The sequence below is a fragment of the Clarias gariepinus genome, chromosome 26 (genome assembly GCF_024256425.1).
Source record: "Clarias gariepinus isolate MV-2021 ecotype Netherlands chromosome 26, CGAR_prim_01v2, whole genome shotgun sequence".
NCBI lineage: Eukaryota > Metazoa > Chordata > Actinopteri > Siluriformes > Clariidae > Clarias > Clarias gariepinus.
In genome coordinates, this window is record NC_071125.1 from 9,087,691 (window position 1) to 9,362,049 (window position 274,359).

A 274,359-nucleotide genomic window follows, 5' to 3' on the forward strand; every position below is an offset into this window, starting at 1 on the left:
CTGGAGGAATATATATATAAAAGGCTGCCCTAAAAAACACCAACTTTTTTAAAAACTTTTTATTGAAATCAGTGTACAAAATAGTACAAGAACTCTAGATGTGCCAACAATCATTAGGATTTACAAATGACAAAAGTCAATAATCCTGATGTAGTTTAAACATGCCATACAAAGAACATGTTATTTAATCTACAACTTAAAAGATAAATCATACTGAGAAGTACGTTAAAACAGTTGTCGAATAATCATGAACAGTATGATGTTACAGGCGGCTCAGTTATAGAATCTCGAAGGACCTGCAAGACAGAAAAGAAAGTTCATTGCACTTTTGTTGGACTAAATTCTTGTGTGATTCCCAAATGATCACAACTATGTCAAGTGTATGATAAGGCTGGGGTGTTCACATTGAAGGAGTACCTGACATACTGCCGGTGAATCTGTCAGAGTTGAGTGGCAAGCGGGAAGAACTCATACTAGGTCCCTATAAGACATTTGACACATTAACACAGAATATTTAAGCAAAAATATTAGATTATATATCATATAATAGATAATATCAAATGTAATTTTTAACCCTACTATGTCACAGAACTGATTTTCTAAGGTTGTTTAAATACACAAATTTTATGTATTTTAGATTGGATCCGAATCATTTTTGTATGTGGCCCAAGACTGCATATACAGGTAGTCCCCGACTTGCGCATGAGTGCCGTTTCAGGAGCACGCCTGTAAGTCTGATTTGTTCTTAAGTCTAACAAAATAAGTCTTGTGTGCTTTTGACACATATACACAATTGTAAAGCATACAAATCCACTTGACTAAATTTGTCCCCTATTTCCACACTGCCATCATGTGGCCTAATACCATAATCACATCTAAGGAGTACTTATTCTCATGTGTTAAATGTAAGAGTGTCGTCTCTGCGCTTTTAAATCACAAGGGGAATCCCAGATGTCGTTTTGTCTCAGAGCGAGGGGCAAAAACCTATCAATGTCGTTTCAAAGGACAGACATGTCCACATTAGAGTCAGATAAGTCATTTGTGATTATGCACTTAAACCGTAACGTCAGGGAAATCTGATGTGGATTGTAATCCCGCAGGCTAGCGATCATGGAGTTAGGTGTTCAATTTGTTTAATGTCATATTTGAGACCAAGTACTGTACTTATGGCAGAAGCAGTTATCTATACATAAATTTATAATAAAACTGTAAAGTTGGCTTGTCTGTACTTTGAAGATATTTGCAGAAACATAATTTGGGTGTACGTAAGATAAGTAACAGAATTGAAATCTACTTAATAAACGCAATCTTACACCTTCATTCCGCACACTTCACCGTCACATAATTTTAGTTAATTCCAAAATTTAACAGATAGTGTAAGAGGAGATTAAGAGGAGAAGACTCCCTTTAATTTCTCTATAGAATCGATTCCCTGCTACAATAATGCACTTATCCCAACCCATCACTAGTGAGGTTACAGTACAGGTTCAACACATGAACACCTTCTATGACAAAAAATCGCCACCTCACTGTCACCACCCCTAGGTAACTATGAGGTACTTCATGAGGAAACAGTGTAATTTCAGTGTATAAATACTGCGTGTAGAAGCGTCAGGAAACAGCAGTGAGTAACGCGAGATGCGGAAGCGCATCATTTTTACACTGATGGTATGATAATACCATTAATTTATACAAAGGACTGATTATCACTTGGATCCATGTTATTTAATGACTATAATGCACAATACAAAAAAGAGACAGTACACATTTGTTTACTTTCCAACAGAAGTAGTGATGTATCCCTTTCTTTGTTTTTTTTTTATTTAACGTCATTAACCACTAGTTGAATCCACTTTCAACCGAATGACCTTGTAAATTAATCTACCATCTACAATTTTCAGGAGAAATGGTCCGACATCTAATCCTTATTTGATTGTCCCCAAGTATCCCAGTTAAGTTTGTTACCGAGGAGATAGTCCTAAGGCGGTATTCCATCAAGACGTCCGTGAGCTTCTGCGTGATCTTCAGCACAATCTGAGCATCGTCTTCACACTCAATGCGGAATGTGTCCTAAAATAAACAAGACTTAGACATTTAACTTGGTATCATATGTGAGTGGAATAACACCCAAAAAGTTCTTATATTTATTTTATTAAAGTAGCAGTGCCAGAGACCAGAATCTTTAACTGCAACTTGCAATATAAATAGGTTTTTCAATTTTGACCAAATATATATATATATATATATATATATATATATATATATTATATATCTAGAGCTATACCAGGCATCTGAGAAGTGTTGAGAGGGTGCTGTTGGAGTCTGGGCCTTGAGAACTTCTCATTCGGTTTGTGTTCACTGGCAGATCATCAGAGTAAGGTCCGTCTATGTCCTCGTTTTGTAGACCCACTCCAAAACCGTCTGAGCCCATGTGCATGGACCTATTGTTGGATAAAAGCTGCATGCTCTCTGGATTTCCCATCATTCTGTCTGGTCCTGGATCGGAAATAACATATTGCTGTCAGATGGCAAAACTATAAGATCTGCACCATTACCCATAATTGTTCCAAAGCACTAAAGATCTGGAGAGACTTAAAACAACTTGAGTTGACTTACAGTCCATATTTACTATATATAAATAACCAAGTAAAGAGAAAAACAGGCAAGGTTTTGGACCACTGAAAAAAGCTAAAATAATTTCAATGCGTCTTGGCATAGACGCTACAAGTTTTTGGAATGAAACTATATGCACAGATCACCATTCTTTTATAAATATGCCTTAATTTTTTGTTTTGATGGTGGTACTAAAGAGTGCTGTCTAATACCTTATCTCCTTCTAGGTGTTTAACCCCGGCTGAAAGCTGGTGATGGCAATTGCTCAGAAAGTCTGGGCCCTGGCTGACAAACTTATGGACATTCATGGACTTCTACCAACTCTACTTCAGCATCGTCTCTGCTGTGTCTTTTGAGTTACTGTCATTAACTTTGGTCCTGAGTGCTCTTTATCAGGATCCAGCAGTCACACGAATTCCAATAAGAAATTGCTTTTTGGCCTATCCTTGTTTTTTACGTCCCTGACAAAGGTAATTAATTTAACTATTACCGTAGCGGTCAGGGCTCCTTATATTTGCATCACCTAGGCCACCATGAAAATCAGACATCATGCCACCCCGTGGTGGGAACTCCTCCTCAAATGGTTGGTCCAAAAACCCACCACTCAAAGGTCTACCTGCAGAAACACAAAATGCAAAATTGTTTTTTAATCTACTCAAAAAGGGCAACGAAATCTAACAGCGCTTTTTCTAACGCTATTTTTACACTAAGCACAATTAATTTGCACTGTGCCCAGGAATGTGTTTGCTTGTTTGCTCCGCCCTCCCCACTAGCCAGCATTCACATTAAATGATCTCTGGTCTCAGGTACACTTGATCATTTACACACTCCAATACAGCAGGTGGCAGTATGCAACAACTTGGATTGTGAGCTACCATTAAAACACACAGAGAATAAGAGAATGAGTACGTTAACATCTCAGCATCTAAACACAGATCTACTTCTGTTCTCAGACGTGATCGGCTCCCACAACTGATCCGTGTCCAAATATGCTGTATCGTTCTCAAGACCACTTTTTCCAGCAAACTTAGGCATGGTTCCTAAACGAGGAACAATTTTGTTCTCATTGATCTAAATGAACCAGACTTTGGGGTCAAGTGTTCTCAGAAACTATCCCCAGGCCTTGTTGTGTACAACACCCAAGTAATACTTAATACATTTAAAGACAAACATACCTGGGTGAAATCCTCCAGGAATTGGTCCAAGCAGACTTGTAGGACCCGGTCCAGTGGGAAACGCAGACTCTGATGCACACACAAAGGGCAGAGAGTAAATACACAGTGAATACATAATTAGTTTTGCATTGTCCTACCCACATAAACCACTGTACATGTTGCAGTATGTAGGTCACTGTACGCCCATGGTTAAACAAAACAAATATACAGCAATCAAGAACATGGAATGTACTCTCCATATGAAAATTTTAAATTATTAGATGAATGTAACAATAATGATTTTTAAGAGTCATGTAATAATTCCAAGATAGCATTTTCTGATAGTGTACAAAAAATATAAGCAATTGAATTGAGGCAGGACTTACTCATGTTCTGAAAGACTGGCATATCAGCAGGTTCCCTATTGACGACCTAAAAAAGAAAAGAGAACTATGCATCACTGGCGATCTGAAATTTGTATGATATTGAAAAATGTATTATACACAATGACCAATGATACACAATTATATCCAATGAAAAGGATACAAAAGGATCTCTCAACACTTGAAAATGCCAGTCAGTACTGTCAAACTCTAATAAAGAGGTGGAAAGGAAGAGGTTCTCTTGATACCAAGGCACAGTCAGGTACTGTAAGAAAAGAAAACTTTCACCCACTACTAGCAGAACAACTGTTGTGGATGAAAAGAAAAACCCACAAACAACTTTCAGAGTAATACAAGCAGTTGTTTCAAGAAGCACATGTTCCAGAGTAAAATCAAATTTTACTTATAAATCAAATCTAATTTAAAATGAGTTGACAGCTATGAAGCTGGGAGTTGTTATCGGGTGGGAGGAAAGATCTATTCATATACCTTCCATCACTGGCTGATTGATGGCTGCACATTTTTAATTCCTACACAAACACATGCAAATTATGCATGTTATAGCAGATTATAAGATGCATGTTTATACTTTACTCTCAGTTTCCCACCTTAATTTGACCTCTGCCCTCGGTCTGCTCCACTTCAGCAGCAGCCGCTCTCATTTCCTTTTTGATTGCTGGGTTCTTTCCTACTTGCTCTTCTTCATGAGGAATTTTTTCAGCATGAGCATGTTTCTGTTAATCAAATAAGATCGAAAACTATTAAAGCGCTCATGGACGTGTTTCTTCACAGACTATCTTTAATAAATTTGAAAAAAAAAAAAGGGTGAAGTAAATCTGATATAAGAACTAAAAGATCTTACCAAATATTTGAAACAATGCCTCCATCCAGTAATATGAGCAGCCATCTCGTTCTGCAGCCACTGTACCTTACATAGTCGACACTGGTAATGCGGGGGTACGGACTTGCTAGGGCTGCGATACTCCCATATATATTGTAGGCCTACACACACACACACACACACACACACACACACTCAGTACAGTGCATTTCCACAATGTGGTTAGCTTTTAAATTGAAAATTTATTACATACCTATAACAGGATCTGTGACAGCTTTCAGCCGTTTGGTGAGAGAAGGAATGGTCTGAAAGGTTCCTTGCTTATTGTACACTAAAGGAAGTTACAAAAAAAATGTAAAAAATGAAATTATACCACAGTGATAATATGATCAATAAATTGACTTTTTATTTCATTCACTCAATGTCAATTTTAAATCCACTTTATATTTAAATACACTACTCTTCTCAAACAGACATCAAGAGTGGGAAAGAAATTGTGGCAAAGCAAGTGAGCTGAAACTTCACTGCTGAACAACATTAAAACTATTGCTTAAAAACAACCAAATAGGGATGTCCCAATCCAATATCAAGCATCATGATTGGTGCTGATATTTGGCTGATTCTGTAGATTGGTATCAGATCAGATTTAACATTTTTAGGTTCGCAGTGAACACAGTTCACACATTGTGTTAGACATCTTGTCTGATGTTTTGCAGAACTTTGTAACCCATGGAGAACTGGCTTGTTAGCGTTACTCCATAAATTCAAGATGATTAGGCTTTCTGGATAAGCACAACACTCATTCGGATGCCAGGGAATTTAAAGGCACAGATTGTGATGATCACAAGAAACGTCCAATGCAAATGGGGCCTGATGCCTTCCACTGGTCAAAATGTCCACCGAAGAAGTACTGGTATGGGGTCAATCACGTTGCAGCTACGATATTTGTGTTCTTTGTGGTCCTCCAGAAATTCAGGATGTGACCAGAACAAGGAACCTACGTTCTAGATTTAACCAGTAGGCCTATCCATGTCTGCAAAACAGCAATGTCCAGTAAAGGGCATTATAAAAGTATAGACGCTGAAACAGTTCATGTTTGAACTAACTTTGGAACACATCTCTCTGGAACACTGCCCACCAGGGTTGTCCAACATACACAGCCCTTGTAGTGGACAAAGCATGAGGATGAGTCCAACAAATGACCAGGAGTCACAGTGAACTATCAGAACACTTGGGTTATGTACACCAAGGCGTCTATTAATTAAGTATACACCCTCCTGGAGTTATTTGGAGCTTAAAATGTTCATTAACTCATGTAACATAACTCAGACACCCCAAAACAGATATTCAGTTAGTGGTACAGTTTCTAAAGTTGTTCAGACAAGTTCATACAGGGTGCCTGGACATTTCAAGTTAAACATTTAATAAATATTTAATTTGTAATTGTGTCATTACAAAAATTTGCTTCAAAGCTTAATTAAGCATTTTAGTGTTATAACTCAATGTATTTGGTTTGAATGTTTTGAGTTGATGGAGGCAAAAAATTTTTAACACAAAGAAAAAAAGGCTGAAATCTGTTGGTATTCACCCTCCAGGTCAATGCTTGATACAACCACCTTCGGCTTCAGTTCCAGCTGCAAGTCTGGCAAGGTCATTCCTGGTTATTCCACCATCTTGACGCTCTTGTTATTGAACCACTTCTTGGGAGTTTTGGCAATATGTTTAGGAACAAAATCCAGTTAGACGCTGAACTTCTACCCTAGTATGTAGAGTACACCATTTCTCTTTATTGAACTCTACTGACAAGCAGGTTCACCTGGAACTTTGCATCATTTCGATAAGCACCACTTGCATAAGAATTTGCTTGTCTTCGAAATCTCTTCAACTGTGACATGTTTGCTAGTCCCTCCTGATGGGAAGTATCCACACAACATGATGCTACCAGTACCATGCTTCACTTCAGGCACTTGGTTTAAAAAGATGCATGTTTATACTTTACTCTCAGTTTCCCACCTTAATTTGACCTCTGCCCTCGATCTGCTCCACTTCAGCAGCAGCCGCTCTCATTTCCTTTTTGGCACTTGGTTTAAAAATGAAATGTTTTGGTCTCATCAGGCCGGAGAATGCTGTCTCGTAATTCTCTTTTGGCATTTTTTTTTTTTGCTCTAGTTTCTATAATGTCCGGCTTTGTAATGTACCCAGGCTTTGGTTGTCCGGTAAATAGCTTCACATGTCCTTGCATGAGATATCTTCAGCTCCTTAACTGTTAGCTTTTGTCCATTTGTTGATTTAATAAGTGAAGCATCCCAGTAATGGCCATTTGGTAGGAGAGCTGTGTTTGTGTTCTTTTCATTAAAAAAAATATACATTTTAATGGTACTACACAGGATTTTTAGATACAGGATTTTTAGTGTTGGACTATATTTTTTACCTATATAAAATTGACAATACCTTAAAATGCTTGTTGGTAAACAAGTTGAAAATTTTTGCCTGTGACTACCTACATGTGTATAAATGTCATGGACACCCTGCAATAATAAAGTAGGAATGAAACACAACACTAATCGCTTTGTTAAAAAGTTTTTTAAATCCAAAAACAGCCATAAGGGCTGATTCTGTTTGTTAAATTAAAGCTCTGGAGACCTCAGACATAGCACATGGCGATGACATCACCAAGGCCAGAAAGTGCTGAAGGTCAAAAAACAGAGAGCTGAGCGTTGAGGGCAAGACTTACCTATATCACCGTAGACCTGCTGCTTTTTCTGTCATAGATGACAAGTAAACCGTCAAAGAGAGGGAGAGAAATAGAGAGTAATTAGAGAAACAGAAAAGCATGTGAGGTTGGGAACAACACCCAAACTCTACTGTGGACCATCCTCCACTTTGACAGGCTCCATTAGCAGAGGAGGCTGTTCTTAAGTATGAACTGAAGGTTAAGTCACTTCCCAGTTAGTCATAGACTTTTCCAGGAAGAACAGCAATCTGTCTCTTCCCTCTAAAGCATGGCAATTATTTAGGCAAACAAGAAAATAACAGTCCATAACTATTAACTCAAAAAAAAAAAAAAAAAAAACCTGCAGAATGCTGCACAGTGTTTATGCTTGATATTGCATATGCACCAGTGCCCCAGTAAAAAAAAAAAAATAACAATACTAAAAAAAAAAGAAGAGACTATGGGGATTAATAGGGATTATGACCCCTAAGAAGTATCCATCTTAAATTTCTCATGTGATCATGCAATGAAGATCTTGGTTGCCATTCTGTTAACGAGAGCTTTATGTTATGCAATCAACAGCACTCGAAAAGTCTAGTCATATATTTTTTTCATTACTATTACTGATACAGATGAAGCATAATAATGCTACGAAACAATTTTAAAAAGAAACCTCGGACTTGCAAACTAGTTATGCGCAGGTCGGGTATTTTTCCAACCCGCGGGTCTCGCTTTTATGAAATTATTTGGCCCGCCCCAGCCCACCCTGCACCACTGTATCTATTTTTACAACCCGCCCCGCCCCGCGACCATTAAATAGACATACTAGGCATTGTAATTCAAATTCATTATTTTAGCCTGAAAGTGCTTGGAAACATTGCCCTGTAAACTGGCAACAACATGCGTTATGAATATGAACGATAAATCAGGTCATATTGATAAGATAATGATACACATTTTAAACATTTACAAAGCAGCGTTTGTAATCTAGGCTAAACATTTTTTGTTTTAGATTTGTATAGGGCAGGCCTACAGTTTACAGCCTACGCTAAATAACCACTGACTTTTTTTTTTTTAATTTATCTCACGGAAATGTTCATTTAGCATTTTTACGTTCGCTGTGCTAATAAAGAATGCTAAAACATTATATTTAGCAGCCTGACCTTTTTTCTTTTAATTATGTAAATTCCCGACCTCAATTTCTTCCGCACCTCGTCTTTGATCTTCACTTTGATTTCTTTGTTTTTGTTGTGACAGGCAGCGGTGGCTGCTTGGCGCTTTCGTGACTTGTCACGTGACGTAACCTTATCAAAGAACTTACATGAAAATAGATATTCCCAAATATTTAATATAGGCTATAGGGAATTGCACGCTACATACATAGATTTTTTATTTAATTTTGTTTTTAATGACCGCCCCGCAAATAAAGTGGCAATTTCTTTACCCGCCCCAACCCGCGGGTTACCTGCGGGTTACCAGACGACCCGCGCATCACTATTGCATACAATATCACTTGCACACTGGAGGACTTATGAAATCTAGTCAGACATTTAGGAATGGAAAAATCATCCATTAAAAAAAAAAAAAATTGTTTATGAGTCCAAGCGCTAAGCATGTCTAAAACTGCAGACAGCTATAATTGTTGCTAATTTATGTTATTTAAGGTGCTAGCAACTGGTCAGCTATACCCTTTTTCATGTCTATTTGTTTCCAGTTTCCACAAAGTCTTCAGACTTTAATGTAGGTGAAGGACAAATTGCTAATAAAGTTGGAAGTACACGACTTGCACAATGAAAATACTTCCAACTGAACTTGTTTTACACTTTTTTTAAATACAATATCAAACTGCCAATAAAACAACTTTGACCACATCACAATAATCATATTCTGCATTGGTGAGCTCGGTTTTAAACCAGTGCCTGTATATGGGTAGAAATAGTGTGTTTTCAAAGAGACCTTGGAGCCAGAGCATGGGCAGCAAATTACAGTTAAATAGGAAGTGGCCCATAATCAAATATTACTACTTGTGTTTGCACAACCAGAATTCATTACCTGAAGTAACAGTGCATCGGCTCACCCATGTCTTCATGTTGTTAATTATTTAGCAAAACATTGCAAAAAATTTAAAAGTGATGTATAAACAAATAAATTAAGGAACAAAGTGAAAATACACCGATCAGCCACAACATTATAACAAAAAACATTGTGCCCAGTATTGTGTAGGTTCCTCATGTGCCACCAGGGCATGATTCTGGGGGTGTTCTGTGGTGTCTGGCACCAGGGCATAGGCAGTACATCCTCTGAGTGCTGTGGATTGCGGGATGGGGCCTCCATAAATTGGCCATGTTTGTCCAGCACATCCCATGGGAGGCTGGGTCAGCAGCCTCGGGATCTTTGCCTGCAGGGCCGCATGTGCAGCAGACTGCAGTGCACCGAGTGTCCAGCAATTTGTGCCACTTTAGCTTTTCTGTGGGCTTAGACCAGACAGGCTAGCTTTTGGTCCCAAAGGCATAAATAAGCCTTAGGTGCCCAGTAAACTGTCAACAGCTTAGTGTTATATAGTTGATAATCAATGTTAATTTGTTAATGCTATGTGGAATTAATATTGTGGCTGATCTGTGTATACTGCACCCTTTGGGAATGACTGCACCTTTTGAAATGCAGCTCATGCACCATTATGGGGTGGCATAAAACACCTGAAAGAAAGTGCTCTTAAGGTGAGAGTGAAAATAAACCACTCCTCACACACACCCCTGAGGGGACTGTCAGTCTGTTTCATAAGCTTAGCCAGGGGTTAAACTCATGATCTCCAGATAATAAGGCACACGTTTTTCTGCTTCTCCATTTGGAAGCACGCATGTTGATCTGACTTGAACAACAGAGGCTACTGTACATCACCAACCGATCGCCAGACATGGGCGATCACGCCAAAACTGGCCAATTTCAGTTACTGGCCGATTGTTTGTGTGTCTTTCATATAGAACTGTCCAGAGCTTCCGATCTGTGCTCGATGTCAATCACCTTATAATCCACACCATAATTCATTACCACATAACCCCAATAAAAGGAGTTTCTCTGTAGAAAAATTAAGTGACGTTAAGTTCAGGTAAAATGATGACAAAATTTCCAACAATAATTCAATTGTTGACAAATAAGCAACCCAAAAAACAAACCCAAAATAAGCCTAATATAACTATACTATGTTACAGGCCCACATTGACATGTTAACAACATATGAAACTATACAGCTTTCTAAAGATTTTTGTCTTTAGTGCGTTGGCTGGCATTAATCAATACAGATAACTGTCTGCTTTCTCTAAATGCCATACATACACACACACACACACACACACACACACACACACACACACACGGTACTGGTCAAAAGTTTGGACACCTCTTCTAATTCCATAGCCTTTCCTGATTTTTTTCTCTCTACACCGTCAAACAATTCTGAATGCGTCCAAACTATGCAGTTATGTCCTTTGAACTGTTGATATTGAGATGTGTCTGCTACATACTTATGTTCCGTAAATCCTTCATAAAAGCTCTAATTTGAGGTGAGGTTAATTGGTGATTTTTGATGCTGGTATTATTTCCATGATTGTCCAAGAATGTAGAATATAAATCCAAACTTATGTCCAAACTTTTGACTGGTATTGTTCACCAATCAGCCATAACATTATGACTGCAGGTCTAATATTGAGTAGGTCTACTTCTGCAACCAAAACAGTGCTGCATTCTGTTTTCCGACACCTTTCTACTGGAACCAGCATTAATCTTTTCAGCAATTTGAAAACATTAACAGCTACAGTTACAATTTCTCGTTACAGTGGAGCCTGGAAGTTGGTTGAATATGTTAGGCAGCAAGTTAACATTTTGCCCCTGAAATTGATGTGCTGAAAGCAAAAAAATAAAATAAAAAAAATGAATGGCCAAGCGCAAGGATTAAATTGTGATGGCTAGATAACTGGATCTGAGCAACTCCAAAACTGCAGCCGTTGTGGGAGGTTCACAGTCCTCAGAGGTGATGGCCTGCCAAAACTGGTCCAAAAAAAAAAGAAAACCTGGCGACAAGAATGATGGGTGGCCAAAGCTCACTTAAGCATGTGGGAAGTGTAAGCTGGCCAGTCAGTGTAGTTCGGTCCAATAGAAGAGATACTATAGCTCAAAGTTCTAAAAAGATTAATGCTTGTTCTCATTAAAAGGTGTCATGACACATTGCATTAAAGTTTTAGTTGTGGAACAAAGGACCAATTCAATATTAGGCAGGTGGTCATAATGTTGTAGCTGATGTTTATGTTAGGTGTATGTTTGCATTTGAGGTGGCAAAATGTTGCAGTTCCTCTACAATTCTACAGGTGGTGCTGTAAATGATTCACTCATTAGCAAGCAGCACAGCATCCTGTATGGATTAACATTGTAACAAAACCAATTATAATATCGAATCCGATCAGGATATTAACAAAATCATAATATTTAAAGAATCACGATACAGGTCGAATTAGCCGTTAGATACCGTGATAATATGATGTAGCTCTGGATTTTATCAGTATGAGAATACGGTGATTTTAATAAGGTAGCAGGTTTAACACAAAGCCAACACCGCTTCACTAACAAATACCAGCGGCATGCTAACATCCGACCCGCATACACTGAACTGTCCTCTCAGCTACACTATATCGCAGCACTCACTCACCTTTCCCGCGGTCTTTTTCTTCTGCTGAAAACCGGAAGCCTGCATTCTGTCCGAAATCTCAAAATAAACAACACGGGGAAAAGGTTAAATCACAAACGGCTAAATTATCCATGTTATAGTAACAGAAAGGACCTGAGTGTGCTAGCATGTACCATACAAACTGCGCGTACCAAGCACACCACAGAGACATAAACAGGTTTTTATATAGCTAGATATAAGAAGAAGAAAAAACTCCTCACAGAAAAGCGATCACAAATATAAATGTGTAATGAAACCACAATGACCTCTGAATAAACAACTAAACAGTAACTAGCATTAGCTGTGATATTAGCAAAGATGCAGTACCATTACAACAAAAACACACTGTACTATACTTTTCTTACTAAACATACCGTTCAGCTCATTTTCAAGAAATAGATATATTTCTATAGAATATACAATATGATAAACAAAATTATTAACATTTCCGTGCTTTAATTACCTCAACTGAGGAACGAAAGTAAAATGTTCGCAAGCAAACGCTCCTGTTTCTGTTCTGCGCATGCGCCTCGGAAGAAAACAGAAGGCGTTACCGTTGTTTAGACTGCACGGCCGGAAAGCTCGAGCTCGAGCGCGTGCTCTCTTTCTCTCGCTCCTTGGCAACGGGGTTCAAAATAAAAGTAGCCATGGTTGCGCTGCTATCTAGACCTTGTAGCTCTTGAAAAAAAATTTAACTCATGGAAATTATTCACATTTTTGCTAGATTATTTGCTAATTAATGGCTGTATTTAGCCATCCATGAATCTAAACCGGGCGACACAGTGGTGTAGGGGTTATGGCACCGAGGCCTCACGCCTCCAGGATCCGGATTTGATTCCCACCTTGGGTCTGTGAGCATGGAGTGTGCATGTTCTCCCCATGCTTGGTGCGTTTCCTCCGGGGAACTCTGGTTTTCCTCCCACAGTCCAAAGACAATCAGATTAGGCTAAATAGCAGTCCCAAATTGCCTGTAGGATGAATGTGTGTGTGTGCGTGTGCGTGCGTGTGTGTGTGCGTCCCTTTATGGGATAAGTGGTATTGAAGAAGAATAAATAAATTAATCAAAATGGGAGTTTCAGAGTTTTTGTGCCTTCCATGAAAGGATCTATTTTGTCTAACAAATTGTTTAAGTATTTTGTGTGTGTCAAAGTAACATCCACATAAATATCAGAGCATCATACTGCATCTAACAACTTGCATTCTTCCTACTTGCCCTCTCGTGCCATCTTTTGCTCATGTACTGTACATGACACACAATAACATCACGTGGTTGTCACGTGTTTTAACATTTATAAAACCTGACATCCTTGTTCAATTGGTATGGTAACAATTGTTTAATTGGTATGGTAGCAATGATTTTTGGGCCCGCATGACCTTGCCACCAGTTCTCTACCTTCTACCTTGTCCTATCTACCACTTTTGTTAGGTAGTAACTGGTGCAGGCTAAGACAACCGCACAAGACCTGGGGCCTCATGTACAAAGACTTGCGTTGAATTCATACTAAAACATTGCGTACGGACAAAGCTGTAAATGTGTGTACGCCGTAAAAAAATCTGATGTATGAAACACTGCATACGCGGAATCCCACGCATATTCTCTTTGTACATCTGAATTAATGTAAAATTGAGCGCACGTGCACGAGCGCAAAACCTCTCCCTGCCTCCTCCTCCATATAAATATGTTAATGACTCCACTTTGGCAAAACCAAATGAAAAAGCAATGGCAAAAACAAGCAAGTAGAGAAACGTCACAGAATGTGAATTGGAGGTGCTCCTATTGGAGGTAGACCGGAGAAAAAACTGTTATTTGCAAGTTTGTCCTTTGGAATTAATAACAAAATAAAAAAAAACTTATCTGGAATAATATCTTTAAATATATCACTCACCAAGAAGCCACCCATCGCGCACCCTGCCATCTTTGAGCCCCATCCCAACCATGCTGTTTGTGAGGATGAATGAATCATGGGTTGTCCCAGGCCACCTTGCCACAATATTTGTTAGGCGCAGTTAAGCATCACATATTATTTGCACATTTATTATTGATTCACGTATGCAAATTCGTCTTCAGATGGCGCCTTTATAGCAATGTGCATGCAGTCGATCGCTCCGATTACATTAGGAAAACTGGCGATTGCTGCAAATTGTGCTTTAATGTTTGGCTGGTCAACTGCATGGTATGGAAACCTTATATGATGATCCCGTCCCATACAGTTGGCATTGCTTAAAGACGACTGGCTTAACCCCGAGCGGTCTGCCAGTTCCCTTTGAAAAGAACCAGTTGCAAGGAAGCCAAGCGTTGTCAGCACCTGTAAGGGAACGGGTAATGCGTGGCTCCTCGCTGTCTCTCTTTCCAAATTTGGACCCAACTCAGCACAGAGCTCCAAGAGGATAGTTCTGAAATGGCTAATAAGCCAGTCATCATCCTGGGCCAGAAAATCACTGTGATCCCTAAAAACGCGTTCCCTTCGGATTCGGCCACTGACAATGTCCTCTAATAAGGTCAACACTGCCATTGCCATAGACTAAGGGTTGTATACATTTGAAATGCTTTTATATGTTCTAAATCAAATAATTGGTAGGAAAATATTGTGTCAATTAACCCATTTTATCAATTATAAATTAATAGCAATGTTTTTCACGTGTTGGTGCGATACTTTGTAGTGTGCAGTTTAACATAATTGCCTCGGGGGATTCGCCAACGGAAATAAAACAAACACACACAAGAAATACACATACACCAGACATGAAGTTAGTGTGAAAGAACGCACGTTCTCACGTTAATTTCACTTTTAGTAAATCCGACCGTGAGCGTGAAAACTGGCGTAATCAAAGTTTTTGTGCATATGCAGCGTTGATACATGAGGCCCCTGTTGTTTTGTAGATGCCCTGATGCTTGTCCAGTCAACAGAAATTGTCCCTCATCAAACTAGATTATCTGTCTATTTGCTTCATGCACACGTACATTCCAGACACACTTAAATAATTCTTTTGATTGTGTAAAGCTGCTTTGTGACAATGACAATTGTTAAAAGCGCTATACAAATAAAATTGAATTGAATTGAATTAAAAGGTTAAAATCCTCATGCTAGATGGGGTGCCAATCCATTGCAGGGCACAAACACACACATTGGGTACAATTTGAAAATGCCAATTAACCTAATCTTTATGTATTTTGACTGTGGGAGAAAACCAGCATACCTGTAGGAAACCCAACAAGCACGGGGAGAACATGCAAACTCCACATACACAGATTTGGTGGGACTTGAATCCTTGATCCTAGAGGTTTAAGTGCTAAACACAAAGCCAGCTTGTCACCAAGTGAGATTCTTGTTTTTCTTTATTTTTAACTCTGTTTTAGCCTCAAATATTATAACAAGCTGTAGTCATGTGTTTTTAAAATGTTACATATTTAAAAACAGTTTATTCAACTTCAATGCATTAATTTTGGGGAATTATGTTGTACAAATAGTTTTAACCAAATTAAAAGGAAAAAGCATCATTGCTTAAACATTGGAGTGATTGAAGGACTTGTATTATGATATAGCTGCTAATTTCACAGTCTCTATATCTAAAATTAAATTAGGAGGAACATCTACATAAATGCCATTCTGAATGAACAGACACAATTAGTTAGCCAAAGGCTAACAGTGATGTTAACAGTTTTTGTTGTTGTTGTTTTTATTTTGATCAGGCAAGCAGAAGTCCTACCCATCCCATGACGGCTTTCAAAATTAAAGTGTTATTCAATAGTTCTCTATATATTTTGTTTGTAGAACCTGCATTACTTTATTGATTGATTGATTAATTTTACTGCATTTTTTTTTCAATATTATTATACTTAATAGCAAAGGAGTATGGAATACAAAGTAAGTTGTAGATATAATGTTCCAGAAGAAAATAATCTTTTAATTACAAAGAACAATGCAATAATATAAGATAAATAAAAAAATTACATATTGCAAAAAACAAATAAAAGTCTTTACAGCATTACTAAAATTTTTTAAATACATTTTCAAACAATTTGTAGATTTTCCTTACTGTTTTAACCTGCCAGAATAAGAATTAAATTAACCTCCAAATATTTATGCGTCTATTTGTGTCGTTATATTTTAAATATATATTTATATCTTATAAAATATTATAGTTATAATTATGAAATAAAATATATAAAATATAAGCAGCAAATAATTAAACATATCGCTGTAATTATCCTCAGGCAGATGTGTAGGCGCCTGCAGAACTGAAGGACCCCGAACCCTGCAGCAGCAGCAGCAGCTCGAGACTGATCACGTTGACTTTCTATAATCGCGTTGTTTTAACCTGAATCAGACAGAAGATGTGAGTATGTGTAATGTGCTGTTATTAGTTAGTGGTTTTGTAAGTGAGAGAAGTGAATGCGCTGAGATTGTTTGAGTTAAACACTGCCTGGTCTTGCCTGATTACTGATGAAGAGCAGCATCTCTGTAAATAAACCAGATTACACATTAAATCTTAAGGAGAGCCTCCACTCTGAGACATATTCAATATGTTTATGCTGAAATGTGTTTGATCTGCCTAGTGCTGTTTTTGATGTTTGTTCTAAATAGATTTATTATTATTATTATTATTATTATTGTAGTCGTTGTGCGCCTCTCTGACGTCACATGAGACACCATAGCCGTGTTCTATGTTACACCACTCACTCCTGTGTACAGGGTCGCACAGGGCCTCGAGCCTATTCCACCCCGGACGGGGTACCGATCCATCACAGGGGACACACCACAGACAATAGGAACGTCAATTAGCTTAATCTGCATGTCTATGGGGTTTAGGAGGAAACCGGCGTACCCGGAGGAAGCCCATCAAGCATGGGGAAAACATGCAGAACACACACACACAGACACACACACACACAGACCTATAACCACTACATCACTTCCTAATACGGGTCAGGGGGAACTCAGTGGTTAAGGCATTGGACTACGGTTCGGAAGGTCCCGGGTTCAAACCCCATGACAACCAAGTAACAATCGTTGGTCCCTTGAGTAAGACACTTAACCCTCAACTGCTCAGATGTATGAGGAGATAAAAATATAAGACGCTCTGGATAAGAGCGTCTGCCAAATGCCTAAATGTAAATGATATTATCAAGATACTTCGGTGCCGATTCGATTCAAATTGCAATTTAAGAAGTTTCATGATTTTATAAATTTTAACCTTTTTAAAAGTTTAACGCTTAATAATTAAATGTGGTCCATTACTCATAACCTTACCTGAAAAACGAGTGCAGCATTTAAAAAGTACACACTAACTTTAAACACAAGGGTTTAACATTTAACTGAGCTGTTTATCTCTGTTTCAGGCATAATTATTATTTCTGGACAAGCTTAAAAATGTGTAAATAGTTACAGTCCACTATACGGACATTCTACAGCCTCAAATGCCTCCAAAATGGCTGCGGGCATGCGGGGCTTCTAACGCACACGATTTTCGAATAATTAGCATGTGCAGTGTTTTGAGACGTGTGTAAGGAGCGGGTTAGAGACTGACCTCGGTACAGAATTCTCTATATGTCTGTCTATATTGTCTATATGTGAGGCTGATCAGCCGATCAAACTGAAAACCAATTAGTGAATAACCACACAAAAGAATCCTGATTCATCCTGATACACAATCGAAGTGTTTAGGAAATCGACTCAAATATATATATTTTTTTCTTCTTTTTTTTTCAACAGGAAAATATCAAAGAAGAAGAAAAGGCAGGACGATTTCCACAAAGTCAAACTCAAAGTCGGGAAGAAGAAGCCCAAGGCGGAAAATTCAACTAACGTCAACTTTAAATCGAGGAGCATTCATTTAACAGATCAACTGAAGAGAGACGTCAGTGGACCGACTACACACCGGCAGCTCGGCATTAAGGTTCGCTTACACTGTCTCATCTTGAGTTAACTGTCCTGGTTATCGTATCTAGCTACACCTTATGGTGATGTTTATAACATGCCACTGTATTCACCAGTATTTCAGTATACAGTTGAGTGTAATCATTCGGATCCTATCATAGGATGTTATTATGGGTTATATGTCATGGCTGAGCATAGAGAGCATTATAAGATATTTCTAAATGTAGATTTAGACATTGTTGTCCACACTATGAAATAAAACACCTTGCCTTCCTAAGGAAACTTGTCTCTCATTCGATTCTCCCTGTGTGTGTTTATTCCCCAGGACCTGCTGTCCCAGCTGCACCATTACAGCAGCAGCGTGAAGCAGAATGCTCTCGTTGGGCTTCGTGAGCTGCTCTCGGCTCATCCGTCCCTTCTCGAGCAGCATGCGTCAGTTGTGCTCGCCGAAGTTGCTGCGCTCTTCACAGATAAAGACGGAGACGTGCGGACGGCCAGTTCACGTCTCCTCCGCTTAGTGGCGCAGTGCATGCCGGCCGAGCGTGTGGCTCCCTTCTTCCCTCTGCTCGGCGCTCACCTCTCCTGCGCCATGACCCACGTCACAACCGGCATCCAGGAGGACGCGCTCCGGGTGCTGGACGTGCTGCTCGAGCACTATCCCGCTCTGCTAGCACAGACACACGCCGTGCTGCTCTCAAACTTCGTCGAGCTCATCTCGCAGAGGCGGATGGGCAGTACCGTGGACAGGGCCAGAGTCGGCGGAGATCGGGCGGAGAAGGGGAGCTACGCGCTTTCCATAAGCACTAGCCGATCCATTACAGCGCAGCAGTGGAGACTCACTGTCCTGCTCAGGTAGTGAAATCAGTGCAGATGTTATAATGCGTCCTAAAGCTGCATAAAAACATTAGCAATGACGTTGAAATCCATTATTTCTAAAATATAACATAAAAGCGTGTTTTAAAAAAAATATTATTCTGTGTTTAGATTGGGCCGGTTTCTTCAGGCAGTAGTTGAGGAGAGACCTGCAGAAGATGGTGTAGTGTGTGGAAGTGGCTTCGGGATGTGGAGCGGAGAGAAAGGGACGGTCACACCCATCGAAATCAACTGGGAGGAGCAGAACTTCAGTAAAGAGAGCATTCAGGTGTTCGAGAATTCCGGAGCAAAGCCCACACCTCACTCAACCTATCGTCTAAGGTATGATGTGTATAAACTACACCCATGTGTAATGTTACTGAATATAACATGCAATACAGAATTAGACATTTAAGACATTTATATCATAATAACTCCTGCCATCCTCCCTATCCTGCTCCTGAAAATGTCTCGCTATCACTTTTCTAAGGAATCAGACTGACTGATTTACCAAAATACTGGACTTGATGGCCATTTCCCCCAATTTTACACACACATGGAAATTTGCGTCTATACTTTTGTCCAGGTCATCTAAGTGCCGCGGGGTCAACCTTGGCACTAAGTTTTAAGGATTCGTTTGGGACTCGTGCGAAACCCCTTTAGCTCCTGTGAATCCTAGCTTGCTCATTTTGGGTCTATTTGGAAAATGAACCGTGTTACATCAAAGAGTTTGAAAATCAATAATGCATCCTTAATAAGAGAATGGTATTGATGCAGATTGAAGTGCATTTTGTTCTGCAGAGTCATGTAGAGTCATTCCTCTCTCTCTCTCTCTCTCTCTCTCTCTCTCTCTCTCTCTCTCACACGGATGCTTGCTCAATTTTACACACAAACATTCAATCAAATCAGAGAGTCGGGTCCCCTGCCTTGTGCTAATTTTAAATGCGGAAGATTGGCCAAAGTGTTTGGAAGAGATTATAGATATATGTTTGGGATCTGAAAAAAATTTTTGCCCAGGAAAAGCAAAAAATTATTGTGTCCTTACTTTGCAGTTATTGTCCTCTGCCGTGTTCCTTCTTTGCAATTATTGTCCTCTGCTGTGTCCCTTCTTTGCAATTATTGTCCTCTGTTGCGTTCCTACTTTATAATTATTATAGAGGACAATTATTGTCCTGTAACGTGTCCCTACTTTACAATTATTGTCCTTCATTGTGTCCCTACTTTACAATTTTTCAGGAACTGTATATTATTATTATTACTTTTGTATATTTTTTGTATTGTTTATTATTATTACTTTTATATATTTGTATATTTGTATATTATTATTACTTACAAGAGACACATTAATAAAGTCAAAATAGTTTAAACAATTGGAATAAAGAAAAATAATACAGTCGTCTCCCTGTCCTCATTCAAAATGGTTTATCTGAAAGAAACATCAAGTGTTTGTGCTCGTTGCATGAACTGCAGTTGCACCCTCTTATGGTGTGCAACTCTATAGAAGTCAAAAAAAGGAACTTGGTAAAATTTGAAACACTAATTAACTGATTAATGGTAAATAATTGTTAACATTCCTAATATTCAGTCTCAGTGTCTGATGTGCTTCTGCGTTTTGACTCTAGGATGGATTTGGAGCCTGGAGCTGGAGTGAGTGAGGACCTCTGTTCAGCAGAGACAGTGCAGGGTTTCGCAAGTACATTGGTGCCTCTTCTCCTGGAGGTGTGGGTGGAGGCCATGGGTGGAGGACGATCTCAAACAGACAGCGGGCATCTGCTCTCAGAGGAAGCCATGGCCCTGATGTTCCAGATCCTTACCATACTGCAGCTACTGAGACGGCTTGCACCTCAGAAAGACCAACAGGACATGCTGGTGTGAACACACACACACACACACACACACACATCCACCATTAGTGTCATAGGTTATTGTAATCCGATGGATTACTAAGTCAGCTACATGAACAGACAAGGGCACAGTAGGGATGTGACCAAACGCAGAGGGAATGTGATCTGGACAGTCATTTATGAAGCTCATGGGACACAAACTTGTGGAACTGCACATCTTCATCCCTATGTAACAGGAACTGTAAGTGGATTGAAGAATGACACCAGGGTTTTTTAGACAATTCAATGAAATTAATGGGAAAATATTTCAAGCTGGTACAAACAAATACAATTTTTGCGATGTAGCTGAGGTTGAGGAATTGTCAGAGCCAGAATTCACACACTTTCTGACAGTGTTGGTTACTAAACAGTAGGCATGAGACTCGCCGGGGATCACCCGATACAATGTTATCACGATAGTAAACTGCCGATTGAATTTGTATTCCCATTCTGTTAATATCACGATTTTATAAATATCCAGTTTTTTTTTATAATTATATTTGTTACAATCCTAAACAAACAATAATTCACAAGTCAAATAATTCACTCCTACCGCTGTGTTTCCTGCCAATGTGCGAATAGTTCACAGTTCACCACCTGTAGGATTATTGAGGAACTCTTAACATTTTACCACCTCAAATACACACATATAGATAAAAAATTTTGATTAAAAAAAAAAAAAATCTATTTTGGGTCAGTCACACAAAATAATCGCCCAATAACACACAAGTATGGTATTTTGTTGCTAATTATTTCTCCATTAGAATTTGAACAAGCTTTATAATATCCCACTTAGAGCTGCGCGATTAATCATTATTATCAATTAATTTCAAATTTATGGTTTATGTTGATGTTGAAAAATGAAAATCGATTTTATCGATGGCACAGGGCATGTCTCAAGCTATTGAATGCACATTTTCTATATTTACAACTATTTATTTTAGTAATTTAGGTCTACAGCTTGCACTTTATCAATCCTGCATATTTTGCTAGAATAATCAGAACTTGCAAAGTTTACCCTTTATTAACCCCAAAAAGAAGTACAGTATGTATGTTGTTTACAGTTTTTTCAAAATAACCAGAAAACTTGTTAGTGAAATAAAGTTTGCACTTGGCACTTTTAGTCCAGATAAGCAGTTCATGTTTGGTTATATATTTTTTGCTTAAATTGTTGCTTTAAAAAATCCTATACCCTTTAGTGTTTTAATAATTTTAAGAAAAATAATCGTTTTGAAATCGAAAATCGTATTTGGTCTCAAAAAATCAGAGATTCGATTTATAGGACATAACGCCCAGCTCTAGCCCTACTAGTCAAAAGTTTGGATGCACCTTCCAATCCCATGGTCTTTCTGGATCTTTATTTCTTTCTACATTGTAAATCTATGAGCTAATGAAGGAATACAAAATATGCAATAATCTCATTTGAACAGTTCATCATGGTGCTTGATGGGATTTGAAAATGCACTTGACAATACTTTTTCAGAGACCTTTCTGTCTTGGACTAATAACTGAATTCTAGAATGTAAAAAATAATAACAAAGCAAAAACAGATAAAAAAAGATAAATAGTATTTGATGGGTATTTTTAAGAGCGATAGGATAAAAAAAAAAGGATTTAAACCAAAAGGAAAATAAATTTGGATCAAGACCAGAAGGTGGCAGTAATGCGCCATAGTGGATGCCAACCGTGGGTAAACACACTGCTTGCACGAAGTGAGAAACCTGTTTACCACCTAAATTTCTCTTGAAGGAAACGTCTCATTTAACCAAATATATCTGTGTCTTTTTGTTATATAGGATTCCTGGTTTCGCAGTTCATACCTGAGTGATTTCAAGCAGCACTTCATGAAGAATTTCCCCTACGGACAGCTAGAAGTGGCTAGACACAAGAAGAAAGCAGACGGGAAGAGGTGTGTTTGATGGAATTGTTTTTTATGTTACTGTCTAAGCTAGTAAAAACCTGTCCAGTCTAACAGAAGGAAATCTGTCTAGGAGCAGGCAGCAGGCTCTAGGTGGCGTTAACGCTGCGGGAAGCGTAGAGCCGCTCGCTCTGAATGTCACGCTGTGTCAGGTGATGGTGACGCTCAGCCTGAGGGGGCGGGACCACGTGGCGGGCCAGGACGCAGACTGGCTCGGGCCGATCCGAGCCTTCGTCACGGACACGCTGTCGGGTGGCGGGAAGCTGAGCTCGAAGCACCTCGCTGCTCTGTTGGAGGTGGTTTGGAGGATGATTGTTACCCAGCAAAGTCGCGGTGAGCCTTTCAGCCCGCCGCGTTAGCTTCGTAATGCGGATACTTCAGAATTCTTGCAGAGGATATTGTTAACTGTAGTAAAACTTTGTCTTATTTAATATGGCTCATGTAATATCGTGCCCCGGCCTTGGGTGTAAAGTGTGTGTGTGTGTTTTCAGCTGTGACAGAGGAGCTCTTACAAGCTGTGTATATTCAGTACCAGCAGAAGCACTTGGTCCTGTCTGTGCGTACCCTGTTGCTGCGTTTCTTTAGTCAACTCTACATACAAGAACACCAGAAGCAGCCTCATATCGCCAGGTACACTTATCTATTCTTATATATAATGATAATATATTATTATAACTAGTACAGAATGAAGAATCTCTATCTGACGAAGACGTGGCAACAGTGACCCCTGATTCCACCTCCCCTCCTTCCGTACAGAATGCCAACATTGAGATTTTTCAGCGATAAGCCGCCTCAGTGTTAGCTTTTAAGCAGTTTGTGGAATTCCGCCATCAGCTTCTTCTTGGGTCTGTTTCTTTTTATCTGATCTTTTTTTCTTCTTCTTTCGTTCTGGCTCAGGAGCAGGATTTTGACACGCTGGTTGGCGTCTTTGCCCCTCCAGTTGGTGCAGCTGGGTGGCCGTAACCCTCAACTGTCTGCGCAGATTCTGCAGACGGTGCAGTCTGCTGCAGCCTGGGGCAACAAAGACCTGCTGGACAGTCTGCAGACGCATGCATGCAACCTTTATGGTGAACACACACACACACACACACACACACACTTCTACACCTTTTCCTGATTTTATTTAATTAAATATTTGATAATTATACTAAATATTTAATATTTTCAGGTAATGGCCACTTAAATAGGTACATCTATAGTTCGGATCATTTATGCAATTAGCCGGTTTTGTCCTGTAGCAGCAGTATACAGTAGCACATAAAACCATGCAGATACAGGGCAAGAGTGCAAAAAATTATTTAGCTTTGTAACTCCGTGCAACCGTGATGAGCAAAAAAGCTTCATCATATGCACACTACATTAAAGCTGTATAGTTAAATATATTAAAATATTTAAAAACACAAAGCAAAAATGCATTTCTTACTTTTTTTTTCAATCAAAAAAGACTTGAGAAAGTTTTTCTCAAATGTTTCAACACATCTCATTTTTTTTTAAACTCTAAACACGAAATAAAGAGTTAACTACTTAACTGCAAAACGAAACACAGCCATCTTTTCTCCTTGCCAAACTGAAACCGTCTATTTGCTTGCTTATGTCTTATAGAGCATCGAACACTGATGTAATCAGTCCAAAACACTACCATCAGATGTGTTTGTATATGTTTTAGCTACAGGAGGTTGGAACTGGAAATAAGTTTTGGCGTTTTGGTCCTGTAATAGCATTTACAGTACTACATGTACAGTACGTGCAGCACGAATGTTGTCTATTTTATGTAATATATGGCAAAATTCACTAAGTACAATGAGAAACACTACAAAGTAGTGAACAGATGCAAAATCAGTGCACAGATGCAAAAAAATAAAATTTTACAAAATAAAATATTTATTCATTACTGCAACACCAAAGTGTTCAGCTGAACTTCCAAAGAAATACCGCAATCACATCGTCTCTGACGTTCCTCCTGGCTAAGCAGGAAATGGCATTCATCTGCATGGATGGCATCTCATGCATCCTCCACTGGTACAGAGCTTCAAAACCTTTTCTATTCCAACATGACCGTGCCCCAGTACACAAAGCAAGAACTATAAAGACATGATTTGATGAGTTTGGTGGAAGAACTTGACTGGACCGCACAGATCCCTGACCCTCAACCCCATCGAATACCATTAGGATAAACTGGAACTGAGGTTGCGAGCCAGATCTTCTCGTCCAACATCATCAGTGCCAGACATCATAAATGCTCTACAGGATAAATGGGCACGGATTCCCACAGAAACACTTTAAAATCTTGTGGACAGCCTTCCAAGAAGAGTGGAAAAAGAGGACCAGCTCCATATTGAAGTATAAGTATTTGGATTCAGTGTCATTGCAGGTTTGGCTAATAGTTTATATGGTTATACTTTGTACACAACAAAAACTATATTGCGGGTGGAAACTAATCAAAGCCGCACACGGCGATCTCAGTAGCTGTCTGAAATTGTGTGAGAGTGCAAGTGTGGTACGTGTGTGTGTGTGAGAGAGGGAGAGCGATAAGTCCTCTGTAGTTTCATGTTTCCAGAACACAGCGCTGCCATTGTGTGTGGTGGCTCCATTGACATCAGCAGAGTGCGTCAGCAGCTAATAATGTCTGTCTATCTGTGATCACTTACAGGGGAAAACACACGCTCTCCGCAAATTTTTTTATGTTCATGCATACACACTTATATCACATATACCCATGTTTACTTACTGACAGTTACTACAGAGTACTGTATTAGGAAGGGGAGAGCGCTTTCTCTTTTCTTGTATGTACTAACATTTGAACGGGGAACAGTGAATTCTGCATGGTGTGTGTGTGTGTGTGTGTGTGTAGATCCTCAGGAGGGCTGCGTTGTCTTGTTGCCGGTGGAACAGCAACAGCGCTTGGTTCAGATCCTGTTCTACCTGCCAGCGTTTCCTGCTGATGTTCTGGCCTGCCTCAGTCAAGTTTGTAACACAGGCAGGGTTTCTGCAAGTCTTGCTGCCACACTCATCCGCACAGTGCACTTCAGGTACCGCGCACGCTCACGCACACACTCCAAACGCTTTTGAAAAGCAGAACGCGTTTAGTCGATTCATCCCTAACATTAACAAGTCTGTGGCCCAATTTAAAAAATGTAACGTCTAAGATCAATGAAGAACATCATGTTGGAAGTTTAATATAACAGATGACGTGTTTAAGTTAATATGAAGTCCAGTTTATTTTACTCCCATGGCTTTTTTTTTTTATTTGTTTTGATTACGTTTTAAATGCAAATACCTAATCATAAATATTTATGTTTATTGTAAACCTAATTACAAAATTGCCACTTAAAACCTTTTTTTTATTTGTAATAAATGACATCTCATAACCCACTTGTAGAACCCTTACCGCCCACTAGGGGGCCATGGCTCACATGGACAACACTGCTTTAGTTCAAACAGTGCTGCACACATCATAACCAGATTCTTATTGAAAATGTGTCATACCGTCTTATGATGCGCTATCTCCTTAACATTGTCAATTACCCACAATGCTGTTGAATTATCTTGTGGTCTCTGATGATCAGGAGGAATTTGGCTACAGAGCTTTATTTTTTCTCTGTCCAGCTCTTTCACTCCACCAACATCTTCCAAACCTGGTCATCTCATAGATTACTAGGTAACTGAACGTGTTTATCTCCTATGATTGAATTATTGGTAGGGACTCGGTAATCATTCTATAATCGATCATCAGATGGTTTGAGACGACCGATCGGTTTAACCACACAGAACAAAGACTGTTTGCACTTCCTGTGTTTCCTGAAAATCAATCCCACCACCAGTCACTATCACTACACCCAGAGTACATACAGTACATCAACCAGAATTACTCACATAAGCATCTGCTACCTAATGTAATAATATTACAAACTCCTCAGCTGACAAAGCAGAAGTACATTGTCATTGTAGGCCAACTAGAATTTACCATTGTACACACAAGTCTTTGTGACAGATTTTGCACTTCACACTCTGCATATGAAGATAAAAAGTTAGTATCGGCTTAATTAAAATATCAACTTTAAATCTTACAATCGTTTGCTTGAGGTTAAAAATGATAATGAAAATGAATCGTTGTATAATCAGATCTGTAAACAGATGTTTGTTATAACGTCCATGCAAGTAAATATAAGGACAAGCATGGTTACTGTTACTACCTGTAAGTGATCAGTGCATCCTGAAGAGTCTTATTCCTTTTATAACACAGCATTATGCCAACACTAAGACTTCATTCTTTTTAACCAGGTGTTGTTCCCTTTACTGTTGTGGAACATCCGCAAAACAAGTTTTAAAAATAGTGATATTTAACAGAATTAATTAAATAATTTCTTTATTTTTATATTTCTTTATGTGCCAAGATCTGTCCTGAATTTGGTTCACATGGTGGAAACATTCTGACCTATAGACAGCGCTGACATTGGAGACTCCTTCCATAAATTTGAAATAAACGTCTAATTACAGAAAGCTTCACCATATTAACATTTTATTCTAATCATCATGTTTATGTGAGACACCCTCCATATGCATCCCTGCGAATGAGTTACTGCCTTAGAAACAACAATGTATGAGGATAAATAATATAATTATAACTCGGATTTGAGTTCTCGCTGTCAGGACGGCTGTTGCACTAAATGACTCCCTCTGACCAATCAGATCGAAGCATTGGACAGCCTTGTGTTAGAGGTTTTTGTTTTTTGTTTATTTTTCGGGTCCCAAGAACACACAGATCCAAATGTGTGTGGACATAGCCTCAGATCCCCCAAAACATGGAAGTTCAAGTTTTTTATAGAAGCTTAGCAGCGAGACAAGTCGAAGACTTGATGTCTGTAATATAATCAATCAAAGCGTGATTAAGGACAATTTAATTTCCCTCCTTCTGTCTGATTGGCCTGAGACGGTTTATCATTAGGTGTGAATGGTCGGAATAAATCCGCATGTCCAGATAATACTGCGGATATCCAGCATATTGGTACAATGTATTGACTGTTAAGATGGGTTTCATTATTAGGGACCACCACTGTATTTAGACGGAGGTTTTCATTTCTTTGCGAATCTTGATTGGTTGGGTGTTTTGTTTTTTTTGTTTCTTTTTCGTGTTCAGTTGTGGAACCTAAGAAATAAATGACTGACGGCATATTCTAAAGTCAGTTCCACGCCGTGAGCGTGTGTGTAAGAGAGAGGAAGAGATGCTGTGTCCCCACTGTGGTTTTTAGACACTCGCCTAAAGCCACTCCTTTATTTGTGTTTTTTCTTACAATTCTAAAGGGAGCTCTGTCTAGGAGCAATCAGTGTGTGTGTGTGTGTGTGTGTGTGTGTGTGTGTGTGTGTGTGTGTGTGTGTGTGTGTGTGTGTGTGTGTTATTCACTTCAGTTCCTCAGGGCTGTTTGCTCACTAGGATGAGGATAGAGCGTAGACAGCAATAAAGGCACTACAGGTAATAGCTCCTGCTTGCCATTTTGAAGTTGGACAGTAGGGGGCAGTATTGCACTGTTTATACAGTTTGCATTGTCTCTGATATCTGCCAATAGCAGCATGCCTGTGGTCACTCAAACTCCTTTACTGCATCCTAAACCACAAGTCTGTTCAGGATCTAGAGCTATGAGAACCATTTTTCTAAACGATATTGCCGTGTTTGATGTTTTTATAATAATGACGGTAGAAAGCGCTGTCTAATAGGGTGTACAATTTGTTTAAGATCTGGTGATTGTAAAGACTATGGCATATGATTAACATCATTTTCGTCCTTATTAACATATTTATTAATATATTCACTGACTGGGTGGATGGGGGTGGGTTCATGCTGGAAAAGATCACTCCCATCAGGGGGAAAATGTTTCATCATGGAATAAAGGTGATCAGTCTGAAGGACTGAACGTGATTATTTACAGCGACGCAGTGCTCTAAGCGGACGTGTCTGCACAAACCAGGGCAGAAAAATGACGGACCCTTTGTCCCCCCCTTCAATTTGGCACTTGTGTGTTTATGTAGTGGCAGCAGACTAAACGTCCTAATTTAATGTTCAGGCTTAATGTCCACTTTACTTCTATAAAAAGACAAAGCAAATAGTCAAAATTTTTATTAAAATGAACCTATAACACTATAAAGCGCGACAAAAAAATTCACAATCAACACTCTAGAAAGAAATTTTGCAGCTTATTCACACATTAAAACTAATTTTGAAATTCATGATCAAAAGGTATATTTTCTTTTTCTTTTTAAATCCACTTTAATATTATGGAAAAATGTTTCAATTTGTATCAATAATTTGCAATATATATTTTTTTATTTAAGTTGTAATGAAAACATGCTTTTCACTTAATTTTACTTGCTACTAACATGTAATAGCAACTAAGTTTTCTTAATAATACAGAACTTCATGCTTTATGCATTAGTAGATTGTTTCTGGCAAAACATGAGTTTTTTTTTAAATAATAAAATAGAATAAATTAATAACTTTACTAATTGAAATAATTGAATCTGAATAATTGATCACTGAATCTGTAGACTGAGCAAGTTCTCTGTGCCAACTTTTATCACGCATTAGTAAAGAAATTGCCGATGTTATAAGGCATTTTGAGTAAACATATTAAGATGTTTTACAGATGAAGTAAACATGCTGGTTACTGTGAAAGGGTTTGACAATGAAACTGAGAAAACGTGACAAGAAAAGTGAGTTGAATTTACTTAATTCCCTTAATTCTAAATATAATGTGTCGCTGCTTTTACAAAAAATAAATACTAATGATTAAAAAAAAATTTTTTTCTTCTAATGAATATAAAATGATTAGTCTTATCTTAATCAACAGATTAATTTTGTTTACAATTACAGTGAGCCTGGAGTTCACCCTGGGAACCCTGAGCTTGAGACGAGATAACTGTAAAGCAAAAAGACTTGACACAAATATATAAAACTTAAAATTTAGTATATACATTTAAAAAGTGAAATCTGATTGAATGCAAATATTAAATGAATTATGTAAAAAAAAAAAATCCAGGCAATTGTTCAAAAAAAATAAAAATTATTTTTTTTTTGTCAAAATTCCTTGTTTAGAAATGCACATTATTAAATTCATACTTAAAAAAATCACACGTTCAAAAAAAAAGTTTTTTTTTTTGTTTTTTTTTCCTTTCCTAAATCCTAATTGGGTGACCCAAAGAAAAGAATATGCAGTCAGAATTTAATAAAACAAAACCTATCCAGCTTAAAGTTTTTTATTCCAGGGTTGAGGATTGAGAAATTAACGGTCAGCTGGTGCTGTGAATTTTACAACACCAGTTGAGCGACTTTTAATATTTAGGTTTATTTGAATATTTGTAGCTGTTTTTAGTTATTATTGTTTTTTTAATGTTAGTTAAGAATGAATGTTAGTTTAGTGTTATGGATTCAGTAGCATTCAAATAACATTATTAGAAATTGTAAATAAATAAATAAATAAATAGAAATTACCCCACTGTGGGATGAATAAAGGTATATCTTATTATTAACAATCTGTTAGCTTTTATAAATGCTCATATTTATATTTATTAGGAGCAGTAAGTTAAGGTAGAGTACTGTACATAGAATTGAATTTAAATTCCAGGAAATATTTTATTATTATTATTATTTTATCCACTTTAAGTTGGTATTACAAACTTTATTACATTAAATTTATTTTACATTTCAACATTGAATCAACTTCCAGAATACTGTTTGAACCAGAAATGTAAATAAGACCAAAAAAAACAATGTAGAAATATTCCTTTATTATTTTCAATCCGTATGTTTGTTCTGTAAGTTCTAAAAGTTTGGTGTATTTATTTATTAAAAGATTTAAATATTATACCTATACAACAGACAAAAAAAACTACACATCTGTACAACATTAGGGACGCGATGCACCATGTTTATGTTCGGTTAAGATACTTACAGGTGCAGATAAATTATTAGCAAAGCTCCCGAGGGCCCGACTTGATGCAGAAGGTATGTGAATGGATCAATATTCGGTCTGTTTATGTACTTTTGTGAACTGATGGAAAGTCTTTGCAAATTCAAAAACACACACAACATACAAATGTGATAACCGCACCATGGCACTACACCTGGGTCTGAACGCAGACATCATGCTTCCTGCTGAATATGTACACATGTCGGCTGTTTCCAGTGGTGATCTGGCTGTTGAATGTGCTGGTGTGTATCATGGGGTCATGCAGCCGCCTCCTGTATTCGGTTACATCCAAATGAAATAGTGTAAAGGTGAACAAAGATTCAGTTAGCAAGCATGCAATCAAAATTCAAGTCTCTGTGGAAGAGAAATTATTTTTTATTAAAATTGTTTAGTTTATTTTTCCAAAAGTTTTTCGTATGCATCAAAATGAGATTGAATTTTTTTTATGTTTATTAAAAGCATAAACATAATAAATAAGTAAAACCCATTATAGTGCTGTATTCATTTAGTTTCACTTGACAATTCATTTAATTTCACCTGAGAAACTGTGTACATCAGCGCCCGGTGATTGATGCTTAATGAGATATTTCAGCACATCGCATGAAGCCGTTCCACATGCAAATTGAATTTTTTTTTCCCCTTTTTTTTTTGGCCCGCTCCCTTACACCGCCCGATCTAAAATAATCCGGATAGCAGAGACAGTGAGCATATTGTCCATGAATGCACACCACACATTCACACACGCACACGAGCAGCCTCACTCAGATTTCTTTTATAGAAAAGCATGACTCTGAAACGGTTCTCTAATTATCCCAGTGACCCAATAAAGTGGCAGTTTGCGTGTGTTTGCGTCGTTTTAAAACACATTTCAGCATTTTCACACTCCTTAACAAGTTTTTAACAAGCCAGATTCTTTTTTATAAGTTTATATACCAAATATGTCAAGAACTTAAGGTTAATATACATTACTGTAACGAAGATCTGCGCTGCTTATTAGAAGAAACGGACATAATTTAAGATTTGCTTTCATGATTTTTCTTTTTACCGAATATTGTAATTGCAAAATGTAATTCAGTTATATAAATATATTATCAGAGCAAACTTTCCACCAACAATCCATATTATTAGATGTTAATTAATGAATTTATTTATTTCTGGGACGTTCACATGAGCTCACATTATAGTTCATGTTAACCATAAAAAATTCAACAGTATATAATAACCTTAATAATGATGTGTTGTGATTTTCACTGAGATTAATAATGTTGTTGACGCTATTCTTGATTTTCTGTATTAAAACTTTAAAAACATGCACAATTCATTTAAAAAGTCCTTCCCAAGTCAAAACACAGTAATTGATTCTCTTTAGTCATTGATATATATTTTTTTAAAACTGCATTCGGTGACTTGAGCACTAATTCCTGTCTCGATCCTGTCGGATCCACTTAAATAATGTTCTGGAGGGAAAAGCTGGCGAGGACGCTTATGTGCCCAGCAAAGGTAAATTAAGGATAGGGATCCCGCGCATCAGATTGTGTTCGACGCAGCCGTGTGTGAACGTTCGTATATTAACACTGGCCACTTTTTTAATGTGTTCTTAGAGGAAATGGGGGGATCTCAGGTGTCTGGTATTTTTAGACTGACATTTTCAGTGCGCACACAAGCACAGTGGGGCACATTGTAATGGGAGAGCGGATCAGTGCTGGACCAGTGCGCAGTAATGTGTGTGTGTGTGTGTGTGTGTGTGTGTGTGTGTGTGTGTGTGGTCTTATGCAGGTCTCCTTTAAGTGGCTGGTCCAGCAGTTCGCAGGATGTGCCAGTGCGGGATGTGGATTACCTCAGTTTCCTTTTCTCAACATTGACAGGTAGAGACACACACACACATACACACACACACAAATATAAACTGATAAATGGTAATGAGCTTTTTAAATAATTTTAAAGTGACTAAAATGTATTTCACTTGATCCAATCCATCATTTCTGTTCTTACAGTAAGGAGAGAAAAAAATATATTTTTTAAATTTTTTAAATTTCAACTATGTTTTTCCAAAATTTTTCTTTTCCCTAATAATAACAATAATAATAATTTTGTGTTCACATATAAGACGGCATGGTGCCATAGTGGTTAGCACTGTGGCCGGCCTGTGTGTGTATCCCCTGCGATATATTGGCACCCTGTTGTTACATCATGCTTAAAGTAGATTTATGAGATTGTGGCCATGACATCATTCACCTGGTCAGCAAACAGTACTCGGAAAACTTTCCCCACACCATTACACCAACACCACCAGGTCAGTCCATGCAGGTTAACTCCACAGATGCATGCTGCTGATGCTAAATTCTCACTTTGCCGTCTGCAGGTCATGACTGAAATAGCTGAATCTTAATTTCTGTCATAAACTTCGAACCTGTACACAACGTCGCCTCAACTTCCTTCTCTTGGCTCTAAATGATGGAACCTGATGTGATCGGCTCATTCATTTGCTTTCTGAGATGATTTTCTGCTCACCGTAGTTTTTTCGAGTTGCCATGACCTTCCCGCCACCTTGATCATTCTCCTCCGAGCTCAATTTCTCAATTTTACCTTTCGACCCCTCTCAAAGTTTTGTTCCTATTTAAATTGCCATCCTTCCTAAGATGTTGCTCTTTCTATAATTATATTTGAATATTTGAAACCTTCTGCTCCTCAGGTTTCTCGTCAGAGAGCTTGAGGACCCTACAGCAGACGGATGATGAAGGCTTGCTCCCGTCGTCAGCCCTCTCGCCCCTCAGCGTGTTCTCCACACCACTCGAGCAGTTCACGCACCACTGGGACGTAGTCGAGGTGAGATCGCTTTTCTCTCACGCTTTCAGTCAAGGCTTAGCTGTTTCTCATCCTACCAGCTCGGCATTCCTAAACGGCCACGACGACACACTGACACGCACATACTTTAGTTCACCACCCCCAAATAGGCATGGGTGTCTCTACAAGGCGCCTCCTTCTCTTAAGCCTTGTCAATCAACCCCTTATTTTAGGCGTTATCAAATCGACAGGACCTCCACAGTTCGTATTTAACACACATGGTAAGCGATGTCGTTCTCCCCCTGGAGAGCAGACGTGTGTGTTTATGGGGGTGGGGTGGGATGAGGTTTGGGGGAGGGGGGGTTATCACGGTGCACCGGCTCCATATTTCAATAAGGGCTGGTTATCGGAGCGCCGCTGGCTAAAGCGAAATGCTAATGCCAGCCAGCGGACACCATCAGCGGCTGACATTTTACACGGAAATTAAAACCTGACAAAAAGCATGCCCTCCAGCTAGCTTCTCTCTCTCCCTCTCTAACAGCTCTTTCTACATCTCTCACTCACTCATAGACACCGGCGCGCACACACACACACACACAGACGGCTTGATAATTCCTCAGTACAATTTCAGATAAGCTTTCATTTTCGATGTCTGAGTCAATCAGCGACGGCTGTAACGGCTCGCATCACCTCGGATACTGTAATGAGAGGTGATGCCAACAGGTGAAGCCGACTGAAAATAATAATGCTTAATGAGGGAAAAAGTCATCCAACATTCCCATGAACACACACACACACACACACAGCCCATACACTTTCTTAAAGTCCACTTTAAATGTCGGCATCAAAAAATCATATAAAGTCGTGAAATACTGTCTTTCAAAGCGCTTTGTAAAAAAACTTTTTTATAGATGTGAAAGTAAGAGACGAGAAATAACACCTTACTATTTAAGACCAATTGTGTCATGATCAAGACGGACACGTCCTTCCAACACTGTATTTTCAGATTCTTTGCACTAGTTGTGCTCATGTTATGTCTGTCATTTTGCAAACTTTTTGATTAGAGCTCTGTGGTTTAATTAATCTTTTGTTTTGAATTTTGATTTAAATTCAGGATCGATTCACATTTTTTAATTATTAAGGTAACTTGTAGGGCTCGAGGTTAGCACTGTGGCCTTGCAACTCCAGGTTTGATTCCCGCCTCGGGTCTGTGTGTGTGGAGTTTGCATGTACAGACCCCCTGCTTAGTGGGTTTCCTCTGGGAACTCTGGTTTCCTTCCACAATCCGAAGACATGCAGATTAGGTCAACTGGCGTTCCTAAATTGCCTGTTGTGTGTGTGTGTGTGTGTGTGTGTGTGTGTGTGTGTGTGTGTGTGTGTGTGCACCCTGCGATGGATTGGCCCCCTGTTCGAGGTGTGCCCCTGTGCCTTGTACCCTAAGTAATCTGAGATAGACTCCGCGACTCCGTATAACAGGATGAGTGGTATAGAAGATGAAGATGATGAAGAGAGAACTCGCAAACATTTGGTGCTCTAAATTGACACGATACTTAAAAAAATTTCCATCACCAAAGCCTTAGCAGGTAATACAAACCACTTCCATCTTCCGCAAACACACATATTTTGCGAGAACATCGCTTCTTTATATGTTAAGGTGCGGGTGCCGCAACACCTAGTAGATAGGAATAAAGGATCGCTTGGTACGACGCAGGACATTTAAACAATCAGTAAGACATGTTACATGTTATTTTAGTAGTTTTTAATAACGTGACTGTTGTAGTTGAGACAATTATCCATGCTATTCATTTAAATTGAAATGAACTTTACAACGCACAAAGATCAAATCTGATTGAATCAACCGTCTACCCACGATTCATAGCTCAATTGTTTTTTATTTATTTATTTTTAATGGTTTATAGTAAACAATTGTTTCAGAATTTATAGTAAACATTTGGAAACTAGCTTTGCATCTAAATGTAAGTAAGAAGGGCTCAGCAATATGGTTAAATAATTAAATATATTGATCTTTACACTTTTCCAAAATATCAATTCTATCGTTATTCTGTTAATATACCAGTTACAAACTGGGAAGCCACTGGGTTATTGTTAATGTTCTGTACTGAATGTCTAAAAGTTGTAAGTTTTGATTAATGTAATTAAATTTTCTTTGTTTAGAAAATTAATTTTTGCATTTTTCCCCTTCATGCAATACTACTGTTTTATTGTCTGTTTTTTGTTAACAAAAACCTAAATACTCATCTATTTAAAATTGTCTACATTGATAAGTTCGTATTGGTGCTTTAATATATTTTTCTCACATCATCTGGTCCCGTAAATTGTATTTCTAAATGAAAAAAATGAGTAAAAGTGTAAAAACAAGAAAAAGTGCATATTATTATATTCTATCAGTTTAACATAACATGAATTCTTTAGAATCGCCACAAAAACATGTTTTTGCACAATTTTCGGGACTTAAAGGTGTTTATTAGATATTTAGATATAAAAGTGTTTTTGTGTGGTGTGTGTGTGTGTGTGCCTGCATGTGTGTGTTCAAAACCGCTGGGTGTTCACTACTTTATTGCCAATCAGGTGTATCCAATCTAAATTGTGTGTAATGTGTGTTAACACGGTTAGTTTGATTAATGTCAGATAATAACCTGCTCTGAATGACATTCCCATCTGCTTTCATCTGTTTAATCCAATCCGCTCTAATTCGATTAGCACTATTTGATTCCAGCTCGTAAGATGCGCGCACAGACAAAGACACACACACACTTATTTATTGTTTGTGCTCATAAAATTTCAGTCGAAACAATGATGAGCCATCGCTAATCTGTCCAGTGTCAACATCCATTACCACTAACAGCTTTCAGTGGCTAGATAACCCTTTAAAACCTGTGTGTGTGTGTGTGTGTGTGTGTGTGTGTGCGTGTGTGTGTGTTACTTTGGGTACCCTTTGGAGGCTTTTCTTATATCAAAGATTAAACAAGATTTAAAGAGATTTAAGATTTAACATGCAGTAAAATTATCAAGATAATCATCATCATCATCATGGTCTCTGATTTTAAATATCCTGTCATCCTATACAAATAGAAGGGGATGTTCAAGTCAAACTGGGACTTGTGATAAAATGTCTCTTGAATGTAGGTATAAAACTAAAGACATTTACAGAGGACTTTAAGCACAGAATGGTGATGAGACACTTGAATGTTACAATCATTTTAATGAAGGATAATCGATTACTTGTCAGCAACTTGCGGAAAAGAGGGAACTGTACCCTCATCATGATCTTGCTCCAAGTTGGGCCATTCAAGGGGTTCCTGGGACGCCAGAGTGAAGTAGGCAATCTGACCGTGAATCATAGACATGAACTAAGAAAGATTTCACTGGTGCAAATGGCTGGTTTTATTTTCACCCCTTAATCTTCGTCCTCCTACTACTTTTTCCTCATGAAGCTTTGGTAATATTGAGGCTATAGGTGTAAATTATTATATCCTGGCGACACAGTTGCACAGGGTCCGGGTTCAATTCCTGTCTCGGGTGATGGCCAGTCAAGTTCTTCCACACCAAACTCACTCATCCTTGTCTTTATGGACTTTAAGTGCTTTGTGCACTGGTGCACAGTCATGTTTAAACTGGTGTGCATGTGAAGCCAATAAGGTGTATACCCTTATAATTAATTATTTTTAATAATAATAATAATAATAATATAAAATTGTGGTTAGATGAAATGAAAGTCCATCTCTTTGCTCATGCACGCTATCATCTCTTGTGGGTGTTAATGGCATGGCGAAGTCTGCTAAATATGAGTAGGTACTGTATAAACCCAAAATCTGGTTGCCTCTGCCAAGAGGTTTAGACTTAAGCATAGACAGAACTAACATGATGATCAAATATGCTTACGAATAAAAATGCTAATTTTTTTTTTTTTTGCATCTTTTCTTTTTGCTTATTATTTTTTTTTAATAAGGAAGTGAATGTTTCTAAGATTTCGATTTCTAAAGCACATATATTTTAGCAAGTCCCTCCTTTTTTTTTTTTTTTTTTAAATCATTTGCACTCTTTTCTGCCTCACAGGAAGTATGTCACTGTTTGGAGACGTTGGGCTCCCGAGGGCAGTGTTTTGAAATCTTACAAAACGCAGTCGTCAAGAACCTGGTGAGTGTAAAGCTGTGCATTATGAGTTCAGAAATTCTTCCGGTATAAACATAATGGACTGATCGTCTCTGTTTGTGCATCCAGTGCGGGTTGGTGGTGGTCCCGGACTGCATGTGCGCCGCCCTGTTGAGGTGCATTCCACGGTTACTGGATCACAACCTCCTGCTCAACGATACGCTCCTGCACTTCTTAGCCGAATGTTGTCTGAGCATGCTCAGTCTGCTGCTGCAGTTGGAGCAAAGCGCACGCAAAAGGTGCAACACTGACACATACATTTCTGCACATCATAATAACGTAACCATTTTATGATCTAAAAAGAACAAAGATTGGTATCAGGCATGTTGTTTTACACAAAAATAAAAAAAATCATTTTTTTTCTACCGTAACAAAAAAGCACGATAAAAAGACTTGCTCACGAAACAAAAGGCACCCCTACGTTGTCCATGCAGCTATAAAGGCTGCAATTATCTGTGTTTATAGAGTGCAACTGTCTGATGACTCACATCTATAGTTAGAAAGATAGCTTATAAAGTGTTAACATGTGTCAAGAGTATACAGAGTTCAAGAGCGGGTCTGTAGCTGAAAATCAAGGATGTGCCGATTGTGAAATTCTGGGCCGATACTGATGTTCGAAATCATAATTTGGCCGATGGGATAGGCAATTTTTTTGCTTATTTAAGGCTACAATGCGGCACCCCATTTTTTTTTGAACATGAGTGCGTGTACAGTGAAAGAGTGTTTCAGTGCTGCACAAATTAACCTCCATGCTGAACTTTTTTCCTCCATGTGAATGTAATGATCTGGATACTAGACTAGGATGGCAAGTTATTTGTCAATAGGCCAAAGGTAGTACACTGGAGGAATATCTGCCAATACAGATGTATAAATCAATGCACCATTACTGCAAATACTTCTAATAACGCATTATAGCACAATGCTGGACTAGTACAGGAATCAACAAAGTATTAGACGAGCATAAAGCTGAAACTGATCCACTGGTTACACTAGAGGTTCACTCCTTTAATGTTCATAAATTAAAAGAACTTTAATGTTCATAAATTAAAAAAACCTTAACCTACACCTCTACAGTCCCACTCTTCCTGGAAACCAGAAATGTTAGCGGGTGCAAATTTTTGGACATAACTATTACCGTGAACATGACATCATTTGTTCATTGTTTATTGTTAAGCGGTTTCAGTGAGTTAACGTAAAGAATTTTAATATAGTATATTATAATATAGTATTATTTAATATTTTAACATAAGTATTTGAGTATATGTTTCTCTCTTATGATCAGGCTCAGATATAATTGGACAAAATAAAATACCCATAAATATTAGGATTATTTTTAATACTTGCAAAAACATTTTGTCAGTGGCTTCTAAGGAACCCATTCGCTAAATTTTCCTCCGTTAAATACTCAGCCAGTCCATTTTACTGTCACCAGCTTCAGTTGCTTCTTGCTTTTAGGTCTTGCTTTCAGTAAATGAGAAGCAGCTCAGTCGGATCGGGCTCAGATGGTTAACTCCAACATCAACGCTTTGGGGTGCTTTTTGTGTCATTATCCATCTGTACTATGAAGCGCCGTCCTATCGGTTTTGCCTCCATCGTGTTTGACATATGATATAGTGTGCTTTGGGTTAAAGGCCCTTCCTTTTCCTCTCCATATTCTTATAGAGTATTCTCATCTTTCTTCATTAATCAGAATTAAGTAGGGTTTTTTTTTTTTTTGTATGTTTGTTTTTCTTTCTTTCTCCAAAATCTAATCTGGCGTTTCTGTTCTTGAGTGTTACCAGTGGTTTTCATCTAAAGGTACACTCTGTATTTACGTTTCTGAAAACATCTCTTGAAAGTCTAGACATTGTGAAGGGTTTTTTTTTTTTTTTTTTTGGACAAAGGAAAGAATTGTGAGATCATCTGCTTTAGATGTCTTCTAGGACTTTTGGTGTTACTGATGTCATTTGGCCGCGTCCTTCTATTTCTCTCTTTTCTTTTTTCAGCCTAATTATGTCGTCCTTCAATGCATTGGTACCTCTTTGACCCACGTATCGAGCATTCACATAAATAGCTAGGGTCAAAACTAACAGACCTTTTATCTCTAGCTTAATTTATCCTTAAATAACCAAGAAACAGGCCTCAATTGTCAGTTTACTGTTTTTGACTAACAGCATTGTTAGAACTACAGTACTTCAAATCACCAGACAGGAAGTGTCGCTGGTTTTATGTATTGATGACATGGCACATTCGTTTAGTGTATGATCTGTACAGTCTGAGATGACCACTAAAAAACAGGAAGTGAGGGAATGTCTCAGCAACAGCTTGATGTATGGCCGTCAAATTTAGAATACATTTTTATTTTGGGGGGGAAACATCCTGTGTAGTCATTTCAGGAAGCTCTCATAGTTCTCGGTCATTCCCCACTGAAAGCACATACTGGCCAGATTTAAAATGCATTGCATTAAATGTGAAAAAAACGTACTGTAAGGACAATCAGACTGTTTGTCTAATGTGTGTTTCATTAATAAAGAGATTGCTTATGACTTGAACCATAATTACTACAGATGTACTGTACCCTGGCATCATTGTTAAACAGAATCGTATTTAAGCGTGGCCCGGCTTTTAATATTGCAGACACACCAGAGCTGCTTTTCCCACCCATTTGTTTCACTCTGTTTATCTTTGTGTCTGTCTGTTCATCAGGGACGCAGTATGGGAGGCCTGTTTTGCCGCGCTGAGCACAGTGCCCCGTCTTTTGCGATTGGTTCTCCAGGCTCTACGCGTGTGTGACCTTTGTGAGGAGGAGCTTCCCATGCTGGCTCAGATCCTCTCACTTCTCCTGCAACACACACAGCTCCGCAATCACATAGCCGCCAACGCCGGCTTGATGCAAACCATCATCCAGGACCTTACGGTAAACCACTTGATCCACGTGTTCTGCGCTTGTAAGGGCTAACTTTCAGAGTTTCTCGATTTGCACGATATACACCAATGGTTGTAACATCAGAAGCACTGACGGGTGAAGTGGATAACAATCATTTATGTCTGTCAAGGGGTGGGATATATTCAGCAGCAAGTGGACAGGGTCCAGACCGACTTTTGATTGTACAGAATAACACAACACAGTCATGAGAGTCAAAAAACTACCTTTTATTTCTCTATATAATCTCCCAATACAGTAATCTATTTATCCTAGTGTTTCACTAGTGCTTGGAGACCATCAAGGAAGAAGGTTTTCTCAGTACATCTGACCCATAATCAGACTGCCTGCTTCACATCTGAAACCCTGGCCTCCCAGGGACTCCTTTAATGGCTCAAACATGTGGAAATGGCTATATGAGAATGTGGCAATAACTCCCAGTTGAGATCCTGTAACGAGCAAGTGGTGGTGATAAATGGTTCCCAAAGACAGACGAGTCTCTTTTAAGCAATCTGGCAATTTTTCAAGGATCAGCATCACTCATGTTTCTGGACACCCAAACACTCGTTCCATTAGTCACCCTTTATCCGTCTGATGGTTTGTCTGATAACTTCCACTCTGCTGGGAAGGCTTCCCACTAGATTTTGGAGCACAGCTGTGGCACTCATTAAACCACAGGTTTGACAACCACAGGTTTGAGGTGAGACAAAATGGCCAGGGTGGGTGGGGTTTTTATTCAGCGTTTTTAGTTCATCCCAAAGGTTTACGCCACTTGAGGTTTCTAGGTCTCTATTGGTAACACCCGTCTTTGCGGGTCTCATTTCTAGGGCTGCACGATATATCGAAAAAATTATCGTTATTGCGATAATGGTATACGCGATATTTGTATCACAAAGAGTTGCGATAAATTTTAGTTTATGTGACAAGCATTTGTGTGTCCAAATTTGACCAATCAGATGGGCCCTTACTATCTTTATATCCGCTTATATCTTTATACTTAATAGTATTTTCTTAATATTTTTAAACAAAATTTTTATTTTTTTTATTTAAAAAAAAAAACAGGCAAGCCAATGGAAATATTTTGTGTAAAAGATGCTCTTGTTTTAAGACACTCTTGATGAGTGTATGGTTACATGTAAATAAAAAGTAATGTTTGAAAGTAATTCATATTGTGTTGGCAGGTCTATAGTAACAGCAAACCAGAAATCAGAATATCTGCTGAGGGCTTTAAGTCATTCATAGTGTTTTAAAGTCTAAATATTTGCAACTGTCTTCCCCCTGGCAAGTCACTCGTTTTTTATGTATTGTAGTTTGTCTTTTCTTGGTCTGTCTAGCGACTACTCATGAGCATGCACATCTATTTTTTCCCTTCTTTTTTTCCATCTTGACCCGGAGGAATCATTTGCACTAAAGGTTTAGGTTTTATTGTTTACTATATCACACCTGTTTTGCATAAAGTTAAAAAAAAAAAATTAAACAACAACAAATGCCTCACTGTTGCTTTGTTGATCGCTGATGCTGCTGAAATTGTAGCTCAAATGCACGTGAATGGAATGTTGGTTCAGCTAATAAAACCGGACTATACTTAAATTGCTGCTCTGTATGTGTGTGTGTTTTGACAGCGCTACCACGGCGGCGAGACCCGAGAGCAGTGGCTAACAGACCTGTTGTACTGCTACAGCGTGACGCTTTCGAGTCACCGTGCCAACATTGCCATGAGGGACATCTACTAACCTCCTGAGCCGCCTTTCATCACTCTGCTTTCCTCTCATTCTCTCTCTCTCTTCGCCTTTCCATGTTCACAAACGTTGCTTTTTATAGACTACGAGGAAAAATAAACATGTTGGGATAATTAATGAATCAAAGCGATCTTGATTTCTGTCAGTTTATTAGCACAACAATAAAGACATGTTTACACGTACTGGATACAATAGAGGTACATAAGGAGAGTGCTAATGATGCCTGCTTAGCAACCACTCGACAACTGACATATCATGATTTCTTCATTAATGATAATCAGAAGTGTGTAAAAAACTACAATTGGGTAAAAAAAAAATAATTTACTTACTGATTTTTTTATTTTTTTTTTACGACCAAGCGGAAACATCGAAACTATTTGGAAATTGATAACTCTGGGAATCAGGCACATCTGTTAGCGGGGAATTCAGCCTGTGGCCTGACATTGCAGGCCTTTCATTTACTCCTGTAATTAACGCATTTCTCAGCTTAACCCTAAAGCCCCGGAGGTCTTTGTGGTGGAAGCCTTAAGTTAAAACACTGGCAGTTGCTGTGCTGCAAAACTTCCCGACATGCATTGTGAGGCATCTTTGCGCAATCTGACAACAGTTATAAAAAGATTCTTTAACAAAGTGGTACGGATCACACAAAGTGATGATGACGAGCTGTAGAATAAATAATGGCAAATGATGCAAATAAGAACGCATTTGAATAGATGGAGTATACATTCTGAACTTTCTACACTTGTAGAACATTTTACAGAATAGAAATTTTATAGGATATATAATACATGCATGTAGAAGAGGGACAAAGGCAAAATACATATGTCCATATGGTACCTGGGTATAGATCCTACACATTTGTGGAACAGTATACTGCAAAAATGAACACCATACTTCCAAAAGATATTCCCTTATTAAGAATTTTAATTATGTTGAGTACTCTCTAACACGTTGTTCCAAACGCGTCTTCATCTGGGTCTTTGACCTCATCTGGCTGCGACGTTTACCAAAAGAGACTCACGGTTTAAACAGGCTTGAGGGTTGTGCTCAATGACCAAAAAGCTCCTATGCCTTGAGGACGGGGCGGAGTCAGCCTGGATGAGACCACTCCTGGAAACAGGATCAAAAAGTTTCTTCGTTGGATAAGGCTAAACAGTTTTTTCTTGGCTGTTAAGTGTTTCTTTAATTCAGGGGTTGTGAACTTGGCAGATTGTAGCTAGAAAAGGAGTTTATTATTTTAGCCAAACACTGGAAAAATACTTTAGCAGCAGTGATTAACATATGAAAAAAAGGAGCTGAAGTTCATATACTTAAAGAATCATCTGTAGTAGATTGTACATTATTGATCACAAAACATTAATCCGACACCATGGTTTGCTTAAAGGTCCCCTACAGTATGTACCGGTCTCGGAGCTCCCCCAGAGTGTGTCCGTTAATGCTTCAACTAAAATAGCTTTACCTTAAGTTCCAATTATTTTACTCCTTTTCCAAACGCGCCGTTTCAGTGTCGATGTAATTGAGCTCCTGACTAAGCCCCACTCGGAGCTGGGTGGAACCAACAATCAGCAGCATTCCGGGGGGGGGGAGGGGAATCATCTTATATAAGGTAAATCGAATTGGCTTTCTTAAACACAAACTGAAAAAGGACAAAAAGCAAGCAATGTGCAAAACACTGGAAACTCTTTTAAATGTCTAAAATGACTTAAAAGTGCGCTTTGCATAATAGGTGCCCTTTAAAAAAATTAAAAGCGAGGGATAAGACTGTGACGCATTCTAAAAAAAAAAACACTGTAGGGATGCAGTGAAGACGCTTGTACAAGTATCTAGACTGCTCATATTTTCTTAGCATGAATTAATAATGCAAGAGTCACTGGTATGTCAAGTGTATGTCACCCATATGACAGGTGCATAACCAGTTGATGACGGGATAAAAGGTCATCTCATGCATATGCTGTGTTTGTGGGCTTAAACTTTGCCCTGTGTGGTTGTCATGACATCCTTCAGCACCTCACCGGTGTGGTCTAGGATCCTCAGCTTCCCAGGCACAAATTTATAAATAAGCAAGTAACACTGTACTGGTTTTACTGTCTCGCTTTAGTGTTTATGGTTCAGGTATAAAATTAGTAGACGTGCTCTCTGAGGTCCTCTCAGTCCTTGATCCTGCTCTGGCTGCTGGCGCTCTGAGGACGCAGGTGATAGGAGTACTGCTTGGACTGACTCAGAGAGTCTAGTAAGTGAACACACTCCACGCCACTCACTGAGGAGAAACACACATCATGGTTAAATTCAAAACACATGCATTTCAACACTATTCCAGCGCTAACAATAAATGATTTTGTTGCAAACATTATTAAAAAATTCACTCAGGACCAGATGATGATTTTCAGTGCATCTTTGTAATATAGGATTTTATACTCTTTGTTATGCACTTACTTTGTTTGGTGGGCTTAAGCGTAAGGTCATGCAGATGTTGACTCTGGCTGTGTGCAGCGAGTGCGGACACGGCTCTCAGAGAGCGCCCTCTTTTGGCTTGGGCTCCTCCTGTATGTACATAAGGTGCACATTTCTGATTCAATTTCAAAAGCATCACAAATGCACTTACACACACACATTGGGGATACGGTACAGAGATGAATGGACAGAGTTCCGATTCGGCCTGCAGGAGTGTGTGCGTGTGTGTTCAATTTGACTGAGAGGCTGAGAGTTGCAAAAGGTGGTGTGTGTGTGTGTGTGTGCACAAGGAGACAGCTCGACATTCCACCTGACAGCGCTGAACTTTTCAAAGCAGCCCAACTGTCAGGGCGGGGTGTGTGTATGTGTGTGTGTCTACCTTGCTTAGCTATCATCACCTGTTCATGTCTTTGAAGGTCGGTTGCGTTACACTGGATCGAAACTGCAGCTTATCTCATGATATGAAAGCGTGTGTGAGATTATGAAATGGAGGAATGTCGCATAACATTATGACACCTGGGCTGCTATTTATGGTGCGTCTAGGAATTAGGCTGCACCTAAACATGCTGATATGAACGTGCTTGGAGCAAAAGAGCAGGACGAAATATTTATCATCGCAACTTTCTGTAAATGCTCTAACAAGCAAAAGAAGAAAGTATAGCATCCTGTCTTATGAGCAATAAAGTAATTTATATGGATGTTTATATTTATTTAAAAAAATAACTTTCTTGTCACTTTTATTATTGTTTTACTTTCAAACATTCACGTTTTAACAAACCATCTCCCATGTTGTCATGTTTTTGGTAGTACCCCCTCTTTTAACACACTGTTTTTGTGTGAAAAAAAAAATGATTGGGCGCAATTATTACTTTATATGAACAACAACATATAACTTTTTTCACTGTGGGAAAAAAAAAGGAAACAGCGGTGTCACAGTGACGTCGTGGTTAGCACTGTCGCCTCGCACTTCCAGGTTCCGGGTTCGATTCCAGCCTCGCGTCTGCATGCATGGAGTTTGCATGTTTTCCCCGTGTTTGGTTCTCTCCAGTTTCCTCCCATAGTCCATGAAATCCAGGGTAATTGGCGTATCCAAATTGCTTTTAGTATGTGAATGAGCATGTGAGTGTGTGTATGTGTGTGCCCTAGGATGGACTAGCACCCCGTCCATGGTGTACCCCGCTTCATGCCCAAAGTCTCCTGGGATAGGGTTCAGGCCCCAGATGACAGAATAAAGCAGCATAGACAATAAGTGAGTGAATGAGAAGAAACATGTGGGCAATGATAAGCACCACCTTTCTTGCCAGTTTTAAGAGGATAAGTTGCAGCTGCTGCTAATCATTAGCCCTTGATTAATTGATCATCAGCAGACCTCTAGACGTTTTGGCAGTTTGCTGATCTGGAGCATTCAGGTGAAGAGGCCAAGAGGGAAAGACATAAGCAGTGGACTTAAGGAAGCAACTGTCGCTGCACATCAATCTGGAAAGGATTATAAAACCATTTCCAAACTATTTAGAGTTCAACATTCTACAGCGATAGAGATTATTTACAAGTGAAAAGCAGTCAAGACAGTTGCCGAGCTTCCCAGAAGTAGACCTCCCAGCACATTCACCCCAAGGTCTGACCATACAATGCTCAGAGAAATACAAAAAGAGAGCTACATCTCAGACTCTACAGGCCTCACTGAGCAAGTTAAATATTTAAGTCAATTACAGCACAATTAGAAAAAGACAGAACAAGTATGGATTGTTTGTAAGGGTTGCCAGGAGAAACCTGTCTGTCTAAAATGAATATAGAGCCCGACTGAGTTTCTGAACAAAGCACAAGGCTTCTGGAACAATGTCCTCAGCAGAAATACCTCATATTTGATGATTTGGGCTTGTTTTGCAGGGACAGGACCTGGGCACTGTGCAGTCATTGAGTTGACCATGAACTCTAGAAGCAAATATGAGGCCATCTGCCTGACAGCTGATGACTTGGTCGAAATTCAGTCATGCAAGAGGCCGATAACCTGAAGTACACCAGTAAATCTACATCGGATTTTTTAAAATAGCTAAAAAATGAAAGAATCTAGGTTTTGGAATGGCCTAGTCAAAGTCCAGACCTCAACCCAATTGATGGGACCCTAAAAGAGTTGTCCATACGCAGATGCCCGAAACCTCAATGAACTGAAGCAATTTTATAAAGAACATCTCAGTCTCTCTACAACGATGTGAGAGACTGATAAAGTCATACAGAAAACAATTACTTTGATAAGTTGTAACAGCTAAAGGTGAATCTATAAGCTATTGAGTCATATGGATATTTATTATTTATTATTGTCCATATTATTTTCCTTTTCCTTCATTTTTTTATAATATAAATAATAACATGGTGAAAAAAGGTATTTGTTGTTCATCTGAGGTTGTTTTTGATGATTTTTACACACAAAAAAATAGAATTAAAAGAGAGGATACTAACTTTTAAACATAACTGTACTTCTTCATTTTTGGTTTATTGATGAATTAAAAAATGCTCATGTAAATATAATTCTTGATGGTACATATACCAATGACGGTGGTAAGCCATCATATTAAATTAAAATTAATTACATTAAAATAAATAGATTAAATAACATCAGCAGCAACCTCATTTCCCCTCTCGTCTCGTCCAACCATTTAGCATCACCAGTATACTAATCACCGATCTGATCATCTGTCATCGTCCGCACCTGTTTTTCACTGGTTCATGCCTTAAGTTACATGTTTTCCTTTCAGGAAGCCTAAAGAAATACTCAAGACTACATAAAAAAATACAAGAAAGTTTGGCTGTTTGGAAGCAAAATATGAAGAAATAAGGCCTAGCTCAAGACTTGCAAAGTACCATATATATTATATAGTATATATTATCATATACAGTATAATTATAATTATTGTAAAGGACTAAAAATTATAAATATTATTATATGATAATATCAGATGATATTACGATCATTTCTAACCCTTGAGCTAGACTTGGAATGTTTGAGTTGTAACAATGTTACATTTAATTAATTTCTAGGAAAGAACAACTAAAATGAATGTTATAGAGTTTAACGTCCTCTCAGAGTCCACCAAAGGTGTTGATAGCTATTATTTTGGCATCCTACTGTACTTAGTCTGTAGAATGTGATTTGAGACAGGGTCCTGAATTCACACTGAATGTTTATTAGTTGATGTTTACAGCTTTCAGATTAATTTACATGGTAGTTAATGAACCTACATTAACTTACGATGTCCTTGTACATTTGGAGTATAACAATTTCTTTTTTGCATTTTATATTCATGTTTACACTCACCATAAATAGTTTGTAGCACTGAGCTTTTCTTCGTCGCAGCTTTAGCAGGAGGCGAGTGTGCTCTAGGAATGGCTTTCTGACGAGAGTTGTCGGCGTGGAGGGGTCGCTCCCATAAAAACTGAATCAGAAGAGCAGTGACTTCTGCAGACTCAGGCTTTTTCATGTTTCCACACACCAGTTCTTTTAGGCGTCTCCGAACATGGAACCTGGACAACAGGGTTTAAAAAAAAAAAAAAAAAAAAAAAAAAAAAAAAAATCGGGCATTACAACCTGTTAAAACTCGAATCTGTGATTTTAGGTACTACATTTTTAAACGGCATCAGAATATGTGTTGTATTGTTAAGGAGTTTCAGAGTTGACATAAAAAAGTAAGCTTAAACATAATAAAACAATATCATAAGCAGTATTAAGTGACTGACATTTATGATTCAATATGGCTAAACATTTTATTTTTTTGCTCCCACGGAGGCTAATGTGGAATAGAAATGAATTGTCCCAGTGCTGTTATAATAAATATCAGCACTCTTGGAACACCGCTTGTCCAATCCAATTAGTGAGGAGTATGGGCACCATGTAAGAAGAACATCCTCCATCTTCCTAGAGCTCCTACCTGTGACTAATCCTCAGGACCAACAATAAGCCTGCTTCAACTGAGGATGGATAGTTAGACCGATTTTAAAGACTTAACTAAATCTGCTGTAGACAAAAAGATAAAACATAATATGCGGGGTAGAAATACAACAAAAAACACCGTAATCAAACCCTCGACCCTGGAGGTGCGAGGCCATCATCCACATACTGTACGTACCAGGTCAAGTCCCAGTATGGGAATTGAACTGGGAATGTGCACGCTGTTGCCTGCGCAGTGGGTCACCAAGATAATGCTACTGTCTGCAAAATTATAGCTAATGTTGTTGCGGCAACTTTGTGTCTGAGCTGATGAAATCAAAAGCAGGTCTCGTAGTCAATTAGGAAACACTGAGTTTACAGCATTACAAATTCATGTATACATGAGTTCCACATGTACAGTATAATGCATAGGTACATCATACCCTGAGGTTAAACGCCTTATCAATAGCAAACGTCTTATCGGATGCTAAGCTAAGTGATGGACGGGCTGCATTTTTTTTGGCCCGTGAACAACGGAAACGTCTGAATGAAACTTCAGCTGTTTATGGTGCAATAGTCAAAACGACTTAATAGCATGGTACACAGTTTACCACAACATCCCTAGTGTTCATCAAAGCAACCCAGCTTTTTTTCTTTTTTTTTTCTTTTTTTTTAAAGAGTGCATGTGTGTTTTTGCGTTATTAAGGGAGTCTCTGTAACCCATTATTTTGATAAAGCCATTAGCAAAGTACAGCTTAGCTCAGCAGCATAAACTTTTACCCACTCTTAACCAAACTATACTCCACACACATACACACACACACACATACCAGGCCGAGCCAAAAACTCCTCCAGTGAAGTGTTAGTGTGCAGGAGGGCAGGGTGCCAGACCACAGTTTGAGCAGCCACATGTGGGTGACATATGGGCACTAACGTTCTACCCACCAGTCTCCATCCATCCAGCGTTAGATCTTCCTTAAACTGTCACTGTTTAACTTTCATTAAAGTTTATAGACAGATTGTATTTAAACAAATATGGAAATAAAATGTTAGTACCTCCTCCACGCTGTCTGTATCACTCTCGCCGCTTGATTCCTCCTGTGGAGACTCTTTCTTCTGTGCTCCTTCTCTTTTTCCATTCGCTTTCCTTTCTCAAGCTCTTTGCACAAACCTCTCTCTCTTCCTCTTTCTGAAAGTCTTTCTGCTTCTCTCTCGGTCCTCGAGCACTTCTCCTCCTCTTTCTCAGACCTGCATGTCTTCTCTCGTTTAGGCCTGGATGGCTTGTTCTTTTCTCCTTCAGTCCGTGTCTCCCTCGCTCTAATCTTCTCCTGATGTGCTTGAATTGGACCTGAGATGAAGCTGCTGGATTGACTGACAGCTGCAGGAGGGGGCACCACAGCTGGATGGCTTGTTTTGGACTCTGGTTTCGAGTTGGTTTCCATGTTGGATTCTGGTACAAGAGCAAACAATAAATCAAACAACAAAAACAAATCAGAACATTTTTTTGGAACAATAAAGCAGTGATTTAACATTCTCAATACTGATTGAATTAGGAACTTCAAACACATGTTGTTATGAATAATGCATCTGTATGCAATTGATGATTACATCTAATAATAAATGACTGATATATATGATTATGTTGCAATAACTGAAGCACCCTGACATGAAGCAGAATATCATTAAAGATGCTCAACCTGGAGTGCGACCTGAAGTCATGGGTCTCGCATTCGCATTCGGGTGCGTCTGTCTGGCGCTGCCCGGCCTGCTGGAACCTGCTGGAGAATGACGCTCTGGCCGGGCTACACACTCCTCAGGTGCACACACACCGCTCACACATACATCTGTCCTTGTGTCTGATCTACCGGGGCTCTGAGAGGTCATACGCAGCTGAGACGCGTCTACAGACACAGCCCTGTGCTCTAAAAAAAAAAAAGAAAGCAGGTATCGAATTTAAATACGATATCTTTAAGTACAATAAATAAAACTGAACATATTTTGATATATATATATTTCTCATAATCTCACCTGGCCCTTTTGGCTTTTTCTCAGTCCTGTCATGTGATTGACTATGATGCGCCTTTGATGATTTTCTATGTTTGTGACCTTTAGGCTTCATGTCTTTAATCTCGCCGACGGCGGGTTCAGTAGCAGCAGACGGCAGCCTTTCAGTAGCAACTTGGACCACAGAGATCTGGCGATGCTGTGGTTCGGCTAAAGAGAGCTGATGTTCAGCCTCACGCCTGCGCTCCTCTTCCCTCTTCCTAAAAATATATGCGAACATCCTTTCAACATGAACCAATTCGTTCATACTAATAAAACGTTTAGAAAAAAAATTTTAAAAAAGGTTTTCGGTATTAATAATGAGATTAATATTAAATATATAATAATATAGAGTATAATGATCTCTCTGTAAGTTAAATAAAAAATAAATAAATAAAAGTTGCTTAAATACACAGCACTGTTAAATTCTTGATTGTGATTGGTCAAAGGCTGCTCTGATAATCGTTTCTACTGAAAATAGATACAGATACACACATACACACGGGACATTCGAGTCAAACCGGGACTTGTGATGAAATTTGATGATGAAATGATTCACGGAAGATTTCCAGCACATTATTACTTAGCCGCAGTAAAAACTTTAAATAGTGCAAACATAAAAAAAAAAAAAAAAAAAAAATATATATATATATATATATATATATATGCTAAATGTCCGCAAATAATCACGGCCGGGGTGAATCGGAGCCCACTGCAGTCATTTCTGTGAACATTCAGTGAGTTGAACGTCTGATTGTTCCAAATCATTACATAACTTGTCACCGCTTTGCAGAAGAGACACATCTGTCTGTTGGAACTTACTTTTGTGTATATACAGTACATGTGCATGTTCGTGTGTTTGTTTAAACAGGATATTTGTAAGTGTGTGAGCGTGTGTGTATTTATTCATCTGGTAGGCTGACAGACAGATTCTAAATGTCAGGTAAAGCAGCTGCCCCATTAATAGGAAAGCAAATAACCCTTTCTTTTTTGTCTATCAGTATCTCTCTCTCTCTCTCTGGCGGTAAGCGGCTTGACGCCGTTGTCTAATCACGCCTTGAATCAGACAGCCAGATAAATGAGCACTAGCAAACACCCCCATGTTAATCTGCCTGATGCAGTATTCATATACAAATCCATCCATTACGTTAATCAGTCTACAACCCTGTCAGACAGTAATCGGATTATTCGTCACGCTCCCTCGCAAATTGAAATGTAGCTAAAACAATTGTCACATCCTCTTCATATCTAACCTTTATATTCTATTTGAGTCAAAATGACTACTTTGAGATTGGGACTCGAGCTCAGTCGGACCAAAATGAATTTTTCAATATTACACACCATGTAATTGGATTGATCCCTATAATGGACATGAATAACATTTTTAAAAAATCGTATTACACGTAAAATTGTGCTCAGATCATTTTGGCGTAGTACCAAGAAAAAAATTACATTTTAAAAAAAGATTAATCTTTGTAAATGTAAAAGGCGGGGAGGGGGGTCAAACAGTTTTAGCCAATCACCCATGATTATCATCTCTTATGTACATGATTTACAGATACCTTGAGGTGTCAATTCCTAGAAATCCTGTTTACTAGAATAATTACCATTCTATCACCATGATAATTGGGTCCATGAGGGCTTCAGCTGGGCCAGATCTGTGTACGAGTGTGTTGGCATGTATCTGTATGACACATCTGGGAATACCTGACAGTCATCACCTTACTGGGACATTTATCTGGTTCCCACTTCAGCTTGTTATGTACAAATGTGTGTGTGTGTGTGCAGTTGCATCTGTTTGTGTGTGTGTGTGTCTCACTTGGCTGCATCTTTACGGAGCTGCTCGTGCCTCATTAACAGGTTCTTGCGCTCTTTGAAGGCTCGCCGCACTTTATATCCTTTGTACAAAGCCTGAATGGAAGATGCGGCGATGTCCTGGATGGCAGCGATGGACAAAGCACTGTGCTCCAAAAGGAACTGCGTCACCTCCTGATGCTCTCCCAGTAAGGCGTAGTCCAGAGGAGTGTACCTGTACACACACAAAGTTAAACTACACAAACTGTAATATGCATCACACCATCTATGTATTGAAACTCCATGTGTGCGTGTTATGAATTGTGCAGGTTGTGCAAACATGTGCATACATTAAGTTAGAAAAACTATTTATTAGATATACAAAATGAATTATGTATAAATGGTCAGGATTCTGTCCGTTTTAGAATCAGGATTAGGTTTGTGATTAAATTTAGAGCATAGTGTAGTATTACTAGATTCTGTGTAAAAGCTTACTAGTATTAATGTGTTCATATACTGTTTATGTTTAAACCCTGCCCGGCCAAAAAAAAAAGTCACACACTTTAATGTCTCATTGGACCGCTGTTGGTTGTAACTGCAAGCATTTTCTCCAAGATCTTGTACTGATGATGGGAGAGTCGGACCTCAGTGTAAAGTCATCTCCAACACACCTTAAAGATGGTCTGGACTCTGTGGTGACCAATTCATGTTCAACAATGACATTTCATGCTCCTTGAACAACTCTTTCACTATTCGAGCCCAATGAATCCTGGCATTATCATGTTGGAATATGCCCATGCCATCCGGGTAGAGAAAAAAAATCCATTGATGGGAAAAATCTGGTTATTCAGTATATAGTCAGGTAGTCAGCTGACCCTATTTTTTGAGCACATAACATTGCTGAACCTAAACCTGACCAACTGAAGTAACCCAAGATTATAACACTGGCCATATAGGCTTGTACCGTAAGTCTATCCTAGCTCCCTATTACACAAATCCCTCAATAGTGATAAGGGGGAAAAAAAAGACCTTGATTTTTAAATAAAACAGAAAGTTGTACCACAAAATTAACTTTACCACAGTGATTCTAACTTTGTTAAGATTACATCATGGTGTTTACACAACATTGAAATCACATAATGTCTTATACAGCAGAATGCATCATGGACATTATGCGGCACACACCTGTACTCCATTAATGCCGGGGTAAATGTAACCGAGTGTACACATCCTTTTTGTTGGCTTCAACATTGTTAAACAGCTGCTTTTTACAACTTGTAGTTTAATTAAACTGATCATGTGAAAAAAATGTGTTGGCTTTTGATAGAAAATGCTCTTATTTCATTGGTAAAAATGTTGCTTAATTTTATTCTTAAGTGATTCAAATAATCAAAATATTCTACTAAAAAACAAGACTTTTTAAAGTTGAACAATACTTTATATTTAGATTGAAAGATTATTAGATAAATAATATATAAAAAGATTTCATAAGTTAATGTTAATATTAATATAAAGTTTATATTAAGTTAATAATGTAAATTATTGGTATAATTATTAAAATAAAGTGTCATTTAACAACATTCATCAAAAATATACATCATCTCGGATGGTGAAGCTGGCAGTAAGGAGATGTTTATTTAACAGTAGTCTCAGAATTTTTTACACTTAGTACGTTTTGTTCCCACGGGAATCTTAAAAATTCCAGGTTTATCAGTAACATGAGGGCTGTTTTTTCATCTTATTAACTTGAAAAGAGAAAGATTAGAGACTTCAAGGAATTAGAGACTGGTAACGGAATGACTGTTAATAGTAGCTATAACCCAGTAATGACAGGAACTAACTGGTTGTGATGATGTGTCACATGATTAAACATAATTATGAACAGGTAATAAAAAGCGTGGCGTTTTCATTTATTGAGAAACGATAGTCATCAATGGCAACCTGATGTAATAGATTTAAAGAAAAATCATTACTTTATTGGAACATAATACATTTCTAGCATAAATTACCCTACGTTTTTTTTTTTTTTTTTTTTTTTACCATCTACTATAAAATTATTGGTACCCTTTAAACATTCACAGCACCATGAAGTTCACCACGAAGGTGCCAGTGTCCGTGTTGGTGGATAAATGTTATGTTACAGTACTGTCATATACACAGTACTGTATACAGTAGAGTGCATGTGTGTGCACTGAGCTGTGGATTACCTCTCCTCTGTATGCTCCATGTGGTTAGGAAACGCTCCACATCCCAAAAGAAGTTTCACAGCATCCAAATATCCATTATTACATGACCAGTGGAGCGCCGTCCTTCCCTTAATATACAAAACACACAAACTTTATTAAAACAATCTATACGATATTTTGTGTCCAAAATTAAAAGAAAGGTGTCTTTTATTGATTAACACTGATAAACCCTCTTAAACATTATTAAACCTGTTGAAAAATGTATACCCTTTCTGGACAAAACCTTCCCACACTCTGATATGTCTATTAGCTTGGATTACTGTACAGTGTGTATTCGCTATGACTTGGTTCAGTACATTAATGGTCATCAGCTGACTTCATTTATCGCCACATAACGCTGAGGCCTAATGAACTGAAGCAGCCTCAGATCATAACACTGCCTCTAGAAACTTGTACATTAATGGTCAATATCCATTAGGCACTATGCATGATGGATGCATCACTTCATGCACATGTACCCTGACACGCCCTTCACTCTGAAATAGGGTCAATCTGAACACATCAGAACATTTTCCATTGTTTGAAAGTCAAATCTTCATGCTCCCTGGCTAGATGAAGCTTTTTTGTGATTAGATCCAATCCCGCGAGTCCTCGTTACACTGTGCATGTGGAAATGGTCTTACTTCGACTATTAAACATAGCTGCGATTTCTATTGTCAATTTTTTATGCAATTTCACGAGCGTATAAGTAATCTCCGAGCAGAGTTTATATATTTTTCCGATCACGATTATTCAACAAAGTTGACAGTTCAGAACTATTAATAATGCATTTGATGGTTCTTAAACCAATTTTTATCATCTCATCAAACTCTCTAGTTGTTTTCTTCGCTCGACATAGGCCAATAATTTGACCACCTGAAACACAGTACCATCTTTTCCATGACCACGAGATATATACATTTTCTAATAGTTCTAATAGATACAGTAAAGTTTTTGCAAAGAGACATTTACTTAACATTTAAGCTAGTAGTCTCCAGTGTCAGCACTTTTTTCCTCCATGAGCATGTCTTCAGAACAAAAGACTTTCTGTAAGCTTTCTAACATCAGAATAAACCTTTTTTTAAATATATTTTTTATTATTAATGTCAAATGATCTGTTGACTTACTATCTGTTATAGCATAAGATAACAAGAACAAAATTTAAAAACGGCAATTATGGACAAATTGCTGCTACGTATATATTAAAAGTCTAAAACACATGAAGCATCATACCACATGACATATTGATTATTTTTCTTACATCTGCAGGGTTTTGCTCCTTGCTTTCGTTCCTACCTCTTTATCCTGGATGTTAGGGTCAGCATCATGTTGGATCAGCAGGGCCATGCAGTTTATATAACCTGCATACGCAGCGCACTGAAGCGGTGTCCTGCCTGCATGATCCTGCAGGTTCGGCCCGAGCCCGTTCTCCATCAGCACCTCGCACACCTCCGCATTTCCTCCCAGCGCTGCCCAGTGCAGCGCCGAATGACCGTCTGTGTCCACCAAATCCACACGTGCCCCACCTCGACCACACATGTACACACACATCGTTCTTTTTACATTCACAAGAAATCAATCAGTTTCCTTGTTCCCCAGCAACACATACACATTTTAAACTCCAGTCCTTAAAGACTTTCATAGGATATTTATTTTAATAAATATTCAAGCTGTTAATATTACTATAATAGATAGTTTTAAAGAACAAAGCACTACTGCATAAGAGTGACCGGAGAATAATATTCTGTAACTCCTTATTAGGATATGTTTTGATACCAGGATTTCAGTACATTTCTACACGTGTGTGTACACACAATCACCTTTGATAAGGGTGAGAATGACATCACGGTGACCCATCTCGCAGGCACGGAACAAAGGAGTGTGTTTCATAACATCCAGAGGGTCCACCATGGCTCCTTTTTCCAGCAACAACCGCACAGTGGATACATGGCCCGAGAGCGCAGCTGCATGCATTGCTGAAATTACACACACACACACACACACACACACACCCGAGTAAACTTGAAGCGAAAGATCTGCCAACGCAGTTCATATGTTATCTTATCTAAACCAACTTGTTTATCCGATGATTAGCATGTGTAGTGTTTACTCTGGCTATTGTACAAGCTTTCTAACACGTTCAGGAGTTGACTTGTGTAAATCTTAGGTATAATCTTTAGTGTATTAAAATACACAAATACAAATCTTACACTGGTGCAGCAACACTGCTGAAAAGAGCTGATACTGTCAGGATTTCATTTTTATTAATTAAATTCTATTTCGTTTTCATCACATTGTCTTGGATAGACGGATATTTACAGATTTTTATAATAATAATAATAATAATAATAATAATAATAATAACATCTCATAAAATGTATAATAATTTATTTTAAGGTTTATTTAGCTATTTTTATAATCATTGTAAGTATTCCTTTTTTCTTTTCTGATTAATTTATTTGTAGATAATTACAGCAGTAAATTATTGTTGTATTTATTTTGCCATTTAATTAGTCTTTATGTGCTAATTAATCATTTTTATTTGTTTTATGAAAAACTACTTTGTTATTGAAGGAAGAAAAATACATTTAAAAAATATATGTATTGTATTGTACATTTTATTGCATTTCCAAAAAATTTAAAATAATTGTTCTGTACAGGGATTGGACAATGAATCTGAAACAATGGCCAATTTAGTGTTGGAGGTTTCATGGCTGGTCTTTATCGATTGCACATTCCACCAGTAAGAGCAGAGTGTGAAGGTTTAAGCAGAGTAATAGCACGTTTTTGCTTAAAATATTACAATGCACACAACCATAATGGGTGACATATCAGAGTTCAAAAGAGGACAAACTGTTGATGCGCGTCTTGCTGGCGCATCTGTGACCAAGACAGCAAGTCTCTGTGATGTATTAAGAGCCACGGTATCCAGGGTAATGTCACTGTACCACAAAGAAGAATGAACCACATCCAACAGGAGTACAGTACCTGTGGACGCAATAGGAAGCTGAAAGGGATGTCCGGGAGCTAACCCAGACTGCATTCAAAAAACATAAAACCACAGATGCCCAACTCATTGTAGAATTAAATGTGCACCTCAACTCTCTTGTTTCCACCAAACCTATTCGTCGGGACTCCACAGGGTCAACGTACAGGGCCGCGCTGCTATACCCAAACCATTGGTCACTTGTGCCAATGCCAAACGTCAGTTTCAATGATGCCAGCAGTGAAAATCTTTGGCTGTGGACAATGTGAAACTTGTATTGTTCGCTGATGAATCCACCTTCACTGTCTTTCCCACATCCGGGAGAGTTACGGTGTAGAGAAGCCCCAAAGAAGCCTACCACCCAGACTGTTGCAGTGAAGCAAGGGGTGGATCAGTGATGGTTTGGGCTACAATATTATGGAATATGTAATATTTGTACAAATAGACTGATTTAATTTATATAGGTTTTAGGATTTGTTTGTAAGCACTCTATGTACTTTATGATCCTTTCCATCTATCGATCTATCTATCGATCTGTCTCATTAATATAGTTAGTTCATTGATCTTGGTTAGTTCATTTATTCCGCTCCGAAGTTCGTCTGACTCAGACTCACCTGTTCCTCCATACTTGTCAGTCATGTTGATGTCCAGATCTCGTTTCAGCTCCAGCATGATTTTGATGACATCATCGCTGCCCTTTCCAGCAGCCCACATAAAGGCGGTCCTGCCCTCCAGGTCAGGCTCATCACGTACCGAGGGGTGCCTTAGGAACACCGCCACCGTGTCCTGGTACACAGATATAAAGATAAGTCAAACCCAACCTACGGACATGTCTTACACAAAGATACAGACACATAAACTGATAGAGGATGGGTATCCTACAGCATAGTTGCTTTGAGCTCCGTAGTGCAGCGGTGTCGCTCCCTGACTGTCTGATGGAATCATGCCTGACTTGTTTCTCTCCAGCAGCAGATGAACGATCCTTGCGTGGCCTGAGAACAAATCCAATTCAGCAGAGTCAATATTTACAGTTCCATAAAATGGCATTAAAATTTCATATGATAAACCGATCACTTATTAAGATGGTTAAATATAGTACTGTATGTAACAGCTGACACGATATGTGCTTACAAAACAGAACATGCATTAAAGTGTCAAATAAAACATGTTTAAACCAAGGATTTTTTTTTATTGCTAAAGCACTGTCCATTTCAAAACAGAGGGGTGTTCAAGTCAAACCAGGATTTTGATTGTGCAGAATAACAGAACACAATTATGAGAGGAAAAACTATACTTAAATGTCTTTACTGTATATAATTCCCTGCCACACTAATGCATTTATTTCATTATTGTTTGGATAAACGCTGGCCTCCCAGGAACTCTTTTAATAGACCAATCATGTGAAAATGGCTTGAAATAAGGTCAGGACTAGTAGGGGGGATGTGGGAATATCTCCCAGTTGAGTTCCTGTAATGTGCAAGTGGTACGGTGGTTCATTGGTCTGCAAAAATAGGACAGCTTTGGTAATCAAACCAGAAGATTCTTTTTTTTTTCACTCGCTGAATGTTCATGGGAAAGACTGCAGTGGGCTCTGAGCCACGTTTTGTAAATGTCAATCAATGTTATGCCTTCATTTACAAGAAATTTCAACACACGTCCCGGTTTTACTTCACGCCCCTTGAATGCACACTGACACAGGTGTATACAATTATTGTTAAATGTTTGCATACACTCCTATAAAATATAAAAGAAGTTACTTAAATGTCTAAGGGTTGTATCTGCTTAAAATCTTTCCTCGTCTCTTGTGGTATTCAGCACAGAACTCTTAATGTTTCCCCTAGAAAAAACACTTTTTCTTTGGTTTGCTTTGGAAGATTTACTCTATTTACCATGTGCAATTGTTGTATATACATACTATTTAAAGGCATTTTACATACCCAATGCACAACGCATTGCAATAGTGTAGTGTCTGAATCTGCGTTAAATCAATACTTTATGTTCATTTAATACAAACAAGCACACTTCAAAATGAGGGGGAAAAAAACATCACCAAAGCATGGAGAACATAGAGCTAAAGTTATTTAACTAACAGAAAACTGACTATATAAATAAGCAGTTATTTAAATTTGCACATCGCATCCAGGATCTTTTTTTTTCACCAGCCCAAATATCCAGAACATATCGAATTTCTACAGCAGGTCCATTTAGTGGTTTAGTTTTACATCTCTTTCTCATTGCAATTGAACCACACAATAGGTCACCTGGAAGCAGACCGAGATTGGCTCATTCAGACGTCTCTAGAAAGAAGTTCCTTGGGTTCACATAACTGCTGATGAGCACCAGAGTAAAGGCTGCATATGTGAAAAGTGCCTTTAAATGATGCCACCTTACACATGCAGAATCTGCAAAAAGTCCATCATCCGGCCACAATAATGAAACATTAGTCTGTGAAATACGTGGAACAGCAGGTTAGTCATAAAAGTGGACGTCCCAAGTGAAAATGCAGCGTACCGAGCAGTGCAGCCCAGTGAAGCGGTGTCCGGAACAGATTGTCGTAGGCTGTAACGCTGCAGCCTTCGTATGAAGTCAGAACTTCGACCACCGCTTCATTCCCATCAGCCACTGCGAAATGAAGCGGCGTCCGGCCTTCATAATCCTGCCAGTTTAAAAGAGACTCTGTGGGAGCTGCGTCCTACAATACACACACACACACACACACAGTGAGCTAAGAAGGAGCTGCGAAACAGTACTGTGGTATTAGTGCAATTATCCTAAGAAAAAAGAACAGGCGAACCAGCAACGTTAAAGCCTTTACCTTAAGTTCAGGACTAGTTTGTACTCTAAGGATCTTGAATAAACCATGCATTAAGACTCTTTGTTTGCCCATATGAGTCTATGTAAGTGTGTCTGTGTGTGGGTTCTCACCAGAATGCATCGGACAGTGTGTGTGGCGTTGGGGTGCTTGTTGTGAGCTGCCCAGTGCAGGGGAATCTTGCCCTCGCTGTCAGGTATGCCGATGTTCGAGTCATGTTTGATCAGCAACTTCACGTGTTCAGGGTGGTTGTAGAACGCACTCCAGTGCAGCGCTGTCTGCTGTATACACACACACATACACACATACACAAATTCAGCTTCAAAAGGTTCCCGTTGTTGTGTTGTCTCAGAAAAGTGCTTTAAGCAAACTGTGGTTTCCAGTAATTCAGCAACACAGTAAATTCTTCTCTAATTACACCAACAAATTTATAGAGCAGCTCTTTCCTATTAGAATTTCTACCGCAAGGCTGTAGAATTCTGTGTTCCGATTGGCCAGGAGGTGTTGATTACTTTTCTATTTCAGCAGCTCAGGCAATAATGCCGAGTGAAATTCAAATCACAGGTTTATTTTTTTTTTCCAAACGCTAGTTCTTATACAGTATGATTATTGTTGGTTTAGGAATAATGTTCACCTCTAAGGTGGAGTCTTCACATGATCTAAACCTAATGCTTGAGTAGTTGCGTAATCCTGAATTCTTTAAGTTAGTTAGCTAAACTAGTTCAGTTAATTAGGCTGCATTTACATTACCAGCCTGAAGTGACTCATTTCAGATTTTTTTTTTTTTACCTTGAATATGAAAGCTGACGTCATTCAGCACCAGCATTTTATAGCAGTGCCGCTAAAATAAAGAAGACTTGAGTGGAAATATGAAATGAACACAATGTGTCCAGATTAGAGTCAGATAAAAGTCACTTATGAACTTATGAACATTATGAATGTGCACTGTCATGACGTACAAATCCGATCCGACCAAAAAAGATGAACATGGCCGTAGCTTTTTGTAAACTGAACTTTGTATAATAATTATATTTTATATACTGTATATATTATATGTAAATAACTTAATAGGGGGAGTGGTGGCTAAGGTGCTTGGTTGTTGATTTGGGGATTCGAGGATCCGGGTTCAAGCCCCGCTGTTAGTGGGTACCACCCATTGCACGCAGTGCCAGTCCCAAGCCCGGATTAAATGGGAGGGTCGGGTCAGGAAGGGCATCTGGTGTAAAAACCTCTTCGGATCAGATGGTCCACAGCTTGAAACGATGTGTGTTTATACTGTACCTAACATAATAATATATTCACAGTTCTATAATATCTAAACATTTTGATTCATACAAATTTCCATAATTTGCTTTTGATTGTGTAAAGCTGCTTTGCGAGAATGACAATTGTTATACAGCGCAATACAAATAAAATTTAATTAAATTAATCATAAAAAAAGTCTCGAGTCACCACTTATTTCTTCAAATTAAATTAAATGATGTAGATTATTTTTTAAGGGGTTTACAAAGTGCCTAAAGATACAATTTAAAAAATCGTTATGTAACAACCTTAGCAGCAGCAATCTCCTTTCCCCTTTCATCTGTTACATAACTTGTCACGGGAACCACTGATTGTTTTCCTATGCTAGCATATACCATCATGTTTTATTCCTTACACATTATATGACTAATAAAAGTTCTAAAAGACTTGTATTTCACTAGTGTTGTAGCGAACAGCAGCTTCATCACCAGAATTGCGCTCATCGAATTATAACAAAACTGACAAATCTAGTCGGACTAGAGCTGATTAACAAAAAAAATCTATGCAGACAAAATGGAGCATTCGCATAACCTCAACACACAGACACACTCATACTTTGAGTGACTCGTGATTTAAAAGCCTTAATAACAGCCGTTTGTCTGCGGAATGAGATGGTAAATGATGTCGGGTACGAGCGGCCTCTGCGTGTGCGCGTCGGAAAGTAAACTGGGGTGAATGTTTACAGTAATTGGAGCCAAAGTGAATAAAAAAACTGCATGTGGTCTGTTAAACTAGAGAGCTTGATGCCAGCGGTTCTCAGGAAAACGTTCCACAAAGCTACCATTATGTCTGGGAAGGTACAGAGGCAGCTATAACTGCTTCTATTTTGCTATTATATCCTATTATACTACTACCTACTATATACTATTGTGACCTTGGCCATTTCCTCTGTTCCTTTTGCTGCTGGGTTGGTTTTATTCGCAAATACAGGAATAATCCTACTACTAATAATAGTTCTGTAACAAGGATTATAATTGCATACCTGTATACCAGGTGAGTCACATGTCCTGCAGGGTAAGAATTATTTCTCATTTACCTGATTCATTTCATGAGTTCGTGACCATATACTGTATGATTTACAGGGTGAATTTTGTATGTTGGAAGTGATAAAACCTCTTATAAATCTCTTCTTCTTTTGTAGCCCTCCAAACCCCCAGAGTGCTATACACGTGTATGTGTGGCGCCCCTGAAAAAATCCTTTCACACTCTGAACATCTGACGTTTTCTACTAGACACAATTATGAAAAATGTTCTTCTTGGTTTAGAACACGTTTCCCTCTCACATGTGTAATTATGTACCATAAAACCACATACCACAATATGAAATAGTATTACCATGATACTTCAGACTCTACCTTGGTAGATATCATATGACTTTTTAGAGTACTGGGATAGTTCAGTGGGTAACATCATTTTACCATGTACTTTACGTTTTACCATTCGTACTTTAGCGAATATCATGGTAGCTACTGTAGCACTTTGGTGGGTACTGTGGTAGAACAGTGGTGTGTACCACAATACTTTGGTGAATACCTACTTTGGTGAGTACTGTACTGTACTGTGTATACCAAAGTTCAGCATGGTACGTTTGTAACTCGGTGTAAGGATCTATATAATAACGGAAACTTCAAAGCACTTTTGTACGTCGCTCTGGATAAGAGCATCTGCCAAATGCCTAAATGTAAAAGTAAACTAATATATTTATATGTTAATACCCATTACTGGCATGGTATTGTACAAACAACCCCTTTTGGACTAAATAGTCAGTAAGTAACACAGTGTTCTCCAAAGTTTTGTGCATTAACCCTTGAAAAAGTTTACACTATAATATAATGGAAGTACACTATATAAATATTACCATTATGTACGGGTACAGTACAGTACACTGGTGCAGACTTCAATGGACATGTTGGGGAAGGGAACAGAGGTGATGAAAATGTGATGGGCAGGTTTGGTCTTCAGGACAGGAATGTAGAAGGACAGATGGTGGTGGACTTTGCAAAGAGGATGGAAATGGCAGTAATAAATACTTTCTTCCAGAAGAGGCAGGAACATAGGGTGACATATAAGAGTGGAGGCAGAAGCACTCAGGTCGACTACATCTTGTGTCGACGTTGTAACCTGAAAGAGATCAGTGACTGCAAAGTGTTGGTAGGGGAGAGTGTAGCCAGACAACACAGAATGGTAGTTTGTAAAATAACCCTGGTGGTGAGGAAGGCGAAGAGGACAAAGGCAGAGCAGAGGACAAAGTGGTGGAAGCTGAGAAAGGAAGAATGTTGTGAAGTCTTTAGGGAGGAGTTGAGACAGGCTATGGGTGGTCAGGAGGTGCTATCAGTTGACTGGACAACTACAGCCAATGTGATCAGGGAGACAGGTAGGAGGGTACTTGGTGTATCATCAGGTAAGGGGAAGTGGACAAGGAGACTTGGTGGTGGAATGAGGCAGTCCAGGAGTCTATACAGGGAAAGAGGCTAGCTAAGAAGAAGTGGGACACTGAAAGGACTGAAGAGAGTAGACAGGAGTACAGGGAGATGCAGAGTAAGGTGAAGGTAGAGGTGGCAAAGGCCAAACAAAGAGCATATGAGGACTTGTATGCTAGGCTAGACAGTAAGGAGGGAGAGGGGGATCTGTACAGGTTGGCAAGGCAGAGAGATAGAGATGGGAAGGATGTGCAGCAGGTTAGAGTGATTAAAGATAGAGATGGAAATGTACTGACAGATGCCAGGAGGGTGATGGGAAGATGGAAGGAGTACTTTAAGGAGTTGATGAATGAGGAAAACGAAAGAGAACAAAGAGTAGAAGAGGTGACTGTTGTGGAACAGGAAGTAGCAAATATTGGTAGAAGTGAGGTGAGAAGGGTGTTGAAGAGGATGAAGAGTGGAAAGGCTGTTGGTCCAGATGACATACCTGTGGAGGTCTGGAAGTGCTTAGGAGAGGTGGCAGTAGAGTTTTTGACAAGTTTGTTTAACAAGATCTTGGAGAGTGAGAGGATTCCAGAGGAATGGAGGAGAAGTGTATTGGTGCCAATTTTTAAGAACAAGGGAGATGGGCAAAGCTGTGGCAATTATAGAGGTATAAAGCTAATGAGCCAGACAATGAAGCTGTGGGAAAGAGTAGTGGAAGCTAGGTTAAGGGCAGAGGTGAGCATTTGTGAGCAGCAATATGGTTTTATGCCTAGAAAGAGTACGTCAGATGCAGTATTTGCTTTGAGGATGCTGGCGGAGAAGTACAGAGTCTTTTTTTTTTGTGTCTTTTTAAATTTAGAGAAAGCGTATGACAGGGTGCCAAGAAAGGAGCTGTGGTATTGTATGAGGAAATCTGGAGTGGCAGAGAAGTATGTTAGAGTGGTGCGGGACATGTATGAGAGCTGTAAGACAGTGGTAAGATGTGCTGTAGGTGTGACAGAAGAGTTCAAGGTGGAGGTGGGTCTGCATCATTGATCGGCTCTAAGCCCCTTTTTGTTTGCTCTGTTGATGGACAGGATGACAGATGAGGTAAGACAGGAGTCCCCATGGACTATGATGTTTGCAGATGACATTGTGCTCTGTAGCGAGAGCAGGGAACAGGTGGAGGAAAATTTGGAGAGGTGGAGGTATGCTCTGGAAAGCAGAGGAATAAAGGTTAGCCGCAGCAAGACGGAATACATGTGTGTAAATGAGAGGGACCCAGGAGGATCGGTGAAGCTACAGGGAGCAGAGGTAAAGAAGGTGCAGGATTTTAAGTACTTAGGGTCAACGGTCCAGAGCAATGGAGAGTGTGGAAAGGAGGTAAAGAGGCGGGTACAGGCAGGTTGGAATGGGTGGAGAAAAGTGTCAGGTGTGTTGTGCGATAAAAGAGTATCAGTGAGAATGAAAGGAAAGGTGTACAGGACAGTGGTGAGACCAGCGATGCTCTACGGCTTAGAGACAGTGGCGCTGAAGAAAAGACAGGAGGCAGAGTTGGAGGTAGCAGAGCTGAAGATGTTGAGGTTCTCTTTGGGAGTGACAAGAATGGATAGAATTAAGAATGAGTTTATCAGAGGGACAACCCACGTTAGATGTTTTGGAGATAAAGTCAGAGAGGCCAGATTGAGGTGGTTTGGACATGTTCAGAGGAGAGAGTGTAAATATATCGGTAGAAGGATGCTGAGGTTGGAACTGCCAGGCAGGAGGTCTAGAGGAAGACCAAAGAGGAGATTTATGGATGCAGTGAGAGAGGACATGAAGTTAGTTGGTGTAAGAAAAGAGGATGCAGAGGATAGGGTTAGATGGAGGCAAATGATTCGCTGTGGCGACCCCTGAAAGGGAACAGCCGAAAGACAAAGAAGAAGAAGAAGAAGAAGAAGAAGAAGAAGACAGTACAGTACACTGTATAAATACAGTATACTATATAAATATTACCTAAACATGTACGGGTAATCCCTGACTTACGAACATTCAAGTTACAAATTTCCACAGATACGAACAAACCACGGTTATATGAACATTCATTATATTGTATGTGAGCGCATGTAGGAGTGCAATATAAAAAAAACCTCTGAGACAAAATATAGTCTGGAGAGACAACATTTTTAAAATACGACATGTCACAGATTCATTTCCTTAGGTGTGATTATGGTTTCCGACTTATGAACAGGCTTCCGGAACGGAACTTGTTTGTAAATCGGGGATTATGTGTATAACATATTTTTGACAGTATCCTGATATGGGGACCATAGTTCCATACTATGGTATCCTAATACTATGGTACCTGTACCGTTGTACCAAAGAATGTACCATGGCAGAAATATGCACCATAGTGTGGTACATGTACTATAGCAGCACATACTGCCAAAATACCATGGTACTATACACCATGGTACAAGTACCATGACTAAAACATGGTACCTATACCATGGGAAAAAATTTCTTATGGAACATTAAGCTGCCAACCACATCTTTTCAAGCTGATGCTCATGCACTGTTAAGAAGCGGCATAACACACTCGGAGGAACGTCCTATGAGCTCAAAGACACCCATGATTAACCGATGATATGATTAATGTGGGACTGCGAGTACCCGTCCCCCTAAGCGAGCTTGGCCAATCTGAGCCTCACTACTTTAATATAATATGTCAGGAAGCTCAGTCATTCAAACTTGGGATTTTAATCCAATTATTAATTCACATTATTGTATGTCATAAAAATAAATATAGCTTCAAATCTTCTGAAAAGTCTAGCTGTATTTCTGTCTAATTTGCCAAAACAATCATGGAAGTAGACCTTGTCAGGATTACAGTGTTATGCTTTGTGGGTAAGCAGGTTTTTTTTTTTTTACTCACCCTGTCTTCGGATATTACAGCTAATTGATTTGCAGTAATAGTACCATGCTAAAACAGCTCTACTCTTTTACCCTAAGCAGGAACTCCAGATTTTATACATATGCAAATTAAAAACGTTAATCAACCCTACTGGTAAATGACTTAGTGTATATAGTATATAATTGTGTCATATCCCCAGCTACTGGATGCAGTGCCGGTCCCAAGCCCAGATAATATTGAAGGGCTGCATGAGGAAGGGCATCCGGTGTAAACCTGTGACAAGTTATGTATCGGATGGTCCATTGTGGCGACCCCTTGATGGGAGCAGCCGAAAGAGTAACAAAAACATCTACATCTGGATTTGTGAAAATGTCTATTTTTAAAAGCCCTACACAAACAAACAATAAAGGATAAAAACATTTGCACAGTGGATCCTGATAGGTTTTAATATTTTATGATGTAATAACACATTTAGCCTGTCACACTCTCAGCTCAACTACCCAGAAAAGATTTTGTTAATTTTCAATGACCTCCGAAAATTCAAATATTTAGCCTTTTTTTGTACACATTAACATCTCCTTGAATGACTTAAAAAATTAATCATTGGAAACACACATATTACAGCATGACCTCCCACAAGGTTAAAATGGTAACCTTAAGCCTAGCAGGCGCCAGGCAAACTCGTTTTCAAGCAGTGTCTTCTAAAAAATCTATTTTATTAGACTATTTCAATGGGCTTACATATCCTCCAAAATCAGAGAGTACAGAGAGATCCCGCTGTTTTACAAGCAAACACACCCATTTACACAGACGCACACACACAAACACACATATATACATATACACACATATATCATTTTCACCTCAGCCTCTTACTGTAACTCTTTACTGCAAGTGTAAAAATGCTGGCAGTATTACCTTGTTCCTGTCCTGAGTATCCACCTCCCCAGGTGCCATGTGCTTGAGCAGAAGAGAGAGAGGTTTGTGGCTGGAGTGACGTGTTGCTAAGTGCAATGGTGTCATTTCTTCTAAATCCTTTAACAGCCAATTAGCATGCCGAGACAGGAGCAACTTCATAAAGCGAACATTGCCCTACAAATAGACACAAAAACACAGCCATATTTGAGCAACGCACTTAAAGCTATCAGCATTCTCAGGTGTACTCATTATGAAATAAAGAAATCTACTGGAAATAATACCATGAGGTGTTCCTCAAGGTTCAGGTATAGGCACTTTTTTTCTTTTATGTTCTTTAAAATTTTTTCTGTTCTTGGATTATTCTATAAATTTAGCAGATTTACTATTTTAATTTTCTAATACAATTTGTACTCTAGTACTTGATCATTTTTCAATAACAGCAAAACTGACTGTAGTGTCGGCTGCAAAGTTTACATTAACACGCTCATTCTAATCTGTTGCTGTTTCTGTAGTAACATCAAATGCACAGACTGAATGCTCCACGTAATCGAACACTAATAATATATTTTTTAAACGATTTAATTGTTTAATACATACTTAATATCTATTTCATGTTAGAATATATTTATGTAATCTTTTTTAAAAAATCAACAGTTCTGTGTAATTTATATATTTTTTTATAATTCTTTTTACATTCGATTTTATTTGTGAGTTTAATAAATCTGTAAATTTCTTAATTCCATCCCAAATGTTTAAACATTTAATTGTTTAGTGTTATTTTTTTATTGTAAAATTTTATCTATTGTAGTGAAATATTTCTATTCTATTTTATTCTGTTCTATTTTTTTTTTCTTTTTAAATTTAAGGTTTTGTATGTTTGTGTATATGACAAATAAAATTTGAATTTCAAATTTGAATTATAAACAGCTAAAAAAATATATATAAGAGATTGGCAAAAAAAACTGTGGTCCCACACCATTACACAGATGTTATGTTCTTTAACTAATCCAAAAAATACAATTGTGTAATTTTGTCCTATGAACCAAATACAAACTTGGGAACATATCTTTATAGGAAAGTAATCAACTTTGACTGGCACGGTGGCTTAGCATTGTCGCCTTGCACCTCCAGGGGTTCGTTTCCCACCTCGGGTTTGTACGCGTGGCGTTTGCATGTTCTCCCCAGGCTTGGTGGTTTTCCTTCAGGTACTCCCGGATTCCTCCCACAGTCCAAAGACATGCCGGTTAGGCTAACTGGCATTCCCAAATTACCCACAATGTGTGAATAAAAAGTGGGCATCAAGTAACTGCCACAGAAACAACAGATATATATATATATATCTCCGGGGGTATGGAGTATCTGGTGCCCGATGTACCGGGTGGAGAATCCAAAAAAATCTACTTTAAGGTAGTAACAATTATCTGTGCAAAACCTCAGGCTGCATTACACCACTTCAATGATTAGCTGCACACCATTATAAATGGCACATAAATGTTGTATTTGTTGAGGTTTGAAAAAGCCCAAACTGCTAAAATAAATCTACAAAACAAATAGATAAAAAAGAATTTCTTTCAAGCACTGTCGCCTTGCACCTCCAGAGTCTGGGTTCGATTCCCAGCCAGGCTTGATCCCTGTCTCTTCGTGCATGGAGTTTGCATGTTCTCCCCAGTGCTTGGTGGGTTTCCTCCGGGTACTCCGGTTTTCTCCCACAGTCCAAAGATATGCAGGTTAGGCTAATTTGTGTTTCCAAAATTGCCCGTAGTGTGTAAATGAGCATGTGTATATGTATGTGTGTGTGCTCTGCAATGGATTGGTACCATGTCCAGGGTGTACCCTGCTTCGTGCCCTAAGCCTTCTGGGATTGGCTCTATGTCCCCGCGACCCTGAATACAGGATAAAGTGGTATAGAAGATGAGTGAGTGAGTGAGTGAATTTCTTTCATGAGAAGCTTTTTTATACAAAATTTCTTACTACTTTTTATCTTTAATACTTTTACATTTTGTGTGTGGGGTTTGCATGTTCTCCCGGTGCTTGGTGGGTTTCCTCCAGGTACTCCAGTTTCTTCCCATTGACCAAGGACATGTAGTATAGGCTGACTGATGCTTCCAAATCGCCCGTAGTGTATAACTATAACTGGGTGTGTGAGGTGAAGGTACCCTGCCTAGTGCTGCAAGTCTTCTGGGATAAATACAGTAAGCAAATTAAACAGTATAGATTCAGAATGGATCGTATGGTTTTCTAACCAAGTCAAGTGCGTTAGTCCTTTTACACCACTAAGATTTGTCAATTATTACACCACCACATTGGGGCAGAGACGGCTCAGGTGGTTGAGACTCTGGGTTGCTGATCGGAGGATCGGGGGTTTGGGCCTCTGTTGGGTCCTTAAGCAAGACCCTTATCCCTGACACCCCATACAACACAGCCAATGCATGCAGTGGTGGTCCCAAGCTCAGTTGAAAAATGGGAGGGTTGCAAAAGGAAAAGTAGTGTGGTGATGATGCAATGATACAATGTAGTGACCCGTAAAATCAAACGGACAAATTCCAAGAAAAAAAAGAACACCTCATTGCATTTGTAACGTTATTTAATAGTATATACTTAAAGCAGGTTCCCATACATCACATTGGTGTTATAAACAGTCACTTCCTCACCAGAAGTTCTGTATACTATATATATACACACACACACACACACATGTGTTTGACTTGTCTCTGACATGCTTACAAGATTCAGCGGTGAAGGTGGTACGCGTGTGCGTTATGTATGTGTGTGTCTGGCTTCGTGGTCTCTATCCTCAGCCCAATTAGTGTGTTAATCCCTAAGCTACAGATCTATTGATCTAGGTGTCAGAGTGATCCCCATCAACTAGTCTTCTTCCTCTGCTCCGTGTCTTCCCGCTCTGCACCACTCCCATTACAGATGTCATATTGTTACATGTTGTTTCTTTCCACTTACATGTTTATAGGATTTAAAAATAAACTTATTAGTTGATATATTCTCAGGTGTTTGGAACATTTGGGATGTCAAAACTGGACGTCCGAACCCACAGGCATGAGATCCGAGACAATTGGGAACACTAGGGGGCAGTAGGGTCCCTATATCGGGCCTCCATAAAGTATTTTAGCATCCTGCTGTGTGAAGATACAGCTAAAGAAAAATCAAAGGTAGCACAGTGAGGAAGTCAGAGTGAGAGAGAGAGAGTCAGAAAGAAAGTTATTGTGTTAGGGAATGTGTGTGTGTGTGTGTGTGTGTGTGTGTGTGCAGACAGAGAGGGTCACCTTCTGTGCAGAGAGATGCAGTGCGGTTCTCTTGCTGCGATCAGCTTTGTTGACGGATGCTCCGGCCTTCAGTAACGTCTCCGCACAATCTAAGCGGTCAGCAAGCACGCAGTACATCAGAGGAGTCCGGCCAAACTGATCCTCACTGTCTCTCAAACATGGTTCTGCTGCGCGCACACACACACACACACACACATAATATTTGTCCAACTATCCTTCCATTGACAAAATTACGAACCTCATTAACCAGAAGGAAACATGTTTTTACTTATTTTTTTTCTTCTGCTTAGTATTACTACGAATACTAATAATAATAATATTAATTGTTATTATTATTATTAATATTATTATTATTATAGTTTCTGCAAATTAGTTTGTAGGTACCAGTGTTCAGTTGCTGCAGTACTAAATAGTGGATAGCTCCTCTTGTCTCAGCTGCCTTAGCTCTGTGTGTGTGTGTGCGTGTGCGTGTGTGTGTGTGTGTGTGTGTACCTGTGATCAGTCTCTGTAAAGAGCTCCTGTCTCCATTCACAGCTGCCGCATGTACCTGTGAGCTTAAGGGGGCGGGGCAAGACGACTTCAGAGGCTGCTCCATAGCCTATAAGATATGCACACACACACACACACACACACACACACAGTTAGTGTCTACCTCACACATTACACTCACTCTACAGCCTGTGCAACAAAATGATACGCACACACACACACACACTCACAGCTGAGGCAGCTCGAAAAGGATTAGCTTGATAAACCAGGAAGCACCAAGCAGGGAATGGTCTCATTTGTTATTTATTCTTATTAATATCCATAAGAAATTAATTAATATTTATTAAAGTTACTCATTAATATTACTTTTTTAATGTGAATCTATTAAACTCTACGAATTAGTGATGCTTCCATATTCTACAATCCCACATAAATATAAATAAGCCGTTGCAATTTAATACATTGTGTGTGTAGTCGCTTGATGCGTGTGATTTTACAAGGAATAGCTGTGTTACTGGAATCACGCGCTAAGAAGCCGGATAGCTTTCGTGCATGCTCACAAGCCATGGCGAGATCTCATGGAGGATAAATTACACATTAAAGTATATACATGTCACTAAAGAGAGTGAGACATGTCAATAGGAATGATCCATTGAAAAGGCCATTTTAAAAGTATAGACATGGGTGTGTGTTTTGTTCTTAAGATGAATACAGTACAGTGCAAAGGTCTTGAGCCATGCCTTATTTCTTTTCATGCCATATTAAATGTAATACAATCATGAGGATTACATTAGAGAAATGGGAAGAAATATTTTGGAAAGTTAGATGTATAAAGATACAATTTTAAAAAGTGGTTGTTTATGTAACAACCTCAGCAGCAACATTTCCCCTCTCGTCTGTTCCAACCACTCAGTATTTAGCATCATCAGTACACTAATCACCAGCATGATCGTTTGTCATCTTACTCACTGGTTCATGCCTTAAGTTAGAATTTTTTTTTTGCTTGATTCATAGGTCACTATGTGCCTTAACAAACAAAATACATTCCTCTGAAACTGCTCAGGTACAGGGACTGGATTGAAAATAAGAGTCAACGCTTTCCAAAAATGAGAACCAGAAAAGTCCTTCAGTAAGCCTGGAGAAATATTCCTCAAAAGGATATAAAAATACAGGGCTGTCAGGTTCTTTGAAAGTAAAATGTGAAGGGGGAATCAAGACTTTTGCACAGTTTTGTACATGAAAGAAATGCAGTAAGGATCGCTGGCTCTCATTCAATGGTGTTGAGGTGCAAATGTGCGTCAGATAGTAAATACATAACCAGCCTTCCAGCAATATGTTATAGTTTAAAAAAAAACATGAAGAATCTTGTCTTCAATAAGGATAAATGGCTTGCACTGTATCTATGCTAGGGGCTAATAAACCTGCACACGCAATCACAGATATCAAAGCATACTTCAAGCTAATAAAACACACTGCACATTGTGAAGGAGCTTTGTGTTTCAGCTTTGAGCAGAGGAGTGAAGTCAAAGCTATCAGTGAGTCCTAAAAACCTTTATATGACGAACTGGTAGGTAAATCTTGGATAGATCACACGCACCCTCCCAATCACACACTACGTGCATTTTGGAAGTGCCAGTCAATCTATAGCGCATGTCTTTAGACTGTGGGAGGAAACAGGAATAAACGGAGGAAACCCACCAAGCTCAAGGAGAGCATGCAAACGCCACACACACACACACACACAAAACCAGAATAGACATTCCAACCCCAAACCCTAGAGATGTGAGGCAACAGCGCTAACCAGTAAGCCGCTATAAAAACACTATCCTATACATTTAAGTTACAGCTTAAGCTCTAACTGTTGCACTGACACTGGAGACTGCTTCCAAATTATGCCAAATAAACATCAGCTCACAAAAAAACACAATGATTTTTAATTGTATGTCCAACATACGAGTCCCTGTGTACTTTGTTACCATAGAAATGAACACTGTGACAACAAGCGCATTAATATAATCCAGCTGCCAGAGCTCCTGCTGTGGTGAGCAATTCAAACCGACTTAGAGCATCTTTTGTAAATGTCAATCGCTTTGCGCCTTCATTCACGAGAAATTTTATCACAAGTCTTGGTTTTTATGAGGGGCGATCAAGTCAAACTGGGATTTGTCATGTCCCGGAACATTTCGTGAATGAAAAACATAAAACTGATTAACATTTAAAAAAAGACTTCAAGTACTGTACGGTTATGAGACTCTTCATTGCGGTAAAACATAGGAACGGTGCAAACGTTTTGGGTGTGAATGACGATACCGGACAAGGTGGCTCAGAGTCCACTGCAGTCGGACCGTGAACGTTCTGCGAGTGACCCTTGAAAATCGCCAATTTGCAAAAGAGACGCGTCTGTCTGTGGAAACTGTACACACGATCATTCACGACTACAACTTGCACGTTACAGGAACTCGTCTGGGAGTGATCGCCACAGTCCTGACCTCACTTCAAGCCACTTCCACATCTCTGGGTGTTCCTGGGAGGCCAGAGTTTAAGCCGTAAAGCAGGCAGACTCATCATGACTCTGAGAAAACTTTCTACTTTGATGGTATCCAAGCGATAGTGAAACACTGGGATAAGTGCACTGGGGATTATACAGAGAAATCAAGGTACAGTAGTTCATGACTGAGTTCTGTTATTCTGCACAATCAAAACTCCCAGTTTGCCTTAAACGCTCCTGGTAATATTTTTTTTTTATAAAACACAATGTAAGATCTCTGTCTCAACTGAGGCAGGCTGAAAATTCAGAACTGATAATAAAATACGGAATATAAAGGAATTAGGATTGAAGTAAGTAAAAGTGATTTGTGATCAACAGTAAAAATGAAAAGTTTGACTGACAGATTGAGTCACTTGAACTAAAGATGATATCAAATTGCATTATTATATTTTAAAAAAGCAACAAGCTTGACATTTACAAATAATCGAACCCACGTTCCATTATGAAGATCAGCAGAATGTTTTAATAAATTCATCCATTACATCTCTCTCTCTCTCTCTCTCTCTCTCTCCTCTGCAACACACACCAAAGTAATTAGTCGGCCTGTTCTCACGCTCCTCACGGGGGGTAATTGGGGTTAGTTACTGTAGACTCGTAAAAATCTTCAGTCACTTCAGTAGCGTGTGTGTTTTATGTGTGTCAGTGTTTGTGTGTGTTTTTTTGTTTCGTTTTGATGAAAGCGTTTAAACGATGTCTGACGCGCTGTAATTCAGCTTTATGTGCCTCTGAATTCTTTAACTAAGGAAATAAGACATCACACACACGAAAACTATGGGTTTCTGGAATCGTGGCCTGGAAAAAAGACAGCAGGGGGATGCGATGGAGACAGAGGTGAGTATGCTGCGTCTGTGCGCGCGCGCGTGCGTGCGTGCTGGTGTGTGTGTGCGCGCGCCGTAACACCGCGTGGGAAGTGATTTTCCGTGACAGGGCCTTTTTTTTTTTTTTTTTAAACGAAGGTTTTGTTCAGATCGAATCACTCGCTTCCCCCGAAGCCAAACAACTTAAAAGTTTACCTCATAATTATGATTTCCACGGTTTATACAAATTGAATTATAGATAAGTGAGCATGACGCTAATAGCCGAACAATTATACATTAAAAAAATAATCTTTAACAATTTTTGAAAGTAGTGTAAATTAGTTCATTAGCAGTTTGAGAATATTCAAGACAGATGCTGACTGAAAACACAGCCTATATATAGACTAAACACACGCACACACACACATTCTTTTCAACAGATGCTATGGGAGACATTACACATTCACATAATCTGCAAACAAAAGAAGCAGACTTTCTCTCCCCGCGAGTGTGTGTGTGTGTGGCAACCGTCCAGGTCACCTCGCCCTGCCTGGTGGCTCCCCGCTGATATCTTAAGGACCAACCAGCTGAGTCATGAATTAAAGAGAAAGAATAATAAAGGACCGTCTTTGGGTCAGAAGTTGAGTAAAGTGGATTGTGTGTAGCTTTTAGCAAACAAATGCGCTACTGCACGAAGCGCGCGCCACCGTCGCCTCCGTGCAGAACTACAACCACACCAGTGCTGGCGCGAGACATCAGCTTCCGGTCTCAGAGGACCAATCATTAACACACACACTCCGTCTCAGGGGACCACGTAGCGGAGCCGGTCCTCAGGGAGAACGGGGATGAACGAAACCATCGCCTCGCGCCTCATTAGCAGAGATTACCCATAATGCATTAGGACAAAAAGGCTCCACAGGTAAAGGGAGGTGTCGCCCCTTCTGGGCAGGGGGTAATGCAATTAGAGGGCTCCAGAGCTGTCAGTCATATCCAAAAGGCCAATTAAACACTATGTGATTAAGTCGTTAATGCACACAATTTAAGTTGAATTTTTTTTTTTTCTTTTTAAAGAAATCCAAGAACTGGAAACTGCTCTGTCAGTCAGTGACATATAGCTCATATACAGTATATATATATATATGTTGTTTGTGTATAACAGATCCGTCCCCGGCGTGTTTTCCACAAATGCACAATACACATCAGGGACCGAATACACTCAGCTGGTACGCAGGCTAAGGAATCGCTCCACGTTGGTTAACACCACCGAGACGGTGTCATGCGTCTTGGGGATGCTTTGTTCTGTTTTTATAATAAACACAACCGGCAAATCCCCAACCTCGTCCGAAATGATGAAAGTACAGTAATAACCGCTAGTGCTTGGTAATACGTTTCACAAGTCCCTTTCGTTTTTCAGCACTAAAGAGGTGGAAAAAGTACAGAGGAATTATATTTATATAGAAACAGACATGTAAAGGGAAACATAGACAAAATCTTTTTTAAAGGTTTCTTATTTTACGGTTTTGTCAACTCCGTTTGTGTCACTCCCCTTCAGAACACGCCGTTTTGGTGTCTATGTAAATGAGCTACTGCTGAGCAGAGAACAGCAGACATGTGCAACAAACTGAGGAGTGATGACATGGTCTTATATGATGTCACATTAGAGGGAAATCTAATGGGTTTGTTTACGCCCCGGCCAAAACAGTAAACAAAAAGTAAGTTTTTCTCACATTGTGTTTGTGGATGAAGACTGGAGACCCGTCTGAATATCTAAAAATGACTAAAAAGTGAATTTTGCATAATAGGTGCCCTTTAAGTCTTTCATGGATGTTTTTCTAATTAATCTAACAGGATGAAATAATGATGATTGGCAGGTCCACAGGATTGATCGCTGATCTATAACCGATCTTGTGACAGGAAGCTGGTAGAGCTGTATTGATTTTGAGGTAGCAGTTGTACTTATGAATATTACAAACCATAATCCTGGAGTAAACCGCTGCTCGGTTGAGCCGCTAGAGGCTCCACTCTGTAAACAACCTTAGATCCTACAGCATCATAAATAACGCAGGACAGCGACATTTGTCATTTTGTTTCTACTCTTGTGAATAAAACACGTACGCCTACGAACACACACGGCCCACAGGCTCACCCCTTCCTCCCCAACAGCACCTAATTGGGCTAAATCTGTGATCTAATTAAACGTCCAATTAGTAAGAGAAGGGCCATTTAGCCGGTGGCGACTGGAAATAATGCGATTGAAGAAAAAAAAACAAACAGAAAATCAATAACGGAGAGGAGAGGGAACGAGGGCTAATCTAGATGGATATGTAACCTGCAGATAGAGATGCCTCGTCCTACAGGACTGTGTGGTGTGTGTATGTGTAGACATGTTATTCATTACGCACATACTAATCATATTAGTTTGCAAACACATGCTCACACGCAGAAAACATTATTGTCTCAGCGCGGTCGGTAAGGAGGATTGCATTATTCTATTAACACGCTCGCGCGGCCATAAAAGAATCAGCAACACATCAATTATTAACAGCCCACTTAACCTTGGAGATGGCTATGCCTCCCAGAGAAACATTCACTTAGCTCCCGCTTCATCAAATATTAACATCATGGTGATAGTCATTGTGGAGCCCGGTACATGGCAATGAAGAAAAGTCAGCCGAACACTCATTGTGTACATGTTTAGATTCATACAGTGGTGTCTCCAGCAGTGTTGTAATATCCCATGACACCATTCTGAGACTCTCCGAAATACCTACAGCACCATGCTCTTCTTTTCTGAGACCATCCAAAGCTACTTAGATTTAAAAAAAAGAATCATTGGGCCTCATGCAAGAAGTGATATCAAAAAGATTTATTTTTTTGTATTGTACCCATGGTTATTTTGTTCGCACCCATTCATTTCCAAAATTTTAGCTTCTCTTAGTTTAGAGAAAATCTTCTGACTCTTGAAACATTCCGTAATGTGTCATATCAAATTTAAATTATATGTTTTTAACCGGTCAACTGATCACAATTAAGACTATAAACACCCTTGGATGTTAGCATGCTCTCTGCTTCTAAATGCTTTGGCTGTTCAGAGAGTGCATTTTTAGAGATCGCACAAATTTGATGAGATGGATAAACGGACACTGAGACATTTTGGATTGAGCACTCTAATACGTACAATTATGAAAACCACTATCCAGTTCATATGGTATAAAAAAAACCTTTACACTCTAACAGGTGACAGAGGTTATGCCCTAACTCCAGGTGCCTTCAAACCACTTTTTTTGTTTTGCTTTTTATTGGCTATACAGCAATTTGGGAACGCCATGTCTTTGGACTGTGTGAGGAAACCCACCAAGCATGGGGAGAACACGCAAACTCCATGCACACAGAGACGGAATCGAACCTGGCCGGGAATTGAACCCGGACCCTGGAGGTACAAGATGACAGTGCATACAAGATACACCTCACCTTATATGATGTGCAGCAGGGGATTACTTGGAGAAATAAAGTTAGTTTTTACTCTCATAACTGTGTTCTGTTATTCTGCACAAGTAAAATTCCTGGTTTGACTTGGGACAATGAACAATACTGCTTCCTTGTGGTGCACAAATTAATAAATATAAGAGCTATGGAGAAACATTATGCAAAACATTATCGGTTATAAATTCTTCATCAAACCCTGTGTTGCTAATTTCTGGTACTGGTAAGGATTGGTGTAAATTCTGCATGGATTCATTTGCTTTTGAGTCAGTAACAAAAATATTTCAAAAGATTTTTTTTGGAACTTAAAACCTGTGCGGTGTGCTCAAGTTAATGTAATATTTGTATTTAAACTGGCTTAATAGGTATGATATTAATTTTCCAGCAGAAACTAAAGAGTTAATAGTTGTGAAAATGTCAAAAATATATATCTACAATAAGCAAGAAATCATGTGTTTTTCTTGTGCTTTAAATGAATGTGAATAAATCAATTAAATTAACACATCGAAATTCTTTTTCTTTTTTGTCTTTCGGCTGTTTCCTTTCAGGGGTCGCCAAAGCGAATCATCTACGTCCATCGAACCCTATCCTCTGCATCCTCTTCTCTCGCACCAACTACCTTCATGTCCTTCCTCACTGCATCCATAAATCTCCTCTTTGGTCTTTTCCTACTCTCACTCCTAAACTCTTGCCTTTCCTCTTCTCTTTCTGCTTTCGAAGACACCTTCCTTCTCTTCTTCTTCGACCACCAGTAGCCCAATTTCCACCGGGGCCCTGTAGGTCAACAGCACCAGTGGCGATCGTTGTTAACCCGGGCCACGACCGATCTGGTATGGGAATTATATTTGTGATTTGCATCATTAATTTGGCAAATGTTTTACGTCGGATGCTTTTCCTGACACAACCCTCTGCATTTATTCAGACTTGGGACTGACACAAGAAGACACTGGATTGCGCCCCCCCAGTGGTTGCATTGAATTAACACATCTAAATGATATTCTTTAAAGAAGAAACGAGTTTAAAACCAATTTCTGTTACGAATTAGTGTAGAGTTGGCAACTTAAATCTGCAACTTAGGGTAAAATGTTAACATTAATATTTGGGCATAAAGAAGTTCTTGCAATCAGAGTTCGGTTACATACGAACATTTGCTGATTTTCTGGACAGGCAACTCAGATTATCTGAATGACCTTCAGTTCACACCGCTAAGACATGTCCTAAAACCCAGAGGGTAGAAACTGCATGCTGAAGGGGTAAATTGTGTTGTTCTTTGGTATCGAATTTAAAAATCTAACAATCAAAGCCAATTTATGAAGGTTCAACAGTGCTTGTTACAGTGAGACGCTTATTGAAGAGCTGAGGCCTAAACTTGGATTAAACGCAGAGAACTGCTAACCAAGTGCGTTGTGATCTTGCACATCCGCTCAGTTGACACACAGCAAAAACTTTATTTAAAGTGTTAAATTATCCTCCCTACAGTGCCGATCTTGCTCCATCAGAGCATCTTTCACCTGTTTGGTTTCTTGAAAGCAGCTCTACAAGGACAAAGATTCACTTCTGATGAAGAAGTGATGACAGCGGTGCATTCGTGACTCGCAGCTCAGCCTAAAACGTTTTTAAATGAGGGAATACGAAAGCTTGTGGACAGATGCACGAAGGATATTAAAAAGCAAGGAGATTATGTCAAAAAATGACTTATGTCTTTTCTAAAAGTTAATTAAATATAATTTTACACCCAGAGTGTGTATAATTTTTGACTCACCCTCATATGTTTACAAGTAACTGTTTATACATATTTATCAAGTCATTAAATACTTAATAGTAAATCGTAATGTGCACACAGAATTTATGGTATTTTTGTTCTTTTATTTAGCTATTTTTAGATATTAAATTAATTTAAAAAATGAATTGGTTATTGAAATGCATGTTCCTATTTAAAAAGAAATAAATAAATAAAATAACCTAAATGGTTAGTCTTGTAATCAGAGGTAGTATAAGGGTGGGTCATGGTTTTAACCAAAAAATAAATAAAAAGCCTGTGTACAAGTTGTATGCAAGTAACTTCTAACTGCATGTCCTTAACTACAATTTCTCCTCCACACAAAGTCTGAAGTGCTGGAAACTAAGCTTAATTTCCTCGTCCTTCATTCCAACCCAAAACCAAGCCTCACCTTTATGATGCATAACGTAAAAGAATCTCTTTGCACGTTCTTGTGCAGCAGGTACCTATTGTTAATTTGATATATCTGTAAAGGGCTCAGGTGGATGAAAACCGACCCACTGACTCTTACCATGATGAAGTGCAGGAGTTAACAAGACACCTCAGCAGATGTTGCCCAGCTTTGTGTTTCCTCACTGGGCCAGGAATCGCTGCAGGTCCCCCTGGCAGCTCTGCTGCACCTTCCTGAGGATCAGAGACAGTGAATAAAACACACACACACATATCTCATCTCTCACGGAGCAATAAACACCTGCTTTGAGCTGATCTGTTTTTCTGATTGAATATTTTACACTCTACTGCTTATTGAAGATAGAATAACCACTGTAATACAAGAGTAGAGTATACTAAATGGTGAGATTTGTAAATTGATTGCTGCAATATTTAAGATTCACTAAAGAGGCAAAACATTTGTGGACGCCCAATCATCACAATTATACTCTCAGTGATGATTCTCCGTGATGACGTTGAAAGCAGACAATTCCACAGAATGACTTTGTACAGTATGTTGTAGCATTAAAATTTAAATTCAATGAAACTAAGAGGCCCAACCCTGTTCCAACTTGACAAAGCCCATGTGCACCATGTGAGCTCTATGAAGTCATGGTTTTCCAAGGCTGCAGTGAAAGAACTCAAGTGGGCTGCACAGATCCGTAATCTCAACCCCCCCCCGAACACCGTCATGGTGAACCCGAACACCAAAAGTACCCAAGGCCTCCTCTCCCTCATCAGGATCTGGCATTACCAATGGTCTTGCGGTTGAACGGACAGCCATGATTCAAAATCTAGTGGAAAGTCTTCCCAGGAGTGTGAATGTTATGACAGCAAAGATGGACTAAATTTCAAATTCATCAAGGACATATCGATTTAATGGCCAGGTCCCTTTTTAAGTCAACTTTTGGGATGAAATGGAACGACAAGATCAAAGCCACTTGGGGTGGAGATCAAAAGATGAATAGAAGACTAAACCTAATATTTATATAATCATATCTAAATGGGTTAAACACCTCCGAACAGGCACCTTTTTTCTGAAGCCACCACCTATATTTCAAGCGATCAAAACTATTGGAACATGACCAACATTTTTGTCGATGGGAGAAAAGAAAGCTATTTTGAAGCTGAGAAAATAAGGTAAATCGATCAGCATTTGGCATAGCCTATACAACTATTTGACATGTCCTTAAAAAAAAAGAAATCTAACATTGTTCTAACAATGAGATGTCTAACAGATCGGGGATGTAAAATAACAGCAGCTGCTTACAGAAACATTGTGAGAGCTGTGAAGAAAACCAAGAAACCAACAGTTACAAAAGGTATCGCAACCTAAAAATAAAAGGGATCACAATCCACCATTTAACACCAGTTAGTAGTTTTTATTATTATTTTTAATATATACACTATATGGACAAAAGTTTTTAATTATTGAATTCATGTGCTTTCATGAAGCCATTTATCCTCATCTTAATACTTCAACATACCAAGACATCTTGGATAATGCTTTGCTTCCAACTTTGTGTCAACAGTTTGGGGAAGACCCTTTTCTATTCCAACATTACTGTGTCCCAGTGCACAAAGCAAGGACTATAAAGACATGGTTTGATGAGTTCGGTGTGGAAGAAATTGACTGGCTCGTACCGAGCTCTGACCTCAACCCCATCGAGCACCTTTGGGATGAACTGGAACGCAGATTAGGAGCCAGACCTTCTCGTCCAACATCAGTGTTTGACATCCTAAATGCTCTACAGAATGAATGGCCATGAAATCCCACTCCAAAATCTTGTGGACAGCCTTCCAAGAAAAGTGGAAGCTGTTATAGCTGTGAAAGAGGAACCAATCCAAAGTATTTGTATTAGGATCCAATGTTATTGCAGGTTTGGCCAAGTAGTTTCGCCCATATAGTGTATATTTGTCATTTAAGGTGGTGAAATGTTGCCATTCCTCTATAATCCTACAGGTGGTGCGCTCTAAACTATTTACAAATTGGCAGACAGCACATCATCCTGTGTTGCAAATTATTTGCTATTAGTTTAGAATTGGAACAAAATTGTAAAAAGTCAATAATAAAATAGTATGTTTATAAAATTGTGATACTAACGTCATCGCAATACAAATCGAATCAAAACCTAGGTATTGTGATGATCTCATATCAGGTGATCCCTGAGGATTTCCATGCCTACAAGTTAGATTATCTACCTCTGAGCTGAATATTGCTATAAAGACTACGTAATTTTATTATCAGACAATAATATATGGGGTTGTCCAAACTCTCCACAGCAAATTGAATTTAGGCACTGATTTAACTATTAAAGTTGTGGACTTGAAAATGGTAGCCCTAATCGATATATAATCGATAAGATTATAGTCATGCTCTCCACTGCACATCAGAGGAAGCTCTGCCCTGGAAGAACAACTCTCTGCTTTCAGGTTTTCAACATTACAATATTTTCATTGCAAGTTATCAACTGGCTTCATGTCTGAGCTACTTAAAGGTTAATTCCCAGGCACAATGAAGGTTCCACAGCAGTCCCTTTTGAGAAAGGGAAAGGTTGTCTTGGCAGTGTAGGCCATCTTGGCAGTATATTTTGAATGCATAATGTTATGAAATACTTGTCGGTGGATTTAAAATGCAATTGAGTTTCTGGAGTCCCTGTTTCAAACCTAAGCCTGTTTTAATATGTGTGCTTGTGTAGTGGACCAGAGGTAGCTCAGTGGTTAAGGCATTGGAAGATCCCAGATTCAAACCCCACAACCACCAAGTTGCCACTGCTGGGCCCTTGAGCAAGGCCCTTAACCCTCAACTGCTTAAGTCGCTCTGGATAAGAGCGTCTGCCAAATGCCTTGATGTAATGTAAATGTTGTGTCTATGTGTAAAGTTTTACATGTTCTCCACGGGTATTTTTGTGTTTCTTCTGGATTCTCCGTGCTCTTTCCAAACCATCCGTAAATAAAATAGCTTCTCTATCAGAAGTAAATCTGCATCTTTGTAGGGCTGCTTTCAGGGAACCAAACAGGTGAAAGATCAAACTGGGAAAGATCAGAACTATAGCGAAGATGCTTTAACACCTAAAACGAAGTTTTCGTAGAGTGTTAGATAAACAGGTGGGCAAGAAGTGTGCGGACATGAAAGATCACAACGTCCTTGGTTAATCCGAGGTTAAGGCTTCAGCTCTTTAATGAGCACCTCACTGTAATGAGCAATGTTGATTGTTGAAGCTTTTTCGTGATAATGTTCCAAAACTGTAAGCATCAACTTTCCAGCTGATTGTTGACTTTTTAACTCTTTTTTTTTTTTGTCGGATGTTTCCGTTCCATACTCACTATTCCGCTTTACTCTCAGACTCGTAGCGATGAATCTATGTCTAATGATTCTCTTTAAGAAACTTTCACATTCCCTTCACACCCTCAGACCACAAAAAAATAGATGACTCGCTGCATGCTTCTCTTCGTTCTTGCAATCAATTTTTGGGGCATCCAATTTTTGCTCGCACCGCAGTTACAAATGAGCTAATTTAACAAGTTCACGCCTGCACCTCAGTGACTAGGGAGACGGAAAGCGCTGATAAGACGACCAACAGATGCTTTTAAACCATTCTTGTAACTTCAAATCTCACACAGGCAATACTTCAGCAAAACTAATTCTGAAGGTTCAGTAATCTTTCTGATTTAAAACAAAATGTCACACAGTACTAATAAATCACTCACTCATTATGTATCCTGCTTTATTCTGTATACAGGGGAGCCTATCCCAGGAGACTTGAGGCACGAGGCGGCGTGCTGGCCAGGCCATTTGCAAGGCACACACGCAAGCGCTCATTCATACTCTACAGACAGTTTTAATGCCAGTTCACCAAATCAGCTTGTCTTTGGACTGTGTAAGGAAACCGGGGTACCCGGAGGTAACCCACAAAGCAGAAGGGAGAACAAGGCGGGAATCAAATCTGGATCCTAGAGGTGCAAGGCGAAACTGCTAAGCACTACGCCACCTCCTCCTCCTAATGAAACAGTTAAGATAAGAACAAAAAGCCATTATAAACTCTCTGAGAAGACAATTTAACATGCAAACTACTGCACCTGGAGGAAAATGAGTCGACTTGTAACACATGGAGGTTGACTGCAGCTCTGTAAACACTGATTTCCAAAGTTCCACCTTGTTATGAAGACACTGCTGTACTGTCAGGAAAGAGATAAGTCTGGAAAGTCTGTTATTTCCTGCTTATGTTTATCAGCTTGTGTAATGCGTATGCTGATGGCTAATAACTCACACATCTGCCGAATTTCTCAGAAAAGAAAAAACAACCCAAGTTTTTCTCTCTCTCCCTCTGTAGTGTGAACGGTGATGCAACTTACCTCATTTTAGATGAAACACGAGCAGCTTAACGTGACTGTACGCATCACAGTAAAAACATTTACACTCCTTTCAATTACTTTAGGTTTAAAAAAAAACACCCCTCTAAAAACTTTTTTTCATCCTGCAAACACATCTGGATTATTAAAAAAACAAAAAACTCCAAGTACTGAGAGAACATTCCGCTTTTGTAGTGGTATTTGGGGATTTGTAGTTCTAATGCTGCTTTGTTAAAGGCGAAGTAAGCTTTAAGAAACTACATTACCCAGAATTCGTGTATTCGCATCCGGAATTCCCTGAAGTTCCGGATCTCGGTTCGTCGTTTCCTTGCGGCTAGAGGAGAGGAGAGGAGGTGGTGTCGAGAGACTGGAAACGTTTCCCATCCCGTGTATAATCCCGATCAACTCCACTGTACAATGAAATTAACTTTCTTCAAGCCCGCCTCGGAACTCCACTATTTTACTATACTGCTGGTAAGTAAGCGCTCGCGCATCTTTTTGCACTTCCTGACTATAAGTTATGCTAGCAAGATAGCCAGTTAGCATGTAAGGCTAATCAGGAGTGTCATGATAGCGTTTAACAGTGCAGTGCAGACAAGTTATGGAGTTATAGAGTTATAGATGTGTCACCGGTGCAGAATAACTCGTACAGTGTCTATTATAGTACTGTAATGTGAAGTGAGCATTAATATGTGCACCTTGGTTGTAACCCGGCTTGCTAGTTAGCTGTGTGTGAACTGAACTGATCTGATTGATGAGTTATTAGCTGATTAGCATAACTGGTGACTTTTCCTAAGTATTATTAAGAAATCCGGCGAGTTACAGCCAATCAAACTTGTTGAGAAGTTTTTTTTTTATCAGCTAAGTCACTTAGCTAGCCGGCTAACTGTTACCTAGCAGTGTTACTAGCTTGCAGTGAAGCTTAGCAAACTCTGAATTATTTCCAAACCCTTTCTTTCTTTCTTTTTCTTTCTTACTTTTTTCTTTTTTTTTTAAACATATAACCTTTGTTCTGTAGTTATGACATACGAACCTAAGTAACCTTATGCTAGCTCTTGTAAAGATAATAAACTAGCTACTCTGGCTCTAGTCAGGGCTCGTACACACACACTCCTGTTTGGGCTGATTTATGGTTATTACTGGTGTAACATCCGGCTGGTTTTATTTTCATAATGCAAAAAAACGAACAGAAACTTAAACAACGCTTTAGGATCGAGGACTTTTGATTAGAAAGATAATGTCAGGAAGTTGTGCAGATGTTTGTGTGTGTGTTATTTAGCTAAGACAAGCACTAAACCGGTCGCTTTAGGGTTTATTGGTTTTATCCATCGAGTGTAGGATCGGATTTAACCCAAGTTTATGGAGTTATTTTGGGATGCATTCCGTTGCCTCACATCCAGTCCGGCCGGAGAAACCTGATTGGTCGAGTTCTCTGTTGTGGCTTAATCCTATTGGCTGACAACCCGGAACTAGTTTAAAGCGCAGCGCTGCGCTGTACTCGGAGTGATGTGAAGGTAACACAGGCCCTGCTTACAGTTCCATGAACAAGCGTTATACAAATAATATTATTCAAATCTGTCAATATTTGTCAAATATTTTTATGGTTCTAATGTAATTGCACACACATTGCTTAGTTCTCATATTTACCCCGTGTCTACTGACTATATGTAAGAGATATACAGTGTGCAATCTCAACAACAAGCTGTCTTTACTGCTGCTTTATGTCTCTAATTTCCTTTAGGATCAATAAAGTGTCTGTTAGTGATGGGAAGTTTAAATCTTCTTACTGACTCAGTTCTTTGGATCTCTTTCATCAAAATGAACAAATCTTTTAGCTCATTTTGTTTTCTTTTTATTAGAAATAAAATAAAATGTTGCATTTTTAATTAACAGGCCCCTAATACGTCTACATGCACAAATTTTGGTCATAGTTCCAGTAATAAAAATATTACACTGCAGCTAAGGGCATATTATAATAAACAGAATGAGTAGCTTACCTCTTATATCTTTTAGTTTGAGTCGTTCGCTCTTAGAATCTATTGCACCGCATAGTGTTTATAGGAGTCACGTGACAAAAGAACAAACGACTCGGGACTGCAGTACACAGGAAATTGCATTGTTGATATCGAGATGTGTCTGCTACTTACTGTATGCTCTGTAAAGCCTACATAACGGCTCTAAGCTGAGGTGTCGAAGAATTGGTGTTTTTTATGAGGCTGGTAACTCTAAATGAACTCCTCCTCTGCAGCAGAGATATGTTTTAGTCTTGCTTTCCTGGAATGGTCTTTGAGAGACAGTTTCATCATAGTGTTTGATAAGTTTTTTTATTTTGGCTGTTGTTTTTGTTGTTACTTAATTACCTAATGTGTTATTTTATAGTTAAAAAAAAATCCAGTATTGTTCTAGAATGTAGAAAATAAATCCAAACTTTTGACTGGTACTCTACATGGACACACGCACACATAGGCGAAGTGCATTGTTTGTGAGATACCCGAGCACCACCGTATTCTAACAATGCCGTCTTTCACTCAAATTCCATCCTCATTCCAATCACTGTGCTCTAAGGCTAGACAATTGCAGTTTTATTATAAAGTTTTATTATGATTCTTGAACTCACTTCACTTTTGTTCAAGCAAATATTTTCACTATCACAATTACCTGTGATAAATATAGCAACCTGTTCCTCCAGTGTCAGCGATTACCCAAGCGAATGAGCATCTGACAGGTCAGCATTACCAGAATTCAATGCGACACTTCTTTGACAGAACAGTCAGCAATCAAACACCTGATCCTTGAAGATCAACTGATAACTTGTGTTACTGTTTTTGGGAACTGTACACACAATCATTCACCAACACCACTCCTCCACTTTACAGGAACTCGCCTGCGAGTTATTGCCACGTCCTCCGTACAGCCCTGACCTCTTTTCCACATTTTTAGCCCCTTAAAGGAGTTTATGGGAGGCCAGCGTTTTAGACATACATGCAGAAAACATTCTAGCTTGATGGTATCCAAGCACTAGTGAAACACAGGGATACGTGCATCAGTGTGGCAGGGCATTATATAACGAAATATAATTTATTTACATACCTTGTAACTATTTTGAATATGCTATAGAAAGTGATATTAGTATAAATATACACTATATCTTAATCAGACATTACTTGTATATAGCCACAATGGTGTTTGAAAAATTCTATTCATTACAGTGTGATTCTTTGGCGTGACGTGTCGTGCTGAATTACGCTGTGCTGTAAGACGCCCGTTCGCTTGAGTACTGCCGAACAGGTCTTCCTTCTCATCCATAGTGAAAGTATTTTCCCTTTACATTTGTTTTTGCTCGGAGCTATAGCTGAACTATCATTTTCCCACAACACGCTGCAACAATATAACGCAAAGGTTCGACTCGCGTACATTCGACGAACAGTCCGTTCGGCTTCTCTATTACGTATTGCCTCGTCTGTTCCTTCTATTGTGGCAGTTGGTGTTGCTCTTCTCATTATGCCAGGATCTTAGGAGGTCTAACTATGGCAGCATGCCGTATTGTGTGGATTGTGGATTAATCTCGAAGTTGGCTCGTTTGTACTTCTGTTATGTTTTGCTGACAGTAGGAGTGAGATTAGTCGACGATTTAAAGCAGTACTGTTCCCCGGCTGCCAACAATATGGCTGTGCTTGCCATATGGCTCAAGGACTGTGTTTAAATATGTTATTATGGTGGATTAGATTCTTTTTTACAGGGTCAGTGGGCTCACTGTCATTTTAGAAACACACAGAAATGCTTAATTCTGTTTCCCGTCGAGCTCAGATAATGACACTGTAGTGTTACAGTTCTGTGTGCGCACAAAAATGTTTTTTGAACTGTTGCAACCCATCCCTGAGCAAATACAAAGTAACCCTTGAGTAAATTTGTGGTTCAGGGTAGCACTTTTGGCACTCACCATGTGCTCATGTACTTTATTTTTCTACTATGTTTATCTTTGCCAGATTAATTTACATATAAGACACACAATTTTCTTTTAACACAGCTGAAGGTGCCTTTAGATAGTCAAGAAATGTGTAACGTCACTTGTAAGTCTTGTGTTATTCTAAATGACTTGCAGGGCTATAAATGGCCTGCTGCTCGTAATTAATGGTCAGTAAACCTACCATGTGTCTTTTAACACGATGGGTTAAGTGTCATTGTGCGCTGTCCAGCAGGTCGTGGAATTCAGAATGAGGAATCTATTTGTTCTTCTGAAGAAGTTAACCATTCTGGGAACATCACTGTACAGAGCCTCGCAATAGACTGTATGAAGCACTGCACATGATACAGATGGATGGGTAGATAGATGGGTCGATAGGTAGAAGGTTTTTTTGTTTGTTTGTTTGCTTGTTGTTGTTTTTTTTTACTTAGTAGTGGACATGTGACGTACTTACAGATTTACCTTCATACTGCCTTAGCTCAATACTTTGTAACTTTCCTGCTGATTTACGGACATTCTCCTGATTTAATTCATGACCGTTGTACTGACTGCAGTATTTCCTGACTTATTTTCTACTTCCTCACTTGTTTGCTGACTTTATTCCTCACTAATTTTCTGACTTGCTTTCTGGTTTAAGGGCTTATTTACCTACTGACTAACTAACTGACTGACTTACCACTGACTGACTTGAGACTGACCGACTGACTTGAGGCTGACCGACTGACTTGAGACTGACTGACTGACTTGAGACTGACCGACTGACTTGAGACTGACTGACTTGAGACTGGCTGACTGACTGACTGGCTGACTGACTGGCTGACTGACTGACTGACTTGAGACTGACTGACTTGAGACTGGCTGACTTGAGACTGGCTGACTTGAGACTGGCTGGCTGACTGACTGGCTGACTGACTGACTGACTTGAGACTGACTGACTTGAGACTGACTGACTCACTGACTGACTTGAGACTGACTGACTCACTGACTGACTTGAGACTGACTGACTCACTGACTGACTTGAGACTGACTGACTCACTGACTGACTTGAGACTGACTGACTCACTGACTGACTAAATGACTTGAGACTGACTGACTGACTGACTAAATGACTTGAGACTGACAGACTCACTGACTGACTGACTAAATGACTTGAGACTGACGGACTCACTGACTGACTGACTAAATGACTTGAGACTGACGGACTCACTGACTGACTGACTAAATGACTTGAGACTGACGGACTCACTGACTGACTGACTAAATGACTTGAGACTGACGGACTCACCGACTTAAGACTGACCAACTGACTCACTGACCTGAGACTGACGGACTCACCGACTTAAGACTGACCAACTGACTCACTGACCTGAGACTGACTCACTGACCTGAGACTGACTCACTGACCTGAGACTGACTCACTGACCTGAGACTGACTCACTGACTGACCTGAGACTGACTCACTGACTGACCTGAGACTGACTCACTGACTGACCTGAGACTGACTCACTGACTCACTAACTTGAGACTAACTGACTGACTCACTAACTTGAGACTAACTGACTGACTCACTAACTTGAGACTGACTCACTGACTACAGACTGGTTTAATGACTAACTGAATTATCTCTGGTCACACCTCTTGACTGATTGACTTTTGCACTTGCTTTATTACTAATGTAATTGCTGACTTGCAAGCACTGACTGACATACGGAGTGATTTACTTGCTTCCTTACTTGCTGACTTACTTACGAACACAGCGACTGACATACTCAGTGACTGAATGGTTGACTGATAAACTGACTTAAGTTATTGAACACCAGGGAGCATATCAGTAGCTGTAAAAGACCAGACCTACCCAGATAACCAAACTATAGAGAGAAAGTACATTGGATGAAATACAAATTTGATTTATTTATTTATTTAAACTCCTCCACCCCCACCCCACGTGCTTCCTCCCACACACATGAAGCCGTCAAACCGCATCTTTTTTCAACTTCTTTTTATGCAGTGATGGCGTTAAACACTGAGGAAACTGTCATTCACCACTACCACTTGCGTGAGCTCGCAGAAGCCCATGACGGACTAGGGATGTGACACTGTGGATCTCATGCAAATTCCCCTTTGCCACAGGGAGGAAGTCGGAGAAAATTATAGGGCAAAATTTTACAAGGTGGTTTAACATGTTGCATGCATACCAGCCTGTAAATCTCTATTGCTAGACAGTACCACAGGTATCAGTAGGAGAATATCAGCGTCAATGGCTGTAAAACATGCTGTTTGTCAGGTAGCAGATCTGGTGTAACTGGTCCTTCCAGACGTGTGAAACTTGTCTGTCCTGGAATAATAAGTGCTTCATTAAGACACCTGTGAATCGATAATCATGTTTCTTAAAGACGTCCTCTAACAACATTATTAAAAAGACAAGTCTGAATATTTTTCTCTGCCAGTAAGAAAAACGGGTCATGTGATTTGATCTTTTTGTTTTCTAAAGAAATTCCGTAAAAAAAAAAAATCTGTTTCTTTTTATTGTAACCACCAGCTTGTGTTTTTTTTACTTCCTCAATGAATAGAGTCTAAAAATATCTGTTATCGCACCATGCTAATTTCTAATTTAACTCTGTGGTCAGGAAAAAATAAACAGTTACTTTAGAATTGAAAAAAAAGCAGCAAAAGACTAAATTCAGTTTGTAAGATGGAAGCGTGACACGGTGATGACACGCACAGGCTGCGGACTTCTTGTGGACTTTCCTCACCTACAGAAAAGCACATCGGGTCAGTAATGACATCATGGGTCGAATCTGTAACCAGCTGGGATGTTTGCTGTGACTGTTGGTGAAAGTGTGGTAGAACGCGGTGCAGATGTTTTAATAGGCCAGGTAACCTCTATTCACCTACCCGCCATGACCCTGATCAGGATAAAGAGGTTATTGCAGATAAATGACATCGACTCTCCATCATGGTAAAGCTTCTCTGCCATCTGTACACGAGTCATTAAGGAACCTTACAGGGTACATCCATGCTTCAGGTTGAAGTGACCAAAATCTGATTTTTTTTTTTTTTTTTTTTTTTTGGACAACAACATGTTTTTATATTGTGTTTTCAGTAGAGACCTGAATATAAACTGACGTTACGGTTGATCTTGAATGATTCTGCCAAGGAGAATGGAAGAAACTTCCAAATGAAAGCTGTGCCAAGCTTCACAAGCAGACTTGAGGCTGTCTTTGCTGCCAAAGATGCTTTGATCAAGTACGAAGTCATGGATCTGAATGCTTATAAAAAAGGGATATTTGTTTTTATGTATTCCCACTTTAGAATATCAGCTCCGGTAATTTCCTGGGTCTGGGGTTGAATCCCAAATAGGGTTAAACAGAGAAAGGTAGTGTAGCGTTTACAATCCACTTGTTCTTCACACTAAGTAGTGCCCTTGATGAGGAGTTTATAGAGGGATTTGGGATTCAGCCTTGTGTAAGACGCTACTTGTACCTCACCTTAGAAGCAACTAAGGAGTAACAAGGGAGACAAGGTGTTGTTGAAGATGACAATATTTTCTTTTTGGACAAGTTTGAAATGTGTATTTTGGCAGGTAGTTGCTCTCTCCTCAGTACTGCAAACCGCACCAACCTATTTTCACCCTTTTTCTTAGCGAAATTTAGTGTTATCAATGATTGTAGAAACCTGGGACATCACAGTGATTCCTATATACAGTTAAACATTCCAGTGATGTTATTGTCTGTTAACGTCACTCGTGGAAAACCTCTCGTCCAATCAGAATACTCGGTATGAACTAACTGTTGTGTAATGGTAAATAAAGCCTATTTAAGTTAAACAGCGCTTTAACTTGTCAGTTTGAGACTGCTGAAATTCGTAGCCCAGTATATTTATTGATTTAGAAATTCAAAGCACTTCGTTACGTCGCCCCGGATGAGGGTTTTCCGCCAAGTGTAACTCATTTAAAAGTAAAAGGCGCTGATTTGTTTGCAAACAATGCGACGTGCGGCTATAATAATGTGACTTTACTTACCAGCTCAGGGTTGAGGAGATCATCACGTGTTCCTGAGTAAGAATTTTACACTTGTATAGTCATTTTTTTTTTTTTTTTTTTAACACTCCAAACTACAAGATTTATATGACCGCAGTATTTTTTTTTCTTAGCGAGTTAGGGTTAGATTCATATCAAGTGTGTTGCACAGACCAATTTTGACAGACGATACACCCTGATAAGGCGGCGTAAAGCTTTGGTTATGACTGCAAGAGTCAAACCGTTAGAGTGTGAATCAGAATGCAGATAAATAATTATTTTCCCCAACTCCTAGTATTTGTTTTACTCGTGAAACAATTGGGAAGTGTGATCCGACACGTTGAGTTCGTTGCCCGACAGTTGCGTTGAGATTTTGTCCTGCTTATGTTTTAAAATGCGTCTCAAATCAGATGTCCTATTTGGCCTTGCTTGACAAAACTAATTGCTAGCTAAAGTCCTTTTCAAAGACACAGACGTGATTCCTCATTCTCAGAGACGTCAGGAAAGCCTTGTGCATATAGTCACCGCTCAAGGATTCAAGTACTGTACTCGCTAATTATTCATACTCTGTACATACTGTAGTTAGTTGGTGAGACTTTTCATTTGCATCAGGTTTAATAGCTTTGCCATGTACATGCTTCATTCAGATTGCCTCATCTATTCTTCACACGCGATTATATCAAATTACATCCTCAATTATAAACTTTTTTCAGTGTTCGAGTGTCTCTTTAATACACTTGATTATCAGAGCCGTTAACAATCCCTCCACTTAGCGTCGTGTTTATGGTTCTTCACCTTTCTAAAGGGTTTTCTAAAAAGGTGAAGCTCTATACACACACACACACACACACACACACACACACACACACACACACTCACACACACACTCCAGCTGAGGGCTGAGTCAAAGCAAATCTTCATGCTTGGATTTCACAGCTGATTCTGATGCGTGTCTTTTTTTTTTTTACTTTTAAACAGATAAGCGGGATGTACACTCCGGGCCGAGGGGAGATCACCAGTCTCGATTCAGGGAACATTGACGAAATTCTGAGTAAGTGATTGATTTGCATGTGTGTGTTATGTTGTGACCAGTTAACTAAAACTAAACATTGTGTTTTTTTTTTCTTTTTTCTTTTTCCTCAGACAATGCGGGAGTGGCTTTAGTCAACTTTTATGCAGACTGGTGAGCATGGGATCAGAGCCGTTAATTAATTAATCGCCGTTAAAGATTTAACCGATTGTTTTGCAAGCATTAGTGCATTAGCCAACTCCTTATACGCCCCTTCCTCCATCTTTTTCCATTTTCACGCCGAGCTCCGTCACAAAACTACCCAAGCACGCAGCTGCCATGGAGGAAGCGAAAGATTAAGACTTTAGAGTAAAGGGTTCGGGTTCAAGATCTGGTTAAAAGTTAAAATCTCAGTTTCTAGCAGAAGCGTGCGGAGTAAAACACCATGGTGCGTTCCAGTGGTGATGTGCCATTCCCCCCCCCACACACACACACACAGTACGACTCAGTGTTACCACCTTCAGCCCTGAGTTGTTTCATTGTACCACAGCAACTTAAAAATAATTACACATTGTTATTTATTAAAGAACATGGTGTTTTATTCTGTTCCAACATATTTAAGTTTAGATTTTGAAACGATTCCTCAAAGTTTTTTCTTCCTCTTTCTGTAACGTTCCTTCCATAGTTCTCTACAGTAGTAAAAGTGTTTTACAATAAAATCATCTGTTTTATGTGTTTTTTTTTTTTGTTTGTTTGTTTTTTTAACCATTAAACCAAGCATTGTGTGTGTGTGTGTGTGTGTGTGTGTGTGTTCAGGTGTCGGTTCAGTCAAATGCTGCACCCTATCTTCGAGGAAGCCTCAAATGTGGTGAGGGAAGAATATCCAGACCGTTCGCAGGTGGTGTTTGCCCGTGTGGATTGTGACCAACATAGTGAGTGGCACACACACCTACTCACGCATGCGCGCATGCACACACACACACCAGTTTAGCCTTTCAGATAAAATAAATTAAACAGAATTATTGATGACCCATAAAGCGTTTGATGGTTTAATGACAAAACTGCATCTTCTGTGAAGTAAAGGCGGCTCAAAGATCCCCCGGTGTGTGTGTGTGTGTGTGTGTGTGTGTCGCTGCACGTTTGCCCGTGTGTGAGAGACAGAGCTAGATTCCACCCGATGAGCCTCGCAGTATTTAACCCTCAGTATGGGGTTCACTTTCATCTCTACTCTCCTCACGCTTTTCCCGTCTTGCTCCTCTTTCGCTCGCTCGCTGTTCAGCCACGTTTTTTCAGCTCGCTTCGTTTTGCGTGTTCCTGTTTATTAACACACACACGCTAGCGGCTTCACGAGGAGCCCAAGGAAATGGTTCAGTGCTGGAATAGAAGAAAATTCAAAGAAGTTCCTGTAAGGAAAAAAGTGTCGAAACACGCCGAGTCACAGATACATTGCAGCGATATCTCTGTGAGATCTGTGTATGAACATGACTTTACAAACTGACCCCCAACCACACACACACACTGAGAGTCATGCTTTCAACCAACCAACAAATTAAAGAAGCTGTGTTATATTGTAAAAATGTCATGCTTTGGTGGGTGTGTGTGTGTTTCTATTTTATATTTTCGGAAATGTAGCCTCCTCCAGTTTCTGATTGCCGGGAACGTGGTACGATTATAATGCAGCCACAGCACGAGAGAGCTTAGCGGTATGGTGGTGAGAACATGAAAGAGATTTGTGTATGGGGGGGAGTAAAATTTTAGCATGTGCGACAAAGTCGAGTATGAGCGAGCAGGCAATAAATACAATTTAAACGCCATTTAAGCAACAATGCAATTTCAGCACAAACAAATACACAGCTTAAGGGCAAAGAATAAAAGCGTCCAATCTTAGCACAAAGAAATACAGTTTGAGTGAGCAAGCAAAAAATACTATTTAAGCAAGTAAAGATATACAATTTCAGCAAATACAAAAAAAAATACAGTTTGATTGCACAAAAACTAAATAGTTTAAGCACAAAAAAAAAAAAAAAAGAATTTGAGCATGCAAAAATATGTATTTCAGTTTTTAAAAAATAATTGAGCATGCCAAAATAAAAACATTTTGAGCACACAAAAATAACAATTATTTGAGCAGGGAAGAAACTTATTTGAGCATGCAAAAATATAATCTTAGAGCATGCACCAATAATTTGGACGTGCAAAAAATAGATTATTTGAGCATGCAACAAAAAAAAAGCATCAGTCGACATAAAACAATGAGCATACTAATATATATATATATATATATATATATATATATATATATTTTTTTTTTTTTTTTTTTTAAGCTCAGATTGAGGCACAAAACTTCTGCCATAAATGCAGTCTTCTCCAATTTTAGCTCATGAAGGTTGAAACTTGACATATTGTGCATTTCGCAATGCAAACTAACAATCAACTTCTAACAGGCAGTAAGAATTCAGCAGGGCAACGCCAGTGCTTATTACCGATCCACAGACACTCAGAGCATTACATCAGCATTACGTTAGAACACGATGCAGCGCTCTATAAACATTCACTCTGCTCGCTCTTTTTTTTTAGCTGACATAGCCCAGCGCTACAGGATCAGCAAGTACCCGACCCTGAAGCTCTTCAGAAATGGCATGATGATGAAGAGGGAGTACCGAGGTCAAAGGTCGGTGACGGCCATCGCTGACTTTATCAGGCAACAGAAAGTCGACCCGATCACAGAAATCCGCAGCCTTGAAGAGGTCAATAAAGTAGATGTGAGTATACACACACACACACACACGTACTGTATATGCACGATGAGTAAGCTGCACCGTCCTAGAGTTTTCCCGTTTCTCATCCGCTCTTCTACCTTTCAGAGGACTAAGCGAACCATCATCGGCTACTTGGAGCAGAAGAACTCGGAGAACTACCACACGTATGAAAGAGTGGCCAATATCTTGAGAGACGACTGCGTCTTTCTGGCGGCATTCGAGTAAGAACACGCTGACATCAGTTACTGACACTCGCACAGGAGTGTCAGTAAAAACAAAACAGCAGAAGCTTCTTAATGTAGTCTATGCCTGTAGGTTGTTCATTTCAGTGCTAAGGCAGCGTTGTCTCGCAGGTAGAACAAAGGGAGAGAATTGTGCCTTCTTAATCATAATGTCATATGATGTCATTTCTTAAATCTAATGCCTCTTACAGAAGGTTGACACAACACAGGCTGGATAGTAATTCTTATTTTTCTTTCTCGTTCAGTGAGGTGTCGAAACCCGAGAGGTTCAGTGGTGATAACATCATCTACAAGCCAATAGGAGAGAACGTTCCTGACATGGTGTTTCTCGGCTCGCTCACAAACTTTGACCTGGCGTACGCGTGGGTCCAGGACAAGTGTGTGCCACTGGTCCGGGAAATCACTTTCGAAAACGGAGAGGTAAAATCTCTTTTTCTTTCTCATATACATCAATATGCTCACTGGCCACTATATTAGGAACACCAGTAGCCATGCAGCGGAGTGCGTCAAATGCATCATCTGGTCTTTTTCCCTTCCTTTGTCCGGTTTTAGAGAGTCTGAGGCCAACATAAAACACAATGTCAGTGACTGGTCTCGTGCAGTTGTCGTGCATCCACCTCGTGGTTTGGTGTGGTGTGTGTTCTGAGATGCTTTTCTGTTTACCACAGTTTTAAAAAGGTTTTAGTAAGCTCAAACGAGTTTGATCATTTTCTCCTTAGTTTTCGAAGTTTCTGGAAAACAAAGCCACTAACCAGGCCACGGTTGAGGCTAAAAAAAAAATTTTTTTAAAGGAAATTGGAGCATAAATTTTTTTTTTTAATAAGAATTTATTTTATATATGTTTATTTGAGGTTTTTAAAAAAATATATTGTGCATATAAAAACTAAACAAAAAAACCTATTTGAACATGCAAAATATAGATCGATTTGAGCATGCATAAAAATCATTTTTTAAAGAGTCGACATAAAACACTGAGTGTACAAAAATTATATATTTAATTTTTGCCCATTCTGATGTTTTGTACGGACATTAAAAGAAGCACGTGAGCTGAAGTAAGTGTATAGTGATTATACCTCATCAGGCTATGAAGTGTCTGTGATCAAATCTAACACGTTTATCAAGAATAAATGCTCTGTATTGAGCATCGTAACTTAATTTAACTAATGTTAAAATCGTGTGTGTGTGTGTGTGTGTAGGAGCTGACAGAAGAAGGCATTCCATTCCTGATCCTCTTCCATCTGAAGGAGGATACAGGAAGTCTAGAACGGTTCCAGCAGGAAGTGGCACGGCAGCTGATCACCGAGAAAGGTATGTACACAAGACGGGGCATAAAGAGAAGATTACACACCTATACGACTGAACACACCATGGGTGTGTATGAATGTTTGAATTCCCACTTCCTGTAGAGGTTTACCAACCATTTGTCTGTTCATTAACTCTGATAATTAATTCAGTATGTGCAAAATATAAAAATGAGCATCGTTTCGAGGGTGCCAATAATTTTGGAGCTTAATATATTATATAAGATAGATGTTAAATGGAGTCACAGATTTTGACATAAATGCTCTGTTTTCCTTGTGTCTCAGGCTCTATAAATTTCCTGCATGCCGATTGCGATAAGTTTCGGCACCCTCTGCTACACATCCAGAAGACTCCCGCCGACTGCCCCGTCATCGCAATAGACAGTTTCCGCCACATGTACGTCTTCCCAGAATTCAACGACCTCACGTAAGTACCTTTCCCACCATCTTTTCTCACAGCGTCTTTTTAATAAGGTGTGTGCCGCGCGGGTTTGTGGAATATAGAAAGGAATTGTGTGTTATCTCCAGGTCCAGAAACCTCACAATTAAATACTAATTATTCTACCTTCACCCTTAAACCATCTCACACACACACACACACACAACCTAGTGCTCCAGGCTTTAACTTTTAACTAGTTAATTTAATTAATGTGAGCAAACGGTGTCTTTTTTTTTTTTTTTTTTATGCGACGTTTCTTTGCTCGTTTAAGCGTTATCAGGTTTGGAGTCTAAACCCAGTGCATTTCCAGAAAGCTCCATAATTCAGCACACGCTGTATTCCATTAACAGTCGCCGTGTACCATTATTCGATCCCGGCGTTATCGGCTCACCTCACTGCAGACCTCGATGTCGCAGATCGGCCGGGAGCTTAAGTTAGTTACCGTGGCGTCTGCAGCGAGACAACGTCGTTATCTCGTTACACACGCGCGGTTTTGGAGACGGCCCGGCTTCCCCGAGCTCTTAGCCAATCGCTTATCGAATCAACAAGGCCCGTTCCTAGAGTTTATTCTCATCTGTTTACTAGCTTTCAGACACAAATCTTTTCTCTTGATTTTTTTTTTTTTTACCTCGGTGTCTGTCTTTTTTTTTTCAGGGTTCCTGGAAAACTGAGGCAGTTTGTGTTGGACCTCCACTCAGGAAAGCTGCATCGAGAGTTCCACCATGGACCCGACCCCACGGACAGCACTCCAGGACAGGTCAGGAAGCTCTGAAAGACATAAGACATTACTTACTTCTGTAGTTTCAACACAGAACCTCCACTTACACCAACACTGACGAGCAGGCAGAAGGAGTAAAGAATCCAATGAGAATTGGTGACTTTTTGTAGGACTAGTGCATTTAATTTCCACATCCAACTCACAGCTCCGAAGCAACTTAGATTTTGGTTTCAGTAAGTAAAGTCCTGACAAGAAGAGCCAGACCCTAATATTCCAGTAATAATGGGAGTCATGGCCCAATCTAGATTAAAGTGCATCATAGAAACACGCTAGTTTGAGCACTCTGACCTGATCTGGTCCAATTGTAAATCTTTGATAATCTGTTCAGTAAGTCAATATTACCCATGTAAACACTAAATCTGATTATTTCTCTCTTGTTGGAATAAATGTGTTCTTTCTGCGTATGTTTACCCCATATGGGGTATTATTAAGTGACATGAGTTTCCAGGAAATAAACTAATTTTGCTTACAGTAAATTCGTAAACTCATAAATAACCACTTTCTCCCACCAGACTTTACTTCAGACTTTCATCCATTTCCTTCCGGTCTCTGGCGGAGAAAGGAGCACTGACTGGCTCACAATTTATACGTAAACACGTCCAGCCAATCAGAGATGAGACTGAATTCTAGTGACCAATCAGAACTCAGAAGGCAGGATTTAACGTAAAGTTGGAGAAGAAACAACTACCACTTCTGTTATATTTTTGGCAAATTAAACACTCCATAGTGAGCAGAATTTAAGAACTGTAAATTCCGAAAAACACGCATTTCATCAGATTAGCGTACGTGGAAATAATGCGAAAGGAAGAAATAATGTCCATGTAAACATAGCAAGTGATGCTTTCCACAGGTGTCTTTTACATACAAGCATTTTCTATTCTCAATTTTTTTATATATTGGGAATTTGTTCAAATGGAATCGCCATATAGTCTGTAGGTAGCTCGTGTAAACATCGCACTAGGTTAGTGTAATCTAATTTAAATTAGTGCAACTGTCAGTCAGTAAAAGTAAAGATCTTAGATAGTGTCAATGATGCACAGACTCAGTACTGTGTGTTGGGAGTCAGGTAACAACATTTAACACTAAGCGCGTGTAATTACATTTTTTGTTTAGTTATTAATTAAAGAAATTATAATTTGCCAACTTATTATCTATAAAACTTTAAGGGAGGAGGCTGACTTGGCATTTTCCAAGTTTCTTCATGTTGCTTTCTTTCCTAAAAGACTGCCAAGTGCCATGAAAAAAAATTTTTTTTCATTTCTTTACAGTGAAAACATCATGTACCGGTACATTCAGACACGTCCAGTTTAATTGGGTTAAATCAAACTTAACCTGAGGGAGAAACATGCATCGTGCATATCTGGTTATCATTAATTATTAACGAATAATCGATCACACCTTTGACTAAAATTTCCAACACTTATCAGGATTTGAACTTATAATAAGCAGCCATGCATTTTGTTAACGAAGGACGTTGTGCCTCAGCGGGATATCCTGAAGCTGTAAATGACACATTAAATGATAAGAAAATTGCATTTGTTTTTGATCACTCGGGTAATGGAGTCCAACCCTACTTCATTTCATCCCATTTATTAACAGACATGGCGGCTTGTCAGGCAGAAACGTATATTTGTTTGTTTTGTGACTGCATTAGCAATAGATAGCCGCTTCGTTTGAACCATCATCAAAGGATCAGTCACTATCTTTAATACAGTCCGCGCTTTAGATGACATTTCAGTCGGTTATTTTCGAAGATCAAAGTCGGCCATGTGACAAGACGTCCAGACGTCAGGCTGAAGATCCGTTCTGAAAAAACAGATCAAGAACCGAGCGAATTAATGCAGGTTTCATGTAATTAACGTTATTAACTAGTGCTGACGTCCGACCGGAGAACAGAGAGGCCGAGTGTTTAATGTGCCAACCCTCAGAGACGTGTACATCCAAGCCCAGGTTTACATTTACACTAAATCATTTCAAAGTGATGCAGGATGGACAAATCAGTAGCCTGTGCACCAGGGACACGCAGATTTTATATCTGGGCTGAAGTTTATTCGTAGTCGCCTGGCAGATAAACATATTTACAATCCAATAAAGGAACATAAAGCAGTTAAAAACAAAAAAAAACAAACAGAATGCTGGAAGTGATGATAAAATCTCCACTGCATTCATAAAGCAAAGTGTAATTAAAAAAAACATAAAATAACATTTTATACAAGGGGTGTTCAAGTCAAACCGGGACTCGCGATGAATTCTTTTGTGAATGAAGGCAAAAAAACGATTGACGTTGACAGAAAACATTTTAAATAAGGCTGTATGTCCATGAATGACGATGGCTCAGAGCCCACTGCAGCCGTTCCCATGACTATTTGGCATGTGGACCGTCTAATCCTTAAAAATTAACTTTTTATCTTGAAACTGTACACACAATTCACAAATACCACTTGCACATTTCCATGTTTGGGCCATTAAAGGAGTTCCTGGGTTTCAGACATGAAGCAGTCAGTCTAATCATGGCTCCGGTATACTCAAAACTTTCTACCAAGCACTAGTGAAACACTGCGATAAGTACATTAGTGTAGCAGAGGATTATATAGAAAAATAAAGGGAGTTTCATAATTTTGTTATTCTGCGCAATCAAAAGTCCCAGTTTGACTCGAACGCCGCTCCTATAACATAAAAAGTCTCCTTTAAGCAACTAATACACATGGTTTTTTTGTTTGTTTTTAACAGGAGGAGAACAAAGAGGTGGCCAGCAATCCTCCAGAGAGCTCATTCCAGAAGCTAGCACCCAGCGAGAACCGTTACACCATCCTCAGGGATCGGGACGAACTGTGACCTCGTCTCACATCACCACCTAGCGCAGAACACCCGGCAGGCAGCCACCTGCGTCACCTCTATTTTCATAACTTTTATTTTGGCTAAAAAGAAGAAAATCTGAAGGTTTTTTTGGAGGAGTGGGGAAAAGAAGATGAGAGAGAGAGCGTGTGAGAGAGAGATTTTACTTTTATTTTTTTGGAGCTTGTAAATATGTATGTCCTCTGTAGGTGAGTCGTCTAAATTAAATAAGTGATTTTTTTTTTTTTTTCAACCCTGTTTTTTTTTTTGTCTCCTTTTTTTGTAAGAAGAAAAATAAGCAGATAAACATTAATGGTTCTCCCCAGCAAGGATCTACACACTCAAGGCCTGGGGAATCATGGGAAACGACTCTGGTCAACCCTGTGATGTTCCTAATTTCAGTCGATAGTAAATGCGTGTAAGAATGAGAGTGTGTGTGTGTGTGAGAGAGAGAGAAAAAGAAGGAGAGTGAGTGCACATCGGTACATTATTAGTGTGTATTCTTACATACTGTGGGAATTCCAGACTTGTCAAAAAAAACAAATCAAATCCTTGCTTATTAAAATCTGGACTCATATCAGCCCATTCCATGAGGAGGAGTGGTAAGGGGTGGGGCTTAATAAGGGGTGGGGTTTGATGGGGTGTTATAATAATGTCAGAGTGGGGAATGGAAAGAAAACTAATTATAAATTAAAGGGAAAACATTTTACAGGATTTAAGAGTGTCTGTGTGTTTTATATCAACTGCAATCACAAAGTTCTGTGCATTTTATATTTCCTTTTTTTTTTTTTTTTTACTAAATATTTCCAAATTCATCTTGGCTTGAGATAACAGCACAGGATGGCATGATTGCAAGATTTCCTTTTGCACCCTAATTAATCTTGAAGATCAAGGAGCACATTTAACTGTGGCAGGAAGTTGACATGGAAAGAGTGACTCACACTTGAGCAGCGCTTTGTGTGTACATTGAGGAACATTCTGAGACTTATTTTGGTAAAACTCGCACTCGAAGCCCACTTTGAGGAAAGTGGAAGTGGCGAGAGGTGGGCGCTGAAGTTCAGTGACATCATCTCACCCACGGCAGAAACCCGTGCCGTCAGAGCAGTCGATGTGATGATATAATGCGCAAGCACCAGACGCTCAGATGGTCTCCTTTTCCATTCGCAACGATGGAAAGCGTGGGGTGTCTGGGACGCAGAGACACGAGTCGGGTCAGTGTTTTCACTGGGACTTTCCCCCCGCACTCCAGGCACTCGAACACGCCTGCATATCCATCTGACACAGTTGCCCATCTACACACATATTTCACACACACATAGGGGAAGTCCTGTGTGTTTTGCGCGGAAGGCGTGGGGGATAACGTGTAGCTCAAATCAGGTCTGTGTCTCAATGGGGCTTCCCCAAATATCCCAAAAAAAACATGACCCCAAGTTGGGGTCATTTCATGTTTAACATTTGCAAAATGATCAAGTGAAATAAAAAGGATCTCATGCTGACATGTCCATGCATACTTCTTGCTAGATGTAACCTATAAACCTTTTCTATTATAAATCAATATTTTATTGTTTTATTATTGTAAACCTTGCGCACCATCCAGCCACTCTGCATATTAAAGCTACGGACGACCTCCAGCCAGCCCTGAGCTGTAAACAATTCCACTTTATTTGCAGCTAAATACAAGGATCGATACAAAAGGTCATTGTTCAGCTTTTCCCAGGGTTTTTACAGAACTTTGATTAAATCACATTGAAATTTTGTTTGCGCTTGAAGAGAGCTGACTGTGAATTGATTTTTTTTTCCCGTATTAGATTTGGCTTCTTGGTGGCCTTCGTCATCAAAGCCCTAAAGCAGCTACACGTCAAGCTTTCAGCTCAAGAGTTTAACGATGCGCTCACCAGGAATATGAAATAAATATGATTATGACCGTTTTGATATAATGCACAAGATGCTTGGACATTCTAAAGAAAAGATACAGCAATGGATTTAGGGACAATGTCTCATGAATAACTAAAATCAATCAGGGAATGCACAGTAAGTACTGAAAGTATGCTGGTATACACATACTGTCTTCCTAAAAAAGAAAAATCACTATTTCAGAAGAGAGTCAAATTATTGGCCTGCATCAAGCAAAGAAAACAACTAAGGAGATTTTAAATGACCTGAAAACACATTATCAAAACCTGGAAGGATAGTGCTTAGGGAAGAAAAAAAACAGGATTGGCAATTTGCATAGTTCAGAAATTGACAATCGAAATCACAGTTATGTTTAATAGTGAAAGTAAGAGCATTTCCATACACACAATGTGATGAGAACCCAGTGCTGGGACTAAATAGCTGAGTCTATATATATAAAAAAAAAAAAAACACTTGTTAGTGTGATTAATCAAGGTCTCAAAAAAGGTCTTAATTTTAATTCTAGAATGCATAAAGAATGGAATGGAAAAAGGTCAGGTGGTCTGATGAATCCACATTGACCCTATTCCAGAGTGATGGGCGTGTCAGGGTAAGAAGTGAAACTCATGCATTGTGCCCACTGTACAAGCCTCTGGAGGCAGTGTTATGATCTGGGGTTGCTTCAGGTAGTCAGGTCTAGACACAGCAACATTATGTGGCAAATAAAATAATAAAATGAAGTCAGATGATGACCTAATAGTACTGAATGACCAGGGTATCACATATGCACTTTTTTCCTTTTCTAACACAGGTAAATTCCAGGACAGAAATTGTGCAGGAATGTTGTGGGACCACAAGAAATCGTTTTAACATGTATTGGAATCACACTGCAAAACTAAAGGTGGTTGAATTAAATCTTTTTAGGCACTTTTTAGGCGGGCAGTGTTAGAAAAAAATAAAAATAAATAAATAACAACAAGGTGGTACTGTGCATATTAACACATGTGGAGGTAGTGACAAACCTTAAAATAAAAAAAGTTATAAATATTTATTCATTTTTTTTAATAACCACAATTTTTTTATTATTATACCAAAGCTTACTTGGCAGCAATTAAAATGTTTCGTTAATTACTGAATGATGTATGTTTATTTGTTTAGTTAAATCTTTTTAGTTACTCATCACATTACAGCAGCTATAAAATGTCAGTCCATCACAAGTCTTTGTTTTTTCCCTCTAAAAAATTAATAAGAGCGGAAAATAACAGCTCGTCACATCACAGAGACGTCTTGAAGTGGTTGCAGACCTACTGACTGTTACAAAACCATAAATTTCATAAATGTTTCCACCAACCTTTTATACTGTTGTTAATACCACTAATGTATGATGAGAAGTTCTATACCAAGTTTTACAGCTTCACAATTTCGAAAGTACTTAGTAATAAGTATGCAAAATGCACATGTAGGCATCTAGTGGGACGGCTAAACTCCTCACGTGGAATCCGTTATTTGTAAATACAGAAAGATGCATAAAAAAATCCATATCTCAGGATAAACAATAGTTAATGATTAAAACATTAATAATTAGACATTTAGGCTTAAATATGTTGGATGAAATATCAGCAGAAAACATCCAACATATTTAAGCCTAAATGTCAACACTTTTTATGGTAATAAATTGTATAATGTTAGTTCCTGTTTCTAAACACTCTGAGGTAACAATACTACCTAATCATCTATTTGCATTACTTATAACATTTCATTGCAAAGATATTGTCAAGCTGTTGCTTGCAATTTGGCATAAACTGCAAATGGATGTTGTTGATTTCTTGTCCATTACTTGCCTGTACACCTTAAAAAAACAGCGGCTTAGAATTTAAGCATCTCTTTAAACCCTGTGTAAAGACTTGGAATTGATTTGTAGTCTGACATTTAAATACGTAACTTCATTTAAATAATTATTGTGATTAGGCCTGTCACTGAAATCAAACTTATGATTAACGATGAAGCTGTCGATTCAGCCGACGTTATGCCGCATAAATACCATAACTGTAGTGTAATAATGTGTATTCAAACACTGCCTGGGCAAAAAAAGGTGCCATTTCAGAAGGGCCAAATTAGGGACCTTCAAAAAGTGAAAATCAGCAAAGATAGAACTAAAATGTCAACCTTGTGGAAGAAATGTGGTCAGAAAAAAAAAAACAATAATTACAAATGACAATGTGTATATATGTAATATTCCCGAACCATAGTCCAAACCATAGTGCAGGGGTAGCTCAGTGGTTAAGGCATCAAAAAAAAGTTTTTAATTTTGCTACAGAGCATAAAGATTGGACTTTGGAGCAATGGGAAATGGTTGGGCAGGTCAGGGTTAAGAAGGCAAGCTCACGAAGAGATGTACCCATCATGCATAGTGCTCACAGTACAAGCCTTTGTAGCAGTGTTATGATCTGGGTTTGCTTCAGATGGTCAGGTCGAGACTCAGCATTGTTATGTGGCAATAAAACTAAATCAGCTGACGACTTGAATCTACTGAATGACCACGATATCACATCAATGAAGTTTTTTTTTGTTCCTGATGGCACAGGCATATTCCAGGACTAAAATTATAATAGTATGGTTCTGGAAAAATATTAAGACTGAGCAAAATATATATTTCTTTTTCAGCCAGACAGTGTAACTCGATTTGTTTTAAACATACCTATTCATGTATAACCTGAATTTGTTTGCATGTTGTTTTCCGAAATGTTAAAAAAAAAAAACAAAGAAGAAAAACACAAAACCTATTGCTGAGGTATCCAAAACTGTATTACAGTTATCTACAAGAATTCTTTATGTACAGGTTTTTAGTAAAAATGGCTAAATTACAAGACAAAAAACAAAACATTTGTAGACACGACACAGATCAAAAATAGTGACTTAAAAGAGTATTGTTATAGAGATATGATGTTCATGTGATCAACAAGCTGAGAATGTTTAATGTGCTTTAGAGCTTCTGTACATATGATTTTAGAATCTAATGATTTAATGATGACGCTCAAAAATAATTTCTAAATTCTTATGTAATAGTAGTGACAGGCCTATTTGTGATTATTTGTCTAATTATCGTAACCTCCGGCACAGCTCCATCAATTAAACACCCCCCCCCTTTTTCTTTTCTTTTTTTTTTTAACCACACCTTAAACCCTCACACATAACCATCTGATGAACGGTCACATCGTAATCGCAAGAACATTACATTATTACACACTCTTTGGGAATTGTTGTTTTGATGCAAAAAACAGTCTATTTAAGGCAACAGCGTTAAGCAGTGATAGTCTATAGAAGTGTGTTATAAATACCAGCGTCGTTTCCGATTTAAATGTGTCTCGGTACGGGATTCCGCTCTCCCTGTCAGGAGCAGGTGTGTTATTGTGCATGCTCGTGTTCCTGCTTAGTGTCGAGTCGTTGAAGCTGCAGCTCCACTCTCTCTTTCTTCTTGCGCTGGATGAGGTTTCCTCCAGCGAAGCCCAGCAAGCCTCCTCCCACTGCGGCTGCCACGCCGGCCACTTTAAACCCCGCCAGCAATCCGAGTGGCCCGGCCAGGACGGTGCCAACCACTGCACCTGCTACAGGCAACACTGCCAGGCTTGAACGCACTGCCTACACACACACACACACACGAGGACAGAATCAACTTTCAACTCCAAAAATATCAAGAATATTTTCATTTTCTTATTCTACTGTTATATTATAATGACTGCACACATTTAAACAAACATGCGTAGTAGATTTCTTAGTAGGTACTTTCTCATATTTAGTCAAAGTAACGTCTTGCGTTAATGGACAATGACATAATCGTCGTATTATTACTTGGCCAGGGTGATATGGCGGCGGATCCGAAATCTATAACAGAAACCGTGACCCCGAGGGAGGAATAAGCCCCTGACGGAACGCTAGTCCTTCGCAGGACACCAACGCACATTCGTACCAAGGGGCAATTTAGGAGATATAACACCGCTAACTTGTTTACGAGGAAACCCACAGAGAGACAGGCAGAACGTGTGAAACCATGATCTGAGCTGTGACTGAAAACAACAACTACTGACTTATCCACATCATCACAGAGGACATGCTTACTAAGGGCGACCAGGTGTTTGCAGAGGTGTATGCGTGGGTTAGGTGTAGGCACCAGAGAGTCTCTCAATAACTATATGACTGTAGATTAAACCCTTGACCTGCGACATTAAGTGACATCATTCAACAAGAGAAACCGATCAGCCCAAACTGCATAATTAGACATACGTTGGTGTGTCAAACATACAGGTTTAATTTTTTATTTCATTGGTGTTCAATCCAACAAACAAAACCTTTATTCTGCTCTTATCTTTTTCATCTCTCCATCCTTAGAAGTCTCTCTTTAAATGACATGATGAACCATGATGTTACTCTGACACACCGTTTCCACTGACTACGATAGAGCTGCTTCAGGAAATAGTCAGCAAACTTCTAACAGCCAAAGCATGATGCAATCACATATATCAGATAGAAGAGTTTCCTAATGTGTGACGCAACAGTAAGAGGAGAGAATTTAACGAGCTTTACCTTCTAACTTTTACGGTCTGACATTAAATTGTTAAGCGGCTAGACCAAGTGCACTAATCTTTTTTTATTGCTCGTAGCCACTCTGTTCTTAGATGGCTAGCTAACTTTGAGAGCACTCTATAATAAGTTTTATATAAGCTGGCATTATACCAGGAGGCTAACAGTACAGGGGCACAAGGTGATGAGTGCCACAGTGCCTCGAAAGCTCTGAAAGTCCTGAGGCAGCACTTTAAGAACTGAGATATATAGTGTGTGCGTGTATGCTCGCTTGTGTGCCTCCTCCTGTTTCTTTTAGCTGAGCCACTTTTAACACACACACACACAACTGAAACACAGTACTTAATGGAACCACATCAACTCAGACATATTTCAGTTCTAACTGAATCAATACAACACACACACTCTGTATACTTCAGTTCTAACCTCTCCGCTGCTCACCATCTCCGGTATGTGTGTGTGTGCGTGTGCGTATTGAACCCTCAGCTGGAGCTCAAAGCAGTCTTTAGACACACTTTTCCACCCTTTAGACCTCTGTTCACTCGCACAGTCACAAACTCATCGACTCTCTGCGAGAGGCCGACACAACACACATCGATTCCCTCGGCTGCACGCCTTTTACCGACCCCGCGAACCCTCTCTGGCTCTCTCTCCCCACCGTTCTCCGTTCCTCCCGCCCTCTTCCGCCCTCCTTATGCTCTTAATTGCCACTTCCTTGCACGCCGGCGTGGATCGATGGCCCGATGGAGTTGCTAGGCCTCGGCTGAAGCAGGGGGCTGGAGTGAGATCGATGCCCCAGCGGGAGCCGCCTCTCTCTCCTCACCTTCCCCAGGCTGCGGGTCCCCTCCTCCACGTTAACCGCCGCCGCAGTTACGTTGGCCTCGATGCTGTCGATCTTCTCCTGCTGTGTCTGAGACGAGACGGGAGAGGAGAAAGTCATGGGATTTGGGGAAGAAGAAAAGAAAAAAAACACATGCATGTAAAATCTCATACATGGTTCTTACACACGAACATATAAGAAGCACTTATCTAACACAGACCACCAGCTGAACCATAAAGATGTGTGATAGACTTAAAGTATTACATCTCATAACCTTTGTGATAAACAGTCCTTATTATATATACTATAAAGGAGTATAAAACATGTCACTGCATATTATCCCGCAAAAAAGGTTAAATTCTGGATTCTGATTGGTCAGACAGTATTTAAACTTAGTTTTGGAAAATTTACTATATTAACGCTGATTTTAATATGTTATCATTTCTACAGTAACAACTAATTTACAAAGACTGGTATTGGATATAATGGTAACAGTAACTTAACCTAATTCCACATAGATTATTGTTTAATAAATTGAGAATTACATCATCATGAGATCTTTAATTTTTGTTATTTTCAACCTTGTACATAAATACTGAAGATATCCAAACTATGAAGAACATATATGAACAAAAAAATTAATAAACAACCCAGATTATGTTTTATAAGGCACACACATGGCATTCTCTCATTAGATTCATGATCGTCACCTAAAATGGTTTTTAATTCACAGACGTGCCTTGTCAAGAGCTAATTTGTGACACTTCATGCCTTCTTAATGTGGTTTAAACCATCAGTTGTCTTGTACAGAGGACGGGATGAGTACGGAGTCAATAGCCCTATTACTGCTACTACAACAAATCCATATTATGGAAAGAAACACTCAGTTGAGTAACGAGAAAAGACAGTTCATCATTAATTTAAGGAATGAAGGTCAGTCAATCCTAAAAATCAGATTGACTGTATATAATATATTCAAGAACATTGAATATATCCCCAAGTGCAGGCACCAAAACCATTCCAGGAAAGCAAAACCAAGAGCTACCTCTACTGCAGAGGATAAGTTTATTAGAATGATCAGCCTTCCCAGCGTTCAAGCGGCAGACATATTTCAACATCCACTGTTCAGAGATTGCGTGAGTCAGGCCTTCATGGTTAAATTGCAACAAAAAAGCCATTACTTTAGAAAGAACATCAAGCAGATGTTGGCTTGGGCCAAGAAATGCAAGGCATAGACTTTAGATCACAGGTTATGAGTGTAAATTTGAGATTTTTTGTTCTAACCTCAATGTCTTCATATGACATATACAGAGGGTGAATGGACAATTCCTGAATGTGTGGTCCCCACTATAAAGCAAAGAGGAGGTGGTGTGATGGTGTCGGGGTGCTTTGCTGGTGACTTGGACCAGCATTTTGCAACGAGATGCCATTCTATCTGGTTAGCGCTTAGTGGGACCATCATTTGTTTTCCAACAGGTCAATGATCCCAATCACACCTCTAGGTTATGTAAGAGCTATGTGTCCAAGTGAAGGAGAGTGATATCAAGTGCTTCAATCAATGACCTGGTCCCCACAATCACCCAATGTAAATCAAGTTAAGATGTTTTGGGGTAAGTTGGACCAGAGAGTGAAGGTAAAGCAGCTAACAAGTTCTCAACACTGCTTGGAATTCCTTCAAGCTTGCTGGAAAACCATTTCAGGTGACTACCCTATGAGGCTGACTGAGAGAATACCAAGAGTGTGCAAAACTGTCATCAAAACAAAACATGGCTACTTAAAAGAATATTGAAAATATTAAAAATATTCTGGTTTTTTTCCGCCTGTTTTTGCTGACTACATAATTCCATATTTATTATGTCATTGTTTTCAGTATTAACATTCAATGTGGATAAAAAATAAAAAGTGAACAGAAGGTTCATCCAAAAGTTTGACTAGAACTGTACATACTATACCAATCATCGAGCACAAACAGAAAAGATTCTCAGTGCCAATATCAAAATCATATCGCACAGCATTACTTAAGACCAATATAAATCAGTAATTTATACACATTAAAATAAACCACTTTTTTTTTTTTCCCACTGACTGTTTAACCTCAGTATACGCTAATCCCAGGTTTGACCCATAACACACTTAACAAAGCCACACTGATATCACTCTCCAAACTCCCCCTCCTGCCCCATCACACACAGCTTGGCCCTGCTCTCACACCCACACCCCACAGACACACCAGCAGCACTGTGTGTGTGCTGGGGCAGGAAAAGAGGGTGGGGGGAGTCGGAGGGGCCAGGGGGCAGGGAGTCGGTCAGAAACCTTATGAAATATTCAAAGAGTGGCAGCTGTCTCTCTGTCTCAATCAGCGTGAGCTCGGAGTAATCGCTGCACGCGGAAACCACACACACACTGTGTCCATAGTGTTAAATCTGCATTAATTTGCCATCCTGCACTTCTGTGTTTTATGCTCCTATTTGTGCCATTTCTCTGTGTGTGTGTGTGTGTGTGTGTAAATTTCAGAAATAATTCACATCATTTGCTTTATGTAAGGCAACTTTTTATATCAAAAATATATTAGCATGCAACCAAATGTGTATATGCATATACCTTAATATACACACTACAGTATTTCATGTTACTAATCTTTGCCCATTATAATACGCACACAAGTCTTTTAAGTTAATTTCCTTTAAAAAGTTAAGTATGCGTTTCTATGTAAGGATAAAGCACTTTGCGCCCATGGGGCTGTAGCACCAAAGGAAGCAATAGAGATATTTACTTAAATTTGCAGTCAGACACACATGTTCTCCTACAAACACACACACACAAACACCTCTGTAAGCATAAAGGAAACTTTATACTTGTACGTGTCTACGGAACAGGATAAATCAGGGGGGAGAAATTAAATGATTAAGCTCATTCTTGAAAACTATTAAAGAAAACAATCTTTAACTAAATGTAATTATTTTCACATACTGTACTACACTTATGCAAAAAGTCTACAAAATGTACACCAACATTATTCATCATACGCTTACTGTTATTTTTCTGTGCTTATATTGGGTCATTGTGCCCTATTACCGATTATTATTATCTTACACCCTGTGTAGTAGAGATGGGAATCACTAATGATCATCCAATATGATATAATTACGATATCGAGGTGCCGATTCAATTTGTATTGCAACTCTGTAACTATCATGAATTTATAAATATCTCAATTTGATATTATTTTTTTTCTTCAGATTTTGCTACCAAAAAAAAAAAAAAAAAGATTTTGTTGTTAATGTGACGATACTTGAATTGCAAAATTTTTAAATGATCAGACGTATACACAGCCATTATTAAACTTATTACGTAGTTCTCTATAAAATCTTCCTTTCTTCCTCATGCTGTCTCTCAGGACCAGGCACTAATCAGCACCGTCTGCTTTCAACCTGGAGAGACCCTCAGGAGAGCACTGATGCGCACGCGCACACACACATACACACACACACACACACACAGAGACCTCTAGGGCGCACTTTCAGCTCTGTGTGTTTGAGCTTTTGTGTGTGCACATGTTTGTGTGTGTGTGTTTTACAGCATTTACAGGCAATAGGCCTCATTTTGTGAAACTCAGTTTTTTTATTTAAGTAAATCATTCTCACGAGTATTTACATACAAAATGTGCTATATTTACCATCATGTATCTCTAATGCTTTTTTATTCCCCATGAGGGATTCATAAATGTTTATCAAATCATATGGGTGGGGATAAATTAACTACAATTGTATATAGAGAATAGGCTCACAAGGTAAAAATCAATAAACTAAATGGAGATTTTATTCATTTTAATGAAACCATTTGGATCTCTTAATGCAGACAAATTAGACTAGTCCTTATTTAGTACAAAAGAGAGGGACCCCTTCAAAAACTCGTTCGCGTTTTTGTTGTTCTCGGCTCGCTGTGAGCTTTACCTTATACAAAGTTTTATAGGCGTCACTACATAAAAACTTGCTGCTCCCTGAATACGCTTAGTTAAATATAGTGAATAAGTGTTAATCTACGGATATTAAAAGAATCAGGTAAACTAGAACTTTTTGCAACGTTGTTTAGAACCGACCTACATTAAGAAAAACATTTTAACAAAAGATTGCTCAGTAATATCATGTCTTATTTGATTCCTTTTTATGGTTCCTTTACCTAGAAAACACAGCAGCTTAATTTTCCCGAAGGCCTGCCAATATAGAGCTTCAACTCAAACAGAGCGTGTAAGGTGTGTGTGTGTGAGAGAACCCTTGTGTGTGATAATAGCGAGTAGATCGTCCAGATTCTCATTAATCCTTGCTGGTTAGCGCATGGCTGACGGACTGTCACTGATGTCTGTGTCTCTGCTCAATCACACACACACACACACACACACACACACACACACACACACACACACACGTGCCCACTTTGATGGGATCAATACCTTCTTGTTGGCTCTCAGAAGACAAGAGGCCGTCTGTCTGACAGCTCCTGCTAACCCTTAACGTTTCTGTCACTACACTTTATCAAGCCCTTCACACACACACACACACACACACACTCAATAAAAACACACACTTTAAAAATACTGACACGCAGTTTAAAGGAGCTGATACTCACATGCACGAGGGAGCAGAACTCTTTCACTAACCCATTGAGCTCCAGCAGGTCCTGAGGAAACACACACACACACACACAAAACCTTATTACACTGAGACATAGTAAATGTTAGCGTGTTGTTATGAGCGCACTGCACCTCTTCTAACGTGTCCCAAGATTCTGCAGCGTTCTGTTCAGCTGGAATGGTGGGCAAATAATCTTGGATTTGAGTGACAGGTGACTCAGCCCCGCCCACATCTTCTTCACCTGAAACACAGCACAAATTCCATAGTAACACACAAAAAAAACATTAACCCCAATAACACACTTCACAGACTCACTATATGCTGAGTCGGAGCCGGTGTGAGCGTCCGTGCTGTACGTTTGAGGTGGGTGTGGCCCTGGGTGATTGACAGTGTCCGAACGAAGCTGCAGGAAGTCTTGAGTTGCGACTGAGGCGCGCTCTCGGATTGGCTGGACGAGTTTCTCCAGCGCAGGTGCTTCGGAGCTGCGGACTCGCTGGCACAACTTGTCCATCTCGTGAAGGTTCGAGCGCAACTGCTGCAGAGAGGAGAAGAAGAGAATTATAGCCTACATGATTAGTTTGATATACAAGATCACTTTAGGTTAAAAAAATAAATCAATAATGCAAAATAATGTTACTTTCCGTTTTGGGTGTTTAAATTGCATTAGATTATTCAGTTCCATGACTAAATATACTCCAGAATTCAAAGGAAAGCAACTGTCTCATGATTTTATTTAAAATAAAAACGTCATTAAAATAAATTCAAAGCTCTGTATTTGGGTCAGTGGACCAATTTTAAAGTCAAATAAACCCAATGGCCCAGGGCAGGGTCACAGAAATGCCCCAATCTGGGTTATGTTTCACCCAGAACTTTTTTTTTTTTAGTGCCGACAACTCTGATAATAATAACAGGGTCTCATCTCTGCAAGTGTGTTTTATACTTACATTTACATTTAGGCATGTGGCAGACACCCTTATCCAGAGGGACTTACATTTATATCTTATCATACTTCTGAGCAGTTGAGGGTTAAAGTCCTTAACCACTGATCCACCCCTGCCCCTCTGATCGTTTTACATCAAATGTGGTTCAATTGGGCAAGTTCATCAACTTCTGTTTGCTCTTGGTGTATGTTCATTTACCCTTTTCACTATTTATTCCCCGTTATAGATAGCACTGTAGGAAACGTATACGTCAGGTAGATTTTATTCCCACATTTAAGCAATATCACATATAAATATAGGCATGAGGGTGCACGTAACGAACTAACCACAACTGACAGAGCTGGCAACCAACAGTTTATGTAATTAACTGGGGTGAAAGTAGTTTTAAAGCCAAAAGGTGAGGAAAATAAACCATGGTGGTGGTTGGCAGTCGTATAAATCGCATGGGTTTGTCTTTATATTGCCACTTATTCTGCTTAAGCATATCAGCTCATATTTTCAAATGAACACGGTGCACAAATTTGATCAGGGGTTGGTGATCAATTTGGGCCATAAATAAAAGAACACAGGTGGTTCAGTGGCAATTCAGAACACCAAGGGCCAAATTGGAATGGCTAGACAACTGGGTCAGAGCAAATCCAAAACTCCAGCGTGATGTCCCCAGTCTGTAGTGGGGACACAAACAAAAAGCAGTTCAAAGAAAGAAAACTGGTGAACTGGCAACAAGGTCATGGGCCAAGGCTTACTGATGCACACGTGTAGTTTGATCTAGTAGAAGAGCTACTGTAGTTCAAACTGCCGAAATGATTAATGCTGGTTTCTGTAAAAATGTGTCAGAACACACAGTACATCACTGTTTTGATGGCAGAGGGGGGATCTACACATTATCATGCAGCCAGACGGTGTAAATTCCCTGGGATATACCCCAGGCTCCACATGACCATACAGAAGACAAGCGGTAAAGACAGAAAGTTAATGGATAGATAATATAATTAAAAACTCCTACAAGATATCAAACACATCATTGGTCAGTGTTGGCGCTTCTAAGACACTTTTACTCAACCTTCCAACAATGAAGCATGATAGATAAAAGAAATGCAGGGTACTGGGATGTCCATGTGCGATCAGTCAGAAACTGACACCCTTCTGTGTTTACTTTGATCTACATAGTCTTCTTATGTAAATTAACCACAATCTAAAACAATACCTTGATATTTCCAAGATCTTTGAAGCATAAAGTACTGTGAGAAGCCACCCCGCATTTTTTCATATTAATTGAAATTAAATTATGTAGATTAAATGAAAACAAATGTTTTACTGTGACAGGCTGCAACGTGACTAAAGATATTGCTTGTTTAGGTACCAACCTCAGCAGCAACCTCATTTCCCCTTTTGCCTCTTGTCCAACCATGATCCGTTATCATCTGTCATCATCTGCATCTCAATAGTTCATGTCAAGTTAAATGTTTTAGTTTTTATCAGTGATTCATAGATCACCGTGTGGTTTAAAAAAAAAAAAAAAAAAAACATTCTTCTTGAAAAAAAGTGAAAAATGTGCCAAAAGAAGAAGAAGGAAAAAAAAACTTATACTGTAGGAAGCCTGGAGAACTTTCCCTCATGACATTAAAAATACAAGAAAGTCTGACTCTGGAAGCAAAATATAAAGAAACGAGAGGGGCTCAAGACTTCCGTAAACATCTTAATGACTGGGGGGTTTTGAGTAAACCGATTTTCTGTTCCTTTTCCCAGTGACAAGAAACATGTTGAACTCCATGGTCCATCCTAGATGCATTTATGAGATACACATATGTTATGTGTGTTACATTATGATTCTACTGAAAACTGCGCAGGAGTGTCCTTTTAAAACATACACACACACGCACACTCAAATACTCCCACAACATCATCATGGGGACCACAGATCAATCCAGCAGCCCCCGGCCAAGAAGTCAAGGGTCAAAAGTGGTCCAATCAAACAGTTCCACTCTAGTGCTCTCATTAAAGCCATATGTGCACACTCACTGTCACATACAAAACTGCTCAATTACAAAGACTTACTGTACCACACACACACACACACACACACACACACACACACACACACACACACACACACACACACACACACACACACACACACACATAAAGCAAATGAAAACTGGGCAAAAAGCTCAGTTAGAGGTCAAAAGGTAAGCACCTAATATTCACACATGCACTCAATTTGCTTTTTATTTCTCTCTTATGTGGGCACATGAGGAGATATGCATCATCTCTCTCTCTCTCTCTCTCTCTCTCTCTAGAGAGGCACTCAAACAGTATCTTCACTATATCTTTGTGTCATCAGCCATCTACGCTACATACACCTACAGTGTTAGACAGAGGAAAGCTCTCTGGGGTCTCCAGAGGAAACAGCCCAGGTGCCAAGGTCACAAACACGCACACACTCATGCACATACACACCTTACACTCCTGCTCCCTCTGCACCTGGAACAGACTATAAGACACTCTACCACTGGGTTACATGCCTGTCTAGGCCATTTCTAAGAGAACAGGCATGAGAGAAACATCTCGCACATCGAGGAACACACTAGGGAGTTACACACATTACCTGTCAACACACACTACCCAAGAACAGATAATCCAAAATTCTTTTCTAGCAGCAAGCATGGAAAGTGGCAGATAAAAGATCAGTTATGATGGAATTTCTTTAAGTACTGTACTTTTTTTACATCTATTCTGAAATATGGTATTTTGTCATGGATGTCAGTAAACCAAGTTAGTATTGGTGTCATGATAGATTTTATTTTTTTTTTTACAGTACTGATACCATCATTAATTCTATTAATATTTTTCATACCTTTTCTCTAAATCAAAAGCGCTAGATTTCTACAGATTATATTATGTCATTCTATCAGACAAGATTATGTCATACTGCCAGATTATTTTCAAAGGTAAACTGTATTAATTGAGTTTGATTTATTAATTTTTTTGCAATTTTTTGTTTTGAATATTTTTTTTTCACGAGCTTACTTGTGAGTTTTATGAGGCACAATAAGTTTATTCACTGCCCAGAGTCGCATTAATTTCTCTTCAAGATCTTGTATTGATGATAGGGGTCATACTCTGTGTAAATAGTCTTCTCCAACACTTCCCAAGGATTTTTAATAGAGTTTTTTTTAAAAGGTCTGGACTTTACGATGGCCAATCCGTGTGTGGAAATTATGTCTCGTGCTTTCTGAACCACTTTTTCACAATTTAAGCCCGATATATCCTGGCATCGTCATCTTGGAATATACCAGTGCCATCAGGGAACAAAAAATTAATTGATGAAAAAACCTGATCATCCAAAATATTCAGGTCGTCAGCTGACCTCATTTTTTGGACACGTTATTGTGGAAACTAGACCTGAACAGAATATAACACTGCCTCCACAGTCTTGTATGATAAGCACTATGGGTAAGAAGAGAAGTGGATGAAGTGATGCACCACTCTGGAACAGGGTGAGTCAGGAACCCATTAGACCACATGACCTTTTTCTAATGCGCCATAGTCCATTCTTCATTCTCTCTAGCTCACTGATAAGGGGCTTCTTTGAGGCTACACAGCTGTTTAGTCCCAATCCCTTGAATTCTCTTCACAGCTGTTGTTCTCCTGTTTTTTTTTTTTTTTAAGTAATATCCGATCTTGCTCATTCAGGATGTTTTTCCAACCACATTTCTTCCTCAAAAATAATGGTTCATTACTATCCTTCTAGGTTTTTAATAACGTGTTTTTCTGTTCTCAGACCAATTTTGCCAGTAATTGTGTTATTTGCTTGATGCAGGAGAATAATTTACCTCATCTAAAACAAGGTAACATCTTTGCCACGATCACAGGATTTGTCTTCTGACATGGTTGTTTAAAAAAATTAGAAGCTACTCACTGCATCAGGTAAGGTTAAATAACTTGATCTTTCAGCTGAAAGATATTGATCACTGCAGTAATTGTTCAATGGAAGACACTTACAGTACCTATTTACTTAATTAAAGCCAGGTGGTGACTTTGTTTTTTGGGCCGGGTAAGAAAGAATCACAGTACAGTCAATGTCCAAATATAAACTCTACCACACTTTAAAGCAGTGCATGCACAGTGCTGGCTCCTGTGTTTAGGTGCTCACCTTTTTTCACCAACTAAAATATCTTAATATTTTACTTCGGGCCCTCTCTTTGCTGCTGCCGTATCTTAAAGTCTAGTTTCTGAATATGACAACAAAGTCCTCTGCTTTCCTGCTTGTGATTCATTTTAGCACTACCTGTGGTCCACTACATCACACCCAACGTCACACACAACATAACTCATGTCAGCACAGTGCTTAAGACAAACTATTTCTTCTCAAGTTTTACTGAAAAAAACAACAACTCTTTTAGGGGATTTTTGAGAGCTATTTGAACTAGTGCTACCTTTCCTGATTTCCGCCTCCAGACCGTAGTCGGGGAGTCCCCTTCTCTCAAAGCTCCAGGGCTGGAGTATGCTAATTTGCTTCCACGTTGGGGGTAATTTCCAGGTTTTTCAGGTCTTTTCCCTTTACTATGATTAGTCAGACAAGTATACTGTAGGTTAGTAGACAAGAAAAGTCAGAGACCATCTTTCTCTGCAAGCTGCAAAGGCTGAAAGCCACATATGATCCATTATATCACCTATTATTATATCCCACTTCTCTAACTTGTATAGTTGGACAAAAAAATTTGGTAACCCTCAGTCTGGTCAGCCATTCCTAGAGATACTGCTAAAGGCAAAAGACCTTGGTTTCTCTCAGGCGCTTCGAAAGCGTTTCATGAATGAGGTGTACTATTCAGTGCTACAGTAGCTTTCTTACTGCCATGGAAAGACACCATCTACACTGAAGGCGTGTGTGAACCACTGAAACACGTCTTGCAGCACATCTTGCTAAAAGTTCAAAAAAATTTATCCACCACGCTCACCCATCTCGTTTTTGTCCCCATATCCCCTTATTAGCCCAAACAAGAAGCCAAAGTGAAATGAGTCTCACTTAAGGACTGTCTTTTTGCTAGCAATCGATGCAGCAGAGAGTGGGGGAGAAATGTGATCCTGGGGAATAACTTGTCGATGGCAAGAAGACTCTGGTTCAACACTGTGGTTAACCCCGGTGCTTCTGCCTGAAGCCAAATCATCTAGTTTACTCAAGCGATCTACTGATCAAAACAGCATTCCATGAAGAGAGCGATATTCTCAGTTATGGTCAGATATTCCTCCCATGGTGCTCCACTGTCTAAAGAGAGATTTGTCTACCAGTGGATTTGATCTTACTGGTTTTTAGGAGGGCTGGTCTAAAGGTCTAAACTGATGCTACCTGGGGATCCTCACCTACATTCTTTATATTCTACAAGCGAATCACCCCAATAGATGTCGGTCATTTGGAGTTAGACCTGCCGTGATAGGAATGCCTCAATAAGCTTTAATCCTACTCAACAATGCATGCAGACTTGCCCATGATTGGAACTTGCTGCTAGTTATGGATCAGCATAGTACCAGTCAAGTTTGGATTTATTTCTACATTCTAGAACAATATTGGATTTCTTTCAAAATGATGAAATTTTACGTATGTACATTATGTAGTTGTTGTTTTAAGGCATGAAAGTCAGCTGTTCTGGAATAGTTATTGCAAGAATAGTTTTGTCGAATGCATTTGCAAAACCCATCAAGCACCATGATAAAACTGGCTCTCATGAAGACCATCCCAGAAAAGCAAGACCAAAACTTACCTTGGCTGCAGAAGTTCATATCACCACAGCACTTTAAAGTTAGCCCTAGAAATCACTGATTAACAAACATTACTTTATATTAGAGCCGTTATGAAGTGTTTATCTATCATACCTGCACAGTGCGACTAGCGTTGATGTGCTCTTGGTGCAGTTTGTCCCACTGGCTGTTCCTGTGGAACTGCAAAGTAAAAACTGGATCAGTAATCATCAATATTTGTATGTCACTGCATTACCTACAGGATTTTACACTTACATCTATTTACACTACCGTTCAAAAGTTTTAGAACACTTGGAAATTCTTTGTTTTTGTTTAGTGATTTATTTTCTACATTCTACAACAATACTGGGGATTTCAAAACTATAAAATAACACATATGGGATAAGGTAATTACGTAACAACGAGAAAAACAACAGTTAGTTGTTATTTTAAGACAAAGAGGTTAGCCTTTCTGTAATAGTTCTTGCAAGAACAGTATTGTCAAGGGCATTTGCAAAATCCGTCAAGCACCATAATGAAACTGGCTCTCATGAAGGCCATCCCAGAAGGGCGAGACCAATACCTACCTCTGCCTCAGACATTTAGAGTTATTAGCCAGAAAAATGACCAATTAACAGCACCTCAGATTAGAGGCGTTATGAAGTCTTTACAAAGCATAAGTAGCAGACACTTATCAATATCAACTGTTCAAAGGAGATAAATGCATTTTTTGGACGCCTTCAGCATTCCTTTACAATGTAGAAAGAAAGAAAAATCAGAAACCATCATGGAGTTAGAAAGTGATCTAAAACTTTTGAACTGTAGTGTATTTTGTAGGCATTTCATGAAATGAATTGCAAAATACAATTCAACCATGGACCAAAAGCTGAGAGTTCATGATCTTGTCTTATACTACCAACAAGGCACTGACAATATGTACAGTTTGTATTTTGTGCATATGCAGTAAATCATATGTTGCCATTTAAGTTGTTAAAGAGCAATCCACCTTGAACACTTGCATACAAATCATTATAAATAATCAACAGTGTCATCTCTAACTATCTAATCATTTTGATTCATACACATTCACATTTCATACAAACTTCCATAATTTTTATTTTACTGTGTTTAAAGTGCCATACAAATAAAACTGAATTGAATGGAAGAGTGGCATCCAATATTCATTTTGTAATAAACTTATTTGACCTTTTTGCTTTTCATCATCTCTCCTTAGCATGAGAACATATTTTGCAGACAATACTTTATAATACTTTATACTTTAAGACAATACCACCCTAGTACCTGCTGACAGTGGCACTGATGCTAATTACCACTTATTTTCCCTCTACCCAAAAAGAGCACTGCAACAGAGCTTTAGTACTTTAGTCTGTCCAGCTTTATCTCCTCCCCTTCTGTGCACTCTGTTCAAACAGATCAGCTACCAAAAGCTTCTGGGCCATCAGGTTAGATACACATCTTGGCCAAGCCAACTCTCCAAATGTCTCTACCATAACTTTGTGCAAGGGCATTTTAACTTTGCATTGCATATTATAAGTCTAATGTGTGCTGTCTCCACTACTTCTATACCGGATTTCTATGAGGGGTGTTCGAATCAGGACTTTTGATTGTGCAGAATAACAGGACACAGTTATGAAAATAAATGTCGGTATATAATCCCCGGCTAAACTAATGCATTTATCCCAGTACTTTTAAGGTAGAATTTTTTTCTTGGTATGTCGGAGCAATTATTAGACTGCCTGCTACATGGCCTCCCAGGAACTCCTTTAATGACACAAACGTGTGGAAATTACTTGAAGTAATGTCAGGACGCTACAGAGGATGTGGCAATAACTCACAGCCAAGTTCCTGTAGTGTGCAAGCATTTTTTGTGAATGCGCCACTTCTGCAAGTAAGCCATTATTCAAGGATCAAGCGTTCCACTTGCTGAATGTTTACAGAAATGACTGCAATTGGCTCTGTGCCACCTCGTCTGGGATCGTCATTCACGGACATGCAACCTTCTGTAAAACGTCTGCACCATTCAAATGTTTTGCTTCAGCTAAAAGTCTCATCATCGTACTGTGCTTGAAGTCTTCTGTAAATGTCAATCAGTTTTAAGCCTTTCATAAAAAATTTCATCACAAGTCCTGTTTTGACTTGAATGCTCCTTATAATATGACAGGCACTCTTGTTTTGTATTTAGGACTATTAACTCTTATTTTGGAGGTGTTAAATTATTTCTCCTGACAATATGCGACACAAATACTAACTTATCATGCAAATAACTAACTTATCTAAACCTGTTTAAGTTCAGTTTCAAACAGTATTTTGATATCATTTTTATTTCCTATTTGGCCACCAATCTTGTCATTGCCATTTCTTCTTCATTGTTCACATATTTGCATTTGTCTAATAGAACACCCGCAGCCCTATCCTTTACACTTTGATCAATGAGAAGGTCAATGTGTCTTAGTGTGTGTGTGTTTACCTTTTCTATGTTACGCTGGTGCTTCTGAAGGCGCTCCAGGTCAGTGGGAATGACCACTTTGATGAACTTATGGATTGGCACTTCCAGACGCCGTAGCGTCATTTTGCCCCCCTCGTCCACCATCCTTCAACCTCACTGAAAACTCACCGGTTTAACCATACACTCATCCTATAGGAATAGTGTGACTCTTGAGGATTGATGCCCTGCAAGGTAGAAATGGATAATGGGAAACAGGTATCAACAACTTGACATTGTGATAATTTGAAAAAAATATTTTTCTTTGTATGTGTATATGTAAGTATTTTGAGGGCCATGATGTGATGTCATGAGATCCCTGGTCATTCAGGTCATCAGCTGACTTCATTTTAGTCCCACACAATGTTGATAAGTCTAGACCTGACCACCTAAAGCAACAACAGACCATAACACTGACTCCAGAGTCTTGTACATTGGTCACAATGAATGTTGGGTGCATCATTCCTGCGCTTCTGTTCTTACCCTGACACGCACATCACTCTGAAATAGGGTCAACCTGAACTCATTATGACATTTTTCAATTGCTCCAAAGTCCAATCTTTATGCTTTGCATCTAGCAAATTGATGCAAAAAATTTTAAATTAATAACTAAATACTTAATTTAAATAACTAAAAAGTGGTTTTCTTATGACCACACAACTGTTCCAATCCTGTTAGTTCTCATAAGATTGTGTGTGTATACAGAAACGCTTTTAATTTTACTATTAAACTAGCTATCAGTTTTACTATTGATTTTTTTGTCATGCAACTTTACAAAGTGTTTAAGTAATCTCCTTTTATGTTTTTTTTCTGTAAACATTTTTTTTACAAAAAGACAATTAACGCTATCATTTGAGGGTTTGATAATTTGTTAAAGGGTTTCTTAACTCAGTTCCAGTCATTTTAATTCATCTTCTAATTAATCTTCCTAGTTGTTTTCTTTACTTGATGCAGGCCATTAATTTAAACCTTATAAAATGTTGACTAGTATTTGTTCTTTGGTAGGTCTCTGATGTGAATTAAAGTAAGCTTTACTGACTTGCCATGTTTCCAAATACTGTACACTTATGGCTCTGGACTTTGTGTAATTTGCTCTTGCTGCAGATTATTTGCTTTCAGTTTCTTTTCTAAATAATTTAGAAATAACGACCTAGCTGTTTTTTTTGTGGCTCAAACTAACCTTTACTTTTAAATAAAACATCTTTACTTAAGCATAACACACTATTCAACATCTTAAAGAGTGTAAAGAGCATCTGACTTACACCCTAGCTGTGTTTTAAACACTTCAACAGAGGCTGTTTTTTTTCCTGCAACGGCTGAATCCTAAACACGTAACCCCTGCTCACATAGTGCACTACATGCTCACATAATCAACTATATAACCTCCTGTAACCTAGGGCGCGTGAACAGGGAAGACAGAGCAGTTTAGGATTCGCACACACTAACTCAGGCTTGCTAGTTACTAAGCATAACGAAAAGGCTGAAACTAATGATGAAAAACATGAATTTGCTCGTTGACAGCTCCCCAGCTTTAAAACATAACACTTGTTCTCACCTAAAAAACCGTTTCGGTGCCGAAAACTTTAGAGCTGATTTATGATTTTGCTCGTCGTCAAAAACTTTCAGTTTGTAAATAACGCTTTGTCTTCCTTGTGCGTCTCTAAAATATGTCCGTTACGGAAACAAGTCGCGAAGTGGAACCAAAGAAAGCGCGGAGTGTAAAGAAATCAAAATACTGAATATCTGAATAGCGTGTTTACTGAGATATTGGAAGCACAACGTAACAAAGACATTTTAACAATGCTACATTGTTACAATTAATAATAAATAATAATGTATGTCAATCCATTGATTTATTCACTTCATTAAACTCTCAGACGATGTATGTTTGGGGTCGAGGTCAACAGTTTTAAGAATGAAAAAAATATTAATCTTCACACAGTCTGCTGCTTTATTGTTTTTATATATTTTTGTCAGATGTTTTTTGTGGTATACTGAAGTATAATTACAAGAATTTGTACAAATCCAAGTGTCAAATGCTAATACTGACAGTTACATTAAGCTTTTGCAAAGAGTCAACATTAGCAGTGCTAACAAGACCCCTGCAATTCACCCTGGCATCCTGTCAATTTACTTTTGCCACATCCTGACTTATGGCATTCTTGCATAAACAATACTTGATGTTTGTCAGAATTTGTCTGAGTATTTGCCTCTTGAGGATTGACTTTCTCCATCCAAGAAGAGTTTGGTGATACACAATACCTTTTTCAGCATGATAGAGCACCTAGCCATAAGGAAAAGGTGGTTTGGTGTACAAAACATCAAGATTTTGTGTCCATAGATAGGAAACTACTCAGACCTTGTAAGTGTATCCTATTGAGAACTTGTGGTCAATCCTCAAGAGGCAGGTAAAAAAGAAAAAGCCACAAATTCTGATAAACTCATTGATTGCAATCAACATCATTGACGGCGTGCCAGGGTGAATTGCAGATTTTTTTAAGAGACACAATTCTTGTAATTATACTTCAGTATACCATAGTGACATCTGAACAAAAGATCTAAAAACACTAAAGCAGCAGATTTTGTAAAAATGTGTCATTCTCAAAACCTTTAGCCATGACTGAAAGCACAAGGCAGAGGGCACATACGATGGGTTGCCAGCCCACTGCAGAGTATATACCAATGAAAGTACATACCAATGTCACACACAGGTCTGATTCAAACATAGATTTGGGGATTGCGATCACAATGTGTACTCATAAAGCCAAAGCATGTATCAATTTTGACACTAATTCGATGATCTATTCCTTGTACTCATACTCAGAAAAATGCCCCAATACCAACATCCTAATATTGACACTGATACTACAGTATGTGATGTAATAATAACTGAAATTCCATTATGTGACGTAATGGTAACTGATACTACAGTATGTGATGTAAGCACAAATAATTATGCAAGCGTGGAACAGGGAAGGCACCGTGCAAAGCTGTCACTTCATCTCTGCGAGCAGTAAACACTGTGGTATGCAAACCTCCTGCAAGCTCATTTGTATGCAAGCTTCCTGTAAGATTCTTTGCAAGTTTCTTGCGAGTCAACCTACAATTTATGGCTCATTTTTAATGATGGCGCTGAGGTCGGCTCCTACTGTACAGTCCCTTAACGGTATTCAAAGAAAGAAAGCTCACCGCGATGAACTGATTGCTAGCAGCTCACAGTAGCAACCAACCAATAAAGGGTTTAGTGAAAACCCTGATTGCTTTAATACTAAGTATGTTACTTATTTCACAATCAGTCAAAGAAGACGTTAAAATGTACACAATGAAATCTTTTAATATCTGAGCTTGTTAGAAAGCTGGGGTTAGAGCACGGGGTCAGCCATGATATGGCACCAGTGGAGCAGATAGGGTTAAGGGCCTTGCCCAAGGGTCTTATGGTGGCAGCTTGGAGGTACAAGGATTAAACAACCAACTGAGTATTAATAAATATCAAAAAACATGAATGAGTTAATTTATACTATGCCTACACCTAATCCTAGGCTTAAGAGTACTCCCAATGTTCAACTGAAAACCTTTTCATTTTTGTTAAAAAAATCTAAATTTTTTTGTGAGATATAGCTAACAGTGTTCCCACCAAGATACATAAACAGACACACACATATACACACTCACACACACGCACACACACACACACACACCTGCTCCTCCCTCTGGGCTCTAGTGATCAGTGTTTCCGGCTTAAGAGAACACCAGCGGATTAACCACATGTGTGAACTGAGCTTCAACCAAAGCCTGCTGTGTGCTTTCTCTCACCCTGACTCTCACTCTCATGCACATTTTATTTCTGGTGCTCCCTAGGGCTTCTTGAAAAGCTCTGGCACTATGGGTTTAGTTACTTGCACACACACACACACACACACACACACACACACACGAACACACACTCACGCAAGCTAAAACACACATGAAAGAAGAGGGTCAGACACAACCGCCGTTTTCAAAGAGACAACAAAAGCATCACCCACACAGCTAGGTTTCACAAACCTACGCCGTAGATAACTCCCAGTTTACAAACCGACTGTTTAGAAATCTTTACAAGATTCAGTTCATATTGAGGCGCTTTTGCATCTGTAGCACGTTGACTGTCACTACTATTAGGGTTATTTGTATCTATAGTACAGAATGATTCATCAGTCTGGTTTGTGGTGTACTCAGCTTCCAAATCCTAGATCTGACTGTGACCTTTATCCTAATTTATTATTTAGTCATCAAATAATACTTTACGTCCAGGCTCGGGTAATCAGATAAACAGAAATGTTAAATCGGGTCCACGGGCTTTAATGTAGGCCGTCTAAACACACACAGAGAACAAAACATCCTGTCCAGAGAACAACAAAACAGAGAAAGAACGAGAAACAGAGATCGAGCAAAAGACGTAGTGGGAGGATGGAAAAACTGAAAGTGCCTGCGGCAGAAACGAACACAAACTCTCAAGGAGACAGTTTGAAGATGTCAATCTTGACATCGAGTGCCACAAACCAGATAATAAAAGGCCATGGTGTCTCTCACTTGTCCAACCCCGTTTCCACCACCGATTGGCCCACTCACTCTCTTTTCTGCCCCAGCGGGGGAGTCCCGGCATGCGATGTGAGAAAGGGGGTGGCCTTATAAACTTTAATCAGGGATCACCCTTACTTTCTTGTTATATTTACCAGTGTCTTCACCTCCTTAACTGAAACTCTTTGAGGACGAGATAAAAATCTGAAACATAACCTCACATCACAGCAACATCACCACACACGTTCATGACTCAATTTAGAGATGCTGCTGCAGTACCTCCTCTTATTATATTTGCAGCCTTAACAGTGTCATTCGGTCGGTACGATGACTTACAGTGGTGTGAAAAACTATTTGCCCCTTCCTGATTTCTTATTCTTTTGCATGTTTGTCACACAAAATGTTTCTGATCATCAAACACATTTAACTATTAGTCAAAGATAACATAATTGAACACAAAATGCAGTTTTTAAATGATGGTTTTTATTATTTAGGGAGAAAAAAAATCCAAACCTACATGGCCCTGTGTAAAAAAGTGATAGCCCCCCTTATTAAAACTGTGGTTCATCACACCTGAGTTCAATTTCTGTAGTCACCCCCAGGCCTGATTACTGCCACACCTGTTTCAATCAAGAAATCACTTAAATAGGAGCTACCTGACACACAGAAGTAGACCAAAAGCACCTCAAAAGCTAGACATCATGCCAAGATCCAAAGAAATTCAGGAACAAATGAGAACAAAAGTAATTGAGATCTATCAGTTTGGTAAAGGTTATAAAGCCATTTCTAAAGCTTTGGGACTCCAGCGAACCACAGTGAGAGCCATTAAATTTAAATTCAAATTCAAATTTTATTTGTCACATACACAGTCATACACAGTACGAAATGTAGTGAAATGCTTACACGACCGCCAGTGACCTTAAAAAGAGAATTAAAACTTATAAGTAATAAATATCAATAGAAGAAATATGATAGAAAATTTAAATAAAAATTTAACTAGAAAAAATAAAACCTGAAAATAGAAATATATTGTACACATAGAACTATAATGGTGTGCAAATATGCATAAAAAAGTGACTTTGTGCAGGTTATGAAAGTGACTTTGTGCAATGGTCCAGAATGTAAACGTGAACATGTAGTGTAGATGTGATGTGCGTGGAGTTGTCCATAGTGTCCATGGGTGTATAAGGATTGATTGATTGATTGTGAGAATTGTGAAAATATTGTGTTAGTTTTGCCTAGTGGTGTGGTTGAGAGACCTTATCGCCTGCGGGAAGAAGCTCCTCCTCAGTCTCTCTGTGTTGGCCCTCAGGGAGCGGAATCGCTTCCCAGACCGCAACAGAGTAAACAGTCCATTGTTGGGATGGCTGAGGTCCTTCACGACCTTCCTGGCCTTGGTCCAGCACCGCTTGGTGTAGATTGAGTGCAGGTCAGGGAGCTCAATGCGGATGATGCGCTCAGCTGATCGCACCACCCTCTGTAGAGCTCGTCTGTCCTGCATGGTGCTGTTCCCGAACCAGGTCGTGATGTTTCCCGTCAGGATGCTCTCTATGGTGCAGGAGTAGAAATTCCTGAGCACCTTGGAGGGCAGTCTAAAGTCTCTCAAGCGTCTGAGGTGGTACAGACGCTGCCGGGCCTTTTTTACCACGGTGTTGATGTGACAGGACCATGTCAGGTCCTGCGTGATGTGAACACCGAGGTATCTGAAGCTGTCCACTCTCTCCACTGGGCTCCTGTTGATGATGGGGGTCTGGTAGTTCCTCTCCTGCTTTGTACTGAAGTCCACTATCAGCTCCTTTGTCTTGCTGACGTTCAGGAGGAGATTGTTTCTCTGGCACCAGTTCTCCAGATTTCCAACCTCCTCCAGGTAGGCCGTCTCATCGTTGTTGGTGATCAGGCCCACCACGACAGTGTCGTCAGCAAACTTGATGACGGTGGTGGAGTTGGTAGTGGCCACGCAGTCAGAGGTGTACAGAGAGTACAGCAGGGGGCTCAGAACACAACCCTGGGGGGCTCCAGTACTGAGAGTGATGGAGGCTGAGACATGGCCGCCCATCCTTACTGCCTGTGGTCTGCCAGTCAGAAAATTGGGGATCCACTGACACATGGATGAGCTGAGTCCCAGGTGCTCCAGCTTGGTGGTGAGTGTGGAGGGAATTATGGTATTAAATGGCAAAAACATGGAACAGTGGTGAACCTTCCCAGGAGTGGCCGGCCGACCAAAATTACCCCAAGAGCGCAGAGACAACCATCTGTTCGTCAACTCAAGCTGAAGCGATCTTGGGTGCTGCAGCAGGACAATGACCCAAAACACACCAGCAAATCCACCTCTGAATGGATGAAGAAAAACAAAATGAAGACTTTAGAGTGGCCTAGTCAAAGTCCTGACCTGAATCCTATTGAGATGTTGTGGCATGACCTTAAAAAGGCGGTTCATGCTAGAAAACCCTCAAATCAAGCTGAATTACAACAATTCTGCAAAGATGATTGGGCCAAAATTCCTCCAGAGCGCTGTAAAAGACCCGTTGCAAGTTATCGCAAACGCTTCATTGCAGTTATTGCTGCTAAGGGTGACCCAACCAGTTATTAAGTTCAGAGGGCAATTACTTTTTTTTACACAGGGCCATGTAGGTTTGGATTTTTTTTCTCCCTAAATAATAAAAACCATCATTTAAAAACTGCATTTTGTGTTTACTTGTGTTATCTTTGACTAATAGTTAAATGTGTTTGATGATCAGAAACATTTTGTGTGACAAACATGCAAAAGAATAAGAAATCAGGAAGGGGGCAAATAGTTTTTCACACCACTGTAGTTACGCGGATGATTTACTGTGAACTCGATATTGGGCTGCACATGATATCTGGTCTTTTGCTGGTACTTTTACACATTTATATGGTTTCCAACTCTTTGGAATGATCAGACTTCTGATTAGTAAAGGGACTGAATAATAATGATTGGATGGCAAACTATGAATACAAATAGCTGCTTTATCCTGGTCACCTTGGATCTAGAGTCTCTACCAGGACCGCTGTGCATGAAGCAGGCGTACACCCTAAAGGGATTTCAGGGGCACTAAACTTAGTGTAGACTCACCAATCCAGCAACCTACCTGTAGGTTTTTATGAGGTGGAATGCTACAATATTTGCAGCACCCTATCAGCTATCAGGAGTCAATGATCTCTGAGTGGGGGGATGGTGATACTCATTTCTTTATCAGTCACAGTAGAATTAGGCCGTTGTCAGAGTCTTTTAGGTTACATATACAGAAGAGGGTACAGTAGATAGCACTTCTGTCCGAGTTTGTAGATGAGGAGGAAGCATGGGAGCCTTCACTGTTTTCTGGATGGCAGCTGTTGTGTGATAGGAGAGAGGTAGCTAGTGCATGGGAATTGATAAATGATTGAATTGGGATGGGGAAATAGAGTATACGAAATTGGTTTGTAAATGAAGTTGTAATTGTTACTGTTTTTTCTCTAGAATACCTCTGGTCATTGACAGAACTCAATCCTCAAGATACTAAATTATGAAACTATTAAACCATATATATAGACTGGCTAGACCACTCCATGACCTTAATGTGCTTATTCTTGAGCCACTCCTTAGTTGCCTTGACAGTGTGTTTGGGGTCATTTTCATGCTGGAAGACCCATCCACAACCCATCTTCAGGAGGTTCTCATCCAAAATTTTACAACACATGGCCTCATCCATTGGCCCTCCAGTGCAGCCAAGTCAATCTGTACCTTTAGCAGAGAAACAGCCCCAAAGCATAATGGTTCCACCTCCATACTTGACTGTAGGGACTGTGGTGTTCTTAGTGTCATAGTCAGCATTTTTCCTCCTCTGAAAACAGAAAGTCGAGTAGATGACAAAGAGCTCAATTTTGGTTTCCTAGGGTTTGAGATCATTCACAAGCTCCTCCTGTGTAGTCCTGGGCTGGTCCCTCATTTCTCTCATGATTATTCTTACTCCGTGAGGTGAAATCTTGCATATAGGGCCATTAATGGTTACTTTGTATTTCTTCCATTTGTAAATAGTCGCTCCAGCAGTTGTCTCCTTCTCACCCAGCTTCTAGCTGATGGTCTTGTAGCCCACTCCAGCCTTGTGCAGGTCTAAAATCTGATTCCTGACTTTCTTTGACAGCTCTTTGGTCTTGCCGATGGTGGTGGGGTTTTAATGGAAGATAGAGATTTTGTGGACAGGTGGCTTTTATACACGTACCACATTGTTGTTAGGAGCACCTTCTTCAATTAATATGTGTACCACAAGAGCACATAACCAGTCTGTGAGAGGCAGAATTATTGTTGGTTGGTAGGGGATCAAATGCTTATTTCCCTCATTGAAATATATATATGTGTGTGTAACAAATATGCAAACATATTAGCCACTTCCTGTTTTTTTTTTTGCCATATTTTTTTCCACTTAAACTGGTTCAAACCTCCAATGTGGCTGAATTACAATCCTGAATATAATTCTGAATATAAGAGTGGCCCAAAATTCCTCCATAGTGTGAAATGTGAAAAACCCCTTGCAAGTTATTGCAAACGTTTAATTGCAGTCGTTGTCTCTAAGGATGGCACATTAAGTTATAATAAGTAGGTTTATGAGCAATCACTTTTTCACAAAAAGCCAGGTAGGTTTGGGCAGCTTTTTTCCCCGCAATAAATGGGATTTTTATTTAAAAAGTGCATTTTGTATTTACTCAGGTTATCTTTGTGCAATACTAAATGGTGTTTGTTGACCTCAATCTTTTAGGTATGACAAATATGCAAAAGAAAAATAAAAAAAAAACAGGAAGGGGCAATATATATATATATATATATATATATATATATATATATATATATATATATAGTGTGTGTGTGTGTGTTTGTGTGTGTGTGTGTGTGTGTACATGTTTGGAGCATTTGCAGGGGGTGCTGAGGCTCATTCTTGTGTTAAAGCTCTGCTGCCACTCGTCACAGCGTGAGTCCGGCCCTGTTGATCCCTCTCAACAAACTCACTAACAGCTGATCAATATTGCATGAGCCGCTCAGTGCACGCACACACACACACACACATACACACACACAGGCAGTCAAACCCCTCCCCTCTTGCTCTAATAGAAGGCTGTAATGAAGACTCCAGGGGGATCTGCTACCTGTCACTCCGGATCGATCTGCCTGCTCCCTGACTGACAGCTTCACCAAGCCGGTCTCCACCTGCCTCTGTCTATACGGCTATACGACTCCTTACTGCTCCATATCATAATATATTGGGAGTTCACAAGATGTATACATATTGCATTATAAGATATTGCCTGATCACCAGGAATCAACAGAACAAACATTGGTGAATGTTTAGTAATGTTATAAATTCATGTTGTAAATAACAGTAGGCATTGTTTAAAAAAAAAAAAAGCTTTTTGAAGGATTCGCGTATTGGTACAGATCCTTAATTAGCAAGTGAGCGTTGTAGAACAAAAACATCAAGAACAAGAAACCCTGTGAGAAGCAACAGAAGAACATCCTCTTCTAGGTTAAACCAGACTGGATCATTCATCTTTGTACTTGATTTTTTTTTTAAGTCAAGTTCAGACTTACATAATACATGTTGACTTCTTTACTCTTCTGTAGTTAAAAAAGAATGGCTAGTATTTTTGAGTGGAGATCCATCTATCTATGTCAACAAATCGGACAAAATTTTGATACCCACAAAAAAACCCCGCCGAATTTCACAGCCATTATGACAAGAACCCTGGCACTTTCTAATTCATGCAATTATCCAATTTGACATCTATTTTGTGGGCCAATTATTTACACCGTCAACTGACAGCTTCCTGTTCTTGTCTGACAAAAGTGAAACATGATTTGCTTCACATCAAGGCTTAATCCACATCAAGGCCTAATCTGGTGTACATTCCAAATGCTTTTCTGCTTATTAAAGTTGTAAGAAGTGCTAACATCAATCAGCGTTAAAATTACAACTATTCATTTTAAAACCACCTAATTTTATGGGTTTCCTTTGTGCCGGTGGCTCAGTCCTATCGCTAGGTCAGTGAGTACCATCATTCAAAAAACCCAGACCATGTATGCTTTTTGGGTTTAATATAAACTTCTGTGAAATCTCTCACACACACCTGAGGTGGGAATCGTACCCTCGAGGTGCAAGGCCACAGTGCTAAACATGACGCCTCGGTGCCACTGAGCTATATTTCACACATTTATATGGCGAACTGTCACACAAGCTATCCATACCTGCTTGGCAAGAAACAATAAATAGAAAAAAAAGGCCTGATTCTTGAAAAACGTTTTCCTGTTGGTCAGTGTGTTGCGTTAAGGAGCTTAGTAAGACGAAGGTGACAACCTTAGCAGTATCCGCTAGTACGCAAACCTGCCTATCTCGTAACAACAACCATGCCAGAGTTAAATTCACACCGATCACTCTTTTGCCGCCACGTTCTAATGTGTGATATGAACTTTCCCTGATAATAAGCAAGGGGATTGCTACTTCTATTAAAATGACTGTACAGAAAACCCTTCAATATAAAGGGCATAGAGATGGATATAAGCCAACGTATGATACTGTAGTATTTCTTCATCACTGCTGTTATATTTGTCAAAATGTTTCACACACACACAATGTCCTGTAAAGGGATCTCGCCACATGATCGTTGCAGTTTTGACTGCTAACTAGCATCCAGCTTGCTAGCTTGGGCACTAGCCGTCAGGTGCAAAATATGCATGAATATACAGTATATGCAAAAAGACTCATTGCACATACGGTACACTCATGCATGTTTTTGGAAACTGTACAGTAGCTGTATAGAAATGAATCAGCTTGCACAATGCTACATTCATACATGTTAGCGCTGTTGCAGCGCTGTGATTTTTTTTGCTAGCAGAGCATTTATAGTTGTGGTGCAGCCGCGGAGCTCTAAATATTCATTAATTCATTTATTCTTCTTCTGTATTGTGTTCTCCTGTATATAGGGTCACATGCGCGCACGCACACACACACACACACACACACAGACACACACAGACACACACACTACGGGCAATTCAGAAATGGTAGTTAGCCTAATCTGCATGTTTTGGGACTGTGGGAGGAAACCGGAGTACTTGGACGGAACTCACAAAAAAACACCCGTCTCAGGTCTGTGTGCATGGAGTTTGCATGTTCTCCTCATGTTCTGTGGGTTCTGTCCTGGTACTCCGGGTTTCTTCCATTTATTGTATATATGTGTGTTTGTGTATGTGTATTACTTACAAACATAACATATTTACAACAAAATAATATAATATAAATTTAGCATTTTCAATAAAAAATACTCCAAATACTTTATAAGATTATGAAACATATTTCAAGACATACTAATTTCAAGCTTACATTTTTCTTTTGACTTCTGATCATTTGGTTTCTTTTCAGAGACAAATGTGTCAAAATTGCAAAATAACCTGACAAACTTAAAACGAGTAAACAATGCCCGGTAAAAAGATTAATAATTGTTTACTGGTGTTTCTATAATCATATAGATGGATTTTTACTACACTTATGCATTTTTTAAACTTATGCAAATAAAATGTAATAGAAAAAAATTCTGGATCAGGTGACATAAGTGTGGTGCTTATTTCCGGTTGATAGTAGTATATCATTTTTTTTGTGCTGTATTTAATTTTATTTGAATCAGATTATGCTTTTGCTCTGGTTGTCCATTCATTCATGTGATATATTTTGTTATATTAATTTACACCCAATCTAAAAAACATTAGTGTGCATGTACAGTATAAAGGCTGTAAAGTTGAATTGAACTGGGTTAAAACACAGTTCACTTGCATCCTTATGATTACAATTAGAGAGTTGTTTATAATTCAAAGGTACAGAACACACACACACACACACACATATATACAAAAACAAGAGACCATGACATTTTACTGAGTGGGTGTGCGCAAGCATGCATTTACCTACTGCATGTGTGTGTTTGAGCGTGCATGGGTGGTGTACTTGCTGTTGACATGTTAAGTCTGAGCAAGAAGGAGATGTGGAGAAAGAGAATGAGCAGCCGTATATATATATATATATATATATATATATATATATATATGTGTGTGTGTGTGTGTGTGTAATTCGCCTCTAAAATGTCACCATGCCGATCGATAGGGTTTAATGAGGCCTGGAGGCCTGATCTGCTCCCTCTCATTCATGGTATCCCCCTAAAATCATCATCCCTCCCTGATACTTAACGCACTCATACCCTATCAGTGTAATGGGGTCTCGGGGGACAACAAGCAGCAGCGATACACACAAAGGGTTAGGGAAGGCCTGAGCTAAGGAGGTGGGTTTAAAGATTGTAACCAGGGTTCCTTTGCTACCTGGTGCTAAGGATACACTTGTATAAATGTACATTGTGAAAAGTTGTAGCATAAACTTAAAAAGCTGCGTTAAAAATTCATGCATTTGAATTCTATACACATGACATTAAGTGGAATTTCTTTCTATATTGTGTTTAGTAATTTTCCATGTTGTTTTAAACTTGCTAGGGATAAGATTAACCTTTACAAATATGGAATATAAAAACACAGGTTGTCCTTTAGATACACAGTACTGCGCAAAAGTCCCCGAAAGACTTTCATTTTTACTCCCGTCCCTGTACCTGAGAATTTTCGGAGGATTCTCTTTTTGTTTGTTTGCTTGTTAAGCCACACAGTGACCTATGAATCATTCATGCATAAAAAACATCTAACTTTAGGCATAAACCAGTAAGAAACAGGTGCAGATGATGACAGATGATCAGGCTGGTGATTAGTGTACTGGTGAAGCTGAATGCAGAGTGGTTGGAACAGACGAGAGGGGAAATGAGGTTGCTGCTGAGGTTGTTACATAAACAACCAATTTTTAAATTGTATTTTTAGGGACTTTTCAGCCTGCCACAGAAAAACATTTGTTCAGATTTCTTTAATTGAATCTACACATATTATTAAATGTAATCCAATAGAAAGGAAATGAGGGGGGGTTGAAACTGAAAAAGAAATGCTAGAAATTATCGTTTTTTTTCCCTTGCTACTTATACCCAGATTTGTGTAAAGATGTGTAGATGTATAACAATATTTATCGTAGTATATCATATAACTACTATATACGTAATTACATAAACTAAATTTTAAATTAATTCCATATGTGCAGAATATATGCAAAGACTTTGATGTTAAAATTACTGTCTTTAATCACTTACAAACTGATTATTCTACTATTTTTCTAATGAAAATTTTCTATTTCTACTGTCCTCATTCATTTCACTTTTTCCATAAGCAAATCACTCAATATTTGCACTTTCATGACATTCTTGCAGCATCGTATCTCACCCATTTAAAAAATATATGACGTTATATTGTATTATATTACGTCACACCGTAAAGAATTCAGCCTCCTCCATCCTTAGACATTGTTCTTTCCTCGGTCTCGCAGCGAACTTGCAGCAACAAAACTTCACACGCTTTCAGACAAAAATAATCATTTTTTTCTTTATAATTTCAAAGTGCTGAACAGAGCCTCCAGTGAACCAAAGAGAAAATAAAAATTAATCCAAACAAATTGAAAAGAGACATTTTTTGTAATCTTGTCTTTTCTTTAAAAAAAAAAAAAAAAAAAACCTAAACAAAAAATACACAACTCGTACCACAAGATTTGAAAAAATCTATTGGATAAAAACACTTCAAAATATTAGTTTTGTATTGTGTATATATATATTTATATATTTATATAATTCTCCATTTGTCGCAAATGGTTGCCTTTTGGGTGATGTTAGCGGAAAAGCCCAGTCTGTGAATGTGTCCGAGCCCTTTGAGGAGCTGGCCGTCTTTCGCAAACAAAATAAATACAGGCAAGAAAGGCGAGAAAAAGAGAAAACCATGCATATAATCTGTTTTTGTACAAATAAAAGACAAACTTTTTTTTTTTTGCAACACAGTCCTCCGTATTAATAGACGGTGTTAACAATAGAAACTTATAAAAATGAGCATGAGCACGGAATGTTTCGTCCCTCCCTCCCTCTTTCCCACTCTATCATTCCCTCCTTCCGTGCCCCATCCCTAACTCCTTTCTTTTTTTTAAGTGCTTGCAGCCCAAATGCTCCCTTGCACTCTTGTTTAGCTCTACACTACTAACCCTAAAATTCCCTGGTTTGTAAAAAAACCAGAAAAATAATAATAATGATAAAAAATAAACTCTACAATAACTTCAAGTCTGTAGAACTTGCTCAAGAGTTGCAAGAGTTAGTGAGCAGACTGGTGTGTGAGAAATCTGCCTGGGTTGATATCATTACTTCACAGGGTGAGTCGTAGTAGTAAAATAATTTAGAGTTGAAATAGAAATGGAACACGCACACACATACTCCTGTGTTTTCTTTCCTACACTTCTGTCTAATTTTTTTTCCTCCTTTTTTTTAAATAGCACTTAGTAAATTGCACTTGTATGCAGTTTTTCGGAGTGTGATTCCATGGTTAGAATTTAATGCACTTTGTCTGGACGTCTGTTGATTGGTTTTCCCTCAAGCGTTCCACAGAGAAGCATATATACACTCTCACACACACTCCTTTCACATGTCCCTTGTGTCTCGTGTGTAACTGTGTGTAGGTGTATGTGGAGCAGACGGCCTGCTTTTTGACCGAACTGAAATTTTGACTGAACTGAAAACCTTTCATCTATCTATTAATTTCTTTCCCTTTCACACACACACACACACACATAGAAGCACAGTCCAAAAAGCACAGCTCTGCTTTCTGTCTTTCCCAGACACACCCACACACACATATACACACGCTAACACTTTCAGACATACTGCTGAGGCTGAGGTGGAAAAGAGTGTACGTCTGAAGCCTCTTGAGAGAAGATTTAAGTTCAGTGAAGTCTCTCGCCAGGCTCCGTTCTCTGTAGGGTTTCCCCAGCCTGTGGGCGTGCCCGGGTGAGCTTTTGGGGGTGGCGTGTCTGTATTAATAGGGCAGTGTGTCCAGAAATCTGTCGATGAGAGGTGGAGGTGGGACCAGGTCCTCTAGTTTTAGGTAGAAGATCCTCTGTAGGCCTTGAGTACGCTGTGACCTAAGCTCCACCTTCAGGCCCAGAACGGCAGCCACTGAGGGTGGGGCCTTGCCTGCTGCGGCCACGCCCGTGGCCACGCCTGAGCTCAAGTGGTCTCGAAGGCAGCAGACAAGCTTGGACTGCAGCTCCTCCACCTTCTTGGGCTCTTTGAGGCCAGGACATTGATCTAAGGAGAAAAAGAGAGACAAAGAATAAGTATATTTGGAGATTTATGTTCTATTGAATGCAGTTCTATCTATCTATCTATCTATCTATCTATCTATCTATCTATCTATCTATCTATCCCAAATTTCTTCACATTAAATTTCATTAAATTATGTAGCTTAAATTAAGGAAATGAGAACAACTGTTTGATGATACAAACAAAAAAAAATTGGTTGTTGATGTAAGGACTTCAGCAGCAATCTCATTTTCCCTCTCATTTTTTCAACCACTCATTCAGCATCACAAGTACTAATCACCGGCCTGATCTTTCGCATAGTACTGTACATGCACCAACAGTGCAAATCCTGCCTTGTCGTTAAAAAAGGTTATTTTATTTATAGTGATATGTAAATGAGATGATCTGGCATGCTTGCATAAGATGTAGGAAAAGCTCTGTGGTTGGTTAACTGCCATGTCAGTCAAATGACCTCTTCCTCTTAAAGTAGCTCAAATTTACTCGCTAAACATGGCCCATCCTTTAACAAATACTAGCTTGGCAACCTTTCCTACTGCTAATATTTATACTTATTCTTTTACACACTACACACAGAAGATCTCTTTTGATAAATATTGTTAATACAATTGCATATTAATAATTGTAATATTAATCGTTTAATAACTGCTATTAAAACAAAATACACACACTGGGTCGGTAAGATTATATTTAAAGGTGTCGAATGTTACGTAAGATAAGGACAAATTATCACTATGTACACGGATTTAGGAAATAAAGGCGCTGACATGATTATTTCTCTAATAGTATTATCATAAACACAGGACACAATCAGGACAATTAGTAAGATAATGTGGTGCCCCTCAACAGCCAAATCTGATTAGAGCTCAATACTAATGTCGTTAGTACACACAACACCACCAGCAGCTTCCTAATGTCAGACTGGTGCATGACTTACCATCCACCGCCCTCAACACCCCCCTGCCAGAAACACACACACACCTCATACTCATCTGTTGCTAATGTGGCTGGTGAAGGTACAAATGGAAAGACCTGAGAATATCCTGTGTGTGCGTGTGTGTGTGGGGCCTGGGTTACAAAAGGAACAAAATGTCACACTTGCTCCTAGCTGCTGTCTCACTGAGTTAGTGTGAAGCTCCTGCTTTATCACTTTAGCACTGGTGTGTCAATAACAAGCCTCGAGCCTGCCTTCTTCACACACTTCTCACTCCACGCTGGATGTTTCATCAATCCAAATGAATTGCAGATCACAAACTGTTTCTATTCACCCTAACAATTTGTTACAAATAGAATCCCTAGATTCATGCATGTTCCTAAAAGTCTGAATGAAGCGCGTATGCGAGCAGTGGCGTTTTCGTGTCACTGTTGCCAAAGTAACAAGGAACACAAGGAATTAAGTCACTTTAAGTTGCGGAAGTTAGCACTTTAAGTTGTTCATATCAGCTGCATATTTAAAACGTTGTTTAGTTTGAAATATTAGTACAACCTGTGTGTGTGTTTCCACAGGATTGCAGCCAGGTGCTGCTGATCATCAGATTAACTGATTAACTCATCTTTAAAAGCTTTCTTTTTTTTTTTTTTTTTTTGGTTCTGTATAGTTTGAAAAAAAAAAACTGAAAAAAAAGAAAACTATTTAGAGTTCAGACTTCTACAGTTAGAAAGATTATTTACAATTGGAAAGCATTTAAGACAATCTTTCCAGGGATCGATGTCCCACCACATTCACCCTAAAATCAGACCTTGCAATGCTCAGAGAAATACAAAAAAACCCAAAGAACTACATCTCAGACTCTACAGGCCTCACTGAACATGGGAACTGGTGAAATCCATGGCAGCACAATTAGAGGAAGACTGAACAAGTACAGTTTGTTTGGTGGGGTTGCCAAGAGAAAGCCTCTTCTGTCGAAACAGAACACAGAAGCATGACTAAGGTTCAAAAAACTAAAGAAGCATTATGGACAAATGTTCTATGGACAGATAAGACAAAAGTAGAGTTGTTTTATGTAATGATCAGCATCATGTCTGGCGAAAACCAAACGACATATAAGCTGCAATATCTAAGCACCACTGTTAAGCACGGTGGAGGAGGGGGAGCTTTGTCTTGCAGCCATAGGACCTGGGCACCATGCAGTCATTGAGGTGACCACAAACTCCTCTGGATCCAAGAGTATTTTAGAAGCAAATGTGGGGCCATATGAGACCAGCTGTGGTCAAAATTGGGTCAGGACAATGATCTGAAGCACAGCAGTAAATCTAAATCTTAATGGCCGAACCTCAACCCAATGCTGTGGTGGGACCTTGAGAAAGCTGTTCATAAGCGAATGTTTAAAAACCTCAATGAACTGAAAAAATAAAGAAGAACGGATCAAAATTCCTCCACAATGATGTGAGAGAGATAAACAATGACTACAATTTATTGCTGCCAAATAATACCTAGGGGTTTGGTTGGTGTGAGCGTAGTTAGTATTTTTTTTTTTTTTACAGTTTTTTTGTTAAACAAATTATATAAACCAAAAAGTAGCTGAATTCTTTACAATTTCAGCAAATGTTATAATTGTGGCATGAACTGGATTTAAAAATCCTATTCTTCTTTTTTTGATTACATTATTAAAGGTTTAGCTGGGTATAAATGTTATTTTAATTGTCCTTTATCAGTTTACTCTATTTGTATTATCTAAATAATATTCTTTTTTTAATTAAGCTATCAGGTAGTTTGTTAAAGCTTTATTAGCCTGGGTGTAAACATAAGATCTGTGTGTGTGTGTGTGTGTGTGTGTCTGTTGCTTTTATTTATTCTCGTGCCGTGGGTGTTCAGCAGCTGCTTTGTCCCTCGTTCTACTTTCGCTCCCTCTTTCTCCTGCTCTCTAGGGGCTGATCGATGGCTCTCTTTCACCGCAGACACTTTTAGAGGGTCGATAGTTTGAGTAGACGAGTGGATGGAGAGCGAGAGATAGAGAGAGAGATAGAGAGAGAGAGAGAAGGGGAATGGTGGAGAGCAGGTCTCCACTGAGTAGTGCTCGATTCCTTCCACTACAGAGCTAAGTGCTGCCCCGTGGAGGCCAACACATACCCACACACACACACACACACACACACACAGACACACACACACACATTCTGCTAAAGAAACACATGGAAAGGCAGGTCGGTTTTTTAAGTCCCTTATCTTTTAGCAATTTATTAAATAGATTATCGGCTATTATTTCTCCTCTAATTAATATTAATAACATTGATTCTACTGTAATTTTGTGTGTTTAATCATTAGCCTCTTACTCTAGTGGACCTCAACGATCAAGCTGATTGAAAAACTGATTCAGCTACTTATCAAGATTCTTTTATGTGGCAATACATGTGTTGCCTCATTGACTTCAAAATCGAATTTTTTCACAAACTAGATTTTTAATTCATCTATCCTACAGGTGGTTTGCTCTAAACTGTTCACACACACTATCCCGTCTAGGACGAGCAAATTATTTGTAAAGTTTGTTTGGAATTGTAAACAAATCTGAAAAACATTTAATAATAAATTTTTATACATTTAGAAAAAAATCATGATACTAAGAGAATCGCGATATAAATCGAACGGCCACTTAGGTATCGTGATAATATTATATCGGGTGGTCCCTGGAGATTCTCATCCCTAAAAGCTACGATGTAAAATGTAAATAAATACAATAAAATCCGGCATATGATCTAGTCATAGCGCACTAATTCTCACTCATTCATCTTCTATAACGCTTTATCCTGTATTTAGGGTCGTGGGGGCCCTGGAGTCCATACCAGGAGACTTAGGGCACAAGGCGGGGTACACCCTGGACAGGGTGCCAAACCATCGCAGGGCACACACACATACACACACTTAGCGCAGTAATTATTATTTTTAAATCAATCACTTAAGATGGATAGCACTTTATAAGCTCCTATAAAGTGTGCATTTTTTTGTGCACATAAACTCATTATCAGTTTGTGATCATTTCTCTCATACATATAAAATGAATCTGTGTGCAAATTACATGCATACAATTAGACAAAGATCAACACGTCTTTTTGTGCCGGAGACACAAAGGGAGTGATTTTTAACCTCGTAGGAAAGCATTCCTCCTTTAAAATAAAGCCCTGGCTCACCCTATTGTGTAGCATCCGTGTCAGTCATGCATGTGCATAATACCTGAAACACCTGCTGGTTCTCACAACACACACACACACCACACACACACACCTGTTTATGTGAACTTTGCCACCCAATAATCAATAATCCCCAGCTGTCCTTATAGAAAATAGACCAACCCCTTTTCCACTCTCTATCTTGATCTCTCTCTCCTCGTTCTCTTTTGCTGTGATTAAAAAGGGGATTAGTCCTCCCGTGTGGCTAAACCCAGTCTCGGCCATCACCTGTCCCACACCTGAGATAATCAGCGCCGGCCACACAAAGAGGTGTGAATGTGAGAGCGAGGGATGTCGAGAGGAAAAAGAAAAATGAGAGGACCCTCTTTTTTTAGGGTTATCCTCACTGTGTGTGTGTGTGTGTGAGTGTGTGTGTGAGTGTGTGTGTTACCTGTGAGCAGCACCAGGGCCGACAGGCAAGAAAATGCCGGCAAGTCCAGGCTGAGACTCTGAAGATGAGAGCTGAAATCTCTGATGGAGTCGAGCCATTCTCCGAAACCTCGCAGACACTGAAGCCTGTGGAGCACCAGGCCTGTGCAGAAAACAAACTTCTCCTCCGTCAACAACGACCTGCAGCAAAGAAAGACAGAGAGAGGGAGAAAAGGAGAAGGGCTTAGTGCAATCGCGAAGTGTTATTTATTCAGGCTCGCAGGCATCGCTAGAAAAGAAACATAGAGACACAGAGAGAAGTGTAATCAAAAATGTTAGAGATGAAGAAAATAAATAGACAGTTGAAGGTCCTAAAAAAAACAAGTTTGTACTGAGAAACCTGAGCCAATAGAATCTATTCCTTATATTACAATTTGCATACAGTCTCTATAACTGTCTAATATCTACTCATATGCTCATAATTAGGAAAAAAAATCTCAAACATCCATAAATGCCTGCAGTTCTACATCTAATGGAAGGAGTCTCCAGTGTCAGTGCTTTCCAATGATATGCAAGTTCAATGCTCTTATGCGTTTTAGTTTTTGTCTACCATGACAAGCTGTTTTATTGTCGTATTGTAAAATGCAAAATTCTAGATGCAATAATATGCCACTTACTGTAGTATTATCACTACCTATAGTGGGGCACTATTTTGAGTGTTTAGGGTGGTAGTCTGTGGTTTGGGATGTAGGCAAACAAACTACAACAAGCTACAATTTTCATGCCAGTGTGAATCTATTTAAATACAAGTGCAAGTACAAAATGTGTGTGTGTGTTCTCATGAAAGTATTGTTTGCTTGGTTTGCGTTTCTTTTGTCCTGAGACGATTCCCTGAGCTGCAAATCAATTGCAATAAACTTTTTCCGATGCTTTGGTGGCACTGATGAGGCACAGAAAGAGAGAGAGAGAGAGAGAGAGGGAGAGAGAGAGAGGGATTAGAGACTGATCACGAACTGTTGTTATTTATTCCACCTTCAAGGTGCTGTTTGATGGCTGAACTTCATTCGACGGCACTTTCATCTTTTAATTAATCGCCACTTTTTTTTCCTCTCAAAGAGAAAAAAGATAACGTTATTCCCGTTACGTCTGTCTGACTGATTACATACGAGCACCGACGCGCACAAGCGTGCCCGCCCTCTCTGTCTCATCTCCTCTGAGCAGCCCTGACCGGAGCGGGTTTAAGTCTTTAACGCAGTTACCATGGCCACAAATGAAAGCCAGCGTAGGGAAGACTACATCAAAGATCGGAACGGGACTTAATTACGTTCGAGATCTCGTAATTAAACCTTTTAAAACATTCCTGAGATTTCTTTCCCCTCCTCCTACCCCCTTCATCTCTCTCTCCCTCACTCTTTCGGATGTGGGATACGACCCATGGAGAGAGTTTGTTCATTTCATTTTATTTATTTTTTGCTCGGTGTGGTTTCGTCTAAAATGACGAATCAGATTTAACCCGAATGGCCCCTAGGATCTCGCCTGTACTCCTTTCCTGTCCTGTCCTCCTCTCACTGCTCTACTTCGCTACCTCTTAACTAGCAACCCTGCAATTTAGGAAGGAAAAACCTCCTCTTGTTTTCCTGTGGAGTGCTGGCTTCTGCTTGTGAACTGTTCTTCATTAGCACACAATTATGGAATGCAAATGCATTTCGACACAGCGGGACAGAAAACCCCAGACAGGACAAGGGATGCAACTTAAAAAACAAAAACAAAAAAAAACAACAACTCTATAATAGAATATAGAATAGTCTAGGATTTTTCAACCTCATTGATCTGCCTTTAGAGTTGAGGGACAAATTTTATACAATTTTATCTTTGCATTTACATTTACATTTACATTTAGGCATTTGGCAGACGCTCTTATCCAGAGCGACTTACAAGTCGCTCTGGATAACTGGCACTGTTCATAGCACAGCATCTTGTCATCTGTTGTACAACCTTCTGCGTCAGCTTACAATCAGAACTTTGCAAATAATTCTCTCCAACTAATCAAAGATACGGTAATAAGCCCCGATGTGCATTTTATTTCTTAGATAAACCAATAATTGTTTTAGAAACGGGATGCATTTTTTAATGGAGGTGAAGGAATCTGTAGCGCTCTTTCAGTAGTGACTGAAATGTGACTGAAGTTTTCGGAAAAAAACACACAAAGGAAATTGCTAGTAAATAAACGTACTTCTTTTCCTTTATCCCTACTCCAGATTCCCTTTTTATGTTCCAAGAGATGATGTTCGCTTGAGAATGCAGTGAAAATGCCACAGTTTTTACCTGTACAAGATGAATTAGTTGTGTATTTAACACCTCTATTTGTGGAATTCAACAACAGGCCACTTTGGTTACAAAGTACACCAAAACTACTCTGATGTACTTTGATGTTAACTAGTTATTAATAGAAATTAGTATAAATTACTGTCTGGTAACTGTCTACTCAAGATGGATAAAGCAAAAATAATTTTCTTTTTTAATTACGATTAGAAGCTCGATTCCCGTCTCTGTGTGCATGGAGTTTGCATGTTCTCCCCGTGCTTGGTGGGTTTCCTCCGGGTACTCCGGTTTCCTATCACATTCCAAAGACATGTAGGTAAGGTTAATTTACGTTCCCAAATTGCCCGTAGTGTGTGAATAGGTGTGTGTGCCCTGCAATGGATTGGCACCCTGTCCATGGTGTACCCTGCCTCATGCCCTAAGCCTCCTGGGACAGGCTCCAGGTCCCCGCCACCCTAAATACAGGATAAAGCGGTATAGAAGATGAGTGAGAGTGAGAACTACTAGTAGAAGTGATAGAAATGCCAGCAAGGTCCACATGATATGTGAATCCATTCTCTGACAGTTCCTCAGCCTTAGTTACGTCACACATGGTCACAGGGTTATTACTTTCGTTCACACCTCGCTGTAAATCAAGTTTCCATTTCCCACCATACAAACAAACTTCAAGCCTAATGTAAACCACTTTGACTCTGAGCAGGGAGCTCCTAAAGATGAGGGAGTGAACACAATGCACACTATATATACCAACTGTCAACCAACTGGTCTTTCCTGATGTTTCGTGACATTTCGTGATGTTTATTCCTTTCTACAATGTAAAGCAATCCTAAAGGCATTTAAATTACAAAATTGATATGTATATATATTTTAATATTCGTTTTATTTTTTACTATTTTTATTAAATTTTTACGCTTATTTTTCGACTTTTTAAGCGGCATTCATTATGGGGAAAGCAAAGGAAGAATTTCATTGTACAGATGGGAACATGTTTCTTTACTGTGCATATGATAATAATATGCTGATATGATGATATGATATGATATGATAATATCATGATATGCAATAATCTCCTTTAAACAGTTGATACTGAAGTGTGCTGTTCATAACAGCTCTAATCTGAGATGCTGGTAACTTTAAGTTTTGGTCTGGTTTTCCTGGGATGATCTTCATGAGAGTCAGGTTCATCGGGTGCTTCACTTAATTCTGTATGTGTTATTTCATAGTTTGGAAATCTAAATATCGTTCAGAATTAAGAAAATCCATCCTAAACCTATGTCAAAACTTTTGACTAGTACTATATGCTGGTACAGTATATGCATCATATAACCAGTTGCATTGGTGAACATTCTCTCTGTCCTGCATGCCACATGAAAGTGCATTTTTAGTCAAATGTAAAACCTTCTGGAAAATTTCCTAAAAATACGTAAGTATAAATAAATAAATGAATAAATAAATAAATGAATAAATGAGATTCCCCTTGCCTTTAAAAATACCTCTATTTGTTTCTGTTTCAACCCTATTATTAGTTCCATCCGAATAATGCGTTCATATTCGTGTAACATCCTCGCTCGACGTATATATCTATTACTGCAGTGACGAACACAGACGTCGCATAGCTCTATAGAAAAGGAGCAGCAGGTTCCTGAAACCGCATTCTTTACTTTTACGTCATATGCAACGATTACAAGGGTGTGTGAGGCACTGCGAATGAGGGTGACTGAATGTGTGGTAAAAACACTATATGTGTGTGTTAGAGTCGTTGATATGAGTGTAAAGATGCACGTTTGGTCTCATGTACAGTTCGTCCATGCTGGTTGTGCGAGTGCATGTGTGACGTAGGCCCGGGTGAGTCAGAAGCCCCCTACTGAGGCTGTGACGGCACCACCCACTGGCCTCCCTCCCTGCACCTGCTTCCTCATACACACACACACACACACACACACACAGAGTAAGATACCTAGAGAAAGAATCAGCATGAAAGAGAGAGAGAAGGAAAGATGAGGTTTGGATGCATTGCTATCTAAATGCGGAGCAAAAAAAAAAATCCATTTCCTGATAACAAAATCAGAACGGCACTGAGTCATGGCCAGCAAGAAGATGAAAAAAATCACACTTAAGTTTTTTTTTTATTATTATTTTTTTTTTATCAAGTTTAGTGTTAAAATCCTGCATCCGTAAACAAAAAAGTTACAAGAAGGACTGGAACGCGTGACAGCAACATGACGTATATGTGAGTGTGTCGTGGGAGGGTTGCTACGTATATGTGTGAGAGTTAAAGAGGGTTGCTATCCCATAAACTTCAACAAAGCACATGCCGAGGGTGGTCAGCTCAGTGACCGTAGCAACCTCCAAACCAGTGAAAGACCAAGAGCACGGAGGTGTTAGTGAAGAGACCATGGAGATTCGGGAAAATTCCAAGCACAATCCGATATTATAGCTCTCAGTATATGAGAGGCGTTCAAGTCAAACCAGGATTTTTGATTGCTCAGAATAACAGAACACAACTAAAAGAGTGATAAACTCTCTTTATATCGCTACATAATCGTCTGCTACATATCCCAGCGCTTCGCTAGTGCTGGTAAAAAGTTTTCTCAGTGTCTATGTCTGCCTGCTTCACATTTGAAACGCTGGCCTCCCAGGAACTCCTTTAATGGAAACCACAGGATTGTGTGGGGGATGTGTCAATAACTCAGAGTTCCTAAAAAGGCATTTGTGAATGATTGTGTGTACAGTTCCCACAGACAAATGTGTCTCTTCCAATCAGGCATTCCACTCGCTGACAGGAACTACCTCAAACGAGGATCATCATTCATGAACGTACGGCCTTCTTTACAGCGTTTGCACCATTCAAATGTTTTACAGCGGTTTAAATGGCGCAAACCAAACCATTTAAACCGCTGTTTAAAACCACGGTTTTACACCTTCAACATCCCAGTTTGACTTGAACGGCTCTCGTATTATAAGATACAAATAACTAATATGAAAATACTGCAGCAGGATAAATGATCTGTTTTTAGAATGATAAGAGTCCACGAGATGCCACACCAAATTTTGCACACCAAATGAATCCTGATTTGAACCACAGAACCATGAACCATTCCCCTACCTGTTGGCCAAGCGGAGTACGAAGAGCTCAAGGAAGGCTGAGTCTATAAGCAGACTCTGGTCATCATGGTGGAGCTCAGTGAAGCCGGGGAGCCGCTCGGCCCAGCGACGCGTCACCTCCATGGAGCCGGTGAGGATCCGATAGAAGAGCTGAATCTGCTGAGCTTCGGCTAAGGTCCCCGTCTCTACTGCGCTGAACTAGAAGCAGAGACGAAGATGATGTGTTAAGGACAGTTAGACTAATTCGGCATTTTAGGTCTCATTTCCACTGTTTTTCATATTTCAATATTCTCTAATACTTCCCAAGTTTTGAGAGTGCAGAAGTATCATTATTTGTCACGCCACGGAAACTAAACTGAATTATAGGTGTGGGCGAGACAGAGAAAGGTTGAGTGGGCAGAGACTGAGGTAAACAGAGCGAAATCGAGAAGGAATTGTGAAAGTAGTGAAAAGTAGAAAAGTCAGAGAAACGCAGAAGGCGTCAGAAATTGTCAGATACATAAAAGAAAGAGACAGAGACAGGAAGAGGTACAAAGAAACAGCAGACAGGTTCAGAGAAACAAAGACGGCGAGGGTCCATACAGCGTTACGCAGGCAGACGTAGGTACCTGGCTGTAGTCGAGCTCTCGGGGGATGGACTGGGAGTAGGCGCGGACGAGCGCGTTGAGCAGGCTGAGAGGGGGCGAAGGGGGAGACGGCTCGGGCTGCAGAGGACTCTTCGGCTTCGATGGCAGACGACCTCTCCGACCTTTTAGGTTATCTGTGCGCACCACTGTGAAAATGCACACAAACACATACAGAGCACACTGAATCACATACGATCGTTACCCGCTAAGAAAACTTTATTTGAGATGTAAATCAATGTAAAACTTATCACATTTATAGTAATACTGCTATGATATACAATACAATTATCTCGTTTATACAGTATAGAAATACATGATAAAAGAGATTCTCATTTGGATTAAAAAAAAAAAAAGCTGTAGCTTGCTGATGTGAAACAAACTCCAAACTATTTGAGAGTCTGGGTAAACCAGAGCTTTTAACTTTGAGTAGATAGTTTATTGATATCTGCAATTATGTGTCAAGAACTACACGTTATGTCCTTTTAACACATTATAGGTAAAAGAATATATTTTTATTTACTTTATTATGAAAACAATTAGTTTTAAGCCTTAACACTGTCCTTTTCACATGTATTGCATGGAATATTGCATGAATGTGATGTGAACAACCATTAAAAACAACTTGCATAGTGCAAGTATTGTGCTTATCAAAATATCAAAACACTCAATTTCCCCAATCAGCAGAGTCATGAACATATGTGTGCGTTCTTTAAACCAATACTCTCACTAATGCAGGAAGCGGACATACGTTCCCATAAGTCCCATTATAAACACAATCTACACACATCCTATACATGCCTGCGCCGTAGACCGTGTCATTACAGCAGCGGATCAAGCCTGATTGCTGAGGCGAAGTGTGTGATGGAAATCCTGTAACTGATAAACATTCCTATTATCTTTTAATTCATTCATGTGCCGGCCGGACGAGCTGAGCACTAACGCTTTATTAGAGTCCGTATCCCTGACGCCCGCAGTGTAAGGGTGTGTGTATGTGGTCTTTTAAGTGATTTACGTGCAGATGATCCTCCTGTCCATTCCTGTCTCTAACCACGGGTCCACGAGGGGTCATATGCACCGGGCTCATGGCCATAATTGCTGTGATAAATAGTCAACAAGTTGAGCGGAAAACTGTTAACAGGATTTACGTGTGCAGGGACGAACTGTAGAGCTGCAGCGCATTTAGTTCGTATAAACAGCAAAGGAAGCTGATCTTTGCTGTTATAAATTTGATGGAAATGTAAAGCTGGGGTAGCTCAGTGGTTTAGGCATTAGATTGCAGACCAGACCAGGGTCTTGAACAAAGCCCTTAACTCTTAAGTGCTCAGATGTTTAATGTGATAGAATGTACGTCACTCCAGATATGAGCAGAATATGAAGCAAACGAAAATTTCAATTCTCCCTAACAGTCAGACAGCCAAATAACGCTCTTGAACCATTATTTTTAACATTCCATGATTATTCTAGATTTTATTGTTGTTGCTTTTTTTATTTTCCAAAGAAACACACTATGTTGTGCAAATGTATGTATCTCACTTTGATTTAAATGCACTTCAATAAAATGACTTAAGATAAATCTATTTGTACTCACTTAACCCCTCAAGCTCTTTAAATTTTATTTGGTTAATATATCTTTATGCATTTAATTTAGTAACTAATTTGTATAAATCTGTAATTCGCTAATTACAAATAAGACAAATAGAAAAGATATGTACGAACACCATTCTGCTGATCCATACGTTACTCGTAGGTTGATAAAATCAGTTTCATCAAATTTCCATGACATCAGTACTGTGAACTGAATCATATTCTGTCTCAAAAAATGCATGCCCCCTCCTACTACCTTAATTTCAGTTGAACCTTGCATGTGTTTATATCTTGGACCAAGTGTTCAAATGTCAGAAAAGAGAGTATCTGACTGTCGGTTGGTCTTAAAACCCAAAAAAAAATAAAATAAATAAATACAGCTTTTATGTTAATTAGATTAGTAAAATAAGAAACAGTTTCCTTTTTATTAATGAAGTTGGCATGGTATTAAAGAGCTGCATTGATAATGACGTCACTACAGGATCCTCACAAGAATAGTAAAGCAAGTGTGGGTTTGTATTCAACTCAATGCAATCGCAGATCTCATTGCGTTTGTTAAAACTTTTATTGGATTGCATGTAAACATAGCCTAGCTTCTGCGCGTGCGTCTCTCTGTGTGCGCGTGGGTGCGTGTGCGTGCGCGCATTTGAGAGCTTACCTTCCTTCACCATGCCCACACTCAGACATTTCTGGAAGCGGCAGTACTGACAGCGGTTTCGTCTCCGTTTGTCCACTGGGCAGTTTTTACTGGCCAAACAAACATACTTTGCATTCTTCTGCACTGTTCTCTGTGAGCACACACACACACACACACACACACAGAGACAGAGAACAATCAGCAGCAATAAACACATTATTTCATGTCACCCCCCACACCCTTCCTCCTCCCTCAGGCTTCCAGGTCAGATTTTAATTACAAGGTAATAATAATAATAATAATAAGCTTTTGATCCTGTGGGATAATTTAATCAGATGAATTTCTCGCCATGCCGAGCTCGCGGGAGAGACGGCGTGACTTGCACAATGAGGTGCGAGCAGGCCGCGCTCGCGCGCAGAAACACTCCTTTGGGAGCTCGCGGGTCAGCTCGTGGCTGCGCTAAGGAGTGGGCTGTGTGTGTGTGTGTAACTGAGAGGGAGGAAGCGAGAGTGAGGTCCCGCTGGGCTGGTTTTCTCCTCCGCCGAGATTATTACCGACCTTATTAAAATGATATTAGAGCTGTCTGCGCGCGCCGAGAGAAAGAGAGAGAGAGGGAGGGAGACGCGTGCGCATAAAAAAGAGACTGAGTGAGACGTGCACGCGTAAGAAAAAAAGATTGAGCGAGAAAGAGCTGTAATAAAGTTGTAATTAAATGCGTTGAATACAATGAATTGATTTGTGTGCGCGCGCAAAAAGGGGAAGGAGAGAGACAAACGCGTGTGCACAAAATGAAAGAAAGACGGAAAAAGAGATGGAGATAGAGAGGGATGGAGAGAGACAGATTTAGAGAGATGAAAAAGAGTGATGGAGAGAGTAAGAGAGAGAGAGAGGAGAGGGGGGTTGGGAGGGAGATGCGCGCGACAACCTAAACGGATTAATGTAAAAAGGATGCGCGCGCTGAAATATAGGTGCGTGCGACCCGCGAGTTCCCGCCGCCGTCAGGAGCGCGCGCAAAACAAACATAAAAACAGAAATTTCACAAGCGACATCTGTGGCTCATTTAATCGCGTCGTAATACCGGCAAAACACACACACACAGGGTTGTTTTCATTACAGATTTAGACAGGCTACCAGAGAAAGCTTTACAGACCGAAAGGGGAAAAAAAGGAAAAGAAAACAGCGCTAATTTAACGAAACCGCAAGCTGTCTGTCAGGGAGTCAAGGTTTTCATTAGCTCTCTCTTTAATCAGACTTTCCTTTTTAGCCTATTTAAGGACTTTCCTTTTCTTTGTGCCTGCGCATGCGCGTCTTTCTTCACGCATCATGTCCTGTCCGGGCAGTATTTCTTTAAAAAAAAAAAATTAAAAAGTGTGCGGGCACGTGCTTTAAAAAAGTGTCTTCCATGCTTGTCCTTTTTTTGCACCTTTCACCTGGAAATGTAGTGGATGTAGTGCACTGTTCCTGAGATGCATAAACACTTTAAAGTGTACTCATCCACCCCAGTGACAACCAAAGGGACTGCTGAGTACCTTTAGTACTGTTTTTACTGTTTTCTCCAGAGAGTGTAGTATCATTTTAGAAATAGCACAGATGTAGGCTTAATGCACATGAGCTTTTCTCTTGAGCATTTTAGACACTTTGAACTGCACAGTGGTGGCTCAAGACTGGATGTCGAGGAAGCAGGTTGGGACCAGATGGTTCCAGAGGGGATCCGTTTAGTCCACACATATGCTTTGTTTAATGCGATCAAAATAAAGAAATAAAATGAAAACACATGACTAAACACTAGTCAGTTACAGGAACAGACTAGTAGCATATACACGCTTATTATTATATGCACGATTAAATTGGTGAATGAAATTATTTATAAGAGTGTTGTAAGTTCATTTTTATTGCTGCACTGAATGCTGTGATTTTTAGGTGTTTGTAGGTTACCCCTTGTGCACTTGTGGTCCACCACGCACCACCAGATAAAAGCATCTGAGTTAACAGTGCATCAGATTTTTTTTTTGTGATATTGTACAAATTGCGTGACTTGCCAACCCCACTACAGACTTTTCTCCTGGCCCAGTTGCCCCAGGCTGCAGTAGACACCCCCTTTACATCAAACCCAGTCTGATTTTCATGCCACTCCTTCAGAGCACTCTTCGACTTCTTCATAGAAATTCCACTGAAAACTCACACTTTGACATTGTAGTTGCAGTTAGGAACTGTGAAACCAGAAGCTTCTGCTTCAACAGGTAAAAAGCCTCCCCTCTCTCACTATCTATCTATGTATCTATCTCTTTGTCCCGCTCTCTGTCTTTCTGCACACACAGAGCTCAAACAATTATTGCACCATAGAATCTTTGGGATTTTCTTTAAATTATTGGACACAACACAGAACAGCAGTGAGACAGGACTATCTGTTGGTGTCTGAAGCCTTGCCTGGAGCACACTCTAACAAACACACACATCTATAATAGATAGTGCTCATGGGATTACACACTGGTTTGCAGAATTACTGTACATTAGAGTTCTTTTTTTCTCACGGTACGTCCAAAGAGCAGATCTGGTGTGAAGATAAGTTCAAGCAAGTCAGATTATGGCAAATCTAGGACCTGCTGTAAACTTTATCCCATGAGCTCTGAATGGTTTCAAACACTGAAATTAGCTTAATCCTACAGTATGTTGGAAGAACTAAAGAACTAAAATGTCCATTATGGCACTGCATTGTGGACAGCTGAAAACAGTTCACCACATATCTAAATGTATAAAATATAGTCTATTAAACCATGCTCAGTATTTCAACAGGGGAAAAAAAACACCCAATGAATCCCCAAATCTGTATTTGTCCACTGTGCTCCAGTGCCCAGAAGGGTCCTGGGGGCGGGTACGCCCAAGCGGATACAGATTCATGACATGTAACATGTGCTAATAGCCTCGTCGCAAATCCACACTCCTTAGGGATCCTGCATCGTTCACTCCTCCCTTCCTCCTCCCCTAATCAGACATTATTTCTCCCCCTTTACTCTCTCACTCTGCTTTAAGCAAGCAATTAGAAATGTGTGTTTGTTCAAGAGCAAGGGGTGGAACTGGGTCATCATTAATTGGTTAAGTGTGTGTGTATATGTGCAGCCGACCAGCGCTACAACATGTGTCTATGCTGTTTCAGCTCATCTCTTTATGTCTCGTGCATCCAGCCCGTGTATCCACATGTGTCTCTAATCTTGCCCTCTCACCTTCATTACAACACAAAATAACGCTCACACTCTCCTGCACGCTTGTAATTGAGCTGTGCAGAGTCGCAGGCCAGGCCCGCACAAACCCCGAGTCAAGTTCTTCCACTGCCGTGGCTTACGGAGGTGTATCATTATCTTTTTTTTCTGAATGAACTGGTCTTTGCAGCATCTGCATTATTTACATGTATTCTGAATATGGCTCTCATGCATGGCACAGAATGACTCACTCTGTGTATCACAAAAACTTGTGAAAAAGTTGACTGAGTGAAACAGAGAGCTGAGTTTTTCCTAATATTCAGTGCCATTACTTAATACAAAATTGTTGTGTATTCATATGGAAATAAGAGCATTTAGTACAATGAGCTGTGCATATTAATGGTCAGAAAATGCCCAAAAACCAACAATGCATCAATAATTAACGGCGGAATAATTTGATGGCAAATGTGCACAGCCAATCCATTAGGCACAATGCTCTGCATTTATGGAAAAATAAGCAGGAACGTTCAAAATGGGTGTATATGTGTACATTTTAACAGGTGAAAAGATGTCACTATTTTTTTTTGTTTATTTATTTTATTAAATCGAAAATAATGGACAGCATTAAAATTCCCTCACTAATGTTTGCATTATGTGCTCAAGCACTGGGGAATATAATTGAATAGATGCTTTGTGTTTATATGCTAATTGTCTGAGTTGCCTCTGTGTGTGTACGAGAGAGAGAGAGAGAGAGAGAGAGACAGAAAGGAAGGGAGAGCGAGAGAGCGAGAGAGAAAGATGGCCATGAAGGCCCGAAGCTTGCTTTTATTAATTACTAAATACAAATAAATTGTGAAACTAATTGAACGGGGATAGATTAGCTCAGCACAGGACCACAGGCTGTATTCAATTATCTCCAGCCCACCATTCTCTCAAATCATCCTTCAACTCCTCTCTCTCGCTCTCTCTCTCTCTCTTTCTTTCTCTCTCTTTTCTGTCTTTATGTTTTATTCTCCTGTAGACTTTCTGTTAATCATTATTTCCTGCCTTCATAGTCTCTACCTACATGGGAAATATAGATAAACTTTCATCTGTTTTGTGCCTTTGCCTACGACTGATGTGTCTTCTCTCTGCATGTGTGTGTGTGATATTGGACACAGCTCCAGGCTGCTGTATTTTAAGTGCGCGCCGCTGTCACACCTCTCGCTGGTCGCCGGGGGAGACGACCCTCACAGGCGCCGTGGCAACCGCCGGTCAGACGATTTGTGAGAGCACTCAGCCACACACACACACACACACATATACATATACAAACACAGCACACACACTTTTCACATTTCAATCTGAAACCCTGGACGCTTCTTTTTTTTGGAACTCAGCTCGGCTTGTGTAATTCCTGAAAAGGCTTGTCTTTTTAAGTATTGTTTTAATGCGTAACGTTTCTGTTGTTACTCCAAGAACATCCATATTCAGTCATACACAGACACACATAAAACACACACCCTGCTCTCATCGACACATCCTTGTCTAAATACAATAGGCTACAACCTTGGTTAAAGGAGCCTGCTGAGTGTGTAACAATAGTGTGTTAACCCTGAGCCTCACACTCGAGGAGAGAGGGGCGTCGGGTGTATGCGCCACTTTTCAGCCGAGAGCTCTATTCACCCCACGAGCAACATGAATTGGGCGTTAATGAATACACAATTAACACCGGCCACCGCTGGTGTGCAAACACACCGCCACACACATGCAGGGCGTTCGAAAATGTACAACATGGCAACCGACAGCAAGCAGACGCTATACAATAACATCACAATATGGAACTAATTTATTAGTATTAACTAATTAACTGAGCATTAAGTGATTTTGATGAATACTGATATGTATTTCTACATTTTATCTACCAATTAATTTCATTATACAATGATTACTCATTATGCTTTTTAAAACAGTAAAGCCTGTATCTTTACACCCAAGGCATTATATCCCTGCGAGCTCGTTTGTTGTGATCTCTTACAATCATTTTTTTTGTATGAAATAATACTGTAAAATCTCAAATATATGTCTTTATAGCTTTCTAATAGGTTCACATGTTACCAATACGCACAAGGAAATGCACAAGCTATAGTGCAAAACAAGACAGATGACTTTATCTAGGATTCTAACTGGAGAGTGTGATCAGGTTCCTGATCCATCTCAGCCACACTATTCCCCACCTCTCTGGGTGTGTTGTATCCCAATCCAGCCCCTATAAGGCTTGTGCATGGCTTGTCTGTTTTTGTGCAATTTGTGATTTTCACTCCTTACCTTAAAGAAACCCTTGCAGCCTTCGCAGGTTCGAACCCCATAGTGCTGGCAGGCGGCGTTGTCGCCACACACGGCGCACGTGCCCTCTCCAGAGGTGGCACGTCCAGGTGGCGACGGCAAGCTCTCTGCCAGAAGTGACTGTGGGCATTGCCCCATGCCAAGCGAACGGAAGCCCAGGCCTCCTGGTTTGCCCACATTTAATGGGTACACGTGTGAGTGTGCATGAGAGTGTGGTTCGAGGCCGGGCGGCGGGTGCGAGGAAGAAGACGATGGAGAGCGCTCGGGCCTGATCTGCAAGCCCATAGGCGCCTCGTAGCTGCTGGAAGCGGGCACGGATTGTGCTGTCTGGTCATAGAAATGGGCGAAACGTGAGCATGCTTGGGGCACCAGAGGTAGACCGTGAGGCTCCTCCCACAGGAAAGAGGTGCCAGCCGGGCCAGGGTGGAGTGGTGTGGGTGGAGTCGAAGGTGGAGACTGTTTGAAATACATGGAGCCGGAGGCCATGGCTTCCTCGACCGATGCAAAACTGTCGTCTTCCTTCTTAATGGTGGACCGCTGTGAGGCAGACATCTGATACAAGCAGGAGGGTTTAGGCTCGAAGCCACCCTCGACGAACACGTTAAAACTGGGCAGCGACGTGGTGGCTGCTGCTGCTGAGATCTCACCTCCACCCAGGTCACATTTAGCGTAGTCCGGTGCCATTAGCTCGCTACCGTGGTATTCGCCGGGATAGACGAAGGACTGGGCGGAGTAGCTGGGCCCTGGAGGGGAGGGGCCATACTGGGCCTGAACACAGGGCATGTCTGTAGCGAGAGAAGGACAAAGCCAAAGCCAAAGGCAGGGGTTTTAATTTTATGACATAATTGTACATAATACATTTAAATGTGAGCTAAAATTAAGAATATTTCTGTAAAACATGAAGAAGACATTCAGCATTATACTTAGTTAGTAAAGAACAAAGACAATCCCTTAGGCACATGAGTTAGTGTGACAGAAACACATAAATGCAGGTAGTAATTAGTCAGTGACACATTTTTATTTGTCTTGATTTATTTATTGCGGCACAGAGGGTTTAAAATGAAACATGCTAATATAAGGAGAACAAACAAGATGCCAGCTATAACAGATTTGTTTGAAAAAATATTTGATACCTAGCCAGTTATTTTGGGAGAAAATTGGCTGAGTTGTCAGATTATCTTCCACGAATCAGATGCAAAAAAAAAAAAAAGCAAAAGCTGTTTGCAGGTGAGATATTACGTCACTGGCTTTTAAATACGAAGTGCAAATGCTAGCGAAGTTGACCGTCCTGAGGGAAAATAAACGTGACCAAAAGAAAGGTTGGATTGTATTTACACTAACAGGCGAGTTCTAAAGTGAACAGAAGTGTCTTGGCGCATCAGGTGACAGAACTGCATCCATACTTACTGGTTAATTCATTCACCAGACCTCACTTCTAACCTGAGCAGTGAACTGCATTTCATTTCGGATAACATTACCGAGAACATTACCAAGAAGGACTGTCCATCCAGGGTGTGTTTATGGTGCAAACTGGTTGCACAAACAACAGACGCATTTTATACCTTCCCTGAAATGAGGAAGGCTGTAAACAAATAAGAGTGAAAAAAAAAGAAGCAAAACAATAACGAGTGTCACTAACTAATTCCCTATGGACTGTAACCTGGTCTGTAAGACCATGTACATACACACATGCACAAGCGCACCACACACCAGCTCAAGCCCCTGTTACTGCTCTTGCACACTGAGGCATTTAGAAGAATATAGTATAAAGGGTGTTCCAAAGTTTCCATACACAAGGGAAATAAACACTTTTTTTTTAAACAGCAAGCTGCAACTCTACATGCTTGCCATTTCTGTGTAATCACACACTGGGTCACCGCTTGCACTCGGATGAACTCGTGCTCATATCTGTGTTATGCATGTTATTGCACTTCAAATGCTTTCCTTTACATGATCTTTGAACTGTATCCTTTCCTGGTACACCATGACCTTGGTGTAAAAAAAGCAAGTAGGCCATATAAAGTAAGTTCAGATTGGCATTTTGCTAAAAAGCGGTTAAATTCCCCTGTGTATCGAGACATCTGGTAGATTGTTTAATGCGGTATAGTATATAGGGTAGTATGGGATAGTTTGGTGTAGTATGAATTACATTTATTATGATTATTTATACCAGGAGTTACTCTTTTGTCACATGCATACACGCAACCAACACACACGCACACACAAGGTTAGAGTCTATACTCCATACTATATAAAAGTGTCTATTAAAACAGTTTAAATAGTACACACCCTACAGTAGTATGCAGTAGTATGGAAGAATGTGGTTTGAGTGGGATGACACGGAATTTTGCCCTGTGGCGCAGGTGTGTGTGTGTGTGTGTGTGTGTTGATTATGTACGTATTTGCTTTCAAGCGTTGTACTTCATGCAGACAGGACACCGTGCTTACGTCACCGTGCACGTCCTTCCACAAACGACACGCGCCTTTAGTCAAATTGACGTAACGGCTGAGATTTGGCCTCAGGACACCTGCGCGTGCACGAGCTAACGGGAACGCGCTCATTTGCCTTGTTGCGCGCGTCTTGGAGTGAAAGTCTCGCGCGACTTGAACTTTCTTTGGGCGCGCGCGTAAGTACAGGGATTTCCATCCACAGGATGCCTCCGTTTTAAATATATTCTCACACCTGACTAAGGTTATCCGCTAAATTAATTTTTTTGTTAATTATTATTTTAAAGAAAAATAGTGTGTGTGTGTGTGTGTATTTAAAGGCATCAGATTTCAGATAGACCGCGAAGATAATATGAAAGAAAGAAAGAATAAAAAGTGAGAAAGAAATTAGTGATACCGAAAAGCCTAGGGTATAAAGATTAAAATCATCTTAAGAAATAAACAACCAAACAAAATAAAATGCTAAAATAGAATACAAAAATATATAAGTAGAAATATGCTGGATATTATTATTATTATTTTTTTTATTATTATTATCTTCAATATTACATCTTAAAAATTAAGTAAACATATTGTTAATAATAATAATAATAATAATAAACATCATCATCGCGTGCGACCCTTTTGTTGTCATGGAGACAGTGCGAGAAACAAGCAAGGGGGTCAAAGTGTGACGTCTCTTCACAAGCATGACTCAATATTTCTCCATGCACTCTCACCAACCGACATCACAGAAAATAAATACTGCGTGCGTACGTGTGTGTGTGTGTGTGTGTGAGTGTCCATCCAATCAGCATTGTCATTTCAAAACTAAAGCAAACAATTGTTTTACTACTTCCTCTGAATCAGATTTACGCACGTCTACACAACTGATGGAAAAAAGAACAAAAAATAAACATAAAAAAACAATACGCAAAGTATGTTTATATTTGCTAGCATTACATTTAATTGCTTATATTAACTTAGAATGTTTTTTCGATGAGTTTAGGGTGTGCGTAAAAATGCTAAATAAAACCTTACTTTGTGCCAACTCTAAAACCAGCATCTCTCTCTCTCTCTCTCTCTCTCTCTCAAATGGTTCAAATGCAAACTCGGTCACAACTTGTGTATTTAAATCCACACAAACACTGAGTCAAAACTAGAACCCATCTACAGTCCAAGCGCACACATACACCAGGCCGGTGTCTGTGAGTGTGTGAGTGAGTTGAAGCCCCAGACAGAGTTACACACAGGCTTACTGAGAGTGGCTTAAAGACAGGAGGGTGTCTAACCTCGAGAGCATTTTAGATGGACAAAACGGAGCTGTTCCAAAGACTGTGACCTCCTGCTCATTGTCACAAGGCCATCGATCTAACGGCAAAACATCAACACACACACACACACATACAATTACACACAAACACACACACACACTCTAATATAATTTAAAATATTTTTAAAAACACAGTTCTTTAAAACACCATTGTAAATATAGTATAATACAAATATTGCATTTTATTTTACAGCAATGTTATTTTACAGTTAACAAATCACACTCATTCCTAACATTTTCAGCCTTTCAACATTGCCACACCTGCGGTTAGATACGTGTAGCATCCGGCGTAGATCTCTGTGGATTTTAGTTTCATTTTTTCTTTTTAAAATATTCACTTTGCTTTTTCTGAACAAGCAAAAGAGACGCCAAATGCACATAGCTGGAGTGTTGCTCCTGCGCTTTTACGCGCACCATCAAAGCAGCCGGGATTCTTCCTCTTCTTCTTCTTATTATTATTACTACTGCTTTTTATTAAACACCCTAACAGGATCCAAGTCGAAGCAAGCACACGAGAAACCTAAACTTACCAACGAACTAACTTTTACAACTTTATTATACTGCTATAAACTACCCCCCCCACACAAAAAAAATGGACTAACGAACCGTGCCAAAATAATACCACATAAAATCTTTTTATAAAAAAGACATTTTGGTAGACAATATGAAAAATTAAATTAGTGTGCAATAAATTATAAATTAGAGTAAGAATGCAACCTTTGCAATTTGTGAAAATTACAGTATCTTAGAAGTTTTTTTATTTTATTTATTAGTGTTTAGTTGCTACTTTTGCATGGATTTTTTTTTATAAATAAAGTGCCTATCTATCTATCTATCTATCTATCTATCTATCTATCTATCTATCTATCTTGAAAACAGCTATAAGGAAATTAGGCTCTCGCTACCTGGTTGACCTTTTGCTCGCTGAATCGTGCTGGGTTTGGAGGGCGGTGGTGGCGCGCGGCGGGGGTTCGGCGCTGGAGCAGCTCGCGCGACGGTGCACGTATCCGGGAGCCGGGGGGACTCAGAGCTCGGCTGCAGGCGCTCTTCCGAACCGGGGTCTGCTACAAATAAAAAATAGGGAGGAAGAGATGAGAAAACTCAGCGCAAGCATCATAGACACTCTTGCACTCTCAAGCACACATAATCGCTTTTTTTTCCTTATCTACATACTTAGCTCATGGAGATGTGTCCTGAATGCACAGGAACAAAAAAAGCCATTATTTCTTCAGAAACATGAGTCAGATGTCAGCCTGAATGAGTGCAAGGAAGGTGGGAGATTATTCAGTCACTACCAGGGTACGACACTACGCTTTAAAACGTGCTATGACTGCGCAAAAGCCACAGCCGCTGTGCACGAGAGCAGCAGCCTGACCTGGTTAAACTGTTCTTCCACTATGAGTAAAACGCGAACATGTGAGAAGGAAAGGCATTATAATAACAATAATAGCTCGAGAATGTGAATATGAAAATAAAGCGCGGATTATGCGCGTTTCGCAATCAATATTGCTGAGATTTGAATTCAACATAAGTCATATGAAACGAAGAAACAAAAAGGCATTGGTTTTCTTTTAAGTCATCGTTATTGTTCCTGCACCTTTCATACATCGAGTGCAATTTCAAACAAAAAAATTCATTTACTTTTGAAAAAAATAAATACATTCCTGATGTCATCAATAAAGTATTATGATTCTGGCTTTCATAACTTAAAAAAAACTATATTAAGACTGAAAACAAGCTCTGCGCCCATGCATTGTTAACAATTATCAAAAGCTAGCAGAATAATATCTATAGCGTTGCCTGATAGATTTATACGGTTAAAAATGCAAACAATGCTATTAATATTAATAAATAAAGAATAACAATGATGTTGTGCTATTTTTGCTCTACAACATCATCCCTGTAAATAACTAGTTGCATCCTGCACTGCTGATTATTCTGATCTCTAGATCTAACTTGGACTGATTATTATTATTTTTTGTTTTGTTTTGTTCAAACACCGCTACCTGTAAGTCGTTCACATGCGATTTATTCACCTGGACACGGTGCTGTGTTGACTGTCCGGAGCTGACAGGAATAAAGTCGGTGCAGTCTGAAAGAGACTAGCGCCCCCTCTCTGACGCACACAACACAGACGCACCGACCTGTTCGACCCCTTCACCATGAACTCATACTCCTTTGACTTATACTAGAATATTTATCACAGTAAGATTTTCACCGAAGTTTTACAACAGTTTTTTTCTAGATCTTCACTGAAGTTGTAGGCTGGGTTTGTAGATCAACATTTCCCCCAATTAAAAATAACAACAAATAGGAAATTTATAATTAAACTGCACATTTATTATATAATTAAACTGCACATCTTTCTTTTACTTTCTACTGGAATTTCTACTGGATTTTTTAATTGTTAATTTCTTTACTTTCTACACTAAATTGTATTTATTTAGTTAGTGATTAAATACATAGAGCTATTTAAAAAAAATCTGTCTATCCAAGATTTTCCAAGATCCAGGATCAATCCTCAATCCTGAAAGTTTGACATTGAATCTGTGAGACAATAAAAGTGTTTCTTTGGACACTTAGGTTTTGGTTTTATAAACAGGTTCTGATTTTAAGTAACTCTTGCTGTTACTGAAACCCCTGTTTTACTTTTCTTCACAAAACCTTTCAAAGTTCCCTCTCAGGATGAGCTGCTTTTATCTAAATAGAAACAGACCATTTAATGGAAACAGAAAGGGTCCTAAACTCTAAACCTTTCCTTGTTGCCGAGGTCGTACCATGTACCTGGATTTTGCACCTTTTCCTTGGGAATGTCGGTGCACCTTTAAAAATGATTTAATTGCATTTTACAGAGGAAAGCCAGCCTACAACTTCAGGTACTAAAGACTAAAGGTGTGCACTTGATGAAAACCACCTTCCAAGCCCGAATAATTAAAAAATATACATTTTATAAAAATTACTGGCACATATTAGAAATATTTTTGGGGGAGGAATAGTTGCATGTTGTTTTCAGAACGCACGCGCATAGGATGCTTCGATACGCGATAAGATACTAGCAGGTTGCCATCGTGTGTGTGTGTTTGAGTGTAAGTGTGAGTGTGTAAAGCCCCTGGTCCGCTCGCGCCCCCGGTAACCTAGAGAACCGCATGAGAGCCCTTAAGCACGCGCTCGTCTCCTCGCTCAATAAGCGCTGACAAAGGAATGAAGAAAAAAATAACACAAGTACAGTAAATTAGCTGAGGGAACGGGGAGAGAGGAGAAAAAAGGGAGACAAGCCAGAGGCAAAGAAAAAGACAAGACATTTTGCACATCTCACCAAGCAACTCTGGCTCTCATTAACCAGGTATAGATAGAGAGCATAGAGTTTGCATTTGCTGAATAACTTATATGTACTATACTATACTATATATATATATATATATATATATATATATAGTACATATAAGTTATTCATGTTATTCATATATGATATATATATATCACTATATATAGCTATATATCACTAGATGTCATATAGAATGTAGGAATCCCGGAATATCTGTTAAAAAACCTTGCTGCAAAGAGATTCAGAAACTAACTGCACTTCAAGTTCTTCAATTTTCAGAGAGAGAAAGTGTGTGTGTGTGTGTGTGTGTTCATAAAGAGGGGGCGTGATTATTTATCGGTTGTCAAACGCAACAGTTTTCTGATAATGAAAGATAGAGATTGATGAAATATGCATGAAAGTTTGCACGACATTTTCCATCGTTTCATTTTATTCTATTATTGACTGCGTTCTTTCATTATAGTATCAAGTGTGCAATATGACACTAGACAAAAAAATCATAATCATCTACGCGAAATACATTGTGGTGACAAAAGGATAGTATAGTGAAATAGTCAGGCGAGTAAATAATGCAATGTATAAAATCTTTTTTTTTTAAAGGAAGAAACACGCGAGAAACAGATCACAGACTTTGTGGCTTTGCTTGTTGGAGCTGTACGGGACGGTTGTGGTCGGTCCACGCGCCATGGGCTCGCGCACGACCTCCCTCTCTCCCTACCTCTCCCTAGCCCCGGACCAGAGAGAGGAAATACGATGATGATAATGATACTTAAAAATAGTAGAAAGAAAGAAAATAAATGAATGAGATGATCAGAAAGAAAGCGCGAAGCACGCAAACCCCAGCATACGTTTAAAAATCTTTGAGGCTGGAGAGCGCGCGCCTTGCGTTCCCCGGTGTGAGACCACGAGCTTTCAGCGGAACAGTCTACATCGGGGTAAAGGAAGAAGAAGAAGAAGCGGCATCCCATTTCCATGACAACCCGCAATAATACCGATCCTTCGCAAATGAAATCGGCGATTCAGAGGGATTCATGAGAAACACTGCTCCGTTTTGTTGTTGTTTTCCCCCCAAAGTGCGCTCAACAGGTTAGAACAAACTTTTAAAAACTTCTTTACAGCTTCAGGAAAGAAAAATCTTAAATGATACTTGGTTTATTTACCATCTTGAGCTTGCTGTGTTGTTAGAAAAATATATCTAAAAAAAAAAATAGATTCACTTACTTGTTTGCTGTGACGGTTCCGTCTTTACATATGTTTTTAGACCCTTAATAATTCCCTGTGCATATCCACTAGAATTTGCCCCAAAAAACTGTTATGCTGAATGAAGTAGATCCTATAATCGCAAAAAAGTGATCAGGTCTCTTCAGTAACCCCAAAAAAAGTATTTTTAATTTCTTTCTTTTAAATAAGATAAGTGAGAAAAAAAGTACTCCGTGATCCACTCAGCTCCACTGGATTGAAATGTCTACGGAAAAGAAATAATAAAGAAAGATAAAACAGAGAGAGAGAAATAGACAGACGCGCCGGGATCATGAAGTTGCAATGTGCCTTTGTTTATGTGTCGCGCTGCGCGAGAGAGAGAAAGTCTAATAGCACATTTATGCGCGTCTGCCTTCTACATAGGCAGCCTGGTATGCGCTACGTCAATGTGACGCCATGGGAGAGGTGACGTCGAGCCTGCACTGTAGCGCGCGCACCCCCGGTCAGCTTTCTGGTACAGTATACACATATGCTCCATGCCAGAGAGAGAGAGAGCGAGAGAGAGAGAGAGAGAGAAAGGGAGGGTTGATCTTCTGACTCTGCTAAAAATATTGTGTGGAACAGCGCAGGAGGGTGTGTTTTCAAACTCTTAAAAGCAGGATGTAATGTTATGGTTGTATTTTGATTTAAAGATTAATAGGCTTGTAATTGAAGTGCTTTTTGAAGTTATTTATTTGAAGAAAATGTATGATTTATTACATCACTATTAAAAAGCATCCTTGCTATAAGCAATCAGGAAGTTAGAAAAGGCTAGTGTACACAGAGCAACCTGCTCAAATCTAATTAATAATAATGAGAAAATGAATCACAAAGACTTAATTACACTCACTCACTCAATCGTCTATACTGCTTTATCATGTGTACAGGGTTGTGGGGGGCCTGAAGCCTATCTCAGGAGACTTAGGGCACAGGGCTAGGTACACCCTGGACAGGGTGCTAATCCATCGTGCACACACACACACACACACACACACACACACATGCTCATTCACACACTACAGGCCTGATCTACCTGTCTTTGAACTGTGAAAAGAAACCAGAGTAAACCCACCAAGCACTGGGAGATGATGCAAACTCCATGCACACAGACCTAGAGGTGGGAATCGAACCAGGACCACAGAGGTGCAAGACAACAGTGACAACCACTACGCTACCACGCTGCCTGGCTTAGTAACAATCATATATATAAAAAGAAAATTATCTCTCGAATCAACTTACATACAAGTCTGGTGAACAAAGCGGCACAGGCAATTATAATAATATTTTTCCACTGGGTTATTTTTGTTTACTCTGATCAATTAATGCTTAATTCTCAACTCAAGATTCTAACATCAGGAACACTCTATCTATATTACCCTGTGTCCATTTATTTGGTAATCGCCCTTTGTCTTATGTACAAAATTAATTCTTCCCACGATCAGCTTTAAGACGTAATATCAATTGTTTAAAAAAAAAGACAAGCGGCGTACCCACTAAACGAAGCATTCAGATTTGGCCAGCGGTAACCGACTCACACTAAGCCAGCCTTAGCCAATCAGAGTACGCGTCATTTCTGGGCCGCGTTCTAAATCTGGCCAATGACCATCTCGTGGAGACGGGGACTGGGCTGACGCACTGAGGCGCGTGATTGACGCAAGCGCTGTTGCTAAATATAGCAGCGGGCGGCACGGCGGTGTAAGATAGCTGATCCTTCATTCATTGTACCGGGGCGGGTCCGTTTATTTTAGAAATTTGATTGTGTTCCAGCCAATCCAAATATAGTCGTAGACAGGTATTTTTAGCGGAAGCGTGTCCCCGTTTCTTCTTGCCAGGGAACAACCTCATGACATCGCCGTATTGTAACGGGAGAATGTAGCTTGCTCGGAGGCTTATAGTTATTCTCTCGGTTCCTTGAGCGCAGAATCTGGTGACACTCGGGTTTTATAGATTAATGTATGTGCTTTCGTATTTTGTAAACCTGTTCTTTAACTTCTTGGCTTTAGAAATACGCCGATAAAGTGTATTAGATAAAGTGCTAGTAAAAGTGTAAAAAACATTATTCGGGAAAAGTGAAGGCTCGGGAGAAGTGAACGCGAGTGGAGAGGAAACACTGACACAGGGGTGTGTTTAGTATTGAGCAGCCTCGCTGCTTCTGTGACTAAACATGGTTATAATCTTAACAATCCAAAGACACACGAATGAATGTTGAGCGTTTTTAACGAAAATGCTGAAGTTAAACAAACTTCTTGTGTCAGTTTGGATGCACGCGCTGTTGACAGGAAAAATAAATTCCAGCAATTATCCGACGCTTAAAAGCTCTTCAAGTCCCTCGACACTGAGTACAAGACACGCCGAGTATAAACAGACAGCATAAAGTCTATAAAATGTAGAAATGGACGGTAGATTGAAGTCTAATGTTCAGGACTTCCGCGCTCTGTATGTAGTAAATCGGAGTGAAGAGTTTAAGATCGCGCATGCGCAGAAGGGAGCTCACGTTCTCGCGCTGCTCTAAGATGGGTCAGTGCGCACGAGCTGAGGGGATTCCCCTTTCCATGACCTCTGTCATCCTAAACGCTCCATCTTCTTTACTCAGGGGGTAGAATGAGGTCATTTAGGTCGAAGGTGTGACATGAAGCACTGTGTTACCACTAGCACATTTAATTAACAAGAATATGAAATCACCAGTAAAGGTGAGGAATGTTCTGTCCTGCAAAGTTGAGTGCACAATCACATTTATTACTCTGTTTGAGAAATTGGTACGCTGGTGTAGTTAAATCAACATGTACGTTCATGTACCAACCTGGACGAGTTGTCACTCAATTATAACGCATCGTACGCACACACATTTGTAACATGGAAGGAAACCAGAGAACCTCTTACACTATCCCAAGTTTATAACTGGTGGCCCTGAAACTGTCAGATGGTGACTTCATCATGCCGCCCCCTGAATAAATAGTTTTATCCATCCATCCACCTAGGAACCTCTGTAGTCCAGTTGGGGACTGTAAAGGCCAATGTTGATCCGGTCAACATTCACATGCACATTCACGAACCCGGACCCTGGAGGTCCAAGGGGACAATACTAACCACTCGGTTTTTATAAAGTAATCCATGAACCTCTGTAGTCCAAAAAGGGACTGTGGAGGCCTATAGTGATAATAATATAATAAGACAATAATAATAAAAACACAAATAACAGCTGTAAAACATTTCATGTAATGCATCTAGCTTTTATATTTTTTTTCTTCTTGGTCCAAAAATCCAGAGCACATTGTATTCAAATTCAAATTTTATTTGTCACATACACAAACATACACAGTACGAAATGTAGTGAAATGCATTATACGGCTGCCATTGACCCTAGAAGAGAATTAAAGTTTACAAATAAGAAATAAATATGAATAAAAGAAATACGATAGAAATTAAATAAAAAAATAAATTAAACTAGGAAAAATAGAACTAAAAATAAAAATAGAAATGTGCTAGGAAAAAAATAGAACTAAAAATAAAAATAGAAATAGAAATATGATGTGCAAAAATAGAAATCTACTGTACAAATTGAAATATACTGTGCTGTGTGTGCAAATATGCATAGAACAAAGTGACTTATTTCTGCAGTATTTCTGCATCTTTGCAGGTTCTACAGAAAAAAAATGCTCCATAAATTTTTGGTTCAATTCAAGGGTTAAAGGGATTCAAAAGGTTCTCACTCTAAAACTACATATATATGAAAGCTCTACTGGATTAGACATCATGACACCTTATGGCCTTAAATCGCAGCTCAATATTAGAGTGTTGCATCTGGGGCCACGTCAAGGTCCACGACTACTTCACTTTAGTCACCACTATGAAGTGTTTTAAAATGATCTAAATGACTGAAACCTGCATGTATGCTCGAAAGAAACTTGACAAGGTTGAAGGGTTTTGGCTGCCTGTTTCACTGACACATCTTATATTCGATGATAAAATGACCCCAATAAAGCTGCTCCCAGGTGAAGAAAATGATCTGAGCTTACTAGACAAAGGCTACGTCAGAAAGCATATTGTCACTGACATCAGGGCAAATGTTCAAAATTCTTGGGACAATATCTACCGACTCAAGTTCTATCTTTGTAGTAGCCATGGGAGAGACGTGGAAGCTCTGTGTAAAGGGTTTGAGTTTTAGGAAGGGGAGACATTTTAGGAAGCTGAGAATGCAAGTGTTTCTCCAAACCTTCTGCTAGTCCACTTGCCATCAAAGATTATTTAGTCTTGTTTATTGGCGTGCATAAAAGCACTGTAGCTTTACTTAGTAAATGTAATTTAGGTTTGCAAATCATGTTCCCTATTTTTATATATTTATTATAATATAGAATATAAATATGTATATTTTTTACAAACACTAATGGCCATCTACCACATTTGCAGTTGAACGATTGAAGCTTAGCTGTCACTGCAAATAAAATGAACTCCAACGTTTCCTGGCAGAGGCAGTCCTGTTTATCTAATAGTTGTGGTGTCTGAATGGCAGAATGACATTTACCGTACTGACTCTTCCCTGGAAAACTACCTTCTGGAATGACAACATAATGCCTCCTCAATACCTGTCCTGTATGCGATGTTGCAACATCAACACTAATCAACAATGAAGAAGATTACAGGCTTCCAAACAAAAGGCAGGTACACCATTTTCTGACTCATCTTTAATATACACCTAGATTAATCACCGGTGTGGCAGGAACAGTGGGCGTTAGATGCGAATACACACTCGACGGGGTGCCAGTCCATCATCAGGCATTACGCACACACAGGGGCAATTTAACATAACTGTTCACTTACCGGCATGTTTTTGGGATTTACGGAAAAAAAAAAACCCTGGAGGAAACCCACGCAGAAACAGGGGGAAATAAGAATGTAAGTTAGAATGCTTTCACAACCTTTAGATGTACTTTAGGTATGTCATTGAAATTGTTTGGTTTTAGAGGTCACATATAGTTTTTTTAATTTTCAGCTTGACCAGTTAGTTTGTTTCCATCCAGCCTATATTGCACATATTCATACACACTTCCATACATTTTCTTTTTATTTTGTGAAGCTGCTTTGAGACAATGAGCATTGTTAAAAGCGCTATGTAAATAAAATTGAATGGAATTAAATAGAATATTGCATCCAAAATTATTGTTATATTGAACCAGAATATTTGTTATACTTTTCATTTCGGACCTGTCGCCTTATTTCAGGCAGTGTCCTGGGGAGCCAGTGACCGGCATAGAATAGAAATTGAAAAAATGATTTGTCCTGAGTATACTTTTAACACAGTTAAATCATGCCCGGAATTGTTGAACATTACCAGGAATTAAAGTAAATGGTATGTCAGGTATTGTCTGACACTCAGATGTGTCTTGAGGCATGAATACCTGTTTGTGTCCCCCTTTGAACTCAATGCCTCCTCCAAAAGACAGAAAAGCCCCAGTCACGCTGTTCCACACCCATATTTACAATGCAGTCCCATTCTTTGAAGATCAAGATAAATGCAGAGTTGGGTGCAAGCTGCTGTCTGTGAACCTTGTGGGCGGCTGGCTCGATTTCTCTTAGTGATTTAAGACTTACACCGTAGCATTCCTGATTGCTCAGCAGGTGTTCTCAGGTAAAGTATTCAAGACCTGTATGACTTTCACTGCCACTCATGACTCATTCTGGCAAGTGAAAACACGAGCATAATCCATACTAGATGGTGTTTGTGGATATTACGCAACACGCAAATCCTTCCTTTCCATGACAGCACAGCAGAAATGGAAGCTGACATAAACTGATGATGATAATGTGGGTTAATAAGAAGGAAAATTGAGACAAATCATCTTGCATTGCAACAGTCATGACCAGTACTTTGACCTCATCTTCATTCCAAGAAAAAAGAAATCACTGGGGAAAAATGTGGCTGCATGGAAAAAGCTGAGATTTTTTTGTGTCTACAAATATTATTTATACTTTTGATAAGGTAATCATCAAATGGATGTATAATGAATTTATAGAAAGTAGAAGGGGCGTTCAAGTCAAACTGGGACTTGTGATGAAATTTTTTGTAAATGAAGCCATAAAGCTGACTGACAATTAAGGAATACTTCAAATACAGTACGGTGATGAAACTCTTAACCGCTGTATATTTTAAAGAAGGCCATACATCCTACAGCTGGGAGTTTTTGCCCCCCTCCCTCTGATTTTCTCCCTAGGAGGAGGCTCCCACATTAAGGGTCTCACTGTTGAGAGTGATGTAACACACTAGGAAGACAGCGCTATCCTCTCCTTCCGCTTGCGTGAGCTTACTGACGCCCCTGATTGGCTGTAAAGCCGTAATTAATGTGGGAGCATTAAGTACTTCTCATTCCCCCTCTCAGAGAGCTCAGTCAATCAACTCTCTTTAGACCTCCGGCTGCGGGAGGTTACAGCATCTCCCAGGAATCAAACTCACGATGTCCGGATGAGAGGGCGAGCACTTTACCACTACGCCACTCTGAGGGCCCCCCCGATATAGTTCTGACCTTAGGTGCTCCAAACCATTTCCACATGCTTGGGCCATTAAAGGAGTTCCTGGGAGGCCAGCGTTTCAGACGTAAAGCAAGCACTTTGATCACACTGAAAAAACCTTTCCGCCTCGATGGTGTCCAAGCACTAGTGCATTAGTGTATTTTATACATAAGAGATTATATATTAGATTATATAGAGTCCTTGTTTAATTTGAATGCCTCTTAAATACTCTGTAACAGTATCAATAGATGTAGTTTTATTTACATTATCTTGCAGAACAGGCAATGTCTTCAATTCTTTTTAAATTATCTGACAATTCCCATTGACCAACCAGTTCTTCATTATCATATTACAGCTACTCGTGTGAGCTCAGTGAGGGTGAGGATTAACCCAAGCGGGGGGAACATGCAGAATCCATGCACACCAACCAGAGGTAAGTTTCCAACCTTCAGTCATTGGGGTGCGAGGCGACAGTGTTAACCACTAAGCCACTATGCCACCATGTTATCAAAAATATAAGCATTTACAGTTAGAATTCATAATATGTGCTCTTTCTGCAGGAAATTGAACTGCTTAATTCTATGGACATCGTCCTTTTTTCTTTTCTTTTTTTTCCCTTTTTCACTTTTCCACAGAGATGGTAGTATTTGTCTAACCTGAAGTCACTGATCTTAAATGTAAATGATCTGTTCATGGGTGTTTGAGTAACTGATGTGCCATGTTGGTGATTAATTTTAGGCAGAATACACAGTAGGATTCACATGGTAGATACAATAAGAAAGAAAAAACAAAATAGCATTAAGTATCGTGTGGGAGAAAAATAAAAGTTCACCTGATTAAATGAATCAGAACCCTGACCTTTACAGTTCACTCTGATATTTACACACTTATTGCACGCTCTCACGAAAGGGATAGGCTATTGCTCATCATTTCAAAATGATACAACAAAATGTTATGTGACATTTCAAACAGACACATGCACAGAAACTTCGAATTGATGATGTGTTCAGAACTGCGTGGTGGACTTCTCATCATTGGTTCTAATCCCTCATCAGACTTCACGTCTCTGTGTAAGCCCTGCCCATTTCCCAAAAGTGATTACGCTGCTTTTGTGTGTTCTATAGTTAAGCAGTAGTGACATTTTACATAACGCCAAGCTGATGATGCAACTTTGCTGGAAGGATCCTGACTAGAAAAAGACAAAGACAGGCATGTTGAAGCACGTTCCTCTATTGCAACGAATTACTCACAGGACTTCCTACCATTAAAGCTAAAACTAACTTTGACTTGGGCAAAATGCAGCAGGCAGAATATTATCACATTGTCTACCAGGTAATATTAGGCCAGACTTAGCATGACTCAATCTGGCTGCACTTTGACTTTTGAATATCACTTCATTTTTCTCCAATTCCAAGTAAGAACCTCAAGAGGTATAGACAGACTCAAGAGGTTTTGAGTTTTTATGCACCAGACATTACCGTAAAACATTCACTTTCGTTTATCACTAATTAAAAACAAGCAGTAATCACCATATTTATTTCACTTTAGCTTTTCATTTTATGACATGCTATTTTTCATTTACTTACATACAGTATATTATTATTATTGACTTTATTTATTATTGGGTCCACTCTGAACATGCTAAATCAATCACACACACACACACATTAATCTGATCTGCCTTTCTTTTTGTGCTATGGAAGGAAACCCACCAAGCACGAGGAGAACATGCAAACTCCACACACACAGACCCAAGGTGGGAATCGAACCCCTGACCCTGGAGGGGTGAGGCCACCGTGCTAACCACTAAGCCACCGTGCCACCATTATTATTATTATTATTACTTACTATTATATTTTTATACTATCATTGCACTTTAAAGACATTTTTAATTTATAGATAATATTATTGTAATTATAATATCAATTAGATTGGAATTACTGATAATATAAATTAATCTGTTATCTTATGTTTGTATTTGATTCTCTATTTATATCATGAATATTATTTGCCTATTTTATAAGATTTTATTTGACTACGTTTTGTTTATGTACACTTCACAGTTCTATTATTATTATTATTATTATTATTATTATTATAGTTGGAAGAAATGCAACACACTCTGACACACATTCACCTTCATTCGCTCCTTTTCTTTACTCGAGTCAGGTCACGATGGATCTCCCAGTCTACCCCAGGAACATGTTTTAATACATCTAAATACAGAGACCTAAAAAAAAAAAAAAAAAAAAAAGACACGTGTACATACACAGGACCTCCACACGATAAAATACATTCTTCTACTCAGAAAAGGAGTAAATACTTTCACCCCCTCAGTTTACAGATGACTCAGTTGATAAGCCTGCTCTTGAAAAAGGGATTCCCCAGAGTATATCACTCACTCACGCACACACACAACCAGTACCACAAGGCTACTCTTACAAACTCTCTCAGAGTAGCTTAAGTATAATGAAGGCCTCTGGAGGTTTCTGGTGTTCAGGTTACATTAACCTCATTCGTTCATTTTATTCTTCTGTCTCAGTAACCCGCACTTCATCGAGTTCTAAAAACATTCTCAAAGAATGAAACAAAACACTGAGTGAGGGACAGAAGTGTATGTATTAACGTAATAACAGCCCACAAATGTAATAAACCACAGATCACAAAAGCAAATCTATGACTTCTAATGTAATACTCACAAACATAATACATTTCAACATAAATGTAATAAAGAATATGAATAATGAATAAATATAAAACCAGTCTGCAGCTTTTAATGTAGTAATACCAAAATTTGTATACATTTTCCACCCATGTAATAGCATATGTCTGACTCCATAGGCATTTTTCCCCGCATATGAAATGTACTATGATGGCTTTGAAACTCGAATAGAACAAGATCCAACTCCAGTCGACTTTTTTCTTTGAAGTCATCTGAAGTCAGTAATCTATCAGAATCAGCCCAGATCTATCACTGCATCTCTTTATGCAACAAGATCAGTTCTTCTTGTACAATAAGAAATGTTTAATGTTTTTGTGTCCAGTGTACTCAGCAATGCAAAGTAAGAAGTCATCAATTTAAAAATTTGCCTAAATTTATACTTGTAAAGAGATTTTTGCATATAGATTCAAACACTTGGGCCACTGTGCACATCTACAAAAATACATTTCCGTAAGAAAAAATGAACAGAATTTCCGTATAGATTTAAAACCATATAAATATTATGGCTTAGTTCTTAGCACTTTTGCCTTGCACCTCCAAGGTTCGATTCCCGTCTCTGTGTCCTGCCTCATGGAGTTTGCGTGTTTTCCCCATGCTTGGTGGGTTTCCTCCAGGTACTCTGGTTTCCTCCTACAGTCCAAAGACATGCAGATTAGGCTAACTGGCGTTCCCAATGTCCTGTACTGTGCGAATGAGCATGTGTTTGTGTCCCCTGTGATGGATTGGCCACATCCCCCTGTGACCGTGAATACTGGATAAAGTGGTATAGACCATGAGTGAGTGTGTAAATATTTCAAAAGTTAAACTACAAATCAACAGATCACATAACAATACAGCAAATTCTCAGAAAGTGTATTTCTATACACTTGATTGCAAAATTCTTTAAAAAATTAAATAAACATTGCACTCTTTTTAAAACTTAAAAATGCTTTTACATATTGATATTATATCTGTTTTTTCTAAAAATAGAATAAGTTTATTCATTCATCTTCTATACCACTTATCCTGTACAGGGTCCGGGGGCCTGGAGCTTTTCCCAGCAGACTTCGGGCACAAGGTGGGGTACACCCAGGTCAGTTACTGAGAAATGTCAGTTACTTGCTATTAATTTCTTAAAATTATAAGAAAAATCTCACACACAATCAAGGTGTTGTACTAAATATCGGCCTTTGTTTTTCCTCTGACACCTGGCCTGTAGCTTTGCACTTGTTAAATTTGAATACAATCTTTGAGATAATCCAACACAAAAAATTTAATAGAAATAAAAAACTTGCAATACAAATTCATAAATCATGGCTTTAATAGTTATGCATCAACTACGATAAAACATAACTTTGACCTTCTTTTACCTTTAATCTTCTTTGTGTAATTTCCCATCAGATTCTCAGAATATTTATATCACTATCGTTAAATTAAATTCTCTGCAATTCGCTCTTTTAGGCCTTTCACACTTGTGGGTTTCGTGTGGGCGTTTCCTTTTCTGTTTAGCCCCGTGGTTATTTGTGAATATATCTGGAAAACGTTCTCTTTTTATTTGTATAAACTGCGTGGTCTTTTGTCTCCAACCAATAATGCCTGACAATTTTTCTTCTCGGAACGATTCTCATATGATGATTCATAAGTTGCGCGTTTCCGCACAAGGACACAAATGAAAGACCCGAATGGGAATGCCTGATTTTTTTTCTAAATAAAGAGAAGGAAACTATTCTGAAAATTGAGCATTATATTCAGTCTGTGTATATGCGTGTATCTCTATGCTTATGAGAGATTTAATCTCCAGTTTCTGCTCTGTCACGTACCGTTCGATGTTGACATTCTTTCCTGTGGCGTCAGTTGTTGATTAATGTGTCAAAACGTGAAGTTTAGTGAGGCTGTAATGTCAGTGAAAGGTTTGAGATCCCGTCACATAACATATGGTTCATTTTCCGATACTGTTAATATACAGGATCAGGTATTTTTTGTCTTAATGATGTCATGTGAGACATTGAAGTAAAGGTGTAAAAGTGTACTTAAATGAGGAATAAAACAAGTTATGGTGATGTTATAGGAAAATAATGACATGGTGGAGCAGTGTTGTCTGATTTAAAGCAGAGTTATTACCCTGAAGTTAGTTATTTTCCAATGACATCATATCCTGAAGTGGTTTACCAATATTGCTTTTTTTTATTTATTTTTTTTACCAATGACACATCCACACTGCCCATTATTTTAAATCCATTTACAGTTATGGCTAATGTTGTGGACCATTCCTGAGACATTTTTGTGCCTGTTATCACTTAAATTATAAGCCACTATTATTATAGCCTGCTATTAACAAAAATCATTATTCACTTGTGATTACCGTGATTTAAACCTCTGGGGGGATCCCACCCAACGAGATATAAACACATACACACACATCTACACACACCTAATCACACACTATGGTCAACTAGGGAGTAAAACAATCAGCCTACATGGCATGTCTTCGGACTGTAGGAGGAAACCGGAGTAATCAGAGGAAACCCACCCAACACGGCTAGCACTGGAAACTCCATGCACACTGACCAGTGATGAGATTCAAACCCCCAACTTGCTGCTAAAATGGAAACTTGTGTCATCAAAACAACACGATAAAAAAATTGTGTCTCTTATTAGTCAACACTTTCATGAAGCTTCCATATATAAGTCCCACTAAATTAGTCACTGGTGTTAAAATCATAATGTATTGAGAGGGAAGTCCATTAATAGAAACCGATTCAAGCTCGGCTCTGTAGTTCTATAGAATTAAGCAATACATTCTGACAAATCAGTTTTAAAAATGGTCAAAGGGAAAATCCAGTTCATTTTAAATCGTAAGTTTCACCCTACCTTCCTTTAAACCAACCAAGAAGGCACAACACAATCTCACATAATCTTATGTGAAAGGACAATATTTAATTTACCCCTTTCAGGGGTCGACACAACAAATCATCTGCCTCCATCTGACCCTATCCTTTGCATCCTTTTTTCTCACACCAACTAACTTCATGTCCTCTCTCAATGCATCCATAAATCTCCACTTGCACCACAACCAGTGGGATTAAATTCGTATTTATCTCTGAAAAGCAAAGCACAGTGAAAGTTATGCATTGCTTTGATTTTCTACCACCCGTTTCATTTTTCATGATGGTTGTATAAATGCTCACATGATCAAAGCCATTTACTTCCCGCCTGCATGTTACAAAGCGAGACAGTTCTATTAAAGGAAGCGAATAAAATGTGTTATAGCTCAGATATAAATACCATAACTGTCATATCTATTGATATTACAGTTGAATAGAACTGGCTGCATTCTCTTTGTAACATACAAGCAGGAAGTAAGTGAGTTTGATCATGTGAGCATTTATACAACCATCAACAAAAAAAAAAAAAGAAGGAAACATTTGTTAAGAATTTGTCAAAGCGATGCATAAAATTCACTGTGTTTTGCTTTTCAGGGGTGAATACAAATTTAATCGCATTGATTCACGCAATTTTCTTTTACCGACATTTGCATTGATGCATTATTAAATTCACAGTGGGCTCATCAGGGATTTGTCAATTTGACCATGAGTGTTTTGCTGATTCTCACTTTATATGAACGTGTGTGTGTGTGTGTGTACAAATGTGGGTGAGTGTGTGTCTGTGTTCTATCAGGATATGATTCAGAAGTGTGGAAGAGTGAACACTGTGGTGTATCTCTTATCTAAATGTTTGGACAGAGAGGGATTTTTCTGAGACAAATAATCTTATGAAAGTTAAAAGCAATCTTCTATACCTACAACGAGATCAACCTGCAAACAACTTTACGTTTAAAAAATATATATATATCTGGGTTTTTAACTTTTGTATGTTGCTTAATGTTAGGATTTTTTGTTGTTCCGAGAACATTATATAACATTATGTGTTCCCACAATGTAACTGTTGAAACATTAACACACACGTTTCTATAGTTACCTTTGGTCTGATTGGGGATTTGGGTATAAACACTTGAACAACTGTTATTATTATAAATGTTTTAAGAACATTTTTTCCAAACTTTACATCCTTATTTCCTAAATAAAGTCAATGTAGATCAAACCGTTTTTAATCAGCGATTTGTGATGGAATTTTATGTGGATGAAGGTGTAAAACTAATTGGCATATACAGAAGACCCTAAACACAGTACAATGATTAGACTCATAGAACATTTGAATAGTGCGAACATTTAAAAAAAGGCTATATGTTTGTGATTGACGATCCCCCGCGAGGTGGCTCAGAGCCTCCTGCAGTCTTTTTAGTCAACATTCAGCGAAGGGGAATGGTCTCAAGACAAAGACTGCCTGGTTTGATAACCGGAGGCATTCTGTTTTTGCAGGACAGTGCATGACCTCATACAGTACAGCCCACCACACCACTTGAACATTAAAACAACCCTGCATTCCTAAACTAGCTCCAAGTGATTTCCACATGCTTAGGATATTGAAGGAGTTCCTGGGAGGCCAGCATTTAGCAGGATGTCCAATCATGGCTTCGGCATGCTAAGAAAACTTTTTACCTTGATTTTATCCAAGCACTAGTGAATCACGGGGAAACATGTGTTAGTGTACTATATAGAGAAAAAAAGTGTTTTTACTCTCTATATCATTTTACTGTCCGGAAAGTCCAGATTTGATTTGAATGCAAATAGTCATTTTATAAATTGCAAGACATGGTAGGTGAAAAAATGGTGGTTTGCAATGACTTTATAAGAATATATGCTTGTATTGGGCTGCTTACCAGATATTTTCATAATGCAGGATAATGTTTTTTCTGACTTGTTTTGTTTTGAATGGAACTTCCAACATTTGTTGTTGAAGATTGCATATTAGCTAGTTAGGCTATTGGCTATTGACTTGCTAATCCTGTCTAAACAGTCAGCTAACTCACGATTGCTCGTTATTATTTAACAAACAGATCTTCTTTATCATCATTCCCATTACAGCAAGCTTTATACTATTAAGCTGACTTATTGTCATTAATGTACTGCTAATGCTTTACTGCCAGTTCTGTTTTTTAAACCAATGGACGGCATGGTGGCGTAGTGGTTAGTGTTGTGGCCTCCCTCTTCTATGTTCGAGTGTTCTATTCCTGCCTCGCGTCTGTGTGAGTGGATGTTGTTTGGTTGGTTTCCTCCCACTGCCCATAGACATGCAATCTGAATTGCCCGTAGCGTGTGTATGTATTTGTGCCTTGCAATTAACTGGCACCCTGCCCCGAGTCCCCTTGGATAGGCTTCGGTCCTCCTGAGACTCTGTACAGGATAAGAGGTACTGTATAGAGAATGAGTGAGTGAGTTTATACTTACAATATATATATATAGACACTTGACCATCACCTCCATATGCAGATCCTGTTCCAGACGCAGACCAACCTCCACTCTTCTGGGAAGAGCATTAGATAGCAGACACTGTAAGAAGGCTAGGGGTGCAGGTTGTGTTCTTCCACACCAACTTTGGCCTGCCTTCACGGAGGCCACTTTGTGCAAAGACCTCATGCATTATCATGATGGAACAGGTTCATTCCCCTTAGTTCCAGAGAATGAAAGTCCTATGCACAGAGACATTCTATACAGTTGTGTCATTCCAAGCTTGTGGTCTGGGGAAGAACCATACATGGTGTCAACAAACTTTTGATCATACAGTGTATATATAGGTAAGGTATTTCAACAGAGTTTTTTTTTTTGGCACAATCAGATTTCACATACTGATTCATATTTTACTTTTCCTAGTACAAGAGTATCTAACTCTTTTAAGCATGACTTCTTTTATTGTAATAAAGAAACCTGAAATCAGGGATGAATGCAATGGCCGGTTAAACCCATTTGGTTTGTTCTTTTTTTTAAAAGCCTAAGTGACATTAGATCAGTTTTATTGTACAATAAAGGAAATATTGTCTTCTCTCTCTCTCTCTCTCTCCCCCTCTAAACACCACACACATGCACGTACAAACCTTGTGTTTTGTGACCGTTGTGGGTCTGGGAAATGAGCCTTTTGCTCAAATCACCCTCTCCCAGCAGAGTGGCTTTACCTGGCTTATCTCTCAGAGAGCTTGTCTGAACACTTTAAAGAGAACACGGGGTTTTAAGTTCCCCCTAAAACACAAAACACATACTCATGGCAGCAGAGAGAAGTAAAAAAAAAAAACTAAAAAAAAAGTAAGGGGGCGGGGGGGAAGAGAAAAGACCTTGCACTCAATTCTCTCTTGTTTCGTATATTCAGGGTTTGGTTGGGTTGTGTGTGTGTTTCGGGAGGGGGGGTTTGGGGTTTGTCTGCTGGCCGCCGTGGTATCACCGGAGAAGTAGCTGCGTGCCGGTGTGTAACGGAGCGAGCCGATTACAGTGTGTATCAAAGTGATCAGGACACTCTCGGGAGAGCGAGAGGGACTTTCCCAGCCTCTGGCTCTCCGCCGCTCCATTTTATAACAGGTAAAATGGAGCTAAAGATGTATGAGTGAATAACTGCCAAGACCGGCTTAATGCTCTTCATGACATAAGAAGCAGGAAATATGGGTGCATGTAAGGTAATAGGCGCACAAATGTGCTTTTCCATCTCGGCGTGAATTAGCGTGTCTAATACAGACACGGTTGTGAATAGACACACATTGGCATGCCACAGAGAGATTTAGGGTCAATCTCCGGGTCAAGCTCATCTCTCTTTGCCCTCAGACTCTGATTGGAAGTTCCCCCCGGCCTCGGGTCTCGTTGGCTGAGAGCCTGTCTGCTATCTCATCAGTCCTCTGGTGAGGTTGATACTGAGGGCCAGCGCCGCCGCACAGACTCTTGATTCAAAGGCCCAGTCTCTATCTCTCTCCCTCGCTCCTTCCTTCATCTCTCCCAGGCATTTTCTGATGCCTACGCAAAAATTATGACGGTAAAAATCACATTTCAAGGCAACACTGAAGCAATTTCTGTAATGATATTCTCCGTAGGGTGGATTTCACATCTTGCAGAACAGCCTGAATCCATGTTCTCATCAGTGCGTGTGCTTTCAAAGCTTAACAGTGTTTTAAAGCGTGCTGTATTTTCCATGCACTTCTACACTTTTTTTTTGCTGTATTGCACAAGAGTTGGCATACACACACACACACACACACACATATACACATACACAAACAGGAAGCAGATCACAGCAGCGCTTTTGTGAGTACCGAGGCTCCAGTGCTTTTTGGAGCGCAGTTCGAGAGCAGCTCTATCGTGCCCGAGCACCTTTTGCTTAACACACAGAAACAACACGACTTTCCTCTCAGTCCATTTTTATCCCTTATTCCCCCCTCTATACCTCTCATTGCTTATCTGATTTCCATTGTATTTGAAAAGTGGACGGCTCTCTAATGACCCAGCCCATTTAACCAACTGAATGCAGCCAGCAAGAGCTCTGTTCAACAGCCTCTCATCACACACACACACACACACACACACACAAACACACATACTTACATGCTCTCTCTTCAGGCATGCATTGTTCTCGAGGTTGGAAAAAAAAACCCTGCGTCACTCACTTTGTTTTATTTTTGGATACTGGGTACAAAAAAAAAAATCGGTGATCAATACATAAATGAACGATGGAAGCTTTCTCAGTATCTTTTCCTCTGGCTATCGGATGGCAATTCTTACAGTATATACCTCCATTATTTCTCAGTGGAAATGAATGAATATTAACTTCATCTTAGTTTTACTTTTCCTGATAAAGACTTCCATTTTTTGGCCTTTTTTAAAATCGTTCTAATCCGTTTTTTTTTTTTTTAACAGAAATCTCAGGAAAATATCGATATAAAATGTTTGCCATGGAAGTGGAGAGCCATGTTGTTCCTCTACTTCCTTTTTCTTGTTGCGTATGACTTTTTTAATAATTGTGAATCAATGTTCTCATCAAAAAATCTCAGTGACTGCAACCGTGCAATTATTGTTGGCGCCAGATGTCCCAGTTTGAGAGTTATAGAAACTACTGATCTCCTGGGATTTTCACATTCAGTAGATTTTACACAAAATGGGGTGAAAAACATCCAGTAAGCAACAGTTTTGTGGTCATAGAATCATGACTGGTCCAACAGGAAGGCTACAATAACTCTATTAACCGCTCTGTACAGTCATGGTGAGCAGAAAAGCATCTCAAAAAGCAAAGCATGCTAAAACGAACTAAAATCACAAGAGCACATTTGGTTCCTCTTCTGTCAGCCACGGCCAGGTATGTGAGGCTACAATGTCCACAGGCTCACCCAAACCCAATAACTGGAGCTCAAACCGAGCCTGTTTCATGTTACAGAAAGTCACTGAGATGTTTGGTGTGAACATTATCTGAAGCTCTTGAGCTGTATCTGCAGTTTTTTTTTTTTTTTTTACATATTCCCACATGATTGGCTATGCGTTAACATGCAAGTGTAAATTCAGTTCAATTGAACATTGGTCAACAGTGGCCATTGTCGTAAAGCGGCTTTCCAGAATCAAAAGAAAAATTATGGAAATGTTTATGAATTGTGTCAGAAAATATGTATGAATCAAAATGATCAGATTTTCCCTGATGAGCTAGCCAAGGACAAAATGAATGTGAATGAGTGGATGAAATATCCGATTGGGATCCAGCTTTGGTTTATCCATATAGGAACTTCCATGACCCGGCATAAGATACTGCTTGGAAACCTGCTCATACAGACTTGCCTTTCATTTCCATTCACACACACATACATGTGTACATACATCAAAGTTCAATATCTACAACAACTCAACAAGGGAGATCAAAAAAAAAGGAAAGGAAAAAGATACTATTTTTCAGCTTATTTTTGAACACTAAACAGACAAGCTTGGAGGCATTTAAATAAAACATAATATTAACTTTATGTTTAGATAAATTTTAAGGAATACAGGAAAAAAGAACAAATTATAAGAGTACTCAAGGACTACTAACGGTGTGATAAACCCTGTGTGAGGAAGTTGAGCGAGATAGTGTAGCAAGCATTTTAAAATAAACCTGGCGCTAACTGTTCATCTATTTATTATACTTTTGGCTATGTTTACACACTCTGGAACTTCCAGTAACCAGGCCCTGCAGCTAGATAGGAATATTCAAATCGCTTGCTCCATTCACTGTACACTCCCACTTATCTTTCAGTCCACTATGATATTCAAATCAGATCAAACGGCATTGCTCACTCCAGCACTGACGCTATATTTGGTCAACTTTATTTCTCCATCAGGTAGTCGAGCCTCTCGGCTATGCCTCGCCTACACAACACTGCCCTATCTGATCCATTACACCCAAATTGGCTGATGAAACCCCACAGCCATTAGATCACAGGCCATGACATCACCGATGAGTTTCTTGACCACCACAATGATATTTCACTCACACGTTTCTGGGTAGAAGGTTTCAGTTTTGCCACCAAACTATGACATCACCCTTGTCTCTCATTGACACTGCGCAGCTAACCAAACCGGACAGTAACGGGTTAGCCAGCCTCCAAATATTTCTGCACTCACCAGTTATATATTAGGAATCTGCTGTTTGTTACGAGTAGAGTAAATGAACAGGGGTTTTGTTTATCTTGGTTGGAGAGTGCAAGAGAGTGCATGAGGAAAAAGAGAGAGGGGGAGAGAGAGAGAGGCTTCTCGATTTAATTTCTGCTTCATCAGTGGGAAATGTGCGGAATGTATTAGAGGATCCGTCTCTCTAGAACTTACGCCAGGCTACTAGAAAGACACACACATGGCCTTGCTCTCGCTCACTCATAAGCACACATATACAGTAGAAGTTCGCTGTTACCAGCTGGACACTTTGGGTATTAGTGTCATTATTATTATTAATAATAATACTCCTTTTTAGGCAACCCAAGACAATCCATATATAACTACACAGGCAAATCGCTGGAAAAAGGAACCAAAATATCAGTGGCTGATACAATGACGTCAGTATGAAAAGAGCACATTTTGGTGTTTTCTCTATATCAGATTGAATTCTTTAGCTAGAGGTAAGTAGACTTAACTAGGTTGATCTAGGTGTTTTGGTGATGGTTAGAGATTTAAGTAAAATGTTTTTTTTGTTAATAATGTCAAGATGGTGTGGTCCTATAAGCTGGATCCAAAGGATTTTTTTTTTGTTTTTAGACTGATAAAATGCTTACAAGGGGTGTGATGATATTCCAGTATAACAACATATCAAGAACCAAAAATTACTTAACAATACACTATTATTCTGGTTAGGGTCTGGAGTCATTTAGAAAAATACTTTATTGATAGGTGGAGAAAAGACAGAAATTGAAGAGAGAGGAAAAAAGAAAGTATTGGCTGGAATCATGTTGGACAAACAGACACACTGGGGGAAAGGAGGGAGAATTCACCAGAGATGGGACACCAGTTCATCATAAAGCAAGAAACTGAAGAACTCTGTTGGGACGACTCTCAAAACTCCTGACAAGAACCTAAGCTCAGGATCGAACCCAGGACTGTGGAGCTGTAACCTCCTAAAATGGCTCTGAATGGCTCTCAACCTTCTCAAAATGGTTCTAGATTTACCTACTATTCCGACTTAACTTGTCTAGGTCTAGCTTGGTCTACCCAGCTACCAGCTGCCAAATTCCATGATTTGTATTACAGTGTACTTTAGTATTGTAAACGGGAATACAGTCACTTCCAAGGGCAGGTGGTTCAGGTGTTGGACTCAAGTTAGGGCGGTCCCAGTTTCAAACACAAGCACCACCAAGTTGCCACTGTTGGGCTTTTAAACAAGGCTCCTAATCTTTAACTGTTCATATGTGATAAAATCTATACACCTGGTATAAGGTTGTCTTAGTTAAGAATGATTAACTATACAAACAACCCTTTTTTTGCGAAACGTTAAGTGTTTTCTGATATTGTGCGAACTCTGCCTCTATGCCACATGTCCATAAAACTAAACAACTTACTGCGCTTCCTCATTTCTTTTATGGTTATACTTTGTATGGCTTACTGGAACCTTTTTGTTTTAGCCCAGAAAATGTTTACTAGTGTCCGTATGTCTCCAGGTCTCTTACGTTAATGACTTTTGTTCTTTTGATGTATGGGATGCACGTGACCACAGGGTGCCTGGCCCAATATGTGCATTTATGCTGTTTTTGCTGATAATAAACAACTTTATGAGTTTAAACTTGACATAAACCAATGACGCTAGGATCAATCCAATAATTCTGTAGAAGTGTTGTGCCATTGAGGTATGAGGAGCCTAGTCACCACATAGCAGTAGGTTCTGAGTCTGTCCTTGGATCAGTGTGAAGTTTAACAGGTTCTACCTATCTCCCTGTGAGCTTCTTTTGGGTTCTTTGGTTTCCCCTTGAGTCTGAATTGCTTAAGTGTATGCATGGTACACTGATGCTTGCCTACAAAGCTAAAAACGGCCCAGCCCCCACATAACTCAAAGGTAAGTCTGGCTAGGTGGTGGGATGAACTTCCTCTTTAAGCAAGCGAACATCTTTAAGTGATGACTAAATAATAAATAATAAACAAATAACTCCTTTCCAACAGTGTTTATTTCTAGTTAGTAACATAGTGAACCAGTGTAAGCATAAATCTTTCCACACTTATGTATGTCGCTCTGGATAAGATCGTCTTTTAAATGCCTAAATGTAAATGTGCATGGTTCCCTGTGATAGGCATCAGGATGTATTCAGGATGTATTCCCGTCTCCGTCCCACAGACAGACACCAGATCCACCACTACCCTGACCAGCAGATACTGAAGATAAATGAATTACTCTTACGTAAAAAAAAGGTTCCATCTAGTCTATCACCCTTAAAGGTTTTTTTTTTGGTGGAGGTGTCAATAAAGGGTTTTAAGGGAAATTCCCTATTATTAATAATTGTGTATTGTTCTTCAAAGTTGTATATCATATCTACAGTGTTAATAAAGGTGTTGTATGAATAGACAATTAGCTAATTGCCTAATTAGTCAATACTGTCAAAAGACATGTATAACAGGCCAAACCAGGCTTTCAAGACATCTTGTTAAAATTCTATTTGGAAAAAAAATATGTCAGTTTCAGATTCTAGTGTTCTTGACACGAGAACCTCAGTTGTTTTTATCAACAGGTATTTTGCCCCAGTGTAACGTGGGTACCGGTGCTGAATATGCCCTTCAGCTTTTCAGCTCTTCTCCTCATCTCCAAATTCTCCCGTTCTCTTATCCGACATTAGTCGCTATGGTGAATCAAACCATCATCTCCATGACAACTCAGGCCCTCGACAGCCGTGTTCCGCACCAAACACGCAACAGGCTCCTACGCACGGCTGCCCAAAACGCTGCTGTCTGTGTGTGTGTGTGTGTGTGTGTGTGTGTTGTTAATACACAAGGGGTGTTAGAGAAACAGCCTAATTACAGATCTGTGATTTATGCAATAGCAGGCCCTTGTTTACAACTGCTGCGTCCCTCTTTATTTATAAGAGGCTTATTAATAGCTGTATCCGTTTTGCCACCTTTCCAGCTTGCTCATATAATTAGACATGCTCCTGTTTCTACATATAGAATCATCCTCAAGCTGAGAATGGTCTCAAGAGTGATGAGAATGGTCTTATGTCCATCAAGTCACCGATTGAGTCTTTCTGAGTAATCAGTACATTTTAAATCCTGATATAAGAGAAGTGATTATATTGATAAAGCCATATATGAAGAGAGAGGAAGACAGTAATAATGTTAGTTTTAGGTTTCCTGCCTAATTGCTGCTAATAAATTTCATCAGCATATTTCAATCTGCGTTTTTTTTTTTTTTTTGCCTGATTCAGATTTTTTTTAGTTCCACATTCTTTGAAAAAAAGAAGCTTTTTTATGGACATATTGCAAAGAACTATACCAGAAACAGAAGTAATGTGCGTTGCGCAAAAGGCCTGATGATACTTAACCCTTTATGTGGCCCTCATTGAAATACTTGGAATTCCAAAATGTCAAGTGTTTAACTTTTGTGATTTTTTTTTCCCTTTAAAATTTGCATTGTGGTAATTTTTTATGTTGCAGATCAAGTTCAGTGTTACTATATTAAGGTTCCCCGCCCATCTTGTGCAATAATTTTTTTCCAAAAAGTGTACATATAAAAAAAATCTAAAATCTTATTTTAAATATTTTTACAGATTTGTATTTAAATATAAAATGTGCCTAAAACAAAAATACTTATTTTCTACAAATATGTGTTATTTTTTTATTGATAAATATAAATGACCAAATGTGGTTCTTCACCCGATAAGAGTTAACTTTCTTTGATTTAGGTTAATAGACCTAACATGGCATGGTGGCTTAGTGGTTAGCACTGTCACCGTACACCACCAGGGTCTGGGTTCTATTCCCTTGGGTCTGTGTGCACAGATGCAATGTATTGCCACCCTGTCTAGGGTGTTCCCCTCCTCGTGCCCTAAGTCTCCTGGGATAGGCTCCAGGCCCCCCGCAACCCTCTATACAGGATAAATGGTATAGACGGGGAGTCAGTAATATACTTGAACATTAAACTTTTTCATGAATTAAATTACTTTATCTTTAAATACAGAAACCCACCTAAATATGAATTTTCAGTTCACTTCACTTAATTTTTTGATTTTGTTTCTAATCTCTGAAGAATAATGTATAAGAGACGTATACATTGTGTACAATGGAGTGCAAAGCTAGACAGCAGGCGTGAGATATTTAAATAAAATCCATTCCCACTTCTTCCTGCCAGCTGCCACTTTGCACAACTGTTTTAATCTATTTAAGTCAGTTTCACTCAGACACTATTTATAGCGTAGTTTTAACGTTGCATTTAATTTGAATATATCATGTTATTACCAGGTTGGCGTTTGAATTTCAAGTCTGGTCCTGTGTGTGTGTGTGTGTGTGTGTGTGTGGAGTTTGCATGTTTTTCTCATGCTTGATGGGTTTCATCCAGTTTCCTACAACAGTCCAAAGACAGGCTTTGTAGGCTGATTGGTGTTTTTGCAATTGCCCGTAGTGTGTGATTGGGTGTATCTGATTGACAAGTTCTTCCCTGTGAAGTAGATTGCACAGGATCTTCAGCGCAAATGCTTGGTTCGGACAAGTGAAGTTCAATTTAATTAAAAACAAAAAACTATTTAATTAATAGATCCTTATTATTGCATAGACTTATAATCTGTACAAAATGCACAATAATAATTTCTCCATACCTTCCAGACCAGAGTAACACATGGATGAAATGATGTCTGCGCTGGTGATGTCCCAGGGTGCCCCTAAAGGTGGAATTTTTTGGAGGGATTTCTCTTATCTGACATTCTCTGTATAGGGAGCAGGAAGTAGGGAGCATGCTTTAGTGGAACAGAACACAGTATGAGTGTGTACCCTAAGTTCCCTTAAATAGGCTCCAGGACCTCAGTGACCCTACACAGGATAAACAGTATAGACACGGATGAATGGATTGATGGATGGATGAATAGCATGCTTAAATAATTTTGGTTTTTGTTAATTGTAAGTTCTCCCTGAGGTTACCTGGTTTCCTCCCCTCTCCCGAGTGTGTGTGTGTCTGTGGTGTTCTATGATGAACTATGTGGTATTCCCAGCAGATTTACACATTGCACATGTTCATATTGTATCGACTTAAGTAACCATTTGTTATGTCTATGGTGAGCAGAAAAACATCTCAAAATCCACAACATCCCAAATGTTGAATCCTGATGACCTTAAACAGCACAAGATCTTATCAGGTTTCACTCTGGTCGGACAGGAGCAGGAAACTTAGTCTAGACTGCTTACAGGTTCACAGGAACTGATCAGTTAAAGATTTGAAACACTTTAGTTGGTTGGATGAGTTTCAGTTTCTGCTCAAATGAGCAACTAGTACGGTTAGAATATAATGTTGACAGAATATATGAATCAATTCAATTCACTCACTCACTCATCTTCTGTACCATTTATTCTGTATTCAGGGTTGCAGGGGCCTGGAGCCTATCCCGGAAGTGGTAGCTCAGTGTGTTAAGGCTCTGAGTTACGGATCGGAAGATCTGCGGTTCGAGCCCCAGCTCCGCCAGGTTGCCGCTGTTGGGCCCTTGAGCAAGGCCCTTAACCCTGTCTGCTCCAGGGGCGCCGTAAAAAAAAAAAATGGCTGACCCTGCGCTCTGACCCCTGCCTACTAACAAGAAGCTGGGATATGTGAAGAATAAAGAATTTCACTGTGCAGTAATGTATGTGTGACGAATAAAGGCTTAACTTAAAAGACTTAGGGCACAAGGCGGGGTACACCCTGGACAGGGTGCCAATCCATCACAGGGCACACACACACTACCGGCGTTTGTGAACGTCAATTAACCTTACCTACATGTCTTTGGAATGTGGGAGGAAACCCACCAAGCATGGGGAGAACATACAAACTCCATGCACACAGAGACTGGAATCGAACCCGGACCCTGGAGGAGCACGGCGACAGTGCTAACCACTACACCACCGTGCCGCCAATTCAATTCAATTCAATTCATTATAATTCAATAATTATATGTATAGCCCTTTAAACATAACAAAATAATTATTTAATCCAATTAAATCCAACTGGTAGTGTTGGTGTAATGGTGTTGGGAACGTTGCACACATTGGACCCCTGAATTTGTGAATCAAGCCTTGTTTGAAAGTCAAAGCCTTTCTGAGTTATGTTATTCACCATGTGCAGGTTAAAAAGGTTCAGTGCACTCTCCAGCCACCAGATCTGAATTCAATAAAACACCTTTGGGATGTGGTGGAGCTGGAAGTTTCAGAGCACGGATGCACATTATAGCATGCAATCGCATGGACCAGAATGTCAAAACGATGCTTCAGACATCTTGTAGAATTCATACCATGGAAAAAAAAAGGCTTTTTTGGGTCCTACCCAGTATTACTACACTGTTCTTAATAAAATGTCTGAAAGATCTATAGTAGACATGGTAGAGGCACACACACAATAGTGTGATTATTTTAGTGACTCGGTTCTTTAAATCTCGTTCATCAAAATACATTTTTTTTTAGTCATTTAGTTCATTTCGTACTTTTGATCAGAAATAAAATAAAATGTTACATTTTCAATAAACAGACCTCCAACACATTTACATACAGAAATTGTGGCTATATTAAAATGCAGCTAAGAACATATTATAAACAGAATGAGCAGCTCACCTATCAACGTCTTGAATCATTGGTTCTTTTGTCACGTGACTCCCATTGAGCGGTTCTTCTCACGAATCTTCTAATCAGAGTCGTTCGATCTTTTAAATCTATTGCACTGCATAGCATCTATGAGAGTCACTTGACAAAAGAATGAACAATTTCGGACCAAAAGACTTGAGAGGTAATTACTCATTTCTGTTTCCTGTACGTAAACTACTGAGGTTTTGCAAGGCTTTGTGTATGCGCGCCCAGCAGAAAATCATTCTCTGAGACAACTCGTTCTTCTGAGTCACGTTAAAATCGCTCATGAACGACCCATCACTAACACACAACTTGGCACAGGTTTTACACTGGATGCCCTTCCTGACACAACCCTCCCATTATATCCGGGCTTGGGGACTGGCACTGCATCCAGTGGCTGTGAATTGAACCTGGGCCTTCTGGATGGCAGGTGAGACACCTACCACTGAGCCACCAATGCCCCAAAGCATCGGTACAGGCATTCTTAATACTTATTGATTGATGTAATAAATATAGAGTATTATTTAAGAGGTATGCTGCTCATCCCCGATGTTATAGGCGGCTCCTCTACAGGTTTCTGGGACCTAAGGGTTCCTTCAGTTTGTCCCTAAAACCGAAGCTGCTCTGCTGATACAGGGTTCTAACAAGAACAACTTAAAATAAACGAATCAAAGAACCCTTAATGTAACCCTTGTGTATTCAATATTTTAATGTCATACAATTTTTTTTTTTCATTTTTATTTGAAATAAATCCATTGTTAAGGACTGTAAGCTCAGCGCACTTGAATAGACATCGCATTATCACCACACACAAACACACATTCACTGCTCACTCACACACATCGCCATAAGTGTATACCTGAGTGAGTAGATCCCACACGCATCAAAATAAAAAGACAAACTGATACTGACAGATGCAGACAGTGGGCGCTCAGCCTTTCCCACTTCGTTTCTCAACTCACACACTCACACACACACACACACACACAAGCACACGCACACAGCCAGGCTCAATGCTCATGAGGAGGTAGAGCTTAAGTTTATCTCTCATTCAAAGGCAAGGTTCAATACCAGGTAGATGGAGATCTCTCTGTAGTTGTCTCATTTTCTCCTAGAGGTACAAAGACGTCCCCTTACACAATCAGACACAGTCGTCATGGGGGACTGTGTTAGCTGTTACACAAGCCCCCACTGGAAACAGGATGCTGCTTTATCAACACACAGATAGACACGCTGAGTGAACATACAGACCAACTCTGTAAATGAAGTTGTGTGTGTGTGTGTGTGTGTGTGTATAAGGGGGGGGGGGGGATGATGGGAGGTCTCAGTACATGTGTCTTGATGTCTCCGTGTGTGCTTTTTTCTCCCACTCTGGCCTCCGTTACCTCTGCTGTGGTAAGGAAAGCGTTAAAAGCAACACATGGTGAGCTTTATATTCAGAAGAGTGAATCAGCACAGGAAAAAAGAGAAGGAAACTGCTGTGGTTGAACACACACACACATACACACACAGAGGCACACACGCACCCAGAAATATCTCAGTCAGAGTAAGCAACGAGCTTCATTCATAAAAAGCAACACAGTCTCCGCCCCGACAAAAACCTGTCATCATCCTGTCATGTGACCAAGAGAGAGAGAGAGAGAGAGAGAGAGAGAGAGAGAGAGAGTTGAGGATGTCGTTAGATCTCGTCATCATTGGTTCCAGTTCCTCGGTTTGTGAAAGTTGGAAACACCGCGAACGTCACGTGGACATAGTTCACTTTCCATTGTGCGTAACCCACCCCCTCATCCCCACACACACACACACACACACACACACACACACACACACACAGACAGTCATACACACACACACACACACACACACACACACACACACACACACACACACTCACACATTGTATGAAAAGTACAGTGGAGTCACCAGCTGCCATCCTATCCACCCACAAACTGCACCATTGCAACAAACATCTTTCCATCATTTTTTCTTTTTCTCTTCACAAATTTATAGACAAACAATAAGAATATGACAGAAGCGTTTGTGATGCATAGCATCGTCGAAAAAAAATATGGAAAGGGGGCAGAGAACGTCATAAAGAGACACACACACAGAGAGAGAGAGAGACGGATGTGTTTCCTTATGGTCATTATTCTGTGCTAAGTTTATTCCAGTTTGAGGAACCGAAGCGTTCCCTATTCACCTCACTTTCTCCATTTAAACTCATTTTAGCCTCAGACATTTTTATAGACAATTACAGAGCGCGGTGAATCATTTCCCTACTACAGAAGTTACACTAAACCTGCAGTGTATCTGTATGTGAGCGTCCAAATGTGCGTCCATAGTGGGTTCATGCGGGTCCATGTGTGCGTGTGTGCGCGTGTGCGTGTGTGCAACTCAGTCTGTATCTATGTATGTGCAAATGTACATGAGTGGTAGCTATTTCAGTTCTTGTCAGTCCAGAGACCGAAAATATGTAGGTGTGTGTCTGTGTCACTAGAGACTCATGACCTAACTCTACTTCCCTTTTGCCCAGGTATGTCAGAACTGATCACATGCATGTGGTCAGATGGTGAACAGTTCTTTAATATAGCCAAATAAGGATACGCGCAAGCAGAAACGTACGCTCACACACATACGCGCGCACATAGATACGCAAAAACACACCAATACTTGTTTTTACCTGTACCATGTACAACACCTCCAAATCTCGACAAAGTCAATTCGAAACATTGTGAAACATACACACACACACACACACACACACACACTGGGGGGAGATTCTCAGACACACCTACACTTTCTGTCTTTTTTTTTTTTTTCTAGTCTTGTGACATTCACCCAGACAGGAAACAGACATGCAAATGCAAAGGTCAAGGGTCATATAATAAATTAATAAGACCAAAATGAAAATCCATTGCTCTCAAAAACTAGCAAGCAAGCGTCGACATATGATTTAATTCACTAAAAGGTTGGTTTCATATCAGATCTGATGATTATCTAAATATACTTATACCCCATGCAAATATTTCTTACACTACTATCGGTTATTAGAAATAATATTAATAAGACTACGTGATTAGGATTTAAGCTTGAAAAAGGGGTCAAGGCGCTTAAGGGTTTTTTTTTTCACAGCTTGTCTGTAATAATTAGAAAGTAATAGCTGGTAGACAGTACACGGTCACATGACTACACCCCCAGTCCTATTCACTTATGCATGAAGTTCCCTCGGAATTACAGTCACACAGTTATGTGACTCAGAAATGTGTTGAAGTTTAGTGGGTAAAGCCAAAAAACGAAGAAATGAGGTGACGGAAAAAGGCTTGCAGGCCAACAAAACCGCTTTAGCCTTCATTTTGGAGAGCAGTAACAGCACAAATAGCACAAACTGCTCTTTTTTTTAGTTCTATCAAGTAAAATCAAGTTAAAACTTACACTTACTGAAATGGTATATTAATAAACCTGTCTGGATGTACTGTTATGAGAAAATAATTCTTAAAGGGTGGTGTGATTTCATTTTATATGGCGTTACCATATCATCCGTTTTGATGATGTGTGATGGATTGGTACCCCACCTCATGCCCTAAGTATCCCGGAAAAGGCTCAAGGCCCCTGTGACCCTGTATACAGGAAAAGCAGTACAAAACATGAATGCAGAAATTAATCACTCTCGTATTCCCTACTCTGCTTATCCTGTACAGATTGCAGGAGGCCAGAGCCTATCACAGCGCACAAGGCCTGGCAATGCTTAGGCAGGACACGTGCATGTACATACTAACTTACACACACTACGTGCAACTTGGAAACAACAATCTGTAGGTCTTTGGTCTGTTGGAGGAAACCAGAATACCCAGAGGAAACCCACCAAGCACGGAGAAAATACAGCAGTGCAAACTCTGCAAACACACGTAAACCCGAGGCGGGAATCGAACCTTCGGCCATGAAGGTACAAGGCCACAGGGCTAACCACTTTGTCACTGTTTTTTTTTTATTTAACAATAACATGTTATCCAAGATTTTCTCCTTGATGCAGCAACAAACATTTATTCCATTACCAGTCTATCTAGGTGAAGTTAATAAGATGTTAAAGGCTTTCCCATGTCCTCCTTTTGTGGGTCTGGTTTTCTCTCCCAGTCCATGGACATAAACTATAGGTTGCTTGGTCTTGCCAAATTGCCATGCACATTGGGTCAGGTAGCCCCGAGGTTGGGAGGAAGGACTGAAAACCTTTGTGTATCGGGTAGAGCCATACTACTGGCCATGTTACAGAAATGACTGGGAGGACTTTAAACTGGGAGGCAACTGTATAACTGTTTCCTCCCACTGTCCAAATACATACAGGTTATATTGCTTAGTGTTTCCAAATCGCCGGCTGTGTATGCAAAGGGTGTGTAAGTGTGTGTTTGTGCCTTGCCATGGGTGCCCTTCCTTGTGCCTCCAGGTCCGATGTGAACCTACACAGATTAATGCATGGAGAATCATTATCCGGTATTTCGCATATGTTGTGTATTATTATTATTGTTATTATTATTATTATTATTATTGTTATATACACAATTTAAAGGTAAGAATATGTAGTATGAGTATTAGTACATGTAGTCTATTTCTCCAATGTCAATACAGCCTTACTGATTTTATGTTTACACAATCGTCATTAACTACTACTGCTTCGTTCTTTTCTTTCCTGCTGATCACATGACAACTCACCAAACACCAAAGGCAACAATAATACAGTGAGTAAAATGTGACGAGCTGAAATGTAAGGTTAATGTGAGTTCTCGTAGGCATGAAAATTGCAGCCTGTCTTTGTGGTTGATTACTCTGGGAGAAGAATTACTCACTTTAAAACTGCTCATTGTCAAAGTCTTAAATGAGTAATACTGTACTATTAGCTAGTCAGAATATCGAGATCGGTTTCTCTGGAACATATGATGAGCATTCAAGTAAAACCAGAACTTGTGATGAAATTTCTTCTGAATGAAAGTGGTAACCTGATTGACGTTTACAGACGACTTTAACTGTACCGTGATGAGCCACAATAAAACATGTCAGTGGTGTAACATTTTTAAAAGAGGGTGTTCGTCTGTGAATGACGTAAACATTGAGTGAAGGAAAAGCCTGAAGAAAAAAAAAAATCGACGGAAGAGACACATCTGTCTGTGGGAACTGTACACACAAAACCCCTTGCACTTTACAGAAACTCGGCTGGGAGTTATTGCCATATCCCCTGTACAGTCCTGACATCACTCTGAGCCATTAGTGTACAAGAGAAATAAAGCTTGTTTCTACTCTCATAATAAGGTGGCATTGTGGCTTAGTGGTTAGCACTATTGCCTTGGTTCCGGGTTCGATTCCTGCCTCAGGTCTGTGTGCGTGCATGGAGTTTGCATGTTCTTCCTGTCCTTAGTAGGTTTCCTCCCACAGTCTAAAGACATACAGTTTAGGCTAATTGGCATTCCCAAAGTGTCTGAATGACTGTGTGTATGTGTGTGTGTGTGCTCCGATTGATCGGCACACTGTCCAGGGTCAGGGGTAGCTCAATGGTTAAGGTGTTGGATTGCAGTTCAAATGGTCCCAGGTTCAAATCCCACGACTGCCAAGTTGTCTGTCTTGAGGACCCTCAACTGCTCAGATTTATAATGAGTTGCTCTGGATTAGGGTGTGTGCCAAATGCCTAAATGTACACGTCTACCCCACCTCATGCCCTGAGTCTCCTGGGATAGGCTCCAGGCCCCCTGTGACTCTGTATACTGGATAAAGTCAAAAGTGCAAGCAAAAGTCCTGATTTGACCCTCACACTAAGGAATAATATAAATCACATATAATATTATATGTATATATAATAATTCTATGAGTGATATGTTCCAATCGATGTGTTTCTGATTGCATAAAGTAGTGGCAGGATGTGCACAGACCAGTGTATAAGTCCGTGTGCGTAAGTGTGAATTTGCACGTTGTATTTTGTGCGTGTGAATGAAGAACTGAAAGAAAAGAGGGGCGCTCTGTTCTTTTTGTTTTTCATTGTGTCGATTTGTTTCCGCTGGAAAGACTCTTGTCGTCAGAATTTTGAGTCATATTTACAAAGACCCACTCTCTGAATGGAGCTAGTGAGACCCCTCAATCTCTCTCTCTCTCAAACACACACACACACACACACACACACATACACAGACAGCCAAATGGATAAAAGCTCAGCCAGATGCCTCGGAAAAACATCGTTTTTGTGTTAAAGGCAGAGACTACATCCTACTACATGATTTCAGAGGAATTAGAATTAGTTCTATTTCAACATCGAATGGCATAAAAACATCCCTACAGAGTCAGTCCTTTTCAGTTCACTGCTTTTAGGGACCTCAATTAGCAAGAGGTGGACAAATAATTTCATCGCAAAAAGACATTCGACAACAATTCAGGCGACAGCTCAGCAACGGAAATGAATTTATTATGTTGTCAAGAGATCGAGAGTTCATGCCCCCAATGATGCCATCGTCGTCTGTGCGTGGGAGTCGGGAGAACAATATGCCATCCGTGTGCGATTTCAAGAGAGCAAAGTGCTCCCCGACTGGAAGGGATGGTCAATCAAAGCAGCACTGGCCAATCAGGGGAGACCGTGAGCTCTGGTTTGTAGAAGAAGACAGACAGCAATTACTTCATAGTGTTACGCTACCACACATCCAACTACATGATAAAAGAGTAAAAAATTTTGTCAGCAATCTGTGTACTACTGAGTTCAAACACAAGGGTTTACATCGTCCAGGCTGCCAAACTGTTTGTCATACAGGAATCGTTCCCCTTTAAAGCAGACACAAAACCAAGCAGTAGAGCAATGATCAGAGCTTGCAGGTTGCAGCCTGTGTTCTCATATGACCTTTACCAAATGCCAGCCCGAACAGATAAGAAATGCTCGCCAAATGTTAGCGGAAGTGACGTGCCAAGCACATTGAGTCAGGTAGCCCTGGGACTGATGTGTGCAGCACGCTAATATGATGCATTATTGTCTTTCTTATAATGCTGTAAAGTCCAAATTCTATTTTTACCAAAGCACTAGTGCGCCGAGTCGCCTGTTCAAGGCCGTAGCCAGGAGCCCAAGAAAGGACCAAGAAGTACTGGTTATCTTCCTGAAATGGCTGGAGGGACTTTAAATTGGGAGACGACCTTACAAAGCCTGTGTATATATCTATATAAATTACATGAATGTTTTATTAGTTTTTTGGTCAGAACTCGCTTTTTCAATGATATCTTTATGTTTCATACACTGGAGGACCTGTCTGTAGGTATGTATGTCTGTCTGTCTGTAGGTATTTATGTCTGTCCGTATGTAGGTATGTCTGTCTGTCCGTCTGTAGGTATGTCTGTCTGTATGTAGGTATGTATGTCTGTCCGTCTGTAGGTATGTATGTCTGTCCGTCTGTAGGTATGTCTGTATGTCTGTCTGTACGTATGTATGTATGTCTGTCTGTATGTAGGTTTGTATGTCTGTCCATATGTATGTATGTATGTACATTTAGGCATTTGGCAGACGCTCTTATCCAAAGCGACTTACATTTTTATCTCATTACACATCTGAGCAGTTGAGGGTTAAGGGCCTTGCTCAAGGTGGTTGTGGGGTTTGAACCTGGGATCTTCCGAACCGTAGTCCAATGCCTTAACCACTGAGCTACCCCTGGCCCTTTGTATGTATGCATGTATGTATGTATGTATGTCCATCTGTAGGTATGTATGTCTGTCTGTCTGTAGGTATGTATGGTTGTCCGTCTGTAGGTATGTATGTCTGTCCGTCTGTAGGTTTGTATGTCTGTCCGTATGTATGGATGTATGTATGTATATATGTATGTATGTATGTATGTATTTATGCATGTATGTATGTATGTCCATCTGTGGGTATGTATGTCTGTCTGTCTGTAGGTATGTATGTCTGTCTGATTGTAGGTATGTCTGTCTGTCTGTCTGTAAGTATGTATGTATGTCTGTCTGTCTGTAGGTATGTATGTCTGTCTGTAGGTATGTATGTCTGTCCGTATGTAGGTATGTATGTCTGTTTGTCTGTAGGTATGTATGTCTGTCCGTATGTAGGTATGTATGTCTGTCTGTATGTAGGTATGTCTGCCTGTCTGTAGGTATGTATGTCTGTCTGTCTGTAGGGATGTCTGTATGTCTGTCCGTATGTAGATATGTCTGTCTGTCTGTCTGTAGGGATGTATGTCTGTCCAGCCGGAAATTGTTACAGCATCATGCAAAACTGACAGCTAATGATTTTTTGCTAGTCCTTTGTTATTTCTATTAACATAAACCTGCGCCGTAAATCCGCTACACATTAAATTTTTGCGTAGCGTTCTGCGCATGCGTCAAACTGTGGACGTGTCGTAATCGAACTCTGGACAGAAGTTAATGAAACTGTTGCAGGATATCTGCTTGAAGTTTAACCTGCAATATAAGTAAGATCAAAATAATGTAAACGACCCCAGACATTTCTACTTAAATTCTATTTCATTTCCACAACTAAAGTTTCCTATAGTTTCTATATTTATTTACAGCAAAAAAAATTCTATATTTGTCCAGCTAAGTTTTTCTTACATTTTATATTTTGTTCTCATCCTCTATAGCTATATTTTTTATAGCTAAAGTTTCTCTATATTTTATTTCTTTTTTTGTTCCATATTCATTACCAATCGATCCTTTTTCTTTTAGGTCACAGGTGGTCGTATAAGCATTTTACTGTATATCATACTATGTATGACTGTGTATGTGACATATAAAAATTTTAATTTTTATTAGAATTTTTATTAATAAGTTAGGCAGAGAGTTCTGCCATACAGAAAGACAGAGACATGTACATGAGCTTCAACCTGAAATAATAATATCACTGATTACATTAAAAGCTTTTATCCAGTTTTACAAACCTTTTTCCTGTCAACGATGGGTACTTACAGTATGCTAATATATGTTGTTGTTGGTCTTTCGGCTGCTCCGGGGAGCACAGCGCAATACCTAGTCCGCACTACAACTTGGCACAGGTTTTACACTGGATGCCTTTCCTGATGTAACCCTCCCATTTTATCCGGGCTTGGGACCGGCACTGCATACAGTATGCTAGTATATAACGTTAGCTAAATATATAACCTTTATCTTTTTTAATAGTGCTATAGACAAGATAGAATCTTGTTCTTCAAACAATTGATGATATAAGGAATAAAAATGTGTGCAGGTATAGGAAAATGATAAACAACATAGTGATGTCATGCATTGCTACATGAAATGTTCCTTAGTTTTCCTATACAGGAAAATATTGTTATATTGTTTATTAATTAAAGAATGACACTCCAGACATTTTATGCCATTACTGTTACCTTTAGTGTCTTGGAAATTCCATGAAACAAGTTACTCCCTACTGTCACGTGTAAGCAAGTTCTCTGCCCTGAAGACTTTCCTGTGGTTAAAAAACCTACTGTTCTTTACAAATCTGTTCATCATCAAAGTCAACTGATGTTGCAACCCCTTGTGAATCAACCGTACGTACAGAAACAATAACATGCATACAGTATGAATGTTAATAGAAACCTGGTTGTTTAAATTACAGCTGGTACTACCCAGCAACAGAGCATACTTTAACGACCCGGATCAAGAATTCAGCGGTGCTTTAATCACTTTCTAAAAGCTTTGAGATGTTATTAGGTGAAATATTTCATGGCTCTCAAACAGTTAAGCGGTGAAAAAAATGATATAATTTATAAGATTTTGAATAGAATTAAAAAAGATTTTGTGACATTTAAAATTACATTAGGCATCTGGCAGGCGCTCGTATCAAGATTGACTTAGAAAAGTGCTTAAGAGACACATAGAAGAAGAATTCTGTTCCATCTGGGGCTTGTTTGTGTTTCTCCTCCCGATCATGCTCTCATCAACGTCGATATACGATATGGATTTTGCATTCGCTGTTCCCTGGGTGCAGGCACTCTGATCCAGCTAAGTGCACAAGGGACAGTGCACAAGTGACAGTGCATAAGAGACACACATAGAAGAAAACGTCTGAAATAAAGAAAAAAAAAGACAAACAAAGTTTTCAAAAGGAAAAAAAGGAAAAGTTTTCAAAGTAAACATGGGGGAATTGTGAATGCACATTTCTTCAAAAAGAAAAAAAAGAACATGATGTATTTGTATGAAAAAGAGCAAGATATTGCTGATGAGATCTTATCTTGCTTGTTGGAGATAATTTAGCTTGGATCACAACAGTGTGATCAAATGTAAGAAAGACAGAATCCAGTCATGCAAAGTTTCTGAGAATGTCTTATGTGAATGTGTGTGTGTGTCGTGTGTGTGTTTACGCCCAGAGAAGCTCAGATAGATAGTCACAACGATTCATTCTACCCCTAGCGTGACCAGTGTGCTGAGAGCAACGTATTGAGTTGACGTCGCAAACAGACCACAACTGTACAGAAGGAAAAAGGCCTGGAATGCTGGAATGTTGCGTAACCCACTTTTATGTAAAAATTCGAACTCAAATCGGGTCAGATTCCAGTTTTATCACTGAGTCTTGATGGTATTAGGAGGAGATTTCAAAACTGATGTGCTATCGCTGTATTCAAATGTCCTACATGTTGGAATCACACTGCTTGGCCAGCGGGAGGATAAAAGTAGTCATCGCTATATAACTGTGACGTGGGAGCGGTGATACGGCACACTTCCTGCACTGACGTAGCATTGGGATTGGGATTACCTCCGGATTAGCTGAGGGGAATTCCTTCAGTGAAGACACAGAACATACGTTCAGACATCGGCTTAGCGAGGTGACACACAGACACACACATATGTATCTTTACACAAACAAATATGTTGTCCACAAAATAATCTCATTAGGTCCGGCTACCCCAGTAAGCCTCTTAGCAGTCTCCACAGATGCACCGAATCCTCCCACAAACAACCCTCTGGCTATTTGCATTGTGTCCCACTCCGCTTAGTCTGGAGGAAGCTGAGACGCAACAGGCTGGGGGGGCGGGGGTGGAGGGACACCGGATATGTTTAACTAGTTCAGCCAGGACTACCCTAAGATCCCAAGATCCTTTATCCCTTTTGTACGTCACACGCATGGGTACAATCACGCACAAGGCTGACTTAAGAGTCTTTTCCAATGCATTCATACTAAATGTGGACACCTGGTACTAAAGGGATTATGCTTCTGGAAAGTGTGGTAACATGGAAAGCCGAGCGGAAGTGAGGGATGAAAGGATGAGTGCTGATGAAGGCATATGCGTCGGATCGCCTGCATCATTAGCGGCTGCGGTGTCACACCGCCCTGTTGACGTGGCGAGATGACAAATAGTGATGTCCGTGCAAAATGTGGATGAGTCTAATTACAAGTGTTAACTTATTAAAATCTGTTATAAAGGAAAAATGTCTACGCTTACTCACAGGTTTATTCTTCGGCCTACTGATCGGAAGGTTGCGAGAAAAAAACGTTTTTTTCTTAGGAAATATAGTTTGTCCCTATAATGTGTGTAAACATGAGGTTTTACAGAACATCAAACAGAATCAAGAAGCAGGGATCAGGATCAGAACCAGGATGTACTAAGGAGCTCAGGAAACAAGGCCCGGACTAATTGCACGATGAGACGTTGACACAACATTGAATAAACAGTCAATAATAAGAGCAGGACACAGAACAGGTGAAGTCCTTCAGGCAGCAGACCAACGATAGGACGTGGCGGAGACAGGGCTGGGACGGGGAGATAGTGTGGGACGCTGTGGAAACCATGATAGGCGGAGGACAGCATGATATTTTCCTAGACTGAATATACCAGAAAAAGTTCTGAAAATATCCTCAAGGGGATTCCTATCAAGAAGCTTACAGCACTGAGAAGTCCTTTACATCTACTATAATAATAATAATAATAATAATAATAATAATAATAATAATAATACATATTTTTTAAGGATTTTGATATGAACAGAGTGGTATGAATAAATAAATATATGGAGATCCTACACAAATTGTATGTGTGTGTGTGTGTGTATATATGTGTACATATGTACATATACAGTATATATCCCAGAAATTGTCCATAGTGTGTGTATGTATGTGTGTGTGTGTGTGTGTATGTATGTGTGTATGTGTGTATGTATGTGTATGTATGTGTGTATGTGTGTATGTATGTGTATGTATGTGTGTATGTGTGTATTTGTGTGTGTGTATGTATGTGTGTGTGTGTGTGTGTGTGTATGTATGTGTGTGTGTGTGTGTGTATGTATGTGTGTATGTGTGTATGTATGTGTATGTATGTGTGTATGTGTGTATTTGTGTGTGTGTATGTATTTGTGTGTGTGTATGTGTGTATGTATGTGTATGTGTGTGTGTGTGTGTATGTATGTGTATGTGTGTGTGTGTGTATGTATGTGTATGTGTGTGTGTGTGTGTATGTGTGTGTGTGTATGTGTGTGTGTGTGTGTGTATTTGTGTGTGTGTATGTATGTATGTGTATGTGTTTGTGTGTGTGTATGTGTGTGTGTGTGTGTGTGTGTATTTGTGTGTGTGTATGTATGTGTGTGTGTGTGTGTGTGTGTGTGTGTATATGTGTGTGTGTATGTGTGTGTGTGTGTGTGTGTGTGTGTGTGTGTGTGTATTTGTGTGTGTGTATGTATGTGTGTATTTGTGTGTGTGTATGTATGTGTATGTGTGTGTGTGTGTGTGTGTGTATGTGTGTGTGTGTTTGCATGTGTTAGTGTCCCCTGTAATGGATTGGCACCCTGTCTAGGGTGTACTCCAGCTTCTGCCCAAATCCTCCTGGGATAGCTTCCAGGCCCCCCGTGACCCTGTACAGAATCAACGGTATAGATGATGACTGAATGATTAAATAAATCAATATCACAACATGCAGGCACGGTAATGTGCAAATGTTTTAGGCAGGTGTGAAAAAATGCTGCACAGTAAAAATGCTTTCAAATACATACATATAAATGACAATTTGTCGTGAGGACCTTTTCCCTTCAAACCAGCCTCAATTTTGACACTTGCACACTCGTTGCACAAAGTTACGGATACTGTTTTGTAGAATTAGAGTCTGTATTGATTATTCCGTTATACCAAAAAGGTGCTAATGATCATCAGTTTCATATGTAGGTTGACACACAGTCATTAACTGAAACAGAAACGCTGTGTAGGAGGCTTAGTTTTAACTGGGTGAGGAACAGCCGAACTCTGCAACTAAGATGAGGTTGTGGAAGACAGTTTCGTGTCACAGGTCATACAACATGGCAAGTGTGAGCACAAGATACAAAGTAATGATGCAAGGTAATAAGGCAATGCTTTCAAAGCGGACTGGAGTTTCAAAAGAGTTTTTTTTGAAGTAGTCAAGATCAGCCAAGGAAATTTATCCTTCTATCCATCCATCCATCCATCCATCTAATATACTCATACATATCTACATACATATATGTCTATAGTGTATACTGTAAATACACTTCAGCATATATTTTCCCCACCATTGGCTATTTTTATCAATAAGCAAGCAGCTAGCTTAATTAGTCAACCGTACGTTGAATTAATTTATCAAACCGGTTAACTTGTTTAATTTAGGTTACATGTGTACAGGATAGGAAACCCACCAAGCATGGGGAAAACATGCAAACTCCATGCACACAGACCCTGAGGAGGGAATCAAAGCTGAATCCTGGAGGTTCAAGGCCACAGTGTACATTTTAAACTATGAATAAAAATGCTAATATTGAGATACATGTTTATTATACCATCTCACAACATCTGTGTAATGACTATCCTCCCTTTCATTTGTCTGGCTTGTAATCGCATGAGTTTTACAACGTCACTCCAGCTTTCCTTACTCCCTGTTTCTGATGACCTCGTGTCCCCAACACACTTACCGCTGTCAGGTCGTTCTATCATACGTAAGCAGCGCTGATGAGCTTCCTTGAATTTAATGAATATGGCTCAAAGATCTGCGTATATACCTATGCAACAGAGACCACTTAGTGTCTGGGTGTGTGTGATAAGAGGAAGGGAAGCCATCCGCTAGGTTCGAGGCCCCTGTAGCTATGGGGTCGGACCTCCGAACCCCCAGAGCTTCAATAAAGCAACAGACCCTGTCTCCCCCCCCCCCCCCCCTTTCCCAACCCTCTCCGCTCTTAATCGTTCGGCTAACCTAGCAGCGCTGAAAAAATTTCCTATTACACTAATTAATGGAGAGCACCGCTTTCCTCCCTGCAGCCTCTCCATTTTCAGGCTTGAGCTTTCATATAGGGTTCGTTATCTTGATACGTGATGCATTCCAGTTTTAATGGAACAGGAAGTGTAACGATGCTGGAAATGAGAGTGTGTTCAATAACACATGCACAAACAGTACACCGAAATTAGAAATCACAGAAATGGGTCTCTCTCTCTCTCCCTCTCTCTTTCTCTCTTTCCCTCTCTCTTAAGTGTGAAAGAGAGATGATGGGTTTTGACAGGCTCTTACGCAAAGGTGAGTGGGTATATGCATGCCATGAAGCACGTTCTTTCTCTCTCTCTCTCTCTCTATCTCATCCTTCCACAGCTATTTCATACATTTTAGAATTTTATTGTTTATGTACAAGATTGTTTATTGTTTCGTTCAAACTTTAACTGGATATGTAATATGATTGGCAGATAGAGTTATCTTATATAGTTCTATCCTGCCAAATATTGTTGTCTCATTGGTGGCTTCTTGTCTGCCCATGAGGAAGACCCAGGTGTGATTCCCAGCCAATTCCCCTAATATAACTGGGATTGCATGGAACCCCCAGTGCCGCTCCCAACATTGGGAGGGTTGTATCAGGAAGGGCATTTAGATTAAATCCTGTGACTGATCAAATGGTAACCTTTTAACATGAGCAGCCGAAAGAGCAACAAGACATACATATGGACAGGTGGTAAAGTTTTTTGTGCAAATGTCAGGAATGTTACAGGAAAAGATTCTATATAAAAGCTGAAGATGTTTTACTCTTTCAACCATTTAAGTGACTGGAAGCTCAGCGTACACACACACACAGCAGACTGTTCAGGCCCTAGGTCAGCCGAATTAGTCAGAAATGAAAATATGAGTAAAATACATTTCATTAAGTTCTCATTCAAATCAGTCTAACATGGCCATATGCCTTAACCCAGTGTTCTCATTATAACACTGCTGGGAGCCAGTGTGTGTTTCCATGTGTGTGACTGCATGTTTGTGAGAGGCTTAGTGATTTTGAATGGCACACTTACGCACACATACACCAATGACATGGATAAATAGAACCATAATGAGATTAGGTTTGGTTGCCAGAGACGGCACGATGCCACCGAGCTGAATGAATCTGATGCTCTCAGACATCTGGGAATGATTAACATACAACTCCACACACACACACACACACACACACACACACACACACACACACACACACACACACACACACACACACAGCAGACTGTATTTCTGTTTTATCATTATTTTATTTTTGTTTATTTCCCCCTGTGTCTACATGGGTTTTCTCCAGGTTTTCTGGTTTCCTCTCAGATCCCCAAAACACACCAGTAGGTCGATGAGTTAATTGTGTGTGTGTGTGTGTGTGTGTGTGTGTGTGTGTGTGTATAAGATGGACATCTAAAATGCACTGTATTCCAGCTTCACATCAAGTATCCCCAGGGTAGGAGCCCTAACCTCAATAACTAAAAGGAAGCATTTAAGGCTCTTTTAATTTAGTAATAAAAATAGCTGCATTTTTTTGTACCCGATCAAATAAATTCCCCCAAGAGGTCAAAACTGTCAGATCGTCTTATATTCACTGGGACATTAGAAAAACATCTAACATTTGCTCCTTATTAAGGATGGTTATGGAATGAGTTTTTCTTTAAAAAAAAAAAACATCCTAAAACTATTGTGTCTATAGCAGTGTGTCCACACACACACACACACACACACACACAAATAAATCCTAAAGGGTACAACGCAGCCATTAAACTGTCAAATCACAGAAAGAGAGATAAAGAGAGAGAGAGAGAGATAGAGAGAGAGAGAGAGAGAGATTTCATGATGGGAATGTGGTGGGTTAGAACAGCTGTGTGTGTTATGTGTCTACTGGAATGACATGCTCTGAGAGCCTGACCTGGGCTGTGCATGTGTTTACGAGCATGTGTGTGTGTACAGCATTTGGTTTGACCCCGAACTGCACGTCCGATGGTGCGATGCCAAGCTTGACTCGTGCTCTGTGTACTGTATGTACAGTACTTTTTTAAGAAACTGAAGTTTCATTCTGTTTTTATGACTTGCACATAGAGTTCCCCAGCTTCATTGGTTGTCAGTCTTCATGCTAAATATAATAGAGAATAAGCAGTTTAAAATTATTTTCCCAAAGTGGTATGATGACTTAGCAGTTAGTATTGTTTCCAAAGAATCACCTATTTAAAGCACTTAATACACACAGATAGTGCCACTACGTGCATACAACAGGCACTTAAGTCAAAACCCAGACGTTTTTAATTCATTGTACAGAATAACACAGTTATGAGAGCAAAAACTTCCTTTATTTCTCTATATAATCCCCTGCTACACTATTGCACTCATCTCAGTGTATCATTAGTGCTTGGATACGATCAAGTTAGGAAGTTTTCTTCCTAACTTGATGGGTGGGCTTTACAGAGCATGTACCAATAACTCCCATGTTCAAATGGAGCACCGGACAGTATGAGGTCGTGCATCATGTTCCACTTCACGTCGTCATTCAATGTACAGGCTTTTTTAAAACCGTTTGCAGGATTCCATTGTTTTATTTTGGAGTCTATTAATAGTCTCATCATTGTCCTGTACCTGAAGTCTTCTGTGAATGTCAATGGGTTTTAAATTAATTCAATTTGATCTGTATAGCACTTTTAAAGTGAAGCAGCTTTAAAGAGTCAAAAGAAAATTATGGAAACGTGTATGAAATGTAAGAAAATGTGTATGGATCAAAACAATCAGATTGTTCCTAATGAGCAAGGCGAGAGCGACGGTGGAAGGTGGAAAGAAAAAACTCCCTGAGATGGCAAAGTGAAGAAACCTTGAGAGGAACCAGACTCACCAGGGAACCCATCTTCATTTAGGCATTCAGCAGACATCCTTATCCAGAGCAACTTACATTTGTATTTCATTATACATGTGAGCAGTTGAAGGTTAAGGGCCTTACTCAAGGGCCCAACAGGGACAACTTGGCAGTAGTGGGATTTGAACCTGGGACCTTCCGAACCAAAGTCCAATGCCTTGTCATCATTTGGGTAATAACGGATAGCAGGAATTGTTCTGGAGTCATACTGTATTTAGGGCAGCTGGAAATTTAATATAAAAGATGCTGTATTTAAGTTAGGTTTGTTCTTGGAGGCTCAGGTAGACTGTAGGACATTCCAGTCCTGAACAATTGAGATTGACCAACAATCTCAAGTTCTCAAAGTGCAGCTGTCTGCATCTGCTAAGGCTTGGGACCGTCCTCATGGTAAAGTTGAACCGCCCACAGTCACCACACGCATCCCAAGCAGACCACACGAGCCTCCGTGCAACTGGATCTCCAACCAGAAGCGGGGCAGCAGGATGAATCAGACAGATCCAAAGGGCAGAAGGGGTTTGGATCACGGACAGCTCAGGAGTGGCAAGTGTAGCTCGACAGGGAGAGAGAAAAGGGTTTTATGCCCTCATACAAGAGAAATTACATCACATGTGCCGACACTGGAGACTAATTCCATAACTGTGAAATGATAAAGATCAAAAGAAAGATTTCAATAAATATCAAGTAAAACTGGCCATGGTTTAGTATTTGTTGAAAAAAAAAAACACCAATAATTGTCTACTTTATAAGAGTTATACAGCCAGTACTGTACATATGATATGGTGAGGTAATGGAGAGCTTTAAAAGATACAGAAATGGTAAGACCATAGAGTATTTATAATGCTTTCCAAGTGAACAAGAAAGATGCAAGATATGACCGTAATGTGATCATAATGTGCACGTAGGCCATTCGTTCATCTGTGTACAATGATCAGAATTCTCTCATTAAAGGAGGAAACGGAGGACATGCCATTAGACTTAGTAACATCTGATATCAGTTTGGTGCATCATCTGGAAACGTGAGTCCATGGCCTCATCGGACGAAAGCGAGACAGTTGTGGAACGGGTTTGATTTAGACACGAGCACGCTGGAGTAAAAGCATAAGCAGGAACAAGATCAGACAGATGTGTATCTGGCAACAAATCACTATCCCTGTGTCTGAGTCTATGTAATAGCTTACTCTTCATACCATACTAGGCCTGCTTGGCTCAGAAGGCCAGTAGAGGATCTCTAAGTGTTTGCGCGTGTGTGTATGTGTGTGTGTGGGATGCACCCGTTCACTTAGCACGGAGGGAATTCCGGCTGCAATGCCTTTGGAATCCGTCGTTCAAACTTCCTGATTCCTTCCCAGCTCACGTGATCAGCACAACTAATGCAGTAGTAATGAAGGACAGACTTGGAACAGTGTTGAAGGTGAAAGATATTTGAGGAATGCAGCAGTCCAGATGCAGGAGATGATGTGAGGTTTAGGAAAATGGTGTATTTCGGTGTTGGTGATGACGTTTTGGAGAGTAGTTCCTTTAGAGGACAGCTGAGGGAGGGCTTGGAAGACCCATAAGACATTTACAAATGAAGGAATTTGTCTGTGGTCACTTGGACAAGAATAAAATCTGTGATTTTTTTTCATTAAATGTACAGAAGGTGTACTTTGTAAGGAAGCAATTTATGACTGTAATCTATCCTTTGCTGTAAATGGTCAACTTCAGGACTACTTGCTTGATAGTATTTGAGTGTTGGCCCCTTCTCAGCAGTTATACTAACAGGACAGTGGTGTGTTGCTCTGGAATGAGGTATCCTATCTTTATTTCTTATTTCTCAAATACTGAGGTGTTTAAAAACCTCAACAACACTGATGTACTACATCAGTCAGTCAATCCACACTCTATACAATGGAGGTTCCTCAATGGTTGTTGGGGTAGTTAACACTACTTTTTGAGTGTTCCCTATTCCTTTGACCCCATTCTCTTCCAATACGGGGGTTGATCAATGGTGCTCTCACTACCGAGGCCTGGGTTTGATTCTCAGTCAGGGAACGAGCTCTAGGTATTGGGGGTTATATGAGCAAGTGTATCCCTAGTGTAGCCCTAAACAGGCATCCAGGGATAAACCTGTGCCACATCAAATAAAGAGAGAGAGAGAGTGAGAGAGAGTGTCTTGAGTGTAGCATATGCTGGAGGTACAGGTGTGTACAAGGATAAGATATATTGAACAGGTGGGGAAGTTCTACTCTATTCATGGTCTCCTTTCATGAACTAAACGTCAAGATTCATTACTTTTTAATGTATATCACTGTTAACAATGGTCATTATCTCAAAGCAGCTTTGTGGAATCAAAAGAATATGGAAATGATTTTGAAATGTGTGGAGAAATATGTACAAAGCTGAGGGCGACAGTGGCCAGGGAAAAACTCCCTGAGATGCCAATAGGAAGAAATCTTGGAAGAGGAAACCAGATTCAACAGAGAACCCATCCTCATTTGGGTGATAACAGATAGCATGGATTGATCTGATCTGATCTGATCTGATCTCAGTCATACTGTGTGTTTTAGGCTGAAAGTTCAGGATAACAGAAGATGTGTTTAAGTTAATATGGAGTCCAGTTCTGATTGAAGGCTGAGGTACAAAACTGTTTTTGGGAACTTCAGTCTTGAACTATTGAACGAATGCAGTCACAAGTCATCAGAGAACAGATGTCTCTATCCAAGACCATCATGGTCAAGTGGAACCATCTCCAGTCACCACATGCATCTGTAGCAGACCACACAACAGACCTCCATGCGTCGAGATCTCCAACCAGAAGCGCGGCACCAGGATGAGTCAGATAGATCCAGAGGGCAGACGGAGGGGGGTCATGTGTACCTCCACAGAAAGAAAGAGGGAAAGAGAGAGAACAGTTAGGTATGGTCACAGTCACATAATGATTAAAGGTGAATAGACAGTAGTGCAGAGTGGAAGCAGGGTGGACTAACTATGACAGCATAACTAAAAGGGAGAACCGGGAGGAAACACAGGCATAAGGGCTCCCTGGGACGTAAAGCAACCAGACACTGGAAGAAATAAAAAAATGATGATGAAACATAAAGAGAGGAAGACTGTTGGTGAAATTTAGCATAATAAAGAATTTAAATGATTCACCAAGATGGTTATACCTGAGCTGTGCAGCAGAACACACACAACCTGATGGATTTACAACTGAATATAATCACACACTCACACACACTAGAGAGGAAAACAGTACTTTCCACATGTATGTATGTGCGTTCGTCTGTCTTACGCAATATGACACAAGTGTTCCATCAAGAAGTGGTGGTTTTGTGGAACATGCAGCCTGGGTCTCAGCCAGAGAGCATTGTGGGCCAGCACACTGAGAAGTTTTTTCCCATCTGAGTTCATTTCGGGTTCATGGTTCCAGCTCCTCGGAGAGCAGAGTATGTGCATGTGTGTTGTTCATGTGCATGTGTATGAGCGCGTATCCACATGCACTCGTGTTTGTGCGAAAAGGGGGTCCATAATCCCCCAGACAGCAGTGTAACGTATCACTAATACTGGCGCGAGCTCTTCCCTCAGCTTTTATTTTTAACTCCAGTGTGGAGACAAAGGGTCCAGTCAGCGCTGCCTCTGAGAACCAGGCCATGGGAGCCTGACCAAGCCCGGCTGCGTCACACACTCACCGCGTGTGTGTGTGTCCCGCGCAAGAGCAGACGTGCAGACCCACCGGAATGGGGGAGTGGAAAAAATAGGAAGAGAACAAGAGAGAGAGGCCTGGCAAGGAGACAGCATCAGTGACAGCATCAGGGGCATTGGGCCATTTGTGATGATGTCACGGGTTGAGGAAGTGGTTCAAGCCATGTGATACACAAGGAGGGAAAGCACAAAGAAGAGCCTGTGCCAGAGCTGCCAGACTACACACAACTGTTTTTTTTTTTGTTTTGTTTTTTTGTAAGCGTCAAAGACTTTTTGTTTTGTCATTATATCATGTCAAAAGTTACCTACTATATTGGGATAAAAAGTAAAACACGACTAAAAATCAATTCAGGTTGTTTCCAATATGGTTAATCTTCATTAACAAACAGACAAAAAATACATTTTTCAACAAGAAGGTGACTTTAGTCACAGGCATGCTCATATTTTTGTAATATCTATATAAATATAAAAGCACGGTTTTGTCTGTACATTGGTCAGAACTTGCTCTTTCAATGATATCTTTACTGTTCAATCATTGGAGGACCAGAAACCAGCCTCTGTATGTCTGTATGTCTGTCCAGCCAATTTTGTCACAGCATCACGCAAAACTGGTTGTACAAAATTTAATGAAACTTTATCAGTCCTTCAGTATTTGCCTGACATTAAATCTGTGCTATGAATGAAATCAAAATATGGAGTAGAAGAAACATTATGAGCAGATATATGCCAGATTACATCACAACATCCAGCGTTTTTTGCATGAATATTGCGCATCTGAGAAGACACAGAAATGACTGTAATGCAACTATAAGGCGCCCAAATCCTAACAAAACACAAACAAACGCATGGCACAGCATGGATTACTCCAAAAAAGGCAAGTACACTATGAAACTGAACCTTCAAAGACAGATCAATGTATGTTTTTCCTTCACGTGGGAAGCTTAAAACCAGTTTGTCTCATATGAAATACTCCGAAAAAGTGGGGCTTATAAAAAGCAATAATGTGAAGCGTCACTATGAGAGAAAACATGCTGAGCAAACATCTCCACAGCAGTCCGAGGTGAGGGTGTGTAAAATACCTGAATTGGGAGTGCAGTGTTATGCATATGTGTGTATGTTAAAATCAAAATATCAGAAGTGATGTTATGAACAGTTATGTGCTATTTAATAATTTACTTTAAACAGGGAGTGTATTTGTCTGACGATGAAAAAAGTACAACTTAGCACAAACAAGGCGATACTCAGCCTTACAAAATTTGGTGGTTAGCACTGTCAGCTTGAACCCCCAGGGTCTGGGTTCTATTCCCACCTCTGTGTGCATGGAGTTTGCATGTTCTCCCTCTGCTTGGTGGCTTTGCTCCCGGTACTCTGGTTTCATCCCACAGTCCAAAGACGTGCAGATTGGGCTAATTGACGGTCTGAAATGATGGTGTGTGAATGAGTGTGTGAGCGTATGTCTGTGTGTGTGCCCTGTGATGTATTGGCACCCTTTTCAGGGTATACCCCGCCTCGTGCCCTAAGTCTCCTGGGATACAGTAGGCTCCAGACACCCCCGCGATCCTGTTTAAAGGATTAAGCGGTATAGACGAAGTGTGAGAGAGTGAGTGAGTAAGAAGTAAATAAAATAGAAAATAAGTACAGAAAGTACAGACAGACATGTATGTGGGCTTCAACCCCTAAAATAATAATATCACTAATTACATTAAAGCTGATAAGCTTATTTTTAGCTTTAACCTTTGAAATATTTCTACAAACTCTTTTCACATCAAGGACGGGCACTAACGAATGTTATTATAATTGTTAAAAACAGAACAGATTTTTATATCAGAATATATTTTATATATATTTTATTATTATTATTATTTTGAGCTGCATTTAGTTTGGAATATCATATACAGAAATAAACTCATACTGGTTTCTGTCCAAGACTGAAAGCGCCTACAGTGGCCACAAGAGCATCATAATTGGAGGATGGAGCAGCGGAACAAGGTGACTTGGTTTGATGAATCACATTTTCTTTTACATTATGTGGAGGACTGGGAGAGTGTGTGATGTTTGACTGGGGAAGAAATGGTACTGGGATGGTCTATAGGAAGAAGGCACGCTTGCAGAGGCAGTGAGATGATCTGGGCAATGCTCTGATGGGAACGCTTGGGTCTGACCGTTTATGTGGATGTGTTTTTCACACATACCCCCTACCTAAACATTGTTGCAGACTGAGTACACCCCATCATGGCAAAAGATGTCCATAATTGTAGTGTCTTCATTCAGCAGGATAATGCGTCCTGCCATACAAAACAAACAAACAAATAAGAGAATACCATGTTCCCCAGTCTGTAATCCAAGACTCATGTCATATAGGATCTGCTGCAAACATCTGGGTGCCAGATACCACAGAACACCTTCAGAGGTCTCAGAACTGTTTGGGTGGCACAAATGGGATCTAGGCAGGTGGTTTTAATATTATGGCTGATTACTAGACAAACATAATTTTAGTATATCGTAGATAACATTTTTTGGCAATATTGCATTTTGTTATAACCTTGGGGTTACAAACTGTAAAAACGCAGTTATCTAGCAATCTTAGTTGTGACAATTTAGGGATTACTTCCAGATGTGGGAAAGTACAGTTAATTTATTTTTGTATGTGGTGCTTTTCTTTCCAAAGTACGTTATTTTGTCACCTTATACTTTTGACTTTTACTACATTTAAAAAAGAACAGTCTCTTCTTTGTTCACACAATAGCTTCAATCACAATGCTATACTTGTAAAGTCATACTATAGAAACTTACACTATTAAACCATACTGCCAAAAGTATGCGAACACGGGACCATTACCTGCTTATGTGGGTCTATGTCTAACTTTTGGCACAACATTGCGAGCACACAATTGTATAGAATGTCTCTATTTTCCATAGCATTCCATTTCCCTGAAACTTCACTGGCAATAAAAGAGTCCACAATGGGAGGTCCGTACATGATGATGATGAAATATCATGTGCTAAGGTGGTAATGGGGGAACATGACTTGCCTTGACCTCCACCCCACTGAGCACCTTTGGGATGAAATCGGAATTGCCCAACCTCACTAATGTGCTTGGGGTTGAATAGGCGCATATCTTTACAACCATGCACCAAAAGTTGGTGGAAAGTCTTCCCTAAAGAGTGTCCCAGCAAAGCGCAGACCAACCTTATAATATTGTCCATGGCTTTGGAATGAGATGTTTAACATACAGTACACATGTGACGTTACAGTAGCTAGTGAGGAGCTTTTTTTTCCTAAATATTTGAAATGGATTTTGTACAGATGTTATTAAAAACTGCATATTTACAACTGGAGTACTAAGGAACAGCAGCTCGACTTGCCTTGCTGTTCACACAATTGGCAGATTTCTGCTCCTGTGCCTTCCTGGCCATGACTATAAAGCTGCTTTATAAAACTGAATTAAAGTGAGAAAAGAACAGGAATGGAGACAGAGGGAAGGGAGGAAAGGAAACTGAGAGACACAGAGAACACCTGTTTTTTTTACATAATCCATACAGAGTTACTTACTCTCACTTTCCACACACACACACACACACACACACACACACACACACACACACACTTATATGTTGAACCCCACTAATCCCCTCTGGTAACAGTTTCCTGCCAACTACTCCCTCACACTCTTCCTTTCTTTTTTCCCCGTCTTCTCCTCATGTTCTCCTGGCAGTGACGCATTCAGCACATAATGAAACCCTTAATCGACAGGACATGCTAACTCCACTCCCTTTGTCCCTCCCTCCCACCTTTTTTTCCTTCTTTTCACAGGTGTAAGGTGATAGGGTGTCTCCGCTGTTTTCGACTGAGGCTATATTTGGCGCCGCTGGCTCGGCTCAGAGGTGCTGCCATGTGCTGGGACGTTATGTGACTTGTGTTTAATTACAATGCAAAAACAAAAAAAATGGGGGGGGTTTGGGAAAGAATGAATTGATTTTCATGCCCCTTTTATCATGAAGTATCCAAGTATACACAATTTACATTATTACACCTTGGTTACTTCTAAACCCTTTGAGTTATGAGTTACTATCTCTTTTAGAGAAGAATGATATCTGGGGGAAAAATGACTTTGTATGACTTCTCGCACCTTGGTTTCTCTTGTGCACACTGGTTATCTCCAACAGACCTGCAGATTAGGCTAATTCATGTCTTCATATTGCCCATAGTGTGTGTGTGTGTGTGTGTGTGTGTGTGTGTGTGAGTGTGTGTGTTTATGGTGATGCCCTGTGATAACCTGGCACCCTGTCCAGAGCATATCCCACAAGGATCTGTTGCTAATGTTTGGGTGCCACATGTACTGTACACCTTCAAAGGTTATATAAAGTCAATGCCCCAGTGGCTTGGGGGGGGGGGGGGGGGTGACATAAGAGGGATTTACACCCTCTACATTTAAGGATTTATTAGGTTTTAATGGTTTTAAAGTTATGGCTGATCGGTGCGTTTATGTGTCTCACTCCCTTTTCTCTCTTTCTTTCTCTGTGCATGAAGACTGGTATTGGATGAGAATAAATGTCTGCTGGATTTATGATGTAGACATTATAATGTGTAGTTTCTTTCTCATTCAGTAGCCATTTTCTGTCATCTTTCATATTTGCCAATAGGATAGTCAAGTGCCTGTGTGTGTGTGTGTGTGTGTGTGTGTGTGCCTGTGTGCCTGTGTGTGTGTGTGTGTGTGGGTGTGGGTGTGTGTGTGTGTGTGTGTGTGTGTGTGTGTTGTTGCTCACTTTATGCCCCAAACATGTTTCTGCTTTCAGGCTATTTTTGTCAGATCATATTTATCAGATCATATTTATCAAACTACTCAGCCACCAAAAGGCAGGCACACACACACACACACACACACACACACACACACACACACACACACACACACACAATACCATGTCATGTTCAGTATGCTTGAATTATTACTCAAATAATTCTATACTTAAATATAATAAACTTTCCTAATGGTCCATTTATTTTATATTCTGCATGTAACATTAAACTCTGTTAATGTATAATTTTACAGTGTACAATTATATTATATTATATTATATTATATTATATTATATTATATTATATTATATTATATTATATTATATTATAACAATGATATTTTGTTCTATCATATTATAGGCAGCATGTTGGCAAGGTGGCATAGTGGATAGCATTGTGACCTCACACCACCAGGGTCGAGGGTTGGATTCGGTTAAAAAACTGAAACGAAAACAAAAATATCCCAAACAAAAAATAGACAAATTCCAAAAAACAAAATAATAAGACCGAAAACTAAATAACAAATTTAAAAACAGAATAACAAAACTGGAAACAAAATAACAAATCCAGAAACAAATGATCAAAAAAAAAAAAAAAAAAATTCAGACAAACCAAAAAAGGTACAGATTTTTAAATTCGTTATTTTGTTATTTCTTTTATCTTGTTTGTGAATTTATTATTTTGTTTCAGATTTATTTTGTTTTTTGTTTATTTAATTTTTTTGGTTTATTTATTTTTTGCTTTATTTTTTGTTTTCTGTTTTGTTTTTAGATCCATTATTTTGTTCTGCCCAGACGGCACAAGGGGAACCTACACAAATGTTTTGCTTGTAACGTTATGGCTGATCGGTATATTAAAGTTTTAAGTTTCCCGTTCCAAGTTTTATTGTCATATACACAGTAAAGAAACATGTTCCTCCCGGACAATGAAGTTCCTTCTTTGCTGTCCACCCAAAGAATCTCATTAAAAGTAAAAGTAAACATAAACTAGAAATAAAATAAAATACATATTGAAATAAAAATATATATATCAAACATAGAATATAAAAATCAGAAAAAAAGATGAAATGAGAATATCAAAATATACTGTATACTGTAAATAGTCCATAGTGTGTCAATTACGCAAGTGTATGGAAAAAGTCTGCAATATGTTTGAGAAAAAAGTTTGCAGTGTGAGTGCAAAGCTGTAATTGTTTGTGCACATTGTGCAAACCATTGTTCCAGTGGTTGTGCAGATGATTGTTCGTGATTATTATGGTGCTGATGATTGTGCAAAGTCCGCAATGAGTGTCCTAAGATCTGTGTCAGCAGTCAGATACAGTTGGAAGTCCAGTTGGTCGTCCATGATTATAAACTCCTATCAGCTATTAAGGAGTATATGTCATTATTTAATATGTAAGTAAAAAAGTAAAAAAATTATTTAGTTTAGTGATTCATAGGAATCAGGACATATTTTTTTTAAATCTGATATTCAAAATGTATCATTTAGGTTCTGTATGAACAAATGGGTGGAGAACTTACAGTATATTAGAGCATACTGGTTGCACTCCAGGGCGTTACTTTGGGTTCAACTTTGGGGGTTGAAACCTTCACCCATGCCGGTTGGTCTTTCACGCTTCCTCTTTTCATCATTTAAGCACTTGCTATCACTTGCGCCTGCATGGGGTGGACACAGTCAAGTCTCACACAGGGACGGAAAGAGTGCCTTGGGATTTCTTCGCTTGCCAATTACAATTACAAAAGCCTCTCGAGATTTGTAATGACTTTAAATACTAATAATAAATGTATTTTGCGTTCCTGTCCATAAATCTATATGACAAATTTAAAAGAATATGACAACTCCGGCCTTGTCAAAAACTTTTTATATGGGTTGGGAGTGAACACTTTTCTCGAATGCAGTTAATGTACAGTATTATTATCCATAAGACATGCAGTATAGTTTTAGTAAAGCAACATGGCTTGCAGACTGTTTTAACATCCACATGCAGATTATGTATAATGAGATAACAAGAAGATTTTAAGCTTGAATTACAAACTTTACAACTCAGGATTACCGCTACAGAAGCGCGGAATACAGATTAGATTAAAAACTTCTTTCCCTTAAAAAAACAGGTTTCGACTTTTTTTCTCATTCCAGCGCAGTTTCCTGTGGTCAAGTGGAAGACTTCCCAGATTGTGGTTGACAGGCCATGATTTGGTGCGCATGGCGTGTGCGTCTCAGTGCGTGTGACTGGACCTTGATGATAGTGTGATACGAAATGTAGGCGAAAATGCATGGGCTGAGAAACGTCAAAGATGCAGGCCTTACGGTCACGTCTGATCTTCTGGTTTTTGTGTGTTTTTTTGGTGTTTTATATGCCTCCAAATGTCTAGGCCTGTGTGTGTGTGTGTGTGTGTGTGTGTGTGTGTGAGTTTAAGTATGTGTATGAAGGCAACTGCCTTTTTTCCCATTTGTCTCGCGGGAACCCGAACCAGATGTCGTGGACAGAGCTTGTGTCCGACGTAGCCATGATGTCACACTCTCGCGCAGTTAGGGAAGGAGAATGAGACTTGGGAAAACACACATGCATCTGCGCACACGCAAAGAAAAAATCTGGCAGAATCTTTGCATTCCTCTAACCCCTGATGCGCAATGGTCTGTCTGGGTCAGAAGCTTGTGTTTGTGGTAATGTGGGCCGTGTCAGACGCTACTCTGTACGTGCAATCCTTTGATGATGTCATGACAACTGGGACGGCATCATGACATATTCAAGTGGTTGCAGAGATGCGCACTTCTGAGATGTGATAGGTTGTGGGTGGATCTGAGAGTGAGGTTGCATAAAATGTATAGTACACACACACACACACACACCTACACACACAGCCCTTTATAGTGATTTCCAATAACAGGAAAAATTGATTTCTAATGTCTGGGCCGCCAAGTAAAAGGGAACGTTTAGTACTTGACAATTAAAAACACACTTTTACAACTCTCCATGTCTGATTCTTATTACGAAGCATTACATCAAGTACAAACTGCAGTGCTTTAGATTTACTAAAAAACCGCTAGAAATGACTCGTATTGACACTGCGTGAAAGGATCGATTAGCTTGATAAAGAATTGGATCCCTAACAGATAATTCTATTAAACAGCATTATGCTACAAATGACACATGCTATGCATAAAGTATAACTGAATTTCCTGTTAATCGATCAACACACTTGTACTTTTTACACTTTCACTCATCTATGTACAGTACACGTTTTCAGCATTCCTTTATCTTTTGCAGCAGTGTCAATTTTTCTCTTTTTCCCCCAACCCATACTGCCACCTGCTGTATAAGAGAGTAAATACGCAAGTGTCCTCGGGTACATAGAAATATTAATAATGTGAAAGCTGGGCAGCAACAGAAAAAGAGGAATCAATTATATCCAAGCACAGTATAAAGTGATCGTTTAGCTCCTGGATTGTTTGCTCTGTTGAATTTCCATTTTTATTTAGTAATAAAAATTACGTTTTGAATAGCTTTTTAGAACAAAATATCGGCAAAAAAATTGTTAGACAGTCAGTTTTAAGAAATGTGCTATTTATACTGATTTTTTGTATAATTAGAAAATGATTAGTGAAAAAAAAAGTTATGTAGCTAACAAAACAGACATTTTATCAAAAATCTTTATGATTACAGCGTCAGTCGGTTCCTAAATACCACAATTTCTTCGGTACAAATCTGGTATTTAAAAAAGATGAGAATGAACTGAGACATAAATCTTCAGGATATCCATGTTAGCCCTATCGCTATGGCTGAAATTTCCCTTTTCACTGATTAAATGTTCTAACTTGCTTATGTCTACACACCACACATCTAATTACAAAAAGCAAATACAGTACCAGTCAAAAGTTTGGACACAAATTTGGATTTATTTTCTATATTCTAAAACAATACTGGAAATTTTTTTTTTCAAAACTATGAAATAAAACATATCGTATAAGGTATCATACGATAACAACAATATTCAGGTGTTGTTGTAATACATTCAGGTCAGCTGTTCTGGAACGGTTCTTGCAAGTTTATTGTCAAATGCATTTGTGCAAACTGATTCTCATAAAGACATTTCCAGGAAAGCGAGACCAAAACTCACCTCTGCTGCAAAGGAGAAGTTCATTTAGAGTCACCAGCCTCAGAAATCACCGATTAACAAACAGCATCTCGGATTAGAGCCGTTATGAAGGAGATTGGACGCCGTCAGCATTGTTTTGCAATGCAGAAAGAAATAAAAATCAGGTGTGTCCAAACTTTTGACTGGTAGTGTGTATACACCAATATATACATCTGTATGCACACATACTCACATGGTTTGTGTTAAAATGTATTAGATTTAGTTTTATATGTGTGTGTGTGTGTGAGAGAGAGAGAGAGACCACTGCACTACACGGATGTTATTCTGTGTGTAATACATATTTTATTAGCAAGGAAACCCTGGCGTCAGGATACACATTCTAGCCGCCCGCACAGACGAACTCAGTGTGACGGCCAACTTTTCACTTAGAATATCCAACAACCCGAGACAAGTGAAACACACAGACCTACTCCTCACACACACACACACACACACACACACACACACACACACACACACACGGTACATACTGTATAGTACAGTAGTGTACAGTTTCTTTTGTGTGTGTGTGTGTGGGGGGGTGTATTGGTTAGCAGTTAGGTCAGAAAGCAAGGCGATATACGTAGTGAGGTAATAAACATAATCAAAAGAGCGATGCTCTCCTCTTCCTGGCTCTCGTCCCACACAGGAGACAAATCTTCATGATCAGTTTGACCTGGATCCCTCATGTCATTCAGGTGGCTTGATTGTTTGCTCTTGTTAAGCTGCTGGTACATTTACTCCTTACAGAACCTCTGCTGTCAAGTGTAGTTCAGCTCATTGTTTTTGGACAGAACTGTCATTTGGTTAGACGGTATGGCCATTGCATACTAACTGATCTTTTTTTAATCTATTGAACAAATAAGATCATGTGCACATCTACATATCATAATCTGGGGAGTCCCCAGGGGTCGTGGGAGTCAAGCTGAAAAAAGATAAACAGAACAATTTCGGCAAGCTTATTCAAGATATATACTATAGCAGCAACCAACAGGAACAGCTGAACATGATGCAAAAGTACGATGGCTGAGGTAGCATACTGTACAACATACCACTTTACAAGTGTGAACCAGCATTCTCTACCAGCGTCACCAGTAACTAAATTAAATATCTTTGGGAAGATCTTTATAATGTTCAGGTCTCCTGAGACATGTGAACAGTTTGACAGCAGAATATGATAAATGCTGTGAACTAATTTGGGTGACAATTCTTCCTGTGATACTTCCTGTGCACCCAGCGGTCGCTGTGAGTAGTTTAAATGTGTTGAAATTTTTTTGGGAGAATGTTGAAGGCAAAAATACAACACAATTTTGGATTAATTTTTTTTTTTTTACATTCTGGAACAATACTGGATTAAAAAAATGAAATAACACACACAACATTAGGTAATTAAGTACAAAAACAGTTAGTTGATATCTTAAGACATAAGGGGAACCTGTTCTGGAATAGTTCTTACAAGAACAGTATTGTCTTTTATAATTTTAATATTGAAAATTTATAATAATTATCTTTTATAATTAAAATATTGTCTTATTTTTTATGTATTTTGTCATTTGCAAAACCCGTCAATAACATGATGAAAATGGCTCCCATGAAGACAATCCAAAAAAAAGCAAGACCAAAACGTATACAGTAACCCCATGTTATATACGAAACAAGCTGTTTGGGACACTGTGGGGCCCTGAGATGCACATGCTCTGTCGGGAAGCTTTTGGTTAAACAGTGCATGCCTGTACTGTACTATGATAGTGATCTGTCATCATGTACTAAAGTGAAACTAAAACTGGTAGAGGAAGAGGCTGAGGTTGCTTTAAACTTAAGTTTTGAAATTGCTCATAATGTTTCTTAAGAGCTTCAACAATCTTGGTAATTAAAAAGGCTTTGTGTGCAGTAAAAGCCTTTTTTTTTCTAATTTGCTACTTCCTGATTGACTCACTATAAAATCACGGCCAAAGCATGAGCACTAGATTTTTTTTTTTTTTACGAAAACTCAGCAAACTTATTGGTGATACCAAATTGCATGCTTCAGTAACCACAAACATACCTGCAGTCTGATTTAGTGTGACAAAAGTGTGCAAAGTGGAGTTACAACTTTTTGAAAAATTCCAAAATTCGCACTTATATCACGTAAACAGTTTTGATATCAATATTTTAGCATTTCTGCTTTTTAACACCCTCGTGACAAAGTATTTTTTCTCAGTTTTCTATACATCTCAATAGTTTTTCTAACAATTGAGTTCTCTCAACATGCCTGCATGTCTTACTTGATTAGTGGACCACTGATATAGACTATACACCATTTTAGAGGGTCCTGATTTTTTTCTCCTCCATATTAAAACATTTTGTGCCCAGACAAAGTGTGACTCACTTCTGATAAGCTAATAACCGTCTGAATTATTATATGCATTTGTACTGTAATTATTGCGCTTTTACTTTGTACACATTCAGGTGTCTTAGCACATGTAGGAGTCTAAATATGTTACATTACATAAGGAAATCATATACTCAAGGCAGCTGTTTTGAAAAATTACAGGTTACCTTTAGAAAAGAAAACCTTACAGTATGGCGTGTGACTTAAGAAAAATACAGGTTTGATCAGCCCATGATTATTTAGGTCTGATTTCGAGCGGGTTAAAGTCAATAACTTGTCTTGTTTATCTGTGTTTCCTGTTGCAAATATAGTCTTAATGCAATAGCTCGTCTCTCACTGTTGTGTCAGATCCTTATTCCCTGTCTGGAAAATTGATCAGGATTGTTGGTGGTGTGTTCTGTGGTCTTCCAGAAACGGGTGGGTTTGTATTCATGTATCATGTAGATCCTGTAACATGTTTTGTTTAGGGGGATAAACACTTATTCAAGCCAGTGTATTGTATACAGTTTAGGTTTATGTTGCATTTCTGCCTTGATGCACTATTACGAGTAACAACGGCATGCTCATTTACTATTACTTAATACTTTTCTTTTTATTTATAAAAGAAAAAAATGCTCTGATACGAATGCCACGTATGATGCCATGTAATACGCAAAGTGTAAGACAGCATGGTACGTTGTCCCGCTAATTATAGAGATAAAGAGTGCATCTCAACTCACTTCACTGAGTCAAAGTATAATTTATGGTACCTTGTTCACATTCTTTTTAGCTTACATTATATTTTAAACATAAAATTCAGCATAAGGAGATCATTGCTTGCCACACATAAGTAAAGAAAAATAACATGCTTATTTCACATATACCAGAACTGCATTGAAATTGCTTCATCTTAGTTGCTCATTTCCATGATGCCCAGATCTTCTATGATTTTGCCATGCATTAGCAAGAAATATTATGACATATTTAAAAATCGCTTACAATACACATTAGACTCAGCTCCAAACCAGGAAAAACATTCCTCCATCCATCCATCCATCCATCCATCAATCTAGGAACCTCTGTAGTCCAACTAGGGACTGTAGAAGCCAATGATGATTACCATTTTATTTATTCTACAAAACCTCACTGCTACTATTTCTCTCTCACACACACCCTGCAATGTGCCAAGATGTTTTTTTATGTGGTCATGGACCACATAAAAGGCACCCATATTCAGAGTTCATGTCCTGTCAGGTCACCTGTTAAAACCGATCTGGATACCCATTTTGGAAACCTTCTCATGAACTTTCTTATTTTCCTAATTAACACTTAAATACACATGGTGCTATATGTAAAGTCATCTATCTCAGCATACACTGGAATACAAACATTATAGGGCTAAGCCTCAAATCACTTCATCCTCCATCCTATTTAATCTCACTCAGTCAATCTTTATACCGCTTATCCTGTATTGGGTCACTGGATTCCTGGAGCCTATCCCAGGGCAATTGGGGCACTAGAACAGCTGCCACTGATGGGCATTGATCAGATGCCAGCCCATCACATACCACACCTACCTATTTAAGTGGTAGAAATAAACCATTCTATCAGTGTATTTAATCCATGAAACACTCCATCATTCAAAATAACTGGTGTCATGACACTATCGTGTGGAGGCACGTGATGTTTGTGGCACTTTATAGCAGATCTGTAGTAATTATTGATTGATTTAAATTTTGTAGTAAATTAGTGGCGAATTAAATGAATTTGTCTTAGTTTTAGACTCAAGACACGAACTACCTGCTGTACAATTTTTTAAAGAACTGTTACGATACAAATATGAATAATGTATATAGTGCTACAATTTTTTTTCTAGTCGGCAACATTTCAAATTCTTTAAACTTTTAGAACATTTTGTTGACGTCTATGATTTCCCCCGAGCCATGACGCAGGGTACTAAGTTCTGACAAACTTCCTGACAACCTCTCTGGGATTAGCTCAGAGTGGGACCTCAGTGGTTAAGGTCTTGGTCTACTGGTCGGAAGGCCCCAGGTTGTTCTGGATAAGGGTGTCTGCCAACTGCTGTAAATGGGATTTACGACCTACAATCTCAAGTTAATAGGGCTAAAATTCAGGAACTCACGAATGCATCCTAATTTGACACATGTAATAGGGGAAAAAAACTTCCCAGTAAAGCTTTCTGACAACAGCTTTAGCAAAAAAACATCTCCGTTAGTGGATTATTATAAGTTCTCATTAGGGCAATTCTTAAAATTTATTTCTTAATGCTCTGTCCACACAGCCTGTCAGACAAGAAACAGTTATTAATTACCAAATAGTTTAAGTGTTAAAGTGTTAAGTGTAAAAAAAATAAAATAATAAAAACTCTTCCCAGTTGTGTTGGACTAATGGCACTTAGTTATTAACCTAGTTAACCCAGTGTAAGTACTGTATGTATCCAGTGATGTAAACTTTAAAGCACTTTTTTGTAATTCGCTCTGAATAAGAGCGTCTGCCAAATGCCTAAATGTAAATGTAAAGTTCAATTAGTTTAATTAAAAAAATTGTAAGGAAAACAGAGGGATTCATGGTTAAAGCAGATAAAATGGATCGCTTAGTCAGGACGAAATCTGTTTGCTTATCTTGTCTATAATTATTCATTTAATTTTGTAATTATGATTATAATTAATATTATATTAATATGATATTATTTTATTACAAATAAGGACTGGCAACAGACATTAAACCATGTATTATTTATATAATTGTACATATTTCAGAGAAAGTGCTGTCACCTTGGAAATATTAATTTTTAGGACTATAAATAGAATCTTTTATTTGCTGAGTACCAAGTATGCAATCATTTCTTTTTCCCTTTATTTTTGTATTCCCTTTTCATTCTTTTATAGATATCAGTGCTAGTGCCAGTAATATAAAGAATATGTTAAATATATTAAGCACATGTAAAGAATAAATACTGGATATGTACTCACTGTTACATTCATGCTAAAGTTTAGGATATGTACAAAGAATGTATAGACTATACATTTTTTTTTAAATGGTCTATAATATCTAACATTATTTAATCTATACTAAAATCTAACATTATTATTATTCATTTTCTACATTGGTTGTCCTGTACAGGATTGTCCTATCCCAGGAGCCTTCTCAATCCATTGCAATGCACACAATCTCACACATTCATTAATACACTACGGGCAATTTAGGAATTCCAATTAACCTAATCTGCATGTCTTTGGGTTGTAGGAGAAAACCAGAGTACCTGGAGGAAACCCACTAAGCATGAAGAGAAAGTACAAACTCCATGCACTCAAGAGGCAGGACTGGAACCTTTGCCCCTGGAGGTGAGAGGCCACAGTGTTAACCACTGTGCTGCCACCATATAAAATAGAAAAATGTGTGTTTTTTAACAAAGGAAATGCATAATGGTTATGCTTTCTTTATGTAATATGTATGGACAGAGTGTTGAGTGTGGTGGAAGATTGGCTTAGTGGTTAGCGCTGTTGCCTCTGACCTCCTTCAAATCTCGCCTCTGGTCTGCGTGTGTGAGTTTCCATGCTCTCCTCATGCTTGGTGGGTTTTCTCCAAGTACTTTGGTTCGCTCCCACAGTCCAATGACATGTGGTGTTGGCTGATCAGTGTTTCCAAATTGCCCACAGAATACAGTTGTGTAATAGTAAGTGTCCCCTATTTTAATTCTATGGGATTTAGATAATAAAAATTATCTGATCATAGCGTGGCTTAGTATTAGTCAAATCTCAGACAAACAACAACACATACATTTTTCACCATGCCATTATTTATTTAACAAAAACAAAGCCAAAATAATAATAATAATAAAAAAAATCATGCAAGCAAAATAAAACACTAAGGATCCCCTTACTGCTTCCACAGGATTTAAGAGAGTATGTTGGAGCCAGGTGCTGCTACCACCAGCAGGTGTGCAGACCTCTATAAAAGCAGGTTGCCAGGAGAAAGTGTCAAGAACTAACCTGAGATGACCAGAAGACGTAGCTTTAGCGGTTAGCCCTTTGTAGCGTGAATGGTAAACCCAAACGCGGATGAAACACGAGTAGGCAGGATAATCACGCTTTTAGTCTAAGGACTCTCACAGATGGGGAGTAAGGGAAAGACACAATCTAACCCGCGTCCTATAAATACACACTCGATCAGGAATTGAAACCAAAAAGGTGAGTACTCACAGTTAGAAGCAGGAATCAGACGTGGCATCGGCAAAACTCAATGACTGAGCGAGGTGCTATGGTTTGTTTACCTCTTTTATACTTCCTGGTTTGCGACCGCTTAACTTCCGGGTCCTAGTGCCGGTCGCGTTCCGAGTGTGCATGACAGTACCCCCCTGTCCAGGACCGGCTCCAGACGGTCCTGAGGTGGAGGATACCCTGTGACGGTAGTCCCGGATGAGCTCAGGATCGAGGATGAACCGTGCTGGGACCCAAAATCGCTCGTCGGGGCCGTAGCCTTCCCAATCGACCAGGTACTGGGTGCCCCTGCCCCGAGGTCGCGAATCGAGGATTCGTCGCACGGTGTAAGCGGGACCGCTGTCAATGATTCGGGGAGGAGGAGCAGGGGGGGTGGGTGGAACCAGAGGTGAGGTGATGAAGGGTTTTAGCTGTGATGTATGGAAGACTGGGTGGATCCGGAGCGCCGCAGGCAGCTGGAGCCGGTAGGTGACAGGGTTAATCCGTAACGTGATGCGGTATGGTCCGATGAACCTTGGTGATAGTTTTCTTGATTCGGTGTGCAGATGGAGGTTTTTTGTTGATAGCCATACCTTGTCACCTACGTGGTACAACCGTCCCGGTGGGTGTCGGCGTCAATGCTGGGCGACGTAGCTGGTGTTGGCTTGCTGGATGGCGCGATTCGCTTGATTCCATATCCGCCGACACCTACGGACCAACTGTTGGGCCGATGGTACGTCAACCTCCGGTTCTTGATGGTCGAACATGGGAGGATGGAAACCATGGCACACCTCAAATGGGCTCAGGTTGGTGGCTGAGGAGACGTGTAGGTTGTGTGACAGTTCGGCCCATTTGAGGTAGCGGGACCAGGAGCGCTGGCGATCGGACACGAAACATCTCAGGTAGCGCTCCAGTTGTTGGTTGGTCCGTTCCGTCTGACCATTAGTCTGGGGATGGTAACCGGACGACAGACTACAGGTGGAATTGATCAGACGGCAGAAGGCCTTCCAGAACCGGGCTGTGAACTGGGGCCCTCTGTCCGAGACGATGTCCTTTGGGAACCCATGCAGTCGGACTACGTGTTCCAAAATCAATTCTGCGGTGTCTTTAGCTGATGGGAGTCCGGCTAGGGCCACCAGGTGCACGGCCTTGGAGAACCGATCAACGATGGTTAAAATGGTGTCCTTACCCTCTGAAACCGGCAGGCCCGTGATGAAATCCAGGGCGATGTGCGTCCAGGGCCGTCGAGGAACTGGGAGTGGTTGGAGTTCTCCTGGAGTTGGTTGGTTTGTGTCTTTTGCCCTGGCGCACACCGGGCACGCCTGAACGAACTCGAGGACGTCTCTCCTCAAGGAGGGCCACCAGAACGCTCGTTGGATAAATGATAACGTTCGTCGCGCCCCAGAATGTCCGGCGATGGTGGACGAATGCCCCCATTGGAGAACCTCTGCTCGCAGCTGTTGGGGTACGTAGAGTCGTCCAGGCGGCACACCTGCCGGTTCGGTCTCCGCCGCCTGTGCCTGGCGGACCCTGGTCTCCAAATCCCAGTGGAGGGGTGCGAGGATTCGGGATGGGTGGATGACAGGCACGGGTTCCGCCCGGGGGAGGTCGTCCTCATACTGGCGTGATAGGGCGTCGGCTTTGGTGTTCTTCGACCCCGGACGGTAAGAAAGATGGAAATTATATTGTTCGAAAAATAGTGCCCACCGTGCCTGTCGTGGATTGAGCTGCTTGAGGTTCTTGATGGTGATCAGGTTTTGGTGATCGGTCCAGACGATGAATGGTTCACTGGCGCCCTGGAGCCAGTGACGCCATTCCTCCAAAGCCCACTTTATGCCCAACAGCTCGCGGTCCCCTACCCCGTATCGCTGCTGAGTGGGGTCAAATTTTTTGGAGAAGAAACTGCAAGGGTGCAGTTTCTGGTCTGGACCTCGCTGGGAGAGAACCGCGCCGGCGCCCACATCCGACGCGTCCACCTCCACAACGAAGGGTTTATTGGCATCCGGATGAAGAAGAATCGGGGCGGTGGTGAAGCGATGGCAGAGTTCCTTGAAGGCTGAGATGGCGGTAGGATTGAGCTGAAATGGGTGAGGTGAGGGCCTGGTCAATGTGGTCAATGGTGCTGCAACTGTACTGTAGCCCCGGATAAAGCGACGATAGAAGTTCGCAAACCCGAGAAACCGCTGAAGCTGTTTGAGTGTCCTGGGTAGGGGCCAGTGACGTACAGCTTCTAGCTTCTGCGGGTCCATGGCCACACCCTGGGGCGAGATGACAAAACCCAGGAACGTGGTGGAGTGCTGGTGAAAAGCACATTTTTCCAGCTTGCAGTACAGTTGGTGAGCGAGCAATCTCTTTAAAACTGCACGTACGTGTTGGGTATGTTCTTCCAGGTGGCGGGAGTAGATGAGGATGTCGTCCAGGTAGACGAACACCCATCGGCCCAGCATGTCTCGGAGGACGTCATTTATGAATTGTTGGAAGGCCGAGGGTGCGTTGCAGAGTCCAAATGGTATGACCAGGCTCTCATAATGTCCGGTGGGTGTGATGAATGCCGTCTTCCACTCATCACCCTCTCTGATGCGCACCAAGTTGTAGGCGCTCCGGAGGTCCAACTTGGTGAATATGGTGGCACCAGAGAGGGCGTCCAGGGCTGAGTTGGTGAGTGGTAGTGGATGTCTGTTCTTAATGGTGATGTTGTTTAGCCCCCGATAGTCGACACATGGGCGAAGTTCGCCCCCTTTCTTCTTGACGAAGAAGAACCCCGCGGCGGCAGGCGAGGTGGAGGGCCGGATGGTTCCCTGACGGAGGGCGTTGGTGACGTATTCCTCCATCGCCTGCGTCTCCGAGGTGGATAGTGAATAGAGATGGCCGCGAGGAGGGACGGAGCCCGGCTGAAGTTCTATCGCCAGGTCGTAAGGGCGATGAGGCGGGAGATGGGTGGCTCGTTTCTTACAAAAAACTTCAGCCAGGTCTCGATAGGCGATAGGGATGGCGTTGGTGTCGACGTCGGGGGCCTCGGACTCCCTGGAACACGTCCCAGTCCGTGCCTGTAGGCAGAGTTCGGTGCAGGTCGGCCCCCACTGGAGAATCCGGTTCCGGGTCCACGAAATGATCGGGTCATGCTGTAACAGCCAGGGATAGCCGAGGATGATGGGCGGTGATGAGATGGTGGTAAGGTGAAATTGGATCTGCTCCTGGTGTTGGTCTATGGCGAGCGTGATGGGTTGGGTCTGATGGGTGATAGGGCTGGATGATAAGGGCCGACCGTCGACCGAAGTGATGTTTACCGGCTGGGATAACGTCTCAGTCCTCACCCCCAAATCTTTGGCATAATTAGAGTCAATGAAGTTACCCGCGGCACCGGAGTCGATGAACGCGGCGCTTCGAACTCGTTTGTGGTCAATTTGGAGGTTTACCTGAACCGTGAAACGTGAGATGGTGGCGTCGATTGTGGAGGAGAGGTGGAGGGGGCCCGGTGAGTCTCTCCTTTCACTCACCGGGGCTGCGCGTTTCCCGGGCGAATTGGACAAACAGCTCGGTGGTGCGCCGCCGACCCACAGTAGGCACACCGCCCCTCTCGATACCGTCGTTCGCGTTCCGCCACGGTCAGGGAGGCGCGTCCTAATTGCATGGGTTCCCCGGCTCCGGTGTCAACCACGGCAGGAGGTGGAGATCCGACAGGTCCAGTAGTGGAGGTGGTGAGAGCAGTAGGTGGTCGTGGCGTGGTGTAGGAGAAGGTGGGTGCAGGCGGCAGGGTCCTAGGGGCTGGCTTCGGGCGAGAGAGGATGCGTTGATCGATACGGAGGGAGAGCTGAATCATCCCCTCCAGGGTAGCAGGAAGCTCTCGCCCGGCGAGCTCGTCTTTGATACGTGGAGCCAGTCCCTCGTAGAAGGATGTCCGGAGCGCGGCATCTCCCCAGTCGGTCTGCACAGCGAGGGTCCGGAACTCTGCAGCGTACCGGCTCACGGACGATCCTCCCTGCCGCAGATGGTAGAGCTTGGTGTCGGTCTCCACCTCGCCCGCTGGGTGTTCGAATGTGAGTCTGAGTTGGCGGGTGAACTCGTTATATGAGTGCGCGGTGTCTGAATCCGCCCGGAGAACTGCCGTGGCCCACTCAGCTGCCTGCCCGGATAGCAACGAGACCAGAAGCGCGATGCGTAGCCGATCGGTGGAGTACCTGGTGGCATTGAACTCAAACACCAGATCAAGCGCTGTTAGAAACACATTACACTTCCCGTCCGTGCCGTCCCATTTATCCGGAAGTGCCAAAAATACATCAGAAGGAGGGGGGGGGGGTTGGTGCGGCGCCGCGGCCGCTGCGACGGGAGACCGGCTAGCCGCGCTATCCACAGCCGCCCGGAGATCCGCGTTCTCCCGCCGGAGCTCCGCGACCTCGCGGCGCAAGGCCGCGACGTCTTGGAGGTCCCGGCGCAGATTAGCGATCTCCCCGGTTAGCGTGTTGATGAGCTTGGCATGCTGATCAACCACATCGCAGAGGTGCGCGTAATCCGCTGGGTTCACCGCGGATGGCTCAGTCATTCTGTCAAGAACTAACCTGAGATGACCAGAAGACGTAGCTTTAGCGGTTAGTCCTTTGTAGCGTGAATGGTAAACCCAAACGCGGATGAAACACGAGTAGGCAGGATAATCACGCTTTTAGTCTAAGGACTCTCACAGATGGGGAGTAAGGGAAAGACACAATCTAACCCGCGTCCTATAAATACACACTCGATCAGGAATTGAAACCAAAAAGGTGAGTACTCACAGTTAGAAGCAGGAATCAGACGTGGCATCGGCAAAACTCAATGACTGAGCGAGGTGCTATGGTTTGTTTACCTCTTTTATACTTCCTGGTTTGCGACCGCTTAACTTCCGGGTCCTAGTGCCGGTCGCGTTCCGAGTGTGCATGACAGAAAGTCTATTCCATCTAAAAAGAAAATGACTGAGGTTTGCAAAAAACGCATCTGATCAAAGCACAAGATCTCTGGAACAGATAAGACCAAAGTTGAGTTGTTTAACCGTAATGCCCAGCGCCTTTGGCGAAAACCAAACAGCATTTTAGCAAAAACACCTCATACCCACGGTAAGGGAGGGGTGAAGATTTAGGCTTGTTTTGCAGCCACAGAACCTGGGCACCTCGCAGTCATTGAGTTGACCATGAACTTCTCTGTATACCAGAGTATTCTAGAAGCAAATGTGAGACCGTCTGTCTGACAGCTAAGGCTTGGTCGAAACGGGTCCAAGCTGCAGGACAATGATCTTAAATACACATGTACATCTACATCAAATTGGCTAAAAAATGTAAAAAGGTTTGGCCTAGTCAAGGCTGTTTAAAATAGCCTGGTGGAATAGCCTAGTCAATGTCAACCCCATTGAAATGCTGTGGCAGGGCCTTAAGAGAACTGTGTATGAGTTCCCATATTCTCCCTAAATTCCTGAAAAACTCAATAAAGCGAAGCAATGTTGTAAAGAAGAGTGGACCAAAATTGATCCACAATGTGGATTAGGGACTGATAAAGTCTTTGTTATTGCTGCTAAAGGTTCTTCCTGGCTTCTGATTTCTCAAAGAAAAATTTGAAAAAGTTATATGTTTTTCATCTACGGTTGTATTTGCCTGAGACCCTCTATCATCAAATGATTTTTATTTATGTTTTTACATCAAAAATATCAGATTAAAAGAGGGGCACTAACATTTACACATCACTTTTGCATGCAATGGGTTTGGCACCCCATCCAGGGTGTACCCCACTACCCGACACAGGAAGTGGTCTAGGTACTGCATAGCTGGAGTCTCCAGTGTCAGTATGTCTTCTACCACAAACAGGAGGGTCTTTAGAACAGATGTTTTTATGCTTTCTGCATTCTCAGCATGACACTATAAGCTGAATTTTTAATTAATTAACTGTAAGAAATGAGGGATTCACACTTAAGTGATAAGAGGAAATAATTTTTCTTGCTATGATGACATTAACAACTGGTTAAAAAAGTGGTTTATTCATTAATAAAGTTAGAATTGTTATTGTTGTTCTATATGATTGTAATATGAAATATATATATAATTATTATTATACAAATAATATTTTATGTGTACGATTTGTATTTTTTTTATATTGTATTTATATTTTAAAGGTTATGAGTTTCCATAGTCTTGTTTTAAAAGTCACCTGACTGTGAATAAGAGCTCACCTGCTCCTATCTAATCCGTGTTCATCACAGATACATGTGCTAAGAAGAGTGTGATATGATTACAATCATGTGCAGCTTATAATGTGAGTAGGTGAGTATTAAATAGCTCGTGTCCCACTTTCATAACACAGGCTCCGTTTCGATCACTCCTCTTGACAGTGTGTCCTAACGCATAGTGGAAAAAGCACCCTAAAAATACTACATACACATAACACCCTCACACACCATGGCATGTCAGGGATGGGAGGTTAATATTAGACAGCACAGCCAGTAATAGCAATAGAGGGCAGGAGGCTCATACTGTCCTGCTCGGGGTCTCCTCGTGGCCCTCACGTCACACTCACGTAGTGCATACTGCGGTTGGTCACACATACACACGCGTGCTTCTGCCCCTGTGCCACATTCCAGCAGCAGTCACATGCGGCGCATCATCAGAGCTGGCGCTCCTGCCTTCTCAGCGCACTGCTAGAGGCTATTCCTGAACAGGGGGATGGAGAGAGAGAGAGAGAGAGAGAGAAAGGCGGGTGGAAGGGGCTTGTGAGAGCTTATTTTACCCTCTCAGCCAGAGCCTGTGCCGTGCCAAGTGCACTTTGACAGTTTGCCAGCACTCAAAGTAAGAGCTGGTGATACCATATCCTCACCTCTCCAACTCACTCTGGCCTCAAAGTGCTGGCTGTTCACTCACTGTTATAATTCCTCTGGACTGCTGAACTACTACTTTTCATGTTTTTATATGAAACATAGTTTTTCTGAATTTTTGAAACCAGTTTATATAGAATTTAACATACAGTATGCAGACGGGCTCATCAAAAGTCTGGATCCATAGGCATCCATCTCTCTCTTTTTATATTTATTTTTTTTTTCTTTTAATTTGAGACCAAAGTTGGTTTTAAAACTACGGACAATAGAAGATCCAATAGAACAACTTTCTTTCTTTTCTTTGTGGTCATCTAAAGTCAGTAATCTTACTGAAATTTCTCATGAATAAAGGCTTTAAAACTGATCGGTATTTACAGAAAACCTTAAGCTTAGGATGGTGATGAAACTCTTAGACAGGTAAAAAGTTTTAAAAAGTCCTGACATTTAAAAAAAAAAAAGAAGGAGAAGAAGAAAAGCCCGTATATCTGTGAATGATGAGGAGGCTCAGAGCCCACTGCAGTCGTTCTTGTTGCAAATTTACGCTGTCTGTGGAAACCGTACACACAATCACTCACAAACACTACTTGCACATTAAAGAATCTCGCTGGGACTTATTGCCACATCCCCAGTACTTTAGATATATTAATAGTATATATTTTTCATCTTTTTCTGATCTTGACGAGAGAAACCCCATGCATAACATTGTACCCAGTATAATGACAATTAAGATATCTTATCTTTTCTTATCTAAAAACTAATACAAAAATGCTGTGAAGTCAGACGTGGTCGTTTAGAGCTTTTGCTGATATGGACCTTCAGGCCCCGCTGTTGAGGTTTCAGAGAAACACTGTAGTAGTAAGTAGTAGTGACCCAAGTAGTAGTAAAGTATTACATCTAACCTATTTTATTTGCAAGTTTCATTATGATAATCTGAGCATTTACTCACTTACTCACTTACCCATCGTCTAGACCACTTTATCCAGTATACAGGGTCGCAAAGTTGTCTGGAACCTATCCCAGGAGACTAGGGCACGAGGTGGGGTACACATGAACAGTCAATCGCATATGCCACTGCAATAGTATGCATACTGTATTCCTTTTGGTAAATTATAATAATAATAAAAAAAAACCATGAGAAAAAAAAGGGAATCATAGAAATAATAGTTAATGATAACGATATTGGTCCCTTGTAGTTTCATAATAATACACTGAGAATTTGTTTGTACCTTACATAGATTATGTGATATGAAATGGCTCTTGAAGAACAACTAAATGGAAGGTCCTTACAAGGATAGTACAATGATGTGTTTGTATGCCTGTGTGTGTGTGTGTGTGTGTGTGTGCAGAAGGAGTGCAGAAGTACCGGCCTGAGTGTTGGATCGATGACGGCTAGCGCTCTATTCCATGCTTTATCAACCATATGATCCATTAAAACCAGGCACTCTCTGTTGGCATGGGCCCACACACAAATACAAACACACACACACACACACACACAGTATACACACACTTCTTCCGCCATTCCACACCAGTTGCTCATCCTGGATCCCTGAGGAGAGCGGGGATTCCAATACTGCTTGGAAAAACTCACTGAGCCGTACCTTATGAGTGTATACACACATAAGCACACACACACACACACACACACACACATTCATAGAACTGGGCCATGGATGCAGAAAATAAGGCATTTGATAACAAAGACAATGTTAACTTCAAGTCTTTACATGTTTTAGCACTTTTATTGTCTTCTATAAGGTGCAAAAAGGGTGCCTTTAAAAAAGAAAGTACACCATGTCTACACACACACTCACACACACACATACACATTTACATTGTGATTTAGGTCACAGGTGTCAAACTGCGGTTTCAACATGCTGTTATTTTGTGCTTTCCCTGCACTTAAACCCAAATGAAGGAAAGCAGAATTGATGCTAGGTTAGCCGATGCTAGCTTGAATTCAGATAAGGTGTGACAGCTTCACTTACTTGACTTGGATTAAAATCTATAAACATCAGCATCAGACACGCTTAGGGACAAATCTAAATGTTTATAGATGTTACTTTAAAGCGAGACATATTATTACCAGAGTTTGTACTGTACAGCTAGCAGTTAGCATGCTAGTTATGCTAGACAGCCCTGCTTGCTTCTTTGGTGTGATTTTAGGCTTTGTGTTTGTGTTTGTGTGTGTCTGTGTAAAAAACGTTGTATTTGTAACACTTGAAAAAATTTAAACATACTTTTCTACTTAAAGAATCAGAAGCTGTTCATCAACTTTTTTTTTCAGCAGATATAATTAAATTTTCGGTTTAACTCATTAGTGTTTTGTTTTCATGACATTTGTAGCAACAGATTCTAGACAGACAAGAGTGGGAGCAGTTTGTGTGTGTGTGTATTTGTGTGTGTTTGTGTGGGGTGTTTCACTTTGCATATCAGGATGCATCATGACCAGAATGTTATTTAGCCCAAGTGAGAACAAATGTGTGAACAAATATCTTTGTCAAGGGACATGATGTCCTTGATCTTCCTCTGACTATGGTCTACCGTCCGCCTACTAACTTTTTGCCCTTTTTACACATCCTTTACATACATGACTTAAGGGAAACTTAACCAACTTAACTGAAACAACTGGAATTATTTCAATAAGCACATGGTGTGATAATGTGCAGAAATGTATGATGCAGACTTGCTTTGTAGGAAAGTTTGGCTTTTAAAGGTGCTAAAGGAGCAGTTCACCACCAAGACACCACCCCTTCTTCCTGTTTGGGTCTAACGATATGAACCTGCTGTCCCGATCACTCTACAATTCAAGTCAAGACCACCGGAATTCTAACCAGAAAAACCTTCTTAACAACTTTACTCTGTTTTCCCATTATGCACTGTAAGCATGGGTTAGGTTTTTAATTGTACATGATGTTTTAAAGGTGTAACAGCCAACGAGAAGGCCATTTAGTCTAATTGTGAAAAACAATCCATAGGCTATAATATAGACCTAACCTTGTATTTAAATATAAAAACATGCTTTTTTTCTGTACTAACTTTGTTATATATGTTTATTTTATGACTTTCATAAACATTTTTTTTTTTACATGTGATCTCCAAACATTAGTATTCTTTTCAGACAAAAAAAAGAAAGCTTCAGGGTTTTGTATGCATGAAAAAAGAAGCAAGTGCGACCAAGGCCTCAGAACTGTGGCTGGTTCTGCGGGAGGTTCAGTAAAACTGCACAAATTGTACCTGAGATTATATTTTAAACAAAGGCACGTCACAACAGTTATTGACTTGTTATTGAAACATTTCTGCATAAAATAGACTTTTGCACAGTACTGTAAATGCAGACTCAACTGTGCCATCCGTATTTGATCGGTTCATTATTTTGGACTGAGTCGAACCAAAGGCAACAGCACCACCAGTGGTCGTAAGGTATAGTAATAATATAATTAGGCTGATTTCTTTCAGTTCCAGACTGTGGATTCATGCAGTGATGGTCATGTCAGGAGTTTACATGTCAGGTAATGTCCAGTGGACCAATATTCCAGTTTAGCTCCCCTAGCTGAAACTCCACCATAGCCGTGGATTGGGTCTTTAGAAAATGAGCTTTCCAGTTTAGCACCTCTACTGGCTATAACATCATAAGCGTCTTAAAATTATGGTGTCTGGGGGGCATACGGTCATAGCTTATGTAAAACGCCCATGCAATGCACAAGGTAAAATGTATTGTTCTAACAGATGCAGATTCACTTGTTTACAGAATTAGCAGTGGCTTTGATGAATGCTTAACAGAAATGATGTATAGATAAGTAAACTGGAAAGTGGTGCATTGGGCAGATAATTTTCGGCCTGCTTTTCTGACACATCCGTAACACGTCATCGACGCTGACTGAGGTGACGCATGTGAAGTACAGTCATGGGTGCAATGAACTCGAATGAGGTGGATTATTTATTCTAATATCCTCATTTTTTCCGAAAATGCTTTAAGAGGCTAGATAGACAAAGCAAATGTCGTCCAATCAAAGTACACACAAGGACAAACAAGAATAATGAATGTGTTGTTTTTTTATTTTTTATTTAGTGATTATAATTTTCTTCAAGTTTGGTATATGGAGAAAAGCTGAAACAAACTGATTATAATAATTTGAAAAATTCCCATCAAGACAATAAAAAAAAAAAGAGTTTTTTTTTTTTCTAAATTCTTTTTCTAAGAGGTTTAACACACTCTTAGAAACATAATATTTATCTGAAGGGATTCATAATAAAGTTCTACTAGCGAACATTTATGTAAGGGAAATACTGTAAGGGTTTCTTCAAAGAGACGCAGCACACACACTTTAGAGTTTTTAACCTTTTAAGCCTTGTGTAAATATAAAGGTCATATTTGTCATGTTTGTGTTGAGCGGTTGTTGGTGTGTTGCATGCTCGTGTGCACACTGCCCCATTTACCGCGGTAAAGGTACGCTACCAATGCTCCAAGTGCCCAAAAATGGGAACTACAAAAAGTCTAACAAGGGGTCCAGATAACACGATGCCCCGCACTCGAGCTGTGAATGTTTGGTTTCTGAGTGCGAATAGGACACAATAGTATTTCCTAAGTAACAATTCCTTTATTAAATACTTGTTTTAACGTAAGCTATCAAAATAAGTATCAAGTATGAGTTTAATTCATGTTTTTGTCCTATCCCTGATGAAAAAAAGATATAATTATTAAGTTTATTAAGTTTTTAAATTATTAACCCACACTGTTAGATACACGTTTTATAATTTCATTACTAGCATAAACCCAAACGTTCTATCAAGACAGGACGAGGTTGTTTTTGAAAATTCGAATTTTCCATAACTTTAAACGCATGACCCAGAAATAATATTGAGAAGCAATATACAACCTCAAAACAACAGAATATCAACATTAACAACACACAACCTGCAAAACGTTAAGCGGCAGGTACCTGGCAGTACCTGTACATCCCTGACTTGCTCATATTGCCTATGCTTTTTTTTTTTTCAGATGCTTCCCTAGGCAATGATTTAGAAAAATTACAGTTATCTAGTATTATTAAATTTTAATTTAAATTTTATTTTTAATTAAATCTTAGTTGAAGTTTGACAAAGCAATATGTATACATTTACCAGGTTTAGTAGTAATTTCCCCAGAGAACCAGCGGCTAGCATTTAGCGCTCTCACTACCGCGATCCAGGTCCGAGTCTTGGTCAGAAAAATGGCTTAAAAACTATCATCAGCACTATGGATGTATTTTAGTTGTAAAATAAAATGAAATAATATTAATAGATGTTTTTTGAAGTCGTATTCGCCACAGTGTATTGAGGTCATTTGTTTAAAAAGGTACTGTACCACAACATCATGGAGTTAAAAGTTGTTGCAACATCGTTTTTATCAAAGTAAGACAACTTTCAAAAAACAAACGGATACCTACAGTAATTTTGTAAATGTTTTGACAACCCAAAAAAAAGCATGATTTTTTTGCAATAAAAAAATTAAGTTAAGTCTAATTTTAATAAAACTAAAACAATTTGCGCATCTGAAAGATTTTTTTTTTTTTCTTTTTACATTTTTAAAAAAAAGGTCATTTTAAGAGTGAGGTGGAAGTGTTATGTCAGAGATGGGATTGTTTTTTTCTTTGTGTGTGTGTGTGTGTGTGTGTGTGTGCTTAAAAATGCTGAAGGTGCTTTAGACCTGGCTACATCTTTCTGCTCTCTTGATGCAAACTTTTACACAGTTAGTCTGTTTAAGCCAAGATAATGATCAGCCTGTCACAAAGGCACAAGACAAACATGGCAGCATCCTGACCTTGAGTTCTTTTAACACAACATTTGCATTTCCACTTTATCCCAGTTCTACAGAGCGAACGGTCTACGTCATTAAGTTTTTCCCTCCAGTGAAGAAACCAAAAAAAAAACAACAACCCACCAATCTTTCTGCAGAACAAGTGACTTTGCTACCAGACGCACAACTCCACCTGGACTTAAAGAGGAGAATAAAGATGGACGGCGAGTACACTAGGCTCAGTTAGTGCTAATAACAGGGCACGAGAAGGTGCCATAAATACAAATAGGCTGAGGGAAAAAAAAGAGAATGCACTGACCTATTTAAACCCTTTTCTGTGACTCTTCCTCTGAAGTAATTCACGTGTGAATGTGTAAATGTGTGTGTGCTCGTGTGTATTAGGAGCCCAGTAGATGTTGCGTTTGTTAGATTTTTTTTAAACAGCCTTAAATCCTTTTAAAGATTCTTACTAATTTCTCATGTCTTTTCAAACATGTTTCATTTTATACTGTATGTATAGATGTATATATACATGTGTGTGTGCGCACAGAAAGCATTTGCATGTGTGTATATGTATGTGTGTGTGTGTGTGTGTGTGTGTGCATGTGGGGCTGCCCCTCTACACAGGCAGCGGTTTAGTGCTCAGGAAATGGTTAACAGAAAAAAAGTGCACATAAAGAAAAATAAAGAAAGCACCTCTCAAACTTCCCTCGTTCATGCAAAACGCTGTTCATTTCCAAGAACTTTTCTTCTTTTAATTGATCGGTACATATTTTGAATATACAGTAGTCTAAGTAGAAGGAAAAAATATTATAAAGATATATACAGTAGATATTCAGCCTGTCTGAGTAATGAATGATATTTAGCATTATAATTAATAAAATAGTAGGAACATGGATGTTTTCTAACATGGAAATGCACTATACAGTATTTTATATTTTTTCGTTGTAGATTAACCCACTTCTTTAATGTTGTTTTCAGGCCCGGATAATCAGCAGATTTAACCCAGACTGAGTGGGAGAGGTGAAGTTCAGATAAGTGTGTGTGTGTGTGTGTGTTGGTGTTTGACTTTGCATGTCTGAAAGCATCATGTGCAGAATTTTTATCAAGTTTTATTGCTATTTTTTGTTAGACATGCACTTTAGATTTTCTGTCTTTGACAATATCCTATACGTGCATGTGCATGCACACGTACACACACACACACACACACACACACACACACGCATACACCCAACTGATATGGATTTATTTTTAAGATGATGCTGAATAATTCTGGCTGTGTCACTCGCAGTAGGGATTAGACTGGACCAGTGGGGAAACCTAACCCTCATTATTCAGGACATGAATAATACACACGCACAGACACACACACAGACCCAAACACACACACACATACACAGGCAGTGGAGCGGCTACTCAGCCCATTGCAGTCTCATGAGAAGTGTGTGTGTGTGTGTGTGTGTATAGCAATCTAGAGCGCCCCTTGCAGGCGTTACTGTAAGGTCAAGGAGAAGACATGACTTTCCAAACAAGTGAAACTTTATTAAACATTTAAATGTATAATAATAATCATGATACATCATGATTATTATTATTATTATTACTATTATTACTATTATTATTATCATTATTAAGGCATTAAGGCCCATTTATTTTAAATTGCCCACAATTAACAATAATCACTGATCCGTTTTTTTAATCACCAAATTTTCATGTTCTGACAAAACAAATCTCCACATCTTTAACAAACTTATTTGCAAATTAGAATGACTTCTTAATGCACAGCCGTTTCTAAAAGACTTCCCCTGTGCATATAATTCTATAGCCATGTTCATTCCTATGTAATGACTATACAGTATTAGTAAAATAACTCGTGACAATTAAGTTCACCAAAATTAGCACCAAATACAAATACATTTTTTCGCAGAATTTTAAACAATTAGGGAAAAATATATATTTTTAAAAAGAATATTTAATTTATCCTGCATTAATTTTTTTTATATTAATAAATCTTCCAGAGTATTATAATAAATTGCCAGATAAAGGATGCCATGTTGACTAACAGCAGCACTACAACCTGCCTAAATGCTTTGTAGGAGATTCTGATCCCTGCACTGGAATACACCAAACCCAGGACAGGGTGACCTAAAAAAATATTTATAAGCAAAAATGTTACAGTATATCGCCAAAAAAGATTAGTTTTTACACATAATTTAACTTAAAACCTCTTGAAACTCATTTTAGATTTATTACAAATCAAGTGAAATATTGTAAGCCTTTTTTTGTTTCAGTTGCGATGATTACAGTTTACAGCACATGACAATCCAAACTGCAGTATCGCAAAATATTCAAACATTTCACTAAGATCAATCAAAAATGATTAATACTGAAATTCTATTTTAAAAAAAGTTCATTTATGCACTCAATGCTTATGCAAGGCTACTTTAGCATAAATTATTGCATCAATGTGACATGCCATGGAGGTGATCAGCCTGAGGTATTATTGTAGACCAGGTCGCTTTAATATCAGCCTTCAGCTCATCCGTACTGTTTCTCGTTTGTGTTCAGGTCAGTTGAATTTCCTGGTCAATCAAGTACAGTAATATTATGGTCAACAAACCTGTTAGAAGTAGTTTTGGCACTGTGGGCATGTGCTAAGTCCTGTTGGAAAAGGAAATCGCCATCTTGATACTGCTTGTCAGCAGAAGGAAGCATCTCCAAGTGCTCTAAAATCCCCTGGTAAACAGCTGCGTTGACTTTGGACTTGTCTAAACACAGTGGACCAACAATAACAAATGACCCCACTTCATTACAGACTGTGGAAACTTCACCTTTCCCTTTGAGCTTCGGCTCTTTACTTCGTTTTTTAAGACTCTGGGACCTTGAATTAGAATGCAACATTTACTTTCATCTGAAAAAAGGTTTCTTTTTTTCTCCTCAGCCTACATCTGGCATTGTCTTTGGTTTAGGAGAGTCTTTAATGCAACAGGTGGAGCCCATTTCCTGAAGATGTCTATGTGTGGTGTCTCTTCATGCACCGACTCCAGCCTCACTCCCAGCCCTCCCAAGTTCTTGAATCAGCTTTGGCAAACTTTCCTAAGCCTGCAGTCATCTCAGTTGCTTGTGCACATTTGTGTACAACACGTTCCTCTGCCAATCAACTTTCCTGGAATATAGAACACTCTGTGAACAGTCAGCCCTTTCAGCAATGCCTTTTTGTGGTTTACCCCCCATTGTAGGGGCTGCTGATGATTGTCTTCATGACTTTTAACTTAGCAACCTGAATAAGATTAAGAGATACATGGTATTTATACTGCATGAACAATTTACTCAAACTCTAAATAAAACATTCTATTTTGAGATATTGGATTATGTAATTACAATTAAGACAAATAAAATACTTTGAAATAGTTTACTTAACATGTAACCTAAGTTTCACTTTTTTAATAGAAATACAAATGCTATGCGTGTATATATATACATATACATATATATATATATATATATATATATATATATATATATATATACACACACATACACACACACACACACACACACAAACCCCATTTAGCAGTGAACAATATCACAAAGGTTTCCAAGATTTAAAATTCTGGATATGATTTATGGAAAAAAACAAACAAAAAAAAAAACATTAAGAAATGTACAGATTTATACATTTTTACAGTATGTCCCTATTGAGCAAGCCAGGTGATGGACAATGCAGGGACAAACTCCCTGAGATGACTTGACAAGACTCAAAAGGTAACCTATCCTCATTCGGGTGATAAATCAATCACTCCTATAATTGAGTGCTATTATGTTAAATAATGCAATTGTACAAGAAGAAATGTGTAGTAGTTAACCATGAATATACTTGGTTGTGGTTACCAACATGTAAAACAATTGAGGTGAATCAAAGTGAAACTGTTTTTATCAGCGAAGTCGACAGCCATCTTCATGGTTTCTTGGAGTGAGGCATCAGGACGAACCGGGTAGAAAAAGCCGTGAGGATGACTGGTATCTCCGGTGCATTATATGGTTAGACTGTATTTAAGAGCGTATTTATAGAGCACATGCTCAAAATGACAGCTTCTCACCTCACAGCACTTGTGTATTCACCGTAAACGAGAATGTTCAACATCTCTGATGTCGTTACCTGCAACTCTTCAGTGTAAAGATTGTTCTGGGCAGGTTTGAAGGGTAAAATTACTGCACTCCAAAAATCATGTAGTGTTTGGTCTGGTTCTAATCACTCCATCAGTAGCTTGGAAGCCATTACATTGTATATAAGGGACAAAAAAATATGTATAAATGAAAAAAATTAAATAAATTAAATGGACACCGATATTCAAATTCTTTTTTTTTTCTCCTTCTTTACTTTTTTTTAAAGGAAGTCCCTTGACTGATATGCAATTTAAAGGGCAGGTGTGACCCGTTTTTTATTTTCATTTTTCATAACTAATTAAGGAGATGGAGCGGATTCCACATGTTGAATTTGCATTAGACTGTGATGCAAGAGAAGGATACCAACATAATGCTGGAGAGGAGGGGAAAAAAAAAAAGAAGAAAAAAAAACTCTAAAACTCACTGTCTCTAAAACTCACTGTCTAAATACTTATTGAGTCAACTGTAGGAATTTAGCGCTAAGCAGAAGCCGATAATTAGGTTAAATTACAGTAATCTACAGCAGCCAGGTGAAAATATTTACTACAGAAAGGACAAATCTCTACCGTTATGGCAAAGCTGAACATTTTCTCAACATAGCAGCCACAGCACTGTGACTCACACCTCAAATTTCCTTGTAAATCCGTAGCATGCACGCTTTTGCTCATGCACACGTTGTGGGTCTAGAGCTGCAGGCTGAAGTGAACACTAATCTGCGATTGCCCAGAGGCAGGTGGAGTCCCACAAGCACCGTTCTCACCGTTTTTTAGACACACACACACACACACCCTTGTTGCACCTGCCTTTGCACATTATGTAATAGTTCTCCACATCACTCTCAAGAAGTGATTTTTTTTTTTTTTGGTTTAAAAAAAGGGGGGAAAAAATTCTACAGGCAAAATTTTTTGCTGTGTTTTTATTATTGTACAAGTTTACACAAGCGTTTGTACAAAGTTTAGCAAAAAAAATGTACATGTTCTGTTTGAGATTTAAAAAAAAGAAGAATAAAAGAAAAGATGTGGCAGGGAAGAAAACCTTGTTTACTCTTCTGAAATGAAAACACGTGAACCAGGATTTCCTGTTTAAGGGGGCGGAGTTTGGTCCGGGTCCAATGGCTTAATTCATAATCACTGATTTTTTTTTTTTATCATCTTATGGAGGTCAGAGTTCAAATGTCAGGGGGTTTAGGAACGGGTGTACTTCCCCCAGATGTGTAGCATGAAGACGGAAGCGATGAACAGCAGACTCATTACAAGCACTGGTACTGGGCCACTAGAGAGAGAGGGGGAGAGAGAGAGAGAGAGAGAGAGAGAGAGAGAGAGAGAGAGAGAGAAAATGGTATTTGTCAGAACAAGTGAACAAAATGAATGAAAAAAAAAAAAAAAACAGGACCATTGTTAGGCTTTTTGTTTCCTTTCTTCTGTTGATGCTTTAGTAAGAGTTAATTACAATTCATGCCAATATGTCATGATGTCATGAGAGAAAAACACAGCAGAGAGAAAGAAACAGCAAGAGAGTGACAAAGTGAGCAAGAAAAAGAAAGAGAAAGAAAAAGAAAGAGAAACACAGACAGAAAGAAAGAACACTGACAGAAATAAAGAAAAAGAGAGCGTGACAAAATCTGACAGAAAAACAGACAGAGTCAAACACTGACAAAAAGAAAGAAGAAAAGAGAAAGCGAGAAAAACACTGACAGAAGAGAGAAAGAGACGAACACTGACAGTAAAACAGAGAGAAAAAACAAACACTGGCAAGAAGAAAGAGAGCGAGACAAACACTGACAAAGAGAGAGAGAGAGAGAGAGAAACTGACAAAGAGATAAACACTGACGAAGAAAGAAAGAGAGAGAGAGAGAAACACTGACAGAAAGAGAGATAAACACTGACGAAGAAAGAAAGACACAGACACCAAAACTGATAAAAACAGAGAGAGAGAGAGAGAGAGAGAGAGACAGACAGAAAAGACAGAGAGAGAGAGAGAGAGAGAGAGAGAGAGAGAAACAGTAACTCAGTGAGATGCTCCCATGTATACTGTCTAGTTTAGTGCATGTTATCAGAGGGACCTCTACTGGTGAAAATATCACATGATTATATTTACACATGGAATCACTGTTCATTTTAGATTCCTTAAAAATGTTTTTTAATAAAAAGCTTTCTCTAGATCTTTTACACATGTCTCTCCCTCTTTCTCATATCCAAAAAGCTAAAAATCTATCTGTGGATTAGTCTTAACCCCGGCACAGAGAACTTCTTTGACTGACAGCTCTTGCCTGTCAATGATTCTTTCCCCCCAGGCCAATCAGCTCTCCTCATGGAGGTCATGTGATACAGGGGAGTGGTACACAGGCTTCGAGACAGCAGTGAGTGGCGTTGCACTAACGAGTGGGGTGGCTAACGAGCGGCTTTATTAAAAGAGGAACTGACCATCCCTTGGGTCGCTAGGCAGCAGTGTAACCATGCCGACCGAAGGCCCCCCCCCAGGCTTTAATTGATGTGACCTTTTCAGACAGGACTTTAATTAAGCTCCAAAACACACGCGCACACAAACACACCCCTCAGCCTGGTGAAAAGGAGCTCACGCAGATTAACTCATCACAAGGCCCCTCGGCTGCACATCCACACACTTCGACACACCTGCGTGGAGTGTGTTTATAATACGAGACAAACTTCAGCCAATATGAGGGAACCCAGATATGAGGGAAAACTTAATAATGAACTCACACGCTTCTCACCGTATTTATCATGTGTGTTTGTTCTTCACAGAAACAAGCTTTTTACATAAATACACAGCTTTACAGGAATTTAGGCTCGTCAGGAAAATGCTTACATTTAAGCTATGTTTTCTTAAAATAACTTTCTTTTTTTTTTTAACGCCATGACAGCTTCTATGGCTATATTCATGGCAAGAAGCATTTTTGTTATTGAAAAACTAGATAAGATGTTTAAGATTAATTTTTTTCCAAGAATTTTAAAACCATATTTGGATTTTCTTGTTTAAAAACTTTTTTTAAAGTATCGACAAAAAGTTCCTTAAAGGAGTAAATTTGACATTTGACAGGTCTTTTAGACGATGCTTCCTTGGCAGCTCTGTCCGCCTTCTAGACACTAGTAACCAAATTTACGATAAACCAGTATAAATATATTTTAACAAATTCAATTTCTGCTAATATGGCAGTGAAGGAAAGTTTAAATGTAGCATGTGAGCATTAACACACACACACACACACACACACACACACACACGTCTAGGAGCCTAGTCGGCAAGAACGATCAAATGAAGATGGGGTTGAGCCCAAGAGGCCAATTTCCTGTCGTTAAAATTTAATGCTTATCCTGGCAAATGCTAAACTGCGCAGATCCCCACTGACGCTTCCTTCTGTGTCACTTCCTATTGAGCTGGGGGATGAATTAAAAATGAGGTGCTGTGCTGTGCTGTGTTGTGTGTGTGTGTGTGTGTGTGTGTGTGTGTGTGAGTGTGTGAGTGTGTGAGAGTGCGTGTTTGTTAACAGATTAAGCATCTCTATTCATTTATTCATTACCTCAGCTTATGAACATAAGCAGTAAATCAATAGAGCAGCAGAGTTTTGTATTTTATATTAATATCACTTTTATGCATGATTATGGCCTAAATAATAATCAAAATTATTTCGATCGATGTTAAAATCACAATAATTCATTGATTTTAGCGGGGAAAATATTTTTATGGCACATATATCCATGTACTACAGAAGAGAGGTATGGGAACTAAACCCCCTTGGGACAGAGCTGTTTTGCTCAGTGTTTTTTGTTGAGAAATAAACGCTTTAGTACTTTTAAATCAGAAAAACTGCAGCTACACCATTGGCGTCTTTGCTGGAAACTGACCTATCAAAGGTGTGGAGACATCAGATGCTGACCCTAAAAATTTTGCATGAAGTTTTTTTACCGTGAACGTTGAGACATAAGCACAATACACTTTTTTTGTTGGTGTGTTTTTTGACATAGACTTCTGTCTATATTGCGCTACTTTATCCACGATGCATCTTTGTACCACCCATAACTTATGTTTATTATCGCACTTTTGTAAAATTATATTTGTATACGTGTACAATAGTCATATTTATTCACATTATTCATGTATATTGTGTTATTTGAGTATGTTATCTTCAATGTCACGTAAAGTGCATAATTGGCCTAATTATAATCAATAACAACTGTGATAAATGAAATTATTGGTCCATGTGCACAGGGGTGAGAGTGATTAATGTACAGAAGGTGCGGTAGGTAATAAGGATATAGCTCATGCAAATCTGTTGGAACATAAACTTTTTGGTCTGTTATAATGCTCTTAACCAATTTCCAATCCTTAACAATACCACATCAGCTACCACTTAAGCCTCAACGCTCTGATACTAAACATGTCAAACACGCGCGTGTAGGCTAAACACAGAAATTTCAGTTTGGTAAAAACATGCTCTGCGTCTTTCAGAGTAACGCAATGTCTGTGTGTGTGTGTGCGCGCGTGTGTGTGTGGTGAGAAAAATCAAACTGAAATAATACTGACTAATAACAACACCTCCCCCAGGCCAGCCATCAACCAGCAAACACACACACAGCTTGTCACTCGGAAACACGGCACAGTTTAAAAACATAACCTGTCCAGAGTACTGCTTTAAGAGATTTTAATTTTTTAAATATCTTAAATCGAAGCTATTTCCTTCCTGTCAACAGTGCCTTAAAAAAAGTTCAGATCGACTATTTTGCAAATATTACAGAAGGATCTCATCAATCATTCATCTCAGTCACACTGAGTGCCATGATTTGAGTCTCTTTTTTTATGATTTTTTAAATTATTATTCTTCATCTACATGTGTACGATAATTTACGGGAGCTGATTAAATAGTTAAACTCAATCTTTTAGAAGATTTAAGAAGCACTATAAGTCACATTGTGTAAATAAATATGGTTTCCACATGCCTGAAAATGGTCGTATGATTTGGTCTCACATGCTGGTGTGAGAAATTGCAAACCTCTTTTCTGCTTATCACTACAAATGCTTGACAGCAGAGTAAACAGTTTAGTGCACAGTGTGTGTGTGTGTCTCTATCCACTTACACTTTGAGTCCGGGCGAGTCCTCGGTGTAGAAGCGCCACATGCCACCTGTACCTGCTGATGCTGTAGCTCTGCCTGCAGACCGTGTACCGCTGCCAGTCGCTTTCCTGTAGAAAATAAAAATAAAATTTAGAAAAAGGAAAAACATTTATAAGCATGTGTGTATATATATATATATATATATATATATATATAAAAAAATCAAGACCTTTCTACCATCTTTCTCTTAGTTGATGACCCTGATGTAATCACTCTTAAAGGGGAAAACACTGATCACTCTTGTTTTGGATGTTTGATCTAATCAGGACTGTTTAAACAACTCCATCAAAAAAAAAAAAACATTTCTTAAGCAGAAGTTCCAGCTCATTATCAGTTCACACATGATCGTCTGTTTAGTTTGTTTTAGAAAAACTGACCATGTTGGAGTTTTTCTGCTTTTTTTCCCCCTCTACTGTTTCAATAAGCAGCTCTCTTATTGTTACACTCAAGGTGTTTTACAGTACAACTTCTCAAATACGAGGCAGAGCATTTTGGCATTTCTGTAGACATGAAAACACAATGATTTGAATACTCGCATGAGTACAATCTTTTCAATGACTGACCTAGGTTGTTTAAACTGCACATGTTGGTAGAGCAACTCTTTCTCCATACAAATATACTACTTAATGAAGTCTCCATCACAAGCCATGCATTTGTACCATCGTTAAACCCAACTCTCTCATCTGAAAATCCACTTTGTTGTCCAGTACTTAGTTCGTGTCAAATGCTGGTTCCCCTTCTTTAAACAAAGGGTTCAAGAATGAGTGATGGAGACTATGTTGAGTAGTACATTTATACAGAGGAAGAGATACTCTATTAAATCGATAAAAATCGATTACTAAAACCGTTGGCAATGAATTTCATAACCGATTCGCTGTGTCGCGCGACGCGGAGACAAGAGAGATAAGATAAACCTTTATTAGTCCCACGCGTGGGAATTTGTTTTGCCACGGCAGCAAGTGGACAGTACAAAGTTAAAAATTAAGAAACAACAGAATAAAGTTAAATAAAATAAATATAAAAATAGGGGAAAAAATTTGTATAAATTAGTATTAATGTATACTATAAAATCTGGCTATAGAATATGGACATCTGTGTAGTAAAAAATATTTAAGCCATTTGATTATTTATTTGAAAAATATTTAAAACATTTAATAAAAAATAAAAAAACTTGAACACACTCAGAGTTCGGCACCTCAAACAGGGCGGAGCAAAAATAAAAAAAACAAGCAAAGGTAGAGGAAAGATACGAAGGGCAGAGAAATCCGTTATCAGGTAATCGTCTCACCCTGCTGGGTCTTAGTTCGCGTCTCTTACTGGTATGATCAACATCCGTGTACGCGTATACTGTTTACTATAACACTGTGACCATGTGTGTGTGTGTGCGTAAAACATATTTTATTTTGTCTGTATGCGTGTGTACAGCGCGCATGTAAAGCAAAAGCAAGTCTCATTAGAGATGTTAAAAATCCATGTTCTCTTTTGATGTTTCTAAAAAGAAAACCAATTAATTTTTGTTTCTCTTATATATTTTACATTGCTGTTTAATTAAGCAAAAGTAAATTTTATCCAATTAATCGATTACATTTTTGGCAGAATACTCTATTACTAAAATATTCTATAGCTCCAACCCCAATTCAGGGTCTCACATTTTGTTAATGGAGACACTGCAGAGGCAAAAAAACTGAAAAGGAGACCCATTAGGTTCAATATTAGGCCCACTGTAGTGTTCCCAGTATACATACAGAACTGTTAAGACATAACTAATGGAAAAACTAATTCAGTACATTGTAAATACTTATAAAATATATTTGTATATAATCAACTGCATATTTATTGGAAATAAACGACTGTGTATTATTGTGCGACTGTGTGTATTGGCTTAAATCTATTTAAACTTTTCCCAAAATTTCAACAGAAAAATTATTACAAATTTTATGCCCAAGCAGGAATCTACTCTAATCCAAAACAGTCAGTGTTATCTGATGGTTAGCAGTAGAGCTGTGAAAGTTAATCAATTATGAAATTTAATCAATCCTTTGCTGGTCGAGTCAGCAAACTGAATCAGTGGACCAGGATTCAGAATTGATTCACACCTCCATCTTCTGCAAATAATCGCTTCTTCTTCCAAATTTATTGGCAGTTGGTGCAATACTGCCACCTACTGGACTGGAGTGTGGATGTACGCAATTACACTGCTCAGGACAACTCGGACTTGATACTGTTCACTCAAATAATGCTCAAAAATCTAATCGAAAGTCTAGACATGATTCACTGTAATTGGCTGTAAAGACCTATGACTTTATGCCAGCAGTGACTACTGTAAGGACATTTTACTGTACATTCTTGAGGACTTGCTTACAATGGTACTTCAACATCAATACATTGTAATCCACTAATTTAATGACCTATTTATCAGCTCTGCTACTGTATTGTTTTAAGTACCTGGGTTGTGTCCACTCAAGAACTTTGCTTATAACTAACTCTTCTAAATCTTTACATCAAATAGTGCATGTGTGTTCATTGATCTCTGGGTTTGGCTGTTAATGATGATCTTCGGGATGAATGGTTGCCCTGTAATCTTCACTAGTTTACTGATGATACTTTGATTGGTATAAAAAGTCACATTTTGCAGTTTGAGAACACATTCTGTATACGTTCGACATTTGATGCATCAGACCAATGGATAAATATAATCTTCAGAGCATGAGATCATGCAGTATTGTCTTCATTAAAACCTGTTTGTTGATTTGTGGCATTTTGGCAGACGGTCTAATTCAGCATGACTTACATTTTTATTTCATTATACACCTGAGCAGTTGGGATTTAGTGCAAGTCCTTAACCACTGGGCCCCTTTGATCATCTGGAATCAATGTTGAGTCTCAAAGTGAAATAATGTTGATGTAAGGTTTTGCGAGAGCTCCTACCTCTGTCTGACTGTGGATCCCGCTGATCTCGGGGCCACCGTCTTGCTCGGGGAACGGCCGGAGGCGCCGACACTTGATGCGCTTGCTGCGGGTCCAGGCTGAAATCAAAAGTAGGTGTTTGAAGTAAAACCTTCATCACTGACTAAAGTACTAGTATACCTTAGACCAAAGACCTGGCACTATCATTTGTCAGGACAAGAACTAAGAGTGTAAAGAAAGAGTGAGATTGTAAGGCTTTGCATGAGGCAGCGGACCATGATGCAGACTCGGTGTTGTTCATTCTAATCCTGAGAAGATGTTGGTGCACTCCCATCGAGGGGACACCACAGCGGAGCATCCAATCCGCACAAAACTTTGGCAAAGCTTTTACGCCTGGCGCAACCCTGCTATTTTATCCAGACTTGGGACCGACAGTGGATTCAGTTATTGGTTCTAATCCTAAGAAGAATTATTATCGAAGGGGTGGGTGCCAAAACTTTTGAAATCCTTTATACAAAGGGGGAAATTTCAGATCTGTGCTTTAAACCACTACACAGAAACCACATAAGCTTTAGGCTATAACAATGTTTAAAATACTATAGTGAGCAGGTGTGTGTGTGTGTGTGTGTGATATTAATGTTAAGCTAATGGTACAGTCTTATTACTCTAGTGAAACACCAACCATAAGCCACGTATGCAAACCTGTACAACGTAGAAATCTTACTTAAAAACACACACTTTCGGTTTAGGTTGTGTGAACTAACGGTTGTAACACTACATTAAACAGAACGACGTTAATAACATTACCTGTGTGTGTGTGTATATACTCTATATAACCGTTTGAAAGCTGACCGTTACAGCTATTACATTCGTTCCCTTAGTAACCGTAAAACCGCGTATATCTAACTTTAAACGCTCTATAAATTATTAAACTCTCTTTTCATGAACTTACCATGTTGTCTTAAGATTTTTGCAGAAACTTCAAAGGTAAGACCTGAGCAAAACGATGGTCACTGAGAATGAGCGGACTGTAAAAGACCAGGGCTGCGTTTCTGCTGACGACTTAACGAAAAGGCCACGACAACTCAAGGGAGGACCCGCTTAGCAGCCCGTCTCACGCCTGATTAAATTATAACAAACTAAATTATTAACACTTAAAATGCTGTAGATTAATTTCAACAATGCAGTTCTTTGTCAATTAAAATATTTTATCAATTATGTTTTATATTGTATAAATATTTTACTTGACATTTAAAAGATAAAAAAAAAATACAGGCAAAGTTAGAGCGACCAGTGTAGAAAGTAATGACGTGCCCTAGCTGGGGAGGAAGTGGAGACATTTTGGCTCAAGCAGAGCGCAGTTTCCGTCATTCATATATACTTATTGCTGGGTTAAATCGCTTTTGAGGATTTTTTTGAGCCATCATGGCAGCCGGTTAGTCAGACAGATAGTGTAGACTAATACAGCAATTGAAGGTAAGTGTTTAGGCTGTATAATTTCTTAATAATACATGTTAATATAGCGCTAACATATTTTAAGCTTATATCTTATTCGTGTTTTTGACGTGTTCTCCTATCTCTTAATCTAATAAACTTATAAAAGAACTTTATTATAACTGTTTTAATAGGAACGATTCTGACATATATTTCTATTAGACTATTAGCTTGGTTCTGTTCTTTACATTTTGCTAAGACTTTGCTCAGATTAAAACTTAACCTTATACAGGAAATCTACACATTTTTGTAATATAAATCTGTGATTAAATTTAAGGCTTGGTTTGCCCAACCCAGCCTTTTATAAAACAGAACCAGTTTCGCAAAACCTTTCCATGGCAGACCAGCTCATGCTACAGACCTAACTATTAATGTGTTTACACAAATATTGATATCATTATTCAGGCACAATGACGCAGTGATTGCGAATAGTTTGGGAATAGACACGAAGGAAAAGGTTACAGATGGATGAACTACATTGTAACAGGTGGCACGGTGGCCTAATGGTTAGCACTGTCGCCTCACACCTCCATGTTCCAGGTTCGATTCCCGCCTCGGGGTCTATGTGCATGAAGTTTGCTTGGTGGGTTCCTCCAGGTACTCTGGTTTACAGTGCAAAAACATGGAGGTTAAGTTAATTTAGCATCCTAAATTTCCAGTATAAAAATGGGAATACGTACAATGGTCACCATTGGCCTCGACTGTCCCTAGTTGGACTACAGAGTTTCCTAGATGGATGGATGGAACACTTGTAACTATAGCCAAGGACCTATATTTATGGTTATATAATGATTGGATGTTGGGATGCTTAGTGATCAGTAGGGATGGGAATCATCAGGGACCTCCTGATACAACATTATGACTAACCCAAAGTAGGTGCCGAATCGATTAATGATAAGATGTTGTAAGTATCACAAATGTATAAAATATCCATATTTGATGATAACTTTTTTTTTTTTTTTTTTCAGTTTTAGAAACTTGAACCTTAAAAAAAGTTTTATACCTTAGCTTTATTTAACAACTGAATTGAACATGGGTATTTAGCTCGATCCTTAAAGTTATTTTAATCATTTAAAAACCCAGCACAGCATTTAAACAATCCAAACTAACGTCAAATACAAGAGTTTAACATTTTACTCAAGGTTAAATTAAACAAAAAAGCTATATTTTTACTGAGCATCGCATATGTCTTGTCATCCGCCATAATTATTATTTCTAAACAAACTTAGCAAATGATTCACTCCTACGACACGGGATGCAAGTGTGGAAATAGTTCAGAGTGTGAAACATCTAGGATTATAAAGAAACTGTGATGTTTTTTTTTTGTTTTTGTTTTTTTAAATGTACAGGCATCTTGTGCAGTTGTAAGCATTTGGCCATGCTCAACTTCTATACTGGCACAAAATCGGTTATGTAGTACAACAGAATAACGATTTATGAATAAATTTTTCCCCCATCTCTAGTAATCAGTGATTGGTTGTTGGGGAACAATGGCGATCAGTGATTAACTGTTGGGGAACAATGGTGATCAGTGATTGGTTGTTAGGGAACAATGGCGATCAGTGATTAGTTGTTATCTTGCCTGGCATGCTCTTTATATCATACTGTACATAAATAGTCCTGATACATGGGTTTAAAATCTTTTCATTTATGTTGTGTTGCAGCAGCATGGTCCGAGTGGTCTTTTTGCACCCTGATTTGGGAATAGGAGGCGCAGAGCGGCTGGTGGTGGATGCAGCTGTGGCCCTGCGTTCGCGTGGATGCAGTGTCCAGATCTGGACGGCGCATTACGATCCACAGCACTGCTTTTCAGAAACGCTGTCGCCTGACCTGCCCGTGGTGTGTGTCGGTGACTGGTTGCCCACCAGCGTGTGTGGGTACTTCCACGCCATCTGTGCCTACCTGCGTATGATTTATGTAGCTTTCTACCTGGTGTTTCTGAGCGGAGTGGAATATGATGTGATTTTCTGTGACCAGGTAAACATTCATTTTCTGTGTCTTTGCCTCTGTGTTGCACTCCAGCAACCTAATAAGCTGAAAAATCCACCCTACTAAATGTAAAAAAAAAAAGCTCTCCCAAATCTAGTGGCAAAATCACTTTTGAGTCACTTTTCGAAAATTTAATAGGTTGCATGTCGCAAATTATCATCAAACATAAGATTTATCCTTATGCTCTCTTGTGCTGTTACAACAAGTTGCTTATTAAACTCTTCGTTAAACCTCCCTCTTAGGTGTCTGCATGTATTCCTGTCTTGCGTCTGACACGCCACAGGAAGAAAGTTCTCTTCTACTGCCATTTCCCCGACCAGTTGCTAACCGAGAGGCGTTCTCTGCTCAAGCGTCTCTACCGTGCGCCCATAGACCGCCTGGAGGAGTTCACAACCGGTATGGCTGACCTCATCGTAGTCAACAGCAAATTCACTGCCAACATCTTCAAACAGACCTTCCCTAACCTGTCTGCGATCCAAACAGATGTCCTTTACCCCTCTCTGAACACGTCCTCCTTCGATCAGAACGTGAAAGACCTTGACGGGTTGATCCCTGAGCACCGGCGCTTTATTTTTCTCTCAATAAATCGCTACGAGAGAAAGAAGAACCTGCCGTTAGCGTTGCAAGCACTGGCTGTTTTGAAGGAGCAAATTTCGACTGGGCAGTGGGAACAGGTCCACCTGGTCATGGCAGGTGGCTACGACGACCGCGTGGCCGAGAATGTTCAGCACTATGGCGAACTACGCTCTCTAGCCTCCTCTCTTGGCCTGGAGGAACACATCACCTTTCTGCGCTCTTTCTCTGACCACCAGAAGGTGGCACTGCTAAGCAAAAGCACTTGTGTCCTTTACACGCCCAGTGGTGAGCACTTTGGAATCGTACCCGTGGAGGCCATGTACATGCAATGCCCCGTGATTGCTGTAGCTTCTGGGGGACCTCTGGAGTCTGTGGCGGATGGAGAGACGGGCTTCTTGTGCCAGCCTACAGCCGAGAGTTTCGCTGAAGCAATGCAGCGGTTTGTGGTTGAGCCAGAGCTTAAGCAGCGCGTAGGGAAGGCAGGAAGGGAAAGGGTGCTAGGGCGCTTCTCTCTGAAGGCTTTTACCGATCAGCTTTACCAGTATGTTCTCAGTTTGATCAGCTGACCCTTTGACCCTAAACCCTCCTGTCATTCCACTGACCTAGTGGTAAAAGAATGCACTCTCTAGAGTCGTGAACATGCAGGGAATTGAGCTGCCGAGCTGACTGAGAGTTTAATGGTCTAGTTTTTGCTGGATGTCTTTTTATCCACTGACCAATTAAAATGTTTTAGGGGCAGAAGTCGATCTTCATACAAACTTTCAAGTTTCCTAGAGTTGCTGCAATTATATTTACAAGAGATGTTTAGATGTTTATTTAGCTTTGAAGCAAATATTTAGACTTTCCATTAGATGGAAAGTTTCTGACACTGGAACACTTTCACATACGGGTTCGGGATTGATATTGACCGTTTACTTCCTTGTCAATGCTTTAAAGAATCATGATTAAACTAGTTGGTGTACAATTTTGTCTTTGATACTTATTGTAGGTGTAACGTCACTATTGCAGTGACACTGTTTTTTTTTTTTTAACTGCATTCTGCCATTTATTAATTTGTTCATTTATCTACTGTAACTGTTTTTATCCTTATCAGTCTATGGCAGGATCAGACTTCCATACCAGAAACTCTGACACTGAGGTGAGAATACACACTGGCGGGAACTCCAGTCCATGTTAACACACTCGTACACACCTAGAGCTTGTTGTGTAGCCTACTTGTTTTAAAACAGTTGGAGAAAACCAGAGAACCAATAAGAAACCTGCAAGGATAACATGTGGAACTATGTACAGACAGAATTCCTAGCATCAGGCTTGAAACCTGGAGCTGTGAGGTTCTGCTGCATTTCTGTCATTTACCACACCCACACACACTGACTTACAGTAGTGGAGAAGCATAATATTATTTACTTATACTTCACATCTACATCCATCTGTATCCAATCTGTATTTCCCCACACCTAGTGGTCTTGGTGGTAATTTGGTTCGGTACAGCTCAACAATCAACAATAAACCATTGACACAAAATGCACGACGGAACAACAAGATGAATAGGTCTATGAATGCAAGCAAAGTTGCAGCATTTTTTCCTGGCAACCAATAGCACCATTGATGACTATGCATGAATGCTGTATACAGTAGAGTCGCAGTCAGAAGTTTATATAATAATCATGGCGATATTGGGCTGTCAGTGATTTCTTGAACTGGTGTTTTTCTGGGGCAGAATGGAGCACAACTTTTAATTCACTTTAATTTATATAATGGTCATTGTTGCAAAGCGGCTTTATAGAACAAATGCATATATTTATTCATATGCAAAGGCGACAGTGACACGGACAAACTCCCTGAGAGTTTATTGTACATTGATTCCGCCATTGGGAAATAGATCAAAGCCAATTGCAAGTCAACTTACCATGATATTCCTGTTCATTATGAGTGTATGTCAACTTCTAACTGCAACTGTAACTTAGAAGCATAGTACAAGTTGTGTGTGAAGAATATTGATTCACTACAAATTAAGAGAGGCAGGGGCATTCTTCCTCTGCTCTGCCTTCTCTCCCTCCCTGACCCCTGGTCCTAACACTCCCCCTTCAGAAACGAATTAGTAGCAAGGCATATTTTTCGCACAAATGTACAGACCATCTATATTTATATTATTTGGCCTTCACGAGTAAGAAAAAACTTTTGAAGTGGTATTAATACGAGGGGCGATCAAGTCAAACCAGGACCTGATGATGAAATTTCTTGTGAATGAAGCTGTAAAAACAACTGACATTTACCGAAGGCGGTAAGCACAGTATGGTGATGATACTTAGCTGCAGAGTATTCTACATTAAATGAGTTCCTGGGAGGCCAGCATTTCAGGTGTGAAGCAGGCAAGAAGAAAAATAAGTGTTTTTTACATCCCAAGAGAAACCTACAGTATGCATGGGGCTGCAAAGTACCAAAATGTGGGTTCTGTTTAGATAAAAAGCATGAGGCACAAGTTCATATTTCATAGAAATACTTTATTACAGCACCATCTTTAATTTCTTTATAGCAAGGGATTTTTTATATCACCACTCAGGCATGTGCATCTGTTTTGTTGGCAGTTTCAAAGCACAATTTCTTGCGTCTCATTAACACCCGACCTATTAAGGTCTTGTGCTTATCTGGGTGTTGATTGGGTCTTAATCATGCATTATTAGAAAGCGCTTATGAGGCTAGCAGGTGGCATAAATCACATAGGCATGGTACACAATAACCTTTAGACAATGCAGGGGTTACTGATCATTGATCTTACTTCTTTCTCATAGAATTACCGGCTTTTTGGAGGCAAAACTTTGCTATGAATGTGAAAAATGATAAGTGTCAACAGACAGTGTGATAAGTTCTTTTACGCAGTGTGGCCACAACCTGCTTACCTTGACCAGTGGAGGCCATTTGACTGATGGGCAGAACAACCAAGGATCATTGGTTTTACAGGCTTGAAGGAGATCTTTTTTTTTTTTATCATTATTGTATTGTAAAATTGTATAATTTTTTGGTGATACAGAAACATAAACAATGAATGTTTGATCGTGTAGTTTTTCTTGTGCTGTAAAACCTGTAGATTTCCCTGGGACTGTAACAAGGCTGATACTGGAGACTCCATCTAAAAGAAGTCCCATCCAAGTGAGATAGCTGTAGATGTATATTAGAACAAGCTCATCATGTCTGTAAGATACTGTCGGAGAGGGAAAAATAATCAGGAACTTCAAATCTATCACATTAGAGAATCTAAAAGCAATATCTTAATATACAGTCTCAGTTTTTACCACCATAAGCTTTTACACATTTTAGTATTACAGCACATAGTACTGCTGATAGACAAACGTTTGTAGTTTTAGATTCTGCTATTGGCTGTCCCAATAATCTCAGCTCCTCTGGGAAGGCTTTTCATTAGATATTAGAGTATGGTTGGGAGATTTGTCTAGTAAGGAGCATCAGGAGGTCTGGGATTTAGTGAGCGCTCCAAATTATCTCACATGTGCTCAGAAGGGTTGCTGGAATACGGAATGTGCTTGGGCCTTTTAGTTCCATTGAAAGGAAAAAGTTATATCACATACAGTTGTATGTTTCTAACTTTGAATCAACATGAAAGATGTTCATATGGATGTGAAGGTCAGGTGTCCCAAAACCTTTGGCCATATAATAAATAAAATCGAATTGAACTTAACCGGAATTATAAAATTTACATTTAGGCATGTAGCAGACTGATAGTGAAAACAACATAAAATTTAAATAAAGATATAATTTGTAACCACAGTCACCTTTTACCCTGGACGTACTAGATATAGTCAGAATTCACACTGCATTTAATATTTTAGTATCTACCCAAGTGGACAAGAGTAACTCATCCTGAGGCTACCACCACCATGCTTTACTGTGGGTAAGGCGCTCTCAGGATGAGCACTGTTGCGTTTGTCAAAATACGTGCTTTGTGTCGAGGCAAGAAAGTTATAAAATATATACTGTATTATAAAACCTGTGTTCAATCAAAGTGTTACTGTATGTGGTATGGCACAACTGGGACTCCCGTATTAGAGGAGTAACTCTGAAAGTATCATTGAGATCCACAGCTCAGGTACAAGAAGTTACCACACTCTAGAAAATCCAACTAGGACTTTGATAGCAGGCATTTTGGGACTCAACAAATGGGTTCTCTGGACAAAGATTATTCGGGGAAAATTTTTAACCTTGACACAAAGCATGTATTTTGACAAACCCAACAGTGCTCGTTCTGAGAGCGCTATCTCCATAGTGAAGCACGGTGGTGGTAGCCTCAGCATGAGTTACCCTCGGCCACTTGATTGGCCACTAAAATGTTAAATGCAGTGTGAATTCTGGGAAAGATTTATAATATATTTAGTATGTCTAGGGTAAAAGCTGACTGTGATTACAAATTATGTCTTTATATTCTTTAAATTATATCTATAAATTTTATGTTGGTTTTACTATCAATTAATTAATTATGGATTAGGGAAATTATCTAAATGAGCTCCTTATTGTGGAAAATGGGTTAAAATAATAGTGGAATGTGCACATTTACTGGGAAGTGCAAATGTTCTTCAAGTGATCAAGACTGTCATTGCCAGTTATGATCAGTGAGATCAATACAGTACAAGGGTAACACCTTAAAAAGGCAGCTTATGTTGTTTTGTCCTTTATTTCTTTACTGCCATTATAATGTATTGCAGCCTACAGTATACAATATAAAACATTTTCCTTAGTGAAGCTATAGTTAAAATATTCTCACATACACACACACACACACCACCAAACATACGTGCAGAGTGATAGCTCATCCCTGCAGCATGTAGAAGACAAGTCTCAAACTATTTGTATTCATGACCTGCCTTTTAGTTATTTCCTTCATAGTATACGATTGCAAATTTTTACAGCTTCCATAAAATATTCTCCGCTATTAGCATATTTCTAGCCGGGGTAATTGATGTACTGTGTGCCGAGAGTTTGATTTACATTTGTAGCATAAAACAATCTCGCCGTGCCGCTTTATTAAAGCAATCACTAATATATCACTGGTGCGGTGTTATGTCTGGAATGATAGGCTCAATAAAGGCAGATATTTATCTTTGGAGATGGTAAAAAAAAAAAAAAAAAAAACAGTAAAATTCTTCTTTGCAGTCAAAGAGGTTTTACTGCACCTAAACAAGTACACCTTGCTCATACAAGGGTTTGGTGCAAAGGGACTGGAAGTGTAGATCAAGGCATCTTAGTGTATACGTTTGTCCTGGGAGCATCGCTGTACATATTGTACGTGTTTGTAAGAGTGTGTTCATGTTTTTGTAGTGAATCTGCACTTTGGCCAAGACATTTTAAGATGATCCTACTTTTGCTCTTTTTCTTTTTTTTTTTAATTCAAGCACATTTTAGTCTCAGATGACCAGCTCTTGTTGCCTCTAGGGTTCTTGGTGTGTGTTTTTGTGTGTAAGCGCAGGAGAGAGAGAAGAGAGAGAGGATGAGCCGTGGGAGTTGCTGATTGCCTCTGGTGATACTGGCTCCTTTCCAGCCCTCAGCCGACCTCTAATCAACAAGCTGTCAATCAGACGGTGCGAGTGACACTCTGTATTCACTGCTCTCCAGAGAGCCCCATTTAGTCTGATACACACCTTCACACACACACACACATATAGAGGCACCCCAAATATCCATCCACTACCATACGCACACACAAACCAACCAATATGCACGCGTCTTACTACCATCATGCTGTGCATCTAGATGGTATGCTCAGCCAGAAGCAAACATCTGGCTCAGATATGCATTTGTTTGATACTTTTATGTCAAATAAATAGCCTGTGCGTTTTTGCGTCCACCTCAGGGGAGTGTAATCAGTTAGAACAATCACACAAGACTGGCAGTGGCTGGCAGGGAGTCAGAAATGCCCATGGCCCAGCTGGAAGGAAGCTTCTCACCTGAGTAGGGGTCACGTCAATCACAAGCCTTTCCTCCCTCTTCGCTCGTCCCCTCCACGAACACACTCCACCTATTTGCCTCTAGACAAAAGCACAGTGTGGCGCGAGCGTGTGAGTGCGCGGCGCGATGGCAGAATAGATTGAGCTGTCAGATCAGTTGCTCGGAAGGAAGATTAATAACCGGCACAAACAATAACAGCCCTGCTACGACCATAAATATGCTAATGACTGTTATCAATACAGCGGTTAATGGAAGTGCGGGAATTACAGAGACGGCCAAGAGAGAGGGCACGCGGGCCAAGCGTTCATTCAGAACCCAGCACATGCTTAAATATACAACGGCCTTACTAAGACAACCCATACTTGTGTGTTTTTTGTGCATTGGTGAGACCAGAAAGAGGGAAAAAAGGGAAGGTTCATTCCAGGGATTTAATTAAGAGGCTAGAGGGTAAAACTGTGAAGGCGGCAACTGCACGGAGGCAGCTGTTACAAAGATGATACAGAGCGTTGATTTATTTTTTTACAGAAGCAATTAAACACTTGTTCTGCACAACATGCAAGTGCTTGTAAGTTAGAAAACATGGTGTTTGATGCTGTCTCACAGAAATTCATCTTGGATTTGGGGACAATATGTCCACCTTATACAAGGAGAGGATGGGGACCAGCAGAGGACCACTGCAAGACCACCAAACAACCACTGCAAGACCACCAAACAACCACAGCAGGACTACTCACTCACTTACTCACTCATTTCTTCAGGGTCGCAGGGTTCTGGAGCCTATTCCATGCACAAGGCAGGGTACACCCTGGAAGGGTGCCATGCAGGGCATGCACAAATACTGTACACACCCTTACATGCTCATTTACACACTATGGGCAATTTTGGGAACAGCAAGTAACCTAATCTGCATGTCTTTGGACTGCGGGAGGAAACCAGAGGACCCGGAGGAAACCTAACAAGCACGGGGAGAACATGCAAACTCCATGCACGCAAAGATGGGAATCGAGCCCGGATCCTGGAGGTGCAAGGTGACAGTGCTACCCACTACACCACCTTGCCACCTACAGCAGGACTACTGCTGGCCAAATTTTTACTGGACCCTTTTTCAGGACAGCAGAACAGTGGCATCTTGAAGCCACTGCAACACATCAAGATGTCTTTTGTCTTCTACCTTCATACTTGTGCATAACATAAAGGGGTATACACTACAGGCCGCACGGTGGCATAGTGGTTAGCACCATGACCTTGCACTTCCAGGGTTAAGGGGTTTAATTCCTTTCTTGCGTCTGTATGCATGGAGTTTGCATGTTCTCTTCGTGCTTGGTGAGTTTCCTCCTACATCATGAAGACATGCCGATTAGGTTATTTGACGGTTCCAAATTGCCCAAATTCTGTAAGCATGCTTGTGCCTGGTGATGACTAGAACCCCACCTAGTGCCCTGAGTCCCCTGGGATCGGCCCCAGACCACCCGCGACCCTGTATAGAATAAGAAGCATGTAGAATGAGTGGGGGAAATAAGTGTACACTTCAGCATCACATTCACTAACTAGGGATTTTTAGAAAATTGAAAGTTAAAAAAAGTTCTACTGTATATTTCACCATATTTATAATAAATACTGTAATGGTAGAGACAGGAACTTCACCATCTCTAGTCTTCTTGTTTATAAATTGTAAGACGGAACTCACTTATTCATCTTTTACCGATTTATCCTGTATACAGGGGTAAACTTACTTGTATGCGCATGTCAGCTTTTATGAAGTTTGGACCCAACTATTAAAGATTGGACTTTTTTTTTCTAATGAAAGAGTTCTCCTGCATGTTCCTTTCATGTCTCGGACTGGATGAGGCAGAGTCATATGACTATACTTGTACTTGTTGTTGTAGTGGTTAGCACTGTCACACTGCATCTCCAGGGTTCGATTCTCGCCTCAGGTCTGTGCACATGGAGTTTGCATGTTCTCCCCGTGTTTGGTGCGTGTCCTCTGGGTACTGCAGTTTCCAAAAACATGCAGATTAGACTAACTGCTGTTCCCAAACTGCCTCTCAAATGCGTGTGTGTGCTCCGCGATGGATTGCCATCCCATCGAGCGTGTAGCCCGATTCGTACTCTAAGCCTCCTGGGATAGGCTCCAGCCCCCGGGACCCTGTATACAGAATAAAGATGACGATGAGTGACAAGACAAGTGAAGATGGGCAAAATTACATTGATCAGGGGTCCTGGATGTCAGCTTCAATTACCTTTTCATTAATTGCCCAGCCCTATCTTGAGGCATGTTATTTTACCCCACATTTTGTACAAAGTTGGATACATATTGTTCAGACACACAATGCCGAATTATATCTCAAACCCAAGTGTTTCTGGTGTTAGTAAGGGGAAATCAAGCAAATCAGGAAATCAGTGATTTTTTTTTTCAATCAAATGAAGAAATCACTTCATTAGACACAATAAAATATCCACTGCTGAACACACAAACCGTACCCAGTGATATACTGTAAGTATACCTGATTAAATGGCCATTGCACGTGTTATTTGTAGACATTTAAGGTTGAAGATGTGTATACTGTGAGTCTAACTATATTTCAGAAAGGTATGCTAGTGATACATAATTAATAGGGTGCTGGAAGATAGGGGGGGGGGTGCTCCCATGCTGCCTGATGCGTGGCTGTAACTGCCAATTGGATCATAGTTAATTTCCTACAGTGGAACAGCGTTATTAAAAAAACAACAGTTAAACTGATATGAGGTCATTACAGAAGTGTGTTACAGTGTTGTGTGTGCATCTGTATAAGGAGGAGGACAACATCCTATTCTTGAAAAGGAGGTCAGAAAAATGAGCACGAAGAAAAAGAGGAGAAAATGTTAAGGACGTAAGGCAGGGAGGAGCGTTAAAGTGAGAAAGAGAGCGAAAAAAAAAACCTCATCCCTAAGAGCATCAGGACCGTAAGCTATTTCTTAATTGGCACTTCCAGTATGCCCTTGCATTGCTGCTCTCAGGAACCATTTCTGTGTCTGTGCGCATTTGTGTGTGTGTCTTAATGAGGGCCGGATGTTCCCATGAAAACAGTTACCTTCATCTCATGGGACCATTTAAATAGTGCCTATGAGGAAAAGTGTGTTTCATTTTATTACAAAAAGGATTTATGGCTATCAGTTAGATGGCAGATGTATAGTACTGTAGGTGCAGTCATATCATTGTGTGTGTGTGTGTGTGTGTGTGTGTGTGTGTAAGAGCTGAACTGTCATCCGTGTCCTTTTGACCCTTGTCAAAATCTGCTCTGAGCATGGACACTGAGCTCATAAAATCAGTCTCAGAAGGTGTGTGTGAGATATAACCATATCTCTTGGGTGATTTTTTTCACTAGCTTAACCTGCAGTAAGGCTGTAATTAATTCAGGCTAATTATTGGAAGGCAGGGGTTAGGAGGCATGTGAGAGGTCCCTTTGCAGCCTGTACCGATAATCACTGCTCAGGGCATCTCCACATCTGCGGTGTGTCTGTGTGTAACATGATTCAGTTATTGACACCAGACACCCAAACAGCAATGAATTTATCCTCGATAAGGTTAAAATGATTTAAACCACATATTGATTCTTATACACAAATTTCAACTATCTTCAGCAATCAATTTATCAGGCTTATGATGGATCCAGAGAACAGCAGAGGATATATCGCCATTCCACCTACACAGACACGCAGTGACCAATAGAGTATCCAGTCCAGCAACCAGCATGTTTTTGGACAGTGAGAGAAAAGTCAGAAAAACCACAAATAATCATGGAAACCACCCCACCACCCCACACAGAGAGTAATCTAAGCTCAGGACCCAGCCAAGGACCCATAAGTAATAAGGTGGCAAAAGTATTATGTATTATGGAGAAGTTACCTGATTATTATTTATCATTGTTTCAAAGGCCAGTGCAGGACCTGTAAGTACAGTAAGACACAAAAACGCTGGGACATTCCTCATACCACCGTGTGTGTGTAGGAAAGGGGGTTGGGGGGTAGTGGGGTAATGACAAAGATAACCAACCTCATCAGTGCTTGTGATTACAGTTATGATTGGATCTTTTATTAAGGTATCATCTGTGTAATAGTGAAGGTGTGATGTATCAAATCTAGACAATGTGTAAACACTCATGTGGCTCGAACACCCATAAGTGGCTTACATAAACCAAATGATGCTTTCTGAATAAGGATAACATTCTACAACCAGTTAAAGCCATTCAGTGTACAACGTCACCTGTGCAGCTTTTGATACTTATTTATTGCACTGTTTATGAACATCTCCTTGTAAAAAGTATCTAAGACTGTTTTGCTTTTCATCGAGGCAGTGACTATACACTACACAAATAAGTTCCTCCCAAGCCACAAGTGAAAAGCATTACATGTACCTGTAGCTGTAGCTTCACCCACCTTTCTTCATGTTAGGTGATGCTCAAGCACAGCAGCTCTCGGGTGGGGAGGAAAAGCTGCCACAGCCATCTGTGAACCCGGCCTGTGGACCACCTTAACCTCAAACAAGTTGCATGTTAGCAGTTATCATGAGGTGAAACCATTCGAGCAGGAAGCCATCTGAACAAATTGTGAATGGGCGCCCCAGTGGTACACAGTACCAGAGATTGAGGGCCACCCATTTTTTGACCAGACATTCCTTCTCTGTACTTGGTCTTTCTCACAGTCACCAGGTGCTCCTCCCCCTGCACCCCCTGGCCCCCAGTCCTCTGCCTGACACATCGGCCTACAGAGAAAAAGGGAGAAAAATGATGTGAATACAACAATGGGCCTCCACATAAAAAAACCTAGCTAAAAGCACGCTCATATGGCTCTGTCCACTGGACCACATCTGGTGCCCCCTTTTAGTGAGGTCAGGCATGTGGCCTGGTGACTTCTGTAAGATTAAGAACAAACCTCTTTTAATAGCTAGCCAACAGCAAAAGCTGGATCACTCTTTTTCCTAGGCTTAAATCTCAAGCAGGCTGCAGCTGCTGCACTCCTGTCAATTAGGGGACATACCTCCCAGTGACCCAAGTGGAAACCCAGATTTCGTAGTTCTGCAAACTTCTTCGTTTGCTGTGAGCGCTGCCAACTTCAGCAATCCCAGGACAGTCTTGAGGTGTAGCTGCCAATCATTACTATGAAAGGTTATATCAGTATAATAGATATAAGCAGTGGTGTGTGAACAGAAGATTCTGTAAACATCCCAGTGGACACACCTCACCTTCATCATCTGTGCATTTTAAAGCCCTTATCAAATCAGGCTTTTATAAACTAAGGTCATATTTATGTTATATACCATGTCATGTGCCATGGGCATGTGGATCCTGGGGATTCTCATATTTCTTTTATACCAGCAATCCTGCTCAGAGGGCACTGGTGGCTCAGTGGTAGGTGTTTCGCCTGGTCATCTCAGCACTGGTGGCTCAGTGGTAGGTGTTTCGCCTGGTCATCTCAGCGGAGGGCCCGAGTTTGATTCCCAAACCCCCCAGCCATTGGATGCAGTGCCGGTCCCAAGCCCGGATGAAATGGGAGAAGCCGAAAGAAGAACAACAACAACCAGCAATTCTTCTCAGGCTTTACCTTTGACCAGGCTGCACAGAATGTTTAGTGAGAAGTGATTTGAGCTTTGCTGGTTAGGATGGGTAGTAGCCGAGCCACCCAACATGTCTCCGGTCAGCCCCATGCTTCTAACTGCTCCAGCAATTGCTCTGGCTCATCCTGTAGCCCTATGTTCATCAGCGTCACTGAGGCGCAGATTCGGCAGCTGGGGTGCTTCCAGCCAGTACCAGGTTCCAGAGCACCTGTCAATCATCTGCCTGTGTCTAGAGCAGGGCTTTACATTTTTACATTTTAAATTTTAACATTTATATTCCCAGTCTCTTAACTGTTTAAGTATTTTTGCTTTTCACAAAGGCAGTGACTACACACCCATACCATAACACATATAAACACCTACTCTCAGTTTTGTGATGTTCAGCTTAACTCTACCTTCCATACCAATGCAATATGACACAAATAAAAAAAAACCTTCATAACAAGCCAAAAACTGGCCTGGGTCTTACAAATACAATCAAAGCATACAATATATAGTCCAAGAGAGATTTCATCCACTACTGCTGAAAGAATTGTTCAGGACGCAACGAAAAACCCACAAACAGCTTCAAGAGAAATACAAGGTGCTTTGGGGAAAAAAAAGTGCCGTTTTTTTTTTAAGGAGCGCAATTAGGAGGTACTTGAACACAATTGTCCTGCATGGTCGAGTTGCCAGGAGAAAGTCGTTACTGCATCCATGCCTCAAAAGGCCCTCTTGTAGTACGCCGGAGAGAACCTAAACAAGATTCACAGCTTCAGAAGCAGGGTCATTAGAAGTGATGAGAGCAAATTTTTACTTTATAGTCCCAACTATAAAGGTTATGTTTATGGTGAAAAGTACAGCATCCCCACTGTAAAGCATGGTGGTGGATCTCTTATCTTTTTGAGGCTGTGTGAGCTCCACTGGCACGGGGAAGTTAGTTAAAATTGATGGCAAGATGAATGCAGCACGTTATCAGAAAATACCATCAGACAATGACGTAAACTGCACATGGGATGCTTTTGGTTGTTCCAACATGACAATGATCCAAAGCACAAGGTCAAGTTGACCCTCCAATGGCGGCCGTCACAGTCTCCTGACCTCAAGATCATTGAGCCACTTGGGTGAGATCTCAAACCTGCAGCTCATGCAAGACAACCAAACAATTTACAATTTACATTTTGCCGAGAAACATGGGCAGCTCCTGAGAGAATCACCTGAGAGAAATAAGGACTATATGCACAATTATTACAAAAGACTGCATGCCGTCATTGATGCTAAACAGGCAATGCCCAAAATTAAAAACTAAAGGTAAGGGTAAACTTTTGAACAGAGATTATTTCCTAATTATCTTTATTGTCATGTTTTGTTTGATAATGGTGCTATCAGGTTATGCCTTACATAATAACTTGATTCCTCTAAGAAATAACTTAAATTTGTTTTCCCTTCTCATTCATCTTTTTTCTAAAAAAAGGTAGACATCTTGCAAATTCTCCCAAGGTATGCAGACTTTTGTGCACAATCACAACAGCCCAGTTTTAGGTAAAGATCGCATGTAGTACTGTACACCACTATGTGCATTATTATAAATCTTTCTCAATTTTTTCCAAATAATTAAAATCTATTATGTCAAGTACAGTAAGAAATTGTCAAGAACCCAGGACATTTCATCTCCACACCACCAGAGGCCATTGTCGCCCGAATACTAGAACTGTTCTGAATACTTTTTGTTGTCTGTATATAGCACATGGTTATTTAAACCGAACTAATGTCTAATGTGCACTAATATGATGCGTCACATACTGTATAAACGTTATAAAACTGGAGACCCCTTCCATAAAAATACCACCATATTGTAATTTTGCTATTGTTGTTGTTTCTGTCGGTAAATTACAACACACTTATTGAGTCTATAAACAATTCATATTTATGTTATTGCACTAAAAACTATAACCATACATATTATACTTAAACTCTGCATGTGTGTGTTTGTGTATGTGGACACACTAATAAGAGAATCGAATGCAAATGCCACAACCACAGCAGTCTTCCTGCCATCCAGCTGACTTCAATAAAATTAGAAATGCTCTTCTATTTTCCACCTCGTTCCATCTTAGAACTTCATCCTTAACTTGGAGATGTGCTGGAGGAGTCTGCCACTGAGAGTACTTCCCCTCTCCCTGTTTCCTTTTTCTCTTCTCTTCTCTCTCTTCTTCTCATCTTCTGCTCTTGCTGCGGGCTGTGGAGAGTGATTGGCGTCTCCCGTTGCAGATCGAGTGGCTCCTGGAGCCGTTGAGAAGAGCCTCTCACAGTTACCATGGTAATTGACAGAGATTGGCACTAAGGCATGCTGTTTGATCTAGTTTGCACTAATTCGTGCTTAATGGAGCTATTGATCGGAAAACACGGCGGTGTTTGTGTTCCAACAGCTCTGGTCGAAGCCGTCAGATTAGCTGAGCACACCTGCATTAACAGAGAAAAGACAAAATACAGAAAAGCAAACAAGAGACAGCTGTGCAATAGACGTTTTATAGAACAAAACCGTTAGACAGGCACGAAGACAAATAACTGTGGAATGTTATTGCAGGGAAATTGAAATATTTGTAAAATTAGTAATATTGTTATTTTTTTAATGTGTCACTTGGAGTTACAATATACTTATGACCTATATACGGTGGCCCTGAAGTGCAAAACAAATTAACAAATCTGAAACAAAAAAACAAAACCCAAAACAAAATAACAAATTCAAAACCAAATTAACAAATCCGAAAACAAAATGACAAAAACAAAAACAAAACAACAAAATCGAAAACAAAACAACAAAACCCAAAACAAAATAACAAAACCAAAAACCAAACAACAAAACCCAAAACAAAATAACAAAACCAAAAACAAAACAACAAAACCCAAAACAAAATAGCAAATTAGTTTTGGGTTTTGTTGTTTTGTTTTCGGATTTTGTTGTTTTGTTTTTGTTTTTGTCATTTTGTTTTCGGATTTGTTAATTTGGTTTTGAATTTGTTTTTTAGTTTTGGGTTTTGTTTTTTTGTTTCAGATTTGTTAATTTGTTTTGCACTTCCGGGCCACCGTACTTATATGCTATTGCAGAAAATTCACATTCAGCTAGCTCAAGATCAATCATAACAATTAAACACTAGCGGAATGACTTAAACGAGAAAAGGAATGATATCTTTTTCTTTTTATATAAACAGTTTAAAACTACAAATGCATCTTTTACCACATTAAAATCATTATCTATTTTTTCTACAAACATAACATATGATGGTATAAAGCATGCTATTTTGCACATCTTCCCAAACTGCCGCTCATGCTGAATCACATGGCCATGTAACACATGATCATCAAACATTCATGAGCACACTGACGTCCGTGTCTCTGTGCACAGTTATAAGAGAGTCTTTCTCAATATACTGTATATAAATGTATAATTTTTTGTGATTTTACATTCACAAAGCGAATCATTTATTGATTAGCTTTAGCATGTAGCTAAGCAAACAAAATGAGAGACCACATGTCTCGTAAACATTGTGAAAACATTTCATCATTAGCATAAAGACCATTTGTTACCAAATATGTACTGAGCTACAACTAGCAAGTGGGTCGCGGAAGATTTATTTAGGGTCACCATTGTCGCAATTTATATCCGTAGTACACTTTTCAGTCACAGGGGGGAACTATGAAGTTTTCTACCACAGTCATGATTTCTGTCATAATTCTGCTTGCAGTTTGATAACTCTGCCTATAAACGCATTTATTTGGTACAGTATCATTTGTAAAGTCTAGTTTTATTGTTGACTTTTAAAATAAGAAATGCATATGAAGTTGTGATTTATGTCAGAAATGGCTGGTTTACCATTCAGGGTCATAAAGTGATGTTTAAATGGCAGTAAAACTGATCACTAGCGTTCATTTATGCACATAAAATTTTCTCGTGATTTATAAATAATGCCTATTGTGGTCATGGGAGCTTTGGGAATTGGGTTCCTTAAAATAAAATAAAAAAACTCAATCCCTAGAAAGAATCGTTTGGGAAACTGTGGTATAGACAATGAGTGCAAGACAAAGACAACTGACAAGCAAGCTCTTTAAAATCTGAAAATAATTTACGTAAAACACAATAGCCGAAGAGGAAAAACAGGAAGACAACAAGACACAAAAGAATGCTGGCGACCAAGCAAGCTGTCAGAACAGTGTTGCCAGAGAATTAAAAACCAAATAATTGTACAGAGACACCAGAATAATCATATTTCAGGGCAAATTATGAAAATTGTCTGAAAAGTGTTCACTTATATAATGTGCTGATTATATTCCTGGAACAGAAATATCTTCCTTTAACCGATATTTGAAATCAGAAATGTTTTGTCCCAACTCAACAGTAAAGTCCTAAAAAGAAATAAATAAATATATATCTGTAGGAAAGTTTATACTAAAAACAGGGTATCTAAAACTTTTGGACACTATTGCATCTGTCGACCAAATTAACTGCAACTGACTTCAACTATTCGAGCAATTGTTTCTGAGTAGCGATTATTATGCTCATCGTCTATACCGCTTTATCCTGGAGACTTAGGGTACGAGGCCGGGTACACCCTGGATGTGGTGTCAATCCATCCGAGGGCATAAGACACTGAGGGTTCACGCGCTACGGGCCATTTGGGAACGTCAATCAGCCTAATGTGCCTGTCTTTGGACTGTGGGAGGAAACAGATTACGCGGAGGAAAACCCACCAAGCACAGTGAGGACATGCAAACCCCATGCACACAGACCTGAGGTGGGACTCGAACCCAGACCCTGGAGGTGCAAAGTCTTATAGAGACCCAAACTATTGTACAAATACAATAATCATCATATATCTGGCGAAAATAAGACTGTACAACACAATACAGAAGTCACAAAGTTCAAGCGGTTCCAACCAAACGATTTCATGTCTGATTTCATCATTTAGTTTTGTTGGAATTTATTGGACAAAGCAGGATCGTACTGACGTTCATGCAGAGGACGGGACCCCAGACTCCAAACGAGACAGAGAGTAAAGGAAGATATCGTTTCTCTATCTAACAAAGACGGAGATCGCTCACATGCACAGACAAAGACACACACACACACACACACACACACACACGGGCTCAATCCATCATGACAAAGAGCTTCCCTTGGGAGGAAGGGGGAAGGACTCTAGCGTGTCTCACCATCAGCAGATTAATGGGCTAATACAAGGCGCGTGCTCATAATGGGCTCTTAGGGAGGACAGGGACTCCGAGAGATTAGGCCAGACCTGTCCACAGCCAGCAACACACGAGTCGATCGATCCCGGGCTATGTACATGTGTGTGTATGCCTGAAAAGAAACGAAAGTGTGTGTGTGTGCATGTCAGAGTGATGGGCAGCAGGGCAGCGCTCGCTATGCTGTCTGGATGGAAGAAACTTGACAAGTGAAGATAAAACCTCACACACACACACACACACACACCTACTATATTGGGTAATAGGCTACTTTGTTTTGTTTTTTATGTGTGTCTGTTATATAAGTGACATGAACCTGATTCAAGTAGTGTGTGTATGTGTGTGTGTGTGTGTGTGTGTGTGTGTGTGTGTGTGTAGGTGCGTGTGTGTGTGTGTGTCATCATGAATTTGGAAACAGCACCCCCAACACACACACACACACACACACACACACACACACACACACACACACACACACACACACACACACACACACACACACAATCCCAGAAGAAATACTATTGACATTTAGCTGATGTATATGAGCATAGTGTGTGTGTGTGTGTGTGTGTGTGTGTGTGTGTGTGTGTGTGTGTGTGTGTGTGTGTGTAAAGATAAGGCAGGTATGCCGTAGGTTCTTCATTACTCTGGCAGGAGATCTCATCGTCCCCTCTCCCCAAGCACTTTAGTGGTAATTGGGTATGGCTATTAGATCTGTGTGTGTGTGTGTGTGTGCGTGTGTGTGTGTGTGTGTGTGTGTGTGTGTGGTGATAAGAATA

The 274,359-nt window shown here is 39.6% G+C and overlaps 8 protein-coding genes across 14 annotated transcripts; 3 read left to right on the plus strand and 5 right to left on the minus strand.

The window, feature by feature from the left end:
- Window positions 1–149: 149 nt before the first annotated feature.
- On the minus strand, window positions 150–12,984 carry si:ch211-197h24.6 (uncharacterized). Its single transcript, XM_053487908.1, has 13 exons — window positions 12,885–12,984; window positions 12,404–12,460; window positions 7,726–7,753; window positions 5,245–5,322; window positions 5,013–5,152; window positions 4,759–4,884; window positions 4,154–4,199; window positions 3,789–3,857; window positions 3,104–3,229; window positions 2,285–2,496; window positions 1,966–2,070; window positions 418–481; window positions 150–296 (listed from the first exon to the last, which is right to left on the minus strand). The coding sequence occupies exons 2-13, from the start codon at window positions 12,446–12,448 to the stop codon at window positions 274–276; spliced, it is 1,062 nt and encodes a 353-aa protein (XP_053343883.1). The 5' UTR covers window positions 12,449–12,460; window positions 12,885–12,984; the 3' UTR covers window positions 150–273.
- A 3,671-nt stretch (window positions 12,985–16,655) lies between these two features.
- tex10 (testis expressed 10) lies at window positions 16,656–42,625 on the plus strand. The gene is made up of 16 exons (XM_053487460.1): window positions 16,656–16,759; window positions 18,136–18,319; window positions 18,626–19,152; window positions 19,285–19,494; window positions 20,775–21,021; window positions 22,832–22,944; window positions 23,027–23,286; window positions 23,445–23,583; window positions 23,851–24,020; window positions 25,805–25,982; window positions 32,691–32,779; window positions 33,607–33,740; window positions 37,776–37,856; window positions 37,941–38,110; window positions 40,557–40,767; window positions 42,396–42,625. Coding segments are annotated over exons 1-16 (2,826 nt in total). The 5' UTR covers window positions 16,656–16,757; the 3' UTR covers window positions 42,507–42,625.
- Window positions 42,626–42,644: 19 nt separating this feature from the next.
- invs (inversin) lies at window positions 42,645–85,578 on the minus strand. 3 transcript variants are annotated; one of them, XM_053487459.1, is made up of 19 exons: window positions 85,403–85,578; window positions 81,129–81,241; window positions 72,013–72,118; window positions 71,521–71,684; window positions 68,243–68,416; window positions 60,859–61,026; window positions 60,445–60,625; window positions 58,816–58,925; window positions 58,548–58,719; window positions 56,768–56,923; window positions 56,244–56,473; window positions 54,930–55,036; window positions 52,748–52,957; window positions 50,914–51,149; window positions 50,583–50,807; window positions 49,942–50,335; window positions 48,277–48,482; window positions 44,946–45,053; window positions 42,645–44,769 (listed from the first exon to the last, which is right to left on the minus strand). In XM_053487459.1, exons 2-19 carry the CDS (start codon window positions 81,129–81,131, stop codon window positions 44,660–44,662), a joined length of 3,060 nt encoding a protein of 1,019 aa, XP_053343434.1. In that variant the 5' UTR covers window positions 81,132–81,241; window positions 85,403–85,578; the 3' UTR covers window positions 42,645–44,659. The 3 variants fall into 3 exon arrangements, with proteins under 3 accessions (XP_053343434.1, XP_053343432.1, XP_053343433.1); XM_053487457.1 differs by having other exon boundaries at window positions 71,521–71,687; XM_053487458.1 differs by lacking the exon at window positions 85,403–85,578 and adding an exon at window positions 85,127–85,335 and having other exon boundaries at window positions 71,521–71,687.
- A 134-nt stretch (window positions 85,579–85,712) lies between these two features.
- erp44 (endoplasmic reticulum protein 44) lies at window positions 85,713–104,240 on the plus strand. The gene is made up of 11 exons (XM_053487461.1): window positions 85,713–85,873; window positions 94,360–94,432; window positions 94,525–94,564; window positions 95,207–95,322; window positions 96,968–97,152; window positions 97,255–97,370; window positions 97,637–97,811; window positions 98,588–98,699; window positions 98,978–99,119; window positions 99,786–99,888; window positions 102,640–104,240. Exons 1-11 carry the CDS (start codon window positions 85,817–85,819, stop codon window positions 102,742–102,744), a joined length of 1,224 nt encoding a protein of 407 aa, XP_053343436.1. The 5' UTR covers window positions 85,713–85,816; the 3' UTR covers window positions 102,745–104,240.
- Window positions 104,241–107,420: 3,180 nt separating this feature from the next.
- stx17 (syntaxin 17) lies at window positions 107,421–125,515 on the minus strand. The gene is made up of 8 exons (XM_053488229.1): window positions 125,405–125,515; window positions 123,835–124,037; window positions 121,482–121,547; window positions 114,982–115,201; window positions 114,798–114,907; window positions 114,662–114,712; window positions 110,039–110,125; window positions 107,421–108,276 (listed from the first exon to the last, which is right to left on the minus strand). Exons 2-8 carry the CDS (start codon window positions 123,955–123,957, stop codon window positions 108,043–108,045), a joined length of 891 nt encoding a protein of 296 aa, XP_053344204.1. The 5' UTR covers window positions 123,958–124,037; window positions 125,405–125,515; the 3' UTR covers window positions 107,421–108,042.
- Window positions 125,516–137,658: 12,143 nt separating this feature from the next.
- Window positions 137,659–166,689, minus strand: nr4a3 (nuclear receptor subfamily 4, group A, member 3). 4 transcript variants are annotated; one of them, XM_053487803.1, is made up of 9 exons: window positions 166,298–166,688; window positions 162,666–162,815; window positions 161,711–161,789; window positions 157,974–158,776; window positions 152,491–152,620; window positions 150,231–150,394; window positions 149,624–149,820; window positions 144,218–144,396; window positions 137,659–139,650 (listed from the first exon to the last, which is right to left on the minus strand). In XM_053487803.1, the coding sequence occupies exons 3-9, from the start codon at window positions 161,769–161,771 to the stop codon at window positions 139,379–139,381; spliced, it is 1,806 nt and encodes a 601-aa protein (XP_053343778.1). In that variant the 5' UTR covers window positions 161,772–161,789; window positions 162,666–162,815; window positions 166,298–166,688; the 3' UTR covers window positions 137,659–139,378. The 4 variants fall into 4 exon arrangements, with proteins under 4 accessions (XP_053343778.1, XP_053343777.1, XP_053343780.1 ...); XM_053487802.1 differs by having other exon boundaries at window positions 162,657–162,815; XM_053487805.1 differs by lacking the exon at window positions 161,711–161,789 and having other exon boundaries at window positions 166,298–166,689.
- A 78,936-nt stretch (window positions 166,690–245,625) lies between these two features.
- Window positions 245,626–253,842, minus strand: sec61b (SEC61 translocon subunit beta). The gene is made up of 4 exons (XM_053487507.1): window positions 253,703–253,842; window positions 252,772–252,869; window positions 249,807–249,911; window positions 245,626–245,985 (listed from the first exon to the last, which is right to left on the minus strand). The coding sequence occupies exons 1-4, from the start codon at window positions 253,703–253,705 to the stop codon at window positions 245,898–245,900; spliced, it is 294 nt and encodes a 97-aa protein (XP_053343482.1). The 5' UTR covers window positions 253,706–253,842; the 3' UTR covers window positions 245,626–245,897.
- Window positions 253,843–254,131: 289 nt separating this feature from the next.
- alg2 (ALG2 alpha-1,3/1,6-mannosyltransferase) lies at window positions 254,132–257,773 on the plus strand. Of its 2 annotated transcripts, none has more exons than XM_053487940.1 (3): window positions 254,132–254,226; window positions 255,909–256,221; window positions 256,476–257,773. In XM_053487940.1, exons 2-3 carry the CDS (start codon window positions 255,913–255,915, stop codon window positions 257,373–257,375), a joined length of 1,209 nt encoding a protein of 402 aa, XP_053343915.1. In that variant the 5' UTR covers window positions 254,132–254,226; window positions 255,909–255,912; the 3' UTR covers window positions 257,376–257,773. The 2 variants fall into 2 exon arrangements, with proteins under 2 accessions (XP_053343915.1, XP_053343917.1); XM_053487942.1 differs by having other exon boundaries at window positions 255,912–256,221.
- The last annotated feature ends 16,586 nt before the right edge of the window (window positions 257,774–274,359 follow it).

Coding starts and splice junctions, on each gene's coding strand:
- si:ch211-197h24.6 (XM_053487908.1), bottom strand. CDS start 12,448: ATGCAGGCTTCCGGTTTTCAGCAGAAGAAAAAGACCGCGGGAAAG. Junction 4,885..5,012: donor GGCATTGTTTCAAATATTTG/GTAAGATCTTTT, acceptor TTTGATTAACAG/AAACATGCTCATGCTGAAAA. Junction 2,497..3,103: donor AAGGAGCCCTGACCGCTACG/GTAATAGTTAAA, acceptor TTTCCGATCCAG/GACCAGACAGAATGATGGGA.
- stx17 (XM_053488229.1), bottom strand. CDS start 123,957: ATGGTGGACGAGGGGGGCAAAATGACGCTACGGCGTCTGGAAGTGCCA. Junction 114,713..114,797: donor CTTGGGACACGTTAGAAGAG/GTGCAGTGCGCT, acceptor GTGTTTCCTCAG/GACCTGCTGGAGCTCAATGG. Junction 108,277..110,038: donor GGACCCGCAGCCTGGGGAAG/GTGAGGAGAGAG, acceptor GTGTGTGTGTAG/GCAGTGCGTTCAAGCCTGGC.
- sec61b (XM_053487507.1), bottom strand. Junction 249,912..252,771: donor GGATCCACAGTCAGACAGAG/GTAGGAGCTCTC, acceptor TATTTTCTACAG/GAAAGCGACTGGCAGCGGTA. Junction 245,986..249,806: donor GACTCGCCCGGACTCAAAGT/GTAAGTGGATAG, acceptor CTCTCTCTCTAG/TGGCCCAGTACCAGTGCTTG.
- nr4a3 (XM_053487803.1), bottom strand. CDS start 161,771: ATGAGCAGGAGGTCACAGTCTTTGGAACAGCTCCGTTTTGTCCATCTA. Junction 150,395..152,490: donor TGTGGGCATGGTGAAGGAAG/GTAAGCTCTCAA, acceptor GCATTTTCACAG/TGGTGCGCACAGATAACCTA. Junction 144,397..149,623: donor GTACTCCGCTTGGCCAACAG/GTAGGGGAATGG, acceptor TCTTTGCTGCAG/GTCGTTGTTGACGGAGGAGA.
- erp44 (XM_053487461.1), top strand. CDS start 85,817: ATGAAATTAACTTTCTTCAAGCCCGCCTCGGAACTCCACTATTTTACT. Junction 94,433..94,524: donor GAACATTGACGAAATTCTGA/GTAAGTGATTGA, acceptor CTTTTTCCTCAG/ACAATGCGGGAGTGGCTTTA. Junction 99,120..99,785: donor CCAGAATTCAACGACCTCAC/GTAAGTACCTTT, acceptor TTTTTTTTTCAG/GGTTCCTGGAAAACTGAGGC.
- tex10 (XM_053487460.1), top strand. Junction 38,111..40,556: donor GAGCAAAGCGCACGCAAAAG/GTGCAACACTGA, acceptor TCTGTTCATCAG/GGACGCAGTATGGGAGGCCT. Junction 40,768..42,395: donor CCATCATCCAGGACCTTACG/GTAAACCACTTG, acceptor GTGTTTTGACAG/CGCTACCACGGCGGCGAGAC.
- invs (XM_053487457.1), bottom strand. Junction 61,027..68,242: donor ATACTCAGGACAGGAACAAG/GTAATACTGCCA, acceptor GTGTGTATACAG/CAGACAGCGCTGCACTGGAG. Junction 56,924..58,547: donor TGACAAGTATGGAGGAACAG/GTGAGTCTGAGT, acceptor GTGTAATTTCAG/CAATGCATGCAGCTGCGCTC.
- alg2 (XM_053487940.1), top strand. CDS start 255,913: ATGGTCCGAGTGGTCTTTTTGCACCCTGATTTGGGAATAGGAGGCGCA. Junction 256,222..256,475: donor ATGTGATTTTCTGTGACCAG/GTAAACATTCAT, acceptor CCTCCCTCTTAG/GTGTCTGCATGTATTCCTGT.